The 287,733-nt window shown below is 42.3% G+C and overlaps 10 protein-coding genes and 2 long non-coding RNA genes across 23 annotated transcripts; 6 read left to right on the plus strand and 6 right to left on the minus strand.

Annotated features, from left to right (window-relative positions):
• Positions 1-1,578: 1,578 nt before the first annotated feature.
• Positions 1,579-14,014, minus strand: anln (anillin, actin binding protein). Of its 8 annotated transcripts, none has more exons than XM_011481086.4 (24): positions 13,755-14,014; positions 12,237-12,387; positions 11,752-12,150; positions 11,017-11,621; positions 8,983-9,277; positions 8,699-8,901; positions 8,525-8,617; positions 8,311-8,416; positions 6,389-6,702; positions 6,111-6,259; positions 5,894-6,035; positions 5,539-5,674; positions 5,025-5,207; positions 4,813-4,939; positions 4,685-4,733; positions 4,541-4,594; positions 4,417-4,461; positions 4,202-4,234; positions 4,101-4,119; positions 3,236-3,348; positions 3,047-3,133; positions 2,853-2,960; positions 2,409-2,581; positions 1,579-2,338 (listed from the first exon to the last, which is right to left on the minus strand). In XM_011481086.4, the coding sequence occupies exons 1-24, from the start codon at positions 13,770-13,772 to the stop codon at positions 2,224-2,226; spliced, it is 3,717 nt and encodes a 1,238-aa protein (XP_011479388.1). In that variant the 5' UTR covers positions 13,773-14,014; the 3' UTR covers positions 1,579-2,223. The 8 variants fall into 8 exon arrangements, with proteins under 8 accessions (XP_011479388.1, XP_011479387.1, XP_078811448.1 ...); XM_011481085.4 differs by having other exon boundaries at positions 6,389-6,705; XM_078955322.1 differs by having other exon boundaries at positions 4,101-4,116; positions 6,389-6,717.
• A 1,397-nt stretch (positions 14,015-15,411) lies between these two features.
• On the plus strand, positions 15,412-21,516 carry matcap2 (microtubule associated tyrosine carboxypeptidase 2). The gene is made up of 7 exons (XM_004074112.5): positions 15,412-15,602; positions 16,118-16,770; positions 17,527-17,670; positions 19,496-19,628; positions 19,811-20,116; positions 20,245-20,342; positions 20,967-21,516. The coding sequence occupies exons 1-7, from the start codon at positions 15,581-15,583 to the stop codon at positions 21,123-21,125; spliced, it is 1,515 nt and encodes a 504-aa protein (XP_004074160.1). The 5' UTR covers positions 15,412-15,580; the 3' UTR covers positions 21,126-21,516.
• A 1,155-nt stretch (positions 21,517-22,671) lies between these two features.
• Positions 22,672-35,725, minus strand: eepd1 (endonuclease/exonuclease/phosphatase family domain containing 1). Its single transcript, XM_004074111.5, has 7 exons — positions 34,591-35,725; positions 30,572-30,623; positions 24,147-24,257; positions 23,773-23,901; positions 23,464-23,593; positions 23,204-23,398; positions 22,672-23,000 (listed from the first exon to the last, which is right to left on the minus strand). The coding sequence occupies exons 1-7, from the start codon at positions 35,421-35,423 to the stop codon at positions 22,810-22,812; spliced, it is 1,641 nt and encodes a 546-aa protein (XP_004074159.1). The 5' UTR covers positions 35,424-35,725; the 3' UTR covers positions 22,672-22,809.
• On the plus strand, positions 34,449-53,196 carry LOC105355112 (uncharacterized). Of its 2 annotated transcripts, none has more exons than XR_002291194.3 (5): positions 34,449-34,574; positions 39,495-39,599; positions 39,916-40,029; positions 51,379-51,458; positions 53,005-53,196. It is a non-coding gene; the product is annotated as an uncharacterized LOC105355112 (long non-coding RNA). The 2 variants fall into 2 exon arrangements; XR_909605.3 differs by having other exon boundaries at positions 39,916-40,015.
• On the minus strand, positions 38,137-55,900 carry LOC101158211 (septin-7). Of its 2 annotated transcripts, XM_078954761.1 has the most exons (14): positions 55,736-55,900; positions 49,540-49,639; positions 48,102-48,208; positions 46,699-46,799; positions 46,482-46,616; positions 44,655-44,772; positions 44,110-44,202; positions 43,895-43,991; positions 43,015-43,066; positions 42,309-42,431; positions 40,041-40,061; positions 39,003-39,138; positions 38,771-38,916; positions 38,137-38,536 (listed from the first exon to the last, which is right to left on the minus strand). In XM_078954761.1, exons 2-14 carry the CDS (start codon positions 49,547-49,549, stop codon positions 38,506-38,508), a joined length of 1,170 nt encoding a protein of 389 aa, XP_078810887.1. In that variant the 5' UTR covers positions 49,550-49,639; positions 55,736-55,900; the 3' UTR covers positions 38,137-38,505. The 2 variants fall into 2 exon arrangements, with proteins under 2 accessions (XP_078810887.1, XP_078810888.1); XM_078954762.1 differs by lacking the exon at positions 40,041-40,061.
• A 14,739-nt stretch (positions 55,901-70,639) lies between these two features.
• On the minus strand, positions 70,640-79,770 carry lrrc3b (leucine rich repeat containing 3B). The gene is made up of 2 exons (XM_011481083.4): positions 79,635-79,770; positions 70,640-75,389 (listed from the first exon to the last, which is right to left on the minus strand). The coding sequence occupies exon 2, from the start codon at positions 75,237-75,239 to the stop codon at positions 74,457-74,459; it is 783 nt and encodes a 260-aa protein (XP_011479385.1). The 5' UTR covers positions 75,240-75,389; positions 79,635-79,770; the 3' UTR covers positions 70,640-74,456.
• A 6,372-nt stretch (positions 79,771-86,142) lies between these two features.
• On the minus strand, positions 86,143-91,145 carry oxsm (3-oxoacyl-ACP synthase, mitochondrial). Of its 2 annotated transcripts, XR_013659137.1 has the most exons (3): positions 89,951-91,145; positions 86,869-88,830; positions 86,143-86,758 (listed from the first exon to the last, which is right to left on the minus strand). XR_013659137.1 is itself a non-coding variant. In XM_004074108.4 (2 exons), exons 1-2 carry the CDS (start codon positions 90,925-90,927, stop codon positions 88,428-88,430), a joined length of 1,380 nt encoding a protein of 459 aa, XP_004074156.1. In that variant the 5' UTR covers positions 90,928-91,145; the 3' UTR covers positions 86,143-88,427. The 2 variants fall into 2 exon arrangements, 1 of the variants encoding a protein (XP_004074156.1); XM_004074108.4 differs by having other exon boundaries at positions 86,143-88,830.
• Positions 91,146-91,205: 60 nt separating this feature from the next.
• On the plus strand, positions 91,206-102,572 carry ngly1 (N-glycanase 1). The gene is made up of 12 exons (XM_011481082.4): positions 91,206-91,441; positions 92,993-93,107; positions 93,223-93,480; positions 95,599-95,761; positions 95,835-96,054; positions 97,477-97,598; positions 98,263-98,408; positions 100,649-100,759; positions 100,846-101,022; positions 101,289-101,474; positions 101,593-101,770; positions 101,844-102,572. The coding sequence occupies exons 1-12, from the start codon at positions 91,341-91,343 to the stop codon at positions 102,020-102,022; spliced, it is 1,956 nt and encodes a 651-aa protein (XP_011479384.1). The 5' UTR covers positions 91,206-91,340; the 3' UTR covers positions 102,023-102,572.
• Positions 102,573-103,462: 890 nt separating this feature from the next.
• top2b (DNA topoisomerase II beta) lies at positions 103,463-121,237 on the plus strand. Its single transcript, XM_004074106.5, has 36 exons — positions 103,463-103,968; positions 104,812-104,976; positions 105,599-105,689; positions 106,300-106,363; positions 107,278-107,423; positions 107,622-107,719; positions 108,198-108,410; positions 108,565-108,738; positions 108,806-108,907; positions 108,985-109,122; positions 109,207-109,345; positions 111,663-111,820; positions 112,029-112,154; positions 112,234-112,344; positions 113,023-113,128; positions 113,238-113,347; positions 113,501-113,593; positions 113,669-113,783; positions 113,867-113,988; positions 114,126-114,274; positions 114,343-114,574; positions 115,928-116,062; positions 116,136-116,336; positions 116,410-116,605; positions 117,132-117,223; positions 117,301-117,456; positions 117,565-117,648; positions 118,487-118,681; positions 118,782-118,896; positions 119,002-119,160; positions 119,256-119,472; positions 119,546-119,622; positions 119,718-119,813; positions 119,893-120,024; positions 120,103-120,188; positions 120,812-121,237. Exons 1-36 carry the CDS (start codon positions 103,927-103,929, stop codon positions 120,974-120,976), a joined length of 4,800 nt encoding a protein of 1,599 aa, XP_004074154.1. The 5' UTR covers positions 103,463-103,926; the 3' UTR covers positions 120,977-121,237.
• A 150-nt stretch (positions 121,238-121,387) lies between these two features.
• LOC100125515 (retinoic acid receptor beta) lies at positions 121,388-206,512 on the minus strand. 2 transcript variants are annotated; one of them, XM_020707234.3, is made up of 9 exons: positions 206,368-206,512; positions 170,955-171,327; positions 147,546-147,694; positions 140,163-140,304; positions 134,994-135,154; positions 130,530-130,706; positions 126,644-126,848; positions 124,649-124,807; positions 121,388-124,339 (listed from the first exon to the last, which is right to left on the minus strand). In XM_020707234.3, the coding sequence occupies exons 2-9, from the start codon at positions 171,145-171,147 to the stop codon at positions 124,089-124,091; spliced, it is 1,437 nt and encodes a 478-aa protein (XP_020562893.1). In that variant the 5' UTR covers positions 171,148-171,327; positions 206,368-206,512; the 3' UTR covers positions 121,388-124,088. The 2 variants fall into 2 exon arrangements, with proteins under 2 accessions (XP_020562893.1, XP_004074348.2); XM_004074300.5 differs by lacking the exons at positions 170,955-171,327; positions 206,368-206,512 and adding an exon at positions 154,667-155,184.
• A 38,284-nt stretch (positions 206,513-244,796) lies between these two features.
• On the plus strand, positions 244,797-263,779 carry LOC144995596 (uncharacterized). The gene is made up of 4 exons (XR_013659139.1): positions 244,797-244,929; positions 246,861-246,987; positions 247,074-247,191; positions 247,550-263,779. It is a non-coding gene; the product is annotated as an uncharacterized LOC144995596 (long non-coding RNA).
• A 7,414-nt stretch (positions 263,780-271,193) lies between these two features.
• Positions 271,194-280,374, plus strand: oprd1a (opioid receptor, delta 1a). Its single transcript, XM_004074299.5, has 3 exons — positions 271,194-271,882; positions 277,151-277,506; positions 278,685-280,374. The coding sequence occupies exons 1-3, from the start codon at positions 271,647-271,649 to the stop codon at positions 279,212-279,214; spliced, it is 1,122 nt and encodes a 373-aa protein (XP_004074347.1). The 5' UTR covers positions 271,194-271,646; the 3' UTR covers positions 279,215-280,374.
• Positions 280,375-287,733: the final 7,359 nt, after the last annotated feature.

Consider the following 287,733-nt stretch of genomic DNA (forward strand, 5'->3'; position numbering starts at 1 on the left):
TTTGAGCATCAAAGCAGAAATGTCGCTCAGTCCTTAGAAAACATTCAAACAATCAGGTGGATTTGTGTTTCCAGTTGTGTCCCGACTAAATAAAGGCTGATGTTATTCTTACACGTGTACGTGCAGCGCCACCCAAAGCTAATGTTGTTAGCCCGTGTTAGCATACTGCTAATCCTGGCTCCGTTCAGAAAAAGCACTGACCACACGGATTAAAATTCAAATGATGAGCGAACAGGTGTTTGATAATAACCGTAACATTATTAAAAGCACGTTTAGAAGATCATCTCGTATTTTACCGAGCTGACATGTCAATATATATAGCCGCTCGGTGCTGTTATCGTTTTGTATTGAATTGTTACATCCAATAAAGTTTGGAAAAAAAGCCGCTCGGCGGAAGTTGTATCCCCTTCCGGTTTTCAAACTGCGCATGTGCGAATACTGCGCATGTGCGAATGATTTATTCCGACCGAAATTGTGACCTTAGTGAACGTTTTTATATTCTGAAAACATTTTTCTGGGCCCATGTACACGGTTGGATTCCAATCCGACCATTGATCCCATCAAGATATTTTGTACATGTAACCGCGGCTTATGGTGTCGACGCGCAACGTGGCGGGGGCGTGGCATCACGATGGTGGTCTCTCCATCGGGATGTCAGTCACCCATCACGATGGACGATGATATCGTCCATCGGCACAACCCTAGTGGGAATAACATCAATGTAAGGGTGGGGTCATCTAAGATAGCACAAGGGTTAAGCTGGGGTCCAAGGAAGGAGGCGAACTTTAAATATTTGGACAAAAACACGCCCATGGAAAGACATTGAATCTTTTATCTAAAACCTTTAAAACAGGAGGAACTGTGCCCTTTCTTCATATGACTAAACAAGGATTGGGCAACTAAACATTAGGATTTAAACACTGTCCATATAAACTTGACTGAAAGAATCAAATTTAAAGGGAGTAACTACTAGAGTTACAAGCAAACATTTGTTACTGTCATTGTCAATTTAAAAAGTTATAATAAATAATTTAACATTAAGGAGTAGTTACATTTACCTTTCATGACATTTCGTTACATGTATAAGTTATATCTGGCCCTTTGAGGACAGACACTATGCTGATGTGGCCCTCAGTGAAAATGAGTTGGACTGATGTAGAACATGAGGTCCAAGCCCTGACCTGATAAACTTGTGCAGAATTCATGTGAATTTATTTGAAGTAAATGCTAGTCGGGCAGCTTTGTAGGGTTCTTCGTTGCAGGAGTGGGTTCTGTTTCCTCTGATGCAGCAGAACTCTACAGAAATCAGAGTCTGAATCAGACCCGTAAGACTACACCAACTGCCAACTAGCAGTGGGGTTTTTTAGTGAAAAGTCAGACACTGAACTACATGTTTGCTTGTAATTATCATCTTGGCAGCATTTTAAATTGAAAGGAATCACCAAATGAAGTATTATGATATTTCATTAAATGGATATTTTCCTACACTCATACTCTTTAGTATCAGAACCTTGTGTGACTAAATCTGGTCACAGGACCAGCACAGAGACTCATTAAATAAAACAAATTAAAGGAGACTTAATTTTTTAAGAACTGTATTGATGCTCAACATGGTGAAAAAAACTCAGTTTTTTTTATCATCATAAACCCTGCAGTCTGCTCCAGGACCTGAATTAGACTCAGCACTTGAACCATCAGAGCAGGAGTTTCTCCACAGAACTGTGGTCCGAAAGTCTGCTCATCCTCTGTGCGGTTGCAGGAAACACACAGAAACATGCACAACATGTCAGTAAAACAACTATAAAGACATGAATTAAGCTGCAGCAGGTACAGCGCAGGGTTGGAGAAGCAGAAGCCTCTGCTCGAATCAGACGTTCGTAAGCTGTAACAGCTAAAATATAAAGTAGAAAGTGTTCTTCCTGCTGCTTTAGTCCAGCAGGAGAAAAAAACTTTTAGATTAATTCAACAATAATGAGCCACGTCTCATATTCAAAGAAAACACAATATTAGCCTTGGAATAAAAATGCAGTGTGAAGCACAAGCGTTTGCAAACCAAGCTTCTGTGTAAAAGTGCCAAAGCTCTGCTCCGACAAAATGTCTCATGGCTTTTTTCCCTCCCTTCGGATGCATGGAGCGATTATTCAAAAAGTTAGTTTTTTTTTATGTATTGCACTCAGAAAATGTAGACACTCCGAAACACAGGTGGGGCGGCGGCGGCGGTGGTCACTGCGGCCCGTGACAGGCGTCCGGCTGCCACGTGCGCAGGTCCAGCAGGATGTGGTTGAGCTTCTTCATCCACAGATTCCTCTCCTCCTTGGTGTCGGCACTCAGCCAGTTCCTGCAAACAGACAGCAGGGTGAGGTTTGGAGGCGGCCGCAGGGTGAGGGCCCGCAGCAGCTGCAACTTACGTGGTGACACACAGGGCGTCCGTGCACTGACTGACGAGCGTCTCCTTGTCGCCCTCTCTCTGCGGCCGCACCGTGACCAGCTCAAAGGTGTTGGGCCTGGCGCAGAACTCCCTGTTGGCCGGTTCCACCTTCTTGCTGGTGCAGCTGGTAAGGTTGATGCGGCCAATGGGGTTCTGAAGAGACAAAAAAACGCCCTCAATCATCTCCATCCTTTTTTGATTTGACCTTTCACCTGCTCTTGCTTTTTATGTCCTTATGAGCATGCAGTCTCCTGAGATCTCCTGACCCTATAACACCCCTATCCAACTTCTGTGCTTGGATTTACTGCAGACAGTTCTTTTTTAGCCCCGCCTCCATTTAATCATCCAGTTAAACCGGTTCAGACAGACGTCTCAGAACCCCAGAAAGAGCTGAAGAACATGATGGGAGGGGTTGGCGGCTCACCTTTCTCTTTTCGTCATCCGGGTACGTCCAGTAGGAGATGCAGTACCCCGACAGCACGCACCACCTCCTGTGCCAGGCTCCGAACCCACTCACGTCTTCAAACATGGTCTTTGCAGGGACAGAGCACAAAAGCAGAGATGGTCAGACTCCACCTGAGCCGAGACTGCAGAAGGTTTCGGTGATCGCCGGCTTACCAGAAAGCCCTTTTCCTCCACCTTGGAGCCAACTTCACAGTGCAGTTTCAGGTAGACATGTCCCTCCAGGGGGCACAGGAAGGAAACCTATCAGCAAAAGTACAGTCATGAGAAGCTCCAAGGAATACAGTGTGATCTGAGAACAGCAGAATCAACAGAGTCCAGACCCCTGAAGCACAGCATCCGTACCTTCTCCAAAGGAAACTTGTTTTTACCGATGGAGGACAGGGTGAGCGTGTGTGATCCCACCATGACAAAGTTGCTGGTGCGGACCGCGTTTGGGCCTCCAGGACTCGCCATGACTGCAGACACAAAACGATCCGTTATTCTGGTTCTCAGCAGGTTCCATCTAGAAACCGCTTTTGTTAACTCAAGGAGGAAGTCCCAGCAGTTTAGTCAGACATTCGAACTCTGATCTTCTGAAGTTTCCTCTGCTGGTTTGAAACCTTCCTGCTGCTTCTGGTATGAAAACGATTACCTTCTGCAGATTCTTGTCAACATTTTTCACGTCTCCCCTTTTTTCATGCTCATAAAGACGGGCAAACTTGAAATCCGTCAGAGCTGAGATCTTCAGCGATGGTTCAAACATTGTTCAGAGTTGATAAAACAGCAGATGTTTTGCTTTTTCATTTATCTGCTTTTTTCACCTATTCCATAAATTATACAAAAATTCAAATAGTTACTTACAACCTTTCAAAGCCAATTCATAAAAGAAATACTATTCTTGAGGCTTCATGCAAATGTCAATCTATTAGCCGTTTTTGGTCATCTTTAATTTAAAAACATTGATTGAAGCATTGATCCAGTCATTTTAAGCAGTTCTAGCAGAAATTTTAAAACTTCAACTGATTTTTGGATTATACAAAAACTTGACAGCTTCTGTCATTTTTAGGTTTTTGCATTAATCCCTTTCCGTTTTCTCATACTGGTTAAACTTATTTAAATAATTTTGCTTTAAGCAGATTTAAAGTTTGACCATGTTAACATGCTTCTCTTTATCTAAAATCTTTTAGAGACGTGTGACCCAGAAGCTCAGGCTCATCCGTGCACGTACCTGGGGTGTGCGCGCTCTTCTGTAAGAGAAGGTCAGATGAACAGATTAGCAGATGGAAAGTAGAAACTTTTTAAAGCCGTGAGGAAAACGGAAAAACTCACTGTGATGGCGAGGAACCTCTTTGGAGTGATGGCCTGAGAGAGGAGGGCAGCAAAAGTTAAAGAGGGAAAATATGATTGACAGATACACACACGTGCACAACATGACTCTAGTCTTCATTGTTTTTCCAGGAGTGCACAGACAGATTCCCAGGAGTGACCCGTTTCAAACCAGCACACTGAGCCACCGGTGAGGAGCAGAAACAAACTGTTCGTACCGACAAACACAAACTGTGGGCCTCATGAACCTGCCTCCACATCATCTGGGCGGACACACATGACCAAACTTTCAAAGATGACAACAGAACCTATGCCGGGTCAGAAACAGAACTGCTTAGTCACCTTAGACTTGCTGGGTTTCTTCTTCTTCTCACTGCAGACTTCATGTTTCTGGACCTGCAGGGAGAACCAGAGAATTTTCTGCACAGTCTGACACAAAACCTTTCATCCTTGAGACAAAGATTTTGTCCACAGAGAGCCTCTCACCAAACAGTAGACCTGCAGCTGGATGTGAAAGTCGCTGCTGACGTCAGATCTGAAAGCAGAAGAGTTCATGGTCGGCGGAGGAGCGGTTTGAGCGTGTACAGGTGAAAGGTCAGCGGCCCCACACTTACATGCTGAACTTGGTGGGGAAGGTGAGTGTGTCTCCACTGAGGCCGCGGTGCGTGCTAGCCAGAGGAGTGGCCACAGAGTCTTCTGCCCCAGCACGGATCAGGATGAAGAAGGAGTGTTTTGTGGATTCTGGACCATCAAAACAAGCAAGAAGAACATCATGACGACATGAGCCTCATGAAAGCTCAGGGAACCTTCAGATCCCTTCCCATACCTGGTCTGTTAGCAGTGGAGCAAACAAAGTCGGCCTTCAGGGGGAGCCGCAGCTCCTGCAGGGTGATGGAGCCCTTGGAGGCGGACATGAGGCTCGGTTCTGGAGCTCCAGAAGCTTTCTTCTGTCCTGTTGGGTCTCCTTTGAGACGTTCCAGCTCTGCCTTCAAGGCCTCCCTCTTCTCCGCTAAGAAGCACAATCAGCAAGACAACGTTCAGCTGACAGTCCTGAGCTTTCCTGAAAAACCTCTAGAGCAGACCAACAAGAAGAAGCTGCAGGAATCTGAAGTCCAAACTTTAGTCTGACCTAAATGGTGGACCTTCATAATTTTCATAAGCTAAAAAATAATGTTCCTCCTGAATCATCAGATGAAGGGGGGGCATCAACCAGCTGCTGGATCATCAAGGAACTCAGTTTTTTTCTCTTATATGTAGTTTCTTGGTGACCAGCTCTGAAGACGGTGCAGAAGATCCGTCAGCTGGGTCCATGTAAGCACAGTTGGGTCAGAGGAACTCACTGGCTACCAGGAGCAGCCTCTCAGCTTCGGCCTCCACCTGCGATCCTTTGCCGTGCTCCTCATCGGTGCAGCAGTTTAGGGCCTGGCTGGCCTGGTGGATCACCGTCTGCTGAAGGTTCATCTCACTGGTCAGGATCTACAGAGGACAGGTGAGATAGAGGAGAAACCTCAGTGAAAACATCCACCCAGCTCAGATTTGAACAGGAAGACCTAGTTTGGTTGGAACGGCTTGACCCCGCCCACCAGCATCAGCTTGATCTGCGATTGATCTTTAGCTGCAGCTTCACAGCAGGAAACCTTCAGGTTGTTTTAATAGCAGCTCGAAAAGGTTAACCAGTCGCCTGAGGTGTCAGACCTTCATCTTCTGCCTGATGCTGAAGGCAGTGGACCCTCGAGGCTCGTCAGCTCTCTCAGTAACATCCTCCTTCCTAACGATCACCTGCTTGACATGCGGCCTCTCCGCCTCCTTCACCCTGGTGGACCTGTAGGCGTCAATGCTGATGGAGACAAAAGCGGAGCGTTGAAAAGCCTCCATCTGAAGGAGAGCGTGGACACGAAGCGGCAAATCTCACCTGTAAGGCAGTTTGAGATCTTCGTCTGAAGGGTCGGCGCAGCCAGAGGAGGCCGTCGGTTTGGCGCCTCCTCTCTGGAACTTGCTGGGTTTGGAAAGGTTCTCTGGGGGGTTGTTCTTCACCAGGAAAGAGTTGGCTGGAGTGGACGTCTGCATGCAGAGATGAAGACAATGCTGCGCAGCTGTTCTTTACACACACACACACACACACACACACACACACACACACACACACACACACACACACACACACAGACAGACAGGCAGGCAGGGTCATACCATGACTTTACCCTCCGGACTCTTCACCACAGACGTTACAGTCTCTGTCAGGGGGATGAAGAGGGACATAGAGGAGATATTTAAAGCATCTTCCTCCTCCTCCTCTTCATCTCTGTCGTCACTCTGCTCCAACACCCCATCAAAGAGTTCGTTGATGACTGCAGAGTTGATGGACTGGTCCACGTTCATCTCGGTCTCCTTAATCACCTCCTCTTCCTCCTCTGGAGTTTCATCACTCTTCTTCTCTACAGATTTGCTGACATGTTTCAGGGGGCTGGATGCTGAGGCTGGGGGGCTGACCATCAATGCAGGACCTGCTGTAGACACACCTGTTAGATCAATCATTGTGCTTTCATTGGTCCAAGTCAGTAATTCTAAAAGGCTTTCATACATTAAACACTAGGATCTATTGACAATGATCATCAGTGATGAAAGTCAGGCAAGGAAAAAATCCCTGAACTTTTCTTTGAGCGATATGGCGGGCACAGAGCGAAATTTTGGAAAAATACGTGGTCTTAGATGCATTCTGGTGCATTCTGGCAGCTAGTTATTCACTTCTTTATCAAGAAACTAAGACTAATTGGAGCATCATGATTTGTCATTCAAACCCCTAGTTTGACTCTCCATTAAGGACTTGCTGGTCCTAAAAAAGAATTTGGAAAATTGCTCAAAGTAACACAATCCTACAATCTACGCTTTTCCTTAAAGCTGCAAAACATACAATTGCTAAAATATAGTAACATCAAAGCCCCAAATGGCAAAAAGAACACCAGTAACTATGATATTCTATGAAAATACCTCAGTTATTTATACATTATTTCTGCTTTAGAAATGACTGATGTACAACATCCACTTGCACTGTTTTCTCAAACTATAATTACATCAAAATATGGGATCTGCTTTAAACTATAATTCTATAACATAATACATCAATTCTTTAACACCAATACTAAGTAATCTGGGAAATATCAAAACAAACATACAAACTAAACTAAACATTGTAAACATTATTTTTTAAGGGAGTGCGGGTCCAAACCATCAAATACTTATAATTAATGTTAACTATACTGAACTAAATCATGGTAATTAGGAAATGCAAATAAATTAGATAGAGAAATGTATTCAAAATAAAAACTGAAACTCAAAACTAAAATTGAAATTATTTCAAAATGTGGTTTTGAGATTATTTTACACAAAAAAGTATTTGACCTACACTACCTTAAAAATCTTTTTTTTTTTTCCAGCCAAGACCACTTCAATTTGTTTTTTATCGTCTTCTCACAACTGAGGTCGTGACCACGCTCAATAATGACGATGCCTGCCATTATTTTAACACAAATTTGATCGCAAACTCTTCAGATGTGTTTGTGAAAGTTTAGCGTGGGTCAGCCAGTTTTGGTCTCTAGGGAAGCAAGTCACGCTGACCACGTGGTGCAGACAGAGCCAATCAGACCCGTCGACGCATCCGAAAGCAACTAAAACGTCCCGTCATTGGTCAATTAGGCCGGGAAGACGAAAGATGGCCACGACCATAGAGGAAGCGATCTGCGGAGAAATATAGAAAATAAAGCTAAAATTAGCTGATTTCAGACCATTTTCTAATCCGGAAAGCGATTTGTCCGTAGAGATCAGGTCTTTATTTCCCGGAAAGTACGTTCGGTTTGCTCAAAAACCCGGATTTCCGGGAATTCCCGGAAGACTTTCATCACTGGATCATGGCGGCTGGCTCTCTCAGCCTCAACGACCATCAGCTGACAATCGCACATCACATCAGGATCTTTTTTCTGATCAATTAAAGTGATAATAAAAAACATAATCCCCTCCTAGAGTCTCAAGAACCCAACAGTATCTAAGGTTACTTTTGGAAATCCCGCTCAAACACCTGGATTGACCAGTAAAGCTGCCTCAGGGTGATAAAGTACCTGGAGAGATGCGCAGTGGGGATTGTTGCTCCTCATTGGTCAGGCCTCTGGGTTCATCCTGAGGCTGCACTGCAGTGGCGTCACTCTCCAAACGCTGATCTGGCTCCTGAAGAGCAGAGTTCTGTCAGCAAGCTAAACCTACATGCAAACTGGACTTTACTGCTGGCTGACGCTCAGCTGGTCCGTTCTAGCTCTGAGAAGGTCCACCACCAACCTTGATGGATGTCTCGGTTTCTTTTTCACTCTTGCAAATGCTGTTCCCCTTCTGGAAGCGACTGCGAATCTGAGCCAGCTCAGACTCTCTCTCCTGAAAGCACAGACCATCACTTTCATACATGAGCTCAGATCAGATTTTTCAACCTTTTGTCAGGCTCTGCCGCAAACCCACCAGTTTCTGCCGCATGGTGAGGTCGGCCGTAGCTGTGCTAGCGCTCTGAGCAGCCATGAGTTTCTCCTGGAGCAGTCTGGTGTTTGGTGAGGTTGATGGCGGTCCAGCAGGAGCCCGGGGCTGAAGTGGAACTCTGGCTGGAGTGGTCTGAAGCACACGCTCCTGGCATTTTTCGCCAAAGCGCTCCAGGAAAGACTTCACACCTTTGAGCATCAAAAGACAGGAATTCAGCTTATCCTTCCACAACAAGACACCTGAACGCTCACGGAGCTGCTTTCACTCACCAGGAGTTCCAGCAGGAACCTTCTTCTGCTGTGCTGTTGAGCTAGAAAAAGAGGGTTTGTCGTGAAGCTCAGGCTTTTGGGGAGTGTAGGTGTTGAGACCTCTGGAGGGGCTCTGTGGTACTGATGCTGAGGAGGAACAGCCATTTTGTGTGGTTGATGTGGAGGCTGCTCCCTGGTTAGAGCTCTTCAGAGGACTTTGTGCCGACTGAAGTGCAGGTTTTGGTGGAGGGAAGTCTGCCTTCTGAAGATTTGGAGGAACCATTTGACTGGACTTGACTGGAGACTGAACAACCCCCTGAAATGACAAATAGCTCTTTGTTGTCTTGAGAACATCCAAAAACTCCATACAGTGCATTTCTAAGGCTGCGTTCACAATGCAGCTCTAATTGAACAATCACAAGAATTTGGAGGAATCCCCCCCCCCCCCCCCCCCTCACTTAAACCTGACTTGAGGTGACATGCCTGCACTGAGCTGCACATGCTCAGAATAATGCACACAATTTTCCAAGATGGAAGCAAGAGAATTTTCAAATTGAAAAGGGTTAAGAACAACCCCAACCTATGAGCACATTTCAGGAGAATTTTAAAAAGTTCAATTTGAGCCTCACTTGCTTTCATCATCTGAAAAAGGTTAGTTCACAAAAAAAATCATCAGATTTGTGTCACAATAGCCTGCAGTGTGAATGCAGTCCAACATATGGAATGACACCAAGCAGATTTTCTCAAAGAGAAAGTGTACGGTTTGGATCTCCCTCTTGTCTTTAGAGCTGAAACTTAGAATATCAGACATGCCCTTGTAGTGCTGTAAAACATTTTCTTCCTTCCATGACCCTGCGGCTAAATAAAGATCAATAGAACGCAGAGCGGGATTGTCGGGAAAAATCTGTAATCATCAGAAAAGCTGGTGTCGTACTTGCGCAGACACCCCCAAGTGGCAAATGTGAAAAATAAACTTCCTGGTTGAATCAACGGCAACATGAAAATAAAAATAAATAAATAAACATTAAAAAAACAGCTGCTACCCTTTTTTTTTTAAAAGAAGACACAAATATAAGTGTATACAGTTGAAAGACGTGGGGCCCAAATCGATCCCACACATGGATTCCCGAAGAGCATGCACCAAAACCTACAAAGACAACAAAAATCACCATCTGAAAGATGGGAATACAACCAGAAGAGAACAGCAGCTATTAAATGCAGTGATCTGCTGTATGAAAGGCAGCATTTACATCGAAGAGAACTGTGCTTCTGTGAGTCCACGTGACTTCATGGTCCCCAACCTCTTTTAAGGGGGTCGTCTTTAAGAGGTTTGTTTATTTGAAACCTTGCTTCATTTACCAACCAGAATTTTCTATATAGTTTAATCTAAAAATGTTGATTCAACCCTGTACCAACAGGGTTCTTGGTTCCAGAGTCCTTTCCCTCAGGGTCGCACCGCTGCAGTGAAAACATCTGTCTGAATAGTCTTTTACCAACAAGCCAACAGACTTAAATTGGGACAGAACTGGAACAATTCATCATGTGGAAAAGATGCTTCACTTTATGTTCAAATCAAAGTCTTTTTTGGAGTTTAAATAACAGCATTGGCTTCACTACCGATGCCACCATGGAGGAATGGTTCAAATCTGTTTATTAAAAGGTTTGTTGTGTTTAAACGGAAATTGGGGAGTAGTACTCTTTGTGTGCTGACGTTTGAAAAGTGGCCTCTTACTTGGTATTGTACACTCATGTGGATGTTTTTCCCCAATTACCTTTCAGATAAATAACCACTAGCTGTCCTCCATTGTCCTTATGTCTTAGTGGGAAAGCTTTAGTTTTTACAGTTTTGTTTTAAGTGAAGCTGCAGCTTTAACAGTTGAGAAGAACCCCTGGATAATGAGACTCTAGGAAGTTTGGATTCACTCAGACTTCCATTCAAAACGGTTCACTTCTCTGGGTTATGGCAATAGCAAGATCCCTGCCTCATACACAGTTTATTTTCCTCAGTTCAGACAAAATGTTTCATTTTTAGCTTGGTATAAATTGAACTACTACCTGCTTGAAGATGGACTTCTCTGTGAGGTTCCCAACAGGGGTTGGTTTGCTGAGGTAAACGGCAGCGGTTGGTTTGCTGGGGCTCCCGGCAGCGGTTGGTTTGCTGGGGTTCCCGGCAGCGGTTGGTTTGCTGGGGCTCCCGGCAGCGGTTGGTTTGCTGGGGTACACGGCAGCGTCTGGTTTGCTGGGGTTCCCGGCAGCGTCTGGTTTGCTGGGGTTCCCGGCAGCGTTTGGTTTGCTGGGGTACACGGCAGCGTTTGGTTTGCTGGGGTTCCCGGCAGCGTCTGGTTTGCTGGGGTTCCCGGCAGCGTTTGGTTTGCTGGGGTTCCCGGCAGCGTTTGGTTTGCTGGGGTTCCCGGCAGCGTTTGGTTTGCTGGGGTTCCCGGCAGCGTTTGGTTTGCTGGGGTTCACTGCAGCAGGCTTTTCTCTGGGGATGTTGACGTGGCTCAGATCATCTTCCCAGGATCCGATGGTGGCCGCCAGGTTGGCCAACCTGCCCCTCCGCCCCACAGCCATTTCAGAGGAGGAGGCTGGAGCAGCAGGCGAAGACACTTCAGCATCCCTCTTCAACAGCAAGACAGGCGTGCAGTCTTCCTGTGCAATACCTATAAATGTAGTGGTCTGAGTAACAGTACTAAGACATTTAGAAAAATTGACTATCCTATCAAAACACCAAGATTGGAGAAATAAAAAGGAGGTTTGAGGGATTTCAGCAAAATCTGAGAGCATCCTCACCATCCCAACACTTCCTCTGCTCCGCCAGCTTCTGCAGTCGGGATTTCATGCCTCCACTGGGAGCTGCAGCTTCCTCCATTCTTTGTTGAACTGAAACTGTAGCCTCCATCTCAGCATCTCTGCTTAAAAGTTCAGGACCAGGAGGAGCAACCATCTTCTCTGACTCTGGCTTCCCCAGAGGCTCAGACTGGACAGCAGGGCGAGCGGCAGCCTTCTCCAGGGAATACCGAACCCCAGCAGGACCTAATGGGGGTTTCTTGTCTGTGGGAGGATCTGGGAGCTCAGGAGCTCCAGCTCGTGGAACCACAGGCTCTCGATTCTCCTCATTAGCTGAAGGTTGAGCATTTTCTTCAGAGTACCTTCGCTTTGAAGGGGAGGGCTTGGAAAAAGCCTGCACCACTAGAAGGTAAAAGATGGAAAATATGAGCAAACAGGCAACAGCCTGTTTGCTCATATTTGATGCTTCTTCCAAAAAACATTCATACCTTTTTCAGGAACGGCGTCGCTGATGATGCTGTTCGTGTCCGTCAGAGGCTCCCTAGGCCTTTTGACCATCTGTCTGCTGGCAGCAGTTGGCCTCTCTGCCAGTTTTTTCTGCAGGTTCTCCCTGCGAGCTCGAGTTCGCTCCAGCAGTTTCTGTTTGGCAGATCATCATTCATAAGCTTATAGTGAGAAAATCTGTTCCTGTCATCCTAACTGCAGTAAAGATCCACAGACCAGAACCATAAGAAGATCTGTGTAGGAGGAGCAGTGACAGGACAAGAGAGCGTTTCATGACAAATACTGGCTAAAAAAACATATAAATCTGAATTTAATCCTTAAAAAGGTTTTTAATTGCTGCCATTGATGCCTATATGGCTGCCGGTTAGAAACCACAGATCATAACAAAGCCCTGTTTTTATTAACAACACCACCAAACACAGTTGGAGGACACGCTGTAAAAATACAGGATTCTCCCTAAACGTCTGATTTCCTTATCGCGAAGGAGGGTCTGAGGGCAGGGATGCCCAGTTTAGTTTAGTCTGTTTAGTTAAAGTTTACTATTCTCCTATTGAATTCTATGCATTTATGATCCTTTTGATTGTATGTTCACTTTACAATTACCGGTACGAAGCCCATTGAGACGACTGTTGTGAATTTGGGCTAATCAACTAAAACTGAGCTGAATTAAAACTATCTGATTATAAACATCCTCATTCATAAAAAAGAAGAAAAAGCTGATGCAGAGTTTTGACCAGAAAGAAATTAATTGTTTTAAATGTTAGGAGGAAAATGAATGATTGTGTTTTTTGATTATTCAGACTTCTAAATTGCCCGTAAAGTCATCAAATCGGATTATTACAGCTATAACCAATGATGAGAACTATGAAGCCCTGTAAATAAATATGCTCAACTGAGGAAGCAGTTATGTGAACAGACTAACTGTCACTGCATACAGAGGAGATGCTGTTGGTTTTTTTTTCTCTCCTTCTCCTCCCCACCAGCCTGCCACAGTCTGATTGACTGTGCAAGCTCCAACACATTCCTCCTTCTGAGAGCCAACCCCCCCACCACCACAGCACAGTTCCTCTAACTTAAGCGGGGTGGAAAAGCTGACTTCACCCGCAGCAGCATTCTTCAGGAATGAGCCGCGCCTAACTAAGGTTTGAAATGCCAAAGTCTCTAGGCCAGTTCCACGAGAGCTGAGACAGTCCTCCTCCACGCTGTGCTGTAATTTCACACTGCTCCATCCATATATGTACTTCCATTGAATCCACATTTATCTGACAATTTTAGATAACAGGCAGTAGTTAATAAAGGAACTGACCTGGGAGACTAACCAACCACGACTATGTATGTCAGCCATTTTTCCCGAATCTGCTTTCTTATTTAGAAACGAACATTTCCCCATGTTAATTTGACATAAGCGGGGAATATTATCTTAAAAAATGGAAAGGGAGGGCAGAAAACTACTTAGCATAATGTTGAGTTACGAAGATAAGTAGGTTGCTAGCTTAACTCACCTCGGTAAACGGGTCCATTTTTGGCAGTTAAACCCACTTGATACGATGTTTTTTTTTTCTTTCAAACTAAGTATTTTTCAGTAGAAATCTTGTGCAGAAGCACTCTGCCTGCGAGGAGGACTATGACCACGTTCCCAAGCGTCTCTCTTCCCTGTTGCTCTTCTGCTCAAAACGACGTCTGTTAAAATTTGAATTTCAGCGCTGCAGTCACTGCGCAGGCGCCGACTGTTGAGGCGCGCTTCAAGACCAATCACAGCGCCGATCTAAGGAGAACCGGTTAATCAGCCAATCACTGGTGAGGTAAACATAAAAAAGAAGATAAAACGAAGAATGAAAGCTGTCACAACCAAACGCCAGAGACTTCCAGCTCATTGGAGGGGGAGTTATAGGTCCAGTTACAAAAATAAAATATGTAATTGCATTGACAAATTCCCCGCAACAAACAATCAGTCCAGTTGCTCTGGCAAAAAACAAAACAAACCTAGTACCCTACAATAACATAACCAGCATGACTGAGAATCCTCACACATACAATGTTGTATATTATTCTTTTTGTTTAAAAAAATTGTCTTGATTGAAAATTTTTGTTAAAATTATATCTTGTGGAAGTACCATCTCATCAGTCCTGTGCTAAGGTCTCTGGACTGGCTCCCTGTAGCTCAAAGAATAGACTTTAAAGCAGCTCTGCTTGTTTACAAGTCTCTTCATGGCCTTGCACCAAAGTACATCTCTGACATGTTAGTGCCATATGAACCTTCTAGGAATCTGTGGACCTCAGGAACCGGCTTCCTGCAGGTGCCCGAGTCAGGACCAAACAGGGGGAATCAGCATCTCAATCTTACGTAGCTAAAAGCTGGAACAGTCTCCCTGAGGTTGTTAGACCTCGACTGTGTTAAGGTTCAAATCTATACTCAAAACATTCCTGTTTAGCCGTGTATATAATTGAAGGGTCCATATCGACACCCCTTTTCATATTCTCTTCTCTTTCCTTTCTTTTAAATTACATTTTATAATGATTGTGTATGTTTTTAGTCTTTGCACTGTTATTTATTGTTATTTTAATGCATTTTCCTGTTCTGGGAAGCACTTTGAATTGCTTTGTGTACAAATTGTGCTATACAAATAAACTTGCCTTGCCTCTGTTGAGAAGAATAGTTTTGGAAAAGTAATCATAAAAAGTTCATTTGTTTATTTAAACATTCATATATATTTAAATGACATGCTGTAAATAAAAACCTGGCCTCAAAAAAGCACAAAAGAAATTAGAATTATAAACGATATAAAATGCTTCCAGATGGGCCACGCCCACCGAGGAGCTGGCCTATCAGGGTTTCTCAATGGATCACCATGGATTTAATTAATCTGTCTCACATTGACCTGATCCTTCAAAGGGTAATGCAACCACAAGGGGGCACAATTTAGTTTCTCAAAGTAGGGACTTTATCGTAGAGATTTTGACAGGGAAAAGTAAAGAGTTGGCCGACAATGGCTTTTTTTTATTATTTACTTTAAAAAGTATAAACATAAAAAAAGGCGATGCAAAAAGGCAAACAGTGAATAGAAATTCCATAAATGTATCGAGCTTCATAATGAACTTCATTTCCCATGAGCCTCCTCAGGATCATCGCGTTCTGCCGTTGCTTATGGAAACAGCGGCAGGTTAGAGCCAGAGCTGCAGAGGCGGCTCGGTTGAGCTCCATCGGACGTTCAGGAGCCTCCATCGTTGTTTGTTTGGGTTGGGGGAGATAACGAGCCCGTCCAAAGGCTGAGGAGAGGACACTGAAGTGAAGCAGTTATCAGAAACAGAGTAAAGTCTGATTATATGAATGTCCAACCTGCACCGACCAGGTGAGGAAAAGGCTAGATTTTGCTATGTGACGACAGGTTGCGTTGATATTTTTCACTGCATGTTTGAAAATGTTCAAAACGAGCACAAACTAAACCTACAGCTGATAGTGTTAAGGCACCACCACAGATAAGCGTTCAGTCATTTCTGCAAGACCTCTTTAGACATAACAACTGAGGCAGAACTAAACCAGCAGGCATGACTGAGCCGCCCCCGCCCGTCCTGAACATCACACTAACTTGTAGCTAGTCCAGACAAGATCTTGATACTAAATCACAACCAATTAGGAGCAGTTAGGTCAGATGAGAGCATGAGTCATCTGAAAAGTTTATTATTATTGCTGAGCTACAGTAAAAAATGTGACATCAGCCCTTTTTGCAGCATCAGAGCAGGTCTAACTTTGTCCCTATAAGAGGATTAGTCTGTCTAGTAGGCTGTAAAAATCCTGCACGTGAGCAGGAATCCAAAGGGAGAACATGTCAGATTTCCTTTCTGTTATCTGTTTTTCCTCCTCCAGAGAGACTCCACCGCCCCCAAGCAGACATGTCCAACCAGAGCATCCTCAATGCTGAGAAGGCAGTGAGTCCTAGCCAAGTGGTCCTTGAGAAAATGTCTTCCTCTGTCCTCAAATGCCTTCTCAGCACCAGCTCCAACAGCTGCAACCTCTTTCAAGCCGAGGAGCAGGAGAAGGATCAGGAGCAGCAGTCCCAGTTCCAGGAGCAGAAGACATCTGGAGCGTGCAGGAGGAACCGTCTTGCCATGACTCCGAAGAAGCCACGAGTTCCAAGTGTTGTAAGAAGCTCAGCACAGACTAACATCATGCCCTCACGCAGCAGTTCTGGTCTCCTCAAGCCAACTCAGAACATGGGAGTCGTGGGCAGAGCTGTGGGTTTGAACCCCCCTGCAGCTCCAAAGCTGAGAAGAACACTCATCTATAATTTGAATCGTGCAGAACTCCCAACTTTGCAAAAAGCAAGGCTCACTCGGGAGGCAGAAAATGGCAGAAAGTTGTGCATTTTTGCTGCCCTGAAGCCATCCAACGTTCAGAAGGAGAAGCAGAGGTTCTTCAAATCCACCTTTAGCTGCAACCCTCAGTTTGAGTACAGCAGTCCTGTTCCTGCACTCATCCTGGAGCGCCACAGCGTTGCCTCAGATCGCTTCCTGACACAGGTGAGTGAGGCCATGTCTTAAAAGTCCTACTCCAATCATCTTTTGATCTATTATAAAAGCACCCCCAGTGGTCTTTTATGCCGTCACTACTACAAGCTTTTTCATATGGCGTTTCTTTTCATCTGCTCCTGATTCCCAACGATTTGAATAAAGAAATACTCAGAAATGCCATTTTTAGCTCAATCTCTTCTTTATAAGTCCTCCATCATGAGAAATGTGCCTCAAGAACATGTTAAAGACACCAAAAATACAATTTTCATAGTAGTAAGTCTTTAATTATCATGCAGGTGAAATGCTTATGTGTGGGTCACACCTTTCTGACATGAACTGGTCATTTGTTACCTGAACCAAGACATGAAAAACATCATATAGGTGGTTTGTCTGAAAATGTATTAAACTAAATCACCAATGGGTTCACATTCCTTTCCTTCTAAGTGGAACAGAACTTGGTGCATTTTTCTGCAAAGCCACAGTCAATCCCCTTCTAATAGGCATATTATGATTTTAAACAGTGTTTTGTGAAGTCCAGTTGTGTGAAGGTCAGAGATGCTCGCCTTTTGTAACTCCACGTCAAGTCTTAAAGATTATAGTTAACACAAAGTTGAGAAATCTTTTAAATAAACTACTTTCAGCAGCCTTTTTTTTACACAAAAAAAGTGTTTCTGCATAAACTGAGCTGATGTAACTTAATCAGACATCCGCTGAACATGTGAGCATGGATTGGGTTTGAACGTTTTGGAAACGTATCTTCTGCAGGCAGTGCACATCATGGAGCTGGCCTTGAAGCGCTACGGCAGCTACGAGAGGTTTGAGCAGGTGACCGGGGGCAGCCTCCTCTCCAAGAGCCGCATCTATCACAACGTCAAGAAGTACATGGAGACGGAGGGCTGTGTGGGGGAGGTAAGAGGATGAGGTCGTGATTCCTTCCTCTAATACTGTACTTTACGATTTATCCCAGCCACTTTGTAACTCATCAAAGTCGCTTAGAGGCTCGGACGGGGGTTGTCGGATGAAGCTCGGAAAGAGAAGTCGGGTCATTCAAACTTCCGCTGCTTCAGGAGAGTCAAGTTTCAGTACATTCATGTCACCTTTTCTGTGTTAATAGAGCATGACCCATGCTGTGCACGCACCTGACCTCACAGCACAGAAAATAGTGGGGTGTGTGTGTGTAGCAGACAGTGTGTGTGCATGTGTTCTTTGTTTATGTCTTTAGAGCAGTAGAACCTTGCTATAAACCAAACTAAACCTGAAGTTTCATTTTTTTTAACTCCAAAAATTGACCTCCTGTTTGGTGCCTAAGCCTTTAATCCAGGGGTCGGGAACCTTTTTGGCCAAGAGAGCCATAAACGCCACATATTTTGAAATGTAATTTCGAAAGAGCCATACAATAATGTAGTGTCCCTTTCCCACACTGAGGCACGGAGACTTAACCTCTTTTAAGGTTCTTTATTCGGGTTACTGCAGACCGCGACAAACGCCGAACAATTAATTCAGCAACTCCTGAATCTCTCCCGCCGAGACGAGAGCGCGTCTCCCAACTTTATATTCCCCTGCTCCCGCTGCAGCCCCTCCCCTTTCCCTTATTCGGCCCATAGCTGAACCCCATTGGTCCAAACTACCTAACAACAGGCTGAGCGACAGAACTGAGAGCCAATCAGCTCTCTGCTTGATGCGGTCAATGAACTCCAGAACTTTTAACGCGGCCCAACAGCCATCCAAGTCAGTCCGCGACAATATGTTTAAAACTAAAATACAAGTGAATGTGTGCATTTGATGTAATTTCAACCTTTTTAAAGTACAATAAGTCTGTGGATTCTTTTTAATAACATTGTTATGCTGTTTCTAATAAATGATGAGTATTTCTCGTGGTAGTTTTGCTGATGGTCTAGTCTGGTTTACGTGGTGAGTTTCTGCTTCATGCAGGCGTTGAGACTTTAAACGTGATCTTAGGTTGGTATGAATGTTTTGTAGATGTGAGACAGACTGCTCACATGCGGACCTGGAGCCAAACACACACTCACACGCTGCAGTGAGTGACAGGCAGTGGGTTTTACCTATTTACAATCCCTGCGCGATTCACCTGCTGCCTGTCCCCACAACACCTCACCCCCACCCTCTGCTTTCTTCCTCACACATCCCGTCCCCGCAACTGCGCGCTCTTTCTCAGAGACGGGAGCGCGCAGTTTTAGGCACGGCAATTCACAGGTTTCCGGGTGGTACAAACTCTGTGAATTAATAGACAATTTTAAACTTATACTAGTGCTGGCGCAGATTTGTCTCTCTAAGCACCGCTACTACTGCGCGCCTCTGCCATCGCATCGCGCACGAGAAGGACTGGTCTAATGAAGAAAAAAAATTTGAATTAAAGATTTGTCTGCGAGCCACATGTGACCATCAAAAGAGCCATATATGGCTCGCGAGCCTTAGGTTCCCGACCCCTGCTTTAATCTGACCTAAAAATGATGTATTTCAAGAAAGAAGAATATCTGCCTGCACAAAAAAACCCAGAGCAGCCTATCCTTCAGAAACCCTGAAAACTGTTGATTTCAGAAAAAACAGAAGAAACTAGGCTGACTTAGACGTTAGCATCGAACTGTATTTACTGTAGAACATTTCAGACTGAAGGATTTTTACTGCAAAATGTTCACTTTCAGAGCTAGTCTTTTCACACACACACGAGCCGCAGTCCACTCTACAGTTACTCTGGTTCTCGTCCTGTTGGCAGATCGTCGTCCAGCTGTCGGATGACCTGCTGTCTCGTGCCTCGATGACCGTGGTCAACAGCAGGCACACTCTCAACATTAATGTCTCCAGTGCACGAGAGCACTGGCTGGAGGGCATACTGAGACACGAGATTGGTGTGTATGAAAGCTTTTACTATAAACCCCTCAGCCCTCTGTGTGAGCTTCCTCTGGGCCTGCAGCTAAACAGCAATCAGATGATTTGTTCCACAATTTATAAACAATGCAGCTCATCGAAATAATTGAAATGTATTAAGGAAAGTACAGCTGCAAGACTAATTCTGGTCTCCTTCTGTCAGGAACTCATTACTTACGAAGTCTTAACAACTGCCAGCAGCCATGGAGCAGCAGCTCAGGGAGGAAGAAGCTTAACCTGAGACCTCTGAACCCAACGGAGGAGGGCCTGGCTAGCATCCACAGTGTCCTCTTCAGGAGAGACCCCACCCTGTGGCGCGCCGCCATGCTCTATTACACCGTCTACCAGGCCAGCCACATGTCCTTCTGTCAGCTCTTTCAGGACCTGGGGCGCTTCGTTGAAAACCCCAGCACCCGCTGGGACTACTGTGTCCGAGCCAAGAGAGGCCAGACCGACACGGCACAGCCAGGTCACCATCCCACACACATAATAAGGACATAAGACTGAAGTCAAGAGACTGACTGAAGACATTAGGCCAAATGAAGAGTCTGTAGTAACATGAAATCAGCTGTCACTCAATGTCTTTTCACCTTGAAGGATGCTTCAGCAAAGACCAAGTGTACCTGGATGGTGTTCTAAGGATTCTGAGGTACAGAGACGACATTAACTTCCCTCTGCTGATGGCTCTTGGAAAGGTGAAGCATCTTTTACTCGTTATTTCTAAGCACATTTTTTGTTTTTAACTGCTGTTTTTAAAAACGGATGAAGCAAACAGATTTTTTGTCCAATTTATAAGCCTTGTCGGCTTCCCGATGGTGCGGTGGGTTAGCGCTCTTGCCAGGCAGCAAGAGGGCCCTGGTTCAACAAACAGGAGTGAATGTGTGAAGTTTGTATGTTCTCCCCATGGACTCCAGCTTCCTTCCACTACCCAAAAACATGCTACATAGATTCATTGGTTACTCTAAATTGTCTGAATGCGAGTGTGTATGGGTATGTCATTGTGGCCCTGCGTCAGACTGGCGACCGGTCCAGGGTGTACCCTGCCTTTGCCCACGAGTGGCCGGGATAGGCTCCGGCAGATCCAGTGCAAGAACTTCTTACATTAGCCATCATCTGTGTTATCGTCAAGGCTCAATATGCCCCCCACACACCCCTCTCTTCTGCAGTTTCTTCCATAGAACAGCTTCAGAACAACATTATTTCTGATATTCATTCAGCTTAAGATGAGGATGCAGGTTTTCATGACAAAGAATGGTTGCTTCATGCACTCCACCATGCAGTTCTTAAATGTCACCCCTCTGTCCTCCTGCGGGTTCTAGGTATCATTTGAAGATGTGGATCGTCTGAGAGTCTTGGCTCAGATGGACAACAGCCGCATCCCCCACTTCATGCAGGACCAGGTGAAATACGCAGAGCAGCTGACCAAAATTATGACTGTCAATCAGCTGACCGACGAGGAGTTGAAAGCCATCATATGAGGTCGGCCTGTCCTCCCACTCTGTCCTGAAAGAGGCTGTCCCCTGCAGCTGTGCTCTGTATGCTTCAGACTGCCTCCACCTGCATCAGGAATATGAGATCTACCTCTTCATAAAAGTGAATCCCAGTCCAGTCTTTTCCTCTTAGAATAAGTCAAAAGAAAGTCACCTTTGTGTTTAAGGACATATGAAGTTAGGTTCTGTGCCAAAACAGCAGTAGTGTGTCTGCATAAAAAACGATTATCAAAATGTTGCAAGTGGTGCCAAACTGTTTAATTGTTGTTTACATAGTTTGATTTCAGTGGAGGTTTCAGGGCCTTTTTTTAACCTGTGTGATTGTTTTTGAAGCCACTGTGTTCCTTAAATATTAAACCTGTTTGTACTTGTTCTTTTATTTGTGACTTGCCAAGTTCTTTCATGAATAATTTTTAGCACTTTCCCTTTTTCCAGGTTCATAAGTGTTTGAGCTTGTTTTTCCCAACTTTTCTTCACCACGAGTTAGATTTGGAGCCAATGCAAACATTTTCCTCTTGAATTCTTACAAATGGTCAGTAGAGGGCAGCTGTTTCTGAACGACTTATTTCCTTGAGCTGGGAAAGGAAAAGGTTTCCAGTTGGTTTCTAACCTCAGAAGTTGTACAGACAAAGTGGATCTGCTCAGGGTACCACTGGTTTAGAGAGACGCAGCAGATGGAGGAACTGCATCATCAGGTCACCAAGATGCTGTTACACTTGCCAATGTTGGTCAGAATATTCCAACATGATGGATGTTCTCCTGCTGCAGGTTCTGCTTCAACATCAGATGGTTCAGCTGCTCATAAGCCTCATGTTCGTAACCCTTGTGCTATCGGCACTTTAACATTGGGAGTTGGGTCATCTAGACCCACTACAGTTCTCTGAACCTTTTTCTTCAATGATTTGTGATCTTCACTGGTGTCCATGGATTACATGAAATCTTTCCACCTTTATCATGGTAGGGAGAACACGTCAATGTAAGGGTGGGGTCCTCTAAGATAGCACAAGGGTTAAGACAAACAAACCTGGTGTTTGTACTACCTGGCACTGTGTCTGTCTCTTTATTTTTTATATCACTCAACACTTTTGAGTAAAGATGTCCCTAAAAACTTCTCATAGAGAAGATGTTTTTTGTTGTTTTGAGCGTTTTACCAAAGCTATTGCCATTTTTAGTTCCTGGGACCAGGACTGAGAAGTTCACTTCTATGAATTTTTTCACTCCAAACGTGCAGCTCAAGCCTTTGAGTCCACCCCTTCTCATCAAAGGTGTGAAGGAAGCCCAGTACAGTAACTGATATTTAAAAAATAAAAGCCTTTTGATGTTAAATAAAAAAAAAATCTGATAGAAATTAAAGGCCCAGGCAGACCCATTTTCTGACCCAGTTTGTTTAAGGCTGTTTGTTCCTGATTTAGGAAGTTAAGAAATCTGCTTCCTGAGTTCCTAACCCCCCCCCCCCCCCCCCCTCCTCCCTCCTCACCGGTTCAGGTGCAGGAGATGAGATGCCCCGCATTATTACATTCATGAGAGTACAGCATCATTTAATTTCTCTTTATTTATATACAAATAGAAAAAGTTCTGCATCTTCTATGGCTTATCGACTTAGGAGTTTCTATGAAACAACCATCTGTGGGGTAGCTGTGCTCCACGTCAAACATGGAGGGAGGGGGATGCATCATCTCTCGTGCTTTGGGAAGTCGTCTCCTCTCTCCACCCCCGCCACACTCGTCCGGCTCAGATCCTTGAATGATGGCTCGATGAAGAGCTCAGCTACGATGGGGCAGTGGTCTGAGGCCACACCCCCCCACGACCAGTTATCTGGGATCCAGGGGTTGGTCAGGCCCTCCCGAACCACCATGCAGTGACCTGGCAAAGAAAATCGAGGAGTAAGGAGCGACAGATACAAGGTTGCACTCGATTCAGAAATGACGTTTGAGTCTTTAGGCTGCTCTCATGTTAGCTAAACGGCCCTGTGATTCTAAACGAGTTCAGATTCTTCACACTTCTCAAAGCCTGAACTTGCATCTCTCAGTTGAGACACCAGAGTTGTACAAACAGTTCACCCCTACCCGAGTAGATCTTCTTGAGGGAGCGGCTGAGCCAGATGTTGTCCAGACAGCGATTGCCTTGTGGCGAGCGCGTGCTGATGTTGGTGAACTGGGTGGATGGTACCAGGGCGCAGAACTTCTCCTTCCGCAGAAGATCCAGCTCAGAGCTCTGAGGACCACAGCCAAAGTTTCCCAACAGCAGCAGCTCCTTGCCTCCTGCACACAGATGTTCTGAGGTCATTCCACGATCCCAGGTTAGACCTGTAGACCCTAAAACCCACCTTTCAGTGTTTCCTGGATGCTGGGAGGGAGCAGCTGGCGCCTGGCTTCATCTGCGCCACGGTGGTTACTGTTTGACTCGCCTGCAGCCTGCAGGTGGACGTTTACTAAAGTCAGCTCGCTTGAACCCACCTGTGAAGAAAATTCTGGTGAGAAACTTTGAGAATAGCTTCTTAAAAACTGAAGCATTTGACAGAATCTGACAAAAGAATGCCTAAAATCTAAGCTGGTGTTGTAAATGAGCCTCACTGCAACATATAGGACACGTCTGAAAGCCTGACTTAGCTCTTTTTTTCTTCACATAAACATACCAAAAAGCGAGCCAGGTAGAGACGGGGGTACAGCTGATTCCCGCTAACAACCCCAGAGTCCAGAATGACGGCATTCTTAAGGTCAATACCTGCCGAGCTGTCCCATAGGAAACCTGAGTAGGTTACTGCCTGCAAACAAGGCATGATGGGAAGAACAGTCAGTCAGCACAGATTCCTGCGAAGAAAATTCCTTTTAATCTATTCTGCATTAAGAAAATCAATTTAGAAGCAGAACGTTTCTGTGAATGTCCTGAGAATGTTGACGCACAGATCTGGTGATGCTCCCATAAACAAACGCCCCAGCTGATAATCAGCTGAGGCACTGAGTGAACAGCCCCGCGGTCCCGTGAAACGACTGTCAGCAACATATGTACCGCATCGACGTGTGTGCTTGGGTTTTCAGAGACGATGCTCTTCCACAAGCCTCGAGGCTGCCTCCACCGCCGCACGCTGCCCAGCGTTCCCTGGTTCAACTCCACGCAGAACTGAAACGGAGAAATTGAATCATACCTGTGAACACACAGACACCTGAGCGGAGGTGTGGTCTCCAGAAAAACACCTGCCATATAAGGAAACACTCAGAGGGCACCTCTGAAGGCCAACTCCTGGTAAAGCTGTAGAAATAAATGAAGCACCGACAAAGCATTTTCTTTTTAAATAATTTTTTCACCAACATTTCAAATTATGCAAATGTATTTAAAAGTCGCAACCGTTTTTATCTGTAATGATTTTAAGTGAACCTCAGCCCAATTGTCTAACCGCTCAAACTCGTTTTTAAAATCCTGCAGCTTAATCTGATTTTTTTTTTACCTTACAAGACTAAAAAATGTGATAAAATACTAAAATAACACTAAGTCTGACAGTGGTTTATTAGAAACTTACAAATGTTTTAACTGACTGCTTAACTATCAGAAAAACGTGATCAGGAAGGCACCCAAGTTCAAAGTTGACAATCTAGATTAGCTCCTTTGTTATGAGCTCTGCTCATGTTCAGATCTTCATCCCAACACTGGGGGGTGCTAGTTCATCTTCATCCACAGCACAGAGGCCTTGCAGAAACAAAGTGGTTCATTTAAGTTCACTGAACTCCAATAACCTTGTCTGATTGAGGAAAGAGGAAGCTTCACCGGGCCGGAGACACTCAGGAAGGCCCTGCTCTGGAGCTGCTGGGGTTACTGCGGCACGACAGGAAATCGAGAGGAACCCACCCCTGTGCAAAACACGCAAACTCTGGCCCACTCCACTCAGAACTGACAACAAACCATGTTTGGTCTTTATACAGGATTAACCTTCAGAGGAACTGAAGACGAAAATCTGAAAAGCAGCTTTCAAGCAGGGAACGGAAAGAGCTGACGGTCCAAAAGGCAGAGTTTGTCATAAATATTCAGCTATTGCATCACGCAGACGTCTGATATTCTGACTGAATGTCCAAAAGCCAGAAATGGAAGGTCGCAGTAATTATACATCTGTGCTCCTAGTTCTCTGAGGTTATGATCTGCTGCTCTTATCTGACTAACACAACGCTGCTGACCTTTCAACTCTGGACTGGGATGTTCGTCACACTCACACAGACTGTAATCAGGTTTCTTGTGAAGAAGAACAGGAACTTGGAAGAGCCGTCAGTTCTGGTTGAGCTTCCCTTTTTTTAATTAATTTACCTCCACTGAAAGATTGTAGTTTCATGTGACCAACCTTTTACAAAACCCAGCTGGCGTAATTAACTCAGACGAAGCCCACAGACTGAGAGCATAGATGTAAATGCAGAGAGGATACCTTGCTGCTTGTCTCCAGACATTTTAGTCCAGCTAAAAATAAGTTTTTACATTTCACATTTTATGCCCCCAATCCACAGATTACCAAACATGTTTCATTATTTTGAAAATATTTAACACTTTTTAAAGTAATGGAAAACTTAAATTTAAAATGGGAGTTGCGTTTGAATGAATGAACCTGTCTGCTCTCTGATTCAGTGGTAACCTGTTTTTGGACAACTCCCAGATTCCTGGAGCTAATATGACTCATTGCATAAGTGGTACATGTTTAGCATGTGCTATATAAAGGGACAGTGGCCGTTTGGGTGACGAATACCACGCCCTGACCTTCAGACAGGCTCCAGGAAAACAACAACAGCCCTAACTCTTTGTTTCCATGGATTCCAGTTCAACACAACATCTTTTCTGCATGATGATGCTGGGAAATCATTTCACAGTGAATGGATGAGTGTTTATTTCTTTATGGAACATCGAAAAGTTCTGCCCACTTTCAAAATTTTTTCCTGCAGCTTCTTCAGTCATGTGACATCAGTGACGGCTATTTCATCATTAAACCGACTCAGTTATGTTAGAAGTGCAACACTGTAAAATCATTTCCTCAAAACCTCTAAGGATATCTTAAGACACTTTATGGGCACATTTGAAAAGCAAAAGTACATTTTTCAAACGTTTTTTTTAAGCTTTGCAAAAGAAGATTGTTTTAGAATCCACATTGATTCGTTTTTCCTCCTTTTTGGTCCAAATTTCTTTACAAAGAAGCAGATTTGTAAAAGACAGAAACAATTTAATTTATTAAATTTCATGTTCCCTTCCTGAAATTCTAATGTCTAAATGGCCATCTTTTTGACTAGGTAAAAAATTAGGGCTCAAGTTCCGTCCACCATGACAGCAACCATCAGTCAAGTTGAATGTTTCACTGATTTCTATCAAAATAGCTTAAGGGACTAGAAATTGAATTCCTATTTTTTTAACCACTATTTAAACCTTTGCTTCCCTTCAACAAAGGTAGACCGTAAAGTCTATCAACAACAGTAGTGATATTGATTGAAACTTATATTAATTAGAGCCCTTCAGTTTTCATATAAGTTGCGATTAATTAATTTCAGAGAACTTAGTGCATAATTTATTTTTTAATCACACTAATTTTGTTTGTAGTCTATAGCAACCATCTATTACACTGTAAACCCGAATGTTCAGAGTAATTAAATATGATGAGTAGATAATACTCAAAGACTTAAAAAAACTCTTCTAACTCAATCATATAAAGTTTGTTCAACACATCCCCTGTTTTGAGTATATGTAACTAATAATTTTTTATTTAAAATAAAATATGTTTAAATTAAGTAAATTAAACTTAAAAACATAATTCAAGTGTAATATATAGATTTAAGTATTGCACACTGTAAACCCGAACGTTCAAAGTAATTAAATATAATTAGTAGCTAATACTCAAAGTTTTCAAAAAAACTCTTCTAACTCAATCATATAAAGCTTGTTTAACACATCCCCTGTTTTGAGTATATGTAACTAATAATTTTTAATTTAAAATAAAATATGTTTAAATTAAGTAAATTAAACTTAAAACATAATTAAAGTGTAATATATAGATTTAAGTATTGCATCCTGGATTTCTTATCTCTCTTGTTTCAGGTGGTGCATGCTTTCAAATTTTTATTTTTATTTTTCTAAATATTGTAGCAACCTGCAGCCCCGCCTTCAGCCCCTAAGACTCATGGGAAGTGGGGAATCTTGGTGTGAAAACCATGAGTGAGAGGGCTGGAAGCAGAAGTGAGATGCATGCTGTTTGGCTGTTTGTGTGTGTGTGTGTGTGTGTGTTCAAATAATTGGAAGAAGCGTGCAGAAGCAAAGGTTCCTTTGCACAACAGAAGTTATTGTTTGATAATATACTTCTTGTAGGAATAAAATTCAAATATGAAATTAAAAGTTTATTCCTTATTTTAAATTAATAAATGTAGAGAAAAGTACTTTTATTAGTTTTATTTAGGCATTGCACAGAAAGGAGTGAGTCATTAATATTGTTAGCCAGGTGTTTACAACATTTTGCTGTACAATCTAAAAAGAGCATTTAGGCTGTAGTTGGAAAGATAAACTTTTTTCCATTGTTCTAACTTAATTATTTGGTTTGGTGAAAATAAATCTTTTTTTTTTTAGTTCATTCAACTTAAAAATAACATGTAGTTGTCTGATGTAGTTATTTTTACTTTCAATCAACTTAATTGAATTAAGTTGGTGTAACTTTGGTGTAAATGCACCATGATGTCATAACGTAAGGCAGCGCAAGGAATTATGGGATACCATTTTCTTTGCCAATCTGGGCAGATTGGGGTTTAGGTGTGCGTTTTTGTCCATGGTTTTTGTTGTGTAGCTGTTTTACTCTGTTTTAACTAGTAATTTAAACTATTATTTTTATTTCTTTCTGCACCATAAGTTAGAGTTTGGTAAAGGATGATGACAAACCCCGTAGAGCACAAAACAGTGTATGTCCCTTTATTACAGGCAGAGTTCACAATGGCTGAGCTCTTGTCTTGAACTATATGACATTGCTGGGTCATTCATGTCTTTGATGTGAATAAATCAAGGTCCAGTAGTTGAAACTTAAGAAAAATGAGCCAATGTATATTGTTGCATATCTTTTTTCAGTTAGACTAACTTATCAATTTGAGTTGAATAGCCATATAAACTAAGTTGCATAAACTCAATTCAATTAGGTGTTACCAACTGAAGTAATTCAATTAAGTTGGATCAACTTTTTTTCTTTTTAGAGTGTTTTAAGTTACCATTACTCTATTTTTTAGGCAATCATTTGCCTAAAGAAAATAAGTTTTGAAAAGCATGGTTTTGAGTTTACTGACTCAAACAAATTGATTATCCCTGTACAAGAAGGTAACTAATATATATCGAGTTCTGTTAAGATAAAATTGTTGTTTTTCCCTATTTTTTTAAGTTATGCAAACTTATTCTTGTGGCTTTGAAACTCAAAACTGCGAGTCATAGTGACTGATGACAATTAAGTTGTCTTAATGTGTGAATGTAAGTAATATTTAATGCCAGTATTTGACTTGCACGAATTGACACTTTTAATTTAACTGTTATAAAGAAATACAAGTAGCACACAATTAAATCATTTATGTTGTGGAAAACTCAGACTTTTTAGTTAATCAACTCAAAAAAATTGTGGCAAATGATTGCCTTAATTTTTTTAAGTTCTGGTAACTTGTTCGGGTTTACAGTGTATGTAAGGGATAACTCCCGTCGAGTTGTCCTTCATAGATTAAAGGACTAATTGGAGGTCTGATCACGTCTGACGATTCATTAATTAATTAATTATCCTCTGGTCACTTACAAAGAAAAGAAAGAAATGTTAAATCAATTACTAAAACCAAGTAGTTTTGGGGTTTTAACCGTTTTTCACAAAATGCGGACAATTTGATACGTGATGTTACGGGTCGTCATGGTAGCAGAAGAGGAAAGGCAGAGGAAAGCGGTATATATTCTAAACATCATCAAAAGTTCACCTCTTACTACTTTTTTTGTCCTGTCACAACAAAGCCTAAATTGTTCAGTTCCTCCAGTGTCATCATCTCATGTCTCATTTCCTCCTTCATCTATTCTCTTCTCTATTTCTCTTCTGCTGCATCCCAGTCTTCAAAATCACCAAACAGGTTAAAGGAAACTTTAAAATCACAATAGTTTCCACTGTAGAGTAAGGTATGTCAACGTAGAATTAATGAGAACATAAAATTTATTTTGGAATTCTCAGAAAAATGTTCCCACTGTTTTTTCACGTGTTAAATTAGAACACTCACAAGTTTGAAAAAAATACCCATTGGTGGTGTAAAAGTAAAGATTGGAAGTCTTATAATGCAAAACTTCGTTAAGCAATTTTTAAATTGTATTTTGATCTTTTGCTGTACCACAATGTCACAAATTTAAATAGAAATGAGCCTTTTCACAACAGTGATTTGGTTAGATAAAAAATAGATTGATTAATTAATTAGGGGTCATAATGAATTAATTGCTCAAACAAATTAATTACATGAAAGCACTTATAATTACCTTGAATGCAATATGTCAATACAGATTTTTTTCAGATTTTACATTCCTGGTGGCAGTAAACAACCAGGTATAGTTCTCAGTCTGCATCATTTCAGCCATTCAGCAGCCAGTAGAGCTGCAGCTGTACACCAGTGGAGTAAGTAAAGGGAACAAAGTGCTTTCTGCAGGTCTGCTGCAGTCTTCCTCGCCAGGCAAACCATGTGAAGGTAAAACATCTTTTTCTGACAAGACAAAATTCCAATGAAGCCTACGAAGTGAATTGTCTTAAACTCATTCAGGACTACAAACACCTTTAACTGGAGTTGTCAAAAGCTTGTTTTCCTCTTTTGTTTATCATCAAATTCGTATTTCTTTAATTTTTATTTCTAGACCTTTGCATCGGTTAAATCTACTGTTAGATTCTGAAAATGAGAAAATGTTTGAAGTCAGCAGGAAAGATCAAACTTTCTCATCAAAGACGCTCTGCTGCTGTTAGCTTGAAGAATGTTTACACTCATTTTTTCTCTGATCTCATCTTTCTGCTGCAGGCATAAATGAGTTTTGCAGCGACCCGTTGCCATAGTTACTTTGGCAGCTCACCCAAAATTCAGTGTTTACACTGCCGGCAATCCAAGATTTTTCTAAACGGCAAAAATAGAGCCTAAAGTGAGTCGACCATATCTTCACCACCTAAACAACCTTTCAAAATTGGCTGATTGAGCAGAACAAACCACCTGCCAATCAATAAAACACCCCTTATGAAGCTGAAATTATAGCTATGATAAAATCAAACAAATGTCATAAATAGAATATAAAGCAAAAAAAAGACAATGTAAAAAGTTTATTTCTTTGGTATAAAATCTGACTTTTTAGCATAGGGGTAAAATTGGAGATTGCTTCGTTTAGGCACCAGCCTCCAGTGGTCATTTGAGGAACTCTAACATTTGGTAGGTCACATTTGGAAAGCTCACCTTTTCCAGAGCCTCACGGTCCAGCAGGTCCTGCACAGCTAACAGCTTGATGCTGCAAACAGATTCAAGTCAGAAACAGTCAGAATGCTTTCCTAGATACGTTATTTGTCATAAACCTGCAAAAGTCAATAACAAAATGTTCAAAATACAGAATTTCAGTCTGAACGCTGCAAACCAAACCAGAGACCCTCAGAAGACTCCCCCAACTTCTCATCTTGCCTTTGTCTTCTTGAAAAATAAACAACAACAACAACAACAACAACAAGAAATGCTGAGCTGCTTTTTTAGAGATGAAAACGTTTTTGGATCCATGCAGCCATGATTAGTCTGCACAGGTTTCAGAACAGCAGCAGATCAACGTGCACACAGCAAAAGATATGAGCGTGCACGTGAATTTTCCCTGGCTTCAACGCTCCAGCACCTATTTGCCTTTACAGGCCCATAAAGTTTTATCTGTTTACTTTACACATGATTTTACAGCACAGTGCGCCTTCCCTCGACTCAGCTGTCATGGAAGGCGATGGGAGGTGGAGTCCAAACAGGCTTTCAGAGTCCTCAGAGCTAAACGTGAACCACCACCCGCCTCTATAGTAACACGGATAAGAACACGGAACATTTCCATGGAGGTGAGCCGCTCCTTTAGGTTCTGACAGAGGGTAGATTGGAGGAGCCGAAAGCACTGGTGTACCCCCACCGTGCCTTAATGCAGTAGACATTCCTGGGGTTTTGGAGGAATGTCAGAATCTGAGCAGACCTTCACACGTAAAAGGTTCTGTAGGATCAGGTCCTGACTCCAGTTTACGTTTAGGCACCTCGTAGAATCATTCAGAACTCAGCTGTGCATAACCTCCTTATCTTCAAAGAAGGTCACATTCACAAACCTTAATCCAAAACTAATAAAAACATTTGTGCCTCCTCAGATTCTGTTCTCAAACGGGCCAACTCTTCCCTGCTGGTTCAGGTTGTGACCTGCTCCTCCCCCAGCAACACTGGGAGGGAAAAGAACACAAACTGAGATGAAGCCAAGACAGGTTAATAGGACATCGAGGGCAAATCAGAGCCTGGACTGAGACTTTGGTCAGAACAAAGAACAGCTAATTCTGCAAAGCAGCTGAACCTTTTCTCTTCAGCAGCCCATCATCATCTGATCATCCCTCCATACTTCCCTTAAGTCCCCAAACTGCCCTTTACATGTGTCGAGTTAGAAATCCCACTTTTTCCGTGGTTCCTCCACTGAGCGCGTGCAGAATTGTCATTTGCGACAGCCTGCTTTAAATGCAGAACTGGAAAATGAAAACGCTTCACTTTTTCACTTGCCGACGACAAAGACACAGACCTTTAAAAGCAGATCATCTTGTGGATCTTGGGCTGCACTTCCTTTTCCTCTGCCCCCTCTAAATCTTCTGCTTTGGGCTTTAGTGAGCTGTTTGTGTTTGTTACAGATGCTAAAGGCTACAAGCGTTAGCATCAGAGAAGATATTGGTGACCTTTGCTCCACAGATGGAAGAGGTTTCATGTCCTTGCATGTTTTTGTTCAAGGTCCAACAGTTCTGGAAAAACCTCTACATCAAAACATCACTCAGCACTTTGTGAAGCACGACTGAGCACTTTCCCTTCCTTCCTGCTGATTTTTGTTGTTGTCAAACAACAGTTAACCCAAAGATGGGGGCTCTTTGTTGTGTTGAGGTTCCTGCCTGGCCACCCATGTGTGCAGTTTGATCTGGACCCACAGAAATATTTGAGCAGCCCCCAGAGCCGAAGTCATCACTGCAAACGCTGCAGTGCGACCTTCCGATCTAACTGAACAAACTGTTAGATGCCTCATCTCTGCACAGCATCCTTTACAGTCTGGAAGTGGATCTACCCGTAATAGATATTTCTGTTAGGGAAAGTGAAACCCTCGGAAAACACCAAACTTCGTGGTAAAGCTCAGCTTTAGCCCTCCTCGTTTTGTTAAACATCCTCTGAGGACTAATGTAAAGTCAAACTGGGTAGATGGAGAAATGCCTCTGATGCAAATGTGAGCAGAGCATGGCTGTTTTGTGGTTCCGCTGAAACCCAGCTATGCTTCATCTCTAAACAAACAGCACAGACCGGTAACTGCTAACCAATGGCAGGTTATTCATTAGTATGCTTATGTCATCCATTCACTGTAGGTGCTTGGAACAAAGTATGAAGGTTCCTGGTACCAGCTGTCAATAGTCCAAACCCCACATGACCAGGACAACGGCAAGTTTACATTAGGATGTGGGAAGCTGAACCTACCTCAGGATTCTACAGGGTGAGAGCTGGTTTGACCTGGCTTAGGTCACTAGTTTCGCCAGAACAAGCGTCTGCTCTGAGATCTGTGCAACACGCTTTGGACCGGCCGAATGGGTCAGAACATGCCTAAACTACTTAAGCAAAACTCTTCGCTCTTCTCTTCCACCTGCGTCCCTCCCCTCTTGTCTGTCTGAAATAAAAACCTGGTTCACCTTAAACTTTCTCAAACTCAACAGAGATTAAACCCTTTCCAAAGTTTCCAATTTTACACTCTCCACTGACTCCTCTTCAGTTTTTCCTTCCCCTCAGTCTGGGTGTCATCTTTGACAGTACATTATCCTTTCAATCTCACATCAATAGCATCACTTGATCTGCCTACATTCATTTAATTGTTTATGAATTGTCTCTGCCCCTCCCTTACTGCCCACTCCACTTCCATCTTGGTTCATAGTCCTGGGCCTGGGCACTCCTCTCTGGTCTTCCCAAAAAAAACTCTGAATAAACTTCAATTGGTCCAGAATTCAGCTGTCCGCATCATCACCAGAACTCCTTCCTTCCATCACATCACTCCCGTTCTCCAGCAGCTGCACTGGGTTCTGGTAGTTTTCAGGATTCAATTCAAACTTCTTCTCTACACTTTCAAAGCCCTCCATAACCTGGCTTCCATATTAACACTTCCTCTCGCTCTCTCCAGTCTTCTTCTTCCCTTCAGCTTTCTGTCCCTCAGGCCCGTATGGTCACCATGGGGAACCGTAACTTCAGCCGCTCGGCTCCACAACTCTGGAACTCTCTCCCTCTTGACCTTCGTATCATCGTGTCTTTTTCACCTTTTACATCCAGGCTCAAAACCTGTTCAAATTTGCTATTCCAGAACACAATTTTCCTTCATCTGTTATCAGATTTGATCAAGATGTCCATTTATTTATTGTGTTTTTAACATTTTGTCAAAGTGGTTTCATTGTGTTTTACTTTTGAATCTGTATAGTGTTCTTGAGTGATTTGAAATAAAGTGGATTATTGTTATAAAAACTAACTTGCTGATGGTTCTGTAGGTTCTGCTGCACCATGACAAAGCAGAAAAATGTGAACCTCAGGAGTCCCCCAGCCGAGCATGTGACTGAAAACCCTCTGGAGCAGCAGGTCAATGAACCCTGCAGGATCCGATAAGATAACCGCTCAAACAGGGACCCCCACTCTGAGCAAACACAGCCCTCCCCGACAGCTTTCTCTTCATTACTTATAGGAGGAGGGGGGGGGGGGTCCAAAAAATAAATTTGTCTCAACTTTGGCTCCGTCTTGAATATACTCAGCTGACAAGAGACTGAAAGAAAAGATAAACATACACTGCCTCCCCCAACACACACTCCACCTTTCCAAACAGGTTGGGCCTCTCAACCACCAACCAGGATAACCAAAGAACGGAGTTACAGGCGCCTCAGGGTCACCACAGTTCAGATCGGAAACATGAGCTAAGAGTAGAATCTTAGAGCTTGGATCCAGAACCAATTCTGATATCAAACTTCTAAACAGGTCCGGGACTCCTCACTCCTGACACACAGAAACCAGAACCACCAGAGTTCTGGTCAATTGAACCTGATCCAACATGTCAGTGGTTAAAGAATCCCATGATCACTGCACTCCTGGGGGGTGAAGAAGGGGTCTAGGTTCTTCTTTGGAGCAGGAACTCGGGAACACAGCCCTGGGGGAAGAGGAAACATCCACCTGTCCTCGCGGAGTTTAGGTAAACACACACTCACTCATTCTCCAGCAGGGTCATGCACACCACCTCCTTCACGCCAGGGTTGTTGGCCTTGTCGCACGAACACGCCTGCAGACTCCAGGTGGCCACGCGCACCACGGGCCTCCCGTCCCGCAGGCTGGGCGACGGCTCCACGTTCGGCCTCGTGGACAGGATCTGGGTCGGACCCCCCGGGGGCAGATCCAGGTCTTCACTCCTGAGGCTGAATGAGGTCGGGCTGGGGTGCATCCTGGCCTGACCCCCGTTGGTGTTTGTGGATGGCGCCCTGGAGCGCACCACGAAAACCTGGAAACGGATTCTGTCCAGCAGCGAGCTGTTGATGTGGTTCACGCGCACCAGGTCTTCGATGCTCCTGAATGGGCCGTGCTCCGTCCTGTAGGCCACGATGTTCTTCACGATCTTCTCCGTCATGCCTCGGATGCTCATGAGCTGTGCGGGGGTGGCGGTGTTGATGTTGATGCCCGTGCACGGCTCCAGGTCTTTGCGCAGCGAGGACGGGGAGTGCTGGGACGAGCTGGTCCTGCTGGACACGCAGATTTCCAGTTTGATGGCCTCGAGCTTGGTGGCTCCCACTCCGCTCACCAGAGCCAGGTCCTCCACCTTCTTAAAACCGCCGATGCAGTCCCGGTACTCCACGATGTTCTGCGCCACGGCGCGACTGACTCCCGGCAGGGTCATGAGCTCTTCCTCCGTGGCCGTGTTGATGTTCAGCCGCTCCTGGTTTACCAGGATGTTGCTGAAGTTGCACGCGGCGCTGAACTTGCGCTTGCCGCCGCTGAAGTCGGTCGGGTCCCTTGGGATGGAGCGATGACAGCCCAGACTGCCACCCATGGCTGCAGGGGGGTGGAGGACCACGGGTGGTGCAGTTAGACCGGGGAGGGCCACTATCTGGAAGCTGACGCTGCGCGCGAGGGTACCAGTCGCGCATCCAAGCCCGCGGACCGGCTTCGTGATCACAGGTGATAAGCTGCTACCTGCTGCAGCGCCGTGGAGTGTCGCCCCCTCTGCGCCCTGGGGGGGCGGGTGAAAGCAGGATATGAACCCCCTAGGCGTAAACTTTGCACTTGGACTCGTTCAGTCAGCGTTGGCGGACCGACCTCCGCTCTCTGATTCACTGTCACCTGCATGTTAGCAAAACCACGCCCACTGCTTTGAGGCCCTTCAAAATAAAGCTGCACGTTCACATTGAGCTCGTGGCACGAGGACTAGCCGTAATGCTCCAACCTTTACACGAGGTCATCATGCACTCTATATTAATAGAAGCCGTTCCTATGACTGTGTGTGCACGTAAATCCACACAAACACGAGCAGTACTTTTATTTTGAAGCCAAAAGGTTCTCAGTCCGGTTGATTATCAGGGGCGGTGCTTTATTTTGGACAACCAAACACGTGTCGTCATAGAGGCACGTGCTCAAGGTTTTTATATTTAAAGGGAAAAACAAAAAAACTTTTAATGTAAAAACTGCTGCCAAAGCGATGAATGCGCATGCGTGAATAACACACCTGAAGACAAAAATTTATTCAAATTAGATTGTTACTTTAAAATACATTTTCTCAAACAAAAGTAAAATTAATCAAGTACTTACTGGAGTAAATAAAAATACTTGAATATCAAAGAAGATATTGAACAAAATTCCAGATTTTAAGTCTATAATTTATTAAATTAAGCCGGAGAAAAAAAACATCTGGACAAATTATGGGCCTGCTAAATAAGATTCCAAGTTGTTAACTTTGACTTTAACACACCCGAAGCCCCCCCCATGTGCTGGACCAGAGGATAACTTCTCATTTTATACTCTAATTACTTCTCAATTTCGAGAATTTATTTTAAAATCCAGCAGTTTTCAACATAAACATAAGTAGATGAGATGCCCCCCCCCCCCACTGCTCCAGTGAAGGATGCTGGTCCACCCAGTGGGAGCATCAAGTTTGATGATTGTCTGCAGCTGTTCAGACCAGAATTCCCGTTCCCACACTTTCAGGAAAAATAAGAATCTTGTGGCATGCACATTGACCTTAATGGATTTACAGAAGAATCCTCCAGCAAATGCCCAATCCGGCAGGATCCCTATCGCAAACATGAACACATGGAGAACTGTTTTGGATCAGAAGATCCCACCACTCCCAGAGGATACAGCAACCTCCTGTCCTCTGGTGTTGCCGCCTGACATTCCTGGTTTCATGTTTCCGGCTCCTGTTGTGGACGGCGGCCAGAGGACAGTTTGTTATGTCACTCCACCGAAAAAGCGGCAGCGGCGCTGCACAAGCACCAACCACTGCCTGAAAATGACATACGGCACATTTTCTCAAGAGACTTCCAGCTTCTTTGTATAAATATTACATTCGAGGGGGAATCACTAAACCCACATCATGTCTTTAGGTAGGACACACTACCTCAAAGTTTCAGTGATCTGTTTGTATAATGCTGTCATTAATTGAGAGGTGTTTCTGCTCAGAACCTGGTAGGATTTCATCACAGCAGCTCTGCTGAGGCCTTCAGAGCCGCTTTCATAAAGTGGCGAGCTCCACAAAGAGGAGACGTCAAGCCACTGGGGCAAATTGACTGTCCGCTGCAGTGCTGAGCTGTCCAATTGAAACCCTGATCAGGGAAGACGTGCCACCAGCTGGCTGTGGCGTGATACAATTGCACCTGCGTGGGTTTGCTGGGTCCAAAAGGTCCCATCCTGTTCAAACATCAGAAGAGGTTAAGTCAACAAACCTCCATATCGACTGCATCTCTGAGCATCAGCTGATCCATCGTCGTCTACTGTAGAACACGCTGAAGGCCAATACATGACTAGGTGTGTGGAACCCCACCTGACCTAATGAAATCAATATCAAACTTTCATCAACCGAGAGCCCTGCGTCCACTTCAGGGTTCTGTGAGCAAACCCAATTTGAAAGAGTCAGACTTCCAGACAAGGAAGACTGAATAGAATCTGATCTTCAAGATCTCTACCACTACACCAGCCCCGCTCACTGCTGATCAGCCGAATCATTAAATATGTGATTGACTGAGCACACCTGGTCCAGAGTTGGAGATCAAGAACCAGGATTGAAGATCACCACTCTACTAAGATTCTACTGGAGGAACCTGATAAAGATCTAAGAGTGAGAAAACATCACCCTCTTCACAGTCCTCCTGCTGCTGGAGGTTCATCAAGAATTTAGAACCCTAAGACAGAAACGAGAACTGGTCTGAGATTCTGGACCCCTGCAATTGTTGGGCCATTAGACCTGTGGTCACACTGAGATCCAGTCAAAGACGAGCAGGCTCTAATCCAGCAGATAAGGCTGGTTTGGGGATTGCTGCTGCCCTCTGCTGGCTGTAAAGCTCTAAATTTGAGTATTTTTTGCTGTGGTTCATTGTCCTGATTTATGCACGACACCTTGACAATAAACTAATCACAGACCTGAGACACTCCCAGTGCAGCCTGGATTCTCACCTTCATCCTGAATCATTCCTCCTGATCCAAATTTTCTTTGACGCACCGATGTTGAACCTGCAAACCCTCCCACACACACACTCATGCAGATCTGAAGCTCCTCCTACCAAAATTTTATTGTCAATTCAATCAATAAAAACATAATCTACAGTAGCTGTTAGTTAACCATCAGCCCCCTCCCCACTTTGATGGTCAGTCCAGAGGAACTCTACCCCCCCAACAGCACAAACCCCACTTTTACATTTGAATACATTTTCAAAAAACACAAAAAGATACAAATCAACGAAAAGAAAAAAAGCTGCTCCTGCAGGAACTGGTCCATCTGGGGGAGTCCTGTTTGCCACTGTGGGGGTGGACGCTTAGATCTCAGCTGATCATTGGTTTTAGAGGATGTGCAGCAGAGCAGCACCCCCAACAGAAAAGCACAGTTATCGTTGAAAGGGGGGGCAACAACCCGTCCTCCTGAGTTAAAAGATTTTCTTCTTTTTGTTTGCACCCCTGAAACAAAAAAAGCACAGTCAGGAACCAAAGACCTGCTCCGTCCCTGAGGGAGGGGGCCAGATCTAGGGGACATCAGTTACAGTCCCTCCCCCATGCCCGTTCATTAACATCTTACATATCTCAGATTACAATCAAGAAAATGCTCTGTCATCAATGATAATGGGGGATTACATCCCTCCAACAACAGAGTTACTGCACAAGGCAATAACTCTTTTACAGATTGGTGCTCACTTGAGGGTCTCCAGCTTCTGCTGCTCCAGGATCCTCTGCTGAGTCTCCCAGGTGGCAATCTCCTCCTCCAGCTGACGCCGTTTCTCCTCCAGATCTCTGTGTTGAGCTAATATGCTCCTGTTCATCTGGTCGTGTCGTTTCTGGAGCTGAAATCCCACAAACACACAGAAGCGAGGTGAACTGAGAGTATTCAGGACGACACAAAGAGCATCAAGGTCTGTGGTGCAGTCACCTCAGCCTCAGAGTCTCTGAGTTTCTGCAGCTTTTCTTTGACTTTCATCTCAAACACATTTTCCATTTCCTGCTCCATCTTTTTTATTCTGCCCATGTTTTCCTGCCGCTCCTCCTCCATCTGCGCCAGAGGACTCCTGCAGACACAAGGCAGGAGATGCATGAACATCCACGGTGACAGAGGGTAGAACAAAGGAAAGAGGAGAAGAAAAAGGAAGGGACCAGCTTTAACGGAGAACCCATCTTACCAAAAACACCCAGAAGCTCCTCAGACTTTATAAACTAGCCAACATCTGTGTTTCTAAACACATGACTGCTGTTCCATGTTCTTAATTTGTGGGAAGTTCTGTGCAGCCCATCAACCGACCCATCGTCCTGTTCATGTTTAATCATTAGCAGTTAGCTCTGCTTTATCTCACAGATCACAGCGATGTTGACCGTTGTGATCAGAAACACAAATAACAGTGTTTTTGTACTTTCATGTTTTGAACAGTGTAAGGTGAGGACTTATCTACCAAGAAACATCACAGAAGACCAGTTCTGTTTGGAGAAACGGGAAAAGTTCTGCAGCTGCTGGAAATGAATCCAACAAGCCAAGGTATTTTTTTTTCATATCTTTTATGACAAGGGTGATTGGAAAAACACCTTAAACATCTAAAAACTGACCAGATTCTAGTGTTCTGTAGCAGGGCGACTGCTGTGAGCCACCATATTGGATTTTCCAGCCCAGCGTCCCCCGACTAAACACTGTAAATTAACCTTTTTTTTTTTTAAATGTAGAACTACAAAATAAATCTAAAATTAATTAGTCAAAAAAAACGTTTACACCCGTACCAACCAGAAACCAGAAATGTGGAGCCTGAAGGTGGGAGTTTCATTTGTTCTAAGGTGAGATGTTATCTCCACGTGTGCAGATATAAACGACTGCCAAACATCAACAAACATTTAAGGAAAAGCGGCGCAGAAGCAACAAGGAAGACGAAAATGAAGAGGAGATGAGGAGCCAAGAAGCAGGTGATGATGATGAGGTAACACTTACATGCCGTCAGATGTGTCAGTTCTAAAAACAAACAAAGACGAACCATGCATTAGCCTGTGCTGAAGGCGGGGGTGCTCAGTGGATCACAGGCGCTGACAGTTCGTGCCATCCGACTAGATAAAGGCTATCCATGGTTAGTTGTGTGGGAGGGTTAAGTAGACCAGAGGCAGAAAACCCTTCAAGGGTCATGTGTGTGACAGGTGGCCTTATTGGATCTCCTGGGGGAGACTTGTAATGACCTTTGCCCTCCTTGTGCTGACCTCTCTACCTGCTTTTACAATCCCCTAGACAGGGGTATAACATTAATGTTGATCACTTTTCAAGTGTCTCTTGGGATGTAATTTTCAACAGATGAATTTTTTTTTCTAATTCCTAAGTACAAAATACCTAAATTAAAAAAAGTTGAATATTCTGTTTTGCTTTAGTTAATTCAATGACCTAAAATTTATATTATATGCACTGATTTTCTAAAAGGTTTTACTTTTGTTAACTTAAAAACAACAACATTTTTTTTGAAGTTTTCCTCCAAATCTTTCTAACAGATTCTTACACATCAAGTTTCCATTTGAGGTACGAGTTCAGTTTTTAATAACGTGGAACCAATTATCAGTGAAATGGAGCTTTATTTGTTTCGCCTGAAACTCTTCTGCTGGGCAGCAGGTGGCGCTTCTGAGGCTTTCAGAGTCAGAGTCAAAAGTGTCAGGATGTGGTTTGTGTAGATGTTCAGCAACTGCAGCGCTGTGGCTGCACGTCGTTGCGTTACTGTATGTCATGGGGGACAGACAGGCCCCCCAACTACATTCCTTTCTCTCTGAGACAGCAAAGTGCCGTCTCCACCCTTAAAAAGTCATAGAAACTATGAGCCCATCCCTATTTAGGCTGACAGACATTTAAGAGACTTGACAAACCCTTGGGTCACGTGACCTGTTGGTTTCTTTTTGACTCATTTCTTGTTGTTTTAACACCACAGTTTTGGCTTCTATCAACACGTCTTCAAAACCTCTTTTTAAAAACGAGTAAAAAGTTGGGACAAAAGGGGCCTGACAGTAAGTGAGGTGGTCCCCACCCTTTTTCGGGTCGTGGACAAGTTTAGTGTTAAACAATTATTTCATGGACTGGTCTGCACAAAGCCGAAGTGGGCATCTAATTTTTTCCAGTTTCCATTAACTTTTGAGGGAAAAGTTAATTTTCATCTTCTGTGAAAAATCTTCTGCTGCTTTAAACTTTATTTGTACACTAGATTTTGAGTAGGAAGCGTTAAAATATGATACAGATTTTCCCTTAACGCAAGTGAAAGCTAAAAAACTGGCACAAATTTCAGCTTTATTTGACTTTGAAGGAGCGACGGAAAAAACAAAAGTGAATCCAGTGTTTAACCAACTTTATTAGCAGCTTCCTTGTAACATTAGACAGCCGGTTGCTAGATTTTATGCAGAGTGGGCTTGGTGTGTGGGGACAACTGTTGCAATAAATTCATATTTGGAGTAAAGACTCCTGTTTTTTGTCTGCTATAAGCAGCTTTCTTTTTTCTTTAAAGTCAAAGACTCTGCTTTTGGTTTCTCACCGACTTTAAAACTTCCCAACGTCGTTTTTTTTAATCTTTGCTTGCTCGGGAGTTTGAACTTAGTGGTCGGCGCAGCCGCTTTAAGAAAGTAGCAGATGTATTTTCGACAAGTGACCAATTGAAGAATGAGTTGAATTTGGTGGAGAGAGTCCAGTAGAGAAAAAAAACAACAACTATAAAATGAAAAACAAATGTAGGTTGAGTTTTTTGTATCATCGACCTGCTGCCAACTGTCTCACAGACACGTAGCGGTGTGTGGCCAGAGGTCTGGGAACCACTGAATTAGTACATTTTTTTATTGTCTGGGCTAAAATTATGCTTCTATATGGTTAAAGTCTAACATTGAGGACTGGACAGTGTCACATAACCCCCTTGTAGTTACAAGAACTGATCAGGCTCTAGCTAAAGAAGAAAAAGAGGGCGTCGGCTCTATAAACCTATCATGCCTTGCTGCGGCATTGTGGGTAATGTAGTTTACAGCTGCATTTTAATAGGCCATAGAAAAGTCATTTCTAAGATCTTTACCTTCAGTTCTTGCCAAGAAAAAAAAAATGTTAGCCAGCCTCATGTGCTCCATCCCAGCTTTAACCGCTAGAGATGACTCAGTTCTTGGGTGGGGTTAAGCTTCATGTGTTTTCTGCAGTCTTTATGCGTAAAATGATGGCGGTTCTCCACAGGTTGTGTGGGAGGGGCTTATGACTTACTTGGTTAGCTGTCCGTTGTGCTTATTCTCCACACCGTTACACGTCACCGCTGCTAACTTCCCGCTCCGGAAGTTCTCATAATGAACATTGTTCGTCACGTCTTTGAGGTCCTGCATGTGGGTTCTAAAGATGAAGAGGGGATCACGAAAGAGAACAAATTCATTCTCAACCATCACGCTTAGGTGAACATCTCAGATATTTTTTAGGATATTTTTTTTGATAAAAGGTCAATCTGCATTATTTAATCAATTTCTTACAAAAAAAAAAAAAAGATTCAATAAGTGATTTGTTCCTTGAGACGTCATTATGTCTTTAAGAAATAAATGAAAAGTACGTTCTTGACATCACACATCAGCCTAGGACGCATTCACACCATGTAATCTGAACTGTACCCAGGTACATTTGAGAACAGTTGGGTTGTTTGCTGGAATTGCTGTGAAGTGCACTGAGGCCAGAGGTTCAGAGGAGGTCCAAAGCACTGGTACCACGTGGGTCTGCTGCGATCGCTGAACACACTGATGCTCCAAAGCTATAACATCACTTATCCCCCTGGTGTTAAATAGTTATGGAAAAAAAAAAAAAATACTCTACAAGACTTCTTTATTCTACGCGCCCACAAGCCCTTCTTGATGGATGGGGTAACATCCATAGTCTGGCCCAGATCGTTATGGACCAGGCTGGACAGGGACAAGTCAGAATGACTCACCGGATCAGCATGTTGCGCAGAATCATGAAGTCACAGTGTTCAGAGTTCTCCACTGAAAGAGGAGACAGACAGACATGCATGTGATGAAACGGTGGAAGTGCATGCAGGCATCACAGATGTCAAATCAGCAGTTTTCTATTGAGCGATTCTATCAATTAAAACCATCTGACTTCAGTTTAGAAATTTCATTGATGAGCAGCAGCTTCCTCTGAATGTCAGAAACTGTCCCTCAAAAAACATGGAAGTTTATTTTTTATTACGGTGCCTAACCAACCCGGTTTCTTTTTTTAAATTTTTTTATTTATTTATTTATTTTTTTACCAACCCGGTTTCTGAGGGCAACTTGGTTGCTAGAGGAGCCACTTTACCAGGACAGTTGTGTGCTGGTGGGCCAACCACCTGTCTCTCTGGGGACAGGTGGTTGGCCCCCCAGCACATAACTGCCAGCATGTAGCGGATGACCTTCCTCCTGACCCTGACCCCACCTTCCAGATGCTTTTCAGTCAATAAACCACATTCTTGGGATGCTACACCTCCCCAGAAAGAAGAGACCCTCTTGCTTTAGGTGTGTTCCCTACACCAAATTTTGGGTGGTCCGATGCAGACCGGACTGATCACAAGCTGTAGTCAGAGCTTCTGTCAGCAGATGTTTGGAGGCTTTTTGGCATCAGCTGACTGCTCTGATTCTGTATTGATCAATGCTTTGATTGATCAGTGAGGCCTACTGCTGGCTTTGATTGTCTGCAGCAAAAAAAAGTAGAAGGCGAGTCTTGCGAGCAGACTGCTTAGAAACAATATCAACCACTGTGTGTATGTGTGGCTTAGATACGTGTGTGCAAGTGTGCTGCTGGAGTATCCAAGTTGACCTTAAAGCTCTCACCTTCAGCCACCCCCCAGGGATACTTCCTCCCACGAACTCGTTTCCCATCAACCTCGATAATTGTGTTGCTGCCCACCACAGCCAAGGGTAAACGGTCCTGCAGGAAAGCGAGGGGGAGAACACATGGCAGAGTTTACTCACAAATGCTAAAATGACCTACAATGCGTTTCTGTGCATGTAAGATGGAGTGTGTCTGTGTGTGTGCGGGGAGTGACCTTTATTTTTTTGACCATCTTCATCTCTTCCTCATCCTCCGTCTCTGGGAATTCATATATTTTGATTTCATTTTCCTGGATTTCCTTCATTATCTGTAAGCAGCAGAAAAAAGTGAGAAAACGATGACTGCAGACACAATGACTACCCTGCAGGAGAAAAGCCTGCATTCTAAAAACAAAAATATGTTCAGACAAACTCAGAATTGTTGCAGCGATCTGTAACTTCCGGATTTCTGTTTGGATTTGTTGCTGAATATAATCAATCAGTCAGGAATCTCTGAGATCAAAAGCTTGAAAACACCAGTACTGCAGCATGCACATGCCAAAAAAAGGGCTTTCAGTTATATTTTCAAGTTAAAATCTCAAATGGGAACGCATCCCCTTTATCAGTTCTGCTTAATTAAAAACAAAAAGCTCTGTTACATGAACAACATGAACAACAGGTGACTCCTTTTTAGTTGGTGATAACAAAAAGTCCATAAGCCAGATAATTTGGAGTCTGAGGAGAATAGAAACCATAGAAGGTTTTGTGGAGGATCACACACCTGTCTCTTGAACTGCTGGCACTCCTCAGGAGTCAGTGTGTCAGCTTTGGCGATGAGAGGAATGATGTTCACTTTCTCGTGTAAGTACTTCATAAACTCTGTGTCGAGCGGCTTCAGTCTGCAGGAAAACAAAGGTGCTGTGAGCTGCAAAATAGTGAGAATGCCCCCAAAGGAAAGTCGCTGTCAACTAGAATGGTCTTTGAGCCTGCTCAGACCTGGGGTGTGACCCCAGAAAGCCCCCCCCAGGTCTAAACAGGTTAGAGTTTAAGATGTTTCAGCCATCAGGAACACTTTCCTGTCTCTGTGAGTTCCTGCTGCACGAAGACACACACCTGCTACAAGAGATAACAGCAGCCTGTCTGCTACAGTCATCCATCTTATAAAGATTTCTTCAGATATTTAAGGATTTCAGATCTGATGCTGAAGCTGCTGAACCAGCACAGCCAGCCCCATTCAAACTGCAGAATGACTGATAAATCGTTTATCTGGGGGGAGAGTCAATGACATTTGGAGCACAGCTGGATATTTGTATGCCAGAGATCTGCAGTCTCTGCTTGTAGTAGTGGGGGGGGGTCAGCTCTGTTGTTCACCTGGGAATGTCTGTACTACACTGAGTCATCTCGTACAATGAATGCAGCAGATGGTGAGCTCAGTTCAAAGAAAATTGTTTCTGAACATCTGATGTCCATCACATTCGTCTCCAGTGTCAGAGGCTGACAGTGAAGCATCATCAGCATCATCTGCGGTTGCAGGATGAAGCATTCAGCTGTCTGGAAAAAAGGTTGACTCAACTTCACCATTTCAGAAACACTGAATTGATTAAAATCTGTCCGCTCTTATAAAGGTGATGTCATTAGAAAACAAGAATCCTCACTCAACTGAATATGTGAAGACTTTACGGGAGAAAGAGGCCGGAGTGAAAATTACGCCGAATGAATGGACATCGATATGGAAACACCAATGGAAATGTACCGCTTCACAAAGATGGAGAGAATTTGGATGGAAAAGTTTGATCAGATTCTTTATCACACCACTTCAAAAGACTCATTATGATGGAAACCCTCCGTTATGTTGGAGAAAATGTGGAAACCAAAGAGCACATCATGCTCACATCATGTGGGACTGCCCTCTCATCAAACCATACTGGACTGATGTTCATAAAACACTGCAAAAGATTTTTAAATGGACATTTCCTTTTGAAATTAAAACTGTTTATTTTGGATGTGTGCCACAGGAATGGTCTAAACAAGATAAATACTTGCTGGGCGCCCTGTTGGTTGCAAGCAAAAAGTGCTCAACTAAAAATTGGCTTTTCCATGCTGTACCAACTCTAATAATATGGTAGGAATTAACATTTCAAAAATATATAATGGAAGAACTAATGGCACATTTGAACAACAAAGAAAACTGGTTTATATTATGCTGGAAAAAGTGGGTCCAATATGCTAATTTACATGTGTCACATATTATTTCAAAAATACAAACAAATGGATAAACACTGGTCACTCCCAATAGTTCAATGTTCTTATATTTTGTAAAAAAACAAACAAACTTGTGTTCAATGTTTGTGTATTAAGAAATTCTATGCAGATTCAAATTATAATGTTTATTGTACTGTATTGTACTGTAAAGCTGAAAACTTATAAATAAATAATTTAAAAAAAAATCTGTCCGCTCTGTTCTCCATAGAGCTCTACGGACTCTTTACAAAACTAAAAGTGCTGATCTTAAACTCAAACTTTCTTTCATTCATCTCTTCTTCAACCTAAAAACATCTACTCCCCACATTTGCAAGATCTGGTCCTGCAGGTTAAACAAGGTACCCACCCATGTCCGGACGGAGCAATAAAGTACAGGCAGCAGTGTACTCTGCTGTCGGGCATCTGCCGCCTGTTGACCCGCGACTCTGCGTTGAGGAAGTCTTCAAACTTGCTGTCAATATAGTCCGTCACCGACTTCCAGCTGAGAAATGAAGGTCATCGCATGAAGAACAGCTGGAATCAGGGAAAACGGCAACGGGTTAAAGGAGGAGGAGCCTACTCACCAGCCACTGTTGTCCACAGCATCACCAAAGCCGGGGGTGTCCACAATAGTGAGCAGAAGCTGCACCCCTCCTTCCTTTATGAGAACCTTTGACTGTTCCACCTGCAAGCATCAACAATGATGGGTCAGAAATATAACAGACATACCAACCAACCAAGACCACAGCTGCACAGATGGGGGCATGTCTACGGGGTGGGGCAAAAGAGTACAACCAAAGTGCACAAAGATGTAGCTGAAGATCAACAGGGAAGAAAAAGAACCATCTCCATCCTTCCTGTGATGGTGTGACTGTAGGACAGCTAAGGGTGGAGTTGATGGTTTCACTCCCAATTTTGATAAAAAAAACAGAATGAAAGACTCCAGTTTCAATAGAGAAAGTTTCCAAAAGTTTTACAAGTGTTCATAAATCTAGAAAGAAAATATGATGGATATGTGTCTGCTATGAGTCATTCATGTAAAGAAAAAAGAAAAAAATACATAAAGCGTTTGCAGACACCCGATGCATTTAGGGCCAGACAAAACATTGGATTATTGGGTTATTGTGTTGTTTTCCAAAGAGATGGTTACCATTTAGCAGAACAATTAATGCACTAACACATAAAAGCGCATTTCCACTTCATGTTCCTCAATGCCTGCAGATTTGTGTGTAGTAATGGCTGACAATAACTTGTCTCTTCCTGGTTTGACTACCACATCGGGGTTGCTCTACGAGTTTTTCTGCTCTACATCTTTGTCTTCAACGCACCGCTGTGATGTCATACATGACATGACATCTGAAATGGGCATGGTTAACACAAAAAAGGTAGTGAGGAAATGGAATGGGGTAAATGTGATCACACCTGGATCTGAAAAATCTCCCTTTGGTTCATCAAAAGGGGCAGCTGCAGTGAAACTGAGCCATTTGAAGGGTAGAGCAGATAAGCAAGAACACCTGCATTTTCACCTGTAGGGGGCTCACAGATGGCGCTCAAAACCTATTCCTTTTTACATTTAAGGTTCATCTGAACAATCATGTTTGTCTGCGCTCAAACACTTCTCCTTTTAAGTGCAGTCATGCAGTCAGGTCTTGCTTGTAATCTCATCTGTGGCATCATGGGGAAAACATTCAAAGCAGTGCAGTTTGATTTTCAGCTAGAGGAAGCTGGGATTGTTGTGGAGGATCTCAGATTAATCATAGATGTCATCAACTGAAGGCGGTGAAGCAGAGAAATGCACCTGCTGCCCTGCAGTCTGTGAGTGAAAGTAGACAAACCCGTTCAGCTCAATAACAGCAACACAGCGCTGTCACCTGGTTGCTGTCAACAGCCTCCACAGGGGATCAATCTGCTACACCCCTCAGAATCAGTGAGGGGCAGACTGAAGCCCACTCTGGCCCGCCTAATGTCTGAGAACACCTGGATTTACCTGCACAGTCTGCTTGATCCGATGGGATGGACCCGGATATTCAGGGGAATACAGGTCTGTCAGAAAGAGGGAGTTGATCAACGTGGATTTGCCGAGCCCAGATTCTCCTGAAAGACAAAGGTGGGGGTGAGGAATGAACACCACCCAAACCCGTTTCATCTGCATTCCTCCTATGAAGGCGGAGCAACATGACTCCAGATGTTAGTCACCTTCATTTCTGCCGCAGCAGCTTTACATTCCTCACAGGGCTCAGGTTAAAGCACCCCCCCCCCCTTACAGGAAACAGCTCTTTTCTTCTCAGTCCAGCAATTAGACAAAGACAGACAGACAGACAGACTGACAGACTGCTTTTCCCAAATTCTTTTCCTGTCTGTACTTCATGAATCTAATCAGAAAATCAAGGAAAGGGTGGGGAGGAAAACTCCATGACTTTAGACTACAGCAGTGTGTGAGTGGAAGTGCATGTATGCCAGTGCATGGGGAGGGGGGGGGGGGTCTGTGCATTTATAAGGACCCATTTCAGGGTACCTTCATGCAAACTTGAACATTTTAGGAGACCCAAAAACTGACATCATTGGCTCTTCTTTCTGCTGACAGAGTTTTAATGCAGAACTTTCATGAGCGCAGACGGCACAAAGATCTGAAATGACCTCATTCCTACCTGAAAACCCTGTTAGGTATGAGCGATCTGTCAAACCTCTTTAATGTGGGCTATGAGTTCATCAAAGTTCTACAGCAGGAGCTTTGCTTAGCTTCCTGTCATCCCGCCTCCATGGTTTGGACTCCTCCTCCTCCTCCTCGTCCTCCTCACTGCACGCTCCCCTCACATGAACCTGCCTTCAGGCTTTAAGAAGAACAACACTGATGCGCAATGCATCTCCTTCTCCTTGATTACGTGGCCCCCCCACCTTTGTCCACAGAACCCACAGGAGTGTGTGGGCTGCAGGAGCTGACATGGGGAAGAGGGGGTCAAAAATCTTTCCCAGAAAACAAATATCTTAAGTCTGCCTGTCACCCAGCTGAAGTAGACCCCCCCCCCCGCCCCCTTAAAAATAAACTAAAATATAAATGGTGCTGTATGCTGTGGGTGCAGGGAGGGGGGATCCATGAAGACTAGATCTGCAGCGTCAAGAAATGGTGTCACACAGGATGTGACATCATAAAGTTGTTACAAGTAACTTTGTGGTGCTACGACCCCCAACACCTAGTGATTCTAACACGTGACAGAACCCCCCCCCCCCCCCCCACCCCACTCCCCACTCCACACGAGACAACAGATGATCACAAAGTGAATCTATAAAACAGATTTTCTCTTTTCCATTAAACCCACAGTAACAACACGAAGGCTGATGACATCACATGTGCACACTCACAAATGGATTTCTCACACACACACTGTTAATCCACACCAGCGATTGACAAACATGCACTCACTTACCAACAACCATCAGGGTGAACTCAAACCCCCTCTTGACCGATTTGCGGTACACCTGGTTGGGAAGGTTTGCAAATCCCACGTATGCTTCGAGGGTTTTTGGCTGCTGTGGATCAGAACCAGAGGTGCAACTTTTCTTTCAGTGCAACAAGACAATATGAGAAACCAAGTCCAGATCAGATTCTGGAATACAACACTCATTTGATCCTGACTAAACCATTTCGGAGCAAATAATTGCAGATCTGGACTCAATAGATCCAGAATATTCAGACCAACTGCATTCAGGTCTGGACTGATGAAATCCAAAACTCTGATTCAGGAAAGTCAGAACTATAAGTTGCAGAAGAATCCCAATCTGAACATAACAGATCCTGAATAATAATATCAAATACATTAAGATTTGCAGTAATCAGATCCAAAAATAATCAGGTTCAGCACAGTCAAATCTGGAATGATCAGATCCAGATTGCAGCAGAATATTCTAAATTCCATGCCAATGTTTCAGAACAACTTAATAGGCTTTTGAGCCACTAATCTTAAAATTAGGAGTTCAAAGGTCAGCTCATAAACTCTCCTGCATAAAACCTCAAGAAGTTTTTTAATGTGTTTGCCGCTGCAGGTTTTTTCTTCAGAAAATGTGTTTTCCTATTCAGAAATATGTCACCTAAACATTTACACCCATACGTGAAAAGGAAGCACGAATAGAAAGCTATTGTGTGTCAGCGTTCGATGCTGCACGTTCTACATAAACGCAGACACACTTCAGTGTTTCAACTCTGTCTGAAACTGCCGCATCTGCTTTGGTTTTTGCTTTGTCCTGCTGCACAATGAATCACTGAAGTTCAAACCACATCCTGCCGTTTTTACTGCAGTAAAACTGCACTACTACTACTACTACAACAGTACTGCAAGTGTAGGCAATGATGGATGAAACCTTGAAATCATCCGGCAAATCTTTGCCTCCACTTATTTCATCTCAGCTAAACGGGACCACAGAGGCTAACTTTGAACAGATGTGAATATCTGTGAAGCTGCTTATTGGTTGTTTTCACCTAAATGTATTTAACAAAAAACAGCCTAATGCTGTCAGCTCATGATTTTTGCTTTAGCTGAAGTCTCTTCTTCTCCTGCTTTTTTTATTTGTTTGTTTCAACTCTGATAGATATTTCAACAGATTGGACTGGACCTAATAAGGTTTAGAGTCGAACGCACATTAGTTGAACATCAACACCAGAAACCAAAGGTCCAACAGGAAATACTGCAATATGTTTATTAGTTATCAGAGTTTGACTGCAGCAAATACTTACGGCTGCATGGAAGCAGACGGAGGTCCGGGTCAGAGGAAGGTCATCAGGTTCAGTATGGAGAAAAGAAGAACACAAACACGGATATAATGAGTGACAATCATGGAAGCAACACAGCACTCAAAAGTTTGTCCATATAATGAGCTGAAACGGTGAGTGTATTGTTTGTAGTTTATGTGTTACAAATGACACTCTTTAACAAAAGTGACTTTTTTCAGATAACAGTAATAACACTTGGAAAAACTTCCCATAACCTCCTCTGACTAATCGCCTTTTGCCTCTTAGCCCCTCTGGGCGATATAGTCATACTACATTTTAGGACTGTTATGGCTTTATGGTGCTAATAATATGGTACTTGATCAGCATACAGCTTCATAATTAATATCTTAATTGGTTAATTGGCAACGTTTGCAAGTCAGCAAGAAAAAAAAAGGGCCCACAGCTAACGTCATACAAAAATGTGTCATCAGCATACATGTGTGTGCACATTAAATAGTATTCTTATTGGAGCTAATAAATCACGTGATGTGTCCTTTAGAGAGGTGTTGAACAGACGGAAGACACTGAAACGCAGCAGAGCAGGAAGCAGAGCAGCAAGCTGAACCTCCGGAAAAAGAGGTGAGTTCCTCCGGAAGCTGGGTTACAAATATACAGCAACTCAGCTGCAGCTCCTTCAAATGAACTCTTCCCACGGCCTCTGAACACCACCACCCCCCCTCTTTACGGCACACCGGAAACTCTTCTTCCCACTTGGGAATTCACTGACTTTCACCAGGAAGGGCGCTAAGTGGTCCCCGTTTCTGCCTCCAGAATGAGCCAGAGGAGCTTTGGAAAGGTTCACTCCCCTCCGACTTAATTAACTGAGAGCAGCAGGATGCACATGCATGACCGGCCATCGGCTCACTAAAACACTGTTGCTTTTATACCCCGCCCACAACCACCACCACAGAGTGAGCATAACAAATAAAAAAAACTTAAGATCACATGTGTGATGCAGTAATGTGAGATTTTTATGGTTTCGCCAGATAAGCATGACAGGAAAAAACCTTTTGTTAGAAAAATGTATAGCCCTAAGGGCCAAACATGCCTGTGGAGGAAACATTTGATATGTGGGGAAACAATCTTCATCACAGTTTTCCAGGATGAACACCCCTTCCAAAGTGTCAGGACAGTGTGCCATGATGGTTTCCAGGAATCTCTGTACGTTGCCATACACAGTTCATGAATGAAACTCTGAAGAATCTGTGACCTTTTATCCACCTGAAGGATGTGGACACAAAAGAGGCACCAGTGAACCTCACAGCTCCGCCGACATTCCTGGAGAGTAATGCTGGAAAACTGTGACGCAGGATAGTGATAGGCGGAAACATAGTCACAAATTCCCATGCAATGCACAGAATATTTGTGGCAGAACAAACAGTTTTGTCCAACACAGCGATGCGCACTCGCTGTATGAATGCAGAAACAGAATCTCGACCGGTCTTAAAGCTTCTCTCATGTCATGGCTTCCAAGAGTCCGGGCTGTCATAAAAATTGTTTGGAGCTGTATTCCTAAAGCTGCCTTTTTGTTTTTTCTAATACGTAGAAATGGATTTTGGTATTTAAACTGCGCGACACTCCCATGTGACTCATCCTAATGTAACTAAGATGGGTGGACACATTCACAAACAGAGACAAAAACACACCTACAGAAGCATCTAGTTACTCAAGTCTGGTTCTGTGGCATATCAGCTTCACAATATGAATATGAGTAGTATTAAGATCCCTCCAGAACAAGTGCTACTTCTCCTCCAGTTAGGAAAAAGCTGTTCTCTCCAGAATGCTGTCTGGCAGTGTGTTGGCAGCAAATGCAAAGTAAATCTCTGCACCATTATGTGCTGTAAACAAGACTCTCTTTATTCAGGCACACCGAAAATGTACTGTCATGGGATATCCTTATAGTAAAAACGCAAATACCATGAGCATCTAGCGGATTTTCAAAATAAAAAGCCACTGGACTGCTTTGTTGAATGGACAGCAGTGCTGTGATGCACAGTTACCAGTACGTTCCATGACGGAGTGTCTGCGTCTCTGGATCCAAGAATGTTAGCCTCACCCTCAATTCCATAGTTTTCCTTCTTGTGCATTTTTAATCTACATGAATTTTCTTCCTTGTTTTTTTCAGCACCACCAAATGAAGCCCTGAAGCAGAACTGTTATGCCTAAAACCCAGGTATCAATACTCAAGTTGCACACAGTTGATACCAGCACGTACATTTTCCTGTCAATCTTCAGTCACGTTGGGGACAGATGGATAAAAACTGAATGGATAATCTCGAACCTAAACCTAACAGTAAAAAATAAATAAATAAAAAAAGCCTGAAGTGGGTCAGACATTTTTTGGGTAACATTCAATTCTTAAAACAGCCACCTTTAAAACCATTTTCTAGTGTGTCTACTTTCCATACAAGAACTTTGGGTAGACAGTCACAAGGGTGCGTTAACATCCCATTCATGTTCACATGATCATATTTTCCAGTTGAAAATCATGAAGCTCAAACTACTTTGCTGTGTAACACTAGGCTTTATTTTAGAATGTTTTAAGGTTTTTGAATGTAGCCTCTGGCTTTGGTGCCTTTCTTATTTTTTTTCTGTTTAGACAATGTTGTTTAGATCTCTTAAAAGTTCAACATAAATTATAATAAATTGTCGACTAAAATACGAATACCTATTTTTAAAATTGTTACAATGTTTTATACTTCGATTTTCTTCTTTAAAAAGGTGATTGTTTTTGTTCCCCGTTGCTAAATGTACTAAAATGCCCATCTCTATGCATTTATACTGGTATGCAGCTTACAATAGGTGGTCCATGACAAGACCATCAGCAGCATCAGATCCTGACAGATGACCACTCTTAAATGTATTCACCTTTGTAGGAATCCAAAAGTTTATAGGTTGGCTGTGTGTCTATATAACCCTTGTGCTATCCTAGGCACTTTAACGTTGGTAGTTGGGTCATCTAGACCCACTAGACAGTGCTCTGAACATTTATTCTTCAATGATTTGTGATCTTCACTGGTGTCCATGGATTACATGAAATCTTTCCACCTTTATCCACCTTTATCATGGTAGGGAGAACACATCAATGTAAGGGTGGGGTCATCTAAGATAGCACAAGGGATAAATAAGACCAATATGTTTCAGGTCACAAAGTGTTATTAGGCAATTAATATTATATTTATTTATGAATACAAAATACTACTGGCACATATTGGTATGGAAAGATAAAAGCACAAATATTTAAATTATGGATTGTGGAAGTTATGTCATCGTTTGCCTAGTATACTATTGCTTTGACCCTACAACTACAATAACTATGAATGTTTCAGAGCGCCAGCAGACTTCAGCGTTCAACAGCCAGTTTACCTTTCCTTCTACAACAGACAGAGACATGCTCTAAACCGCCGCCTCTTTCACTTTTATACACCAGAGGAAGTTTACCCACAATACCAACGCTTGCTCAGTTTCCAGTGTTCTGCCAATTTCTGCTTGCCTGCAGAAACATATTTGTGATGTCTGCCTTCAGTGGAAGCACGAACAAAGCTAAGAGCCTGAGCTAATGGTTTGTATAGAAGAGCAGTTTAAAGTTGATGTGTGTCAGAGAACATACAGGCTTTTCACAGGAAAGGCACCAAAACCCAAACTGCATTCAGTTGTTTGATGGACTGCATTATCAGGTAAAGTACAAAATATACTCCATTCCCCAATGGATCTATGAACTGAAGTAACTTGAAGTTAACTTTGATTCTTGGGTAGATCAAACTTGATTAATTTGGAAATTAACTTTCTGTTTTGTTATGTTTGTAGCTGATTGTGTTTTTGGTAGATCATGGAATTTGGAGTTGTTGTTTTTTTGGCCTTGATTTGGGGCTAGGTTGCACAATAAATCGAAAATGTATCGTCATAGCGATATCAACCTCTGCGATAGGCGTATTGCAAAAGACAACATAAACTGCAATAAATGGTTACCTACACACATGCTTAAACAACTTCATAGCAACTTGATAATTAACAAAACCCTTTATGCTTTTGACCAATCAGATGGACCGCTTCACATCGTTGATTAATACACTGGAGCCCATTTAGGTTCAATCCCCACCTCCTTATTAGACGTGGATCATTTGGACTGTAATTAAAGTTATGTTGACTTTTATTTAAACAAAACCCTTGCAGTGAATCGAAAATAATGTATTAGTTCTTTGTTTTGTTCATGTATCACAAGTTATATCGTCATCACAGTTTTGATCATTAATATCCTACACTTTCCTCACTGTACTATATGCAAAAAACAAAGACCTAAACATTAGATATTGGCCAAATATTGCCTAAAACATTGGCATATAAATACTGGTAAAGATCCAATGTTGTGTTTCTATATTGTAAGGCAGAAAGAGCTGCACAATCACATCTACACTCAAAATCATACAACACAGCGGCGGAAAGGTGGTAACAAGTCCAAGTGAATTTAGAAAATACTACTTTTATTTAACATTAAAGACTAATAAAGATGAACAGAATTTGAAATATTCAACTGAGGTCCATCCAGGCCACCCGAGTAAAACATAATATAGACACGCCCCTGCAGGACCCGCGGGTAACCTTTTGGGGGTCCGTTTTGCCGAAGGTTACCGAAGTGGCCGCTACACCCCAAATCCACAGTCATGCCAGGCTCCCCGGTCTCACTGAGTGACAGTGTGGCTATGCGGGGACACACACACGGTTGCTTGCATTCACGCCTCAAAACTTCTTAGACTTTGGTTTGTTTAAAAAGCAGATTTTTAATAATATCTCAGCATCCGCGCGCTCAGAGTTGACCCACCATCATGGGGCAGCCTGCCGAAGCCGGACACACTCACCCATGACGCCGCGTCTCCTGTCCGCTTCACACAGCAGCGTTCCTGCGGCTGACATTCCTTTGAATCACGCACGATGTGGACGCGCACCACTTTAGTTAAATCAGGCGAACAGCGCGAGAGCCGCGGCAGAACAACCACCAAAGCTCGGAGAATTGATAGCAGATATCGCGAGGTTTGGAGAGACCAAACAAACTTTAAAAATCACAAGTTATTATGAGGGGGCGGAACATTTATATGAATGCAGTTCCACTGGGACCACATCTCTGCTGAGCGCTAAGTGGTCCAACAGCACCATCTACTGGACTGCAACTTCAATGGAAAATTCAAATTGGATTGGATTATCACCAATCAGCAAACTGTTGATTTAAACCGATTTAAATTTGGACCGGACCGTCATAAATCCGGGTCCCTGGTTCAAAACCAGGGTGGAACCTTTTGGTGTAGAGTTTGCATGTCCTCCATTTGCACGCGTGTCTTATCTTCTTAAGCTTCCTCCCAAAGTCCCAAATCAAGCTTGACAGGTTAAGTTGGTTGCACCAACTTCCTTAACACTACAGAAAGATGGATGATGGGTAAAGAATCTGTCTTTTTGTTTTGCTCCTTGAGAGTACTTCTGAAAATAACACGTTCCAAAAGAAGGAAATTGGATTTTTTCATACCATTAACTATTAAATTATATCTGTTGTTACTTTATGTTGTATTTGGCATTTTTTGGGTTTACTCCCTGGGGTTTCTTCTTCCAAGTCGTGATTTATTTTTCTGTTTGTTTTACACAAATCAAGTAATATCTGCGTGTGCTAATGGAATGGAAACCTGTTTGTTTCCTTGTGCTTCTTGGCCCTGTTCCAAAAACAGGTTATGCGACATGCCCACATAAAGCCAGGGAATAACTTCAACTTTTGGTTTCTAAAAACTGAAGTATCCTTGAAGGTAAGTGGCTAACCATAGCAACTTACACTCTCAACTAGGCCATCAACAATAAATTGCAAATTTATTGTCATCGCAATATCAAGCTGTGCAATATGCATATCGCAAAAGATGGAGCCCTTCCAGTTGACCGATCGGATGGAGCCGTTTTATGTTAGATGCTCGCCTCCAATGTCGACGATGGTCATTTGGAGGATAATTTAAGTTATTTTGACTCTTTAAAAAGTGTGCAGAAAGAAAAAATGGGGATGGTTCTTGTGCCTTCTTTGATGTTCCTGAGGAAATTTTTTGTGTTGTAAACCTGCTATAAAAAGAGATTTCAGTTGTGAATAAATGTTTTCCTGGGATAAAAACAGTTCCCCCATTATGATGCTGCCGCTGCCATGTTGAAGCATAAGGAGGGGATTAGTTTTTGGAAACCAGTTCACACAGCACTGGGTAAAGGCCAAATGTGGAACCATATTATTTGTGCTAAAGAAGTTCTTAAACTTCTTTCTCTGATCTCCATATTTGATAGACAGATATCTACCCTGAATCTGCAGGAGTAGGGATGTGGTCTGCTGTTATAACTCAACCACATGGTGTCGGTGCTGCTGTTTGAGGCAGCAGCCCGGCGTTCTTCACTCTCACTTGGGTGGTTTTGTTGAGGCACTTCTGCTCTCATTGATGAAGAGGCGCAGGAAATGGAAACCTCAATGGCGGTCCATTAAATCTTAATTTCAGTTCTGTGATTAAATGGCTGCAGAAAAACACAACCATCTGTCTTCCAAAGAGTCTCTTCAGGAATCTAATTTCACTTCCAGGAAACTGAATTATTATTCATGCACGTCTGATTCCATCATTGTGGAGGCCGTTTGCTTTGGCAGACATTCAGCGTCTCGTGGACCGTCTCACACAGACAGGGAGAACCATTTACACGGGCTCTCTTGTTTCTCTCGGGTTTGTCATTCAGCACTCTAGCTCATTCGTCTCTGTTCAAACATAGTTACTGCTCTTTTTGCGCAAGACTGAGCTCATGCAGTTGTCCAGTTGTCCAGTGTGGAGCTGCTGGGGAGGGGGCAGTCATCTCCAGAAGCAGCTCATTAGGATGCAGAGTGGGTTTTTCCTGTCGGGGAGATTTCACATGCCTCCTGACGGGAGGTCAAGCTTTCAGCCACAGAGGGAGAAAAAAACAGTTTGGGATAATTAAAATATAAGTTCCACATTAAACAGGATAGTTTGTAGCTTTAATATTCATCCATTTTAAGAAGTTGTTTTTATTATTTTAAATATAGCTGTGGAAAGAGGTTTGTTTGTGTGGTTCAGAGAGGCTTTCTGCTGCAGCTGCAGGGTTACGTAAATCTTTGCAAATATCCACTGTGGCCAGATCCCAGGCCACAGAAACTCCCACAGAGCTTCTGTTTTTACCTCTGCTGGTTTCCAGCATGCACTCGCCTGCATGTGAGGCCTTAGCTTGTGCTCTCGCTCTCTGAGGTACGTGGGCTGACCCTGGGCAGCCGTGAACACTGTTTTTAGTCACTTCACACCTGCTGCCTGCCCATGCTAGCCTGTCTGACTGTTTCAACAGGGGAGGCTGCAGATGCAGAAGCTGACGGGGAGAAAGGCCAACTGCAGAGCATGAATCAGGGTTGCACTGTAATCGTGGGGGTGGGCAGAACTCACCTGGTGACCCTTCAAGAATCTGAGTCAGAGGATAGAAACACGCACGCTCCTCTAACCCCAAACCCTAACACTTACCCTAACCCTAACCCAAAATGAGGATTTACTGCTTTGGTGGACATAAAAGCTGAAACTGAGACCTAAAATGATGGTGTGAAAGGAAACGCTAAAGGTCAAATTGTGAAATCTGGCTCTCTGAAAGCTTCTGAGGTGGATGCTTGACGATGGCTCTGCTCAAGTAGGACTGAAAATCCAAATCCAGGAAACCCAAAAAACAGGGAGCTTTGAGCTTTCGGTTAGGTTGTAAACATGCTTCTGATGCCAACCTTCCACCTTTATTCACATCACGCGTGTACAGACTGAGGGATCTGGGTTAAGACAATTTGATGGATCCACCACACAAAGCATTTATTGACAAAAATGGCAATTACACACGGGCTGCACGGTGGAACAGTGGTTAGCGCTCTTTCCTCCCAGTAAGAAGGCCCCGTATCAAGTCCTGGCTGGGGGACCTGAAATAGAATCACCTGACCCAGACCCCCATTGACTTTCCCAATCAATGTTCTTCCCGGATAGGCTCCAGCAGCCTCAGACCCGTGAAAGGGAAAATCAGTTTAAAAGATGAATAAATGTCTAATAAACAACCATCCTTGTCATTATCTTTCTTTGGGTCAGGGTGGGATAAGTGGCCACGTCTTTTAGGGGGAAGTACTGCGCCTTTCATTGGAGATCCATGTGTGAATCCTCTTGGGTGGTCTTGAAACTGAACTTTAGCATGAGGGAGGGAAATGTACATCTAAAAATTTGTCAAAGCTCCTGAAACATGAATTCAGACATCCTGAGGGACACTTTGGCAGCAGCAGTGATGACCACAGACTTAACCCGGGTGTGAACACAAGCAGAACCTGAATAAACAAGTTTAAAGGGCAAACATGGCCTGAAGAACACTAAACAAAAAAAGAGGTTGATGTGTTTCTAAGGTCACATCAAGGATTTAGGTCCAAAATCGAAAATGTTTCTGCTGATTGTATAAAGCTGTCATCTTTTATAGAAATTGACACAGGACTCTAGCATCTTGTTCGTTTTTATACATTTCTTTTGGCAAACTATTATTTGTATTGTGACCTTGAGTCGTTTGAAAAGCATAACTTTGAAAATGTTTCATACAGAGGCTGCAAGGCCCCCCTGTTGGTGGATGGAGACTTTTGGGATTGCTGGGTGATGTGCTGACAGGAGCTGCCACTCTTCATCAGCACCTGAGCCAGAGGGAGCTGGCCTCAGGCTGCCGCACATGAAACATGCAGCTCTCACATGAGAGTTCTCATACACCTGCCAAAAAGCTGCTATTCATTGTTGGTGTACGACCCAAAAGAGACCTCGTCATGGAAAAAAACCTAAATGTTTAATACATAAATGTAATCATGAACAAACTGCAAAGTGAGGAAGAAATAAAAAAAAAGTTGACAAAACAGATGACCTGACATAGATGAACTGAAAACAAGACTCTAAAATACCCTGGTGATCAATAATATATTATATTATATATAATACTTTTCTAGAAACACTTCCAAATGCTTGTCTCATTGGTCCAGATGCAGTTCTATAGTTTCAGATGTGGTTCTAATTGCAGATTTAGACTAAAAAAGGTCTAGAGAACAGCAAAGGTTTGAGTCTGGATCTATATCAAGATAAAGTTATTTTGAGTTTTATCGTTTACGACAGAATTTGTTTGTTTTTGTTTCGTTACTCCTGAATGAAAGAAGCTCTCAAAATGCAACCGGTTTGTAAAGCACCATTGGGACTAGTGTGTGATTTGGTCGTACGATTTATTTTATATGATTTTAAAAAACAACAACATATTTTGCCATAGAAAAATAAAGAGAACCCTGCTTCTGCACAGGAACGCATTCTGGGAGATCTGAAAAATTTAAAGCTGCAGTTAAATGACATCATCAATAAACAAACACAATTTCAAATACAAAGGCTACGACTTGAAAGATTTGAAAACTCTAATAAATCTGGCAAATTTCTGGCTAATCAGCTTAAAATTAACAGAGAAAAATCATCAATCACCTCTATTATGGACCAAACAGGAAATGTCACCCATGACCCGGTCAAAATTAATAACGCATTTGAAAACTTTTATAAAAACCTGTACACACCGCAGATCAATCCGTCAGAGCAAAGTATTGACTCATTTCTTAATAATGTAAACCTACCCAGGCTAAATGAGGATCAAATCACAAACTTAGATTCTCCGCTCTCGCTGTCTGAACTTCATGAAGCTCTGTTACTTATGCCCAATGGTAAAGCACCAGGGCCTGACGGCTTTCCTGCTGAGTTTTATAAAGAATTCTGGGAACAACTGGCACCAACATTTTATAAAACTGTCACATCTATTAATGAGAGCCAATCAATGCCACCTAACATGAACTCAGCCAACATAATTCTTCTTCTAAAACCAGACAAAGATCCCACTAGTCCTTCAAGCTATCGCCCTATTTCTCTAATCAATGCAAATGTAAAAATTATCTGCAAAGCACTAGCACAGAGAATAGAAAAAATCACTCCTCACATAATTCACTTCGACCAGACTGGATTCATCAAAGGCAGACACTCGGATGATAATGTCCGTAGACTAGTTAATATAATAGACTTTGCCACCATTGAAAACCAGGAAATGACGGTACTATCGCTGGATGCTGAAAAAGCCTTTGACAGAGTTAATTGGAAGTTCCTTATTGCTGCCCTCCATAAGTTTGGTTTTGGAGAGGCATTCATCAATTGGATCAAAATATTATATCACAACCCCAATGCATCAGTTAGAACTAATAAACAGACTTCAAACAGGTTTTTTCTTGGAAGAGGAACCAGACAGGGCTGCCCAAACTCTCCTTCTCTTTTTGCTATATTCATTGAGCCTTTAGCTGCAGCAATAAGACAGAATGAGAGCATTATAGGAATAAAAACCAAACACAGCCATCATAAAATTAGTCTTTATGCGGATGACATATTACTGTTTTTAAGGAATTTACAATCTGTAAATGAAACGGCAATGATCATAAATGAATTCTCCTCCATATCAGACTATTCCATTAACTGGAATAAGTCTGTTTTATTACCACTCAACAGGAATATGGAACAAAGACTAAAACAGGAAATATCAAATATCTGGGTAACACTCAACTGTGCACAGGTGTTAGCTCAACAGACTGAATGACTGAAATATTTCACACTAGTTGGTTTTAAGGCATAAGTATGCGTGTGAACACTATCTGTTTTGTGTACATGTCGACAGGTGGACATTTTTGCAACTAACAGGTGTGTTTATAACATTTGAGTGTGTGTGTGGACAGGCTCCGCCCTTTTTTTTGTTTTTTTTTTTTTTTTACATTTGAACCTTACCATAATGATTAACAACCAGTAAACTTGTTGCTTTATGCTGCTTCATGGTCTTATCCCCCTTCCCCTCCTATTATCACCCCCTACCCCCCCTCTCTCTAACGTCCCTCTTTCTTCTTCCCCTCTTTCCTTTTCCGTCCGGTCCAACACCAAAGATTTTCAGACATGTTTGAAATTAATAAAGTTTGGCCTCAATTACAAAAGGGGTTTATTCAGACATACCTTTGGTTTGTCTGAAGATTAATAACCCCTCTTGTTAAAGTAAAATATGTCCAACCCAAGAGGCCCTCAGCTCTCATCTGTCTGCCTAGCTGTTGGACAGGACAAGTTAAAAAAAAAAAAAAAAAAAAAAAAAAAAAATATCTGGGTATCTACTTTTCCCCCAAACTATCAGAACTGGTGCAGCTAAACCACACCCCATTACTGAAAAGCATACAGGACGATCTAACACGCTGGACCAACCTGCCTCTGTCCCTTATGGGCAAGGTAGCCACGGTTAAAATGAAAATCTTACCCAAAGTTAATTATCTCTTCTCAATGATTCCCACACAACCGCCATTAAAATGGTTCAAAACATTAGACTCATCCATATCAAGCTTTCTATGGAACAACAAACCTGCAAGAATTAGTCTAAAAACTTTAAAATCTGCAAAAAGCTGTGGAGGATTAGAACTACCTAATTTCCACAAATACTTTCTTGCAAATAGATTACAATATATCTTAAAATGGTTAAAAAAATAATCCAGAAACCAACTCATGGTTAGACTTGGAACAGGCGTTATGTGGAAAGATCAACCTTTCACAGCTACCATTTATTAGCCAAACAGTTAAAAAACAGGATTGTTTCAAAAGCATTAATATAAATGCCACCTTAACAGCCTGGTGGGAATTTCTCAAAATATCAAAATCATCAATTCAACCGTGCAAAATGACACCCATCTGGAACAACCCGGACATCCTTATTAACAAAAAAATGATTCACTTCCGAGCCTGGCAAGCAGGGGGCATAAAACAACTAGAGCACGTAATTATTGATAGAAGATTCATAACTCCCCAGGAACTTCAAGACAAACATGGAATAAATAACTTCTTGGAATATCAGCAACTTAAATCAAGTATTACTAAAAAGTATAAAATTAAAGACGACGATTTAAAGCTACCAGATGTAGTTACCACTCTGATTAATTTTTCAATGAATAGAACTCTCTCCAAAATATACAAACTTTTATGTAATTTAGATAACAATATTGCCCTTCCAACAAAAAAATGGGATGCAGATTTGAGCATCAGCACAGATGAAAGCTTCTGGTCAGAACTCTGTCTAAACACCTTTAAACTGACAAAAAGTCCAAATCTGCAGCTAATCCATCTCAAAACTCTTCACAGAATTTACTACACTGGACAAAGGATGTTCAAGATGGGTCTCAGTAACTCAGACATTTGCGAGCACTGTGATAATAATCTACCCGACAGCTACATGCACGCACTGTGGTTCTGCACTCCTGTCCAGGCTTTCTGGCAGCAGGTATGTGCCGATTTATCAGTCTGGCTTAAGGTTTCAATCACTGCCTCACCGTCACTTTGTGTGCTTGGTGACATGAGTGCCATCGATATAGAAGAAGGATTAGCATCTAACATTTTCATAACTCTTTGTATTGCCAAAAAAACTATTTTAATAAATTGGAAAAACAAGAAAAATATAAACATAAGTCAACACAGAAATCTGCTGTTTGATCATATCAGCTTGGAAAAAATGTCAGCCCAAAGCTCAAGTAACTTTGAAAGAATTCAGTCTCTCTGGTCTCCTGTGGTTGACTCCATGACTTAGGGGGTGGGGGGCTTGGTCGTCGCTGCTCCTTGCCCTTCTGCCGTGGTTTGGGGTGGGGGTCGGGGCTTCCGGTGCCTGGCGGGGGCGGTGGGGGGCTCCGTTGGTCGGGGGGTCGGGTCCGGTGCCTGGGTGGGGCGGGCTGGGGCGCTGCGTGGTCCTCTGGGCTTGGGTGTGGGGGTGCGTGGTGGGGGGGTGGGGTGGTGGTCTGGCTTGGCTCGGGGGGGTGGTCCCTTTGCCTGTGCTGGGGGGGGTTGGCGGGGGGCCCTGCTCGGGTGGGGGGCGCCCAGCGGCGCCGGATGGGCTGCCCATCTGCACCTGGGGCTGGGATCGGCCCTTCCCTGGCTCTGGGACGGGACGGGACAACCCTCTCGGGGCCCCCGGTCGCTCTGGGTGTCACCCGCTTCGGCTGCGGGGTCTGGGGTGGGGTGGGGGGCTTGTCGGCCCTGTCCTGTGGGGGGGCGTTCTGGGGGGGCCCATTATTAGTACGGGTCGGGGGGGCTAACGGGTCGGGGTCTCCGCTGAGGCAATCAGTGGTTGCCTCGGCCGGTTGGCCTCCTCGGTCCCGTCGAGGCCTGACCAGAGCTCTTCTAGGGCCGGCGTCTGGGGGTGGGGGCCTGGGCTTGCTCCGGGGGGGGGCGACGCTTTCTGGCTCCTCTCTCTCTGTGTGGGGCGGGTGGTGCCGGGCCTAGGGTGTCGGCGCCTCCGGGGGTGGGCCCCTGGGCTGGGTGGCCCTGGCCCCTTTGCTGGGGGTGGGCTGGGGGACGGCTGTTTGACCACCGGGGGACAGTCTACCAGCTGTCCCCAACTTACCCCCTTCCTTATATAACCTCATATTAGGGTGAGGGGGTGGGGGGTCTAGCCTGCGATGCGCCTTGGGGGGGGGCTACTTGGGAGTGGCCCCCCTCCTATGGTTGCCGTATGGAGTGGGCCCCCCCTCTTTCGGTTTTATTTGCACCTTAGACATGTAGGGTCCTTGGTAGGGGGGGTGCTTGGACATCACTGCAAGTAAGCAGCAGATGTCCTCCTGGCACCCTACCCGCCAATTTTAACCGCACCTTAGACATTTAGGGCCCCTTGGTGTGGAGGGTGAGGGGACATCACTGTGAGTAATCAGGAGATGTCCCCTTAGTGCCCTACTCGCCAATTTTAACTGCACCCCCCTTAGTACACACACCCCTCCCCCTTCAATATATACATTCAAACATAAACAGACACACATGCACACAAACACCCTCTCAAGCACCCATACACGCACACACATTTTACAAGGAAGGTGGGACCTGGGTCCATCTGTCCCCTACCCCTTCCCTGGTGGGGGGTGTGGGCCCCTTGGCGATGGCGGCTGTGTCCCTTGGGTGCCGGCTCCCTGGGCCCGGCGGTGCTCTCTCCGCGCGGTGGGGGGGTTCATATTACACCAGAGCCGGGGGTGTTCGTGTCCCTGGGGGGTGGGTCCTGGTCCTTGCCCCTGGGCGCTGGGCCCCGCCAAACTTCCAACATGGCCGAGCCTGGTCGGGCCATATTTATAACACCCCTTGTGGGCCGCCCTTTTTTCCCCGGGGTTCCCCCCTCCTGGGCGGGGGCGGCGGGCCCCTGCCTTGCTCCTACCTGGACCAACCGTGGGCCGGGTGGGTGGCTGCCTGGAGTGCGGAGCGGGTCTCCCTTGCGGGGTCTTGGCTCGTACCTGGGGTCGGGGCGGGGGGATGCCCGGAACTCCTGGGTGGTGGTGGGGTGCTCGTCTGGGGCTGTGGGCGTCCCTCTCCGGTGGGGCCCTGCGTTGGGCTCTTCCGGCGCGGCGGGGGGCTGCTTTCCTGGCTGGGCTGGGGCGGCGCTCTCTTTCCCTCTGCGCCTCCCTGCTCTCTGGCTCTGGGGGCCTCGCGGCGGTCCTGCTGGCCCTGGCCTGGGTGGCGGTCTTGGTCGCCCGGGGGGCGGTTGTTCCCTGCCTGTTCCCGTGTGGCGTTGGGGGAATTCCGGCTGCCGCTGCTGCTGCGGCGGGGGTATGGGTGTGGGGGTGGCTGGGCGCTCCTCCTCCTTCTTTTCACATTCCACCATCCATTTTAGAAGAACATAAACACTCACCTGAGCACAGGTGTTGGCTCACCTTTGCACTAATAGTTTGCATGATTGAATGAATGAAAGATTTCACACTAGTTGGTTTAAAGGCATAGGTATGCGTTCATGAACACTATCTGTTTTGTGTGCATGTTGACATGTGGACATTTTTGCGGCTAGCAGGTGTGTTGATAATATTTGAGTGTGTGTGAACAGGCCCCGCATTTTTTGTACTACATTTGAACCGTACCGTAACGATAAACAACCAGTAAGCCTGTCTGCTCTATGCTGCTTCATGGTCTTACCCCCTTTCCCCTCCGATTATCACCCTCCTACCCCCCCCTCTCTCTTACGTCCCTCTCTCTTCTTCCCTCTTTTCTTTTTCCGTCCGGTCCAACACCAAAGATTTTCAAACATGATTGAAATTAATAAAGTTTGGCCTCAATTACAAAAGGGGTTTATTCAGACATACCTTTGGTTTGTCTGAAGATGAATAACCCCTCTTGTTAAAATAAAATATGTCCAACACAAGAGGCCCTCAGCTCTCATCTGTTTGCCTAGCTGTTGGACAGGACAAGTTAAAAAAAAAAAAAAAAAAAAAAGAAAAAGGAAAAATAAAGAGAACCCAACTTTGAAGATCTATATCTTAAAAACTACTAAAGGTAATGTTTTGAAACATGGTGATTTATAACTTCACAGTTTTCTGCACACACTGTATTAAAGTTCGCTCAACAGTTTATGTGGTCATAAACTACAAAACTCCTTTGGGCTTCATAGGCATATGTCATGCTTTTCTAAAGCCTTTCAGAGTTAACTATATTCATATATATGATACTATATTAGCTTTGGGGCACTAAAAAATGAATTTTATATGAAATACAAGTTTTTTGTGTAGCTAGTTTGCAGCGTGTCTGTGTTTCGCCCACAAAATCAAACAACATGTGCATATATTGTGCGTATTAAATATTTAGCCGATCACCACTAGCTACGCGGAGAAAGTGGGTGCATGTGTTGGTGAGGGGCTGTTCCTCACTTATCTATGTCACAATGTGTTTTCATGGAATGGGAGGAGCTGGTGCCCAGAGAGCAAGTTTTTAGAGGAATACTCAGAGATGTGTAAATGGACAAAAATGAACGCTTAGGGGGTTGAATTAACATTATAATATACTGAAAAACTCAAAAAGTTGATTTTGCATGACATAGTTACTTTAACCATTTCTTAGTTTTAGTCGATGCATTTCCCTGCTGAGGCAGACATCCACTTGCGTCCGTTCTCCTGAGTGTGCAACCCCCCCTCCAGCAGAAGAAGAGCTCAGACGGAAACCCCTTCATTCATAATTAAGGCGTGGAGGACAGCAGCCGTGTCAGTGGAGTGTTTTGAAGCTGTAATTTTCTTTGGAGGGTGAAAGCTTTAACTAGAGTGTGCATTCTGGCTTTTCATTCATGGAGCTCCATTCAGAACTGACAGGGCTGTTATCTGTTCCCATCTGCAGCAGGAAGTGTTTGCCAACAATGATGGTCTTGAAAGGCAGACCAAAGCACAACAGACCCATGATCGAAATGACTATTTCCTGGGGGATTTCAGATGTTAGAGTTTGTTTTTGAAAAACATTTGTGACAAACATTTATAATCTTATTCAACTCCTCAACCACCAAGATCTTTTGACGTTCAGGTAGACACAAACTGGGAAGTCTACTCACCGTCTACCCCCATGAGATCAGGTGGTCCTCTGGTGGTATTTTAGTTTGTTCTTATACTGTGTTTATTTTGAATAGTTAAATTTTTTTGAAGACCCACTTCGTTGTGTTTCTGGTGTTTTTAACACGTTCTTATGCAATTTTTCTCACGATGGAGGACATATACTAGGACACTTAAGCTTAAAATTCCATTTCTGAGTATTCCTTTATTCAAATTGTAGCAAATTTCTAATGAACTACTACCGCTCTGCAGAAAATACGTCCTAGAAAACAACACAGGTTTTTTTGTGATTTTTAATAATAAATGGCATAATCATAGCTAAAAGACCACTTGGGAACGCTTTTACATTTAGATTAAATGATGACCGGAGTGGGACTTTAAGGGTCTGTCATTTGTTTTTGATGTCACAGAAATAAATATGGCTGGAAATGAATGTTAAAATAAGTAGAGGAGAGCCAGCAGATTGCACAGGAGGAGATGATGAGGGGACTTCCTAATTTGCGTCTACCTGAACCATCATGATTTGATCAGGCTGAGAATGAGTGAACATGTTTGATGGTCTTGCTGCTTCCAGTTGTAGTAAGTTGGCGTGAATCGCTGCAGTGGAAGCAGGAGCACAGGGAACGCTCTGGGCAAAAGAAGAAGATCGTGTTTGAAATCCTTTACGGTCATCTCTCCTCAGAGATCGGGTCATATACATGAGAAAGCCTTCTATCCAGCAAACAGTTATAAACTCTGTGATCTCAGAGAAATTCCAAAAAAAGACAGAAAAACACCTGACATTTTTGTCAAACTAATTCACCTAAAGGGATAGAAGAAAAACACATGAACGTGGAACCAAGTAGGTGTCAACAAAAGGAAAAGCTTCCAGCTGGCTAAAAACTCCACACACTGAAACAGATGGAGTGAACAGACCTGACTAAGGTTGGACAACCAAATGTGCAGAATAGGAGGAGTGAGTGAGAAAAAAGGCAGAAATGAAGCTGCTGGCTCAGTCATTAAGCAGCTGTAGCCATGACAACATCAGTGAAAATGGTCCTACCCGGGCTCAGGTTTGGAAAACAGAAGTGAGTCTAAAGACAGAAATCACCTTCTTCTCTGCTCACACATGTGATCCTCAACTGCAAAACCAAATATTTGATAATTTCATTTTCACAACTAAATAAAATGTCCAAAATATTCACGTGTGAATGATGAAACTACAGGTTGTGCTCTTTGAGAACTGAATGTCTGTTAATACAACCGTGAAAAAGAACCCCCAGTGGGGCTGAGAGCAGCACAGGGAGCATGATCCAGAAAATTTTGCAGCACCATCCCTGCTATGGTTTCATCCGTTGGGTTTTGACTGGTCCGGTGTGACATTTGCAGCTGCTTAATGAGCTCCAGCTGAGCAGCTAATGAGTGAACTGGCCTGCATAAGTGTGTTAGACTGTCTTGCTGTTTAGAAACTTGTTCACTCCCTTCTAGACATAGACCCTGACATTCTAAATATGTCTTGATGCCCCTAAATGAAAAGGATAGGAGCTGGCAAGCACAAATCTGTTGACTTGAACAACACAAAACTTAACTTGTCTTTTGTCTTGGACGATTGTTGTTTAGAGTTGTTTATTCATTTAGTCATTTCCTAAAACTGGTTAGTACTGTTTAGGGTCACCGGGATGCTAGAATCTAACCAGATACTGTTGGACAATTTGCTTAGTTCCTCGAATGACCATACAGAGGCAGAAAACCTCGCCCTGATGCCAAACTTATACTTCGCAGTGATCGGCTATCGCATCAATCATATTGCGTCCCTACCACAATTGTGCGGTCTAGTTCATACTAATGTTCACTTAACTGAGACAAACCTCTAAGTGACGTTTATACTTTTTAAACGTGATTGTCTCCAGCATTTGAGGGATTTGGACATCTTGCTGCATCCGCAGTGTCGTCAGCTTGTGTTACATTTCCCACTGGGTAATGGTCTTCCAATGGCCTTGCGACCAATGCGACCTGAGTGATTACATATGGCAATGGAGCACAAACCAGGCATTAGGGACAACTACGATTCAACGATCAACCTTTAAAGCATGTTTTTGGACTGTGGGAGGAAGCCCAGTGAAAACTTACAAAAGTTTGAGAACATCCAAACTCCACACAGAAAGGATCTAGCTGGGATTTGAACTATTCTTGCTGTAAGGTGAGAGTGCAGACCACTACTCCACTGTGCAGCGGCAGAAGTATGTTCAGTAAAAAAAACAACGTTTTATTTAGCAAAGCTGCAGCCTAAAAAATTGGTTATAATTTTTCCAGCAGGAATCTTCTAACAAATGAGTTGTTTCTCCAACAATAAGGACCACCTTGTGGTGTTGCATAAGCAGATCTAAAACAAAGCTGAGCTCAGAGCTCTTCATTTTTTGACATTTATAAAGATTGTCTGGAAATTGCAGGTCTAGCAATTTGTCTGTATTGCTATAATCATTTTTCTTGCTATTAATCTGAACTGTTGGTGCTTTACAACAGCACCATTTTCACTGCAGTGCTACAACTCTAATACTTTGTGACTGCAACACAGCTGCTTTATTGTTGCAACATTAATGCGATCTTATACGATTCTTTTTTGCTGCAATATTAATGGTTTATTGCTGTGAAATAGACACAGTTTTCACACCTATGGCTTGCTCATGCAACATTGGTGCTTTGTAAAAACAATTTATGCTTTGTGGTGAAACTCAGAGGCTTTGTTGTAGCAACTCTGATGCTTCGTTCTTGCAACACACTGTAGATGTCTCTCTGCTGCAACACTGTCATTTTGTTGCAGCAACACCAATGCATTTTTGCTGGCCCTTTTTTAATACAATGTTAATGTGTTTTGGCAACAGTGCTAAAAGTTCATTGCTGCACGATTGGAGCTTTGTTACTGCAGCAAAAGATTCTTCTCTGCTACAACATTGTTGTTTAGTCACTGAAACAGCAATGCTTTATTGGTAACAATGTTGCTTTTATTCTAATCCAACAGAAAGCAACGTTGCTTACTATTAGATAGTTGCAAACCTGATGATTTAATGTTGCAATAAAGATACTTAGTTGCAATAAAGACACTGTTGCTTCAATACCAGTGCTTTCTTGCAAAAAGGTTGATTCTTTGTTGATGCAATACTAATATCTTATTGTTACAACAAAGATGCGTTGTTGGAGCAACATCAATGCTTCATATTATAACACCACAGCAATAATGGTGCTTTATTATTGCAACACTGATCCCTCTCTCAGCAGCAACACTGTTTTGTTGCAGCATCAGTAATGTTTTTTTCTGATAGTATTTTTTTAGATTGGCAGACAAAAGGAAAAAAACACAATGTGGTTTATCTCACCTTTATTTCATTCTGTGTATGTCTTTAGAACACAGCCACGAGGGTTAGTGCTAACCCGCTGCGTGAGCACAAACAATTGGCAAATTACAGTATTACTCAGTACATCTCTTTACAATAATGTGTTTTTTTTTCTACCTTCCAAGAATAAAATCTTAAAAACTAAAGAGCGAGAACAGCAATGCAAATAAAAGAGACGAAGCCAACAAACCGAAAACATGACGGCAGAGGTATTCAGGCACTTGGAAACACTGTCTGCTCCGTGGCTACTGTGCTTCTTTACGTCGTACATGCAGTTTACATCTGACAGACTGTTCTGGTCCGGCCACGAGGAACGAGCTCGCCTCCACAACACAAGGCCGGGATGATGGTACATTCAAAGACATCTAATTAAAGGGATTTCAAGTCTTTCACAAAACACCTAGGTTCCTATTTACATTAAATCTGTGTGTTTTCTATCTATAACACATGTCAACATCATTACTGTACAGATTCTGACAAACAGCTCAAACAAAAACTAAAGGAACACCCAGAACCAGACATGTGGTCACCTCAAAGCGAGCATTCAAAGAAGATTCAGCCATTGTGAAGCTTATTTTTGTGTCTTTCAGAGGCTTTCTCTTGTGCTTGAAAGGTGAGGAGAAAGCTTCCTGGCAACATTGATTTTCTGTGCTGTAAACTTTTAAAGCAAGGTGGAGTGACGTGTTTTTTTTTAAGAAGAGTAACACCCCCACATTTGCAGAGGAGAAACATGAACACAGAAAAGTAACAACTACACAGCAAACGGAAGGCTTCTACCAGACACGGAAACACATACCAGCACATCATAATGACGGTGCGACAGTCTGAAGGCAGACATTTAACCACAGCTGCCCCACAGAGTCTGCCCACACTTCACACCCATGGTCTGCAGGGGTCGCTCGGCTTGAAGGAGCTTTGCTGTCATTTTAAAGCTACGCACACACCAGGCACACCGCTAAATGTGCGTTCTTGTACAAGTTTTTAGCCCGTGTTTTCACACTGGACAAGCTGGAGCTTCTTTTTCTACTGTTTCCTAGCGCATGTCTGCCACCAACAGCTGGGAAAGGCTTGGTGCAAAATTTCGGAATCTTGCAAACAGGACACAATACGGAAACAGGTCAGTTATTTGCTAGCATCCTTTCAATGGCCGATATGGATTACCATCATGTCACATCATGTCAGGAAAGTGGCCTTGGTTTATCTTCGTTTAAAATACAAATGCAGACGTCATCAGGTTTGTCATCATGTTTAGATTCACCAGATAAACCAGCTACACGCTCAGTTTAGTGAGTTCCACCACCTGCTCCGTATTTCACTATCAAATCTGAGTCCCTGATTAGTCAAAGTTTGAGGTGGTTTAGCTAGCAACAAGCGTTCACAGTGTTTTACAACCAAAAACAGTTGTAAAAACTTGAGTAGCTACATGTGAATGCGGAGGCCTGACACACGTGTCTATATATGGATGTTTCAATGGCATTGCGGTGTGAACGTAGATTTAGATCTCTGCCTGCATGAGTGTGGCTTCCAGGTGTCCTGGTCACAGAAAAGTGGCTTAACTGTTGGAGTAACGTCAAAATCACTATTTGGAATCAGAGCTGGACTGAAGCCACATCTTTTTCCTTCCGTTTCATCAAACATCAAACGATTTCCAGATAAACATCAAGAACATCACAGACACTATTGGAAGAAAGTAACCATTCTTCTTTACCAGAAGCTGTAAAGACGTCATGGATGCACAGAGGGAGGTCAGAAGCCAGAAAACAGCACAGCTGTCGGGACATAAAGATGAGAGGTGAAAAGATTCCAGCAGGTTCATTATAGGAAGAAACAGCAACCCCTGTGGGAGGTGAATCAAACCTTTGTGCCAGCCCCCCCCATCCTCAACGAGATCTAAAATGGAAACACCAAAAATATGTTCAGAAACAAAAAAAAACCCTGATCCATTATCACACCTGACTAGGTTGTGTCAGATGTTTTGGAGATAATTAGAGGGACAGAGGTTGAAATGGTTTGGACACTTTGAGAGAAGTAACTGTTATAATGTTTTTAAAGTGATACTGAGGTTGAAACTATCAGGAAAAAGACCCAAGAGGTTCATAGGTCATAGTCAAGGAGGACATGAGGGGGGTTGGAGTGGGTGAGGAGGATGCAGAGGAAAGATGGAAGCAGATGAGCAGCTAAAAGGCAAAGAAGACTTACGGCCTGAATAGGTTTCTGCTGTTCTGGACTAAATTGATCCCTAAACTTTCTCTGCAGTTCAGCTAGACAGAATAATCACCCTGAACAGGCTCGGTGCAAATAACTGCAGTTAGCGATGAAGAGATCAAACTGACTTTCATTCTGGAGAAAATGTTACACAAAAATGCACCTGAACCTTGATCCTTAGACTTTGGCAGTGGTAGATTAGTGCTATAGGCACAGCTGATTGAAACACAGACACAGTGTGGGGTGGGGGTAGGCCTGACATGCAGCAGTGTTCATGTGCATGGAAGCTGGCTCTCATTTGTACCCGTCTCCTGTGGAAGACATTGGCAACAGCGTTCACACGATGATGAAGGCATGAAGCTGCTCTGAAGGTAGACATTCAGATTGAAAAGGAACACCTTTGTTGCGACCATGCCTGGCTACACCTTCCGCCTTCCATCTACCTAACACTCTCTACCGAACGCCCATAAAAAAACCCTGAAAAAAGCTTTTTTATCTGCTGATCTCCTTCGATCACTATCAACCCACTGAAGCATGTACTGGAACTCTTGAAGACGGAAAGCAGCTTCAGAAGTTTGACCTCTAGACTAAATTTGCCTCGGCTGATTTCCACAGACAGAAACTCCTGTTGTCGTGTTGTCATTTTAAAACCATCATCCGGAGGGACGTTGGATTCACACATGACTACAGAGACAAAACATCAAAATCCAGACATGCTGATCTCCCAACGAACTGCTACATACAGCATCAACACAAACACAACTGCCCCTCTTTGTAGGAGCTGAATCAATTGTTTCAGGAAAATTTCAAGAAGTTTAAGAAGACTTTTGATCTGCTTTTTGTGTGTGAGTGAGTGAGTGTGTGTGTCTGTGTGCGCGTTTGTGTGTGTCATATTCTACAGTAAATTAAATGTAAATCCACGTGTTTTGTAAACAGATCAAATAATTTCAAGTAAACATTGAAGCCTCACTAGGAGTCGAAGTGCTTTGAGTGCCTCAAAGGATTTTCTTAAAGTATTTAGGTGTAAATATGTGCTGACAAACACGCCTCTCTGCTCGGTCAGAGTAACTATCAAAGGCGGAATGGAAATATGCTACATATGAGTTATTAAGAAATAACGCAAAAAGAAAACCACCAGGCAAAGAAATGTGGCCTAAAACTCATTCTATCTGCTGTCTAAATGCTTTCAGGTGAATTCAGCCACTGTAACCTAAAGACAGGGAGCAAAGCTCCTTACATTCCACCTCATAAACAACACTAATACAGAAAGTCTCCATTTGCATGCATGGATCCAGAATATTCTCGGCAGTGACTTTCCCAATAAGGGCGTTGAGGAAAATTGGAGAGATTCTGACCCAAAACTTATATCCAAATTTTGACTTTAAAAAGCCTTGTGAGGACTAAAACCTGAGATACTAATTTGTAAAACTCCATCACCTCCCACCCTCCCCCCGCACTCATACATTTTTAACAATAGCCCCCTGGAGGAGGACAGTGGACATACAAACTCTCGCAAAAACTACAATGCTGGAGTGGTAAACTCTGTGAGCCCGGATTGGTTCTGACAAATCTGTGTGGTGATCACACAACCGTGCTGATGTCATCTGCCTCATCAGGTTTCTTGGGCTTGCTGGGCAGGGACTTGAGGTACTCCAGGTGGCGCCGAGCATCCTCCTGGTTTTGACGAACGTAGTACACCACATATGAGATGACCATGGCAAACCAGCCAAACATCGTCACCAGCATGGCATAATCTGTGGTCCTTTTGGCCAGGTTACACAGGTCAGTGTCAACAGCAAGGAATGGCCGCCCCTCCTGGTCCAGGAGCTCAGAGCTCCTGCACAGAACACGGGCGGCAGCCTCGTGGTTGTGTGCCATTCCACCAATTGCCTGTTGGAGGGCGCAGTCACAATGCCACGGGTTATCGTCCACAATGATGCGTGCCTTCAGCCGAGCAAAGGCATCCTTGTGAACGCTTGTGATTCGGTTGTGGGAAAGGTCCAGCACCTGCAGAGTCCCCTCAATGCCGCTGAAGGCTCCCTCCCCCAAATTCTCCACGGCATTGTAAGACAGGTTCAGCTCCCTCAAGAGCCGCAGTCCTCGGAAGGCTTGGTCCGGAATGGTGCCAATCTGGTTGTGGTCCAACTTTAGCAAGACGGTGTCCACAGGCAGACTTGGGGGAATCTCTTTGAGGCGGGACTGACTGCAGGTGACATTGAGGCCATGGAGGTGGGGATCGCGTTGGCAAATGCAGCCTTTGGGACACATGCTGGCTGAGGGGAAGCACAGGGTCATAAGAACAAGGCTCTGCAGGAGCAGGCACATGGGGATGGAGCGCGACAGCCACAAGTCCAGCAGAGTCATACTGGCCGGCTGTCAACATGCCCCCGGGGTCCACATTTCCACCTCTGAGGCCTCATACACATGGCATTCTGGCAGTCGGTTCTTACAGTCGTCCCACTGGCAATCTCAAAATCTGGACAGAAGTCATCATGCTGAGGTGGGTTAGAATGCCTGAAATGACAGAAAACATTCATGACTGTTTGTTACCCTGGCCCTGCTGCACTCCTGTATTTGCACACCAGTGTATATCAAATCAAACATTATTCATATCTGAACAACTGGGTATGTATATCAGCACACCTGATTTATGGCTGCACATCTTTGCATCTCCACATATCTGAACACCTGCATACGTCTGAACACCTGTTTTTATTTCTACACACTGGTGTTGTATGCACCCTTCTTTATATCTGAACAATGTGAATGCCTGCACACCTGTTTATATCTCAGCAATTTTGCATATGTCTGCTCAACTGTTTACAATTTAACCTTTCTGTGTACAATGATGGATCATAAAGCCACACTTACATACAAATGAGCAAGCATTCTGAAAAAAAAAGGTGTCATTCAGACAGTTTTAATGAATTTCAGACTTTAATGGAAGCCTTTCCTCCTCACACTTTGATGTGTTATTTTAGAGTCTTTGGCGCCTTTTGAGTTATCACAGATTCACCTCTGAGAAAAAACCCCAACATCACACTCAGCTCCAATTAAAGTCAGCAGCACACAGTTCTCTCACCGAGCAGGATTGAAGAACACATGTGGAAAACAAATATGGGAAGGGCAAAAAACCATATAAGCATCTTATTCTTCTGAGAAAAAGGCATGTTAAAAACCACTAAAATACTACCAAGACTGGAATTTTTAAACTCCCTCAGGCTGTTCTCTCTGTTGTCTGTTTTAGTCTTTTGCATCAGTCTACTTCTGTCCACACCAATCTGTGTCTGTCCAATTCTATCTGCATCTCTTATGCATGCATGTTCACATCTCTCCATATTACCTTTGTCTCCTTCTGTCCCTGTCTTGTTTGTATTCTCTCTTTTCTTGCCTAATCGCATCTTTTCTCGTCAATCTGTGTTTGTACTTATCGCATCTGAACTGTTCTTGTTTGTCCATTCTTGTCTCCCGGTGTCTTTCCGTGTTTTCTAGCATTCCTTCTTGTTGTCCCTCTTGTCCTTGTCAGCCCACATACACTTGTCCATTAAGGTTCTTCCATGTTAGGATCGTCCTGACCAGATCTGTTCAAGTCAGTCCACATCTGTCCAAGTCTTTTGTGTCAATCTGTGTCTGTCAATCTCTGCTTTAGTTTAAAGCCGTCAGTCTGTGTCTGATTTTCAACTTTATCTATGCATCATCCGCGTCCATCTGTGTCTGTCATCATTTTTCTGCAGTTGTTCGAGTCTGTCCACATCTGTTTGCATCTCTAAGTACCGTCCTTGTCTGTCTGCTTCTGTTCTTGTCTGCATTTGTCCATGTCTGTTTATCTCTAAAATAATCTTCTTGTTTTCATGTCCGTTGTCTTTCTATGTCTGTTTGTCTTCTTGTCTGTCCACATCAGTTCTTGTTTAGTCACTTCACATCTGTCCGCATCAACACTTGCCTATTTGAGTTACCATGTCTCTCAAATCTGTTTTTGTTGTCAACATCTGTCCACGACTTTTCTTGTCTGTGTATGTCTGCTCTTTTCCTCATCAACTGCTCTCTGTCTGCAGCTATCCAACCTTCTCCTTAAATAAAGTTCATGGCAACATCGTGCAAATGTGATGTCACACTGGCTGCAAGGACTTGCCCTTCAGCGTGACTGTTCAGGCACAAACCCAGATGATTCAAACTGTTCTGACCCAAACTGAACATCACTCTTCAGTGGTAACCAGGCTTTGAGTCTGACAGGAAGTCGTTCACATGAAGGAAAGCCTCTTCCTGCAATTGCTGATAACTGAAATCTACAGGGAAATAAAAATGATGACATTAACTGTCAGTTAAACTCATAACCGTAGCAATTTACGTGGGAGTCAAGTCCTCATAACACTGTCTCACCTCAATGTGCACGTCTCACCACAGTCTTCACATCTCCGTGTGAAGAATATTCTACCAGCCTTCCACCCTCTCTTCAATGTTCTGCCTTTTTTTTAATGAGTTTACCTTCATAACTTGTGTTTGGGCACAGAGAACATGCTGGTCTGGGACCGCAGAGGTTTTAAAATCTTCCGCATTCATCATCAGATAGTCCCTAAATTAATGACCATGCTCTTAAAGACGCACTCTAAGGAATCTTTTGATCACTTTTTAAAGCGTTCCCAGTGGTCTTATAATTATGATTATGCAGTTTTTAGCCAAAATAAAAAAAACGGTCATTTTCTATGACATGGTTTTGGCAGAGCAGCAGTATTTCATTAGAAATTTGCCTCTGAGTTGTGTGTGGGACTGTTTGCACTGAGTAAGGCTTCCCTGACTTCCCATCATCCCTTTGCTTACACACTTTTCCGCTAGCTTACAGTCCCTCACACCTCCAACTAGGCCTGCACAATATACCGCAAATTTATCGTTATCGCCACATCAAGCTGTGCAATATGCATACCGCAAAAGACGGCGAAAATCGCAATAAATGGTTACCTTAAATGTGCTAAAACAAACTCATGGCAGCTTGAAATATTGAACAAATAAAATAAATCCCTTTATGCATTTGACCAAACGGAAGGACCCATTTACATTGTTGACCAATCAGATGAGCCCTTTTATGCTTGATGTTTGCCTCCTATGTCGACGAGGGTCATTTGGAGTATAATTTTTAAACTGTTGCAGTGAAATGGAAATGATGTTTTTGGTTGTCTTGCTATTTGTTTATATACCGCAAATTATATCGTTATCGCAATAGTAATCACCAACATCGCATATCGCGGGTTTTTCTCATATCGTGCAGCCCTACCTCCAACCTAACATAACCGGTGCAACAAAAATGGCAAACAATATTGAAGTCGTGCACTTTTGAGCTAGATTCCAGCTCTGAGAAGGAAGACAATAATGTACCGTACATAGATCTATTTGTCTGCAACTGGATGCATTTGAATGAAGCGGAGCATAAAGCTCATTGCTTTTCCAACATAATTCTTTATCTGTTCCTGATTTCCAACGATTTGAATAAAGGAATATGCAGAAATGCCATTTTTTAGTTTAGTTTCCCTTATACATGTCCTCCATCATGACAAAAATGCTAAAAGAACATGTTAACAACACAAAAAACACAATTTTCATCTGAGTGGGTCTTTAAAACTGATGAGCAGTGTGCTCTGTACTCCACCTCAATGAGGTTCATCAACAACATTTTTCAGGGTCACAATGATGCAGTTACATAAAAACATCATTGTGAGAGTCCGAGAACCTATTGATTGACAGATTTACCTGTCCTGAACTTTCTATACCTCTGAATAACGCAGACACGAACTTCCAAAAAAAGGTTAAGTATTCTGAATAAGCAGGGACAAGGTGTAGATGAATGGAGTATCATCTGGGAGCACGGAGGAGTTGATCAGCGGGCTGTTAATGCAAGAGGAGCCTTGAAGTCTGACCTGCAGGTCAACTGAGCATAGTCAACTCAGTCAGGAACATGCACTAATGTGTGGAGATCAGATGCTATCGGTGGATTGCAGCAGTAAGTGAAAAAAAATGCCATTAAGGAGCTCAGTCTGGGTGATGGAGATTAATTATCTTTTTTTCTCTGCCTGACCCTCACCATCAGTATTTCACTTCTGGGAAATTATTTTTTGTGTGCAATAAATGATAAAAGTACTTTATTGAAGGACTTTTTCAGTTGCGGAATGTGAGCCATTTTGAAGATGATGGAGAAGATGAAGACTACAGATGAATATAGGGATTCGAATAAAGATCTGGGTGATAAAGAGCGTGAAGATGAGAACGAAGTCGCTTCCTAAGGCCCTGCGGCAGTGACAGCTGAGAACAGGTGTGGGGCTCTACCTGTGGGGAGCATGCGCACACTCTAGCGTCTTCATTCCAGCAGAAAAAACCATTTCAGTGACCACTTTGACAAAGAAGCCGTCCTTGTCGTCTTCTTATTATTCCTTTGAAGCCAAAGAACGAATCAACACGCAAGCGCCCAGCCGGCTGTTTTAATAACCATTCATACTTTTATGAATGGCACGCACGCGCCGCCGCGCTCAAAGATGCGGATGTCCGAAACCCGCAAAAACGGCGCGCGGGGTTGCGGTTTGGATGCTGCGCCTCAGTCCTGCCAGGCGTACATGGTTGATGCCCGCGGCGCTTCGACAAACCCGGACAAACGGTGAAAACACCACGCACCAGTCTGAGGTGGAAACACCGAACCACAGCTGAGCTTCCCAGAACCGGAACTGCATCCGCTGACAGACAGACAGGAGCAACAGGCGGCACGAGCCCACTTACCTGGATCCTCCGCAGCCGCTCTGAGCTGGAGGGGGGCGGAGGGCGCAGACTGAAGTCACATCTTTGAGCTGCTGGAATAAAACCGACTGAACACAGACAGGGAGGGGCTCCCCGTGAAGCCCCCAACCAACACAACCCCACTTCCGGTGGGTGCTTTCAGCGTCGAAGCCCAATAAAAAAAGCAAGACCTTCTTATCAAATATTTTCATATTTTGATATTAAAAACCTTTCTTTATTTAAGACTTTTATGAATCATAAAAAAGTTGATAATATATATATTGTCATATCTTCTTGCTGCATAAATAAAAGTGTATGTTCCCCTTGATGCTTTTCTTCACACTTGAACACCACAGACCTGGTCAATCCTGTAGATTACTCATCTGTGTTATATGACTAAGGAACGAAGACAAAACTCACAGCTGCAGGACTGCAGTTCAAATCTTTACCTTTTCATTTTGAAGCAAATCTGTTTCAGGGAACCAACGAGATGCTTTTATTTCGAGGGCAGAGTCTTCTAGTTTCCTGTTGCAGTTGGTAATTTACAGCAGCCTGATGCTCCTGTGCTCTTCATGGTGTTTGAAGATGTAATGAATGAATAGCCTCACATCTGCAGGCGGCAGCTTCTGGGCGAGCACATTTTAGAGAGTGTATTATCCTTCGGTTTCTATTATACTGTTTAGGGCTGGGGGGGGGGGGGGGGGTTCAATGACATAAATGGTCTTCTCATCTAGGGTCAGCAGCATACAGGTGGACCTCTGGAGTGTTAATAAGCTTAGCTGTGGGACTCAGGTGTGGTCTGGTCCTGGACAGAGAGGCACAATTGGAGGACTGTTGCTGCTCTATTCGCGAAAAAATACAAGTCTGTGTGGGTCCAAGACAGTCTGGGTGGGACTGATTTCTCTTTTTGTGGTCCATGGCTACAGGAAAGGAGAAATGAGAGTTGAATGGCAGTGGAGGGCAGTTCTTTGAGAGGTGTCAGTAACTGAATCATACGATCCAAGTAATTAGCAGCCAGTAGTATGGAGAGGTGAAAAACAAGCAGGTTTAGAGTTCGCCTTGATCCATGAGGACCCATGGAGGATTCATGCCCCACACCTTCATGAACCTCTGAACAATTGTTTTTGGACAGATCTTCATTCCATCCCAGCACCTTGACAAAAGTCTGAGGACTTTCAGTGAAACTCTTCGCACCCAGGTCCTGGAGGACAGCCGACCAATCTGTGTGAGAGGAGAAAAAAACCTCCACATCAGACTCCTCCCACTAAGCAGCTGGTAAGACGGAGCGTGGAAAGTGGAGCACAGATGGAGGGATTTCTTCTGTTGGAGCTCTTCATATTTCCACAAAAGGGAGAAATGTATTTATGGAGCATTTAATCAGATAGAACCAGTGTCATGAGCCAGTTTAAGATCCTTCAAGCCATTCACATTTGGTCAAGGATCTTCCAGATGCTTTTTTACAGTTTAACCAGACTAAGACATTTTCACTATTGGTGCTGAAGTTAAAAAAAGAGAAACAGTTAGTACAATCACTGGAACTTCTACATCACCTCCAACTCTTTACTAACTTTAGTCCCATAAACAAAGAAGATGATAAAAGCCAAATTTATCATCTTAAAATGACAGAAATTTCTAACTTCTCTCACCTGCAAACAAAGATATGCTCACCTACAGGGACATAGAAGTAAAAAATAATTAGTACTAGTTTCTCGGACGGAGTAGATACTTTCTCGTGCTTTAAAATAAAATACAAGTGTAAAAGTAAAACATGTTGACTTTTGGTCATTATGGGCCACAGATCTGCAGTTGACTGTTTTTGAGTCATTCTATCAGATTTGACAAAAAGGCAACATACATTTAGACTTCCAAACCCCACTATTGGCACGAATTAGGGGATAAGGATAGACACATTTCACATTTCTTGAAACAACCAATAAAGGAGACAAGGGGATTTTCTTTTTTTCCATTAGGTTTTAAAAAAAACAAAAAAAAAAAACAAATTCCTTCCAAATTTTCTACTTTGAGTTTTTTTTAAAACTATGAACAGATATTCCAGATGCTTTCCCGGTACAGTTGTAAGAAACACAAGACTCACTCATATTTTAATTAAGAGAATTTAGAGGATGACAGTGGAGTTTATCTCTATGAAAACTGTTTCAACAAGGCTCTCCATAGAACCATACAATCGCACAAACATGTTATCTCTACAATTTTTACTGTACGGTGTCAACTGAGCACCTGCAACAGCTCCAGTCCACAAAAAAGTGACCGGTTCAGACCTCCTTACATTCCTTTTTCAGTTTGGGTCCTGCAGCTGCCATCAGAACAGCAGAATTCAGATTTAAAAGCTTGAAACAGAAAAGCTGTGATTTGAATTCAATTCAATTCAATTTTATTTGTATAGCCCAAAATCACAACAACAGTCGTCTCGATGGGCTTCGAAGTAAAACATGAAATCAAAAGGATCACGAATACAAAGAGTTCAATAGGAAAATACTAAAATGAACTAACAAACTGACTAAGCTATACTGGCATCCCTGCCCTTAGACCCCCCTTCACGGTATGGAAAAACTCCCAAAAAAACCGGATTCCGGAAAAAACGAAGAAACCTCAGGGGTGCCCACATGAAGGAGGGATCCTCCCCCAGGACGGACAGGCGATTTACCAGAACTCTTAGAGAAGAATTAACTTATCTAAATCTACAGCTACATATATATATATATATATATAAAAGTCCAGCAGACGAGCTTCATCCAGCCGTGGTTGTGGGGACAGTCAAAGGCGCGAGTCGAGCCGGAGACAGGAACCACATCCAGGTGTAGGAGCAGGAGCAGAGACGAGGTACTCGGTCAGGTACAGAGCAGAGACGAGCCAGAGATGAGCCAGAGGCAGGATCCACAGCCAGGTGTAGGAGCAGGAGCAAAGGCGAGGTAGACGGTCAGGAACTGGAGCACAGATGAGCCAACAGGAGTCTGGAAGCACTCCCACTCCCCAGGAGGGGAGAGGAAAAGAGGGACAATACATGAATCGCACTGCACCAAACAGAGGCATGGAGAACTAAATGATGAATTATGATCAAGAATAGAGGAGAGGAAGCGTAGAAGTAGAAAAGAAAAGAGGACAGAACCCCGGAGCACCATAGTTACCCCAGCTTCAACTTCTAGCAGCCTTTTAAAGGAAAAAGTTATTAAGTTTAATTTAAACAAATTAACATTAAGTTAAATAATCTCTGAATACTAACTAGTCTGACAATAAGCCTGTCCAAAGAGGAATGTTTTCAGTCTAACTTTGAATGTAGAAACTGAACTGTAAAGTCACTTAAAAATGGAGGGCAGCCTGTTTACTATGTGAGGAGATTGTGATAAAGATCTACCATGAAAGTCAGTTCCACTCAGGGACTCTGCTGTTTTGCTGCCATGTGCTGCAGAGAGCGTCACAGACGTGCAGCCTGCAGCGAGCTGCAGATCCTGGCCGCTTTCAGTGTTTTGTGAAACATTTCCATCTGTGTCGTGTGAGAAGTGTTTGCCGAGTTCCCTACAGCTTGTAGAGAACGGCGTCATGGAGATCATCACTGACTGATTCATGGAGGACAATTTCCCAATCCTGTATTTGTCACCAGCAGGTTTGAGCGTATTGACTTTTTCCAGGAACAGATCATGAAAGATTTCCCCATTTTCTCATTAGACTTTTCCTGCAGAGTGAGAAGAAGAGGAGGAGGCATAGAATACAAGTTATCTAATGAGGGATCGGAGTGCTTGGCTCTTCACTTTGGCCCAGGCTTCTGCGATCAGCACAGCTTTTTCAGCAGTTTGGTTTTTCACTGCAAGCCTTTATTTTGGATCGTTTTTAGCGACTTATCAACACAAACACGCAGCCTGTTGCTCACTCAAACAGATGGCTGTCTTCTGTAATCATGTGACTCAGACATTAACCTCACAAATAAAATTAAACACAACAAGCCCCCATCTGCTGCGCTGCACATAATTCACTCTGCTCATAGAAGACTCCCAGCATATGGAACAGCTCACCGCCTGAGTCATGAGGAAACCTGCAGAACTACAATCCTCATCCAAATGTTTCCAACCTTTCACGTGAATCTCATGCGATTATTGACATTTTTGTCCGTTCAGACAGAGACCCATAAACTTCTCTGATCTTTGGTGGGGTGTCCCTTAAGAGGATCTGCAGACAGTGGACTACACACACATAAATGTATGAAGAAGATAAAGCTGACCTGCTGTCACAAAGGTAAGGCTCTATCAGAGATGAAGATCATGGATGAAAACAAGGAGCTTGGATCAGGACCCTGCATCCAAAGGATTCAACCATTCTGGATCTAAAACCAAACTGTATGTTACACCATTAAAGCAAATCATGGGGAAAGTGAATCCCTACTGCTCACCAATCTGTTTATGTTGAAAGTGTAAAACATCTGCACTAAATTCAAGAAGAATTTAGTATTTAGTTATTTATTTTTACATTACACCAGTCCTAAGCCACCTGAAATGTTTTTCTTTATTGTTATTTGCGTATTACCAATTGAAAACAATGTTTTTTCCTTTTTTTTTTAGTATTTTGTTATTGTTTTGTAATACACAAATCATATATTGAACTGAAACAAAACTGTGACCCAATAATTGTGAGGAAGGGAACCATCCATAATAGTTCAGTCTACGTCATTGCCACCACCAATACCATCTGCAGGACAAATAGATTCTTGGATGAAAACAAGAAGATCTTTAGATTCCGTCATTGATTCTAGTTTTTTTTTGCAGAGGTTCTTGTCTCTTGTCTTTAGGCCTGAAACCAACCAAATTAGCTCTTTTTTAGGCAAACAATCACCTTTTTTGCTGCAATTTCAAACAACATAGTTTTGACTCAGATGACAGGAAAGCTGTCTTTGTTCTGATCTGGATTCTGTTTATTTCGTTTTAATTGCACTCCTTACACACACACACACACACACGCGCACACACACACAAACAGGAATCAGCGTGTACAGCGCCATCCACAGTTTAAGTGCGATCAATGTTCAGAGTGAACAGCTGCACCTGAACGGTGGTCAGAGTGCAGGAATGACGGCCTTTCACAGGAAGACAGGGCATCTAATTTTAGAAACTGGTTATGAGATGAGCTCCCTGTGGGATGGGGGGGTGTCAAAGGGACTGCATGCTGACTGTTGCCATGGCGATCGAATTTCTGCTTGGATATCTCCTAATTAAGAGGCAGGGGTGTCAAATAAAACGGATTCAAGGGGAAAGATTTATCAAAAAGTCATTTTTCCCTTTATGTGGATCAATAGTGCCTACCCAGATCAGCAGCTAATAATGCATACCCTTAATGATAGTCGAGGGGTATATTGCAGGAGTGGGACAAAGCCTGCTGAGATGATGATTGTCATGTTCCTGTGGTCTTCAAGGGGGCCACATGTTGATTATAATGTTGGTGCTGTGATGTTTGCTGCAGCAACAAACACTCATCTTCCTGCTCAGGGAAGATTTCAATGAAAACTCGGACGCTCCGTTCTCAGCCGGCACATCTCATCAGTCTGAGTGCACTTTAATGAAGTTCAGGAAGATGAATAATTTATTTAGTCATTATGAGACTTAAAGGAAAAACCAGAAAACCTACCTAAAAGTGGCACCCCTGACTGTGATCCATCATCAGAGTTTGTCTTTGTCTCCATCCGGTGATGAAAAACAGGACAGAACATGAAGTAGCAACTTCAGTTAGGGACATTTCCAGTTCTCCACGTTGGATCTATCAGCTGATGAGAAGGTTTTTTTTGTCCTATCTCTGATGTGTTGATCACATCAACTCAAGGCTTTGGTTGCATCATTGTCTTTTTGGTCTCACTTGACACTCAAGCTGTAGATGAAACCATCAGTGTGGCAGAAAAGTCATACAGATGAATTGGGTCAATTTCCCCTAAAAGCTCTTGAAAAACTACACACCCTGAAGAGAAGGAAAACAGATTGAAAGCATTTGAAGGTGAGAGTAAAATATCAGCATGCTGTTTCTGTGTGTGATCAGAAAAACGCTGACTGTTGACCTCTGCGTGGTTGAGTGATCTCACACTGAAGTGCTGCTCAGCTTTTGTGTTCGCTCATTTCTGCTTTAGTAGAGAAAAAATACACGAAAACAAAAGCAGAAACTTCCAAAGTTAATGATCTGAAGTTACAATTTTGGATGGTAATTTTGAAGTTGTGAGCAATTCTGTGGAAATCTATAAATGAGGTAATTCAACAACAAAAAAACAAACAAAAGAAAAAAAGAATCAGGCTATTTGATCATATAATACAAGGCATCTATGATAAAATTCAAACCAGAAGGCATTATTTCATTAAACTATTCATAAAAAATCAATAAAAGAATATAACCCTTTACACAGCATAAAGATTTGCGATTCCTTAGGCTCTTAATCTAACCAATGGAAGAACATTTATGAGAGAGTAGATCAGGGATGGGCCGATATTTGCCGATAGTTAAGTGTGTCTACAGTTACACAAAGTCCTTTTTGTTTCTTTATTAGAAATGCACAACTTTTCTTTTACTGGACAATCATATTGTACTTGACCTTTTTTAACATACAGCAAAGGATGTTCATAGGTACAAATATCACTTCAAAACCTTCATATAAATATATCTGAAAGCATTCAGACCATTTATTGAATATTGGACATAACTGTGAACCATAAGCTCCCCATTGCCAGGGATCTATTAGGAACAACATGTTTCCCTATCCAAAATAACATTTACCTGAAAACAGTCAAGCACTGACAATGAATGTAAACATAAGCTTCCCAATCTATTAGAAACAAGTATACATTTAAAAAAAATGGTTCTGAAAACAATCAGAAGAATATCAGTAGCTTTTTTAATACCCATATATGCAATTATTGGCTGTTTTGGGAGCCAGTTTAGCTCGTGCTGGTTTGCGGTGCCTTCCGTCCGTGAAACCAGGGTTTGAATCCGGGCTGCTCCCTGTTCCATTCTCTGCTTCTGTGCCGGTCCCAAACCCAGTTATATTGAGAGGGTTGCGTCAGGAAGGGCATCCGGGGTAAAACATTGCCAAGTTAACCATGCGACTCGTCCTCGAAGGAGAGGTTGTTTCGCTGTGGCGACCCCTGATGGGAAAAGCCGAAAGAGTGAGAAGATATGCAATTATCGGCTGGCACCGATACATCGCCCATCCCTTGCTTCACTCTGACTATTAGGGGTTTCATCTGAAGTTCACCTTTAGTTATTTGAAGAACAAACTCATTTCCACAGGAGAGAGTGATGGTGTGGTTGGGGAGCATGGAGAAGTATCCAGAGGGTTTGCAGGATGGAGCTAAGAAGTGGGATGGAGTTGTTAAACATGGACTGATGTGAGCAAACTTTTTTTTTTAACTAATCAGCTCTCCATTTGCACAGGTTATGGCTACAGAGCACAGACTTCCACGTTAGAGCAGACAAGCTCAGCTTTTTCTCCAGCCTATCTTTAAGAGCAAACTGACACAAAGTGGCTCTCTGGATACCTACTAGTGGACCTAGCCTGTTGGCCCACCTACTCCTTTTGGGAGTTATCTACCATAGCCCACAACAGACTGACCATCCAGCTACTGATGCTACTAGTACAACTGTCTAATCATGCAAAAGAAAGTGTACAAAGGTAAACAAAAGAGTGAAAAATAAACCAGATTGAAAGCTGACTGAGTGATACAGATGTGAGCAGCAAAAGAAGCATGTCAAACAACCAGACAGAATGCATAGTGCCAAAAGCACCACAAGGGGGAGCACTACACAAAGAAATGCAGGTCAACAGGTGACATTCACAACATATCTCATGTTCAGAGAACAGAGGAAAAGGTGGATTTAGATTTTCTGTGGGAAATGAATTCAGACAAGAAAGAAGAATGGATATTAAATCTAAATGGAGACTTCAGAAATACACACAAATGCAAGTGTCAGCCATCCGAAACAGCATCTACTCCTTTTATAGGCACTAGGCTAGGGAGTAGAGTTGGCTGTAAGGGGGGTGGGGGTGGGGTGGGGTGTTGAGCTAATAAAATGTAGTCAAAGGCTGTTAAATCGCTCCCTGTACCTCAGAGTGTTTTCGGGTTTAGTGAAATGATGGCATAAACAGCCTGGAGGGAAATCCAACCATGGTCAGCCACTACTGTCCTGTAGCGCTGCAGAACACTGCTCCTCCACATCAAGAGGAGCCAGTCAAGATAACTAGACTTCTGTCAATAATTTAATAAAAATTAAGAGAATTATTCGGGTGTTAAAAATTACTTTCTGCATCAAATGTTTCAGCTGAATTGAATAATTCTCACAAACGTCATGTTTTCAGAATCTTGAATTAGAGTTTGTAGAAGTGAGCAAGCTTATGTGATCTAAACAGTAGGAACATCACCTTAAAGAGGATGGACTCAACATCACTGATGTTTTTAAAGAGTTTCTTTTTTTTATGCAGAGAAAAGTATTGTCATTTTGTCCCCACCGCTCCTCAAAAACACCTGAACAATGGCAGTTGCAGTTTTTTTTCCCTGAACATTTTAGCTCAGGTAAAAATTGAAGTGCAGTGCACTCTAAATCAGTGAAGTCACTATGAGATGGACATGGCAACTAAAGTCAAAAAGGGTGCAGATATTTATAAAATTATCATGAGAAATCATGAGAAAGAGATCAGTGAAACAAATGATCTGATCCTTTTCAATCAGTAACATCACAGCTTGAGCTCACTGAGGAAATCCTGAGAACAGTTTTAGAGACCGTTAGTCACTCCGGGATGCGGGTCACAGAGGGAGATCACATGCTGCTTAGACACAGTGAGGCGTTGGTGCCGCCAAATCCAAACGAGTTGGTAAGAGCCACCCGGCGGCCCAGAGTCCGCCACGGCTCCGCCTTGCAGGCGACATAATTGAGGCTAAACTCTGGCTCTGTGCGGTCCAGGTTTAGGGTTGGGGGCAGCACTCCGTGGTAGCAGGCTAGAGCGGTAAAGGCAGCCTCCAGGGCGCCAGCAGCTCCCAGCAGATGCCCGGTGGCTCCCTTGGTGGATGACACAGCCAGAGTCTCTGTGGTTTCACAGAAGAGCCTCTTGATGGCAGTGTTTTCGGCAGCATCCCCCAAAGGCGTGGAGGTGGCGTGAGCGTTGATGTATGTGACGTCTGCCGGGGAGATGCCTGCATCTTTGAGCGCCGCGGACATGCACCTGTAGAGAGTGTGCACAAGGTCACATGACTGACTGCCAGACACAAGGAAGTGCCTGTTAATCACAATTAAAGAAGAAAACCAGGGAAAAACATGTATTCCATGTAATAAACTGGACAAAGTCATTACCATCATTGATAATCTTATCAGAGTCACGAGTGGATCGAGGGTGTTGGAGGTGGAAATGTTCAAACAAGCAGAGCATTTTGTCTTTTAAAGACCAGAACGTAAACGTTTAGGACTGGATGCAAAAGAAAACCTCCTTAAAAATTGTTTTTCTCAAACTTTCTTATTGAATTTTGCTTCGTTGAAAGATAAAACTTGTGATTTTAACATGTTCTTGTGGTATTTTTCTCTTGATGGGGGACATATGTTTTAAAAGAATAGGTGTAACTTGCATTTCTGAGTATTTCCTTATTCAAATCGGTTTGAATCAGGAGCAAACAAGATAAATGCAGTTTGAAAAAGACTGTATTTGTCATGCTAAAGTTCAACAAGCTCCCTGCTTCGCTCCAATCTGATGCATTCACTTGTAGAGAACTAGATCCATTAACGTCTTTGTTTTCCTCATCCAAGCAGAAATATGGCTCACAACAGTACAGCTGGATTGCTCTGACAGTGCTCTCCATTTTTGTTGCAGCGATTATGTTAGACACCTCAGACCCTCACAAGGGGGCGCGGTTGCTCCATGCCAATAGTCTCGCCCACAACTCAGAGGCAAATTTCTAATGAACTACTGCCGCTCTGTAGAAACTATGTCCTAGAAAACTAAACTTTTCTTTTATTTAAATCAATCAAACAATCATAATTAAAAGAGCACTGGGAATGTTTTTACAACAGATCAAACTATGATCAAAGTGGGTCTTTAAAGAACATTCAATGAATAGAGTTTACAAAAGTGTGAGTCAAAGCAATGTCTTGCTTTAACATCGGCTCAAAAGAGTCACGTGGATGGTCCGGTTTGTGCTGTTCTTCTACAAAACTCCAGAAAAACCAGCAGCTCTGGCCCAGCACCCACAGTGGAAAACGTCTGAAAACTGCGGTGGTAGAGCTCTGGCTTCAAACTACAACTTTACGTGAACACTGAGAAAACATAGAAGCTCTTTCTCCAGCAGGGTTACCTGAAAGCTCCATCTCCATCTGCAGAAGGGGCTGTTATGTGACTGGCATCCCCTGAGAGCCCGTAGCCCAGGATCTCTGCATAGATCCTTGCTCCTCTCTTCACAGCGTGCTCCAGCTCCTCCAGCAGGAGCACCGCTGCTCCCTCCCCCATCACAAAGCCCTCTCTTTCTGGGTGGAAGGGCCTTGAGGCCAGTGTTGGTCTGTCGTTCCACTTGGTGGCAAGTGCTCGGGCTCTAGCAAAGCCTGCTATGGAGAGAGGCCCGACACAGGATTCCGTCCCCCCCGTAACCATAGCAACTGCATCTCCATGAGCAATGAATCTGGCTGCATCACCAACGGCATGAGCTCCTGTGGTGCACGCTGTGGATACAGCATGGTTGGGTCCCTTCAGTTTGTGCTTGATGCTGATGTGCCCAGCTGCCATGTTAACAAGGATGCGGGGAACAAAGAAGGGGCTCACTTTCTTGTAGCCCCTCTCCTGGAAGGCAGCAGAGGTGCTGGCAATATCGTCCAGTGACACCATACCCATGCCAACTGCAACCCCCGTGCTGAGCTGCTCCTCCAGGCTTTCAGGGAACCAGGCTGCGTCCTCCAGAGCCAGCTGTGCTGCTCCCAGGGCCATCACAGTAGCTGCAGACATGTTGCTGATTTCCCCCCGAGAGACGAACCGGTCCCCCTTAAACTGGCCCTCATCAGCGCCTCTAGGCACCAGAGCTGCCACCCTGCAGGGGAGGCCCCGGTAGTCCTCAGACTCCAGAGCCACAATCCCGCTCCGACCTTGGATCAGACACTCCCAGGGCAGATTGCAGCCGGTGCCTAGAGGGCAAACCAGCCCAAGGCCCGTAACCACAACCCTCCGCCTGTGCGACTGTCCGCTCCCGCTGCTGAGCCTAACTCCCTTTGGACAAATGTGGGCATTTCGAAGGAAAGCCCTGCCCGGCTGAACTATCGCCCGGACTGTAGTCCAGATGGACATCGTCTTCCCCTGATGGAGCTCTAACTTTCGTTACACAGTATGAACTTAAGCTCTGGACAGCCCAAGTAACTGTCCATGCAGGGTTTGTTTTGAGTAATCTTTGGATCTGCCCTAGAAAATGCCAGCTTTTTGTGCCTGAACCTTCTCTTAGATTTAGCCTAAAACAAACTAAAATAGCAACCACACAACAAATATTGTTTATTGGGAGTTAAAAATAATAATGCAACAGCTGCAGATTGTGCGCGCGCATTTTTCCCCTTTAACATTAGACTCCGGCGTAATAAAGCCACCTAAATGTAGGACCCCAAACACAGAGTTAGCTAAGTAGCTGTCAGCGTTAGCTCCCCAATCCGTTGATATATCCGCTTTTCTGGAGGGACGGGCGTTACAGCTGGCTTGGTTTTGTCGGAAACATGAGTCTATCTCCGGCGGTTACAACTCTGTGCGAGAACTCCACGGATGTTTTCCTGGACGCCGCCAAACTGCTGCTCACCTACGCCGATAACATTCTGAGGTGAAGCTGGATGGATGATCATCATGGAGATTCGTTAGATTTCTGAAATTTCTGATGATCGTGACTGTTTTATCTTTAACTTACTGTCATTTATAACCTTAATTAAACCTGCACAGATGTAAAAGAAGCCATACAGAATAGCGGCATTTAGAGTCACTCATGCGCCCTAATATATCAAATTTGCAAAAATGCTATTTATTTTCCTGGCTGCACCAGAGTCTCACTCTTCCTCTATCCTTCTGAGTGGATTCCGACACTATCTCTCCTATTTGATCGCCTTTCCTTCATTTGTGTTATTTACAGCCTTTTCAGTGGTTGCTTTCATAGTTTTAGCAATTTAGGTCACACAATTCAAAGTCCTTCAAATTTTAGCCTCAGTGATTTACCGTGTTCCCCAAGGCTCTGATCTGGGTCCATTCCTCCTCATTTCCCCTCTCTCCTTAAAAACATGTTTCCAAAATTGAGCTTCATTTGACTTTTTTTTAAAATGTATTTTCTTTGGGAGAAGACACCCAGCTCTATCTCTAACAAATCTATGTGCATTGTTTCACCTGCCTTTTTTTCCTGATGTTGTTTTACCTCACATCGCTCTAATTCAAAACCTCTTTGTTTGTGTAAAGTCTACACTTTTCAATGAAAACATCTTCTCCATCACTATTACGTCGTCTTTGGGTGCCCTTTCTTCACAGGATAAGAGTTTTGGTTTCATGCAGGATTACATCATTCCAGTTCCATATTGATAAAATTGCTCAAAATTTATCAGTACAGTTCCACCTTTGTAATAATTGTCGTTGCCCCTCTCACAAGCCACATCCTACCTCCATCCCTGTCTGCAAACTCATCACTTCCTGTCCTCTTTACTTCCTCCTCATTGGTCTACTACCTAAATTCTGTCTATAATAAAACTTCATCTCATCTAATCACTGTCATTCTGAAAGAATTGAAACGATTTCTTATGAAATCATTTCAAAATCTTCCTTTCAAAGGAATATAAAAACCCCTCCCCTCATTGTCTGTTTCCTCCTCTCTGTTGGTCCCTCTTGTTCCTTCCTCAGATCCTCCTCTTGACTTCACTTCGCTGCACCGTTTGCACCACAGGACGTAAAACCTTCGGCTGTGAAACTCATGTCCTACTGATGTCTAAACACTGAACTTCATTTAAAAAAAAAATCAAAATTCTGAACTTTTCTGTCAATAAAAAAAACAAAACTATTTGGCGACACTTTTTTGTCTGTGTGCTCCCAAACCTCTCTCTCCTCTTTTACACTTTTTTTTCATAATCTTTTTTCGTGTACTCGGTTATCATACGGTTTTGAAAGCCACTCCAAACTAATTTGTGTTGTAATTCTTATTAATTCACTTCATGAGCTTTATCAGATGTGTGCAGTGATCCAAAAATTGGTCTGATTTAAGTGAAACTACAGATATACCTACATTTTGGGGCTGTTGCAAAAAGTTCCACCCTTTGAATTCAGATCAGACTGAAATGCTTTCCCCTCAGAAAACTGACATCAGTTTGTTTTTATGGGATGTTTCTATCCACCCCCATAGGTACCCCAACGTGGAGAAGTACAGATCCATCCGGATAGGTAATCCCACTTTCTCCACTAAGCTGCTGCCCATCAAAGGAGCTGTGGAATGTCTCTTTGAGATGGGCTTTGAGGAGGTAATGCTGTTAAATTTAGGTTAGGATGATAAGATAGCTGGGTTTCACTGGTGTCAAGACTCTGGTTGCTTGATAGGACTCGACTGCAAGTAAATGTCTTTTTTTTTTTTTTAAGGCTGAGACACACCTGGTCTTTCCCAAGGCAGCATCGGTGGAGCAGCTGAGGCTCGTGAGAGAGTCCATAGCAGCGGAGCGTGATCAGAGGCTAAAGGGGGAGTGTCCTGTTCCGCCTGCTGCACAGCGTGTTGCCTCAGCACAGCAGAGTCCAACTGCAGCCGCTGCTCCTGCGGCTGCTCCCACTGCGGCTCCTACTCCCCCTGCAGGTGCCCCTAGCCAGCTGGCAGAGTTCTCTGCTCAGCAGCCGTCGTCTCTGGTAAACAGAGCCTTTGTTTTAACTTTAAAATTATACATGAGTCATTTAAAGATATGTATCTGCTTTGCCTAATGGAGGTGACTGCTCATGTTCCAACCTTTTAGAATCAGAATCAGCTTTATTGGCCAAGTACAGTGCACGTACAAGGAATTTGGCTTTGGTGTCTTGTGCTCTCGTGCAAACTACAAAAATATTTAAAACGAGTTTAATGAAGTAAGACAGGAAAGGATAAATCATAAAAAGAAAGTACTATGAGGTAGATATAGGAAGATTTAAACATAACTAAATAAAAAATGCAACTGTGTTCTGGTGTGACACTTTCTGTGGTTTTGTTCAGTGTTCTAGAGTGGTCTGGAGTGGTTTTGGTGCCCTGAGTCCTAAAGCGCCGCCCTGACGGGAAAAGGCCGTCAAAGCTGCATGAGAGGCGTTGTCCCTTAACAGCAGAGGACTAGTTTACATCAGTACCAGGGAAAAGTTTCCTGAAACTTTTGTTAACTACTTAAATGTGCCAAAATCAGCAGAAAAAAACAGTTTTAGGAGCCTATCACGGGCTTCAAGGTGCTAGACAGGCCTAAACTGTCCCCTTTTGGATCCATAAGGTCTGACAGAGCAGTAGGCAGAACGCAGATGCTTTGTGCTTATTTGCTCTTGTCTTTCTTTGACCTGATGGGGGCAGGCTTGAGCTCGCCTGACTCAGTCAGTGTGAATGTTGCATCGCTAGCTCGCATGTCTGTAACTCCTCGCAGTCAGTCGGAAGCCAGGCAAGCTTCTGTCAGTGGGGGCTCATCTTTTGGAGAGCGGGTGTCCAGCTGTGAGTGAATTCTTACTCACTCAGTATGTGTACACTTTGTGTGCTGTTGACTGTGTGATGGGACTTCCTGTTGTGTGAGTGTCTAAGTTTGTCGTTCCTTTTGATGGGAAAGATAGTTCAGCCGTGTAGGTGTGGGATACTGTTTGAAGACTCATCGTGTAGGTGAGGATGCCAACTGTGGACTTGATCTTTTGATTGTTCTGGAAAAATAAACATACTTTAACCATTTTGAGGAGCTTTAACATTCAGGACAGCTGCTCTTAGGGAATGTTTTTGCTTTCATTCAAATTTAAGATAGAAAATCACTCTGAAATGGGTATGTGGAAACTTGATTGACATGTAATCGTCCAATTGAGGCTCTGAAACGGCCTTAGTGGGTGTGTTCCAACAACTGACATACCTGTCTGTTGAAAGGAAGTGTTCATTGTAGAGTAGTGCTGGGAGAACAGGTTTTAAGGTGAAATCAACAAGTGACGTGACGACAAGCTGCATCCATCAGATATGTCCTTCAGTCTTGATGCAGACAGAATAGCTATGGAGGGATATTTTTCTGTTCTCCCTGTTCCAAAAGGAAACCCAGAAGTTCCAACTGTTGCAGTTCCTCTAACCACCACTGGTAGCTGGTTTCAAAAGAGATACATTCTTAAACAAACTAGATAATCCAACTTTGCGCTTGGAAAACGTAGCGCTTGTTTGAAAAATAATTTAATGTTTATAAAATTGTATGTTTCTTTACAACAGCTCTATATTTTTAACTTGTTGGTCTGATCAGAATCAGTGTATTAGATTACACAGACTTTGGCCTACAGGTACAGCAGTCAGTCTCTGACTTAAGACTCGTCGGTTCGCTCTGGTCGCCTTCCTCTGTTAATGTGTCCCTAGAAAAGACTCTGAGCCCCACATATCTCCCGGTGGCTCGGTGACTCTAAAGTGCTTAGGACCTTCTAAGAAGGGAGGGAGGGGGGGTAAAACACTATTATATAAGTATATTTCTGTATGTCTATGGCTCTAGACCAAGAGTAAAACCTTTCACTCCAAACACTTAGTGAAGCATTACAGTTTCTGAACAGGATCATTTCTAGTTGAAACAGATTCAGAACTACCGGTAATTCACTTTGCATAAACTTTCAATTTTTCCCCTTCTCTGCCATGAATTGACAGTGGTGTTCAGACTGGTAATTTCTGGGGGCATCATATTTGCATTGACTGAGTGGATCACTCTCTGCATCACTGAGCAGCAGCACATTTTGTTCAATTTATGATGATGGTCCTCTAAGCTGTGCTCTCTGATCTGCTTTGCTTCCCAGGAGAGCAGCATGAGCTTCTTCCTGATCCTTCAGTCCAACTTTCAGCACGTGCTGCAGTATGAGAGCCCAGAGCTGCAGCAGAAAGCTCTCAGTGTGATTCCTCAGCAGAAGCTGTCGGACGCTGCCGGGCTCGGGCTGAACCAGGCCAGAGAGGCCGACCCAGGTGAGACATTGGCCGTTCACAGGAGCCGCTCATACACATAGGTAGCTGGTGAACGCAGCTTGTGTGTCTTCAGGATGCAAGCTGGGAACAGAAGACTTCTTGGTACTGGAGCTGCTTCGCTGGTTCAAACAGAGCTTCTTCTCCTGGGTGAACTGTCTGCCTTGCAGCCACTGTGGAGGCCCCACCCAGAACGCTGGCTCCCTCAGCCCCACCACCGACGACCTCCACTGGGGAGCTCAGCGAGTGGAAAATCATTTCTGCCAGAGCTGTCGGCTCTCCACCAGATTCCCCAGGTGGGTCCATATTCCTTGACTTGGAAGACAAAGTTGGGTGATATCTTAGTCTTTCGTGGCTTTGTTCTACTGGGAGAAAAAAAAAGAGCTCCCAGGTATTATCAAATGATGTATAAAGCATCTGTAGGAAGCAGTATCGGCTTGTGTTGCTGGAGAATTTAAATGTTCGCCTCAGCTGCTGTTTCCTGGAAACCTGTGACATGCTGCTCAGGCCACACCCACAACATTGCAACAACAGAACCAAGTCCAAAGCGGATTAGAGCTGACGGAAGATGTTACAAACTGAGACCAGGGGCTGCATTTATAAACGTTGCGTACGCACAAAAGAAGGCGTACGCCACTCTCTACGCAATAGTTGAGATTTATAAAAAGCAAACTTGACGGGAAAATTTGCGGTCCTTCACGCAAGCTCTGACCCAGGCGTACGCACAAAAACGGGTGAAATGAGAAACGGCGACACCGTCGGCAGATGGAAGAAACACGTGAAAGTGAAAATGACAATACTGCCTCTCAGAAATAACATGAAGACTTCACAAAACAAGTCTTACAATTAACAGCCTACACGAAGACCCGTTTGATCGATCAGCAGTGAAACAAAAAAAAAAAAACGAAAATTACAACAGAAATTCAAATGAACACATATTTGCAGAAAGAAAAGTGAAATATGTTCCACAATATTGGCATGTTGTGCAATTCATCCTCATAAATAATATAGTTAACAGAACGAAATAATGTACAAAACTGATATTCCCGTCAATGTGTCCGTCTGGCGGAGCAGATATAGGTGCGGGCGTGCGGACGGACGGACGGACAGACGCACTAATTGTCCACTGGGGAAAGTTGTTTTCATATTAAAACATTTCTTCATAAACTATGGAATTATGGTATTCATGAATATGCCTTTAGTTTGTTTTATTTTTGATAAAACAATGTATGGCGTATGTCTCGACCATTCAGAAAGCAACAAGAAATTACATTTGCGCTGAACAATTTCCCATTTCCACGTCGATTATTACCGACATTTGTAGCTTGTCAGATGCAATTAAATGGAGGGAAATAAAATGCCCCATCACAATGCGTAATGACGCACAATGGCTGATCTTGCGCTCTTAGAAGATGTGGCAAATGGAAGAATTCGGAGTGAACGCATCTTTAGACAGCAAGAAGACGTGCTGGCAAACGAGGACGAGTGGTTTAGGAGCCGGTTCCGACTTCCTCGAGCCGTCCTGTTGGTGCTTTTGGGGGTGTGTCACCCGGTGCATCTGGCGCGTCGTGTCCCCCTGCGCGTCAGTCACCACTCCACTTAAGGGATTCCCCAATTATTGCCGCCAGTCTGTCATCAAGAGGGGTCAGCTCCGGTGTTTTATAAATGAGGCCCCAGGTGTTTTCTTCATCCTGCTGATTGTTTCTTCTCAACTTCAGATACAACAACCCTGAGAAGCTGCTGCAGACCAGGAGAGGGCGCTGTGGAGAGTGGGCAAACTGCTTCACGTTGTGCTGCAGAGCCATGGGTCTAGAGGCCAGGTACATCTGGGACAGCACAGGTACGCCTGAGATCGGTCTGCGTGAGTCTCTGTAAAACCTGATCTTTGTAGGAAGGCCTGGTTGCCAGGGAAACCAGTTTTCTTTGTTGCTCAGTTCTGGGATAACGCAATAACACCTTGATGTACAGTTGGACGCTTTATTCCAGCTAAGAAAGTGTGGCCTTATTCAGATAATCTGCTCAGAGCTATAGAATAACAATTTTAGTTAACTAGCTTAGTTTGATAATTTGTGATCCTTTTTATCACTGTGTGTTGATCTGTACTTTTTAAATGAACTGGTTGAAAATGGAATTTTAGGTAAATTTGAACTTTCTCTGGGGACCTGCTCACTGGAAAAACCAGTTTTTATGTTTACATATACAGGATTAACCAGATTACCACACCTCCACTGTCTTGCATGGGGAATCCCGGTTCCCTACTTCCAGCAGCATCTCTCTGTTCAAAGTATTTGCAGTTTTTGTCTTGGTCAAAAGTTTAGATTTTTGTGCGGACAGGATCTGCCTCAGGAAACCGGGTTTTCCAGAATTCCTCATTTCTCCCTCCTGAAAATGTGGTTTTTGGAGAACACTTGATTGTAACCCATTCAGTGTGATCGTCCTGCTGCGTTCGTGTCTGTTGTCCTGGCTGCTGCTAAGAAGGTCTGAGTGAAGGTGTGTCGTTGCAGACCACGTGTGGACAGAGGTGTACTCTGCAGCTCAGCGCCGTTGGCTGCACTGTGACCCTTGCGAGAACGTCTGCGACAAGCCACTGCTGTATGAAGTGGGCTGGGGGAAGAAGCTGGCCTACATCTTGGCTTTCTCCAAGGACCAGGTCAGAACCAAAATCGGCATGGCTATAAAAGGTCCAGGATGTGAAATGGTTTTCTTTGGGTGCATAATCTGCCGAAAAATATTATAAAGGAACAGCAGAAACAATAACGGTTGTTGTGTTTCCCCTGCTTCCAAGTCTAGAAAGAAGTGTGGTGAATAAGTACAATGGAGTTTTAGGGCCAGTTTACAAAAAAATAAATAAAATTATGACCTTTAAGTCGTAAATTTACGAGAAATTATCTCATAAATTTACGAGTTTTTTCTCGTGAATTAACGACTTAAAATCTCATAAATTTACGAGAAAAAAGTCATAGATTAACGAGGAAATCAACTCAAAGTTGTCTGTTACCGGAGCCTAGCTTGAAGATGAAATATGTGGAGCCTTTTGTAAGGCTTTATTTCCGGATAGGTTTAAAAAACAAAGAGATTCTGAACCTTTTGGCGAGTCAAAATCATTGTCAGTGGAACCGGGTTTCCGGGGTTTTATGTTGGTAAAGCGGAATTTCATATGATAAGGAGCTCAGAGACACGGACCGCTGCAGCCTTTATTTTCCTTTTCATTCACAAAAGCTGAAGTTCGTTTGTCACCTTACGTCATGAACCTGTCATCCGAACGCCAATGCGGAAGTAAACTGTGTTACATACGCCCCCTCCTCCAGATGAAACGTCCCGTTTCAACATAAAACAATAAAGAGGAATGAAGATAGTCTGTTATATTAGCATTAGAACGTTGAAAATGCCAAAAATGCTCCTCCCTGGACGGAAGCATTACACAAACGTAGAGATCTGAGACCGGAGCGCCAGATGCACCGGGTGACACGCGTGGTTCCTCCGAGTGCTCTTCTGTAACGCCGGGCCCAAAAGCCCGCAGAAGTCCAAGAGGACGGTTTGAGGAAGTCGGAACCGGCTCCTAAACCACTCGTCCTCGTTTGCCAGCACGTCTTCTTGCGGTCTAAAGATGCGTTCTCTCCGAATTCTTCCATTTGCCACATCTTCTAAGAGCGCAAGATCAGCCATTGTGCGTCATTACGCATTGTGATGGGGCATTTTATTTCCCTCCATTTATTACATCTCACAAACTACAGATGTCGGTAATAATCGACGTGGAAATGGGAAATTGTTCAGCGCAAATGTAATTTCTTGTTGCTTTCTGAATGGTTGAGACATACGCCATACATTGTTTTATCAAACATAAAACAAACTAAAGGCATATTCATGAATACCATAATTCCATAGCCTATGAAGAAATGTTTTAATATTAAAACGACTTTCCCCAGTGGACAATTAGTGCGTCTGTCCGTCCGTCCGCACGCCCGCACCTATATCTGCTCCGCCAGACGGACACATTGACGAGAATATCAGTTTTGTACATTATTTCGTTCTGTTAACTATATTATTTATGAGGATGAATTGCACAACATGCCAACATTGCAGAACATATTTCACTTTTCTTTTTGCAAATATGTGTTCATTTGAATTTCTGTTGTAATTTTCGTTTGTTGTTTTTGTTTGTTTGTTTCACTGCTGATCGATCAAACGGGTCTTCGTGTAGGCTGTTAATATTAAGACTTGCTTTGTGAAGTCTTCATGTTATTTATGAGAGGCAGTATTGTCATTTTTACTTTCACGTGTTTCTTCCATCTGCCGACGGTGTCGCCGTTTCTCATTTCACCCGTTTTTGTGCATACGCCTGGGTCAGAGCTTGCGTGAAGGACCGCACATTTTCCCGTCAAGTTTGCTTTTTATAAATCTCAACTATTGCGTAGAGAGTGGCGTACGCCTTCTTTTGTGCGTACGCAACGTTTATAAATGCAGCCCCTGGTCTTTGGTGGAGGAAGAAAGGATTGAAGTGGACAGCTAACTGCAGGGATACTAATGGCTTCATCGGGCTGCAGAGCCACCAATCAATACATAAAACATTAATAAATCGTAAATCAAACAAATGAGCTTCCAACATTTGGAACGTTATCAATAAACATTCATCTCACCTGTTCCATTGTGTTTGGCGTTCACTTGCTGCTGTTCTGTATGCTCACTTCCACTTTAATCTAATAAATTTACGAGATTTTTCTTGTAAATTTATGACTTAAAATCACGTGACATTACTTTTTATTTTTTTGTGCTGGCCCTAAAACCCCGTCGTAAATAAGAGCATGTGATTTCAAATAAAAATAAGACTCCTTCTCCCAACTGGGGGTGGAAAGGTTCTGACCCCATCAGACGGCTGTTGGTGTGCTGCAGGTGGTGGATGTGACATGGAGGTATTCCTGCAAACACGCAGAGGTTCTGCGCAGAAGAACCAGAGTTCAGGAGGGCTGGCTGCTGCACGCCATTGATGGTCTCAACGCCTCGGTGAGTCCGCGTCCTAAACCGGGATTGACGCCGAAGGGGGGGAGGGGGGCACTCATCTGACACCCTCTCTGTGTTTGTGTCAACAGAGGCAGCAGCCTCTAAGTTCAGACAGGAAGAAAGAGCTGACCCAAAGGCTTCTGGTAGAGCTGGTGGAGTTTATTTCTCCTAAGAAACCAAAACCAGGAGAGCTGGGGGGGCGCAACTCTGGATCTCTGGCCTGGAGGGTTGCCCGGGGAGAGACAGGAGCGCAGGCTTCAACGCAGGTAAGCTGCACCACTCCAAAACTAACAGAAAATAACTTTGTAAAGAAGTCTAATAAGATCCAGCGTAGCTCTGCCTTCAGTCGCTTGGTGTGCCGATTATTCTTAGTTGCATGTTTGCACTGAATTACAGAATCGCAGAACCAAACAGTTATATATGCTCTTGGCGTGTCTCATGTCATGTGTCCTAAAAATGATCACACCTCCTACAATAGAAATGACAGACAACGTCCCTGAAGGTTGCTCACTCTGGTGTATTTTGTTGTCAGGCTGCAGGTTTCGTCTTCTCTCCTACTGAGACAGAAAAGGGGAACAAGCTGCTTCACGTGCGCTACAGCGCCATCAAGGACCAATACTGCAGAGTTTCCAATGACAATGAAACAATCCCCGGGTGGGATGGGTGCTTGTGGACTAAAGAGTCAGTCTTCAGGAAGGAGGAGTGTGACTGGCAAATGGTGAGTATCTGTAGTGCTCCTTGTTGTCCTATGGGTTAAAATGATCTGACTCAGTCAGTGAAAAGCTGAAGAAAAGAGTTCTGGATCTGTGCAGACCACATGACCTGTCTGTCTTCAGGTGTACATTGCTCGGACAGAAGACTCGTCTGTTGGCAGGATCAGTTGGAAGTTTGACTTCGCTCCAGCAGGAATGACAATCCAGTCCGTTTCCATCAAGGTCAGCAGCACGACCTTCCACTCTGGAAAAGTGAGGTGGCATGTCCAGGCGGGCGACAAAAGCAAAGAAGTTCCTGGAGGTAGGACTTTAGTTGATTTGGAACAGTCCACATGTCTTTGGGTCTTGTGAACCGGTGTTCTCCAACCCCCTAGATGGGACGTTGCAGGTCCTGCCTGGTCTGTGCGGCTCTCCGGATCTTCTAGTGGAAGCAGAACTGAGTGGAGGAGATGGGGACACCTCATGGCAGCACGCTCAGCTCTTCAGACAAAGTTTGAAAGATGAGGAGGGGTCTTCCTTTGAAGTAATTGTGTCACTGCAGGAAGACTCCTGAGGACAGCTCGATGGGAGCTGAAAGGCTCGTGGAAGCACTATGTGTCCTCCAGGATCAGAAGTTGTGAGAACAAATGAAAGATTCCTCTGCCTTTGTCTCTGTGAAACAGTTATACCTCTGATCTAAACGGATTAAGATGTTCTTCTGGATTGTTAATTCAGTTAATTTAGTCACTTTAAGATATTCTGCTCTTAAAAAATTATGAAACATACTGAAATGGTATGTGGTGGAGGAGGAGTGTTCCTCCCTGAAAGAGAACATTAACCCGCAGGAGCAGCAGCCCCTTCACATGAAGCTTCATGGCTGTGACAGCTAACAGGCTCACAGATCAAGCCCCGCCCCGGTGCTGCTCATCACAGCCACACCCACCGTTCACGGTGCAACAGAGAAAGCCATCCTGCTGTCTGCACAGTGATTTCAGCTGGGAATGAAGATGTTTTTGTCTAAACCTCTTTGAGCTGCCAGGGGGCAGAGCGAAACTACAAAAGTGTGGGTCGTAAACATACTGTCAAACTTCACTTAGTCAAATAAAAACATTTATTAGTTTTTATACCAGTCTTGTTCTATTCTTTTTTTCCCACATTTTTTATATTTTATACTATTTTGTGACAGAGGTGAACGTAGAAATTTTTTGTTCAATTTTGACTGGTTTTATTTGAGATCTGTCCATTTACAAAAGTTGATGCCGTAAAGTCATGCCCATTGTAAATTTTTCTTTCAACTAAATGTGGAAAAATGAAGAGCTTTTCATCACATTTGTTTTCTTCTAAAATACAATTCATCCAGAAGCTCCAAAGATAGAACAGATGTGCAGATTTTTATTTTTTTTAAAATAAAAGCAGAGCAGACATATAAAGATATAATTATGGAGTAATTGAAGGTCATTTCCCCGATATTTGCAAAAAAATATTTCTGTAACTCATTAAGAGGCTTCATTTTTATTAAACATGTCTTAAAACTGTTTTGTAATTGAATCCCATCTTCACTGAACACTGTATGCATAAGAAGTAGAATATTGATCTTTTTTTTCTTTCGTTTCACATTTGCTGTTAAAGCATCCAACATTTAACAATTGAATATTAAATTCAATAACATTAAAACAATCGTGATTGTTGTGCAGTAAATAGACCCTACTCAATTTTAAAACGCTTGGAGCTGTAGATTTGGGTGGGCCGCCACTTCGATTATGAACTTGAACTGTATTATTACATTTAATTGACTGTAAAAACCGCAAACGCGGACGGGTCTGCGATTCCATAAAAACATCAGTCCATTCTTCACGTCTATCCCGGGATGATAATCGCCGCGGCGCACATCTCCCCGTTGTTTAATGGTACGCTCCGAATGCTGCTAAACTACAGGAAATGTGGCTAAAAGAGTAAGGCTCCTATTGGTCGACGCTCCAGTGCCTTTGAAAGCAGCTTTCTGATTGGTTGTTTCATCTGCAAGCCGATTCGTCATGTCTATTGTAGATGGCGGAGCCGGACATCGGGCGCTGCTGTTAGCCGTCTTTCCTTTCATCTCCGGGAAGAGATAAATGAATTATCCGCAGCTCTGAGCTTCTAAATTCAAGGAAACATTTAGCGCGAGTATGTCCTGCATGACCTCCTGAAGCCACTGTATGCGCGCGCGCTGCTCCAAGTTTGTTTTGGCGGCTGGCCGGTTAGCATCTTTGTTGGCGGCTCGGGCCTGCGCCGCCGCTCGTCCATTTTAACAAAAGCCGCAGCCCTCTGCTGGGGTCTCTCTGGATTATTTTTGGAGCGGGGAAAGGAAAAACATGGGTCGGAAACAGGTTACGCTTCTGTTTAGCAAGTGAGTCGTTTCCGAAGCGGACGGGGTTTTCTGTGACGGGCACCAAACGTTTCCGCGGGCCGCATCACAACACTTTAGGGACCACAAAGGAGATGTCTAACGGCGCTGCGGGGAGCGGGGCTCTGTCCTGGATGGTAAGTCCGGTTACTAACCTTAACTCTAATGTATGGTGTCCCTGCTCTTTTGAGGCGTAAGTGGAGCGTTTAAACCAGACTTTATTCTCCTGGAGCGGCAAACTCCGCTAGAGTCCCCTGGCTCCCTTTAACAGCCCCCTCCCCCCGACCAAACAACAGACACAGATCAGGACCTCTGGCAGGTCTTGGTTTCAACTCTCAAGTCAATGGTGTCGTACCAGCCGCCGTAAAGTGACTTGTTTCACGCCTGAAAAGCACATATTTGGGCTAGAATCACAGCAGTACGAAGAACCGAAAGTTTTTAGGAATGCAGACAGTGGCTGAACACACGAATGATAAGTCACCTCTTCACTTGACATCTCTGCGGGTCACAGCTGACTGCAGTGAGCAGGAGGCCCAGCAGGGGGCGAACCCATATGTTAGTTACACTGTAGTAATCAAAGCTGACAGTGGGTTCTACAGAGGTTAGTGTGGAAGACAGAATCATACACCACAATAAACTCATGTATTGTTTAATAGTTTACTAGGGTGATCAGCTTTTTTCTTTTTTAAACATCCTCTTTTTTAAACTCTAAAGAGTTACAATTTAAAAAATTAATTCACTTTCACACACATACTCTTTGGATCTGACATCCTAGGGCTCGCACATTTCCTTTTCCTCTGAAGGAAAGGCCCTGTCCTCTAAAAGTCAGCATCAGAACCTTCTTTTTTCTATGTGATCTTTGTATGTGATGTCAAAGGCAGCGGAAGAGCTTGATCTCTGATAAAGAAGAAGCAGCTCAGCAGCTTTATGTCTTCTGTTGATGTTTTCTGAATCCACTAACGGTGGTGAACTCTGGACAGGAGGCTGCCAATGGCAGAGGAGATGTGGGAAAGATGGAAGGGACCAAAAAAGACAAGGCAGCATCTAAGCTGTCAGTGGAGCGAGTGTACCAGAAGAAGACGCCGCTCGAGCACATCCTGCTTCGTCCTGACACCTACGTGGGCTCAGTGGAACCTGTCTCTCAGGTGAGTCACAAAAGGCTGGAATTGCTTAGCTGTTTCAGTGAAAACCCAAACAAAAGATGCTTTTTGAAACCAGGATTATATCTGTTCTCATTCCAGTGTGAAAATAAGAGAATGATGTGAAACTTTTTTTATATACCGTAGTTGGTATTTCTGGAATTTGGTTGAAAAAAACTAGCTTGAGGGGAAATATGTTCTGGGTGGACATAAATTTGGGAATTAGCTGCACACCTTTAAAGGTTAGTGCTTGGGCTTATGCACACTGGTTCAGAGTTCTCACTTGTGTCCTCAGTGGCTCAGATCCTCACCGGCTGCAGAATGTACTGCACAAACATACAAACCTGGAAGTGTCTTCATGCAATAACAACACTCAGAGCTGGCATCCATGAGTCAAGAAGTAGTCTGCTGAACGTTCTGGAAATATTCTGGGATGCAGGGTTTGTGTCATTTTGACGAAGAGCTTTAGGTGAATAAAACTTCAAGAACAGAACCACATTTCCAGGTTCTGTCGGTGCATGAAGCTCAGTCTGACCTTCAGCTTTAGATCTTTTACTGTATCTTGAACTTCTTGCTTCTTTCATTCCAGCTGACATGAGTAATCTTTGTTATTTTATTAATCTTTCAGCCGATGTGGGTTTTTGATGAAGACGTGGGGATGAATCAGAGGGAGATTACTTATGTTCCTGGACTCTACAAGATCTTTGATGAAATACTCGGTGAGTAAGGGAGCTGTGTTTAACACCCGACTGTCTCTTGGAGCAGCTGGAGGAGGGCTGATAATCTGACAGCAGAGATGCTCAGTGGGTTCTTCCTGTCTGAATGAAGAGTTATATTGGTCTTGCAGTCTCATCAAGTTTGTGTTTCTCTGCTCTGAAGGAGGCTATACTTCTGATAATTGCTGCAATTACAGAAAAAAGTATTTTAAGTAAACATCTCAACCCGGGGTGTCAAACTCCCGGCCTCCTGCTGGTTTTCCAGAAATCCTGCCTTATCTGATTACCCGGAGCAGGCGTCTTTAGTTAATAAGGAGCTTCAATGGCTGGTTTGTTGGAAAACATGTAGGACCCCATCCCTCGAGGTCTGGAGTATGACACCCCAGGTCTAAAGACACTTATAACACTAATAATGTAGTTGTAAAGTCTGATAAACCTGTAGCGTGATGGATAGATAACAGCAGTTTGAGTTCATATACGTTCAGATGGAGAGATGTACAAGAGCTGAAAGTTCATGAAAAAAATGAAATTTGATGGATTCGTGAGGAAGAATTGAATGTCTGCAGAAACCAAATGCTTGTGTTATGAAATGTGTTTTATTGTCGGTTTACAGTCAATGCAGCAGACAACAAACAAAGGGACAAGAACATGTCAGCCATCAAGATCACCATTGACCCGTGAGTGAATCTCATCCGCAGAGCTGCATTTGTGTGTGTGAGGCAGAAGGGGAGAGATTGTGAGTGATGTGGTTTGTCTGTGAAGTAGCACACAAAATGGATATTATAAAAAAAAAAGCATCAAGCTATTTCGAATAAGCCCTGCTATTTCCTCGTCTGGAATACCCACAGTGTTGAGTTAGGGAGGTCCAGAACCCGATATAGGTGTTTGGGGATGGTCTTTACCGTCCTGCTGTGTGTAGATTAGCAGCCTATCTGTTATCATCCAGGGACAGCAGTTTAGACGTCTGTTACCCAATGAGTAACACACAGAAGATCATCCGGAACCACACTTCCATTTTGTTTTTCTTTTTCATCAGCTTTGGGGAGAAGCCTGTTCTGTGGATGGACAACTAGCTGGTCTTCAAACATGACCAGAATGATGTCTGTTCTGTCCTCTACTGGAGCCAGATCAATATGCAGAGGTGCTTGTGTGTTCGGTCCTTCCTTGCCACCCTAGCTGCCTCCAGCAAGGGTGGATGCTTTTGTTTAAAACACAAGTGGATAGAGCTTCTCAGCAAAAGCATGGAGCTCCATTAGCTTCTCACTTGTTTTGGTCCTCCACCAGAGGTCTCCAAGGTGAACAGCCTCTGGCATGTTAGATCAAGCATCACAGTGGTTTGTGTGGTTCTGGTTTATTGTGACAGGGCTGTTTCAGACAAACCAGACCAGCTTTTTTCCTAATACCCACCTTTAGGTAGAACTGCTTACCCTCTGTCAGGGGTTGGGGTGTAAAATCACTGCCAGTGGGTGCTAAAGGTGCGAGCCCCTGTCTGAATTACTGCAGAAGAAAGCTGGTGGTCATAGTAAGCAGCTGGTTTTTAAGTTTATTCATAATTCTTTGCTTAACTCACTCCCACCCCCCACCCCCAAAGTGAGTCTAACACCATTACCATCTGGAACAACGGAAAAGGCATTCCTGTCGTGGAGCATAAGGACGAGAAGATGTATGTTCCAGCGCTTATCTTTGGACATCTGCTCACCTCCAGCAACTATGATGATGAGGAGAAGAAGGTCACAGGTAAGGACTCACCTGGAGTCTGCTCCACCACACTGCAATGATTCAAGCATGTCTCTGTGGTAAAAGGCTGCAAGGCCTTCCATGTAGGAAGTGGTACCTTCCTCAGACCCATGAAACCCTTGGGGTGCAGCAGGCTGGCTCTGCACAGAGCTTTTTTTGTGTTGGTGCTGCCTGAAGAGCTAACCTGTCTGTCCACAGGTGGAAGGAATGGATACGGCGCCAAACTCTGCAACATCTTCAGCACCAAGTTCACCGTTGAAACAGCCTGCAAGGAGTACAGGCACAGTTTTAAGCAGGTGGGTTCCCCCCGTCAAGCTGATTTTGCTCCTGTGGTAGAGATAAGCTGAAGCTGCTGGATGGAGCAGCTGTGACTCACCTGTCATGTGAATGTGCTTGTAGGCTGATTGCCGTCCTTCTGCAGGTAAGTTTGTCTCGTTGCTCTATCGGGGACTGAGCACTGGTCTCTCTTTGTGGGGAAAGAGTGTAAACTCATGTGGTGTGGTGGTGTCAGTATCACAGTTGTTATTCTGTAAGTTTGCAGACACCAAGCGGTGGAAGAAGTACTTTCAAGGGCTGTTAGCAGAAGTCCAACCCTAGATCAGTGTTTCACCTGCCCCCTCCACCAAAGGGCAGATCTTGGAGTAGCTTTTAGGCTTAAATCAGCACGTTCAAAGATGTTTGCCTTCTCCCCCTTCACCGGAGAGTGACACCCCAGTCAGAGCTCTTGTGGTTACTGTACGCACAAAAAACCAAGCAAATCTATGTTCTTTTCAGACGTGGCAGAACAACATGACGAAGACTTCCGAGCCGAAGATCAGGTTCTTCGATGGCGATGACTTCACCTGTGTGACTTTCCAGCCCGATCTAGCCAAGTTCAAGATGGAGAAACTGGACAGGGACACTGTGGCACTGATGACCCGCAGAGCGTATGATGTAGCTGGCTCCTGCAGGGGGGTGAAGGTCACCCTGAACGGGAAGAAATTACCCGTGAGTCCTTTTCTGTTTTTTTGTGACGCTCTCTTAGCTTTAGCTTGGTAAAAACATCTTGAAAGGGTTGTGTGGGGGAGTCAGTGAGCTATATGAAGGAAGAAATGTTCTTCTCAGCCTTACCGAACCCTCTGCTGGTTCTGATCTGGCTTAGGTCAACGGCTTTCGGAGTTATGTGGACCTGTATGTGAAAGAAAAGCTGGATGAGACAGGCGTACCTCTGAAGGTGGTGAACGAAATGGTGAACGATCGGTGGGAGGTCTGCCTCACCATGAGCGAGAAGGGCTTCCAGCAGATCAGCTTTGTCAACAGCATTGCCACTACAAAGGTGACCTGGGTTAAGGAAGGTGAGGGTGCCGAAGGAATGAGCTGCTGACTCTGATGGTGTGTTTCAGGGGGGCAGACACATCGACTATGTGGTGGACCAAATTGTGGCCAAAATCATTGAGGTAGTGAAGAAGAAGAACAAAGCAGGAGTGACGGTGAAACCCTTCCAGGTGGGATGCAGTCACTTTGATGTTGCTGGTGCAATTGCTCCAGGATTGGCTGACACCCCCTTTCCCCTCTGTTTCAGGTTAAGAACCACATTTGGGTTTTTGTCAACGCGCTGATCGAGAATCCAACTTTTGACTCCCAGACCAAGGAGAACATGACTCTACAGACCAAAAGCTTTGGCTCCAAGTGTGTCCTGTCGGAGAAGTTCATCAGAGCTGTAAGGAGCACACCCCCCTCCCATCTCTGTTTGTGCTGACTGCTGTTCATGGAGGAACCATGGTCGATGTGATCTCACCAACAGGCCACCAACTGTGGGATTGTGGAGAGCATCCTGAACTGGGTGAAGTTCAAAGCTCAGACTCAGCTGAACAAGAAGTGCTCTTCTGTGAAGCACAGCAAGATCAAAGGTATCCCCAAGCTGGATGACGCCAACGACGCAGGTGAGGAACCTTAACTGGGGATGGGCTTGTAGAGCAGTGGTCCCCAACTCCTGGGCTGTGGGTGGACTGGTACTGGGCCACAGACAGAAAAAAAAAACATACACTAACTTTGATTAATTTTGTTTTGTTTATTTTCTAAAACAGAAGGAAGTTTCATTTTGGAAAACTACCTGATTCTGTTTACCACATCTATCTGTCTTGATGCGTCACATGACTTTAAGCAGCTGCTAAGTTACAAAGCCTAAAGCTAAAAACTTGTAAAAAACAAACAAAAAAACGGATTTGGGAAGTTTCTTTGGGGAGAAAAGAGCCAGTGAGGAAACCGAATATGGGTCTTTGACAAGACAAAGACAAAATAAAGCTGCTATTTACAAGACTGCTAAGACTAAACCAGGAGTTTTCCTCGGCATAACAGTTGTTCTCAACAAGCAAAAGCCGCTGCGCTTCGCCTGCTACACAGCGACTTGATTCCTTATGTTTTACATACGCAGATAATAAAAAGGCAGACACGTTGGATTCACATTTATTATTACTGTTTGGAATTACCAGTTTACGACGGTTATGTCATTTTATTTTGCTTTATTTAACTGTCGGTCGCTGCTAAAGTTAGCATCTGGTTGTTAGCAACCACTTTGATGTCTTCAGTTTCATCACAAAGTCTAAGTTTAAACCAGCCACAAAGATTTGACAGAGAATGGAAATTCGATCAAATAAAGTTGCAGATCAGTCCAAAATATTTCTGATCTGAGAAAACTTGTAAGAGGGAGATTAAGAGTCAGTAAAGCAGACAGCTGTTAAGAAACTTTAGCACAGAAAAGGTTTTAAAAAATACACAATGAATAAGGATTTATGTAAAAACACAATATGAAAAGTCTTTTTGCTCTGAGAGATGATCTGAGTCTGGGTTGGGTTCTCAGTGTTATAATGTTCCATGAAAAAAAACTGTAGTGTCGCTTTTATTTAATTTTTTACAATTTAGAAACAACTTCTACAAATCAACAATTTTCCTCAGAAAGCCTCAGAAGCTTAGCTATAAAAGTTAAATTTGCAGTTAAAGGTGATGAAGTCCAAAAAGCAACTTGAAATGTTGCAAAAAATACACTGTGAACTGCTAGGTGTTACAAAAAGGTAATGTTACCTAAAGCTAAAAAAAAAACAATCAGTTCAGAAATACTCAAAAAGGTCCTTCATGAAGAAATGAACGATTTAAAACTGTTTATGTACAACAGAGGTCAATCAAGCCTTAAGTCATTTTTACTGATGTTCCAACATTTCTTAATGGCCTACAATATTATACTCTCTCTAAATTAAAACAGTTCGAGGGAGCAAAATGGCACAAAAGCTGCCTAAGCTTTTGTTGAAAATCAAACAAAACACCAACCATTGCCATGTTGAAGAATGTAGGATTTTCATACAGAAAAAAATACTGTACTTAGAAAGTCAAAGTGTCAGTGAGAAGAATTTCCTTTAGCATCGCAACACGCTCAAAAACTGTTGGAACTGTTACGAAGACGACAGAAAAAGACTCCAGAAGACGAGTAGAGGATGTTCTGGACCCGTGAACTAACATTTAAAATCTGCGATTCATCTCCGCATTTTTTTTCAAAAGGTGAAAGAATGACTACTGTGTGTGGCATCAACTGTAGAAGCGGAGGCTGTGTGATGATATGGCACTGGTTTGCTCTCTTTGGGGTCGTGACTTGATCAGAGTGTGAGTCACGCTGATACCACACAGACACCACAGCATTCTGTTACCTCTGGTGTGAGCCTTGGTTCCTCGTAGCACAAGATAATAACCCAAACCATAGAGTCAGTTCCTGAATGTTTGAAAACATGGAGTGTCCTGCAGTCTACAGACTTTAATTCCTGTTGAGCTGGTTTGGGATGAACTGGGAAGGTGGTGAAAGTCCAAATGCCAAACAATTAGAGTTCTGCTAAAGACTTTTAGAAAATAACATTGTAGAGTAGAAAGAAGGCCACCACTGCTGAGCTGTTTATACCTGTAAAAAGGGGGCGAATTGAACAAAATAAAACTCTAGGACACGTTTTTGTGTTTGGAAACCTTCAGTTATTTCATGAAATAAAAGTTTCAGTAAAACCTGGAAACACCTTGGAGCTTCCTAAAGTTTTTTGTGTTTGTTCAACTATCAGCATTGTTTTGCGTGCTTCAATCGACTTGGTCAACTTAGTTGAAGGACCTTTATTCATGATTAAAGTGCTGAGTCAGTCTGGATGTTTCTCCCTCTCACAAGAATGTTGACATGATTATTGTAGACTATCTTCTGAAGCACTCTTCTTCTCTGCGCTTCTGTTACAGGGGGTAAACACTCGTCGGAGTGCACACTCATCCTCACTGAGGGAGACTCGGCCAAGTCACTGGCCGTCTCCGGTCTGGGAGTCATCGGTCGGGATCGTTATGGAGTTTTCCCGCTTAGAGGGAAGATCCTGAACGTCCGGGAGGCGACACACAAGCAGGTTTGGGATCACATCATTCTTCTCTGGCAATACCTTTATGTGCCAACCTGAAGGTCCCAGTCCAAATGTGAATATGAAGAAAGTTCTCAGAAATGGGAAGAAGTCTCACATGCCTTTAGATATGCAGGTGTTTGTTGGTCACAGCTAATGCTCTGGAGTTTTGGTTCTTCAAAAGATCTGCAGCAACTCTTCTTTTTATGTTCTCCAGATTATGGAGAATGCAGAGATCAACAACATTATCAAGATCGTGGGCCTGCAGTACAAGAAAAGCTACGATGACCCCGAGTCTCTGAGGAGCCTGCGATACGGAAAGATCATGATCATGACAGATCAGGTGAGTCTTTGCTTCGAGGTGATGAAGAAGAGCAAGTCTGACTGCAGCTTTAACTCTGATTCACTACACCCCTCCCCAGGATCAGGATGGCTCCCATATAAAGGGTCTCCTCATCAATTTCTTCCATCACAACTGGCCCTCACTGCTGAAACACACCTTCCTGGAGCAGTTCATCACTCCCATCGTTAAAGTGAGTCGGCCTGCAGAGCCTCAGTGGTCAAACAGTTTTGTGCAGCAAATGGACGCAGTCCAGTATTAGAAATTAAATTCAGCAGTGCTCCTAAAGTGCAAGATACAGAAATAAGTACATTAGAACATCTGTTAGGCAAAAGACAGATATGGATGAAGAAAGAAGCTGAAAACAAGGAATCAAAAAGTTGGAAAGAAAAGTATGACTCGGCTGGTGTCTACCTCTTGAACGGAAACATCAAACTTTGTCCCATAAGAGAGAGGAGCCTGAAAGCTGAAGGCTCTGCCTCCATTCTAGTTTAGGAACAAACGGGAATCTTTTAAAACAAGAGACAGGAGTAGTTTTTGGAAAATATGCAGCCATGAGCTCCTTAAAATGACACGATGCTGGAACTTTTAGTTACCAGTAAATACTAGTAAAAATACATGTAATACTCTCTTTTTTTAATGAAGGCTCTCTGGCTGCAGCTTTTTTGGATCATATGGGGAATTTTTAGTGAAGTTCAGGAACATGATCCAGAATCACAGCAGAACAAACTGGAAGTAAACAAATGGATGACTGTAAGACTGAGGATGTGCTGGTTACAGAAAAGCGAGTTACTAGTCCAGTCTTTATCAAAGATGGCCCCATTCAGTATAATTATGTTGTTACTTGTAATTGTAAATGGTTTCTCTGCAGGCCACTAAGAACAAACAGGAGCTCTCCTTCTACAGCCTTCCAGAGTTTGAGGAGTGGAAGAAGCAGACGGACAACTATAAAAGCTGGCATGTCAAATACTACAAAGGTTTGCAGCCTTAATTAATGCTCTTCCTTCATTTTCTGTCTGTTCGAGCCGATTAGATTCATCATATTCAGCCATGTGACCCCACACCTCCACCCTGCCTATTCTTTAGGTTTGGGAACCAGCACCAGTAAAGAAGCCAAGGAGTACTTTGCTGACATGGAGAGGCACCGGATCACATTCCGATACCAGGGGGCAGAGGATGACGCCGCCATCACGCTGGTGAGTTTTCTTTCAGCGCGGCTAGGGGCACTCAGCCCCTCATGAGTGTGGCAGTGAAGACAAAAGCCAGTTTAGCTCACACGAGAAAAACACATTTTTATGAAAACAGGAGCTTAACAGGATTAAAAAATGAAACGGCATGTTCCGCTGTAGGCCTTTAGCAAAAAGAAGACTGACGACAGAAAGGAGTGGCTGACCAACTTCATGGAGGACAGACGGCAGAGGAGGATGCACGGCCTGCCGGAGGTTTGTACTTTCTTTCTTCCCATCGATGATCCCGATAACGGCTAAAACTCACTAAAGCCCACTTTCACTTTTCAGAAATACCTTTATGGAACGCAGACCAAGCACCTTTCGTATAACGACTTCATCAATAAGGAGCTCATCCTCTTCTCCAACTCAGACAATGAGAGGTCCATTCCTTCTCTGGTGGACGGTCAGTGTGCCCCCCCTCCCCCTCTCTGAGCTGCTTTATATGGACTCTGGAGGAACCATGATGGGTGTTTGTGTTCCTTTCAGGGTTAAAGCCAGGACAAAGAAAGGTGTTGTTCACCTGCTTAAAGAGGAATGATAAGAGGGAGGTGAAGGTGGCCCAGCTGGCTGGTTCTGTGGCGGAGATGTCTGCTTACCATCATGGAGAGGTCAGTTGGTAGCTGGAGTGAGCTGGTGGGACACGAGCCCTCCCTGTGTACACACTTTTGTCTGTGATTTGTAGACTGTCATAGATTAAAGTCTGTTTTCTGTGTCACTGATCTCCATCTTTTCCCATGTGCTGCAGCAAGCTCTCATGATGACCATTGTGAACTTGGCGCAGAACTTTGTGGGCAGCAACAACATCAACATCCTGCAGCCTCTGGGTCAGTTTGGTACTCGCATCAACGGCGGGAAAGATGCTGCCAGTCCTCGTTACATCTTTACCATGCTCAGGTAAGTGGTGGGAGCCTGTTAGAGGGTCTATAACACCTGCAGAAGGATGACCACGCTCTCCTTCACAGCCCCCTCACCAAGCTATTGTTCCCGGCTGTGGACTCCAACTTGCTCAAGTTCCTGTATGACGACAACCAGAAAGTGGAGCCTGAGTGGTACATTCCCATCATCCCCATGGTGCTGGTGAACGGCGCGGAGGGCATCGGGACGGGGTGGGCCTGCAAAATCCCAAACTATGACCCCAGAGAGATTGTTAACAACATCAACAGGATGCTCAACCACCAGGACCCCCTCCCCATGGTATGAAAACTGCAGCAGAAGGAAAAAGAGATTTTCATGAAAGTCATCTGATCTTGATGCACTAAACCCTGATGGGTTTCTGATTTTGTTTTAACCCCATCCTCTTCCATGCTTGGATTAGTCTGCCTGTTTTGAAAAAAAGAACCCAAAAAGAACAAATTCCAAAGATTTGTTTGGCAGAGGCTTCATTTAAAGCTTCCTAAAAACATAAAAACCTTGAATTGCATCGTCAGCACAAACGTAGATGAGGCGTATGAGCTCTGTTTGTTTACGACAGACATCATAATATCTTTTTCTATGGTAGTATAGTAATTTGTCTAGACCAATTACTATCTGATACGTCATCAGACCAGCGGACAGCCAAACACATGATGTGACGGCAGAACACTAGTCGATGGACCCCGAACGGTTGTTGCAGGCCGAATGGTTGTGGTACCTACAACGGCCCCTCATAGCTGAATCAAGTTTAGACCTCTGAGCAGAACTATAAGACGCATCCATAACTTGTCCTCACTGTTTGTTGTCCACGCCACCTGAATAACACACTGGAAGGCTTTTTAAAGAATTTTAAAGAGTTTATTTGTATTACGGTGAGAAAAAAAAGAAGAATTTGGTTTTCCTCAATACTTAATAATGTAACCCTGGTTTCAATGACAAAGGTCAAATATTTCCTGTAGTTATTCAGCAGGTTTCAACCCACTGCAGCTGCTATCTTGATCCATTTTTTTCATACAGATCTTCTGCATATCTGTGATGTTTTGGGGCTGTTGCTGGGCAACGCGATGGTGCAGGCTGGGATATTTGGAGAGGTGTATTTAAGGAAGCTCAGGCGCACAAGTGTAGGGAATTTAGGGAATCGCCAAATAGTTTTTCAACCATTATATAGGTTTGTGTGTGGCTTTGTCTGTGATGGATGTAAACTTTAGAATTATTGTTCTGAGCTCATTTAACCTGGTTACTTTTTAGTTTGTAAAGATGATAAACTAATAATGTAATGAAACCAAACTGACAAATGGATTTTTCACCCATGATGAGCTGGAAAGGACTAAAACTTCCCTTAGTGGGGTCATCAAGGGATAATTCACAACTTCACAGACTTTCAGCTCCCTCCACAAATTAGATTGATGTCCAGAGGCTCTATGCCATTTCAGAACCTTGAAGTGCTTTTTCCATTACTACTACTCCATTGCTCAGTGTGTGAACATTACAGACCTCTGTCATCTCTTTAAATGACACATCTTACAGAATCTGTGACAGACAAATACCTTTCTGTCCCAATGTATGACTTGCCCCTGTTGATAAAGACATTCAGAGACCAGGACAGTTCATTAGTGTGGTTGTGTCTCCCAACAGCTGCCCAGTTACAAGAACTTCAAAGGAGTGATCCATGAACTTGGTCAGAACCAGTACCTGGTCAGTGGGGAAGTGTCGGTTCTGGACAAAAACACCATAGAGATCACAGAACTTCCTGTGCGGACGTGGACGCAGGTAACCTTCAGCTCCGGCTCCTGATGTGGTTGAGTCGCTTTCTGCGGGGTGACTGAGAAGTTTGTGTCTGCAGGCCTACAAGGAGTCTGTACTGGAACCTATGCTGCAAGGAACTGACAAGACCCCCGCCCTGATCAATGACTACAAAGAGTACCATACAGACTCCACTGTCAAGTTCGTGGTGCGCATGTCGGAGGAGAAGCTGGCTCAGGCAGAGGCTGTCGGCCTCCACAAAGTCTTCAAGCTGCAGTCCAGCCTAACCTGCAACTCCATGGTGAAACGACGATTCATCTTCCCCCTGTGACCTCTGAGCCGTGCACGTTAAACATTGTTGTTCCCTGGTGCAGGTGCTGTTCGACCACATGGGCTGTTTAAAGAGGTATGACTCGGTCCAGGACATCCTGAAGGAGTTCTTTGAGCTGCGCCTGCACTACTGCAAGCTCAGGAAGGACTGGTTACTGGGCAGCCTGGGGGCCGAGGCGGCCAAACTATCCAACCAGGCTCGCTTTGTGCTCGAGAAGATCGAAGGAAAGATTTCAATCGGTAAGAGCGACAAGAACTGTTTTTTTTTAAGTGCCTGGTGATGATCCTCCCTGAAGCAAAGAGGTTTCATTGGAGACTTCAACAGTTTGCCGGTAGTTGAAAAACATCTTTATCTTTGTGAAACTAGTGCAGAAGCACCTTCAATGGCACAACATCCAGGGATCCTGCAAACAGTTTAGCACCTCCTGCTGCAAGGTGGCTGCATCTGCAGGACAGTTTAAGATCTTGGAAGTCTCAAAAGATTATAAAATTATACAATTGTTGCTTTAAACAATCATTTACCTGATGAGGGTTCTTGTAATATGACAGGCTTCTATGAGCTGTTTTCTGAGCCCTATAATAGAATTTTTATCTGTTTATGTCCTAACATATTAATAAAATATTTTAAATCATATGTAGTTAATTCAGTTAACGTCCAGGTGATGACATTTGGTTTGTTGAACATTTTTGTACTGAGTGTTCTTACGTTCATGTGCACATGTTTTTGGACAAACTCCTGACAATAACCTTTTATTTCAATACTCAGAGAACAAATCCAAGCGAGAACTTATCCGCATGTTGGTGCAGAAAGGCTATGAGTCGGATCCCGTTGCTGCCTGGTCAAAGGCTCAGGAAAAGGTACAGATCATCCAAACCAATGAGGACGGTCGGTATTACTGCTCTCCATTCTTAGGTGTCTCACGCTTCCTGTTTAGGCTCAGGAGGAAGGTGAGACTGATGGGAACCAGAGCGACAGCTCAGTGGACTCGGGCTCTTCATCAGGGCCCAACTTTAACTACATCCTCAACATGCCTTTGTGGTGCCTGACCAAGGAGAAGGTGGAGGAGTTGCTTAAGCAAAGGGATATAAAGGTGATGCTCAGCACCCACTAGGACTTTCAAAGCTCATCCGCTCAAGATGGAGACAGCACTCTCTGGTGGTCCCTCTTGTAACATTTTCTTAATGGAATGTTTGTCCAGAGAGGTGAGCTTGCTGATCTGCAGAAGAAGTCTTCAGAGGATCTGTGGAAGGAAGATTTGGCGGTCTTCATTGAGGAGCTAGATGTAAGTTTTTCTTTTGGCCGTTTCTGATTTAGAGCAGAGAAACTCCGTTGCATCAGTTCTGCTGCCTTGCACCTCCTTGAGGTGACACTCCAGAACCATCCTGGAGGCTCCACCTAACTGCGTCTCAGCTTAAACTTGAAAGGTTGTGCATGTTTGACTGCACACATGTTGTTCTCTGATTCTGCTGAGAGCTGCAACCACACCAGGGCCCAGTATTTTGAACAAAACATTGAAAAGAAGTGGAAGCAAACTTAAACTGCAGATCCAGAGCAGCAGGTCTCACATCTCCACTCATATCTCCACATCCTCTAGACCTGCAATGATAAAACAATCAAATGAGTCAGTCAGTTTACTGCATGGTAACCTTTTTTTTACCTTACAGAAACTTAAAGAAACGGAGTAGCATTAAAGTGATATTAAGTTAGTATGTTGAAAAAAGAAAACTGTCAATGTTTGATTCAGTGGGTTTGTCGTGGATTCATCTGTGTTGTTTCTTTTTGTCCTGGTTTTACTTTTGCTGGGCCCTAATGCCGGGACATCATTGAAAATGAGAATTTGTTCCCAACTGATCATCCACGTAAAACAAAAGGTCCAAAAAATCTGAAGAACTGATGATGGAAGAGGCTGATCTAAAGATGCAAATAAAAGTTTCATGAAGAAGACAGTGAGGTTGATTCAAGACATGTTGGAAGATAGACTCAAAGTAAAGATGATGTTCAAACTCCATAAGGCATTGTTGTGGACATGCTGGCTTGGCTTTGCCAAATCTCTCCGTAACTCCAGTGTGGATCCAGCTTGTTCTGTGTTTTCAGAATGATGTTTCATCTTTCTTCACCAGAACGTGGAAGCCCAGGAGAGAGAGGAGCAGAGCGCGGGCCGGGCCATCAAGCTGGTAAAGGGCAAAGTGGGCAAACCTAAAGCCAAGAAGATGAACCTGGAGGAGACCATGCCTTCACCGTTTGGACGTCGGGTGGACCCTCCCACTCAGACCGTCAAATCTGAATCAGCCAAGAAACTGACTAAAAAGAAGAAGGTCAGTGCTTTATGTGGCTTAACACACCGATGCATCCTCTTTGATCGGGGGCTGAAGGATCAGGAAGGCAGCTTTTTCACGGCTCGTACTTTGTTCTCAGGCTGACTCAGACTCAGTAGTGAAGCTGGAGTTGGATGATGATGGAGGAGGAACCGTAGAGAACTCTGTGAGCAAACCCAAAGCTCCTCGAGTCAAGAAGGAAAAGAAGGAACCGGGTTGGTACAATTCCCATACCCCTTCTCTGTGGGGAGGGGGGCTGAGCAGTGCATTCTCGTGTTATCTGGTCTGCAGCTGCTCATCTTATCACTAATATTTCTCAGGAGCGCCCAGAGTGAGGAAGCCGCCGGCACCCAAAGGTACTCCTGCAAAGAAGGTAAAGAAGAGAAACCCCTGGTCTGATGATGAGTCCAAGTCTGAGAGTGACGTGGAGGAGAACCAGCCCGTCATTCCCAGAGAGACCAAGTCTCAGAGAGCTTCAGGTACCCAGAGCCTCACCTGTCCTCACTGGAGGAATTTTTGTTTACTCTTTTGAAATATAGCTCAATGTCATATAACAAATTCTGTTTTTCTTTAGCTTCCAAACCAAAATACACATTTGACTTCTCTGAAGAAGAGGATGAGGAAGAGGAGGCAGCAGATGAAGAGGAAAATGGAGGAGATGACACAGCTTCGTCTCCAGTGAGGTCATTCAAAGACGACTTTGGATTCCCTGAGAACAAGAGCCACTTCAACAACGACGATGAGGAAGAGGAGCTGGAAGTCTCCTTCAGTCCACCCAAGCCGAAGAAAACGTAAGGTTGAGATGGTGCGTTCAGGTAACCGGTGCTGCTCGGGGGCTTAGAGTTTCCTTTTGCTTCTCTGAAGGTTGCCAGCTAAAAAGAAGGAGACAACCAGCAGCTTCTCATCCAAGACGGCCTTCTCCGAGAAGAGCAACGACAGCGGTCAGTTCCTGCTCTAGCACTGTTTGAGATGGAAATGTTGGGCTCTCCTCCTGCTCTTAATGCTGCAGCTGACCGCAAGTGTATTTGTGTTGCAGACGGCTCCAAGTCTGACAGTGACGACGATAACGCTCCCGTCTTCAACACATACTCCAGCAGCTCTGCTTTTGACAAGCTGTCACAGTCAAAGAAAGGTATCTTCCTAGGAAGTGCACCAGGGGGCGCTGTGGTTCAGAGCTGTCAAGTGTTTTTTCTTTGCTTTCTCCTTTGCAGTGACTCAGAAACCCTCCGGTGCAGCTCCCAAACCCAAGAAAATCCCAGCAGCAAAAGCAAAGAAACCGGATAAATCCATCTGGGACTCTGATTCCGACACCGGCTCCAAGAAGTCAGCAGCAACCCCCAAAGGTACGACGCCCCCACAGAACAAGATGGAGACTGAGTCTGTTGGTGAGGGGAGTTTATCGCGTCTCCTTGTTATTGCAGGTAAAGGACGGGGAAGGAAGAGGAAGGGCTCTGGATCTGAAGATGAGTACACTCCAATGAAGAAGGCTGTAAAACCTCCAGGCAGAGTGAGTCTCCTACATCTTTGTGTGCAAATATCCCCGTCTTCCTGTAGCCTTTTGGGCGCAGTGCTCGCCATCAGAGATCCAGATGATCATCAAAGTTTAGCGTGATTGTGTTTAGCTGTTAGGAACTGCAGTTGTGTGCCGAAACAGCAAACTCCTCTGTGACCTGTGAAACAGACGTCAGCGATCCGCTGTCGTGTCACATTTAGGAGAACATGATTTCTGCTAGTATTTAAAAATGAGGTGGAGGAGTTTAGGTTCCTTAATCTCTGGAGTGGAAGATGATGTCTTCTTGCAGAGAACTGCATCAAACACTTGCTAGAATGGATTTTCAGACAGACTTCAGCAGTTGACGCACTTTTAGCCCTTGGTGTTCACACTGGACTGTCGCTACCCAATACCAGCGCATGCACTCACAGTTGGAAGAGGCTTGGTGGGAAACGTCAAAGCGGTACAAATCTCGTGAATCTTGCTCCAGGCTTTTCATTTCACAGCTCTATTCTGATACATGGAAGGCTTGTCATATTATTCTGGCTAAGCACAAACCACAAGTACTCATTTCTCCTCCATGAATTAAAAAGGATGCCAGTGTGAACGAAGCATAATTCATGTTTTTTTCCATGCAGAAACCTCAGAAACCTCCGTCTGACGACGATGACGACGACAGCAACGGCCTGAGTGCTGCCAGCGCTTTTTCCCGGGGGCGCCAAGGCAGCGCCAGGAAGGAGGTGAAGTACTTCATCGGAACGGACAATGACGACGATGACGAGGACGACCTCATGTTCGATTAAGAGCCGCCCCCTTGGTTCCTCACAGACTTTTGTACATTTCCCGTTCCATGTCTTTTCATTAACGGTGGCGTTCAATGATTTTTATGTGTAGATGTTTTACACTTTTTATTAAACATAAACTGGTTTGTTTTTTACGCTCATTGAGATGTTCTGTATTTGTCTGAAGCAGCTTTTAGCCGTTTAGAGCGCCGTTCTGTAGCACATTTTAACTCTTCAGATTCTATGTAACTTTTTGAACATGAAAGTAAACAATGAAATGTCTTCAGGTCGTCTGCTTTGTTTCGTTTTTAACCTAAATCAGTTCAGTCGTGCTGCTTCACAGTTTGCCTGCTAGCTTGATTATGGGGTGTGGTGGTGGGCGTGGCCAGTAAGCGGATCCTTCAGAGTGGGCGTGGTCAGTAACTAGCTCAGTTAAAATAAATATACTTTATTACTTTAAGAGGACAGCTCATGTTAAAGAGTACATGACCATAAAAAGCAAATGTTAGGATACAAACAGACATTTTTGAAACACAAACGGAGTCCATGGAGGAGCTGATGTGATAAATGCTCAGCAGCCCTCCTCCAGATGTCTCATTTACACAACTGTACAACACTGCATTTGACTGCTGAGGTGGTGGAGGCGGAGTCTAAAGACACTAATGTTCTCTGGGAACACCTGACCGTGGTGGCGCTGCCCCCTGCTGTTCCTGCAGGCTCAGAGCAACTCTTACATTCATGGTCACGTGGTTTCAACGCGTTCTCCCTTCTAGAATTTGTAACAACAGTTTTCTTTTGTATCATCCAACGTGGGGCCCCCCCCACTGGTTAAATTAAACAAAAGGGCACTAGCTTGAGGTGGTGTTTGTTAGCAGCATCTGCCTCTGATGAAAAAATGTCCAGAAACTGAGATCAGGCACCATTTAAAGTCGCATCTCATGATCAGAAGTTCGGTAAATACAGTTCACTAACAACCGTAACACTATTTTTCAGAAATGTTGCAAAAGGGAAATCTAAAATAGATTTAGCACAGAATTCAGGAACAACAGAGAAGCAACGACTTTCGATATCTCTGACAAAGCAGATGCAAGTTCTGAAGACTGCACTTTAACGTTGGTAGTTGGGTCATCTAGACCCACTAGACAGTGCTCTGAACCTTTATTCTTCAATGATTTGTGATCTTCACTGGTGTCCATGGATTACATGAAATCTTTCCACCTTTATCCACCTTTGTCATGGTAGGGAGAACATGTCAATGTAAGGGTGGTCGTCATCTAAGATAGCACAAGGGTTAAAGTTTGCAAATATTAGCATAACGGTGGCTCGCTCCGCCGGAAACAGACACTTTTCCAATCATTCTAAATGGGTCATGCTCCCAGTGACCTGCGTTCTATAAGTGAATGCACATGGAGATGAGCTCTAGGAGCCATAATCTGGAGCGAAGCACGTGTTCTGTTGATAATTCTGCTCCACATGCTCCCTGTGTCAGTTTCTCCCCCAAACTCTAGATGGCAGTATGGGGTTTCTTGTTTTAGCTGCAGCAGACGCCACACGCTGATGCTGGACCCCTGTTCTCTGCAGGAACTTCTTCCGGAGGCTTTGTTCCTTCAGTCGGTTCCTGACTCAGCTCACAGGAGGCGGTTCTTTAAATCGACACACATTCGAGTTTATTGCAGCACAGCATGCGTACATAAGTGCTGCAGCCAGCTGATTGCTCCTGTGCACCTCTGAGTCCCCGCCCCCTTGACAGGGGATGGAGGGAAAGCAGGGAATCATGAAAAGATGTGCAATGAGAAGCATCGAAACCCTGCCTGACCTCAGGGTGGGGGTCATGCCAGGCTGCTGTGTCCTCCTAACGCTACCCCCCCTACTGGAATCTGCGTTGGTGTGGTTGGTTGGTGATGGGGGAGGTCATAAGGCTGAAACAGAGTCAGACTGAAGATTGTAAAGACCCTGGTGGACGTAGGGATGAAGGTCTTACTCCTTAGTTTGTGAAATTTTCCAATTTTCTGATCCAAAGCAAAAATTTAATTATATATATTTTAAATATTTTTTGATATAAAAAAAAAAAATCTTCAAATGTTTTTAAATTATTTTTTGAATGTAGAATGTCTCCTTTCATCTCCCCCCCCAAAAAAAATCAACTGTCAGTAGTTTTACTAGTGTCTATTGGGAGGGTGCAGTTGGATGAGTGCAACAAAGACCATTCCTGCCCCCCACCCCCTTTTGAAGAAACCGACTGGAGGCATGAAGGAATGTAAACGAGTCTATGTTCAAAGACACAAAGGAGCTTTAAAAATAAGAAAATAAAAAATGTTACCTTCATGGTGTCTGTGAGTAACAACATTCAAAAGAGCACCTGCGGGACTGTTTTCAGCCCTTTTTTAGACCATCAGACACTTAACAGCCTGTTTTTTGAACTGTTCTTCACCTTCTGCTTCTGTCTGTTACCAGCCTCATTGACACTGTGAGCTAGTCATAAGCTTGTAATCAGTCTTTTTTCAGACTTTATGGGGAATTAAACTATGATCAACCAGCTTTAAGTCTGCAAACAGTTTTGTTTCCTGCCCGTCTGTCTAAAATTAACCACACTTTTAGCCAATTTTCAGGCTGTCAGCCTGTTTTCTGACTGTTTTAAACATGTTTTCCAGGCTGCTAGATTGCTGTAAACATGTTTTCAGCCTGTCTTTATACTAACACCAGCCTGGTTTAGACTGTCAGGCTGCCATCAGCCTGTTATTTGGACTGTTATGAACCAGTTTTCAGCTTGTCGGCCAGGAAGTTAACCTGTCTTCAGACTGATCAGCCTGTTTGCAGCCTGTTTTTAGTCTTGATGCCTGCCTGACCTTGAGGACTGTAAAACAGCACTATGAATGCATCAAAGGAGCAGAAGAAGCTCCTTATGGTATGTACAGTGGATGACCTCATGCAGGTTACAATTTACATAGAAACCGGATGAGCTTAATCTCTGATGTGTTTTTTAAGGGCCTCACCCCCTTGTCCTGTAAATTCAGTCCAGAAAGATCCACTCAGGGCTTATCCTCCCGAACAATCCACAGATTATAAAAGAAAATCCCATAATTTCTAGTCCGCCTTCGAGGAGTTGGGAGGGTACAGTGTTTTTTTTTTGTTGTTAGTTCCCCCTTAGGGGTTCGTCGGTGGATGATGTTGCTGCACCCCCCTCATTACCCAAGGACTCTGGTGACTCTGGTGCAGCAGGGGCCTTAGGGGGGCTGTCTTTACTGCTGGGGGTTGCCCCGGCCTTGGTGGAAGTGTTGCTGCTGCTCTGGCCATCCTGACCATCCGAGTTCTCCAGCATCTCCTGGATGAGGGGGGGCATAGAGCCTGGAATCTCCATCTTCAGAGAGATGACACGTTCTGCTCCTGCAAGACCACAAAACCAGCATTGCTGACTCATCAGCATAACCCGGGGCTCAAGGACATCATGCTGGGGAAACAGTGGGTTTTTAAGGGTGTGTGGAGCTTTTTCACCTGTGTGTCAATATGAACTCTTTGGTCCCTTTTGATGACTCCTGCTTTACTAGCTTCTCAGGATTTCTTCACTGCTGAAGATGTGTGACTCAGCCATCTTCTGTTTATCTAATCCTGACCTCCAAAAACTAATTTCCTATTCATCACAGCTTTCCTCCAATCCCTCAAGAGGATTTATACTTTCCTTCACACACTTCTCACCTTTTGCACTGATGCTGCGTAGGTCAGTGATCTTCATCAGAGTTTTGGGGAACATGTGTGGTTTGCTTGGTCGCCGCTTCCTGACGTAGATCTTCAGCGCTTCTAGCAACGGCTCCTGAAGCTGGTCCACCTTGGAGGGTTCCTCCAGGTCTTGACGGTCTGGAACACAAACACGCAAAGCCTGACCTAAGGTCACGTCACAAACAAACATAGAATTTTCATTTATTTCACAAGTGAAGCAAAGTGTTGAAGTGACAATCAGGCTCAGACTCAGAGGGCCTTACTCACACGCATTATTTCTTCAACTTTAAAAGTAAAATAATTTAGATAAAAGTAAACAACACTATTTATGAATAACCAATTAAAAAATCTTTCTGGAAAAAAAATCAAGAAAACAATTCAGATTTAAGGCCAAAATAAATAGTTTGGTCTTTAGTGCAAAATTGTAAATTGCACAACAGAGAACCTGATTTATGGAAAAAAAAATCCCATGCACTGCAAAATTAAGAGATTACATGTATTTAATAAGAGGTTAAAAAAGATGAATATTACAAATAAAAACAGATGCAAATAGCTCTGTTTATGGATTGTTGTTAAAATAGCTGCAAGGGAGACTGTCTGCAGAGTTTGAAGATGGTTTGACATAATTTACTCTGGACATGCACTCTGTTTTTTGCAGCTAACACTTAACAGCTGGTTAGCATGTATCTGCACTGGTGATGGACAATAAAGTCATTGCAAGTGGACAGGAAATCTCTCATCAGCTGTTTTCAGAGGGCAAAGATGTAGAAGAGTGTAGGGCAGATGCAGAAGAGGGGAAAATTGTGTAAAAAGCAAACAAAAGAAAAAGATTGTGCAAAATACTCAATCGGTTAGTAATTTGCATGAAACTGGTTTGGTGCATATTATATTTTGTGCATCTCCTAACATGTTATATAGCTTGCTTGTTGTGGGGCCTTTGCTGTTCAGGGGCCCTGGGCATGTGCCTATGTTGTCCTTTATGGTGGATCAAGGCCAGGTAACATTTCAGGGTATTTTCTAGAAGTTGGACTCAGAGATAAACTGACTTTAGAGGCAAAAGTGTGTGAAAGCCCTAACTGCCCGTTGAAATCACTGATATGCCAGCAGGGGGCAGTACAGGATCAAAGACGCGTCTCCTCTGCGGAAGGGGCCTGTGCATTTGAGAAAATTGGGGAAACTTTGTGTTTTCCTGCATCAGCTTTCATGCCCACAGGAGGCTGACCCCACATTCATCCCAGAGCTAGCTACAGCTCCACTTTAAAAACAATATTTGCTCACTGCAACGAATGAGGATGAGTCAGAGACCTCTGAAGGTGGGGGTTTGCCTGACACCACACACCTGAATGTCTGCCTTTAAACCTGGAATAATACTACATATATGATGAAATCAGGCTGCAAACATCTTTCGTCAGGCGGATTCTTCCCGGCAGCACCAAAATGAAAATGCACTTAGACATGTGGGATGAGGTTTATTTGTCAGTTCTGCAGGTTCATGGGTTCAAGCTGCTCTAGGGATAAAAACATTCATTTATTAAATTGTAGCTGCTTTGTTTAATGCTATTTTATATATGGGTCACTGAGTAGCCAAAAAAACACTTCCTAAACTTATGTGTTCTGTAAGGTCCGTTACTGATCGCACGGCCATCAACTATATGGTTTCAGGTAGTTGCCACAGCTGTTTCGTGTTTCCTGAATTTTTAATAGTCTCAGATTTTCTGGCTGTCACTCCTGTGTGTCCCCTTTCTCCTGCATCTTTTTCTTTTTGTTTTTTTAGTTCTTCAGTTCAGTTCTTCTAATGCATTTAGGATTTGTGCATTTGGGTTTATCTCCAGCCATCAGCTCTGATAAAAAAAGTCTTCAAAGGTGGAGATTTTTGAAACTCGGATGACCAACATCTGCACGGCTGTATGTAAAGAACCGTTCACACCTTCTAAGTTCTCCCTTTTTCTTTCTGTACCCCACCAAATTTTCTACCTCCCGAGATGAGACAGATGGCGCTGAGGAGGCCTGTCTCTGTGTCGTCCATCTCCATGGGTAGCAGCTGGTTGGCGAAAGTGAAAACCAGGTCGGTCAGTGGGCCGAAGCCGGCGTTGTGCATCTGTGTGCGGTTAAGGGTGAGTCCGTCGGAAAAGGTCATGGTGTCCTGGTCGGGGGTGTACCTCGTACAGATGCGGAGGATCTGCCAGAGACATGGAACGTTGGTTGGGTCGGATTTACAGGAAGTTGACAGTAAATTGCGTTACAGCGTACTCTGTGTTTATGGAGCAAAATCCTGGAAAATTAAGAAATATAAAGCAGATCTAGAGGCCATCAAAGCAAAAGTGAGCGTTTTATGATCCAGCCACTCTGTTCAGCCTCAATTAAACCCGTCTGTGGAATCCTCTCACAGTTCTCATCACACAGCTTCTTTCAGATCTGAAGTCCCATGTGGAGAGGACAGCAGTTCAAACGTCATTGAAACAAATGTCAGACTGCAGAAACAGCGCTGATCCCATGAAAAAAAGGGAAAATTGCCTGTGTATTTTCAATAGCTCTGTTTGGGTCAGAACCATCCAATTTACAGCAGTGACACAAAATCCAGGATTTATACTGTTTTCTCCCGGAAATTAGTGAGTCTAGCACACCTGGAAGAAAGACCAATCCAAATCGTACAGTTCTGACCTGTTCAAATGTGAGCGGAGTCTTTCAGTGGGCACTGACAGGTGGAAAGGTGAGTATGGCAGGTGCATGAGCGCAGCTCTGATCTGATGCAGTGAAGCTGCTATTCAAGCCATGAAAATACTGCAGAAACAAAATATAAAATATGGCGACCTTCCACAACAGAACCAGCTCGGGGGTCTGTCAGGTGTGTGCATGTGGGTGTGTGTGTGTCAGGTAGGCATGTGTGTTCTATGTGTTTGTTCATGTGTGTGGATATTTGTAAAATGTGTATGTCCAAAAGCATGCATGTGTTTTGTGCAGCTAATGAAGCGTCTGATTGTGTGACAGCCTTTGAAGCAGTCTGAGCGTGCTGCTCTGACAGTGAGTGGCAGGCGTGTCTGCAACATGAAACAGAATAAAACATGCTCTCTGGCAGCCACTCCTCCCGGCTGGCCAGGCCTGCGCTCACACACACGCACAAACACACTGTTTGATCTGCCTTTGACGCGCTCTCTCCAAGCTCCAGCCTCCATATCTGTGCCCTTCACCGCAAAAGTGCACAATGAGCAGATGATGATGATGATGATGATGATAGCTAACCGGAGCGCTATCACAGCCGGCCTTCAGCCTCTGAGTTCAGGGCTCTGCTGTGTCACGGCTGATGAGAACATCACTCAGAGCGAACTCTGACAAAGGAGTCTTCCTCCCTGGTTCACAACCACATGGATGAAACTGGTTGGACATTTAGCCACTAACCTTAACCCCACCTGGTTTTAGTTCATTTAAGCCACAAACATACAAAGACTTGAAATTGACACTACAACAAATGGCTTACTGCCAGGCTAGCTAGTAATCACATACTATTTAAGTTAGTATTAACATGTTTTGAATTAAACTTAACAATAACAATTATTTGCCATTAGGCAGCTCCAGATCCTGCCTGCATCTCAACCCATCTACAACCTGACCTGACATGACCCTTTCACCACACACACACTTCAAGGGATGATCTGATCCCATTGCAACCACACAAATATTATCAAAGGACCTCCAGATCCCGCCTACACCAAAACCTATCCACAGCCGTACCCACAGACCACTGACGACACTCTCCTCTAAACCACCCCCCCCCCCCCCCAAAAAAAAAAAAAAAAAGCCTAGCCCTGACCTGAACCGTAAGCTTAACCCTAACCAGAAGCTGGGGAAAGTATGGTGCACTGGGATTCTGTCCTCTATCCTCACCTACTTCTCTTCTCTTCTTGATAATTTATTTATCATTCAATTCTCCCTGCCTCTGCTTGGTGCAGTGCGATTCATGCATTGTCCTTCTATCCCAGTCCTGGGAGTGATTCCAGTTGGCTCGTCTGTTCTCCTGTACTTGGCTGTTGACCTTGTCTCAGGCTCGTCTCTCCTCCTGCTCCTACACTTGTTTGTGGACCCTATCTCTGGCTCGTCTCGTGCCCCCAGCCATCCAGCCACACATCTGGATCAAGCCCATCTGCTGGACTATTCAAACATGTAGTTGTAGAGTTTTTTCCAGGAATCCATTTTTTAAGGAGTTTTTCCTTACAGGGAAGGAGGGTCTAAGGGCAGGGATGTCCAGTTTACAGTTTAGTTTAGTCTGTTTATTTTAGCTTAGCCACTACCTATTGAGTTGTATGTCTCCATGTTCTTTATGATTTCATGTTTATTATACAATTACCGTTTTTTACAATTACCGGTGTGAAGCCCACTGAGACAACTATTGTTGTATTGGGCTATATAAATAAGATTGACTTAAATTGAATTGAAAAAATCAACAATGTGACACTCAAAAATGTGTCTATTTATTTTAAAGATTATTTACTTTTAGCAACATGGTCCCATATCGGCTACATTTTAAGTCTGAGAAAATTTTAGTTTTTTACCTTTTTTTATTTCTGGGTAACAACATTAATAAAATTATGGACCCTCCTGTCCTGCACGTATGTATTAATTGGAGAAAGACACAGCCAAATATCCACTGGACGGATAATTCCTGAAGTCACACTTTAGTTTCCGAAGGATGAAATAAAGTCTGAAGTGGAATGGGTTTGCTTTGCTCACCTTAACAAAGTTCCAAAAATTGCAATTAGGCAGAACCAAATACAGTTTGAAGCTCTTTTGGGTCCATTAACGAGGCAACCGAAATAAATAAATAAAATAATTAATTAAACTCTTTAAAAATGTACAAATTTGAGTTTTAAAAACTCAAAATTATTGATTTAAAACGTTTCATCCAATCAGAGATGTCATTAAAAAAATTGCATCAAAAAGATTCTTTAACCCAGAGTGAATATGTTTATTTCTTGGTGTGATTTGGGGATTCTTGTGCTATCTTAGGTGACCCCACCCTTACATTACCATGTAATCCCTAAGATGACAAAGGTGGTTAAAGGTGGAAAAATTTCATGTAATCCATGGACACCAGTGAGGATCACAAATCATTTAAGAAAAAAGGTTCAGAGCACTGTCTAGTGGGTGCCTAGGATAGCACAAGGGTTACACATGAGTCAACAGGATACTGCTCCTTCCTGGAATCTTCCTCTAGTGGTTTTTGGTGGAACTGCACCATTTGTTTGTTTCCTACTATGCTCAAATTCAGGAACCCAAGATGGAGGTTTGAAGACAGAAAAATGTGACTCAAATCTTATTAACATTGATACATTACCAGATTCACCTAACATTTGAAAAACTAAAATTCTGTTTGTACGGAGTGTTTGGTTCTTTGTGTTTGGGATGATGTGTTAGAGTTTTTTGTGTGTTTTAGAGGGAGGGTGAAAAGATGGGTTGCAGAGCAAGCGTGGGAGGGGGGAGGGGGTGTTAATAAACCTTAACGTTTCAATGTTAAAGAAAGAAAAAAAAGAAAAACGTGCAAATCTGGATTTTTTTTCAATTTGCTGAATGTTCTAAATAAATTCTTGAAAATTTTTGTTTTTAGATCTGTAATACTGATCAAATGTCACAAAATAAGATTAGTTAATCATATCATATAAAAAGTTTTTAGACACTGACAGACATTTCAATATGATTTAAAGTTAAAATGAGCTTTTTTATGCATCCACAGACCTCTGAATGCACTGATTGGCTCAACTTCTCCTTATTTTGAGAGTACTTCAGTCAGACTGCCACAAATGGGAAACTGACGTAAAATCAGTGTTCAGCCCTTTTCCTGTGTGGCTGATGAACTAATTAGACGCACCAGAATGTCGAGGCAGGCGGCCTTCAGAAGCGTGATCTGATCAGCGATGGTCAGCGCCGTGAAGCCAGGCACACGTTTGGCAAACTCCACGATCTTGATAATGCACTTGGTGGCCAGCTCGCTGAACTTGTCCCACAGGCCCAGGTCCAGTCTGACCCGGTGATCTGCGCTTGAGTTCTGCAAACATAAACGCACAGACAGGGCATAATAAGATGGGGAGGGAGGGGGGCTCCAGTGCGCAGACGGCTGCTAATGATCTGCTCGGTCGCAAACACCTCCCACAGACACATGAGCTTTAGAACAGCTGCCAGCTCCACGGTGATGTGTGGAGCGAGTCAGGAGGCTTGGCCCTCAGTAATGAGGACGTCAGACGGGGGGGGCTGTACTGAAAATGATGCTCCAAGTGTGGGGTTGAGCTTTCTGCCAGTGTTGGTTACTGGTTTGAATCCCATGCTTCACAAAAGCGTGAAAGTGAAAACAGGCTCAAATGAGTCCAACAAGACTGTGTGTACATGTGTGTAGATCTGTAGGCTTATGTGTACCTCTGTGTATTTTTGCTGTGGAGATCTTTCTGTTTGAGTGTCTGCATGTGTATATTTATGTGTGTAGATGTGTATGCCTATGTGTGTACATCTATATGTTTATGTGTGTACATGTGTTTATGTGTATTGGTGTGTATGTATGGAAGCTTTTTTGCATCATAATTTGAAGTAATGTGCAATTCTCAATTGACAATTCAATTTGCAATTTGAAAATGCATTTTTCAATTGACAATTCAATATACAGTTCAGGCTTGGAATTTAAAAAAAAATCATTTTGCAATTTAGAATAAAATATAAAAATGTATAATTCAACTTGCCAATTTAAAAAATGAGAAATTGTAGTGAATCAGGAGCAGATTAAAAAATGCAGTTTGAAAAAGCTCTTCGTTATGAAGCAGCAACTTAAAGAGGCGGACTTTGCTTCATATTGATGCATCCACTTTCAGACAAATAGATCCATATAAGTCTCGTTGTCTGAGCTGGAATGTGGATCAATCTGGCGAGACTGAATGAAATATTTCGCATGTGTTGGTCCAAAAACACAAGTATGCGTGTGTGAACATTAGTTGTGTTGTGTACATGTTGACATGTTTGTATGTGAACATTTTTGGAGCCAACAGGTATGTTTATAACATTTGAGTGTGTGTGTGGACAGGCCCCGCCCCCTCTAGATTTGTATTACTTCTAAACCTCACGTAATGGTTATAAACATCCAGCCACTTGTCGCTTTATGCTGCTTCATGGTTTTGCCCCCCCCCCATAATCACCCTCCTATCCTCCCCCCTCCCCTAAAATCCCTCTCCCTTCTTCCCTCCTTTTCTTTTCCGTCTGGTCCAACACAAAAATGTTAGAAGTATAAGTAAGATGAATAAAGTTTAGTCTAAATTACAAAAGGGGTTAATTGAAATCTACACCTACTGTGTCAAAAGATTTATAATCCCTATTGTAAAAGTAGAAAAAGTGTAACACAAATCATCTGTTTGCTCAGCTGCTGGAAAGGACAAGTTAAAAAAACAAAAAACAAAGGAATGATGGGATATCAGTGGAGGCTTATTTCCCCGCCAGCAGTCCCGTCCACAACTCAGACGTGAATTTCTGATGAACTCCTGTTGCTCTGCATGAAAGATCTCCCAGAAAACCACAGTTTTTAAAATGTTGGCTAAAAATGGCATAATTGTAATTAAAAGACCACTGAAACGCTTTAAAATAGACTAAATGATGGCTGCTCATCTTGTTTCACCTGTTTGGGCGCTGATGAGCAAGAGAGATGTACGGAGTACAGAAGATGAAATAAGGCATAATTCAGAGTTGCATATTTTTGGCCTCCGTTTTTTCTTACACTCACACATGCACACACATACGCAACCCCAGTCGATTACAGCAGTCTCATAATTCAATGGAAGGAAACAAGGAAGTTGGCGGGGAATTCTAATTTCATTTGAGGACATTTATCCAAACAAATTAGACCAGAGGCTGCGTAGTGAAAACCAAGGGTGCACCAGGGGGCTCGAGTGCATGTGTATGTGTCAGGGGGGGCTATAAAGGCAGCCCAGGCCCTGCTGATGGATAGTGATGACGGACAAACTCTAATGCAGCAACTATGGCGGCGGGTCTGTGTGCTGCGCCGCCGCCTGAAGCAGACTGCTAATGCTCTCTTATTTTGTCTCTGACAGCAGCAGCTCGTTTGTCACCATCGCTGTCACTTAACTCACGGAGGAGCTGAGCCCCCGTCCTCACTAACACTGCTTTCTAAACTGGCAATGAACTCCCAAATCACTGATGACTAGGATTTGAATATTTCACCACATAATTGGAGCCTCAACTTAATCTGGGGGTGGAGGAGGGGCGCTGCTCTGGAGTTTCTAAGGAGGGAAAAACTCAAAAGCCACATTAGGATCCAATCTCCTGGAATAATGAGGAAATTGTCACAGTCTGAGACCACATTAATTACTGCTAATCCAGATTAGGGCTTTATCTGCCACTCCAGCAGACAGTAAACACGGCTGCTGTGATAAATGTGCTTCATTTTCATGGCCCCTCTACCTGCAGCTGTGATTCGGCATCAGTGCAGCCTCTTTATTTGGAAAAATCAAGAGGGATCTCAAAGGAGCTGAGAATGTGGTGAGGGCGGAGCGGAGCAGCTCTGCAGATGGGCTCATGAAGATGGAGATGTACGGCACAGCTTCGACAGCTGGGCGCAGTAAAGAGCTCAACGCCGCGCTGCATGCCAATTTGCTTCACTTTTGCATCTCTTAGCATCTCTGCTCTGAAATTTGGTGTCAGCGGCTGAATGAAGGCGTCGCTGCGACAGGAGAGACATTAGCGCGCATTACAGCTGCTACTGGAGCTCTTCATTTTTGTGTAAACACTCATTTACATGACTGATGGAGGCCATGAGGTTTCTAAAACCAGCACCACCGGATCATTAAAAAACAAAAACACCTCCGCCTCCTGCCGCTTCCTGCACAAAGGAATTGTGCGCCTCTGCCGTCAATCACAGCTCTCTCCCGCCGACTGTAATCTATATTTGTGTCATGTGAAAAACAATCAGCTCCATGCCGTCATGCCAGTCAAAGCTGCATTCTCCGTCTCATCTGCAGCCCCACCAAAGCAGATTCTTAGATCCTAACTTCACACTTTAAGGTCCTTCGGTTTGGTTAATGTTTCTGTGGAGAACGTGAGCTTCAGGCTTCAGGATGAGCATTGCTGATCTGAGTCTGTCCTTGTCAGCTCTGACTGAACCACAACCGCTCTTTCATACGCCCGGCTAACCCTGACCCGTGTTCTCTAAGTGGTTAAGTCTTGCATAGTGCATAAGTCCTTTGAGGGGTGGAGGTCCCTCTGACAGAGCTCAGATTTTAGCACGTGCAGATGTCTGCCTGAAACTCAGAGGAACGATCTCGCTGTCAGCAAAACAAACAAGATCAAACGTCAGGATTGTGAAAGGATGGTTCTTCTGGATCTGATGATTGCATTGGATTGCTGAAGCTAAGTCTATGTAAACACAAAGGCATTTCTTCTGCATCCAAAACTCTCGCATCCACCCGTAGCTTTACAAGCTTTTGCTACCGTTTTCTGGCTCTACGTACATAACGCATAGTCATTGAACACGTGTTGAAAGTTAAACCAGGTCAAACTTCGACTAAGCAGGGACTTGAATTTGGAAGTGACGAATGGACATCCATCGGTTTGTGTCAGACTGGAATTCTATGACACCATGTCTTTCACATCGGAACGGAGCTGTGAAAGGAAAAGCCTGAGGCAGAATTGCAAGATTTGCACTGCTTCGAGATATCACTCTACACCTGGTCCAACTGTAGGTAGTGGACATGTGCTAGTAAATAGAAAAAGAAAAAGAAGCCCCTCCCCACTTGTCCAGAGTGAACACCGTGGGCTATACCTGAAGAATGCACGTTTAGCACATTCTTGCGTCGCATGCCCGGAATGTCAATAGCTTTGGATGTACTCTGTGGTCACAATGCAACACAATGAACCTTGTTTCAACTATAAATTGGCCATTTTTGTGTAAACTTACAGAAACAATACAAACAATCACCTGAGCTATGATCTGAAGCGAGACTTCCTCAAGAACCCCACAGAGGAAAAACTCAGCCATGAGGGTGTGCTGAGGTCTCTGGAAGACTGCTGCTAATCAATGGTAAGAACACTCCTCAAAGATGAATGACAAAAGAGCAGATTAACTGAAGTGCTGGTTGGATTGGCTTAAAGAAGGTCTCCAATGTTGCTGGAAGTCTGGAGGACTCTGGACTCTGCCATCATTGATGTCCAGTCAATGAGTAATGATAAAAGAATCAGAGCAGGATTAGTCAACAGCACGCGCCTAAGGATCGGCGTTCACGAGGGGGATGAGAGAACAGAACAAAGGCTGGCTGCCGTCATGGGGAACAAGAGGCTTCCTCACCGTGGTGTATTTGCCCAGCTGGCAGAGGGATGGGAAAGTTTCTTGATGGGCCTTACGGATCTTTTCGATGATGGTCTCTTGCTCGGCCGACAGCTCGTAGCTCTCAGCAAGCTCCAGCTTCGGACTCTCCTTCTTCTTCTTATTGCGGTCATTTCGAACAGCTGCAGGGGAACAGAAAAGAGGAACCCTCTCAGTTTAAAAACTCAAAACATTAATGCGCCGTCCAGGTGATTCCCAATCACCTGGAGGTGTCTTCCACCAGCATCTGCCCTGGGAGAGTGTACTGACAGTGCAAGTGTAGGTGAGGCTTTCATTAAAACGGGGAACAAACTGCTGCAGGAACCTGAGAGGAGCAGCAGTCCTCTTTAGTGGGTCTCAGCGGGAGATTATTACAACGTAATCATCCCACCCCCCCACACATACACACAAAAATGATAACAGGAAGAGGGGTGGGGGGGTGGGGGGTGGAGTGTGTGTGTGTGTGTGGGGGGGGGGGGCGTCCTGCTGAGAGAACTGAGAGTCTGCTCATGAGTGACAGCCCAACAGTCCCATTTTCTGCCCCACTTTGGCAAAAACAATCATCTTCTCTGTTTACATGTTATTTGCGTGAATATGTTGCAGCCAAACACAGAAACCATGCTGAGGGGCACAAACACTGGAGGAGTCAAAGGCACTTTTCATTACCATGATGTTTTTAATAAACCAGTCAATGGTCTTTTCATCTGTTTCTCCTTTTAAACAATTTTTTTAAATGTTGCACAATCCTCTCTATTGGACCACTGGAAGATATCACTGACAACCTCAACAAACATCCAAAAGATACTTGGCGGTTTTACACCCCCATCATAATCCGATGTTCCTGACCAGAGCCGCAACACTGATCTGGTCAGATTTGCTGTGATGCATGAGCACAGTAGATGGATGCCACAGGACAAAATAACCAGTAGGGTGAGACGAGAAGCATCCGAGAACTGAACATAACAAAGGCTGTCATCAATTCCAACTTAAGTCCAACGTAAGAACTTGAAATTAGGTCGATCTTTGACCAATCAGAGACTCGGATTTGGTAGTGACGTATGGGTGGTGTCCCTTTTCATCCTTGGGAGTACCGGCCGTTTAAAAATTGATCATGAAGGACAAACTAATAATAGCAGTTTGTGCTCGGCCAGAATTATGAGTCCAAGTCTTTCACATATCGGGAGCAGAGCTGTGACAGAAAAAGCCTGGACCAAGATTCGCGAGATTTGCACCTCTTGGACATTTTGTATCAAGCCTTTTCCAACTTTAGGTGGTGGTCATGCGCTAGTAAAAAGTAGCAAAAAAAAGGAGGCCCTTTCCACTTGTCCATTATGAACACCATAGGCTATACTTGAAGAATGCACGTTTAGCACATACCCCTCCACACACACACATCTTAAGTCCAAGTGTCAACACCATAGGCTAACAACAAGAACATGTGTGAATGTAGCACAAGAGTCAGGAAAACAAACTGCAGATCAGGAACTCAGGGGCTGTTGTGGGCAACAAGGTGGGCCTGAGAAGGTGGGCAGAGCTGAGGTGTTACAAACACCAGCGTGCTGTGTGTCTAAAGCAGTGTTTCTGAACCCTGGTCCTCAGGGGATGTTCACACATCTGCCTTTGATGACTGCCATTATCAAGCTTCAGCAGATCTTAATGATGAGCTGAATGGGTACACAAAAGCAAAACGTGAGGCAAAAGCTAAACCAATTCAAAGTTTAAATGTGAAAAACATTTAAAAACGACATGTAAACAAAGTGAGGACAGAATCTGATGAGAAACTAACCCTGAAAACACACGTTCTATATCAGTGCTGTGTGCTTTTGAGCTGCTGCTGTGATCAGGAATTCCAAATCTGCAGGTTTTCAGCAAAAGCTGTGAAAAACTTTCACCACTCCAGAAGATAAGGAGTTATACTGTCAAAAACAATCTTCCTGGCAACAGTGAGTCCCCGGCTCTCAGATCTGGGATAGCCACATCCTCTCTGTATTCTCAGCCCAATGACCATCTCTGTCCTTTGCAAACCTCTTTATTGTATGAATTTGTGGGCTTGCCAATTATAGTTTTTCTCCCCCCCCCCCTTTATTTTGTTCCATCTGGTGCAGAGACAGTGGTGGCTTTGACAGGCTGCTAGCCAACCATCTGCATGCTGCCAAGCTCTGCAGAGTTTCTGGAAGCAAACAGATGCAGGACTAAATAAACACCATCTATTTGGGGCTCACATGGTTCTGCACCGGGATGGTTGCCACAGCACTTAACATGGCAGCTTACCAACACTAACCAGGTGGGTGTCGAGGACCGGCGATTAGTCTTTACTGCCAGAAGTGTAATGAAGCTGGAGAAGGAAGAAAGCACCGCAATTGGAAAAGCACAAAGACTCTTCTTCTTCACTTCCATGAAAATGAGTGGACAGAAAAACTCCCATCAGGAATATTTGGTTCTACTCTTTCTTTTGTTCACCTTTGGAGCACAAATGTTTCATGCCATTCTCAGAAAAGTCTTAAAGACCCGCTCCAATCGTCTTTTGGTCTATTTTAAGAGATTTCCCAGTGGTATTTTAATCTATCAATCTGTTATTTTCTAGGACACAGTTTCTGCAGAGCAGCAGTACTTCATTAGAAATTCGCACTCCTCAGTTCTCATCTGTTTGCTCAGTTATTGGACAGGACAAGTTAAAAAAAAAAAAAAGAATGAAATTTTACTCTGAGTTGTGGGCGGGACCATTAGTTAACACCCCCCCCCCCCCCCCCGCTACTGAGAGCTCTCTGCTTACATGCTAGCTCACAGTACCTCACAGAGCAATATTGGAGCTATCCAGTCACACAGTTTTGAGCCAGATTCCAGCTCAGACGAGGAGAAGAAAGACGCACATGGATCTATATGTCTGCAAGTGGATGCATCAGAATGAAGTGAAGCGGGCAGTGTGTAGCCCACCTTTAATACAGAACTTCGTTCTTCTACTCATATGCAGCTTTGACAAGAAAAGCTCCATCTTGTTTTTGTACAGCGATCTCCTGCTATTTTGCAGTTCACCTTGTGCAGTTTTGATGACATTTTTTAAATGTGATTTTGCATGTTTTTTTGTAATAACGCACTGTGTTCTGCATTTTGATCTCCTCTGCGCCGTGTCTGCTGTGCAGAACGTGTTCAGCTGCCAAATCTTCATAAATTCTAGATTACAATCAGATCTTGATCTTTTTTTTTCATTCTATAATACTGGACTCATTTTTCCATGAGAGTTTGAACTTTGAGAGTTTAAACAAGAGAAATGTTTGGAAATGTTCATTTCTGTCTGAGAAATGTGTATAAAGTATGTAGTGAGGGGTTTTACAGTATTAAAAGATCTTAAAAAGATAAAAAAAAGTTGACTACTTTACAGATTTCACTGCTTGTGGGTTATTTTCAGAACACAACTTCTGCAATAAATGAGGGACCACTTTATTCTCAGTGTGCAGGACTAGTCGATCTTTGAGGTTCCTTTAACCCTTGTGCTATCCTAGTCATTTTAACTTTGGGAGTGGGGTCATCTAGACCCACTAGACAGTGCGCTAAACCTTTTTTTTTCAATGATTGGTGATCTTCACTGGTGTCCATGGATTACATGAAATCTTTCCACCTTTATCCACCTTTGTCATGGTAGGGAGAACACGTCAATGTAAGGGTGGGGTCATCTAAGATAGTACAAGGGTTAAAAGAATGGGGGACACACATTCTTAGATGTCCCAGTGATTTTATATTTGTCTGGTTTTTGTTCTATCTGCAACTACTAACTGCTGCAACTACTAACTTATCTTTTCTGCTCAAACTCTAAATCCCTGGAATTTGTATTCCTTGCTGTGACCTTGATGTAGCTAGACATTAACATGAACCTTTTAAGAACCTTGTTGTGCACCACCCCCTCAGTTGCCAGTGACACAAGCTATAGTGAGCCTGCAGTGCTTAACGGCCATGGATTTTCCTCAGCATATGACACAGTCATCATTGGGCATGTAGGGGGTAAACCTGAGGACATCAAAACATCATTTCAGTCAGACCACTCATGCAGTAGCCAATGATTTATTTTTCAGATTTTTTTTAGTTTGGCATTAGGCTCCGTTCAGATACAATAAAACAAGATCTTCCATAAAAAACTACCCCTAACAGAGCTCACAGGTGGAAGCCGGGGAGGAGGGTGGGGCCACAGACGCAGCGCTCGTGGAAATGGATGACAGAGGATGTGCAGCACACACCTAGTCCATTAAATAGGTTGCAGAACAGGTGAGGTAATTGGGCTGAACCATCTACGGGAAGATGTAAACAGGTAAACGCACTACTACCAGCCTGAAATTCTCCAAAGGTCGTTCATCTTTTTCACGACTCCTCTGTTGAGGTGTAAAACAGCAAACGTGGTTGGGGGAACACCTCCTGCGAGTCCAATGGGCTATGAAGGGGACTTGAGCCATAAATGCTGAGGCAATCAAAAGATGTCAGTAACCTGTGAAACTGTTGTCACAGCTCCATTTTCTCTGAGGACCTCCTTAGCTGCAGTGATGAAGATTTACCAACAACCAGGAACAAAACATGGAGTCATTTTTTAAAATTTGTCTACATTTGTAATTATGCATCAAAAGGATCCTAACATTTTTTTTTAAGCAGGACAGTTGTACATGTTCTCTTTGATACAGCCTGAAGTTTAGGGCCCGTTTCATGACATTTTTGGTTTGAAAAAAAAGCTTAACTCAATCAATTCTGACTGGGATATTATTTCTAACCAATCAGGAGAAAGAGTAAGAGAGAATTGACAGTTTTTCTCCACTACTTTGATTGAATCAACCTGAATGAATCAAAATCTTTACAGATGAGTCTTCTTACAAGAAGACTCATCTGTGGCTGTGACAGCTGTGGCTGTGACAGCTGTAAAGCATGGAGGAGGAAGGATAATGATGTGGACCTAGATTTTATTCAGAAGCTAGAGCTCAGATAATATTTGGACGTATTATGAATTTCATGTTTGGCACCAGCTGAGCAGCGGTGTTCGCGGCCTTTCTGCAGAAACTGGCCTCACTTTGGACCAGCTGGAGGACGAGCAGGTGTTTCTATCTCAACGCATTGCGCTAGAATGAAAAGAAACCAGGACACCTTTGTCCACAGACTTTCCACAGTGAAACTTACACTCTTTGGACATTCCCACTGCAAAGCACTTCTGCAGGCGGCAGTACTGACAGCGGTTCCTTGTCACCTTGTTGATGATGCAGTTCTTGTCCCGGTGACACGTGTACACCATGTTCTTCTGGATGCTTCGGCGGAAGAAGCCCTGAAGAGACAGACAGAAGAAGGAGGAGGGAAATGAACATTTTAAATCGGATTCTTTTGCAGCTGAAATCCCCGGGACACACAGCAGGCTCTCTCTTCTACATCTGTGTTACTTTAAAAAACAAACAAACAGTTAATCAAATATTGTGTTGTCTTTTACAGCTCTCAACCGTATCTTTTGCAGTTATTTTTTCACGTTTTTTATGTAAGAATCTAGAATTTTACCATCAAAAGTGCAATCTATGTTCCCTGTAACCCTTGTGCTATCTTAGATGACCCCACCCTTGCATTGATGTGTTATTCCTACCATGACAAAGGTGGATAAAGGTGGAAAGATTTCATGTAATCCATGGACACCAGTGAAGATCACAAATCATTGAAGAAAAAAAGGTTCAGCGCACTGTCTAGTGGGTCTAGATCACCCAACTCCCAATGTTAAAGTGCCTAGGATAGCACAAGGGTTAAATGAGAGAACAGTTTTTCCTAAAGCAACTTATACATATTTTAAAATAGAAAAGTATCCTTTTTTTTTACATCAAGTGTATATTTTTATCGTCAGTGCTGCTCTGCCTGATTCAACCACAGAACTGAAAACGCACTATCATTTATCCATTTGAAACCTGAAAACTAAAATCGAGAGTCACAAAAATATATGCAGAAAAGTTTCCATATTTAATAAATGCTTTAAGCTTCCTGCAAAAAGACACCCAGAACCCTGAGTCAGTTTGAATTCTTGATTCTACAATTTTGGCTTCTGGTCGTTAAAATCCTTTAACCCACTTTTGCCAAACTCTGGCCCGCGGGTTAAATTTGGCCCGCAGTGTAATTATAATTGGCCCGCAAGATCATATCAAATGTGCATTAGAGCTGGCCCGCAGTATATTTTGTACCGCTAATACTACAAATCCCACAATGATTTCCTAGTATGTTGGCACTGTCGAAATCGGCAAGCGCTCCCTTTTTCTGTTGACGGTCATTGACAGCCATGCTCCAGTCACATTGGGCAAATGAATTTCACCCTCCACAAAAATGGCCAAACAATGATGGACGACAGGAGCTTTCAAGACAGGTGGGAGGCAGATTATCTGTTCATGAATATAAAGGACAGGCCTGTTTGGGTTGTGTGCGGAGCTAACATGGCTGTAACGAAAGAATATAACATAAGAAGCCACTATATGAAAACGTTAAACATAACTTTTCGCAGTTAATTTTTCAATAACTGTTGAGTTTGGCCCGTGACTTTACTTCACTGTTTCATTTTGGCCCACTGTGAATTTAAGTTTGACACCCCTGCTCTGACCTGTATGTCATGGTTCTAGGTTCATTTTCGGTCCTTGCACATCAACCATTTTATTTCCTTAAACTGGCAGCCCCCCACCCCCCCACCCCAAACTCAGAGAGACAGAAAAGCAGAAACAGGAAGTGTGTGTATGGGGGGGTGGAGGGGGTGGAGTTGTAGGTTCTTTGAATGGATCTGTCATTGATGTGAAGCCTCCCAAACTGATGGGGTGTCATCCAGCCCTTTGTTTGCAGGCGTTTTTGTCTGAGGTTAAGTCTCCATTTAGCACAGTCATCTCTGACAGATGGGACCTTGCCTGTCATTAGTGGTTGTGGGGGGTACGGGTGGGGGGTGCGCGATGGGTGACAGATTAGATCACAAAACTGAAACGGCAGACTCTGTGGCCTGCCTCATCACCACCTGAAGCATCTATCACCCACTGTGCCCCCCCTCCCTCAGTGTCAGAGATGCTGTCTAAATGGAATTGAGTCTGAACGGTAATGCCTCATGAACGATCCGAGGTGCCCCCCCCCCCCCCCCCCCCCCCCCCCAGTTTGTATCACTCATTTTCCTGATAGAGGCCTTTATCCTGACTGACGGAAGCGAGACGGGTCTGCAGAAATCACATGTGAGCTGTGATGGATGACAACTTGGGGGGGTAAAACATCCAAGGCTGCTCAGGTACTTCAGTTCAATCCCTGGTGCTGTATAAAGTCAGGGGGGGTGGTCTCAGACCAACAGCTGAAGTGACCTCTGTGAGCTTCAGCTGGGAGACAAAGATTTATGGACAGCTCAAGGATGGGACTGACGGAGTGACTGACATATCAGACTGAAGGTTGGCAGTGTTTGAACTTAAGAAAGTCCAAGTGAAGTTAAAAGTTTTAATACTGGGAACACGTTCCAGAGAACAAATGGTTTTAGTGTGAAAGTCTGCATCAATAACACAGAGAAACAAACATAAAACCACATTTAAAGGCCCTATATCATGGAAATCAACTTCTGAGTATGTTATAATGTTAATTCCTCACAAAAAACAACCCCAAAGCAGTATTTTGAACCAATCACGCATTTCTGAGCATCCCTTTAAAAAAACCTGCACTCTGAGCACCAGCCCCTCCCAGTCCACAAACATGAGAAAGTTCTCACACAGTGATGTCACAAGGTGAGGAACAGCCCCTTTGAGGAACAGTCTGCACTGCCAGCACTGCCCCCAGGCTGGAACTTGCAGTGATCGGCAAATCCGCTCTCATTTCATATGCACAGCCTTTTTTTTGCAAAAAGACAAATGTTGTTGCTTTCCGTGGGTGAAACACAGACACGTTCCCGAAGTTGACGTCATGAAAAAGGCGGGACTCACAAGGAGAGAAAGGCGGTGCCTCAGAGATCGAGTCTTCTTACTTCCGGGTAGGAAAATTAACTCCCAAAAATAATTAATTTCCTATAAAATGTGTTCTTTATTGTGGAAAAGGTAATATATTATCATATGTATGGATATAGTTTACTCTGAAAGGCATAAGAAAAGCACAATATATGCCTTGTAAAGAGATTATTTTCTTTGTGTCTTGGACTGTAGATTGAAGATTGAAACATTTGTTTTGGTTTAGTCAGTTTAAAGAGAATTTTTTTGTATTTTTACTTATCATAGTTTCATAGTTTCTTCAGGTAAACCTGTAATTAACTTGGTTAGGTTCATAGACTGATTGACAGATTGATCCTGACCAAATATTATTTTTGCTTGCCTTAAGATGTCATCATAAAATCTTGAACATAAAACAACATGTAAATGTCATAAAACTGATGAAAACAATATGAAACGACTAAAAAACAACAACAATAATTAAAAAATAACAACACTGAAAAGACATTTAAAATGACAAAAAATGAGCTAGAAAACATAGAAAAAGAAAAAAACACAAGACAAAGATGACACAAAGAAACTCAGAAAAGACACAGATTTGGAAGAAACATGGAATGAAGACGTGTCTGTATTTTATCTCCAGCAGTAGCAGCTGAAAACCCCTAATGCTGAGTTTGTGTGTGGAGCTGACCCAGAGGGGACAACCTGCTGGGACAGAGCCTTGTTATAGTAATGAAAGGGGGGATCGGGTGTTGGAGCGGCGGTGGCTCGGACCTTCTCACTTACAGATTAAAAACGAAAGTGCTGCTCATTCACTATTCATCTTCAGTCCAACCCCCCCTCCACCCCTCCCGTCCTTGTCGGCCAGACCTGAGTGAGAGGGAGGGGGCAGAGCAGGGGATCAGCTTTCACTCTTAATTGTGCCGACATCTTATCACCGCTGAAGAAAAACAAGAGGATGCTGAAGAACTAGCTTGTGTGAGTTTGTGTGTGTGTTTTTGTGTGTGGGTGGGGTCTGTGTGCCAAAGAAGCAACCTTTCTCCAGTCTGTAAAATCCACCCGAACAAACCTGGCTAGACTCAAAGAGTAAGGTAGAGGTTCCTGTTTGTAACCCAACAGAACCACAAAGACAGGTTCTGGTTCTCCTTTAGGTTCTGAGGCCCAAGAGGGTGAAAGAAGAACACACTCTCTCTCCCTCAGGTGAACCTGAGCCCTCTTCTCATTATGCTGACATAGACTGCTGCAGGTTCAGCTCCCGATTGACATGTGTCCTTAGGCAAGACAAAACAGCGAAAGAGTTAGTCGCCCGACACAGAAGATGCTGCTTCAAGGGAAAAGTTTGCTGCAGGCTTGAAGTTCCTTATTTTTCTGCTGAACTTCACTTGAACTTGGAAAGAAATGCCAACTCTGCAGTCCAAAAATATCCTTGCCAGCTCTTAAAAAATGTTTTTTTCTGACAGAATGAGGATTTTCTAGGAAACCCACTTTACTGTCTTCTGTGGTTACATAGATTTTTTGATATTTTGTTGAGGTGTTTTGTAACTTCTGAACTTTATTAAGGGTAATAATGACCCTCCATCCTCAGAAACTGTTTTTGTTTGAAACTTTAAGAGTCTCTTGGGCTTGTGGGTTCCCCTCTTTGCTTACGAGGACCCTCCTTCAGGAATAGGGAGGTTGAGGTTTGGACATTGATGGGGTCAATGTTGCTTTTTGCTTCTTCTCCAAGTCATTCTGCTGCTATGTTAGCTCCATAGTTCTTCAGACAGTCCAAGCATAGATTTAACTGTCACAGATTACATAGGAACTCATGTTGAGTCCACCTCTAGCAGGACAGTCCCACACAATAACTCCTCCACCGCCGTGCTTCACAGTAGATAGGAGGAGAACAACCAGATATTTTTAATCAATGCTTTAAAACAAATTTTCCTGTATTTTATGTTAAATATCTTATCAAGTGAGATAATTCCTGGACAGCGTCTGCATCTGTTGCGATGGGTGGACTAAGTAGTATAAAAATCTCCGACTGAGCAGAGGTTGCAGAATTTCGACCTGATTTGGGGAATGTGGATGAAGTTGCTGCAACATTTCAGGCCAGTAGGCAGCTTGGAGGAGCAAACAAAGAGCTCAGTGACAGGGGAGCGAGCATTCAGAGGTTGCGGTCCCTCGCTTGTCAAAGCAGTTCCATCACGCTAATCCCATGGTGTCAGCACCTCAGGGCCAACAAGTGGAAGACAGAAAGAGGAGGAGCTCCACGTTCAGACTTTTGTCTATATCCTCTAAGACCTGTCAGCCCTGCCGACATGCGTGCACTTTCAAGCAACCCCCCTCCTCCCTGCACACACACACAAAGTTCTATCTGGGCATTTTTGAGATTATGCAAACTAATCTGACACATTGTTTTCAAGATGCACTGCAGCGGAGCAGTTCCCCCCCAACTCTGGGTTGAGACATGTCCCAGAGTCTGGATCACTTCAAACTGCTGATCCAGAACCCAGCAGCTGAGCTCCTTACAGCCCGAAATCTTCACAGCTGCCTGGATCTACTGGTCAATTGCTTTTGCTGCTGGAAATCACCCTGAACGAGACACTCCACCTCTATGACTTTGGAGCACTTCCTGACTTTTGATCGCTGTCATCTTCTACATATGCATGATCTTCTGCGGGTCCATCTGTCTTTTTTACTAATTCAAATGAATTTGTCGTAAGCTGGGTGGAGGGGCCTGAACCCTAAGAGTCTGTGCTGGAAGAGAACATCAGAAGTTTCAATGAGCTGCAGGACTCGAGGATTGAGCTCAGGCCTCTGATCAGACTGCCAAATATTGCCACCCATGGCAATGCACACTCAAGCAGCCACTTCCAATGAAATGTCACGTAAACGTCACTTTCGGCCATTAACGATTAAAACTCTCGCATTCATACATAGCTATGCAAGTTCGTACAATCGTAAGTACAAAACACGCGTTGCCAGCTAAACCAGGTCAAACTTTGACCAATCAGGGAGAAATGGAAGTACAGGCACTGCTGGAAGCGGCCGTCATCCACTTTGACATTTCACACCAAGCCTCTTCCAAATGTGGGTGGTGGACATGCACTGGTAAACTGCAGAAAAGGAAAAAGAAGAAGAAGCCCCTCCCTGCTTGTCCAGTGTGGTCATCATGGGCTTTACTAGTAACATGCCGGTGCTTTGCTTATTAAATTCAACACATAACACTAAAAAGTTTGCTTTAGTAATGGTTAGATCAGACTAAATCCAGAAATGTTCACATTTTGTTAAAACATTTATATCAGTCTGCAGTTTCCAGCAGCTCATTACGTGGACACTTCTGCCCGGTAAATGTTCCTCTGTATGAACTTCCTTGAGTGGGCAGCAGAACTATGCATCACCTGAGCTTTGCTGCTTTCACCTGATTCTCCTGCAATGTGAAGGTACGGTTGCTTAGCAACAGCAGCTAGAAGTGCTGGGGAGGCAGATTTCTAAAAGTGTAAGGTTGGAGAACATTGCTCAGGAGGTTCTGAATTCCAAATTCCAAACCCAATCGGGATGCCTCGCATTCCCGAAGCCCTGCGGCCGACGGAGCAGTGAGGAGTGGCGCCAACAAATACAAACGCCAGCGAACCAGAAAAACCAAGATGAGCTCTGCCAGCAGAAAAAGTAAAAAAGCCTAAATGATGTGTTTCATGCTTGAGGATCATGGTGTTTCTCAGCTCTGCTGCCCCCTGATCCCACCTGCACTGATGACAGCTATGAAACAAAAATACTGAGCAAAACAAGGGGATCTCAGTTGAAGGGGACTATTAGGATTCTCATTTATTCAGGTTGTGTTTCACAGGATTCTGTTCTTCATACCAACTGGAGCTGCTCATCTCAGTTGCTTTCTCAGTTCTTTATTGCCCTGTAGAACAGAATCCCATGCCAGTCTTTCCATTTTTCCAGGTTTCTGATGTTTCGTTTGTCTCCAGACTGACCTTTGACCTCCATCTAGCAGCTTGAGCATCTGCCTCAACTCCCAGGTTTGTCTGCATCAAATGTGATGAAACAACTTGAGGTTGAAATATCTGAAGGACAGATTCTTGTTGTGCAGACCTTAGATTCAAGCAAATTTAACTGGTCGCACTTTCTTCAAGTTTTTTTTGCCCAGACACCGAATTTAAGAGAAAGTTTAAGGAAAGTTTCCTTCTGCTGCCAAAAATGCAGAAAAATGAGTACATGGGCCAAGGAAAGCCACATTTAAAGAATTTGTCCTTAGATTTAGCCGTCTTTTCGTTTGTTGCTCGTTTTTGTTCTTTATTTGTTTTTTTGACCAAATGGAGCAGCTGGATAAATAAGAGAAGGACCTGAAGATGACTTGAAGCTGCAGTTTGACCTTCAGGGCATCTCATCTCTATGACATCTTCTGTTGCAATGCTGCAGTTCATTTGATGCAAACTAAAAAGCAGGTGGAGCTTCAAGAAAGCACAAAAAGGTACGACTGTAGTCTGGAGCCCTGACCTGGGGATTGAACCTGCAGTGTTCAGGATAGGAGCCTGTAAAAAATTTCACTTTCACAAGTCTATGGTTTCAGACTCAGGAAGCAGTTTTTATTTTATATATGAAGAGCAGGTCCTACCTTGCAGCCCTCACATGCACTGACACCATAGTGGTATCCAGAGGACTTGTCCTGGCAGACGAAGCAGGGCTTGTAGACTCGGGGAGGCGGCGGTGGGGACGGTGGGCTGGGGACCAACTCCTCAGAACTGGTGCTGTGGGTTTCGATGGCTGTTGGGGACGCAAAACAGATCATGAGAGAACAAACTACCTTGCGATATTTTGATATTTTCATTTGCAAACAAGACATGCATTTCTTGAAATGCCTTTTGCAGTAAATCTGAACTTTTTCTTATTGAAAAGTTACTTTTGATTATTTTTTTTAAGTCAGAGTGAAATGAAAAGGAGAGAGTCGACCAGATGTGGAGAAAGGAGTTAAAAAAACATTTGTAGGAGAGATGAAGGCTAACAGAGGGGAAGGGGTAGAAGCTGGAGAGCACAGAAGACAGTAAAAGTTGCTTGAGGCTTAACATCATGAGAGTAAAGAATACCTGCTTAAGAAGGGCTTCAATTTCTACACAAACAATCCCACATTTAAAGGCATCACCTGCACAAACACATATTCATACAGATCTGCACGAACAACTGTACATCAAGCTAACACACATGCACACATCTGTGTATAAACACAAATATTTCTGTTCTTCATACATCATCTTTTTTTGCATGCATACACACATTTGTTTTTGTGCATAGGTGAGCAGGCAGGTGTGTTCAGGTGAATGTGAGAAAAACGATGATGTTACTGAATGGAGAATGGAAGCTGGAAGTTTGCTGGCGTTCACCAAAGCCACCATTTAAAAGGACCAGGAAGACAGCCACAAGAGTCCCCACCACCAGACAGGAAAAGGGTGAGGGAATAATTTTAGGCTGTTTTTTTTAGCCTGGGTTTTCAGTCCAAAATCCCACATGTGCACAAAGACTCAATCTGCCCAGATGAGAGGCCTGTCACCACTTAGTTCTGGAAATTCCCCAAACCAGCCCCATAGGGTGGAGGCCTGGAACAAAACAACCATCCCTGCACCAGCTTCTGGCCCCTTCAACATGGAATGGTTAGAGGACAGAGGATCTCTAGTGACTTTCCTCCCTGTGCGATGTGTGCATTGTGCGATCGAACTGAGGGTTTTTACTAAAATATGGCATTGAAATTTTGCTGGTGACAGTTTTTGTGGAATCAAAAATAGTTAAGGAAGGGATGGATGCTGATACATGCAAAAGCGTTTGGGGAAGATGCCTCTGCCAAGTAGTGAACCCTCAAGGTGTGTCCCGGGGTGGCCCAGATGAAATGTCATAAGAAATAAAACTGGTTGTGTTTAAAACCTAAATTCAGGAGAGGTTTAACACCCTCCAAAGCAATCAGACCATCAGATAACCAGCTCTGGAATGGACCAGGCCCAAACATGCCAATAAAGGGGTGTCGCTGTAATCCTTCTATTACTGTCAGTGTAAGGGAGGTTGCTGTGCTGGTTTGGGCTTCGGGGTTCTTCTGTTCAAGTTTGTTTTATGAAATCAACTATAACAATAAAAGGAAAGGATTCACATTAAAGATGGCGAATCATGGCATTGACATTGAAGGAGGGGCACCCCATCATTTCACCCTCATCATAGTCACCACCTCCACTCTGTTCAAAATATACTGCTGCTTCATAAACAGCACAACCTCCTGCAAACAGATGGACCTAGAACTGTAGATACTTGACAGCTTCTAAACATAGTTTGCATGCTCAGTCTGTGCTCTACCATGTGAGCATGCTCGGTGCATGCTCATCAGAGCAGTTTTTCCACGTCCTGCTTGATCAAACTTACACTCTGCATGCTCACATTCACAGAAAGCTCCATTACAGACATGAGGCCGCTGACAGAGATGCGTGCACGGCTGTGTCAGTGTGCACGGCCGGGCGAGGAGCTGCCACAGAAAAATGTGAACCCTTAGCCTCTGGCTGAACCTGCTGGGGGGGTGGAACAGGAAAGCACACACTCCCTGCTGGAGGTTGCGGCTGAATGAGGGGAAACAGGAGAGAGCAGCTCTGGTCTCTGCCTCCCCCTCCGTGACAGAAGCCGCTGGCATAAGGCACACAGCAGCCTTCTTCTCAGCCGAGTAGACCAGGCACTGGTCTGATCTTCGTCACCACAGATCTAGAATTTTGATTTGAAAACTGCAGAAACCAAGCTAGGCTGGGGGTTTCATCCTCCTAACTCAGCAACTGAATGGCATAGATCCTTTGAGTGTCGATGTGGATGAGTGGCATCATCTACTACACCATGTGTATCAACTATTTCCAACTTTCTCTTCACTTCCCTACAGCGACAAAAACTTGTATACCTCAGATTGTCTTTAATGCTTTAAGATCATTTCGGTGCTGCAGTGAAACCACAATTGCGTCATAAGCGGCAGCTCTTTGGTTTGTTCAAAAACATGTTTATATCAGCTCTGAAAGTTATGAACATTCAGGAGATAATTTTTTTTTTAGGAATTTTACTTGACAATGACCTTCCAAGAAGCAAAATCGCAGGATTAACATAATCCATTCATAAATCCTTGTATCTTTTATCCTGTTATTAGCATTTCACCACAAGATGCAACTTCAAATGAATGTGGAGATATTGATGCTGATAAACATGGCGACATTAGTTTTCTGCTCCATGTGCCAGACTTTTCCTTTACTATGACTTCATCTCAAGTACCTTGTCAGTAGAAGGCGCTGTGATGTAACTTTGCTGAACCAAACACAATATTCCACACTTTGTTTAAGGATCTTCAAGGAGACATGAAAGGTTGTTTTGACATTGAACTAAAAAAAAACTACATTTGGGAAGTGCAAACTTGAATGCATCGTTTACACACTTTGATACACTACTGCATACATTTAAATGAAGTGTACACTTTACTGCACGTATTTGAACGCACCTCAGTGCATTTTTTACTTTACTGCAGACAGCTGAACGCATCGTTTACAATACTGAGCACACTGCAATGCAGCTTTGGACACTTGAATGCATCTTTTACATTACTGCACACGCTTTAATGCATTATATATTTCACTGCACACACTTCAGCACATCGTTTACATTACTGCACATACTTCACTGCATTTTGCCCCAATACTTTAGAGCTTTGCCCCAATGTCCCTAACAAAAACCAATGTAAAGACACAGACCCATTCACCCAGTCACAGACCCATTCACACACTGGTGGCAGGGTGGGGTTCAGTGTCTTGCTCAAGGACACATTGACTCATGAGTGTGCAAGGCAGGAATCAAACCTGCAATATTATGATCATGGGTGGACCGCCCTACCGCTGCACCACGGCCGCCTAATGTGCCACAAGGTTCTTCAATAAATAGTAGGAAGAATCTAATCAGATGTTTTGTGGTTTAAATCTTAGCCTAAAATACTTTGCTGTGGCACCTTAAAGGGGATTTTTAAAACTAGATTGCACATTCTTTTTTGCGACTGCAACCGTTTTTATTTTGGTCAAGCTGTCATTTGCTAAAAGATAGACTCCCTGGACCTGATTTAGTAAGATCCCAATTACAAAGCACAAAAATTGCCTGGGCATGTAGAGGAGACAGCACAGTTAGAATCTTCAGTCAATTCTGACTAATTGCAAAAAAATGAGGATTTTCTCTCTAAGCCAAAGTATTGGAGCTGAAAAATTAGGTTCTGCTTGATCATATGAAAACAGACTGCAGTCCTTTAAGAAGACCAGACAGCTGTTACGCAGAAGGTGTGAGCTGTTTTTGCAGCACGAACTTTAAAGTAGGATGTTCAAAGATGCAATTAATGTCAGGTTTAATTATCATGATGGATTCCATATCTGCTTTTAATTCACTCACATTCACAAACAAGTTTTTATGCATGCAAACCTTTAGGGTTCACTTTAGGAAAAATAAATCTGTCACACATTCATCAAAAGTCAAAGTAGTCTCTAACTTTGGCTGAAATTTTGCTTTGGAGCCAATGGAGAAGAATTCTGTCTCGGAATATATATATATATTTTTTTTAAGTAGTCAGTAAAATTTTGCTGAAAATTCACACACACACCGGATTCCTGGTGTACTTTGAAAGGGAATAAAGTGTCCCTTTTTAAACAGCAACCTTGTTCCTGTTGTGCATGATTAAAAGTGCTTCCAGGGTTGCAACAGAAGCTGTTTTAAAATGTATTTTCATTATGATTTGTTGATCTTCCCTTTTGGCAACTTCCTTTGAAACCCTGCAGGGACCCCTCTTTGCCCCTTGAGTAAAAACCTTCAAACTCTGGCCACGTGGCCCAGAACAACCAACACACGAGAAAGAACATGAACTCGAAGCAGCCATCAGGAAGTCTAGCAGAAAGGATGAGGGAGGGGGCTTTTCTTGCAGAGACCCAACAAAGAGAAATGGGTTCAGTCTGGAGTACGGCAGGAATATTTCTCCCAGAAGCAGATGAAGTCTCGAGACATGCACGTAATGCTGAGGAGAGAATGATTTAATGGAACGAGGGTCTGCTTCTGAGCATCAAAGCTTCCAAGTCTTGATGTTTTCATGCCTGTCACTGACTTTACAGACAGTAATGCGCCCATGAGACCTCTGAAGCAATGTTTTATCCTGGCCTATTAGCATGAGGAAAACACTCTGAGCTGACCAGCACAACCTATGTATAGGATGAAGCTGTTGAGACATAGATTTGCTCATATCAACATCCACTTGCTCAAACTAGGCCCTAGTCTGATCCAGAGATGTTCCCTCCACTGGTCCACCTGTTTGGACCCATAAAGAGAATCCTGGTCCTATAAAAACAAAGAGGGTTTCTGTATTTGCAAATAATGAGATTCACTTTGGTGTGAATGCAGAGGGACTTTCCACAAACCAAAATGAGGAAAAGAAGAAGAAGAAAAAAAGACCTAAATGTCGTAAGTTCCATGTATTATAAGGAAAAATGAAACCGTAACAGAATGAATCTGAAGCAGTGGTCACCAATCCTGTTCCTGGAGGGCTACCTCCCTGCTTGTTTTGCAGCTAACCCTGCTTCAGTAGATGCTGATTAGCAAAATTGAATCAGCCCAGTTTCTGATTGACTGAACACACCTGATCCAAATGAGCAGCAATTACTGAAGCAGGGTTAGCTGGAAAACAAGCAGGGCAGTAGCCCACGAGGAACAGGGTTGGTGACCCCTGAAAGAATCATGAAAAGGTTTGAAAATGTCTGCTGGGTAAGTGTAGTGTAGCGAGGAGCTGCAGCCGCATCCTCATAAATGAGCGTCAGAGGACTGGAGGGACTAGTCAGTTTTCCTCTTTCTGATTTCTGGTGCTGAGGAGTACAAGGACTAGTAGCTGTTCTTCTTCCTCCCAACTTTTTCCTTCCTGTTCAGAGCTCGTTTTGGACAATAGTACTCTCCAATAAACCATCGGTTTAGTCCGCTTCAGTGTTTGGTTCTCTCCTGTCTCCCGAGAGCACCGTGTGAAAGAAACCAAACCAGAGTGCTTGGGGGGGGTTATGTGTTCCTGACATGCAGCTCTGGTCCAGAGGTGAAGAACCAAACAAGCGTTCGTGTCTGCAGCTGCTCATGATTTCTGCGGACCTGCAGCTTCAACCTGAACCTGATCCCATTTGAGAGGGGATCAGGCTGATAGCCTTGAACATAAGAAAGAGTCTATTATCCCAGCGTGAGGGAGAGCCTGTCTCTGTTTCAGGTCATGCCCACGATGTGGAGCTTTGCAACCCCCCCCCCCCCCCAAGATCCGTATAGCTTCATTCTCAAAACAAACTAGTAACTAGGAGCTTGCTGTGAGGAAATGATTTCATTGTTTCAATCTGACAAAAATATATTGATCAATATTTGAAGGGAAAAAGAGCAAAACGCTGCAGAGAAACGTAGCAGCTTTTAAATGTTTTTTATGTATCCCATTAGTAAAAATATATCATTATTTAAAAATGATGTTTTAACAGAATCAAAATATTTCTTAAGAATAATATTTGTAGAAACAGATTTGAATTAAAATAAATTGTTCAATTGTTTATGATATTAGAAATATTAGAGTAGGTTTCACTGAAAATCAGCCTTCAGATGAGTGAAAAGATAAAATTTTGAATACTTTAGTTTCTTCAATGTCATTTAATTGATCCGCTTTAGCAGCTCAGATTTCTAACAACCGCCGATAAAGATTTGAGCTGAAATGAAAAACAAACGGTTGGAGTTTTTTGGGTCTTTTCTTGACCCAACTCTGGAGTTTGAGGTGAACGTTTTGGATAACATGATCAAAACAACCCAGAAAAATACTGGAGAGGCTAAGCGGATGAAGGGACGCGCTTTTGATTAGATTCCTGGAATTCTCAGCAACAATCAGGGTTTTTAGTTATTTCCGCAACAGGCAGAAAAAAGAAGTACCTTGAACATTTTTTATGTTAGAAGCTGTAACAGAAGAGCCATAAAAATAATACTAATAATAACATTTAATAATAATAACAATAAAAACCCTGTAACAGACTGTCGACCTGATCAGGGGTACCCCGCTTTTGCCCAATAGCTGGGTTGGCTCCATGCAGCAACCCTGAGACCCCGGCAGGGATTCAGCGGGTTCTTAAGATAATAGTAATAATAATAATAATAATAAAAATAATAATAATAATATTTTTTGAATACTCAAAACATGTTGTGGTTTATTGTTAGATAATAAACATTTGTTTTAAATTATAAATACTGTTTTTGTTTAAAAATTCTAATGACATTTTTGTAAAAATTAGAAAAATAATACTGAAGAACTGAAAATTACCTGTAAAACAAAAAATGAACATGCGAAATGTTCTGATGATGTGACTCAGGAGAGTCTAAAACAGCAGGAATGCCTTTGAGTAAACATTTGCAGGACTCCCACATTCCGGTGCTGCGTGGCAGACCCCGAAAAAAGAGAAAAGCCGAGCCAAAACCACCCACCGGTGGGAGAGCGCGCTGGTCTCCGTTGCCCCCACGTGCGCGCGCAGGTCATCTAATCATGACCTGAGACCAACTGTACTCGCGGCACTCTGCCTGAACTTTGTCACTCCAGATTTTTAAGACTTCTTACAAAAAAGAGAGATTTTTTTGGTTGCTTATTGATGAAAAGTTAGAGTGTTATTGCCCCGCACCCCCCGCATGCCACTCATTCACACAAGTTGGACGTACAGTGCGCGCTCCGGCGGTGCTGCCACTCTCTGAAGCAGGCTTTCAGGGCTTTCTCCTGCAGCATGCAGCTGGGGCTGCCGGCGTACAGCTCCAGCATCTGTCCGGGACTCACGGCCAGCACGTCCATGCAGTCAAACATCATGCTCCGCGCCGCAACTCCTTTCTCTTAGTCGCTCTGGAGAAACGGTGCACGCAACTCCATCAAACTCCTATCCTCCCTCTCTTTCTCGTCTGACCACCGCAGGTTGCGCTCCTCTTCTTGCGGGTTCTCCCGCACTGGACTCATGGAAACGTTGCCCTGCTTCGTCTATCTATGCGCTCCTCCTGTCCCGCCGGCTCCGGTGTGCGCGCGGGTGCTGGAACGGGATTCTTCCATGACAGCTCTCTGACGGGCCGCCGGTTCTGACGGGGCCAGAGCCGGGGCTCTGTTTGGATCAGGGACGCTGGTGGGGAACTGCGCTGGTCCTCCGCGGGGATTGGTGGCCCCTCCGTCCCCCTGCGCAGCTCATTTCAAACTAGTTTTCCGCGCAGAATGAAAGATTGAATTGTCTAATGTATGCGGGTGAACTTTGCGTGAACCTTCCAAGGCTGCTGACCTTCAAACGACCCGGCGGGCTGACATCACCGCAGCGCAGCAGCGCTGCAAGGCGGAGGCAGGAGCGCAACAGCGCACGCTATTCTCCGCGTTTTCTTTCTTTTTCATCAAAGAAAAAACACATTCGACGCTTTCCAAAACAACCAGATTCCAGCAGCCAGGAGTTCAGAAAACCAAACTGTTCATAAAGGCACGTGAGCCATTTGGGAGCAGAATGTCATAGATGTGAAGCACAAATGTGCAGAACATGTCCCATTAAAACTGAGTAACGGTTGGAATAAAGCCCAAAAACAGAAAATAAGGGAAGCTCCAGTCATCAGATGTTTTTTTCGACTAAACACAATATGTAAATCACAAAAAAGCAGCAAATTTTGCAAGAAGAAAACCAAAACACTTTAAGGATTAAACATAAATAATCTGAAATGTTGTCATGTTAAAAACAAATACCTGCAGGGGTGTGTCAGAAAGAACAACATTTTTACTTTTAAAAATGCTTTTCTTTCACAGTAAAACAAGGGAAAACTCTAAGAAAAAAATCTTTGTTACTTGAAACAAAATCTTTGTTACTGCTGGTTTGTGTCTAGAAGTTCTGTTACACTGAGCAGCTCACAGTTTTAAAGATCCTCTGCTTTCAAACTGATGCCTTTCAGCAAAGATTTTCTTTCAAATTATATTTTTGGTCATTAACTATATAAAGTTAAGAGTTTACACACATACTTGAAATGTTCCCCCTTTTTTAAACTTGATTGTACTTATTTAAACGCATTAAATTTGTTCTTAGACAATCATAATAATAAAACAGTCCGAAATGTTCTGGGTGGGGGTCCTTTTTGCACAACTTTCATCATGAAGTTCAGGCTTTTTCTCCCCCTTTTGATGGTCTCCACATGTCCTCTGGGAGACTTTTGGTCTGATTAGTGATGCCAAGGTCCCTACCAGTGCCCGAAACTGGCACTTTTGTCTGATCTGGGAAGAGCAAAGTCCTGGAAACTGAGCTGGAAACTGAAACCAGTATGAAACTGATCATGAGGAAGGAGGAAGCACAAAGAGCTGAACTTTGGAATTGATAAAACAACAACAGAAGACCCAAACGATCAGGTGCAGGACTGTTTTATATGTAAAGCACATTTACAACTATCAAAAAACAACAAAAAATACAAGTTCAGTATAATTATTAAGGTATTTGTAAATGCAAAACAGATTAAATACAACCATAAAATATAATATAGTTACAGAAGAAATTTAAATTTTTTTAAAAGATCTTCCATGTGGTTAGCAGGACCAACAGCTGTGGCAAAAGCTGTATTCTCATTTTTCAAGATGTTTTTTGGAACATCAGAAATTAGCTGGATGTTTGACCTTCACATTCTGTAAGGGACATAATGACCAACAGTAAAAAAAATGTAAATCTAGAATTGAACATAAGTGAATTCAGTACATGGCAGGAAAACAGCACAGGTGGTTAAGAATGGTGAAGCATTTTTCTGGAAAAAATGTGAGATGATAAGAAGATTTAGACCAATGAGCATCTCAGACAGAATATCAATTGATGTCTCTCTTGCTAAGAGGGATGCTAATTTGCATATTTATACATGTTTATTTTACGTTGGTGACATACTTAAAAAAAGCTTTGACTGAATTCATGTTTTTTTTCAGCTAAAAAACGTTTCCATGGTCACGCCGATATTCCCGATATTTCAGGGTCTCCGGGAGCGTTTTCATTAATTGGAGATGAAAGTTTTGTCATGAAAAAAATAATCAAACCAAAAATAAATCTGTCTGTGTGATCCATCATTTTGACCTTATCGGACAACCGTCCCATGAATCCCACAGGCTGCAGCTCTAACTAACCCCTCATAATTTCACTTGAACAAACAGTCCCTCCTGGGACCTAAAGAGAGCAGCTTCTGTGCAGATTTTCCAAATATGAGAAAAAAAAAGAAAAAGAAAAACCTTCGGACCAGTTTTTCCAACCTTAAACTGAAAAATATTTTAATTCATACATACATTAGTTGTTCTTCAGAATTATTTTATGAAATCCATCTGCTTTTTCTGGATGCTTTAATCTGCAGGGAACAAAACAGCATGTTTTCATGAGGTGTTTGAAATTGTTAAACGTCAGACTAACCCACTAAATAAAATAAAATACATTCAGAGTTGCTGCTAAATACTGAGAAAATTCAAGATGAATTTAAGGAAAAAAAACACGGAAATGTTCCTCACAACAACTGTCAGTTATTAATAAAAATGTTATTTTTATCTGTTATGACGGCGATAAAGGTAGTTGCATGGCAACAGTGTCCCATTGACGTTCATCGTCCCTTCAAACACTTTTTTTTGCGTCTCTACATAAAAAAAGAACCACCGACCCACTTTAGGTACATAAAAACAAGCTAAAAAAACAGGTCCCTTTTCAGTGTCATTAAATTGACATTTATTGATATTGCAATAATGATGCAAATCTGCAAATAATCCTTCATTAGTTCCGTGCTTGGTTTCATGTCATCATCAGCCTCATGTTTTCATTTCCCTGACTTTTAAACTGACTCATGTTGGCATTAACCTTACTTCTTCATCATCTTCAAGCCTTAATCAACCTACTGTTTTCATCAAAATCACGTTTTAATCTGGTTTATGTCATCATCAACCTCATGTTGTAATTGGCCTCATGTCTTCATCATCATCTTGTCTTCATCAAACTACTGTTCATACTGAGACTCATGTCTTCATCAGTCTTCATCAGCCTGTTCAGCTGTCTGCCAGATTCACTGATCTTTCCAAATTCATTCACAGCTTGATGTTAATAAGCTGAACCTCATCTGAAACCATCAGAACAGAACTGAGCAACAGGCAGTCCTGACAGTCATTGCTTTAGACAACTTCAAAAAATAAATCTGGATCTTGGAGAACTGATGGCTCTGACTGTTCAATTGCCATTTGGAAATAAAGATTTGATTTAAGTACAAACGTTGGATTTACAGAGAGTAAAGTGGTAAAATTTACCCACTAAAATCATCTTGGACCACATGGTAGTGTTGGACTGGACAGGTTCTGTTGAGACTTTGAAAATTGCAAATTGATTCCAGTCCCACCAAGAAGCACAGAGTACCAACAAAGGAAAAGTTTCAGTTTCACTGTACAGTAACAAATGAAGAAAGCTTCTGGTGTTTTGCAGGAGCTGGACTCATCACTCATCAGATGCTTCAATGACCTAGTCAAAGTCCACACCTCAATCTGATGTGAGGGATCTTTAGAGAGCTGAACATTTCGACAAACTGAGACAAAACTGAACTAAAGAGGAGCCTTTCTCCAGAACCATGATACATAAAAAAGACACTCAACAAAGAGTTATTCGTAAAGATTTAGTTGGGTCTATAGATGTTGAGGGACCCATGAATGAGGATCTACAGCTCCTGAATAAGGATCTTTAGCTGTGGAAAGAGGATCTACAAATTAGAATGTATGGGTCCTGTGGATCTATAGCATTTGAAGTAGGATCTACAAATGAAGATCTACAGCTCCTGAAGGATAGCCATTGAGGGATCTGCAGCTCCTGAAGGAGGATCTACGAATGAGAATCTAGAGCTCCTGAAGAAGGATTTATAGTTGTGGAAAGAGGATTTATAAATTAGAATCTATAGTCTTTGAAGGAGGGTCTACAAATGAAGATCTACAGCTCCAGAAGGAAGATCTATACCTGTTGAGGAATCTACGAAGGAGGATCTACACCTGTTGAAGGAGAATAAACAGCTGCATAGGGAGTCTGCACTTGCAGACTTGTGCACTCATTCATTTGGATTCCAGGACCAGGCTCAGCGTTGATCCCCACACAGATCATTAATTTTGCACAACCAGCAGTGTAGCTGAAACAAGAGCCTATGGATGCCCCCCACATACACACACACACCTCCAGCACACAGCAGCTGACCCCCTGCAGTTCAGGCTGTGTAACTAGAACCCCGGACGCTCACATACGCAAACACTGATCAACACAAGTAATGAGTACACCTGAAAATGCAGCTGTAATTAGAAGGTGATAATAAAACTGTCCATCAGGATCAGCCTCCTCTTGGCTTGGGTTCTCTGGAACCAGAACATGCAGGGCCAAGACAACACCCAGGCGATTGTTTCATACAGCCTCCTAAAGCTCAAAGGAGGACGCAGGCGCACCAGCTGCTGCGTTTGCCTCGATATTTTGCACCCTCAGCGAGTTAAGGCGTCTTCCGTATCTTTTGCCAAACTTGGAGTTCCCCCCTTTTCTTCTCCACAAGAACTCCCGATTTCATGGAATATTTATGAGCCCAGCAGAAGCCGACGCTCTCAGTTCATCGGCGGGTCAAACCCCGTTCAGTGCTATATTTAGTTACACTTGCACTTAACCTATTGATAATGTAATTGTAGCAGCGTGACAGAAGCTGCCATATTTTCCACTCAGGTTTGTATCAAAGCATGCGGCGGGTTTTTGTGCACAAACAGAAGCGACCCATTTACACACAAGTTTGACCCGTTTCTTCCTGGATTACTCCAACATGTTTGTTTTCTGTGCAGAACGGCTAAAGACCACAGAGAGTCTGAGAAAAGATGATCATAGAAATCATCTTTCCACAAAATCCACTCAGACAATAACATGATTGTTTTTTTGTTTTTATTTTTTATTGTGTTATTCAGATTGCGGGAAATGTGTGTTTTGCATGTCCAGGAAGCTGAATGTTTGTGGAGGACTAAAGCGCACAGATACAATCAGCTGCATCAAACATGAAGACTGCCGCTTCATTTCGTTACAGAGATGAAGATCAGACCAAGAGGAGCCTGCAGGCCTCCTCATTCCTGGCTGCTGTCTGCTCCGTTCAGTCCTTTGTCTTCTCTGTTCTTTTTGTCTAATGTGGAGTACTCTGCTTCTAGTTGTTGACAGCTGAATATTTACTACCATTTTAATTTATTCAGAGGATTTGATTCTTTCTGTCAGAAAGTCTTATGCTGTACAGACCTGCAGGCTTTGCTGCTGCAGCTGTACGCATTTTAATCTGCAGTCCTACTGTCCTATGAGTATATTTTCCAACCAAAAGCCAGCTGTATTTTAGCTTTTCTACGTGCTACATTCTTTACTCTTATCAGAGTAAAGAAGTTCTACCAAGGATAGATGAGAGAATACTTCAGTCTGGTACTAAATGGCAGAAGGCAGACACCTAATTGAATCAGAAAAGCCCGTGGGCGGCCCGGCACCTCTAACTACATCTCAGTTAACCATCTTGATTTTGTCAGAATTATAGAAAATGACATGTGAACTCGGCATGAACCGCAGAGTCGGGAGGGGGGGGAATCCTTGTATTGGCATTTCTAAACCTGAGCGGGGTGGTGCCAGAAAATCAATACTTGAGTCCAGCTGCTGTCTTTCTGTCTGCTACACGGAGGAGCAAAAGTTTCTAAACGCTCTGCTGCATTTTAAAAACATCAGCTTTCCTGCTGATGAGGAGTTTGGCTTCATGCTCTTCTTCAAGGCAAAATGACACCTGATCATGATTGCATATAATTTCTTTTGTTTGCACAGACACTTGTGCATGCAGAAACTGAGTCATAGCTGAGCTGTTCTTCTGGTTCTAGTGTGAACAGCAGTTATTCAAACTGCAGGTTTTTTTCTCAGGTAAGTTTATCAAGCGTTCAACAAAATATTCGTTCACAGATTCTGAAATAATGGACACACTCACACTTCCTGTATCCTGCTTTGGTATTGTGTGAAGTAACCAGGGTCAACCGAAATTCCAGTTTTAGTTGGTTTCTTCGGCGTCATGTTGATACTCAAAATGAAGTCTGACCAGTCTAGCCCAGGTTGATCAGATCAAAATGATTTTGTTGATATGTGCTTGGTTTGGTTGGTTTCTCATCACTAACAACAAGTCTCATGTTGCAGTTTACAGCTTTTCCAGGGGTCAGACCAGCTCTTATCCCATTAAGAGATCAGGTAATAGGTTAAAACCGATTTAAAGCCATCCATCCATCCATCAATCATCCATCATCCATCCATCCATCCATCCATCCATCCATCCATCCATCCATCCACCCACCCACCCACCCACCCACCCACCCACCCACCCATCCATCCATCCACCCACCCACCCACCCACCCACCCACCCACCCACCCATCCATCCATCCACCCACCCACCCACCCACCCACCCACCCACCCACCCACCCATCCATCCATCCATCCATCCATCCATCCATCCATCCATCCATCCATCCACCCACCCACCCATCCATCCATCCATCCATCCATCCATCCATCCATCCATCCATCCATCCATCCATCCACCCACCCACCCATCCATCCATCCATCCATCCACCCACCCACCCATCCATCCATCCATCCATCCATCCATCCATCCATCCACCCATCCATCCATCCATCCATCCATCCATCCATCCATCCATCCATCCATCCACCCATCCATCAATCTTCTGAACTTGCTAAATCCCTTTTGGACTCACAGGGCTGCTGGAGCCAACCCAGCTACTGTTGGGTGAAGGCAGGATATACCCTGAACAGGTCGCCAGTTTGTTTGCAGGGCTATACAACCACACACACACGCATGCACACCACACCAATAACCTATGAAGCATGTCTTTGGACTTTGGGAGGAAGCTGGAGTGCCCAGAGAAAACCAACAAATGCACATAGAAGGCACAGCTGGAATTCCAACCAGTGCTTTATCGCTGTGAGGAGGGAGCAAAACACTGCGACATCATGCAGCCCTAGATAAAAAAAAAAAAACGATTTGAATAATATGAATTATTTTTGCCACCTGGAACTATGCATTTGAATTTTTATTCAGTAATTTAGTTCAATACTTTATAATATTATGTCTTTAATGTTTCTTAACTCTGGAATGTCTTAAAATAGGGCAGAGACACTAGTTCTTGCAATTGTTACTTCAACTTTACTATTCTAAAGATTCTTTGAAAAACCTCCTGCTGGTCCAAAATGGTGCTGCCAGTGTTATGATGAAACCGTTTTTGCAGTTTTTCCGTTCAAATTCCATCTTTTTTAACTGACCTCATAGAGTCTGTCCTCTTTTTGACAACAAGAATAATCTTTACCAAAGTGAAATAACTTGGTAACTGCTTTTTCGAAAAGGAAGTTTAAATCCAGCAAATTAGAAATGACTGGAGGTTCTCTGCTTCCTTCATTATCTCCTCTAACAGCAAAAATACCAGGCCGTCTTTGCAGCCAAAGCAATTCAGTCGCGGTCATTCCAACACGGCCAAACAGTTTGAACTGAAATGACCAACTGATTACATCAACAGGTTTCAGTCTTTTCTCAATTTGAGCAAATTGAGAAAGGTGACTGTGGAGAAAATAACTCAATTTAAATTGCGGATTAGAAAGAAGGCTCCAGCAGAACCAAACTCAGTTAGGATGACCATCTCCTGTGACTGGTTAGAGTCTGAGAGGAGAGAAATGAAACAAACATAAAAATACTGGAACATCTGTTATCAGACAAAAGAGGTGAGGTCTGAGACAAAACACAAATATTTCTAAGGAAGACAAGCACTACGACAGTAAATGCAACAGGGAGGGAACAGCATAATGACAGACAAGTTCCTTGTCATAGGAAAGACAAAGTAAGTTAGTCACTGCAGTAATTCCAGAACATGGAGCAAACCAACGCACAATCAAGAAAACAACTGTCATAAAACAAGAACTTTAACTGCAACTGTCAACAAACGATAAAAAGAAAGGAGACAGATGATGCAGAGATGGTCCATCTATGTGAATTGATAGTTAGAGTACAAAATGATTGAGTCAAAATCAGCTAAATTTCTTTGAGAAAATGGACAGTAATAAAGTTCATGTTTTCCAAACCAACCTCTTCTCTTCCCTTTTTATGAATATGGTGAGTTGATGGAACAACTAGAGGGAAAAGTAAAACCTGCGTGCCAGGGGGGCAGTGTGTGTGTGTTATTAAATCTGTTGGTCACGCCATCCTCTCATTGTTCCTTTTTCTTTTATGAAGTGACATTTCCTGTCTGATGTTAGCATTCAGCAACACGGAAAACATAACTTAAGAGGACATCAAACACACTGGAGGAAGTGACCAAATATGAAATTGGATTCTTGTTTTTACTTCCCCAAAGTTGACAAAAACTGAATCTGTAGATGACACAAATAACATACTGATGTCAATAGTTTAAATTTATCACAGGTCCTCCAAGGAAGAAGGTTTTTCCAACGTATGAGAACACGACCGACGATGCTGTTGGAGTTTTCTTTCCTGAAGCTTCTCCAGGAAGCATTCACATATCTGGGGTTTAAAATCAAGATATAACGGAATAGAGCTGGATTCATAAAACTCCCCAGATGTTTCCTTAAAACATTCATTCCAACATTGCCCAGGCAGCTGTGAGCGAGATCGCTGGTTCGTCTAAGAATCTGTACTGCATTTCCTTTGTGTGTTTTCTGCTTGGACGTAAATCCAGAGCTTGTTAATTCGTTACTGGAGCTCCAGTGTGCTGTGGCTCCTCTCTTGCGTCCCCTGAGAATGTGGCTTAGCGTCTCTTTCAGAGTCTGTGTGCAAGCTTTTGTTTAAGCTCTCCTATCCTCAAAACAGACTCTACGCTCTGCGGGCCGTTTTCCCCAGGATAAAACCATTAAAGGGATCCATGTGTCCTGAGGAGGACCAGAACCAGCAGGGAGGCCTGAGCAAAACAGCTTCAAGGAGGAGGCTCATGAAACTTTAAATCAATTTTTTGTGTTGGGTATATAAAATATTACTTAATGTATTCCCCTTTTGTGTTTTGTTTCCACACATTTAGTGATAGAACATGCCCTGTTCACTTTAAGACCAGATTTCACCCTTCTAATGTGGTGATTTAACCATCTGCATGGAGACAAGTCCGGTAGTCATCGATGTCACGAGTAGGCTGAAACGCAGTCATGAACACATTAATGGCTGAATAGGAAGCTTAAAATTGGAAAAGGAACAGATCAAATGTTACCAAGGTGAGATTGGGAAAGGCAGTTTCTTGTCCTGATAAGCACAACAAAAAGTTCTACTGCATCAGCAAGGTCTCCCCCAGGAAAAGATTTCAATTCTGACTGGAGTTAAATAAAATAGTGTTTTAAACATTGAGATTAAAATTGCCTTTCTGAGTATTTCTTTATTCAAATTGTTGTGAATCAAAAGTAGACAAAAAAAAATGAAGTTTGAAAAAAGATTGTAGTTGGAATTATATGACACCAAGTCTTCATATATTGGAAAAGAGCTGTGAAAGCCTGGAGAAAGAATTGTGAGATTTGTACAGCCTTGAATTGACACCAAGCCTCTTCCAACTGCAGGAGGTTGACATGTGCTAGTAAACAATATAAAAAGAAAAAGAAGAAGAAGAAGCCCCTCCCTGCTTGTCCAGTGTGAACACGTGTGTTAAATGTGCTCTTAAAAACGCACAGTTTGCATGTTCTTGAACACGTGTCTAATGCCCAGTATGAACGCAGCTTAACGCAGAGAAAAGCAGCTAATGCAAAGTGTTTTGTAACGGAGAAAATCTGCTTTTCTCCGCAACAGAATCAGCTGATTTTTGATTGGTTGTGTAATTCGTAAAGCGTTGCATTTCAGTGCAACATTAATCGCATAAACGTTTGAAGAGTTACGGCAGTTGAGAGAAAATTGACAGTTGAGCTATAGCTGAGTGTTTAAGGGTAAATGTTGGCTAGACTGTTTTTATTAACAAAACTCTTCCCTTTATGGAAACAGATCTTAGAGTACTTTTAAGTGTAAATAATTTTTTCCCCAACATTTTCTTCTGTAGCAAAGTTAAAAGTGTTTTCCTCTTTTTGATACAGTTTCCTTGTTTTAATTTGTGTGATTTCTAAGGCAATGGTCAAGGGGAATTTGTTTTTAAATGTGGCACATGTGGATTATCACATTGCATTGGATGGGTCATAAAATATATAAAGCAAACCAGTCTGGAAAGATGATTTATTGGCTCTCTTCTGTCCAAGGCCAAATAGATTTACTGAACCCCGCCTCCCCCTAAGAGCGGCAGCGTGGGGCTAATATCTGAAAACGACGATGAATATGCCCCTCGCTCTGAGCACTTGTGTGCCTGCAGCCTTTTTTCCTGACAGCTCCTCCATCCCGGTGCTTTTGAGAGAGGGGCTGCATGTTGTGGAGGCTCTGCGCTGCAGAGCTTGTTGGCTCTCAGTGAATGAAAGCGAACATCCGTCCAGCTTATCTGAGAGAGCAGGCTTGGGCTTTTTGCCTCATAATTGCAGGCTGATACAAGCATGAACACACAGTAAAGAGCCTCTTTGAGGGAGGCTTAAGTCTGCCTCTCATTTCCCATCCGTGTCTGCGTCTGAGAGTCCAGATCAAAAAGAAGGAGAAACGTGGCATGAAAACTGGACTTTGGTTCAACTACCAGACACTCTGTGAGCACATAAAGCTCATGAAAACCAGGGCAGGTGACTCCACACTGTCTCAGTGAGCAGCTCCTTCTCACAAACCTAAGCTCCCAGCATTTTTGCAGCTTTTTTAGCAGTAAAGTTCCTGGTGGCCTGTGTTTGACTCCTGAATCTACATCCCCACCCTCTTTGCCGCCCCCTCAAACTTCTCTGGAATGAAATGTTCTCCTCATAGCTCTTCATCCTCTCGCCCACCACCCAAAAAAAGAAATAAACTTTGAAGTGAGTGGTAACTCCGAGATGTCCTGACTGCTTTGTGGCTCAGATCTCTGAATGCTAACAGACCTGTATTATTATCAAAGAACACACTGGGCCAGGACCAAAGCCTTCAAAGGCCATTCAGAGATCAGTTGCAGCATACTGTTTATGAATCAACAGACGAGAGATTTTTTTTCTTTATTTTTAGATCAATTCGGATTGAATTTTAGTTATTTGTTCAGTCTTTCTTTACTACTAAAATGTGATACCTTGATAGCATTGACAATGAGGAAAAGATTGTTAGAATCTGATTTGTGTACTTCTGAGGAGCTCCACAAGTGCTGTAGACGTTGTACTCCACCTGTGGGACTTTACTTGTATGAAGACACATCAACGTTCTTCCTTTTCATTCTGATTCTGCTTCTTCAAATCCTTTTCTGCCAACTTTAGGATTTGTTTTTAGCTAATTGCTGTCGTTTTTTTTAAGTGCAGTGTGTGTCATCTCAGGGACACTGAATACTTACATCTTCTGCACATTTTTTCTTTGATGGAAGAACGCTACATTCACACCGAGCATGTGTTCAAGAGCGCGTCCATTGTGATGGTCACGCTGGACTGTCACTATACCAGATACTAGGGCATGACTGCCTCCTACAGTTAGAAGAGGCTTGTTGCAAAATGTCAAAGCGATGCAAATCTTTTGAATCCTGCTCCAGGCTTTTTCTTTCACAGCTTCATTCCGATATAAGACAGACTTAATGTCATAGAAATCCAGCCGGGCACAAACCAGAATTATCAATTTCTTCTTTATGATCAATTTTCCAACAAATGTTATTTCCATTAATGAAAAGGGGCGCTATCCAAATGTCCCTGATTGGTCTAAGTTCAATTGGTTTAACTATCAATGCACGTTCAATGGCCACGTGTTTTGTATGCGGAACCTGAAAACAGTCTTAAAAACTTGCATATGACGTATGAAAGCTAGAGTTTAGAATGTGGAAGCCTGAAACAGCGTATGCGCGCGTTTACATAGACCTTTTGAAGAAAGTGGCTGCTTGAATGTGCGTTTCAGAGGTCAGTCTAAACATAGGTTATGTTGCTTTCACACTGGGCATGTGTTCCTGAACGCACCAAAGTGCATTTTGCTGTCGCTACTAGATACTAACGCACTAATACAAATACCTGGACAGGCCCACCTTCTGACAGAACCAATTAAGTTAAGGTTTAAACCTCCTTTCCAGAACAGATGTGTAGGGGCAGAACGCACTGCCCACAGTTAAGTTCATTTGTTATAGTTCTTCAGATTTGTTGCCGAGTAAACCATGTATTTTATTTTACATATTACATAACAAAATGAACTTGATGACTTGTGCACACATTTATTTTCTTTTGTTTTGACTAATTCTATTCTTTTGAGTTATCTCCGATGGCCTGATGCAGAGGCAGGAGCAGGACAAGTCCCTGATGAGGTGACAAAGGGAGGAGCTGGACAACTTCCTGAACACTTCCATTAGGAAATGATCGATGGGGAAGACAAAGTTTATTCTTTAGTTTGACTATTGTTTGTATTTTTGAAATATGTTATACTTGTTTAGAAGCATACATTCAGTTTTGTTTGTTGAAGCTTTAAATTACTAGTAATTTACTTATTTAGTTAATATTTAGGTTTAGAATGTTTTGTATTTGTACTTCCCTCCCTATTGTGTCATTGGTCTGATCAGCCTTTATAAAATCTCTCTGTTTCCTGGTGGTTGGACAGTTTTGGTTCAGTCAGTTTGAGCTTTTGTTTTTGATTCTCTCAGTTACATTTTTATTAAGTTGACCCCATTTTAATCTAGGCCCATGCCTTTCTTGTGTTTGGTGAAATAAAACCTCTAATTTAAGATCTTTTTTGTCCTGTGGCTCAATCTATGCCTAGTGAGCCCTGATGAGATAGTACACTCCTTTTAAGGCATGAATGCATTTTTGTTTTCCACTCAGATTTGTTAGTTAACCACTGTTTTAGTCAACAATGGGACTATCAGCATGATTTTCAGGGACGCTCCCAGAAAAACCAAACAAATGGATTGCGAATGGATTGATTCCATCAAATGAAAGTTGATGCCATGTCCACATTAATGAGCAAAGAAAAAAAGAAAAGAAAAAAAGATTAAATGTGCGTCTGCTTGATTCCACTTTTAAACAGTTCACTTACAGTTCACAAATACTGTTGCAGTAAAACTTCACTGCCTAGCAGGCAGACAACAGCTCAAACTGTCTAAAAGTTACACATTTTATAAGAAAATGATTACAAAAGAATATCATCGTACAAAGAAGTGTTCCTGGATTGTAATTCATCTCTGTTTGGGACGAGGAGGATAAGTTCCTCTGTCAGAAGAAGGCTTTGATGAAGTTGAGGACCTAAACAGATCGGACAGTGACAGGTGGAGAGTAGCGGTGTCCCCTCCCTTCTTTTTCTTGAGACCCCCAAGAGAAGAGTGGAGCGAGAGGTGTAGTGACAGATGGGGAAGGCTCAAGAGGAGGGATGGCAGAATTCATTAAACCACGTCTGGATGTGTCAGTGTGAGGCTTTTTTGCATGTTCAAGAACCTGTTTATGATGCATGTGCGTCTGTGTGAGCAGCTGACAAATGGAGGACTCTGACTTGGTTTCCGTTTTTCCATGTGCTTTAAATTCTAACAAAACTCACGCAAAACAAGGGGGGAAGGGCAGGGTTGTGTTTGGTCTTCAAGGACATTTTGACACAGGCAGGTTTACACCAGAGCCTGTTTCCTCTTATGGCCGGTCCTATCAAGAGAACCCTGGTCTTCTTGAGAATCAGGGTTTCTGTTTACTTGCAAAGGAACTCTGGTGGGGTTCACTTCAGTGTAAATGCAAACAGACTTTCCATGAACCAAAGAGAAGAACATCAATGGGGGGAAATGACCTAAGCTTTGTGTGATAAGAGGAGAAAAAAAACTGTGTGAATCTGAATAAGCAGGAATAATGTAAAAGTTTAAAAATAAATAGGATGTAGTGAGGAGCTGGAGGCACTTATTCATATACGATAGAGAGAGGGCAAACAAGACAAGCCGCTTTTCCCTTTTCTTGTATTTTTCTGTCCTGGTCAGAGCTTATTGCGCCCTCTAAAGGGCAAATGTTAGAACTGGTTTACAACATTCACAGCGGTGAGAAAGCAAAAATGTGGGAGTTAATATTATTCACATTTTTACTTCTTCAATATAAATCAAAGCAACTTCATAATAAAATTGAGAAAACAACTATTTGTTGTCTGCCAGTGCATGCAGGTTCATTTTAAAAAAACTTTTAAAATTAACTTGATGTGAAGGTTCTCATTTATCCACGTGATGTCATCTTGAAATCGAGGCATGGCATCAAGACTTACTATGTTCTTTCTTAAAGCATTTCACCACCCATCCAAAAACCCATCTTAAAATTATTTTTGTTTTCTGAAGAAAATAGGAACTTCTGCTCAAGGTTTAACATTCGTATAGAAAGTAGCAGTATGATCTTATTTGACTTCACTCAAAGAACTTTTCTTCATCTTGAAAATCCAAATTGACCTTTAACTGTTCACTTCTGTCCCTTTTAAAATCTTTAATCTATTTTTTATTTGTTTATTTATTAGTTTAGTTTATTTAATTTATTGTTTTATTTCAAGCATTGATTGTACACAATATAACAAAATCACTCAGATATTTAAAACTTATTACAGAAATAATGAAATGCATTGATTAAAAAAGGTAAATGTTAATTGTGTCTCATAATCATGGACATTTTTGCAGTAATGTATATGATACACATTAGATGAATTAAATACAGTGATTATTAACTAAAGTCAAATAGAGTTTGATTTACGTGAACACAGTTATTCCCTTGAAATTAACTCTTATACCAGATTAGACTTGAAAGTGTAAATATGCTTTTTCACCTCAGGATAAAAATATTAAATCTGGGATTATCCATGTTCAGGAGCTATGTGTGACATGCTGATTTCATTCTATGAGGTAAAGGTCAATAACAATCAACTGAAGCAGAGAGTTTAGACCAGGGGTCTGCAACCTTTAATGCTAAAACACCCATCTGGTCCAGTTTCATACTGACCAAAACCTAAAGAGAGCCGCAAAGTTCCACTTCACTGTTTAGAAAGTTACACTTTATTTATGCTTTTGTGACCATTACACCGTTATTTATAAAACATACGCTTTAAATACATAGTTATAAAAGTGTTATATTTTTCTAAATATAACAATCAAAAAACTTTTTCAACTTTCGACAGAAGCACATCCAAATTCCTTTCAAAATAAAATGCACCCTGTGTCAATTCCTCACAGTGGAGGGATAAAAGAGGCAGATGTGGCTCTGGAGCCTCAGAATGTAGACCCCTAATTTGGACTTAAGCTGAACTCTGGATGTTTGTTCCACACATTAAGACTTCTTCGTCCATTTGCTTTCTTCATGGGGTGCCACAGTGAGCAGTCTGTTTTAATCTTTCTTTAGTTTTTTTTTCCTTTTCTACAATTTTCATCTAGATTCATGAATCTCTTGTTTTTTACTGACCTTTCTTTAGTGTTGCACAGATAAAATATTGTGATCTTCTTTTTTTCATCATCTGATGAAAATGAAATTTTCTTCAAACAACAAGGAAAACTAACTGAGAACCCATCACCCATTATTTAACCAGCACCCATGGTATTACAACTGAAGATGTAACTAAATGGAAGATGAAGTAATAGTGAACAGGAAGTCACAAGCACGCTGACTGGCATTCTACAACTGTGATTCTGGAGTGGAAACATCCAAAGAGGGAGATAAATGAGACATGGCACCTCCGAACACTAGGTGGCAGTAGACCGCATGTGTTTTGGCTCAAGTCTCTATTAGTTACTAACTTTTCTCCAACCAGTTTTTTGTGCTACTGCAGGGTAAAGGCAAGATACACACACACACACTTACACACACGCACGCAGGCACACACACACCTACACACACAGGAACATCAGCAGGTGGTAGCTGTTGGGTCAGCAGAATTTACCAGCTGGTGATGGCGTGTTGCTGCTGCTGCTGGAAGGCTGATGGACTTGTGATCTTCGGGGTGAGGGGGGGTGCAGCTGGGGCAGGGAGCTGATGACTGACGGAAACAGGTAAGGGTAGATCTCGGGTGTGTAGCGGCTCATCTGGACCAGTGAGGGACTGCTGCAGGACTGAGTGCGGCTGGCGGTCTTCATCACAACAGAGGGTGAGGGGCACACTGAGCACTGAGGCAGTGAGGTGGGGGGCCATCAGGTGTCCTTGATGTTGTAGTTAGTATATGTGGAACCGGCTTGAAGGCACTTCAGTTGTCCTGACATGCATAAAAGGTCGATTTGATGTCACCCTTGCCGACACAGAGACTTCGCCTTTCAGCTCTGAAAAGCCAAAAACAGAAAAAACGAAGATGAGCGTCATCTCTGCAGTTAAAGTTTTGTCTGACACAGGAATGGAAGTACAAAAACTTGGATGAAAAACAAGATGTCTTCGGATTTATGCAATGACCTGGTGGTGATGGTCTATCGCATTGTTTTTCAACCAGTGTGCCATGGGAGATGGTCAGGTGTGCAGTGGGAAATTGCCCTCATTAACTGATCTAAAAACATTTCCCATCTCCAGGATATCAGCTCTGTGTTCATCCAAACAGGCCCTGTTAAAACACTGAGTAGTTAGGAATATGAAAGATCGTAAAATACCTTTTTCTTTGTGTTTATTTGATTCTATTAAAGACATCTTGATAAGAATGATGGTACCGCGATTTAGCCTTAGCTTCAGACGTTTTCGGAAAAGTCCCGCCCTTTTAACTGTCTCCACCAATCATTCTTGGAGGCTTGATCACACGTCATCAGTCTGACCAATCAGAAGTGGTTAAAGTCTTCACTTCCTTGTTCTGATTCTGCTCATAAAGTCACTCAGTTCTAACACAAATACCAGCTAAAGCTTGTCTTTAGCGGTGTAGCTTTCCACGGGATCTGGTATCAGACCGTGGAACAATTGAACAAAATCATGAAGCTCAGAGAAGCGAGTCTGTCTGCGTTCGGCGGCTGTGCACTACATCTCCCATGATCTTTGGGTTAAAGTGACAGCGTCTCAGCACACAATGAATCTTCGTTGTCAAACGTCTTGAAACCAAAACAAACATGCATCAAACAGTTTTTAAATCTTTAACTTAACTTTTATTACATCTTTTAGAAAAAACAGCTACAACTTCAAGCTTTTTCTGCCACAATTGCAATCACAAAAATTCATGTTAAATTGCGAAGGGGCTGTAGATCAATACAGAATATGAGTTTCTCCTTTTTTTTATCTTTATTTTTGGATGCTGGTGTGCCGCAGGATTTTTGTCAAGGTTAAAGTGTGCCGTGGCTCAAAAAAGGTCATAAAACACTGGTCTATAAAACCAGTTTTTATTTAAGTAGAACAAGAAATGGTGAAATGGTATCCATTGTATCAAATTCAGAATAAATAATAATAATAATAATACCGGTAATAATAACAACCTTTATTTTTATAGCATCTTTCAAGATAAAAATCCCAAAGGGCTTCACAGTAAAACAAGGAAAACACAGAATATAAAAAAGAATTATGAAAGCTGCTTTTTAAAAGAAAACACAGAGTCTGCAGATCTGAGGCTGAGAGATCCTATAAAGGTTGTGTCCTTTTTAAATGATTCTTTTATTGTTTTATGCACTTTGAATTGTCTGTATACTCCACTGTATACTCTGTACAAATAAACTTGCCACTTGCCTATTGTTGCAGAACATCACTTTCAAAACATTTCCTCATATTCCTTAAATTCAAAAAGTTTGATGCCTTTGAAGCATCCTGGTGTGCTAGATGAATACTGGCTAGACATAGAACAAAATCTCTGTAATAACCTAGATATTTCTAATTTACCTTTCTTCAGTTCTAAAATTAAACAACACAATTGCTACAAAAGTTTAAACATCAGCTCATCTCTAACAGCCTGGTGGGATTTTCTCAAAAAAAACAACCTCACATTATTTCCATGTAAACTTACCCCATTTGGAACAACCCTGACATTTTGATCAACAAAAACATGATTCATTTTGCTTCATGGAAGAACAAAGGAATCCAGCAGTTCAAGCATATAATTCAGAATAGAAAATTTATGTCCCTCTCAACGTTATCCTCAACCTATGGAATTAATATAAACAAATTTCTAGAATATCAGCAGCTTAAATCAGCTATAAGCTCTAAATACTGCCTGACCCAAATAGACCTAGACCTTCCCCTTACAGTAACACATTTCATTGACCTTAAAAATCCCAAACTCACCTCCAAAATTTATAAGTTGATATCTAACATAGATGAAACAATTTACTTACCCATGACAAAATGGGAGTCTGAGCTATCATTGAATTCTAGTGATCAATTTTGGCTACAGATCTGTTTGAATGCCTTTAATATGACCAAAAGCCCTAATCTGCAACTTATTCAATACAAGATTCTCCACAGAACTCACTACACCTGACAGAGGTTATTTAAAATGGGTCTCAATCAGTCTGCTATATGCACACAGTGCATAGGTAACAACATAGACGACTATTTGCATGCATTGGGGTTCTGGGGCCTGGGGTCGTCTGCCCAGCGCCCGTGGGCGGTAGTTGGCGCGTGGCCTGGCCCCCCGGGGGTCGACGGCAAGGGTTAAGGGGTTCACTTGGGTGGGTTTATTTTATTATTATTATTATTATTATTTATTTTATTATTATTATTTAATGTATTTTGGGGTTTGTTTTTTTCTGGTTTTTTTTTGTTTTTTTTTGGGGGGGGGGGGGTGCGCTAGTCCTTAAGGAGGCCAGGGTATGAATGGTGGGGCTGGACCCCCTGCCCCTCCGCTCTGGCACCCGGACCCTTCCTTGCTTGCTGTCTCTCGGCGCTACGAGGCTCTGGCCTCCAACTGCGGCTGGCTTGCCGCTTCCTGGCTGCCTGGCCGCTCTGGGAGGGGGGGCGCCAGCACACACACAGCAAATACACACCACTCACAGAGGGACCCCGGAGTGGGGGGCTCTGCGGCTTGGCAGCGGTGGGGCCCCCCACACTGGAGACCTCCTATTTTACCTGCAGCACACACACAGCACTCCCACACCTCCATACATGGGTGGGGTCGGGGGGGAGGCGGCCGGTCTTCACCCGCCTGGTCCTCTCGGGGCGGCCGGGCTTATGGGTGGCCTGTCGGCTGCGGGAATGGACGGGCATACGGCGCTGGGGGTCGGCTGGCTGGGGGGGGGGTTACTGCGTGGCGGCGGGGGTTGGGGAGGGTAACCAGATGATTGTGAGTATGTGTGCGTGAGTGCATGGGTGGGACGGACCTGGGGGCTGGCTCGCTGGGACCCTCTGGGGCTTTCCCTCCCCATCACAGAGAGGGGAGGGCACTGAGAGGGTTGGGGAGGGGGGCTCAGATGTTATGGCGGGGGGGGGGGGTTGTAGTGTGTAGGGTTGTAGGGTTATGGGGGGTGGCTGTGGGTGCGTGGCGATCCCTGGGTTGCTCGGGTCGCGTGCCTGGGCTGGCTTGCGGAGACGGGGCGCCGGTGGGGTGGTGGGCGGCTCATGGGTTCTGGGGGCCCCGGCTTCGTCCTTGGCCCTTGTCTCGGTGTCCGGCGCCCGGTGGCCCCCATGGCTGCCGCCTGGTACGGCTATGCGCTCCTGTCCTGTGGCCCGGGGGCCGGACACTGGGTTCGCTTATGCCTCTGGGCATTCGGGGGGCCCCTGTAGGGGGGCCTTCTCTGTGCCTGGCTGTTGGGGTGGGCGATCCCCTCTTCTCCCCCTCCCGCCCCTCTTCCCCACCTCCCGGGCTGCCTGGGTCCGGATGCTGGGGGGGCTCCTGGCCTGGGAGGCTCTCCTCCCCTCTCCTGGTCTGGCTGGTCTGGCTGGGTAGGATCTGGTTCCCCTTATGAACACACGGTTCACGACAGCAGCATGCATGTATCTCCACCCCCACGTGCACGTGCACACTACCACACTGCTCCCTGTCTGCTTCATCCCTCCTCCTTACCCACAGTGTATTGATGGACAGATATTTTTCGCTCATCTTAGTGTCAGATTTTCTCCTTTGATGTAACATTCGTCTTTCCAGCAGATCTGGTATAATTGTTACAGCTTAAAATAATAACTTATTCAAATCAGTGCTTGTATCCCCCACCTTTTCACCTTTCTTCCTTTTACTCTCTTCCACCCCCCACTCACATTCTTCCCCTCTCCCTCCCCACACACACTAAATGTAACAAATAAATAAAAGAAACAAATACGACAAAAAGGGGTTTATACAAATCTACACTTTAGTTTCTCGAAGCTATATAACCTCTTTTTGTGATAGTAAAACCTGTCCAACACAAAAAGCCTTCAGCTCTAATCTGTTTGCTCAGCTGTTGGACAGAACAAGTTAAAAAAAAAAAAAAAATTTGATGCCAACTTAAAGGCCTAGTAAAGGCCGGTCCATTAAATTACTGTCTGACAATTGAATCGGTCAGCGGCACAAAGCGGTCTCAGGGGCTTCAATTCAATTTATTTGTGTAGCCCAAATTCCCAACAACAGTCGTCTCGATGGGCTTCGTATAGGTGATTGAAAAAGTAAAACATAAAATCAAAAGGATCATGAATACATAGAATTCAATAGGAAAATACTTAATTGAACTAACAAACTGACTAAACTAAAATGGACATCCCTGCCCTTAGACCCTCCTCCGTGGTTAGGAAAACTCCTAGAAAAACGGATTCCGGATTAAAAAACGAAGAAACCTCAGGGGTGTGCACATTAAGGAGGGATCCTCCCCCAGGACGGACAGACGATTTACCAGAACTCATAGAGAAGAATTAACTTATCTAACGCTACAACTAAATATATAAAGTCCAGCAGAGGAGCTTCATCCAGACGGAGTTGGGGGGACAGTCGGGGGCGAGGGGAGAGGGAAAGAGGGACAGTACATGAATCGCACTGCACCAAACAGAGACATGGAGAACTAACTAATGAATAATGATCAAGAATAGAGGAGAGAGGAAGGGTAAAAATAGATGAGAAAAGAGGACAGAACCCCAGTGCACCATAGCTACCCCAGCTTCAAACTTCTAGCAGCCTACTAAAAACAAATTGATATTGTTTTTAAGTTTAATTTAAACACATTAACATTAAGTTAAATTATCTCTGAATACTCTGAGATTAACAGTGTTCTATTTGGATGGTAAGGCACTAAGAGGTCTTTGATATAGGATGGGGCCATACCATGTAAGGCCTTGTAGGTTAACAGGAGGATCTTGAACTTGAAACCCTCAAACCCTCAACTGGGAGCCAGGAGTGATGTGATCTCTTCTGTTAGTTCCTGTTAACAATCTAGTTGCTGCGTTTTGAACAAGCTGGAGACTTCCTAAGGAACTCTTAGGACACGCTGCTAACAAAGAAATACAGTAATCCAGTTTAGACGTAACAAACGCATGGATGAGTTTTTCAGCATCACTCTTAAGGCCCGGACACACCGGGACGAATATTCGCCAGGCGTTATTCGCCAGCGTTTTTCGCCACGTTTTTTGTGTTCACACCCAGGCGATTTTCGCTGACGATGAGCCGAGCGAACATGCAATTTCATTCCCTGACATTAGATGGCACTTAATGTAAACAGAAATACTCCTGTACACAAGGTGGCGCTGCGCAACTTTACGCTTCTTTAATTCGCTTTTCACTCAGAAGAAGAGAGCAAGTATTTACGCGCTTGTCAGAATAATACAAAGAAATACATGAATATTTCAAGCACCAGTAGCTCCAACTGGTGCTTGGTTCGGGGATATTTTAGAATGTCCGTTATTATTTCTTCGCGGCAGTGTAGACGCTACTTGGCGTCCATCTTCTTCACTGGTATGTGTGCTCAGCAAGGCAGTTTTGCGTTTGAGCGCCCCCAAGTTGTGTTTTACTGTAACTTCAGAAGCTCCAGACACGTGTGCGATAGCGCCATTCTCATTGGTCGAATAGATTTCGACGAAAAAAAAAAAACGAACCCGAGGCGTTTTTTTTTTTTACGCTTTGACGCGTGGCGTTTTTTCGCGTCGGTGTGCACACTCTCATTGGTGCCCTTTGTTTAATAACGAGGCGTTAAACGTCGGCGAAAATCGCCGGCGAAATTCGTCCCGGTGTGAACGGGCCTTTAGAAAGTGTATTTCTGATCTTAGCAATATTCCGCAGGTCAAAAAAGGCAATTCTACACGCCTGAGATATGTGAGCCTTAAATGATAAATCCTGGTCAAATGAAACCCCAAGGTTTCTGACTGTGGAATTGGGGGCTATACTTACCCCATCCAGAGAGACTATCTGAGCAGACAGAGCATTTCTGAGGTTTTTAGGACCTAGTATAATGACCTCAGTTTTTCTGGGTTCAAGGGTTTGTGTCTGAGACAAACAAAAAAGAGGGGGTGCTCTAGTAGGCCACTATTATTCAAAAAACAAACAAACAAACAAACAAACCCCAGAGTTTTCTGGGTTTCAGGGCCTTTAAGGTAATGAACTACCAGGTGTTCACCTTTTGACCAATTCTCATTTTTAGTATGACCTTCCAGGCCAAACCTATGCTAAATGTTAACCCTTGTACCATGACCCCACCCTTACATTGATGTGTTATTACTACCATGACAAAGGTGGATAAAGGTGGAAAGATTTCATGTAATCCATGGACACCAGTGTGGTTCACAAATCATTGAAGAAAAAAGGTTCAGCGCACTGTCTAGTGGGTCTAGATGACCCAACTCCCAATGGTAAAGGAACTAAGATAGCACAAGGGTTAAGCAAGGAGTCTATGAGCCTTTGGAACAACCCAGCCATAGAATCAAACCCACAACCTCCCACTCACCTGGAGGCCAAAGGAGAAGAAGAACTAGGTTCATTTAGAAGTCAGAAAGAAGATCTGAAACTAATAACGACATTGGATACTCAAAGAATATTTTTTTCCGACGCACAGTTGTTTGAAGTTTATCTGAATGTTTTGATGGTATCAAGCACAATAAATTAGGAAAACATTTGCAATGCAACAATCAAGAACATTGTTTTTTGTTTATTCAAAATTGTGAGAGCCTCAGTCCATTTGTCCGTCTGACATCCTTTTCATAGGAGGTCATGCTTTAGAACTGACATAAAAAATAAATGTTATCCTAGCTAAAATTATTTTAACCTTTAACAAATGGCAAATCTAAAAGTAAGTCTTTAGTGACTGCAATCGTGGAGTTCTGAAAATACAGAAGCAATTAGGAACAGTACTAAGAAAACTTTTGTCATGCTACTTACTCGTTGTCATGGCAATGCACTGCAGTTCATTATAAGAGCCCCATAAAATTCCCCCTCAGTCTAAAAATACACCACATCTTTTTGATAATTACTCCAAATTGCTTGAGAAAATAGGATGAACCATTCAGACACAGGTCATATGCTTTTGTTTGTCTCGCTGGTTTTGTTCTGGCGGCATCAAGTGTTTACTGAAAACCAGCTTCAAAGAACTCCTCAAACCTCCGTCGACAAACTCCAGGTAAAGTGGTTAGAACTTAAATAGGATTTAAAGAAGAAGCAGCTTTGATGGTACAATATGTTTTGTTCTGAACAGCAGAATGAGCGGTGAGCAGGCCGTTCTGTGACCTCTGCAGATTTGAGCAAAGCTAACATCCTCTGGTCTGCCTTCACTCTATTTCTCCAGCTTGGCTTTATTTTATATAACAAATACAGTATGTTCTCTGGTACCTGTTTGACCTCATGTTGTAACCCATGCAGCAGCTCCCACTTCATCCGTCAATTACATGTTCATCTTTTTAGGTTATTATCTGTACATCCATCCATCCTCGGTTTGTTCTTGTGAAATCTATCCTTACCCATGAATCAACTGTCTAGCCTTCATCAGTTCATCTATAATCCTTCCATCCTGCTTCTCATTTCTTTATCCATCAGTTATCTTTGCATCCCTATGTTTGTTTTTCTAACCATCTATCATTCATCACCCATCAATGCTTTTTTTAATTAATCATTTATGCATCTATTGTATCTATGGTGCATAGGGCTTTTCTGCCTTGATTAAGGCTCAAGAGTCACAGTGCTGTTCACCCCCACGCACACATTCACACACTGATAGCAGCAGAGCTACTATGCAAGATGCTAACCAGACCACCTGAAGCACTGAGAGGTTCAGTGTCAAGTGCAAGGACACTTTGACACATGGGCAGGCAATATTATGAATCAGCTAAAATAAAAAAAAATCATTTCAATTCAGGATTGACTTGGTTTTACAAACTAATGCAAATAACTGACAATGGAGGAGTTGGGTTTGTAACATCTATGCTCTCAGGCTGATTATTTCTTTTTGTTTCAGTTACAAATAACAACAAGCATCTCTCACATTTATGTGTGCTACTTTGCTGTTGCTTGGAACGTTTGTGGTTTAAGATGAGGCATAACCTTACGTTAAGATTCAGTTCACTCTACATTCAAAACTCTTTATCGTCATTACAAATATAGGAAATAATGATGAAAAAAGAGTTCTTAAACACACATCCATAAGTTCAACAGTCAGTGTTAGGGGTACACAAGCCATTTTGAGTATCGTGGTAGGCGTTAGAGGGAGGTGTTGATCATGATCACACTATCAATACATCTTTTTATGTTGTCAAAAACAGACTCTGTGTATTCCTATAGAATCAATATTTTTCTAAATGCCCCCTTACAGAAAAAAGTACAATTTCTGAAATTTAGTAATGATTTATATGTTATTACAGCCTTTTTGTCTAGGTTGTTGAGTTCTTGAAGCACATTCTCTCTGCATTTCTGGAGGAAGGATCCTTTGAGGACATGTTCCTCATCATGGCTGTAATGACAAGTGGTGCAAACATGAATCAGAGAAAGGTCAATGGACCTGACCGGTAACATGGGAATTGACAGTCATATGACTAAGGTAGGAGGGGGCATCAATACTATCCACATCAATTCCACAATCATAACAGACGGACATGACCTTAAACAAGGGAACATCCCACTTCCATCTCCACGATGTGGGTCATTCATTGAGGAAGGAGGTCTTGGTCAGTGTGACCAACATGCAGGGAAGCAGGGATTTTCAGGTTTCTAATGTTCTGGAACCATCTAAGAGAATCAGGAGTTTAAAAGCATCCTTCTTTGATTCAAGAAGGAGTTCACCTATGACGCTCCAATGAGCACATCAAAAAACATGAGGCGACAGGGGACCTGTGAAGCTTAGTGAAATACAAAGGGAGGTTTTTGCTGCTTGAGCTCAAACTTGATTATTCGGTTTCTATTTTTTTTTTTTTTTTTTTTTTTTTTAACTTGTCCTGTCCAACAGCTAGGCAAACAGATGAGAGCTGAGGGCCTCTTGTGTTGGACATATCTTATTTTAACAAGAGGGGTTATTCATCTTCAGACAAACCAAAGGTATGTCTGAATAAACCCCTCTTGTAATTGAGGCCAAACTTTATTAATTTCAATCATGTTTGAAAATCTTTGGTGTTGGACCGGACGGAAAAGGAAAGAGGGGAAGAAGAGAGAGGGACGTTAGAGAGAGGGGGGGGGGGGGGTAGGAGGGTGATAATAGGAGGGGAAGGGGGGTAAGACCATGAAGCAGCATAGAGCAGACAGGTTTACTGGTTGTTTATCATTACGGTACGGTTCAAATGTAGTACAAAAAGGGCGGGGCCTGTTCACACACACTCAAATATTATCAACACACCTGCTAGCTGCAAAAATGTCCACATGTCAACATGTACACAAAACAGATAGTGTTCACGAACGCATACTTATGCCTTTAAACCAACTAGTGTGAAATCTTTCATTCATTCAATCATGCAAACTATTAGTGCAAAGGTGAGCTAACACCAGTGCTCAAGTGAGTGTTTATGTTCTTCTAAAATGGATGGTGGAATGTGAAAAGAAGGAGGAGGAGCGCCCAGCCCCCCCCACACCCAGACCCCCGCCGCAGCAGCAGCGGCAGCCGGAATTCCCCCAACGCCACACGGGAACAGGCAGGGAACAACCGCCCCCCGGGCGACCAAGACCGCCACCCAGGCCAGGGCCAGCAGGACCGCCGCGAGGCCCCCAGAGCAAGAGAGAAGGGAGGCGCGGAGGGAAAGAGAGCGCCGCCCCAGCCCAGCCAGGAAAGCAGCCCCCCCGCCGCGCCGGAAGAGCCCAACGCAGGGCCGCACCGGAGAGGGACACCCACAGCCCCAGACGAGCACCCCACCACCACCCAGGAGTTCCGGGCATCCCCCCGCCCCGACCCCAGGTACGAGCCAGGACCCCCCAAGGGAGACCCGCTCCGCACTCCAGGCAGCCACCCACCCGGCCCACGGTTGGTCCAGGTAGGAGCAAGGCAGGGGCCCGCCGCCCCCGCCCAGGAGGGGGGAACCCCGGGGAAAAAAGGGCGGCCCACAAGGGGTGTTATAAATATGGCCCGACCAGGCTCGGCCATGTTGGAAGTTTGGCGGGGCCCAGCGCCCAGGGGCAAGGACCAGGACCCACCCCCCAGGGACACGAACACCCCCGGCTCAGGTGTAATATGAACCCCCCCACCGTGCGGAGAGAGCACCGCCGGGCCCAGGGAGCCGGCACCCAAGGGACACGGCCGCCATCGCCAAGGGGCCCGCACCCCCCACCAGGGAAGGGGTAGGGGACAGATGGACCCAGGTCCCACCTTCCTTGTAAAATGTGTGTGCGTGTATGGGTGTTTGAGAGGGTGTTTGTGTGCATGTGTGTGTGTTTATGTTTGAATGTATATATTGAAGGGGGAGGGGTGTGTGTACTAAGGGGGGTGCAGTTAAAATTGGCGAGTAGGGCACTAAGGGGACATCTCCTGATTACTCACAGTGATGTCCCCTCACCTTCCACACCAAGGGGCCCTAAATGTCTAAGGTGCGGTTAAAATTGGCGGGTAGGGTGCCAGGAGGACATCTGCTGCTTGCTTGCAGTGATGTCCAAGCACCCCCCCTACCAAGGACCCTACATGTCTAAGGTGCAAATAAAACCGAAAGAGGGGGGGCCCACTCCATACGGCAACCATAGGAGGGGGCCCACTCCCAAGTAGCCCCCCCCCCAAGGCGCATCGCAGGCTAGACCCCCCACCCCCTCACCCTAATATGAGGTTATATGAGGAAGGGGGTAAGTTGGGGACAGCTGGTAGACTGTCCCCCGGTGGTCAAACAGCCGTCCCCCAGCCCACCCCCAGCAAAGGGGCCAGGGCCACCCAGCCCAGGGGCTCCACCCCCGGAGGCGCCGACACCCCAGGCCCGGCACCACCCAGCCCACACAGAGAGAGAGGAGCCAGAAAGCGTCGCCCCCCCCGGAGCAAGCCCAGGCCCCCACCCCCAGACGCCGGCCCTAGAGGAGCTCTGGTCAGGCCTCGACGGGACCGAGGAGGCCAACCGGCCGAGGCAACCACTGATTGCCTCAGCGGAGACCCCGACCCGCTAGCCCCCCGACCCGTACCAATAATGGGCCCCCCTCCCCCCCAGAACGCCCCCCGACAGGACAGGGCCGACAAGCCCCACACCCCACCCTACCCCAGACCCCGCAGCCGAAGCGGGTGACACCCAGAGCGACCGGGGGCCCCGAGAGGGTTGTCCCGTCCCGTCCCAGAGCCAGGGAAGGGCCGATCCCAGCCCCAGGTGCAGATGGGCAGCCCATCCGGCGCCGCAGGGCCCCCCGCCAACCCCCCCCAGCACAGGCAAAGGGACCACCCCCCCAAGCCAAGCCAGACCACCACCCCACCCCCCCACCACGCACCCCCACACCCAAGCCCAGAGGACCACGCAGCGCCCCAGCCCGCCCCACCCAGGCACCGAACCCGACCCCCCGACCAATGGAGCCCCCCACCGCCCCCGCCAGGCACCGGAAGCCCCGACCCCCACCCCAAACCACGGCAGAAGGGCAAGGGGCAGCGACGACCAAGCCCCCCACCCCCTAAGTCATGGAGTCAACCACAGGAGACCAGAGAGACTGAATTCTTTCAAAGTTACTTGAGCTTTGGGCTGACATTTTTTCCAAGCTGATATGATCAAACAGCAGATTTCGGTGTTGACTTATGTTTATATTTTTCTTGTTTTTCCAATTTATTAAAATAGTTTTTTTGGCAAGACAAAGAGTTATGAAAATGATAGATGCTAATCCTTCTTCTATATCGATGGCACTCATGTCACCAAGCACACAAAGTGACGGTGAGGCAGTGATTGAAACCTTAAGCCAGACTGATAAATCGGCACATACCTGCTGCCAGAGAGCCTGGACAGGAGTGCAGAACCACAGTGCGTGCATGTAGCTGTCAGGTAGATTATTATCACAGTGCTCGCAAATGTCTGAGATTATTCGGTTTCTGAAGGATTGAAGGTATTACACTTAGCTATGAGAGTGAGATTGTCCACCAATCACATCACACAATCACATAGAAGACGGAAACTGACAGGAAGCTATATCCTCAACCAAAGATCATCTACGACAATTCTGTCAAGAAGCCAGCTCAAAAGACAAAGCAGGAGGAGGAGGGTTGTCACCAGGAGAGCTTGAAATCAGTGAGGCTTTGTTTTGAGGGACATCAAAAAAACCTGAAACCAGGCAGGACAGTGTGAGGTAGATGAGCAGGATGAAGCACTTATAGAAAAAGAACCCACAGGATATAGTAACTATTGACACAATAGTTACTATCATGGCTCACTATTGAGCCAACAAAATAAATAAACAAAATAAAATAAAAAAGAACAAAGAACTGGATAATAAAACTATAAAAAAAACCCTGTCTTTTTTATAGTTTCTGTAGAGTGGCAATAGTTCATTTCAAATTCTCCTCTGAGTTGTGGGTGGGATTGTTGGCACAAAGCAACCACGCCCCCTCTTCCCCTCTCCACTAATGAGAACTCTGAGTTTGGAGTCTGTGGCCTGCCAAGTGTATTTTCTGTCACAAACATGCTTTTTTAAAAATAGCATTTTTTTTCGTCTGCTTCTGAATCATGATGATTTGAAGAAAGAAGCACAAAAAAATATAATTTTGAGTTTAATTCTCTTAATATATGTACTCCATTATCAGAAAAATGCCACAAGACCAAGTTAAAAACACCAAAAACACAATTTTCATCAGAGGGAATCTTTAAGTCTGTTAGGGTGTTTTGATCTTTGATGAAAACGTTCTCCGCTTTGCTGCCTTCGGCTCATAAATGCAGTTAGCATTTCTGCCGCTGACATCAAATATGCTAAGCTTTTTATTCCTTTGGGGCTAGACGACTAGCTTTTATGGCAGTGTGATATGAAATATTTGATAAAATAAAGCGCTCCAAAAAACGAGCACAAGAATGCACAATAAGCTTCAACAGCAATGTGGTTTGAGAAAGACAATCTTATAGACCCTTACTGAGGGGTTTTTCTTTGCCCATAAGCTATCATGGCTATGAATCCTTAGAATAGACAACAGAATGTGGCTCTTGTTCCTCCTGCAGCTGCTGTCATTGGAGGACAGTTGCAGGTCAGAGGACGAGGACCAAAGGCCAGAGATATGCATGAGGAGCTTCTGCAGCTGCTGTTGATACTCTGCCTCTGAACAAGTCAGATGCTGAAGACGTTTTGAAAGTGCTGCTTTAATCAACACTTTTCCCGATCCTGTCCCAAATGGGACCAACCTGAACATGCGGGCTTCAGCTCATGTTGCAGCAGTGTGTGTGTGTGTGTGTGTGTGTGTGTGTGTGTGTGTGGGGGGGGGGGGGGGGGCAGTGAGAAGAGGTAACTGCAGTGCAGAGGAGGTGAAGGGGGGTTTATTTACATATCTTACAAAAGAGAAAAAAATTAAGAAGCACAGCTTCATCCTTTCAAGCTTATTTGGCAAAACCTCAAAATTATTCAGTAACTTGAGGCTTTGGTAAATGCAGATTCACAAAAACTATAAACAGCTATATTTTTTTGACTAATTTCAGTCCAATTAATTAGACACACACTTGAAATAGAAAAGAATAGAATAGAATGTCTTTGTTTATATGGCACTTTTCTCAGAACAAATCACGAAGTGCTTTACAAAAGGAGCATAAAATCATATAAAAGCACAAAGAAGTAATAAAAACAACAATAGTAATAAAACAAAACACAGTAAAACGTAGTAAAACAAGAAATAAAATCAACTAAAAGCTCTCCTGAATAAAAACGTCTTGACCTGAGATTTAAATCACTCGATCTGAGTCAATCTGATGCAACAACAATGGGAGGGAGTTCCAAAGATGAGGAGCAATGGCTTGTATGAGAGATCTTCTCTAGTCTTAAAGTGGGTTTTTGGAATGCTTAAAAGATTTTGGTTGGAACACCACAAGGATCGGGCCGAAGAGTATGGGGTTAAAACGTCAGATTTGTCCGTCGGAGCTTGACCATGCCAGACTCTAAAAACTAGAATTTTAAAATCAATTCTAAATTTGACAGGTAACCAATGTAAAGCAGACAACAGAGGAGTCATGTGTGTGTGTTACTGGTTCCTGTTAAAAGCCCTGCTGCAGAGTTTTGGACAAGCTGAAGACGGTTTAGCCCTTGTGCTATCCCAGGCACTTTACCATTGGGAGTTGGGTCATCTAGACCCCACTAGACATTGTGTTGAACCTTTTTTCTTCAATGATTTGTGGTCTTCACTGGTGTCCATGGATTACATGAAATCTTTCCACCTTTAACCACCTTTGTCATGGTAGGGAGAACACGTCAATGTAAGGATCGGGTCATTTGGACCCCATAAGAAAGCACAAGGATTAGGGGATGTTTGTTAAAACAGGTAAAAAGAGAGTTGCAGTAATCTAAAGGAGAAGAAATAAAAGAGTGGATCATTGTTTCCTGGTGGAGGTAGTTTCATTAGGTATCAGATTTTATTTACCGTAGTTGGTTCTATCTATTTAAGCTCTGTTTCAGTTGACCATCAGCCAGTTGCAGCCTGCATGCTTCAGGCACGTTAGGAAACTCCTGACAGACACAGAAACAACTAATTTAATCAGTTTAATAATCTCATCTGAACTGGGAATTCTTTTATATTCGTTAAAAAGAGGCAACACTGGACAAACCAAAGATTTTAATGACCAAATGTTGGATGCAGTTTTGTGGTCTACTGCTGTGCAGGCATTGATTTTTTTCTACCGGAAACAATAGAACTGTATTTTTTTAACTTTAACCCAAACTGATTTAATAAAACCTTTATTGTGTCTCACAATGAATTGGATGCACATTTTAAAAGTGCATTTTTTGTTGAGCTGATGTTAATGTTTGTCTCTGAGAAGTAAATAAATGTAATTATAAAATATAATTTCATGCTCATTTAGAATTTATGATTAGATATGAATATGTGACAAACATTTTAAAGCTATCTTATTTTAGCCCAAAATCATCAAACAAAAAACACAAACAAAGCTTCAGGAAGTGAAAACTCATGCAGAACAGAGGGAGGGTCTAAGGGCAGGGATGCCCAATTTAGACTAGTGATGTTTAGTTTAACCATTACCTGTTGAATTCTATGACTTCCTGTTCTTTATGATTTCATTTTTGTTACACAATTATGCATGCCACGTTTTTGGGGGTTTTGCATAAAAAACAAAGATGCATAGTTCATTTCAGTGGCAGCATTTCCTGCATATAGGCACTAGAAGCACAGAAATTCTTTTTTTTTCTTCACGCTGCAGTTGCACAGCTCCTGTCCCACTAGAATATTATGAAACTGACCTAATTTTGAAAGCTTGCTGCAGGCAAAGATATGGGCTCTTTTGTACTTTTAGTTTCATACTGAATAATTGATTCGACCCTCCTTTCCTTACAATCCTGAGCCATTGTGGATGGAATTAGATTAATATGTGTCATGGTATGTGTCAGTCCAACTGCATGCTTGCAGTGCTTTCGGTGCAGTCCCATTTTTGTGCAAAACTTTCACATAAGGCCAAGTTTTTGTCTGTTAAATCAACAAAAGGATGAAGCTCAACAACAATCGTTGGAGAGTGACATCAAACTTTGTTATTACTGAGCACCAAGAGGTTCTGAGAGGATCATAATACATGATGTGCCACTGTGAACATACCTGGCATAATATCACTCCCCCCACATATACACATTGGCCACCCTCACACAAACGCTGACATGCATGCCTCAGGACTCTTGCACATTCTGTTTGACACCTTTATTTAAGTGCTCTCCAGCAGCCTGGGGTCTGATGAAATATTCAGAGCAGGATCCCCGTGCCTGCTGCTGCCGCTGCTCCTGTGTTAACAGCCCCCCCTTTAATTAAAGCAGAGTGAGCTCATGCTGGAGCCGCCTGCAGGCAGAGGCCGGCAGAACCTGCTGCAGATGGCCATTTGAGGAAGTCACAGAAATATTAAGAGGGAAAAGAGACAAAAGGAGGTTCAGGTGAGTATTTTGCTGTGAGCCTCTCAGCTTCACCTCCATCCCTGCTCACTGGGATGGTTCTCCATTGCTAAAGAAACTAGAAGGCCCTGAACTGTGTTTGATGAAGAACTAGAAAGTGCCATATTGAGACTTTTATTGGGGTAAATAAAACGTTTCTTTAGTTTTTATTGAGCCTGATATTTATAATGCTCATCAATGTTACACATGTTTTTGAACAAAGAACACAACAAACTTCTCCTAAACTACAAGTGATAAACATGGATCCCAAAACATTGATTGCTCCTTTAGGAGGACTTTTGTTTTACATTTATTTCATTCAATGTTTACAAGTGTAGCTTAGGAAGCTCGGTATCTAGTGAAATATACCAGCATATAGCAAATCTTTTTAGTAAATTTCCTGTCTGCTTCCACATCATAAGGTGGGCACCCTAAATTTGGTGAAATAAGTCAAAAGTTCCTAAAATAAGAAGAAAAAAATACTTTAAATTAGCAAAAAATCTTCCAATATTTGATTTGATATGGTGTATTTCAAGCAACCAAATAAGAATAGTACACAAAACATTACAATCATCAGTTCATACAATGAAACTTAGGATAATTAAACATAAAATTAAATACTGTTGAAAGAGTGGAAGGAAGCGAATTTATATAATCCCACCCCTGTTCGACTGTAACCATTTTATTACATGATTTATCATTATCCGGTTTATAACTTTATCAGACAGAATAAAAAAATTCTTAGGTATCAATAAAGCACATGACAAAGATGAATTATGAGAAGACATATGGTTTTACTAAGAACTCCTATTTAAAGAAAAAGAATTCCATTCACCAAGACATATTATTGCTTTTAAAAACTTTCTTGATAAATTATTTTTCTTGCAAAACAGAAAATAATACAGTTTTTCTTCAAACAAGTTTTTTTTAACTTTAAGATTCTGTTTTTGCAGTGTACTCTGGCTGGTATACGGGAGGAAGAACAGACATTTTTTCTTGAAAGGCAAATCTTAATAACTGAATAAATAATCATAATAGTAAATATGTGAACACTTCCCTGCTGTAACTCGTTGATGCTTATTTAGTTTCCTGAGACATAGGAAGCTATCTAGTATATTAGCGCAACATATGAACAATTATCGTGACAGTAAACCATAAAGAACATGCTAACAAGTCAACTAAATGCTCTATATCACTTCAAATCACTAAATCCATTGCATTATTCATCCTCTGTGTCGCTTTTGAGACATTCCACCAAACCCAGCATAAGACTGAGCAGTGCTTCTTCTTCTGCATTGCTGTCAGTAGCAAATACTGATACACACACCTACAGTGCCCTCTAGCGGGTTTTGCTATTTATATAAAAAAAGTCACATACAAAACGCACCGAGTATAAGTCGCACCCCAAACTACGCAAAAAAATGCGATTTATACTATGAAAAATTCAGAACTTCTTTATGTTTTGTTTCACTAGTTGCTTTGTTTGTCCAGTGGTTCATCCAGAGATCTTGAAATAAACCCTGACAGCTCATTTTTATAATGTTTCACAAAGAAAAGACAACATTTGAATGCAGGAACAGCTGATTGGACTGCAGTGCCTGTGTCTGGGTTGAATCTTTGACAAAATCCATAGAAATGCGTAAAGGATTTGCAAACATGGCACTCTGCTCCTTTGCGATGGGATGTATTTTGAACGAGTAAAAACCCCAAATCACAAATGGAGAAGACCTTTTTCATGGATTTTCTTTGAAGCTTTAATAATAATAATGGATTCGATTTAACTGTGTTTTTTCAGAAGCTCAAAGCACTTACAATGTGTCCATTATTCATTCACTCCTCATTCATATTTGGTGATGGTATACTGATGTAGCCACAGCTGCTCTGTGGCAGACTGACAGAGGCGTGGCTGCCCCCGTCAGGCCCCTCTGACCATCACTGGGACATTAATGCGCATTAACTCACCAGTGTAGCCACAGTGGAGGCAAGGAGGGGGACGTTTCTTGCCCAAGGACACAACAACAGTTGACTGGGGGAGTAGGGATCGAACCGCCGACCCTTTTATCATTGGATGACCTGCTTAACCGCCTGAGCCACTTACAACAAACTTAAGCCCCTCCACCCAAAAAGATGAGCTCGGAGGGCTTTGAAAATGTTAAACTGCCCCATGCAGATCTTCATCCCCCTTTATTTGGCTTTCCTCCAGATCATCCCATTATCTGCTCCGACTTTTGCACTCTTCTAATGTTCTTCAAAACAATGCTAAAACGCCTTTTGTTTATCATCAACAAATTAAAAATTGATCACACCGAGTAAATGTGTCTTCAGTTGACAGCTGAGATGAAAAATATAGCATTTATCAATTGCATGGCAATATCTTCTTTGAGACCTCCTGAGTATTGATTAGGTTTGACAGCTTCCGTTGCACTGATGAATCTGGGAGGGAGGCGACGTGTCCCTGCCTTCTCCAGGGTTTCATCTATCTCTCATGCTCCGGTCTCCAAGCAAACCTCACACCTAAATGCTTATTTAAATGGGACACAAATCACAGAAGACAAACGCCTGCCCGAGTGCCCTGCAGCATCACTTCCATATCGTCACCGTCAGCTTCGGTCCCACAAATGTGATGAGCAGAGAAGCCTAAGCGTCCTGATGACGTGAATTATGATGAGCCTCTGCAAACAGCAGCTTTTTAACCCTTGTGCCATCTTAGACGACCCCACCCTTACATTGACGTGGTATCCCTACCATGACAAAGGTGGAAAGATTTCATGTAATCCATGGACACCAGTGAAGATCACAAATCATTGAAGAAAAAAGATTCAGAGCACTGTCTAGTGGGTCTAGATGACCCAGCTCCCAATGTTAAATTAACTAGGATAGCACAAGGGGTAAAGAAACACACCAGCTAGAGCCTCCATGTTTCACAGCAGCATTACAATCTTTTTTTGCACATTTTAACAAAATGTGTTGCAAAGAAAAATGTTTAATTAGATGTAAATCTCAACATAAAAATGATGCACATGCAGAAGCCGGCGAGCTGAACCACATTCCAATCAGAGCTGCAGCCGCCTTGTCTCAGCAGGACCATGAAATATATGAGTGACATGAAGAGTTTGATGCTGCAGTGGTTTTTGAGAAGATCAATAACTGTGACCAATAAAGACTCTCGGCTGTCTCTCGAGTGTTAAACGGTAGGTTTGTCATCATCAACAAAGCAGCAACACCAAGAGCTCTCTGCATGATGGGATGTTGCAGCTCTGTTTCATCAGACATCGTGGAGGAATTATGATTCCAGTCCTAACTGTATGAGGGTTATAAAGGTGATTTTTACAAACATGGATCTACATTCAGTCTGGAGAGGAGGCTGAAAGATAAATATGGTAAAACCGCAGTGCAGTTTCATCTAATATTAAGGATGTACAATTAATGTGACTAGCAGCAGATAAAGATTTCTGCTAATAGATTGTCCTGCTACCGTTGTGCTTTGACAGTGATGATCATAAATGCACTACTGTGCTTAAAGCAAACTTTTACTTGTTGGCTGTGCTTTAAAAATTCCTGCTTTTCCTCCCCTGTTGAGATTTCTACGCACCAATTGGAGCTAATCTGCACCACCAAGCTTCCCTGAGAGTTCCTGACACACAACCTTTAAAGGAGACCTCAACAAACAGGAGAAGGGGAAAATGAGTTTCGAAAACAGGAGTAAAACATTCTGCTTAAGGGTTAAAAGCCTGTAAGATTGTTGATTCAAGACAGGGTCTAAAAGAAGAATATCCTTGCTGTGTATTTTGGGCTTTTTAAGAGCCGTAGTTACGAGGATAAACAAAACCTCCAAACTATCTGTGCATGTTGGCTGTATAATGATGTCGATTTTTTAGCAAAAATGTCAGTGTCTTGTCGTAGCATGGCTCATCACTTTCTTAGTCTTAAAAAAGTACAGTAAACATTTACAAAAAGGATAGCCATGTGTGTAAGCTTGACTTGTTGCAGAAGTAAAGCATAATAAGTAGGAGGAAACACATAAGCCCCCCTATCATCAGTTCATTGGCCCTTTTGGATGAGATGGCTAAAAAATGTCAGCCTACCCATGTCTTTCCTAGGACTGTTAAACTATCAAGGATGTTACATTTTTAACGTGAAATCCCTTTTAATACCACAACTTTACATTCTTCACAAAGATAAATTGTTTAAGTGGACAACTTTTGAGAACTCAAAGGAAGAATTGGAAGTATCTAAGGTCTTTATCTGTTTCAATTAGGCAGCTCCACTTGCCTTCAATGCATCACCATAAAGACAGCATACAAACCTGAAGTGTTTTCTCAGCCAATCCAGGGAGATCTGTACACGGTAAGGATGTTTGTTGTTTTACTCCACCATTGATGAGAATCAAAGGCACTGTAAAATTTAAAGATATAGGAAGGGGCTACCTTTGGTGATTATTAAATGAACAAACTAATTGAAGAAATAACAAAACGTAGCTTATTTGGCAGTCTGAAAAAAAATCCTGTGAAAATAGTTATTCAATTCATGTGAAATTTAATCCAACAGCACAAGAAAGGTGCCCTAACTCATGCACAAACTAAAGATTTGATGGACAAGCCTCCAAAGAGTCAAGAATCGCATGTTTTAGCCCTGATGAATGATAGTTAGATGCAAACAACACTTCTCTACGCAAACTCTAAACTTGAATTTTAAGTACATTCTGTAGAAGTGAGTGTAATAATGGATGATTAAGGGCTTTGTGTGTGCACTTTGTTGTAAAAAAAATAAACTAAACATAAGAGAACTGAGTAAATAGTGCCTGGAGATGAGGAGGGAGTCTTCAATGTTTACTACATACCACTCAATATTTTTGGTCTAATATTGAACATTAGTACATCATGTTATCATCATTGCCATAATCATCATCAACATCAACATTATCATAATCATTATCGCCACCATCATCAATATCCTCAGAACCATCATCACCAAATGGACATTGCTGTTACCCAAGCGGAAATCTGGCACTTCATAAAATCAAGCACAAACACACACACACACACTGACACCTGGAAAAAACCAGCATAACCTATTTAAGAATTTTTTTGGAGACATAAATGTACATTACACAACCTCCAAGATTGAGTTGTTCAAACCTTTTTCTTTTTTGAACTTGTTAAAGTCGGAAATAAAATCAAGTGCCTAAAGCCATCACTCCCTCCCCGATCCATTTCACAATTTATCAAATCAATCATGCATAAAAAAATGACCTAAGTGTTTCAGATATACTGTCAGATTGCCTTTTGTTTGTCAACTCTAATTACTGACTCGCAATCTTCCCCAGCTGTGCTGGTAAACTCTTTTCGAGCATTTAGTTAAATGATCTTGATATTCTCTACTAATAATTCAAACCCTAAAGGTCTACTTTTAAAAGGGTTTGTCTTTCTGTCCGCCACTGCAGACGACACTTAGAGGGATCCAGGATCCTTGTGGACCCAGTGTTACTTCATCGGGGTAACACATCAAACTGCCTCAACACGTGTAGGTCTGAAAATCCAAGTCCTGCCTATAGGCTCAACCGGAAGGAAGTGCTCTGCCTAAATGAGTCAATGTTACGTCCTCCTAAGGTCCCCTGTACCTGCAGGAGGAACCGGTGTTTGATGTACAGTGGACTGGTGAGATGAGACCCACATAGCAAATTAAGGTTCCAAACTTGCATCTCAGGACTGCAGGTTATCTGACCAATTGTCTTGAGAATGACCACATGTCAACAGGTCAGCCAGGTAAACGCTTAAAGCCCCATGGCAGTGTTGGCCAGCCATCAACAGTTTTAATGTAAACTGGAGAGCTCACAACAACAGTAGATGGGCAGGTCAAAACCCTCAATGATTTGACCCTTTAACACCGGCGCTTTGTTGATGATCTTTAAACTACTGTTAACAGTTCCACTGTTTAAGCAATTAACGCAATTCTGACATATTGTTGAGCTGAGAAAAGCAGTTTTATGATAATATGCAACACTTAGTAAAGTAGTAGTAACAGTACACAGTAGAAAATTACTTATACCATTAATGTAAATCAACTGATTCTGATGCAGAGAAAAGCAACTTTACACTCTGCTACTGGAGAAAAGCACTTTACTACCGTGCATATCAGCGCTAATTTTTTTTCTGCTTCAAAATCAGTTAGAACTATGTTAGATGTGTCATGGTGGTTTGTAGAGCAAGTGTTGTTTTGTGTTGCCAACAACAGCTCTGGTATTAGAGGATTAACTTGATATGCTCCCATTTCAAAGTTTAAGAGGAAACTTCAGCAAAAATGTGTTTCTTGATCAGTTCTGCTTGAAAACTTTCCACTAGGCAAAGAGAGTGGGAATTAGAGTCTAACTTCAACTTTTCAAACCAGGCTGCCTCACTGGTCCTGATGTGACCAGGCAGATAACCTGTGTCAGGCTGTGTGAGGACACCAGCTAGGGAGCTGAAAACATTCATTCATTCATTCATTCATTCATTCATTCATTCATTCATTCATTCATTCATTCATTCATTCATTCATTCATTCATTCATTCATTCATTCATTCATTCATTCATTCGTTCATTCATTCATTTTCTACCGTTTTGTCCCTTTCGGGGTCACGGGGCTGCCAGAGCCTATCCCAGCCACTTGTGGGTGAGGGCAGGGGACACCCTGGACTGTTCGCCAGTCTGTCGCAGGACCATATAAATCACACACACATTCACTCTCACACATAGGGACAATTTAGAGTTTCCAATTTACCTATGAGGCATGTTTTTGGATGGTGGGAGGAAGCCGGAGACCCCGGAGAAAACCCACGCAGGCACAGGGAGAACATGCAACCTCCACACAGAAAGGCCCCCCATTGATGTTCTGTTACAGGTCCCCCAGCCGGGACTTGAACCGGTTGAAGCTGAGCTGAAAACAAATACAGCTTTCTTCTGTTATAAAAGGACAACTTGTCCTTGTTCGCTGAACAGCTGAGAATGACAAGTCACAGATTTTATGTTAAAAAAAGAGTAATTTTTCTCTTCAGGTACTCTGATGGAAGTTTCGAAGCGTAGGTGGGAAGAATATTTTGTATTTTCCCAGTGTCAGGAGACTTTGAGGTTGTAAGATCCTGAAAGCTGTTTGTGTGTTGTGTAACCCTAAATATCACACAAATGTATTATATCTGTGTTAAATCATATCGCTCCTTTATGACAACATGGTAATAAAATAACAGAAAAATTTGTTGAGGAGTTTTTAAAGTCCGATTTGTGGAAACTTAAACCATGTTTGGCTGGGTCTTTTAGAACAACAAGATTTTTTTAATTTTTATTTGAGAGCGGCTGTACTTCTTCCAGTCTTGTTTATGGTAATTGAGGGTTGGATTTTGAAGTTTGATGTTCCCTCTAGACTAGTGTTTTTTTTTTTTTTTTGTTTGGCAGAAAAAGTTGCCACTTTAGACCTCAGGGGAAAATTAACTCTGATATGATTGACAGACTCTTCTTTTTAGTCTCGTCAGTAGAAAGTTTGTGTTTACCTGCAGTGTTGAATGGTTCTGATCGGACCGGACATCCAATGTTTTTAGACAAACGTTCAATCTGAACTCCCTTTTCATAAAAATAACTTTTAAACAAACAGTGACTCTTGTTTTTTTTTTAATTTTGGTCTGCAGTTGTTAGTGTTTTTCTGGGTTAAATTCAATTCCTATTAAGAAACACAAAACAAAACACAGAATGACACCAGCAGAAGAAAAACAGATACAGCAAACCTTCGCTGCAGACAAAGTGAAAGAAGTCATTTTCCTCCAGCTGGATGCTCGTTAGGCGATCCACCGCATCCTTTTCCGTCCACTTTGAGAATGTCTGTGGACCCTGGTTCAGTAAAAAGGTGAAAAATCAAACCAAAACTTAAATTCCCCAATCATCCACAGGATTGTGTTTTTTTCTGCATTGTGAAAGTCCAGAAGCTTTAGTATGGATTTTTCCTGTGAGAAACTCCTGCGATCCAGGACAGATCAAAGCAGTTGAGTCCAGATGATCTGTGCGGTGTTTAAAGAGAGCTTTGAAGGGTCTGCAGACGTGACTGGAATGATTTGAGTGGGTCAGAGGCTCGGAGATGATGATGTCCTGGGGTTAGCTGGATGAGGCGCGAGGAGGTGCAGCTGGCTGCTCGGCTGAACAAGGTAAAAGGTTCTCTGTCCGGAAGCATGCATCAAATCGTCCGCGTGAGTTTGGATGACACGCACAAAAGAAAAGCAACACTAAACAAGGAAATTAAAAGTAGGAAACTGCAATAAAATTACCTAATGGGTAAAGTGAATGAGAAGTCCAAATAAAGAAAAAAAAAGTATCAAAGACAATCAGAAGCCTGTTTAACTTGTCACATTAACTACAGATTTTAGGTTAATTTGAACGTCTTAAGATCTTTTAAGTCATTTAGTACCTAATGCATTAAGAAAACATAGATCCTATTAGGGTTTAGCCAGCAGATATAGGTATATGTGCACACTGACTAGTTTGGGAATAGGCTAAATGAAGTATGAAAGTGAGCAAACATTTAAATCTGTAATTGTTTTTGCAATTATTTTCTTGTTATTTATAAAATCCAGGTGTCCAAGGCAGAAAAAAATATGTATATTTGTATATGCTCATTATTGTTTCAAATAACAAATGTATCACACTTCTGTATGTACTGTACTGTATGTACTATATGGAGTTAAATTCATAATAACCACATTCATTAGATATTATTGTTTCTGCTAAATCTATTTTCCACAGACTTCCAGTGCTGGTAGATTATTTAAAACAAGAAATTATTTAAAAGAAATGTACGGTATTATTATTTTTATTTTAAACTGATCATGTGGTTGGTGTTTTTTCTCCACTGAGCGGAAGGAACTGTGTGGGCAGCCCGACGGACGGACAGAAGCATCTGTTTTCTGCTTTTTTGTCAGTTACATGTAATTCTGCTCAAGTTTATCAACATCTCAGCTCTTGCTTTTCATCCGTCTAACCTTCTATCCTTTAAGAGTTACATGGAAATACACATAAAAAACCACAAGACTGTCAGTTTGTATTCAGCAAAAGATGTACAACAAAAAAGTTTGAGACGTCCAAGAATTCTCCATTTGAGTTTGTTCTTTTTCTTTTTTTTAAAGAGCGTTATTTACAACCCCAGTAATTTTCATGTAGATAATGAAGAAAACATTCTGCATCATCTACAGCAGCTGTCAGGAACAGGAGGATTTGAAAACTAAAATGCATTATGTAGTGAGAGACTTCATTCAGAAGGGGAAAAACTCAGGAAAAGATAATGAATCCCTCTGAGGAACATGACAGTTGGGCAGATGATAAGAAACTGCAAAATGTTTTCATAACTAGTCTGAGCAGGATGCTGAAGACTGATGGATGCTGTTGCAGCCACAGGGAAAGCAGAGGCTGCAGGACTGAATGGCTCAGAAACCTTCAGACTGCTCCTTTTCTTTGTGATGCCACTGAGAGAACAAACCAACAGCAGAACAGAATAAGGAGGAGGAGGGAAGTGAAAATCACAGACCGGAAGGCCACGGTGCTGGAGGGGAGCATCCAGCTGTGGGGTTACGATCAGGTCAGCTCTGTGCTCGGCTATGTCTGCTTGTTTTGGGCGATTTTTCAGTCTCACGTAGAGCTTTTTCAGTCTGCTCTATGATGTCAAGAGTCTTCATGGTGAAGATGCTGTTATTATTTATCAATTTACTTATCAAGTATCAGAGTGAGTCTGTCTGGCCGCCGAGGCTCGCACGCTCTCAAATACAAGTTCTTACAAAACAGCAACTTTAGCTTTTAAAAGTTCTGTGGGAAACTTCAGAGTTCTTGTTTGGGTTCTACCTACAGAAAATCCCTCAGGTAAACATGCTGATTTAAAACCAAAACATTCAAATGAAGAACAGTTTGGACAGGTTGAGCCCAATGTCCAGATGATGCAGAAATATATAGGCTTTTAGAATGGTCTCCCTATTCTATGAAGGGCTCACTTTATTATTATTTTTTTTTTAGATTTTTTCCTGTGCAGTGAGAGCAGAGGTTTAAAACCCCCTGACATTTCTCAGGGTTCAGCGAACATCAACAATTATCACATGAGCAAGCCAGCTTTCAATGTTTTTTCCATTCCAGCTTCATCTTTTGGAATAACTTTTACATTTTTCAGGATCAAATAGCAGTCTGGTACTGAAGTAGCAACAGGGAGGAACAAACCGGATATTCAGTATGATTCCAGAAGCTAATTTTCTCATGTGAACAACTCGTCTGTAAACATGTGTCAAGCCTGCAGCATACGGGCTATCCTACTGCCATGGTCCACAATTATCCATAAAGGCTTGTTTAGGTAGAAAGATGATCGATGTTTTTCTCCATATGGAGGCCCCATACTGACAGTCGTAAGGCTTTAACAACCCGGCAGGCGGACAATGTTTGGTGATGGCAGAGTTGGTCAGTGTGACGTGCCAAGTATGAATTCGTGCGATCCTTTACACAGTCTCAGGCGGCACAGACCATTTGCCTCAGATCATTTTTTCCCCAAATGCGTGCTCTCTGTGGTGAGTCCTGCTGTCAAAACAGCAGGTGTCTGGCTGTTATTGCCAACAGATTTTCTCAAACCGGACTCAATTGTCTGCAATGAGAGTGTTGCTGAGATTTGGCAGAGAAAATGTGACATTTTCAGAGCTGCTGAAAACAAGCAGGATAATGGAGTAACTCTATTTTTTTAATAAAAAAATAAAAATAAAAAAATAAAATAGAAATAAAGTAAAGTATAGAATCTTTCAACAGTGGTTTATAGATTACATTTCTTCAACCAAGACGGTTAATGAGAACCAGTTCTCAATTCTGGTAAACTACAGACTGCAGAATTAGAAATATGTAATGCAAGTGCAATAATTGCAGGTTAAAGCACCAAGCTGCCGTTCTGATAAACTAATCTGTAGTGTGGCTTCAACAGGCAAAATTTCCTGTGAAGTGCAAGAACTCCATTAAAAACCATATCAACGCATCCAATAAAAAGGCTTATATCATGCACAATCATCTTTTTGAGCTTTTAATTGTATTATGATGTTGATTCCTCATGAAAAACAACCCCCAAAGCGGTAATTTGATCCATTCACCCATCTGTGAGTATTCCTTCTATAACCCTTCTCTCAGAGCACCAGCCCCTCCCAATCCACAAAAACGAGTGGGTCCTCACATTGTGATGTTACAAAGTGGAGAACAGCCCCTTCCAGGAAGAGTCTGCGCTGTCAGCACCGCCCCCAGGCTAACAAACACACACACTTTCTCCACTGAGCTACCGTTGATTGGCTAAATGCTTTCACTTTATATCAAATCAACTCAAATCAACTTTATTTATAAAGCGCTTTAACAATAAAACACCAAGAACACTAATGGGTAAAATATAAGCATATAACAAGCAAAACAATAAAATAAATAAAATAATTAAAATTAGGTTACAAGGCAGTAAAAAATAGCCGAGTCTTGTGGAAGGTTCAAAGCTTGGCTGTAAAAATAGGTTTTAAGTGTAGTTTTAAAGAAGCTGATCAGCTGACCTGAGGCACCAAGGAGGAGTGTAGAGGGAAAGAAACTCAGAGAAGTAAGGCAGGGTGAGACCTTTAGAAAGATTACAAAATTATCTTGAACTGAACCCTAAAATAAACAGGCCGCCAATGGAGGGAAGCCCGGATTGGTGTAAAGTGGTCTCTCTTTCGTGGTCCAACCAGAACACGAGCAGCAGCATTTTGAACCAGCTGCAACGTGAAAGAGAGGACTGGCTAACCCCAAATAAAAGGGTATGACAAGAATCCAATCCAATAGCGTGGATCACTGTCTCAAAGTCCTGCAGAGTTAAAAATGGTTTTACCGCAGATAACTGCCACAGATAAAAAAAAAATCAGTTTCACCACAGAAGTGACGTGACAGTCAAGCTTAAAATGACTATCCAGTATAAAACCCAAATTCATGACAGTGTTTAAAATGTGGAGCCAGGGGACCCAGGTCCAGAATAGAAGAGTCATAGCGGTTGCTCTGGCCAATCACCATTACTTCAGTTTTGCTCTCAAAACTCAAGTGGCTGCACTCCAGCCATCTTCTGATTTCAAGTAGACATGACAAACTATTCAAGGGATGAGCCGTTCTTGTTATTTTGCACAATATGCACATCCATCTTTGCAAAAGTTTGCATGTTGCCTATTTTGTGGGAGAACCACAGACACGCTGCCGAGGCCGGCTCTAGGGTGACCTCATGAAATGGGCGGCACCCACAAGGAGCGAAAGGCGGTGCCTCAGAGATCGAGTGGTCTTACTTCCAGGAAGGACATGAGCTGTGAGTAAGTAAGTCACAAAATAGGAGATAAAACTGATGTCAAATAAACAGATATCCTAGGTAAAGCTGTCTTATATCACAAATTGTGGAGATTCCAGGGTTGCTGTAACGGAGATGTGTCCAATTTTCTAACAAAAAAAGCCAAAAAGCTCATCCACGACACAGTTTTGAAGGAGCTGAAGCAAAACACTCAAAAGCGCAGACTTTTAAAGCAGAATTCACTGATGTTAGAAAGCCTGAGAAGAGTTTTGAAGACGTATTTCATATAAAACTGTCAGAATTGACAGTGACATCCAAATCTAATGACAAGCACAAGGCATTCGTCACTTCAGGCATATCGTTTCATCTGGATGTCAAAGCAGGAGCAAAAAAGAACAAAATTTTACCCAGAAAAGCAGGTTGTGTGTCCTTTTCCTTTAAACATTAGGTTAGAACCACTGTTTTTGGAACCCACTATATTACTGCAGTGAGATACACAAACGAGAGAAAACTCATCCATCACTAAAGAAAGAATGGTTGACCTCCATGGCAGTGAACCCACAAGTTCAGCCAGGGGAAACACCAGTAGTTAACGTTCTGTCCATGTAGAAGAACCTTCAGGATACAGTAAACCCTTGGTTTTCGCGGGGGTTTCGTTCCAAAAAGAACCCATGATAGGCAAAATCCGTGAAGTAGATACCTGTATTTTTTTTAGAATTATCATACAATTAAATGCTCTATTTAATTTGCTCTATTATGCATTGAAAATAATTAACAAACCATTTTACAGGCTCAAGCATTTGTTTCACAAATCAAAGTACTTTAGAAACGTTTTTTTTTCAACAAATACCTTCTGTAGTTTACTGTCAAATAATAATTTTAATCATCGATTTTAACAGAAGGCTTCAAATTGCGGAGATTAGCCGATTAATCGACCCGATTAATTGGATTAAACGGGAGAAAATTTAAAATGATTAAAAATACAAAGTACAGTGGGACAAATAGTGATTCAGGTGTATTTCACTGCTCTTCAGACTGAGCCGCTGCATCCTGACTCCGCTCTGCAGTGTTTTCTTCTTTTGAAGCCCGCGGTGCAGGTGTGTTTGATCGGGAGAAGAACATAGTGATAGGCAGTTGCCGCTCTTTTTCTATAGGTTTTAGAGAAACTTGAAATTGCAAGATGATTTGCACGTACGTGTTGTAAATTTGGCAAGCTGTTTTACGTTCGTGGACTTCTTAAACTGCAACGTTATTGACGCACAGGTATAGAAAAAGCGGAGTGAATTTTTAGCCAATCAGAATGCAGAACACAATGCATGATGCAAATCCGTGAAGTAGCGAAACCGTGAAAAGTAAACCGTGTTATAGCGAGGGATCACTGTCCTGAAAAAGAAGACGTCAGGCTTAATGACAGTCCTCACAGAGGAGCAGCGCAGACATAGTAGTTATGTAGCTGCAGCTGCAGTGAACGCGACTTTTACTCCGAAAACCGTCCAGAAGAGAATAACAGAAGTGTGACATGATAAAGGAAACAAAACTTCATCTGATCATCATCCGAGGAATTTATAGACTGCTCATGAGTGGAGGAAGAACAGCAGCAGTAGACTAAGCACTGAATATTATAACTTTCAATTGTCATGGTAATTACTTGAAAGTACTTTGCTTTTTATCTGAGATCAGATCTTGTCCAAAGCCCAAATTTTGTGTGAAGCTTGGGTTCATTTTTAGAAACAGGATCTCCTTTTGTTGCAGTCTCAGAATAACAGCAAAGGTTGTCCCGTCTTGGTTTGAAGCTTGTGTTTATATGAGTGCATCTCCTAAATGTCTAAAGTCCTCGGACGACCCCTGGTTGCAGTTCCTTCACACACCTCACTGTAAAGCTACATACAAACCAAACTTGGCCTTCATGAGTTCACACAGTTCATACAAAAGGCTGTTTGAGGCTTTGAGACCCGATTATGTGTGCTTTATAACAAAAACTACACAGTTGCCATACTCAGCATTTTTCCACAACTCCAGCTTTATATATGTCCAAGGACTGATCTTGGAAAAAAAAGCTTTCCGCTTACATTTTTTTTTGAAAAATGCTTAATTAAAGAAAAAAAAAGGCTTAAATAATCGAATATGGGCGTTGACTCAGGTGTTTTAACTAAACATCTGAGCAGACAGGATTACACTGAAGATTTGACGTAGACCAGAGTTAGAGGAAGCTGTGGGTGGAAGGAGGACGCTGGTAAAAACAGCACCATTTCATCAAACCCAAAGGGACATTTGCAGCCCTCTTACAACTACTCTTCTGCTGTGGCAGAAACATCTTCATGAAACCAACAGAAACTTCACTGGAGTTTCTGTTGGTTTCATGAAACCAACAGAAACTTCACTGGAGTTTACCCAAACGGCAAACTCCAGTGAAGTTTCTGTTGTGGCAGAAACATCTTCATGAAACCAACAGAAACTTCACTGGAGTTTGCCGTTTGGGTAAACTTTAAATGTGCGGCGCCAAGCATTCCCTTCTTGAGCTCAACAATAAGAGAAATTTGCACCATCGGGGGTGTTGCTTTGTTCACGCCTGTTCAGAGGAGAGGCTGAGCAAATTTCACTGTCAGGGAATATGGGACGGGAAGCACTTCAGGTTCGGCTTGTCCCACCATACCTGGAATAAAAACACGATTTCAGATGCAGAAAACATTCTCCTTGGAAGGGGGGGCTGACGAGCTATCGGGACATATATGCACCTTCAGCATTTCTTAAGAGTTTTGCAGCTGAGGCTGATGCTTTGCAAAGGCTCCTTTTCTTCTTTCTTCCATTGCCTGGCTCTCTGAACGTATGCAAATATCTGAGTGGTGGAGAAGAGTTCCAGAGTTTCGATGCAGCTGTGCTATGTCCGGTGATTTATCTTATATTTATGCATTCAGGTGATCCCGCTTTAAGAGTGTGCCAAATCATCATTTTTAGTCAAAAATCATGGCCACCAACTTGGAGGCACCAAGTTGGTGGCCATGATTTTAATCTTATCCGTGGTTTCTTGACTTTACTACAGATCTGTCTTACACTCTTTTTTATACAGTCCAGAACTGTTAAATAATAATAAAAATAGAACAATAAATAAAATAATCAAAGACATAAAGTTTAGATTGAATTCAAAAAAGGGTCTGTACAAACATACTCCTGGTTTGCCCATGGATTGTATTTAAAAAACCCCAGTAATGACAATGCAAACTACTAACCATGAGAAACTCTCAGTATCTATCTGTTCACGCAGCAGCGCGGGCAGGGAACATGGAAAAAAATCCTCCTTAGTGAATTGGGAAATAGTGGTTGGTGAGTTTAGAGAGGAGCTGTGGATCCAACAATTCCACATGACACACTTAACTTTTGCTGAGCTGTGGGACCCCCTGTGGCACTCGCTGTGCAGTGCCCAAGGTAGCCAGTTCCTACCAAAAAGTGCATTTCCATCCCGTTCTGTCTCATTCTATTAAAAAAAAGGGTTTTCATTGCAGTTTTGCAAAATATGACAATTTTGAAACACCTTAAAAAACCACCTCCTCCAAGTGCAAAAACCTTTTTCGATAAATGCTATTTTTTGTTGTTTCATGTATTGTTTCCATTAGGCGAATTTGTTATCGCAAATCACTTTGTGCAATTTCATGGTCAATGAAAACGCAGCAATTGCTGCTTATTCTTTCCATTTTTACATGTTTATCGCATGTAAATTGTAAAGTCTGGTGTAGTCATTTCCTCAATCGTTTTCATTGAAAACAAGACTAAATGTAGTTCTACATTGATACAACTGAAGGTAGGACCCCCTCATGGCTTGGAGGACACGTGCATTTGTACAGTCTGCATTAATCAAAGAACAAGTTTGTTTTCAGGCAACTAAATCCGAAATTTTGTTCAATTTGCACCTATGGTTTACCACACAAAAGGCAACATAGACCTTCCAAAGAAAACAGAAACCAGTTGCAAGTGAAAAAATCTACTAATATATTTCACCAAGCAACACAAGTTCATGATTTGTAAAAAGAGAAAGAACTGTTTAAAAGAAAAGGGATTTAGTGGGATGACGGTGCACACGTCTGACCTTTCTTCTTTCCTGCACTCCATTCTTTGTCCTCCACTGAACAGAGACAGCGAAACAAAGTACAGCAAACGCCCTGATGCAATGTTTACATAAGGTTCACGGTAATAAATTAGTATGCCAGTTAAGTTCAATCTTCCACTGAACCAGATATCTTTCATTCATTATTGATGTTGAGTGAGGAGCTTTCCACTGAAGACTCTCTGGGATTCCCAAAGCCAAACACAGCATCAAAGGCTCCCAGTTTTTTCTCAACTCTCCACATTACACGCTCCATCTTCCTCGTTTGCTGCTTTCTTTCCCTCGCCGTATGTCTTTAATTATGTTTTCACTTGTAGATGATATGAAAGCGGGATGAACAGTGCACTGTCTGCTTTTGTGATGTCTTTATTAAGGGCCACATTTTACTGAGTGGGGATATTAAATCAGTTTGGGTCCTCTAATGTAGAACTCACACTGTATCCCATAAAGTGAAAATGAACCTAATGGAGGATTTTTTTTTTTTGCGTCCATGAAACAGAAATTACTGGATGGAGAGGAACAGATTTTTTTTTAATGATTAGAACGCTTCACAAATACTTTGTAAGTTAACAGAATTAACTGGCATGCAAATGAATCTGGCTTTTGGTATTTAACACTACAATAATCCAAAGGAGCCCCACAAGGCTCTAACTATGGACTAATTTATATTTTACAGGATTAAGCTTTATGATGATACTTTAATTTTTAATTTTAGGTAAGTTGCAGTTTTCTCCTTCTCTGGCACAGGCCTGAAAACTTTAGAGCCTTATTTTTCTGTCGTTCAGTCTTGTTTATAGTCATTAAAGAAAGTCACTCAAATAGTCACTCAAATGAAAAACATTTTTTTGTGTTTTTAACAGGCATTTCTCTGAAGATAAAGGGCATTTGTGTTACTTCTGTTTGATATTTTATTCATTTTGCAATAGAAGAAAAATCGTCGTCTGAAAAAGAGCTCATTTATGACTACCTGCTCTGAGCTCTTAGCAACAGGAAGTGGAAAGGAGGATGGGGTTGTTCTGCGATAACAGTCCCGCCCATACCTCAGAGACAAATTTCCAATTAAACTACTGCCTCTCTGCAGAAACTATGTCCTAAAAAACAACACAGATTTTTTTATTTTGCCTAAAAATGGCATAATCACAAATAAAAGACCACTGAGAACGCTTTGAGAATAGACCAAAACATGAACGGCGTGGGACTTCTAAAGTGATGTGTTGACGGCTGATAAAACGGAGTTCATTGTATTTTCTCATAAGCAGGAGTTACCATGCAACATCTCACCCAAAACAACTGCCCAATGTAAATTGATAGAGCGAAATATTTTTTTGTGAGCATGAATTTTTAATTTTTTACCCATGTCAGGTCACAGGCTCCGTACATAGCTTATCCCCAAGCCGTGAAAGCCATGACTCCCCCTGACCTTCAGAGTATTGGTTAATTCCAACATTTCAATTCCCCAACTCTGAAACTCTGATGTTCCTGTCCATATTTCAAGAATTTGACATCCATTAAACATGTTTATAATTGCATTTAAAAGTTGAATATTTTTAACACGACTAAGCCACGAGGTGGATGTTTTCTAGAAGGTCGTTGGTTTATGCAGGAAAATAATATATAAAGAAGATTTGAAGGAAAAAAAACCTTTTAGAAAAAAGCAAAACAAGGAGTGTTGAAAAATGAAAGTTTTAGTTTTGATTGTGAAAAACAAAAGTGCTATAAAAACAACTGATGGAACTAATCACGATAAAATTGGACATTTGTTTCCTTTAGATTGTTGCTTTGCTGAACTTTGTCCAAGTCATCAATATTACATGGTGCTGCTGAAGAGTCAGGCTTCGCTCACTAAAGATATAAACTGAAGCTGTGAGTGACTTGCGTCTGAAATCTGTCCTTATTCAAACCAAAACTTGCTGCAAACCACGAATCTTCAACCTGATGGAGTAACAAAGAACAGGCAGCAAACAGGGGTCTGAATTCATTTAGAGAACGGTGAACTGCAGAGAGGCTTCAGCTCCCAGGCTTTGGAGTGACGAAACATCAAAGCCTGTGAACTGCAGCCATGGGAAGCATGAGAAATGAGCTTTCAAAAGGAGAGGAGCTGGAGGAGGGGGTGCTCTCAGGTACAGGGAGCTTCCAATGACATCGTCGAAGATGGAGGAGGACTGTGTCATCAGTTCAGTCCTCCACTTATTTAGGAGAGCATTTCACATCACAGAAGAGTAGTCCTGGAAGTCATCATCTTCATCTTTGTTCAGCACATTTTCTCAATAAAAATCAAATTCTGAAATGAAGTTAAATCTCAAATCAAGAAGTTTCCAACTGAGATCAGTCGGGATTGATAATCTGGTTCATTTCCAATCATTTTAAATCAAGACAGATCATTTTTACCTCAAGATGGCCTTCAGAAGAGACCAACAGATTATATCAGCTGATTTAACGATGAAACTCCCTCTTCCTCATCACCTTCAGCAGTTCAGGACCATCAGGTCACGTCTTCATCCTCCCTGACCCCCAGCGCGCTCATAGTAAAAAGTGAATCATCATGTCAAAACGCGCAGCCAGCCAGAGCGCACGTGCAGGTGAGAGTTCTCAGAACTTTTTCCCCAGCATTTAAAAGACAAGCTCACCTCATTCTGTGGCCGCTCCACGCACGTGTTTTCCGTCCAGCGGTGGGTCTCCCGGAACCCCCTCCCGCAGAGATGGGCTGCAGTCGGATCCCGACCCGACAGTGATGCTGTGCAGCCGCAGATCTCTCTCCCCCTGGATTCCTTTAGGCGCGCTCGCGCTCGGCACAGGCGGGGAGGAATCTCGCACACCTGCCCTACACGAGCGCGCTCCCAGCTGACTCCACGAGGCATGAGCTGCGCCCCCCCCCCCCCCCCCCGCCACCCACTCCACGCTGAAAGACGCACGGCTTCATCTAAACTTCTGAACACATTTTTTCCTGTTTTTCTTTTCATTCCATGCGGATCAACTGCACCTTAAACGTGTTTGTTTGCAGGCAGAGACTGACAAGAAGGGGAGGGCTCCATCCCCACGGTGTAGCAAACTTTCATTGGCTTAATGCTCCTCTAACAAAAAGCATTCCCTCCATTTCCAATCAATCATATCTTTGTTTTACTTATTTATTAGTTTATTAGACAGGAACATATTTGCACATTAAAAAAGCATGTAATGTACCAGAGTTAGCCAAAAGTTTTTTTCATCTGTAATATCTAGCATTTCACATATGTAATGGTGCATCCAAGCTCGTTTTCCTATAATTTATGCTGATCAAAATATTCAGCAGGCACAAATTCACAAACCGTATACTTAATTCTAATTTAATCAGTCAGATTAATTATACTGCTTTTAAGTTGTTCTTAGGTACTTAAATAAGTACTTAAATAAAAAAATAATCATTTTAGACAGGATTGGTTTGAAATACTCCATTTCTGGTTTTCATAACTTGTTGTTTTCATTGAGGTTTTTATGAGGTTTCAATTTTTTCTTTGTTGCTTTTTTACCAGTTTTTATGTCTTTGAAACCATCTTGAGTAGTGACAGGCAGCAACTCTGGGCCAGGGACCGAAACACCAGCTAAATAATCACATCCATCGGATGAAAACATGGAGGATCTGTGGACAGATACAGAAATACAGACAAATCCCAAGGCAGCAGCTCTGTTTCCTGGGCTACTCTCAGGTGCAGCAAATTATTAAACACCCAACAACATCAGAAGAGGTGCCCCTCTATTAGAAAAGTCGGTAAAACACATAATATAAAACACCAAGAGACTTTGGAGCTGATAAAAATGTGAAATGACTGATTTGATGTCAAATATGTGGGTTTGTTCATATGGAGTAACAGACCAGGCGTGGTCTTTAGCTTTTCTAATTAAAAGCAAAAGTCTCACAGAGCCTGTTGGTATCCAGGCAATCTCATACAGACTCAACCCAGCTTGACATGAGATCAGATGAGTGTGCTTATAGGTGTGATGATGTATAAGCAGAAGATAATGCTAACTATAGCCTTTGCATATGTCAAAAAAATATTTTTTGTCTATATTTCCATCATGAAATGAACAGAAGAAAGGCCCAAACTCAATCATCTTTTCTATGATTAATGCAAAAATAAATCACAAAGATTTAAGTTAAAAACCCAAATTAATTAAAAAAATCATTTACTACCATTTGGGGCTGCACAGTGGGACAGTGGTTAGCGGTCTTGCCTCACAGCAAGAAGGCCTCCAGTTCAAGTCCCAGCTGGGGGACGTGAAAAAACTACATCAACAGGGGACCTTTCTGTGTAAGGTTTGCATGTTCTCCCCATGCATGTGTGGGTTCTCTCCAGGGTCTCCAGCTTCCTCCCACCGTCCAAAAACATGCTTCATTGGTTAATTGGTTACTCTAAATTGTCCCTAGGTGTGAGAGTGAGAGTGAATGGGTGTGTGTTTGTGGACATTCTACCCCGCAACAGACTGGCAACCTGTCCAGGTTGTCCCCTGCCCTCACCCACAAGTGGCCCATGACCCCAAAAGGGAAAAACAGTTAAGAAAATGAATGAATGAATGAATTTACTACCATTTGTTTCTAATAATTATGCAACTGTCAGCACGTGGACAAAGTAATTTGTCATACTACCATTCATTCACAATGAGTTGCACAAAAGCTTAAACTTAACCTCCACATTAAAACCCCGGTAATCTTGACACCTTGATGAATTCAAAAGTTTTATGGCAATCTGTTTTTGTCAAAAATATGTCTTTGCACCTGTTCTCAATAAAAAACAAAACAAAAGCACAAATGTCAAAAAAGTGACTGTTCTTGTCAGCGACGGAAACTAGCACAGGTAGGCAGCTGGTGCCCCCCTGTGGTCGCTCAGTGTTAGCACACAGAGGAAACGTCTCAACTGGGCCAAGAAGGACTGGACTGTTGTCTAGTGGTCCAACTGATTAAAGTAAAGTGTGCCTTTCATTTGGGAATGCTGACATCTCCACAGTCAGTCATGATTTGAGGTGCAATGTTCACAGCTGGTGTTGGTAAACTCTGCTTTCTTCAACCCAAAATCACTGCAACAGTCTAGTTGAATGTTCTAGAGAGTACTTCATGATTCCTTCTGCTGGGGATCTGGATGGAGATGAAGATTTAATCTTCCAACAGGATCTGGCCCCTGCCCAGACTAATGAAGTCTTGAAGATGGACATCATTTTGTAAATTCTTTATTTTGATTGATTTAATGTTATCATCATCTGTCTTTATCTTTTTTTTGCAAAAACTCAGAAGTAAATGATGATTTCTGCACCACATTCTAATTTTCTGAAATCCTGTTTTTGTAGGTTTTATGAGCTGGAAACCCAATTTATGAATAAACAAAATAAATACTTGAAATCATGTGGGCCCTGAATCTATATTACATGAAAATGTATTTTTTTAAATTGAATTATGGAAATAAAAATACACTTTACCATGATATTCCATTTCTTTTGGTCTGTATTTTATAGTTTCTCAGCTGAGATCTTAAAGTTGTTTTTTTTCCATCATTCATCTTTTTCTTCCATTTATCCCTTTTGGGGTCACTGGGCTGCCGGAGCCGATCCCAGCCACGTATGGGCGAAGGCTGGGGACACCCTGAACAGGTGGCCAGTCTGTCGCAGGGTCACAACCACACACCCATTCACACTCACACCTATGGACAATTTAGAGTTGCCAATTAACCTATGAAGTATGTTTTTGGATGGTGGGAGGAAGCCGGAGATCCCAGAGAGAACCCACGCATACACGGGGAGAACATGCAAACTCCACACAGAAAGGTCCCCCATTGATGTTCCGTTGCAGGTCCCCCAGCCGGGACTTGAACTTGCTGTGAGGCAAGAGCGCTAATCCCTTCGCCACCATGCAGCCCTGATATCTTAAAGTTTCTCAAAATACAACAAAGAAGCATCTTTAAGTTCTAAAACTGTTCTATCTACTCTATTTGTTAGAAATGTTTTTAAATTGCAAAAGAGATTAGCCTTATTGAACTCTTTCATTTCCAACTATTTTCAGAGAAGATCTTTTCAAGAAAGAGAGACCTAAAAGTCCCCTTTTCTTTATATTTTTTTGTGGGAGTGGACAAGACGCGGCTGACTTCTCCTGAATTCAATTAAATATGGTTTTTGAAAAATATCTCCCACAGAGACTGGTTTTTAACCATCCTCTTTTGACATGACAACCACAGACACAGAACCCAGAAATCGATCAGCAGGTGGATGATGAAGGAATTTTATAAAAACTAAATGTCCTGAATGAAGGAAAGTGATGCACACACTAACAAACGTGTAATATTTGCTAAGGTTATATTTAAAGCAAGGAAAAACAAAGAAGACTCAAAAGTCAGTTTTGTGAGGGAAGACAGCACAGTACTTTGAACTTTATTTTCAAAATTGTACTTCTGCAAAATATGTAATTTATCTATGTTTATGCCCACATTTAATTTTGGTTTCTCAAAAGAAAATGCCCCCCCCCCCACTTTAAAAATTGGACATTAAAAAAATAGAGAAATTGAAACCACTGCGTCAGAACTGCCTATTTTTTGTGTGCAAAGAATAGACAAAACCCCACATTTTTATCTGTGAAATCTGCTTTACGAATAAAGTTACATAACATTTGAATCTTGTTTTAAGTGGTTGAAAATATGAACTCATAGAAAGTATAAATATGATTAAATTGTTGACACTCAGAGGTTTGCTCCGCATGTTTGCTACATTGGTTTTTTAGAAACCATTAGGTGGCAGCAGAGCATTTTTTCTTATCCATCTGTGTTGCAAACACTCTAATTTGATCAAGTAGATGTCTCTGATGTTCTAAATTAAATTGGAGACTGTCTGCAGGAATAAATAATGCTTCAGCCTACAGGGTGAGGGAGATTTTTCCAAGGCCTGTTTGAAGAGCTGTCGATTTATGTGAGAGGGAAAGTAAAAGATCTATTCATTTGTCACTTTTGATGGGTGCACTTTAACACAGCTTAAGCTCACTCTCCATCTGGGCTCCGGCATCTCTCTCTCTTTACATTTCTCTCATGAACGCTGGAGCAGCTTCATCAAAAAGCTATTTTCTCTAATGGGATAAGATTATTGGTGTGGGCTGTGTGATAGTTATGAATTTCAGTTACCTCTGAGACAGGCTGATAAGTCAGAGGCAGATCAGAGCCGTGTGCAGTTCCCCCAGGTTCATAGATTAAAAAAATAACCAAACAAAAAAACAAGCAGCATCACCTCAGTAAATTAGTAAATTTCAATAATAGAGCAGCAGTCTGAGTATTATTCATGTTTCTTATAAGGAGTCGTACAAATGGAAAAATTTATAGAATTGTGTCAGTTTTAGTGTTTTAGCTTAGGAAGATGCCTACAGGTAAAAAGGAAAAACGGTTAAAAATTATAAAAGGTTAAAAATACTTAATCTTGAGAGGACTTTTCAGCTGATAAACACTAAGACGACTTCTCTTTGGTTTACACGTTTTTGTCATAGTTGTTCAGTTTGTATCTGTAAACTAAGTAATAACTAAAAACGTATGATGAAAATTCTCATTTATCCAGGTGACATCTTGAAGTTGAGTCATGGAATCTGGATTTATAGTTTTCTATAAGTAACCATGAGACAATAGGTCTTAATGCCATGACTCAACTTCAGGACAAGTAGAAGCTGAGTCACACTAACTTAATCATTGTTATTAAACTTTAACCAAGCTAAATGCCTTTGCATCTACTTCTATTCTGAAAAACTAAAAAAATATTAAAAGAAAGCAATACATTATTAATTCCTATGTTAAAAAGTCGCTCATAATAAACATATTTACCGTCTTGTGTCTCAAACTCCCCCCAAAAAGGTATTTTTTAAATACTTGATGTTCTCAGAGTTCAAATTACCCATAGGGTCTGTTTCTGTAATAGGGATGTTAATGGACTTAACCAAACTATAACTTTACATTAGGAAATAATTCGCTCGAATGGATCAGAATGGTCAGGCCTGGGGGGTCATTATACACTGCCTCTGCAACAGTTGCCTGGTTGAGAGGCCTGCTGCTTCCCTTTTGAGAGGGCTGGGAGATAAAACCTTGACATTGGGATCATTTCCTATTAGTCATTTCCTCCGAGTGTAAGGGAAGACCTAGGACACACCTCAGAAGTTGTGCTTCTTGGCATCTTCAGCATGGATCTTCACCGGCTTCTCCTTTTTTTTAACTGATCATCAGACATGCAGGCTCAAGCAGGAAGTGTCACCTTACCAAATCTGACACTTTTTTACTCATTTATACTTATTTTCTATCACTCAACACACAAACTGCACAAGGAGGACAGTCACCACTGATTCCATGTCCCCTAACCCATCCAGTGTGGGAAGGGCCAGTCATTGGTGTGTGACTGCATCCCGGATTTTGTTGGCTCCTTGGGAAAGGTACACTATGTGATGCTAATCCTCAATCTTCATGAATCAGAGATCATGTTACACTTGAGTTGCTTCCACCAACTTCAATGTCAGATCGCTCCGTATTTTAATGATCTTGGTTTGCCATACTTTCCTTCTGATGGGGCTCTCTGTGCTCTTTCCAAGGGGTGGGGGTTAGTCCTTGCTTCCACATTATGCCAAACCTCTGCTGAGGTGACTAGTTAATTGCCTGGAGTGAAGTACAGGCACGTTGGAGTTGTTCTAAACTGACCGTGGGGGCAGTGGTGGGGAACTCTCAGGACTTGCAATTAATGCTGCCTCCCTGACTGTGAGTGTGGGGGCTTCTGGGTTCACACCTTCTTCATTTCATACTATCATTCTACATTTTAGACTCACTCACCTAAACACACCTGTCTGCTAACCTCAGCACAAACAGATGTATGTACAGACATGTCTGATGTTTAAAATATGCATGTTTGTGTGTTGGCAATTTCATTTAGGCCTTAAAGTTAGCTAAAATATGTGTGTGCCAGTAGATTTGTGCAGAAAGTAGACACTGTGTGCTTGTTTGAGTGGGAAGATGTGTGCGCTAGTCCACAAAAATGGAGCCCTTCTCTCAACAGTAATTTATGTAATTGACAGCATTCAGCCTTAAGCGACTTTTGTTGTATATATGGATGTTTTCTATCTTTGTGTCCAGCGTTTTTGATTTCTCATGTAATCCATTGCTAAAGATTGTAAATGTATTTTTCTGTTAACTTTCACTGCACCCAAAGTCAAGAATGAAAGTGTGGTGTGTCTTGTCAACCACTTTACAAACGTAATAAACCTGTACTTGAACAGGACAAAAGAAGAAACCTGACATGACAAGAGAAGCAATTTCCAGAGGATCTGGTCCGTAACAGCTGAAACCGTGGTTTTAAAAACGCTTGAGACTAATTCATATTAAAAAGGAAAAACTCGCTGACGGGTAGGAACAGAAAACCTAAAAAGCCCAAGTAAAAAGTCATCAATCCTCACACCCAGTGTGAACATTTCCATACCCTGTATCTTTTGTTATCAATCAATCAATCAATCAATCAATCAATCAATCGTGCAATGGACTCCACCACGCAACTGTTGAAGACGGAATGTCTGTCAAAACATGTCAGGTATGTTTTCAAATATATCATGTGTCTGATAGCAGAGGAAACTAAGAAGTTATTAGCATTATAGACACTATGAACATTATCGCATTCACTTCCATACCATTCTGCCTAGAGATCTGAAGCAAAAAATGTCCTAAAAAGTAATTGCCAGACTATTTTGTTTTGGTATGCCAAACTAAAATAATTGTAAAGTTAAATATTTTTGTGCTTAAAAACCATTTAAATACGTCATAACAATCTTTAAGAGATAGAGATATTCTTTTTTGATCCCACATTGGGGAAATTCAATTCTTACAGCAGTTCAAAAAGAATGACAGCAATGTGCAAAAGAATGAGGGGTTTTCAAAATGTGCAAAAATACAAATACAAAATGTGCAAAAATAGGAAAAGTAAAAAAGTAAGTAATAACTTATGTACCCAGTTACGACATAACGTATGTTAAGCGTAATATTAAAATAAAATTAAATAAATAAAGTAAAAAACACAGAATATACAGATGGGCTATGGATGTGTGATAACCGGTTTGTACATGCATATTTAAACTGTGGCATTGTACAGTCTCACAGCTGTTGGGATGAATGACTTGCGGAACCGTTCCTTCCTGCATGGGGGGTGTAGATGTCTGCCACTGAAAGAGCTGTTCAGCACCTCCACTGTCTGATGTAGTGGGTGAGAGGTGTTGTCCATGATGGATGTTAGCTTGGCCAACATCCTCCTTTCACCCACTTCCTCCACAGAGTCCAGTGGACAGCCCAGGACAGAACTGGCCCTCCTGACCAGCTTGTTGAGTCTCTTCCTGTCCCGGTCTGTGCTCCCCAACAGGCCACGGCGTAGTGGATAACAGAGGCTACCACAGAGTCATAAAATGTCCTTAAGAGAGGCCTGCACACTCCAAAGGACCTCAGTCTCCTCAGAAGGTGGAGGGGACTTTGGCCCTTCTTATACAGGGCATCGGTGTTGTGAGTCCAGTCCAGTTTCTTGTTGAGGTGAACACCCAGGTACTTAAAACTGTCCACTACCTCAATGTCCAAGCCCTGGATGCTCACCGGTGTGAGTTGTGGTGTTCTTCTCCGGAATTCAATCACCATCTCCTTCGTTTTACTGGTGTTCAAGCACAGGTGATTTCGCTCACACTAATCCACAAAGTCCTTGATGACCGACCTGTACTCCAGCTCGTTCCCCCCCGACACACAGCCAACAATGGCCGAGTCGTCAGAGAACTTTTGGAGGTGACAACTGCCAGTGTTGTAGGTGAAGTCCGAAGTATAAAGTGTGAAGAGGAACGGTGAGAGCACCGTCCCCTGAGGAGCACCAGTGCTGGAAACCACCACCTCTGACACACAGTTGTGTAGCCTCACATACTGTGGCCTGTTGGTGAGGTAGTTGGTCGTCCATGCATTAAGTACCTTCTGACTTTGAGTCTTAATGTTTTAGTGGCTCTAAACTTCCTTTCTATTGAACAGTGCTGATATTAGACCCAAAGATGACTCCTTTAGTCATTTAAAGTCCAGATTCTTTGATTAAACCCAGCTATCTAATTGGCGTTCAGACATGTTGGCTGCATCTGCAAGATGAAACAGGAGAAACTAAAGCTTGAGTGGTTTGACATACAATTAGCCTATAAGAAAGTTTGTGAAGAGGGAAACATGATGAGGAATTTTAAATTTCCAATTTTAAAAACAATAATAAACTTCAAATTTGGTTCCAGTATGTGGACATCAAATATGCTTTTTTTCTGAAATATGGGGGAAAAAAGAAGTATTCATCAATGTTGCTCTGAAACCATGAATCACCATGGCAACTGGAGAAATCAAAGAGAAGAAAATGCTCATTTTTCTTCTAAAACCTTCATCAGAGACCAGCTAAAAGATTATTATAAGTATACATTCAAAAAAGAAAACTTTGCAACTAAGTCTGATTATAGATATATTTTTGCAGATGCACAACATCCTTGCGTCACTATTGGTTCCAATATCTGATCATATCTTACAGTTGGAGGTTTCACAAGACTTCTGCACAATAGTGACCTCCATGATGCTGACTTTATGAGTGGAGAGCTAAATGAAATATGTTTCAGACAGCTGCTTCATGCTCAGCAGGAAGGAGAAATCAGTGAGTGGATTCTGGCTGCTAGCTGCATCACCATGGTAACACATCAACTTTTTCTAGGACAGAATGACAAAGAGCATCTAGTCAACTTAAGGTTTGATTAAGATCCCAAAGAAATATGAGACTAGACTGGACAGTTAGGTAAAACACAGATCATAAGGTAAAATGTATCTTATTTACAAAATGTTCACAAGAAATGGACCAATGCTCACTGATTTTGAAAGGCTTCTTATCATTTGCTTGAGTTTCCTCATAGAAAAAGTTCAAACTGAGAAACGAATGCCAACTTTAGACGTTATTGGTAAAATTCTTAGACGATTCCATTCCATTCCAAAATTTGATATACAGGCTTTTGAATGGAAAATAAGGTCCATCTCTTAATGAAAGGAGTAATCCAACATCCAAAAAAACAGCTTTTATGTAGTCTGTCTTTGAATGACTGACATCATAGCTGCAGTCAGTTCTGCACAATTCTAGGCTCTTGATGTTAAAACCCTCAGACTGTCAAAGGTACAAGATTTGTTTTGCAGAGTACATACAAAAAACCTGTTCAGATAAATGTCATATGGGAGCATCTAGACATGCACAATCAATTTATCTTTACCAGGTTTATCCTAAGTAGGACAAGGGAGTCCCTCCTACTGAAGGCTAAATTAAGAGTGAAAACGTGGTTCACCTTTGACTCTTATTTCCAATCGTTTCACTCTAGTTGCTGATTTTGTCTTTTATAAACCAGCTTGACAGGGTACGCATTGGATATACCTCCCTCACTTTGAATTTTTACACAAGGATGGATTGGACTATTGTTTGTGTTTAGGATTCATAAAATGACAGAATATTCTGGTGCTCCTGAGTCTTTGTTCACTTGCAAATACTCTCTGGTGCGGTTCAGTTCAGTGTGAATGCAAACAGACCAGAAATGAAAAAAGAGTTACGAGGAAAAACAAATGTCACAGTGTGAATCCAAAGAAGCAGGAATCATGATAAAGTTTGTAAATGTCTCTGGGGAAACATGGTGTAGTGAGGAGCTGCAGACGCTTTTTCATATTTAGGAGCCTGATTGACTGGACTAGATTGACCTTTTTCTTCCTGCTTGATAGGGTCTAATTTATGATGTCCACATATGAAAAAGCTTTAGTAATTGGGCAGGAATGTGCAGCTGTGCCCTGCAACAGACTGGGGCAACTTTGCCCAACAGTAGCAGGGATAGGCTCCAGCAACCCAGTGACCAGAAAGGATTAGGCGGCTTTAGAAATGGATGGATGGATGTGCATGTATAAATTTAATGCAGCAGTTATCTACAAAGATAAACAGTTTGGGAAAAGTTGCCTGCACCACTGCTTTTAGTGTTTTTCTGCAAACCCACATTGTCATCAAAGACGCCCCTGGTCAGAGCTCATCATGGGCAATAGTGAGTGCAAATGAGCAGCTGTTTGTGGTGATTTGGTCTGCTTCAGTCTTTTGTTCTCTGCTGAGAGTGCAGTGTAAATCTTTTTGGATTGCCTCTGAGTGAGAAAGATGTTGTCCGGAGCTGGAAATCTTCAGAGACCTCTCTTCAGACTGTAAAAGGTGGAGACATTTTCCAAATAGCAGAGAGAAGGTCAAACGTAGCATTTCGAGTGTGCTCAAGCTGTTTCTTCTTCCATCCTTCACCATATAACTTCTGCTCTTCTGTGCCCGATAGACTCCTTGAAAGTGAACACTTTTAAACCCATTTGCCTTATTTCACCCAGCAGACACCAGGCTTTCCCACAGACAGAAAGTGGAGACAGATTGGAGGAGTCATAATCATTTAAAGTCACCGTTGGGAAAAGCTGTAAAGAAGCCATTCTCCACACAGTACTTACAGCATTTCCTGTTGTTTTAACTTTGACTCTTAGCTCTCACCTGCACATCAGTTGCTTTGAAACCTGCAAAGGTAAATAACTGATTCCATCTTATGAGTTCTTTTGAGAACATTTAATTATTTTAACAGTTTGTTTGCTTGTCTGTCAAACAGCAGAGGGTCCAAATATTTAATAATAATAATAATTGATACTTTATTTAGTAGTAGTAGTAACCTTTTTATGTTGGACAAGTGAAAACAAGTGTAAAATAACAAAATAAGACAAAAACAAGACAAAAATTATATAAAACAAGAAAATTATATAAAACAAGACAAGACAAAATTATATAAACACAAGTCCAAAAGGGAGTGAGAAGAAGAAAAATCTTATAAACTCTCACCCCCTTTACCTTAAGTCCTTACTTTCCCCACTAAACCCAGTACTCCCTCCATCAAAGTCCAGTGCCCTAGTGTATATTCGGTCACAGCTGTACATGTAATTCTCATTTCCAAAAAACATGCAAATGAATAACAAAACGTATTCTCAAAGTATGCAGATTTACAAATGCTGATGTTCTGTATTTTTTTGTAATTTCACATATTTGTCCATGATCATATTTCTGTATTTATACTTAAATTATTTTATGTTTGGACATTGTTTCAAGCATTTACTGGTTCTGTTCCACAACTTCACAAAGTGAAACACAGACTCTCTTTTTATTTGTACCTGCTTTATGTATGAGAAATTTATTTTTTTCCCTAAAATTGTATTTTTCCCTTTCTTTTATTTATTTAAAATTTAATTATTTATCCCACAATGGGGAAATTGTCCTTCACATTTTGACCCATCCCCTGGGGGAGCGGTGAGCTGCAGACTAGCCGTGCTGAGGAGAGCGGGGATCAATCCGCCAACCCTTCAGTTATTGGACAACCTGCTCTACTGCCTGAGCTAATCTGCCACCCAAATGGAGTACTAAATACTACTTAAAGACTGACCATTACAAAGAGGAGAATAGGAGGATCTGCAATAATCAGGATCTGAAGTCCAGCTTTTGCTTAGAGTTGCTTCAAATTTCACAAAACTTTTCAAGATGGTACCAAAACACCATGCAGCTGCTTTCTACTGCTCAGATCGATTAGTCACCTTGTCAAAATCAAAGAATAAACGCTTTATTATTTTGATCTGAAACATTTTTTAAAAAGACAACGAGGAGTGTTTAAATCAATCCACCCATTAAAGCTTTGTTATGTAGAACTTTGCAAGAGCCCAGGCCCACCTGACCATGTTGGTTTAGTCATCTAAAACTACATTCACCTACAATCTACCCGACAATTACATGCATGCACTGTGGTTCTGCACGCCTGTCCAGGCTCTCTGGCAGCAGGTATGTGCCGATTTATCAGTCTGGCTTAAGGTTTCAATCACAACTTCACCGTCACTTTGTGTGCTTGGTGACATGAGTGCCATCGATGTAGAAGGAGGATTAGGCTCTATCATTTTCATAACTCTTTGCATTGCTAAAAAAACTATTTTAATAAATTGGAAAAGCAAGAAAAATATAAATATAAGTCAACACAGATTTCTGCTGCTTGATCAGATCAGCTTGGAAAAAATGTCAGCCCAAGGTTCAAGTAACTTTGAAAGAACTCGGTCTCTCTGGTCTCCCGTAGCTGACTCCATGACTTAGGGGATGGGGGGGCCTGGTCGTCGCTGCTCCTTGCCCTTCTGCCGTGGGCCGGGGTGGGGGCCGGGGCCTCCGGTGCCTGGCGGGGGGTGGTGGGGGCTCCGTTGGTCGGGGGGTCGGGTCCGGCGCCGGGGTGGGGCGGGCTGGGGCGCTGCGTGGTCCTCTGGGCTTGGGTGTGGGGGTGCGTGGTGGGGGGGTGGGGTGGTGTTCTGGCTTGGCTTCGGGGGGTGGTCCCTTTGCCTGTGCTGGGGGGGGTTGGCGGGGGGCGCTGCTCGGGGGGGGGGCCCCAGCGGCGCTGGATGGGCTTCCCATCTACGCCTGGGGCTGGGATCAGCCCTTCCCTGGCTCTGGGGCGGGACGGGACAACCCTCTTGGGGCCCCCGGGCGCTCTGGGTGTCATCCGCTTCGGCTGCGGGGTCTGGGGTGGGGTGGGGTGGGGGGTCTTGTCGGCCCTGTCCTGTGGGGGGGGGGGGGCACTATTGGTACGGGGCAGGGGGGGTTGACGGGTCGGGGTCTCCGCTGAGGCCATCGGCGGTTTCCCCGGCCGGTTGGCTGCCTCGGTCCCGTCGAGGCCCGACCAGAGCTCTTCTAGGGCCGGCGTTTGGGGATGGGGGCCTGGGCTTGCTCCGGGGGGGGGCCGGCGCTTTCTGGCTCCTCTCCCTCTGTGTGGGGTGGGTGGTGCTGGGCCTGGGGTGTCGGCTCCTCTGGGGGTGGGGCCCCTGGGCTGGGTGGGCCTGGCCCCCTTGCTGGGGGGGGGGGGGCAGCTGTTTGTCCACCGGGGGACAGTCTACCAGCTTTCCCCAACTTACCCCCTTCCCCATATAACCTCATAATAGGGTGAGGGGGTGGGGGGCTTAGCCTGCGATGAGCCTTGGGGGGGGGGTTTACTAGGCAGTGGCCCCCCCTCCTATGGTTGCCGTATGGATTGGGCCCCCCCTCTTTCGGTTTTATTTGCACCTTAGACATGTAGGGCCCTTGGTAGGGGGGGTGCTTGGACATCACTGCCAGCAAGCAGCAGATGTCCTCCTAGCACCCTACCCGCCAATTTTAACCGCACCCCCCTTAGTACACACACCCCTCCCCCCTCAATATATACATCCCAACATAAACACACACACATGCACACACACACCCTCTTAAACACACATACACGCACACACATTTTGCAAGGAAGGTGGGACCTAGGACCATCTGTCCCCTGCCTCTTCCCTGGTGGGGGGTACGGGCCCCTTTGCAACGGCGGCCGTGTCCCCGGGGTGCCGGCTTCCTGGGCCCGGCGGTGCTCTCTCCGCGCGGTGGGGGGGTTCACATTACATCTGAGCCGGGGGTGTTGGTGTCCCTGGGGGGTGGGTTCTGGTCCTTGCTCCTGAGCGCTGGGCCCCGCCAAATTTCCAACTGTGGCCGAGCCTGGTCGGGCCATATTTACAACACCCCTTGTGGGCCCTCTTTTTTCCCCGGGGTTCCCCCCTCCTGGGCGGGGGCGGCGGGCCCCTGCCTTGCTCCTCCCTGGACCAACCGTGGGCCGGGCGGATGGCTGCCTGGAGTGCGGAGCGGGTCTCCCTTGGGGGGTCCTGGCTCGTACCTGGGGTTGGGGCGGGGGGATGCCCAGAACTCCTGGGTGGTGGTGGGGTGCTCGTCTGGGGCTGTGGGCGTCCCTCTCCGGTGGGGCCCTGCGTTGGGTTCTCCCGGCGCGGCGGGGGGGCTGTTCTCCTGGTTGGGCTGGGGCGGCCCTCTCTTTCCCTCCGTGCCTCCCTGCTCTCTGGCTCTGGGGGCCTTGCGGCGGTCCTGCTGGCCCTGGCCTGGGTGGCGGGCTTGGTCGCCCGGGCGGCGGTTGTTTCCTGCCGGTTACCGTGTGGCGTGGGGGGGATTCCGGCTGCCGCTGCTGCTGCGGTGGGGGTCTTGGGGTGGGGATGGCTGGGCGCTCTCCCTCCTTCTATACACATTCCACCATCCATTTTAGAAGAACATGAGCACTCACCTGAGCACGGGTGTTGGCTCACCTTTGCACTGGCGGTTTGCGTGACTGAATGACTGAAATGTTTCACACTAGTTGGTTTTAAGGCATAAGTATGCGTGTGAGCACTATCTGTTTTGTGTACATGTCGACAGATGGACATTTTCGCAGCTAGCAGGTTTGTTTGACACTTGGGTGTGTGTGTGGACAGGCTCCGCCCTTTTTGTACTGCATTTGAGCCTTACCATGGTGATTAACAACCAGTAAACTTGTTGCTTTATGCTGCTTCATGGTCTTATCCCCCTTCCCCTCCTACTATCACCCTCCTTCCCCCCCTCTCTCTAACGTCCCTCTCTCTTCTTCCCCTCTTTCCTTTTCCGTCCGGTCCAACACCAAAGATCTTAAAACATGTTTGAAATTAATAAAGTTTGGCCTCAATTACAAAAGGGGTTTATTCAGACATACCTTTGGTTTGTCTGAAGATTAATAACCCCTCTTGTTAAAGTAAAATATGTCCAACACAAGAGGCCCTCAGCTCTCATCTGTTTGCCCAGCTGTTGGACAGGACAAGGTTTAAAAAAAAAAAAAAAAAAAACTACATTCACACTGGGCTTGGTGACGCGCTTTCAAGCGGCCATTTTCAATAAAAGCAAAATCTATGTAAATGCATGTAAAAATGCCTTTTGTGTTCACGCATAGCTACACACATTTTTAAAGACTATTTTCTGGCTCTATGTACAAAAACGTGTAACCTTTGAAAATGCGTTGAAAGTTAAACCAGATCAAACTTTGACCAATCAGATTTGGTAGTGACGTATGGATGACATGCCTATCAATTCACAGAAGGACCAACCATTTGTAAAGTGATTATGGAGGTGAAATTAATAATTATTGTTTGTGCCTGACCGGAGTTATATGACACCAAGTCTTTCATATATCGTATGGAGCTATGAAAAAAAAGCCTGGAGCAAGATTTACAAGATTTGTCACCACTTCGACATTTCTCACAGATCGTCTTCCAACTGTAGTTTGCAGACATGCGCTAGTAAATAGCAGAAAAAGACCTGAAAAAACAAAGTTTCTGCATTATATTTTATTTTGAAAATCAAACATTTGTTGATGATCTATGCTTTCAAACCTCTGAAGTTAGCACATCCAATTAGTTTGATTTTTCTGCCCATAAAAACGCTACATTTGAGAGTGTTGTTCAAGCTCTCACTTGTTACCCAGCAACCAAGCAGTTTTTTCTAATCTATCAGTGTGGGAGAAGCGTGTTCCTGTCCGCTGCAACAGAACATCATTTAATTTATTAGATGCCTCCCCTCTGATGATCACTGTCACAAATGCATTTCACTTTGTTCTGTGAGTCAACGAGGAGATTGCTATTCGTTTTTAGACCTTCACAATCAGTCATAAATGTAAAAAGCTGCAAATGTACAGCACAAAATGACAAAACTAAAACAAAATGTCCTAATGTAAGAATGTTATTTTAATGTATTTATCATTTATTATTATTATTATTATTTATTTTATTTCAAATGTTAGTACATTACAGGTGTAATTATACTACTCCATATTTGACGAGTGACTCCTTTTTGAAAAATCCCTTTGAAACATCCATCCCACTGGCAGGATTCACCACAGAGCTGACATTATTTTTGTTCTCCTTTTTGTCAACAAGTTTTATGAAAAAGGCCACAAACACTCTCTGACTTACTGTCTGCTTTGAGCCCCCAAAAGACACAAACCAGTCCCCCAATTTCTGTCACAAAAAGGAAAACATGCTGGTGTGCACCCAACAAGGCTGTCAAGAATGAATGTGTGTTGTTTAGATCCCAATCGGGAAAATGTACAGTTCATTCTATAGATTAGATCTCAGTTTGGAAGAAAAAAAATAGAATGTAAGCAGCTATTTAATTTTTAATACAAGAAAAATTTCTTGAAAGAAAAAATTGAGACAGGAACATAGGTGTAAGGGTTGTAATCATTTAAGTATTTTTCAGCTTTAGGTCAAATTAATGGGAAAGGCAGCATTGGGAAAAAAAGAAAGGATTATTGGATGATTCTTTGCCAATTCTGGCTGATATCTTTTGCTTCTTGGGAAAAAAAAGGGAAAACTGTGCTACCCCTTGACAACTGGCGTTCTAGCCACCACTTCCAATGGGAAGTCTTTGTTTACTAGCTTTTGGAACTACCATGTTCAGAACTCTAACGTTCACGTGTCACTACTCATGTTTCTACAACAGTTTGCAAACTCTACGTAGGAAAAGTGGGCCCATTTCCCACATTTAAAGATAAACCACGTTAATTTTTGACCAATTAGGGACTCAGATTTGGTCGTGATGAATGGACGACATCCCATTCATTCACAGAAGTGCCATCTATTTTAAAATTGATCATGGAGGAGAGATTAATAACTACCATTTGAGTCGGGCTGTGATTATATGACACCAAGTCTTTCATATATTAGAACAGAGCTGTGAAAAAAGAGCAAGACTTGTGAGATTTGCTCCGCTCCAACATTTTACACCGAGCCTCTTCCAACTGTGAGTGGCGGAAATGCGCTAGTAAATAGTAGCCAAAAAGTGAAAAAGACGCGCGTTCTAATAATGTTGTGCATCACATGGCAGTTGTGTCTGCAGCTTTATGGACAATTCATGCAGAGTCTCCAACCTTCAACTTATTCCCCTCTAGAAACCACAAAGTCAGGCCGTTCCCTTCCCTGAAGACGCTCTGATGTTTATTCTATTTTTCATGGATTTGGATGAATGACACTCACTAGCAAGCTTTTAATTTATCCGTAATCACTGGCTGAGTGGAAACCATGAAACATATGGTGCCTCTGGCTGCTCCTGACACATTGAGCTTTTGTTTTAAATCATTTCAGTTTGGTAATTGAAGCATTAAGGTGGTCTGTGAGCCGTGACTGCTACCTGTGGTTTCCCTTTTAATTACCCAGTGGTTCAGTTTCGTTCGTCGGCATTATCTTACAACAAACCTCTGATTCAAGTCCAAGGCTGGGCAAAAAAGGAAAGCAGCAGGGTGAATAAACCCGACAGCCAACAGATTCGACGCCGTTAACTGACATCTCCAACCGCTCTGATACACCAAAGCTCATACGTGATGGTGAAACTCCCCAAGCTGTCACCTGCTGGGAACATTAATATTTAATGCATGTGATGGCCAGGATCATCGCATTCGCTCTCCGCCTTTTTTCTCACGACCACAAAACCTTAAGAAATAATGTGAGTTTGTGGCTCTTTTTCTTGCATAAGGTGTACTGTGGGCTCAATCCATGATTGTAGGGATGTGTTGAAGTGAATTTTCTTAAGATGAAGCAGAAGAAGAGGATGGATAGATTTCATGGATGTTGCTTTAACAAACCTGTTTCTAGGACAAGACTTTATTCATTCCACGTGGGGAAATTATGTGCCAGCAGCTACATTTACAAAAGACAAAAATGCAAAAAGAATATTACCCAATTTTGTGTAATGTGTGCAAATACTCAAAAGTATTGAAGCCCTTTTAAACTAAATGCATAAACTAATAAATGGGTCTCTGAGCAAGACTAAGCTGTGGGCCCTGACCCTAGATCGCAGTTAGGTTTAAAAGCTGGATGAATTTCATGTCTAGCAGAAAATGTTTTGTTTTTCAGAATGACAGTGGCAACTGTGGAAAGATTTTGCCACACTTATGTACCCTTTTCTTATCTAAAATAATTCAACTGAATTTGTTTTTTTGTTATTCACTTTTGCCACAGTTGTTATTTCTAGAAAATCTAACTAGATTCGAAAGGCTTTGCAGTATTTCTATTCAAATTGTGTTGAATCAGTAACAGTTGCAAAATTGATGTTGAGAAAAGATCGTATGTGTGACATAGAAGCTATTAACTACGGCAAGCCACAGCTGGTCCATTCTGATGCATCCACTTGTTGATGACTATATTCATGTACGTCCTCATTTTCAAACAAACAAAGGGATGGCAGGAAACAGGGGCGGGCTCACTCTGCAGTAACAGTCCCACTCAACTCAGAGGTGACCTTCTAATGAACTACTGCTGCACTGTAGAAAGCAAATTACTGTTTTTTTTATTTTGTCTAAAAACTTAATTTTAATCAAAAGAACACTGGGAACACGTTTACAACATATAAAAACGGATCTGCTAATACTGATGATTGAACAGTGTAAAGGGTATCATTATGAAATCTCTGCACGAGGTCCTCTTCAAACAGATTTGTTGTTCAAATTTGGCATTTTAAGTTTATTTTTCCATGCTAAGTTATCAGTTATTCTTTCTTTTGTAATTGGGTTCACTTTCCCGACTTTTGTTTCATTTTCTTATATTTAATATGAACTGTCTGCGAATGTCCAGTACTGAATAGTTTCCAATCAACCACAAAGTTACAACATGTATCTTAGACCCTGAATGAGCCAGAATCAGCACTTATTTGCATTGTTTTCTCATATTTGGTTTAGAAAAACAAATTACTGTCACTTATTTAAAAGAAGATCCACAATTTGTGATAACTGATTCAAATTTTCCTGGATTTTTGTTGCAAAAGCTCATTTTTTGAGGTGGTGTTTAAATTTGTGTTTAGTTTAATTTTATTTCAACCCCCTCCCATTTTTGCCCAACATTTGTGTGTAACAGGCTTAAAGCTTATATTTTTAAAGTTACCAAAATGAATTATTTCTTGCTACAAAACCTGGCAGGCTTTCGTTGTCGCACTGCAACTTTGCACCGCAGCCACATCACCTGTGTTCATCTGAACTTGCACATCTGAATCCTTGATGCAGTTTGCGCACTGGGCTCAGTGTGTGTTTTTCTGCCCTCTGCTCAGATAATCTCTCAGAAGGTGGTCACATTTTTTTTTCCATCAACTAACCAGGAGGTGAGAATCCTGCAGGCAAGTAGAGCTTCCCAATTATTTACCCACACAGCCATTTTGGAAGAGAAAAACAACCCTCACAATGCCAGTGAGGAAAATCAAGAGCCCATCAGTACAGCCAGGAGGAGTTTAAAAAAAACAAGAAATGGGACATATAAATATTGCAGTCAAAATGATTCAATTTTGCAAATATTCACATTTAAAATGGATACAAATACTATTTATTGGTGATGAAAAAGCACTACTAATCTTTTGCCAATGTAACGTTTGCTGTTGAAGTTAGAAATGGTTTTGCCTCATTGGAGTTTGTGGAATAAGTGTTGAGGAATCGCCACAAGAAGAGCTCAATTCTCCCTCTGGTAACATGTTTAAGAGGCAAAGGTTTGCTGGGTTGATGCTCAGTTGTTTTCTCACCAATCGCCAAGGGCTTCAACATAATAAGGAAGTCCAGTGAAGACAGATCATCCACCCCTGTTTTTATTGGATCTTACGACATCTATTCACAGGCACAGATAGGACAGGAAACGAGTCTATATTTGGCCAATAAAACGTTTTATCAAAAGTAACAAGAGGTAGACATGGAAGCTATGTGGAAGAACTTGAAGTTAAGTGTGCAGGATTATGGAAGCATTTCTGTTGCATAATTACAAATAAAAGTCAATATCAGAAATCCTTTTACTTTTCAAAATGAAAAAATGAAGCTGCGTTCGTTGACTCAAAAATAAAAGGAAAAATCAATCCACCAAATGGCTTTTTTCTTCTTCTTTTTCAACACTGCTCATTCTGCCACTTAATCAAAATGATAAAGAGAATGGAATTTGCCATTCCATTTTCAAAAGTTCCCTATTACCGTGTGGCAAAATTCTATTAGAAATATCTCATGTGAAAATTAAGGTGGCGGGTCACGGGGGAGAGGTATTGACTTTTATTTTTAATTATGCAACAGAAAAGCGTCCAGATAGGGTTGACATACAAAACAGGTTATGTTTGAAAAAAAATAATAGGACAAAGGAAAGGTCTCTGTCAGGTCTTACTCCCACCAGCAGATCTACGCAAACCTGACAGATCTCAGTTGTTCTCACAGTCCAGCTTCCTCTATTCCTGCAATCACATTGTCAACTAACAATCCAAGCTTGAAGATGTTGCAGGCATCTAGCAGGGGTCACGTATGCACTCTTGTCAATGATTTACTATCCACCATTAAAGTCCCACTCTGATCATCTCTTGATCTATTTCCAAAGTGCTCAGCGTGCTCTTATAATTATGATTATGCTGTTTATAGCCTAAATAAAAAATACCTGTCATTGTCTAGGACAAAGTTTCTGCAGAGCAGCATCAGTTTTTAGCGGGCATGGGTATTGTGTTTTCTCTTTTTCTACACCTCTCTTCATGAATATCGGTAATGTGCGTATTGTGTGTAACTGTCTATGTGCAGAAATCCTAGGTGATAAATCTTTAATCATTGATGCAGGATTATACTTCTGACCTGTAATTAGTTGTGCGCAGACTATTTTTTTTTGTTGCTGTGTGAACGAAGTTATGTAATTCAATTTACTTACGACACTTTTATGTTCTAACTTTGTGATATCGACAACCCCCACTGGAACCCCTTATCCCCCATCTCTAACATCCCACTCTGTTCCTTTCTCTCCTCTTTTGTTTCTTTTTTCTGTCCGGTCCATCAAGGAATGCATACAAATACAATTTTCATAAATGAAGCTCAGCCTCACATGCAAAAGGGATTTATACAAATATACGCTCTGTCTGAAGATCCATAAACCCCAATTGTGACAATAAAATCTGTCCAATAAAAGAGGCACTCAGCTCTGATCTGCTTGCTCAGCTGTTGGATAGGACAAGTTAGAACAAAGTAAAAATATAGATGGAGTCTAATATACTGTGGCTGAACCACATCAATCACAGCCCTCTAAACAAAATCCACTGGGTTTTTTAAGTAAACACCACGTGCAAAGTTTGTGTAAATTCCATCATGTCTCCTAAAATGACAGTACTCTAAGCTTTTGCAGTTCATTAACATGTCAAGTACAAATAGCACACCAGTACTGACACATCTAAGCTTTTAGATTTTTACACATTCCAAGAATCCTGCAGCTACTTCAAGGCATTGTGCTCAAGGCTGTGTCACAACACCAAATGGGTTTTGTAAAATAGGCGACTTCTTTTGTTTTTCATCTCAGTTTAAACATACATCAGAGGAAGGGGTGGATGATGCACACCATGGAAGGGATTTCTTTGCATCACATCTAAGACAAAAAGATCTTCGCTGAAAACAATGACAAAAAACACTTTTTCCAGCTTTTCTTTGCCTACTGCCTGCAGCAGGAACTCCTTTTTTCTTTCACAGCAGGTAGAGCAGCTGTGGTCTCTTGTTGATTTGTTCCAAGCCTGCAGGGCCTAATTGGAAGTCCCACTGAAATGATCAAAGTTGTGAGGCAGTTTGTTTGTGTCATTCATGTAATTCCATATTCCCTACGTAAAATACGTTAGATCTGATGGTAAAAGAATGGCAACATTGAAGCTTTAGGTTACAGCCTAGCATAACTGTACACATACACATCAATCTAGATTTGATTTGATAATCTCATAGAAGAGAAATTCACTTTTTTCTATGTACCAGAAAATGACACAGGATTTTTGATTTGGCCTAGTGATGAATTAGACAGTAAACCTTTGGACAGTAAAAAAGAATAAACACACTGGAACATCTGCATGGACTTTATCCTGTACATATAGACCCTCATACATACATATGCATAGATGTGGAAACGCAAAAATATGTTCTGATTAGATTTACAGTGTAAGCATTGCACATAGTAATTTTTGCCACCTGACCAGTAGTGATTTCTGCTTCTAAGTTAAACAGCCTGGCATCAAAAGGCAACCAGATCCTCCAATAACCCCAGACAGTATGGATCAATCCTTACTGAAGGAGACTCAAGTGGGTTAGGGTTTGGGTCTTAATTTGTGTGTTTGCGATTTCTATTTTGTTCTTTGGTTTTTTCTGGCTGTTGCTGTCCTGGATTTCACCCTCTGTGGTTTTCTATTGGAGCAGCCACAGTTGCCTGCTCTAATTGGTTCAAAGATGTCTTCAGGTCCTCAGAGTCCGCTCGTTTTGCCTGCCTTCTTTTCTGCGTCTTACCAGCGAGGATCTACTTCTCTTTTTTGATATCCGGATCTCCCTGAACCTGAGTCTGCACTGTCACTCGTAGTGACAGGGGTGGGGGTGTTATCCATCAGCCATCAGGTTTTCTTAGCATCAAGTCACCCGCCCCGTCTGGATAGGACAACCCAGAACAAAACAGACGACCTTTAACTCTCTGTTAAGCCTTTTGTCTGCTTCTGCGGATCACACAGTGCCTATTAGTGGGAAAAGGTCTCCATGAGAGCTTTCTGCACTCGAGAGAACTTCAAGTCCCACTCCAATCATCTTTTGAACTATTTCAAAAGATTTCCCAGTGGCCTTTTAATTATGATGCAATTGTGGAATTTTTTGGAGAGATTTTGACTATGGTCCACTATTAATAGAAAACTTCAATCGGTCAATCAAACTCTATTTATAAAAAACGCTTCTCATAATTTGTGCAGCTCAAAGCTGAGAAGGAGTATGAAAAGCAGATGAGCCTGGACAGCACCTTGTGGAGCTCCTACGCTGCAAATGACCACAATCCATACACAAGTCCACAAAAACTCCAAACTTTGGGACACAAAGTTATTTTTTTTTTTTTTTTTTTTATATTTGTTGTTTGTTGTTCAAATGGCTACTAGTTTAACTACAGTCATAAATGAATATAACTCAAATTTAATATTTTAACCTGCACGAACTATAGGTGGGCCCCTGCCTTGCTCCTCCCTGGACCAACCGTGGGCCGGGTGGGTGGCTGCCTGGAGTGCGGAGCGGGTCTCCCTTAGGGGGTCCTGGCTCGTACCTGGGGTTGGGGCAGGGGGATGCCCGGAACTCCTGGGTGGTGATGGGGTGCTCGTCTGGGGCTGTGGGCGTCCTTCTCCGGTGGGGCCCTGCGTTGGGCTCTCCCGGCGCGGCGGGGGGGCTGCTCTCCTGGTTGGGCTGGGGCGACGCTCTCTCTCCCTCCGTGCCTCCCTGCTCTCTGGCTCTGGGGGCCTCGCGGCGGTCCTGCTGGCCCTGGCCTGGGTGGCGGTCTTGGTCGCCCGGGGGTCGGTTGTTCCCTGCTTGTTCCCGTGTGGCGTTGGGGGGATTCCGGCTGCCGCTGCTGCTGCGGCGGGGGTCTTGGGGTGGGGATGGCTGGGCACTCTCCCTCCTTCTTTTCACGTTCCACCATCCATTTTAGAAGAACATAAACACTCACCTGAGCACAGGTGTTAGCTCATCTTTGCACTAACAGTTTGCATGGTTTAATGACTGAAATATTTCACACTAGTTGGTTTTAAGGCATGGGTGTGCGTGTGAACACTATCTGTTTGTGTACATGTCGACATGTGGACATTTATGCGGCTAGCAGGTGTGTTGGTAACGTTTGGGTGTGTGTGTGGACAGGCCCCGCCCTTTTTGTACTACATTTGAACCCTACCGTAACGATAAACAACCGGTTAACTTGTTGCTTTATGCTGCTTCATGGTCTTATCCCCCCTCCCCTCCTATTATCACCGTCCTACCCCCCTCTCTCTCTAACATCCCTCCCTTTTCTTCCCTTCTTTCCTTTTCCGTGCGGTCCAACACCCAAGATTTTCAAACATGGTTGAAATTAATAAAGTTTGGCCTCAATTACAAAAGGGGTTTATTCAGACATACCTCTGGTTTGTATGAAGATTAATAACCCCTATTGTTAAAGTAAAATATGTCCAACACAAGAGGCCCTCAGCTCTCATCTGTCTGCCCAGCTGTTGGACAGGACAAGTTAAAAAAAAAAAAAAAAAAAAGGAAAAGGCAAAGACATAAACTGCACGGATGGCAGCAGAGACAGAACTGAAAATACAAAAATAAACACTAATAGGGAAGGAGACATATGTAGATAGACAGAGTAAAGTGACTACATTGCATAAAAAACTGGAAAGGAGTTAAATCAATAAAATAACTTATGCCCCCCCCCCGCCAGGGATCCAAACCGACATGTTTACAAAAGACCTTTTCTGATTGCTTTTGGTGGCACAGCTTAGTTCTTTACGAATGTCCAATAAAAAGAACAAACAAGAAAAAGCAAATAACTAATGCATACATTTGCAGATTAAGTACTTAAAATGCAAGAAAAATTATTCACATTATTCACAAACCACAATTAAAAGCGTTAAAGAATAAAAACGTTTTTCTAACTGTCAACAGCTAACTTACATGCATGGAATTTTCAGGATAACTCTGTTAATTTAACCTCTGGGCACAGTTGACCTTTATCACCTACAGTTGGAGAGTAACATAAGACAATAACAGGTACGGCCTTTTTACTATCGCTCAAAAGAAATTAGCAGTAAATTAATGCTAGCATAAGTTTTAGTGCTTTAAATCTAAAAATCATTGCACACTTTTATTACATTACGCTACAATTAGGCATGATATCAGTATTGAAATGATGCTGAGATTGTGTTGCTGCTGTGAAACATGCTTTGTCAATTTAGTGCAAAACCTTTCGGGGAACATTTATGTGGAAAGTCGGGCTGTCGCCGCTAAATCCCACTTCTGTTGTGTAGGAGTTGCTTTTTCTGCCTTTCCAAATGGGCTTTGCACGAGTCAGAGCTTCATCCGTCATTACAGGTCTACATAAACTGCAGCTGTGAGTCTGATTGCTTTTTCTCTCAGTAATTTTTTATTTTTTTTGGAAGTGTGTGGAGCGGAGATTCAGAACTTTATAAACAAAGCTGTGATCACAGCTCAGTGCCCATCATTTACTCTCACATCCCTGCAACAAACAAATATTGAGACAAACAAATGTTCACTGCACTGGTACAGACTGCACTGTTACTTTTTCCAACATGAAATACTGACTGTAAGATTAGGTTTTAGGGAGCAACACACTGCGTGGGTTTCCCTTATAGAATTGTCATAAGAGCTTTTAAATCAGACTCCTACTTTTAAAATCCTTTTTAAGTGGAAGAAAATTGAAAAAAGAAGATGCTGTCCTTGACACAAAATGCTGACATTTAGGTCGTTCAGTTAACCTTGTTTAACCCAGCATACTGCTATACAAGGAGTTTACTCGAACTGTTAAAAGTAAAACAAAAATGTTGCTTAAAATTGTGTTTTTAATAAATTAACTAGATGTATTTTAATGTAAGTTTTATATCATTTTAAGTCTGACAAAAGTTTTTTCATTGTCAGCTGCTGTTTCCTATAACAAGCAAAATTGTTTTCTTTAGCTTGTAGCTGAAATATCATGGAAACATTTACCGGAGTGATGTAAGATTCAGGTAAATTATTCTTTCCTTTGCCATTATATGTATGAAATGATTGCAGCTAATGAAAAATGACTTGTTTTTCCTAAAACCTCCATCACTTTATCTCCATCTGGATCACAGAAAACCTCACACAGGACTTAACCTCAGAGGCTTAGACTGCTTTTTTCTGATCTCCTCCTCCTGATTATCTGTGTAGATACTGTAAGTATTTCCAGTTCAGCCATAAAGTATCATCTTAATGTGTCATAATTGTGTATAATCTTATAGAATTGTTGTCTAGTAACTCAAGCCTTCTCAGAAAACTTGAAAGTATAAAGAAATGCCTAGAAAGGATCAAATCTTAGTTTGTATGCATACATTGTTTATCACCACTAATAAAGAAGGACATGAAAATGGAATAAAAAATACCAGAAATTTTAATATGGAGTTGGAGAAATATAGTATAAAGTTTCCATAGTGAAGAAAAATTACTTGTTTAATGTTTTAACTATCAGCCGCTGCAGCTGCTACTCCTCCCACAAACAGCTACAGTAGATTTCTGCCCTCAATGGTGCAGACAACACCAAAAAAATAAAAAAAATAAAACATAGAAGCTACATTTGAATAAAATTGCCTAAATTTGCTGCAAAGGTATTTGCCTGAGATTGTGGCCAGCAGTTTAACTGCTAAACTCTAACCAGCACTTAGCCAACAGCAGGACACAGTCTATCCCATGAAAACACACTCAAATAAAGCTGGTGCCTCATTTTCTTTGGAGTTCCTTCTCAAAAGGCTGCTTTAGATTTGCTGGAACAGCTATTTTCATGAGCATTCCTATAAATAAATTATATTTGCTGATCTGCAGCTGTATGAATTAAATGAAAATGTGCTCCAAGTCTCAGCCTGTAGGGTTGCAGAACTCCCATTCCATCACAAAACCCAGCAAGTTGCATGAGCATCAGATAAAGTTTTGAGAGAAGCTCCTGTGTTTCCTGAGGGAGGAGCAGATAACCTCCTAACAAACCATGCCGGGATGACTCAAACCCCTGCTCTTCGGTTGATGTGCTGCTGTTGTGGCTTTATCTTATTCTGCAGATAATGGCGCATAAATAAACATACTTTAAAGGTTTCAAAGTGTTTGAAACAAAAATGCAATGTCCTTTGTAGGAGGAAAAGGCTTTTACAGCCGGTAAAAGGGCAATTACATTTTCATTTCTAGATATTTCTTCAGCCCTTTTCAACTCATTGTTGCTTTTTGAGCTCCACCATCTGCTGTCCACTTTCCCTTTTGTGTTTGCACCTCATTTATGCATCTGTGAGCTGATGTCACATTTAGCTTTTCGCTTTGTGTTTGTGAAATAAAGTGCATGAAAATGAAGGTGGAAAGGTTCTTACAGTTCTTTTTTAAAAGCCGCTTAATTTGGAAAAAGCACAAAAATATTCTGCACATGCAAGTTTCTTTTTGGAGAAATTTTGTGAATATCATTTAACAACAACACATTTTTTAAAAGACATAACACTCAATAGGGAGGGGTGTTTTGTATTTATGGTTAATTTATGTTAAATCCACCACACTGGAACCAAGTCTGCTCCAGTAAGGGATTTTGAAGTGTCCATACATGGGTGTGAAGGAAGTGAAGGATTGTGGGAATCTTTCTAAACAACATTCTGATAAAGTTTTTTCTATTTTTGAACAGGATTTATATCCTCTGCGTTGCTCCCTGCAGTTGCAGAATAGAAGACGCTTCTGGCCCCCATACTGATGCTTCTTGGACTTCTCAGGTTAAGAGCCCCCAAAAAACCCAGTCATAGGAGTTCTGCTAAAATATATGAATACATAAATAAACAGATAAATTCTAAATCTGCCTGCATTTTTTGGGAGAAAGGAAAAAGATCGATGACAGCAGAACAGGGTTGGCAGGTGCATTAGGGGAAGAGATCTATTCTCATTCATAAATCATCATCAGATGGAATATATGCACAGATTGATTCAGAACTCAAAAACAATGCATCTTCATTGATCTAATTTCAAGGCTTCTATAGCATCTATGAACTGTTTTTCTGTGCTTTATGTGATCAGGCTTTCAACTACTTTCCACCTTTTTGCTTTCTGTATTTTATCCCACACAACTGCACCGAGCATGCACGGCTTTCATTCTGAAGACCTCTTGGTGGGCGTTTAATCAATTCCTGCAGTCCCTTCTCTGCACAGCCTCGCATCCACGTCTTCCCAGTGACAGTGGATTGACCTTTCATCAGCTAACCTTGGAGCACACAGCTCCCAGCTTTGTTCTGCCAGCACTTATAAATCCAGAGTTTTTGTCTTGTCAGCTAACCAGCTGAGAGTTAAAAAAAACACACTAAAAGGAACATCAGTTTTATTTCACAAAATAAAATAAACTTTTTTCTCTCCCTCAGATTACAGCATGATTTAATCAACTTGCGGACTCCTTGCTCCAATTTGATGCTATGTTCACACCGGGCCATTAAGCGGCTTTTCAATGAAAGGTCTATGTAAACACTACCATGTATGTTTTAGGCTTCCAGATTCAAAACTCTGGCGTTAACCCGTGATGCAAGTTTTAAGTCTGTTTTTTTGGGCTTTATGTACAAAATATGCAGCCATTAAATAAACGTTGAAAATGAAACTACTTGAAATGCGACCAATTAGGGACTCTGCGGTAGTGATTTATGGATGGCATTCTTTCAATTTACAAGAGCCAACCATCTGAAAATTGTTCATGGAGAAGAAATTAATAATTAGAGTTTGTGCCCGACTAGAATTCTATGACAAAAAGTCAAGAATTGCACTGCTTTGACATTTCGCACCAAGATTCTGGTAGTGACAGTCCTGTGAACACCATATGCTAAAAGCAGTTCAAGAATGCTTGTTTAGCATGTTCCTGCACACACGTCGTTTGCTCGGTGTATACTTAGCTTTTTACATCCTCCCATGTTCCTCAATTTTCTGAAAAGAATTGTTCACTACATTCATTTCCATTTTTTATCCCCAAAGTCCATCACCATCTATTGTTTTCATGCCTGTCCTCGACATCAGACACTGCATTTACCCGGATATGTGACAGGCACATGAAAGTACTGGAATCTTGTTACCTTCTAAAAAAGGCGGAGCGTTGTCGCAGACCAGCTGTGTGGGGTCTTTACAGTTATTAAAATCTGGGTTTTTTGAACCAACACAACAATGCATGTGTGTTTGTAAATCTTTCAATATTTTTTTTAAATATTTCATTCAGATGTACAGCAAGGAACCTACAGCCTCCATTACACTGAGACACAGTTGGATTTTTCCACCAGTACCAGCACTGAAATGTGTGACCTTTAGCTACATTTCTAGCAGCACTTCTCAAACTCCAGATGCTATAGAGCTCTTTTGCTTTTCCGTCAAAGGGCTACTCGAACAGCAAACCACAAATTCCAGTTTAAAAATGTGTCAGTGCGACAGCACTGCTAAATCAGCGGCCGACAACGTTGTTAAACAAGGAAAAGCACTTCAGCTTCAGCTAAAATCTGCTAAAGGGCCTTTTCTTTATTTATGTTACATGTTTCCTTTCAAAATCAAAGCCCTCCGATTTCTAGGAACCTGCAAAAACAACTCCTTTCTCCATTAAAGTAACAGCTACAGCTGCAGGAGAAAATATGTGAACCCTTTGAAATTACTTGGTTGTATGCGTAAACTGGACACACAATTGTTTTTGTTCAATAAAAACATGAAACCATATTTTGGTGTGATGGAATGTTTTTCTCCATTGTTGTGATTTATATTGAAATTAAAACACATTGTATGTCCATTACCTCCCAAAATAAAGGTACTCCCAAAGGGTTCACATACTTTCTCTAGTGTGATCAAACTTTATATTTTTCGTGTACATCATAAGGTGATAGAATAAAGTACAGAAAAAATCAAGACACGGAACTTGGAGTTGGTGCAGTGCGAAGGTCAAGAGCTGACAGAAAAATTCTATTGATGTAAAGTGAGAAAAGCAATGTTGGCGCCGGTGTTCAGCAGCATCAGTGTGTTAATGGGAGTGTGACTGTAAAGCACTTTGGGCCTTTGAGGAAAGTATACATGTATACAAGTATATACTTGCTGTTTTTGTTCTTCCATTTGCCATTTTATAATTTCTTTCATACCTAATGAGACCTCTTAAAAATCTTGCACACGTTAGTGTATCAGAAAATGCTGCTGCTTGTTTAATTTTGTAAATAATCCTATTATTTTCCTGTTTTCCTGAGAATGAGGGAATCTGTTTACAGTGGTCCCTCACTATATTACAGTTCTTTCAGTCTTGCTGTTTCGCAGATTTATTTCAAAGCATTTTGCATGCTTGCTCTCTTGTCCATCGTGTTTTGAGTCCGGATTGGCATGCAGACCTTGTCAGGTCTGTTGTACAGAATGCGTACAGTTTTCCAAATTCACATGAATCTTCAATCCTGAGCAGATCTTTATTTTCATTCCATAATACTGGACTGAATTTTATACAAGGTTTAAAGTTTGAGAAGTTAAGCAAGAGAGAAAAGTGTGGAAATGTTCACGTCTGTCTGAGAAAAGTGTAAAGTGTGTATTGAGGAGTTATCTTTAAAACATCTATAATAACAGTAAAAAATAAGGATGACTACTTTGCAGATTTTACTTATTGCAGGTTATTTTTAGAACATAACTCCCGCAACAAACGGGGAACCCCTGTACTTGCAAATAAACTGTGGTGCGGTTCACTTCAATGTGAATGCAAGTGGACCTTCCACAGAACCAAAGAGAGTAGGAAAACCAAAAGGAGGAAATGAGCTCTGTGAGTAAGAGTGGAGACACATCTTCTACACCGTGAATCTAAAGAAACAAGAATCATGAATAAGTCGTAACACTTCTGGGACTTGCTGTTTTTGTTCTTCCTGTTTTTTTTAAGTCCTGTTTTTGTTTTTGATTTTTGTTTTCTCTAACTTGACCTGTCCAACAGCTGAGCAGACAGATGAGAGCAGAAAGCCTATTGTGTTGGATTTATTTTACTGTTACAATACGGGTTATAAATCTTCTGACACACTAGGTGTATATTGGAATAAAGCCCTTTTATAATTTAGGCTAAAATGTATTCAACTTACTCATGTCTGTATTTTTAGCCCTGGTTAGAGCACATTTGTTTTTTGTTTTTTTAACTTGTCCTGTCCAACAGCTGGGCAAACTGAGAGCTGAAGGCCTCTTGTGTTGGACATCTTTTACTTTGACAACAGGGGTTTTGTATCTTCTGACAAACCAGAGGTATGTCTGAATAAACCCCTTTTGTAATCGAGGCCAAACTTTATTTATTTTAAATCATATTTGAAAATCTTTTGTGTTGGATCGGACGGGAAAGGAAAGGAGGGAAGAAGAGAGAGGGATATTAGAGAGGGGGGGGATAGGAGGGTGATTATAAGGGGGGGGTAAAACTATGAAGCAGCATAAAGCAACAAGTTGCTGGATGTTTATCATTACGGTGAGGTTCAGATGTAATACAAATCTAGATGGGGCGGGGCCTGTCCGCACACACACTCAAATTTTATAAACACACCTGTTGGCTCCAAAAATGTCCACGTGTCAACATGTACACAATACAAATATCGGTCGGTTACACACGCATACTTATGTTTTCAAAACAACTAGTGTGAAATATTTCATTCAATCACGCAAAATATTAGTGCAAAGGTGAGATAACACCTGTGTTCAAGTGAGTGTTCATGTTCTTCTAAGGTGGATGATGGAATGCAAAAAGAAGGAGGGAGAGTGCCCAGTCATCCCCACACCAAGACCCCCGCCATAGCAGCAGGTACGGCAGCCAGAAGCCCCCAACGCCCGCATGGCAGCAGATAGAGAAAGACCGCCCCCCAGGTGTTTACATCCGCCACCCAGGCCAGGCCAGCAGGACCGACACTGGGCCCCCAGAGCCAGAGAGCAGGGAGGCATGGGGGGACAGAGAGTGCAGCTCCAGCTCAACCAGGAAAGCAGCCCCCCCGCCGCGCAGGGAGGGCCCAACGCAGGGCCCCGCCCCAGAAGAGTGCCCACAGCCCATCACCACCCAGGAGTTCTGGGCATCCCCCAGAGCACATTTTGGTTAATAGTACCCCCAAATGAGCAGCTGTTGGACCTGCGTAACTTTTGCAGGCAGTTTGGTCCATCTTGGTTTTTTCTGAGACTACTGTGTGAAAGAAAACCTAATCAGTTATAAAATATTATTTTTTCTTGTGTGGGGAGAGTGTTTTGTTCTTTTCAGTAGTTTTCAGAATATTTTTTTCTCCCTTATTATTTCAATTTGGATTCAACCTTGAAATTTGATGTAGATGTTCATCCCTGCTGGATATTTCTCTCCAAGCTAAGATTTTTTTATTTTTACTGAAAAATGGAAATGTTGAAGTGCAACAGATTCATTCGTGACGCAGAGCAGCACATGAAGTGGGGCGGTGGGTCAATGACTCCTTTTCTTTTTGGAAGAGAGCCTGTTTTTCAGTTTTCAGATGACACTTCCTTTGTTGATCTTAATCTTTCAGCACACATGAACTTTTTCCTACTTGGTGGAAAAAATACGAAAAGGGCCACAGAAACATGGGTCACTGAGTTCAGTGTACACAAAACTGACTTTACTGTAAAGAAAGTCAGCAAAAGTTTGTGTATTTCTAAAGCTGGTACTACTTTTGTGAGGCATGACTGTTTTTGTAAGTGCTTCTTTTTCTTGACTGTTGTCATCCAATGATTTAGCAAGAAAACAGTCAAATTTATATCAGAAAATGAAATGAAACAAAGAAATGGGCCAAATCAGCGTGAAACATTTATAGGAGCAATTATCAATCATATTCTTCCGCTGGTTTTCAATCAAGTGCTGCAGTAATCAGAAGTTTTGATTCTGCTTTGAAAGAGACAACAACTCTGTCCACATAAGCAGAGTAGAGATTTAAAACCTCAATGATTCACTTCTAAATGTAAAATCCAGTGAGTTAATAAAAATGTTTCTTGCATTTTCTACATATGGAATCAATCTTTTATTTTTTGAATTTGGATTTTAAAAAATGGCTGCAGGTGCAAGGTCATATGTAAAGATCTAATATCGTCTATGGAAACTGTTCTAAAAATCAGCTTAAAGGAAAAACCAGAAGGTTTAACAAAATCGACTGAAATGTGCTGGACTTTTTGAAGAGAAAACTGCTCCTCGATTTTTCTGTATTGTGTTCATGAATCATTACGCCAAATTCATCCATCCTTTCTATAACCTCATAAAGAGCAGAGTGGCCTGTCAATAAACAGGGAAGATATTCAAAGCTTTATTTGAAAGTCAATTTCGATGAAGTTGAACATTTTCCTTTTGCAAAGAACTTCTTTAGAGATGTGCCTTTGGAAAGGCATAATTGATGATTAAAAATTGCACTTCTCTCAGTTTGAAAACCAAAAATGTCAGGATTGTTATGAACATGGACAAAAGGGCAGATTTGTCCTGGAAGATCAGAGCTGTGACTCTCACAAAAAATGACACCGAACACCAGGAAACCTTCGCCAACCTTTGTATGACCTTTGTTTTGTGTGGATGGGACTACCTGCCGACAGCTACACGGTTCAACTTCTAATGAAGTGTTCTTACTTGTGCTGTGAAGAAAAAAAGCTGCTAAAGTTAGCATCCTTCTTTTATCCACTTTTTCAGAGTCGGTGTGTCTGTAAAGGCCCTGCATGCAAAATCACCTTTTTAGTGTATTATGTTAATTCCTCAAAACAACAACAAAAACAACTTAAAAGCGATATTTTGATCCAGTTATGCATTTCTACGGGGGGCCGAGAGGTGCAAGACACGCTTCCATTTAAGATACAACAACAACAAATCCCCGTACAAATGAATAAATGCTGCAACATAACAGCAAATCACGGAACAAATTACCGAATCACGGGACAAATGACAGAGTCCTGAAAAACAACAGCAAGGTCACAGCAAGGTAACGTTTTTTTTCTGTTAAGCAGAAATGCAGCAAGTGCAAAACACGGCAGCAGATAATGGAGAAAAAAATGAAGTAACACAAGCAGCTGCTAATGGAAAGGGAATCTCCTTAATCCTGGAAGTGACGCAAAAACTTTACCTTTCAAGACAATGTTGTAATTTTTACTGTATTTCATTAAAATGACAACAAAACAGTAAAAAAAATGCTTTTTGGACTGTTTCATGTATTTATAATGTCCAAATAAAGAAAACAGTAATAAATAACAAATAAAATCATACATGATTGGTTTTATATTACCAACCAAAACCATCCACCCTTACTTTTCATTTTTTGAAATTCTTCAAAGTCCATTTTTGACAAATAAAAGACAAAAGTTTAGATCTAAAACTTGAAGAATTGAAAGTTATTTTCCTTGTCAAAAACAAAAGCCAAGCTTTGGGACATACTGCCATTTCATTCTACACCTATAAAGCTTCAAATAAAAAGGAAAAGGCGTCAATATGTAATTTTCCACAACCCAAGAAAATACAAGAAAAGTGTTTTTTGTTTGAGGCTGCAAAAACACAGAAGAGAACGGACAATTTTCGGCCTGGAACTGTCCAATGTCATTTGTCATTTATGCTTCTATAGAAGACCATCTGCTGAAAACAATAAATCTAAACATAATGTACCTCATAAAAAACATTTAGTAGGAAACATTTGAAATATGGACCCAAACACCTGAATAATTTATCTACAGAGACACTGAGTCAGAAAAAAGGAAAGAGCTTTGGATCTGTCAAATGCTGATAAAAAAAAGAAAAAAAGAAAATGAGAGTTTAGACTCAAACTCTCTGTGGTAACAAATGAAAGGATCCAGACACATCAATATGTGAAGCTGCACAGAAACCATCACAGCACAGCAGTCTCAAATAAAGATGGCCAGTTCAATGTGCACTATTTTTAAATGTCATCTCGTGCGTTTTGACCAAACTTTCAAAAGGAGATTAAATGTCTTAACATTCACACAATTTTCCAGCTTTGCTTTTTTGATTTGAAAGGTGATTTACGTACTCACAGAGATACAGCTTTTAGGATCATGCTGCAAAGTTACAACCTTATTATTTAGCATTCTAGTTTTCAGACAGCAGTCCTAACAGACGACAGAAAGAATGTGAGCTTTACTGTTATACACTGACAAATTTAATAGAAATTCAGCAATAAAAGAAGAGATATCATTGTTTTGATAGTAGCAACCAGAGCTGTCACTTTGGATTTTTTTTTGTTGTCTAAATTAATGAATGGATGGATGGATGGAGTGTATAAATAAAGGCGGGAACCACAAATAACAAAAAAAAGAATAAACAGTTAAAATAAATGTGTCATGCATTTGATAGTGCTATTTACAGGGCACAGCTGCACTGTTTAGTCTTTGAAAATTTGCCAAAAAATCCAAATATGTTTGCATAAATGACGTTAAAAGCAACACACGTGTTTATAATTGTTTTTTATATTTTCTGAGGGAATCATCAAAGTTGGAAATTATCCCAAGGGTCAACACCCGATATGAAGACAGGCCTCAGATGACATTTACATTCTCATCGTGTCCTTCGTCCTTGGTGGGAGGCTGGGGGCTGAACACAGAGATGAGCACTGTCCATGCTTTCTGTGAGATAGAACGTCCTGATCTGGGATTTTGTGTTCCTTATAAAGTCTGTTTGCTTCAGAAATACCTTAAAATGTGTGTTATTCAGCTCTGACCACCAGCCCCTCCCAAGACACGAAAACAAGGGGATTCTCTCGAGCTGAAGAAGATAAGTGACAAACTGCCCCTTCCAGGAAGAGTCTGTGTTGCCTGCACTGCTGCCATGCTAACTCACACACACACACAAGGAAAGGAAAGGAAATTGTGACAAAGCTTTATTCAAAGTCCCAGAAGCTGGGATTTCAGACACTGAAATAATTCTGACTCTCCTGTGTCTACAATGAGCTGTTGTGCTTGTCAACAACATGAAGAGCTCTCCGGTGTTCCCCAGTGACTAATAAATTATGACTCTTTTGGCAGCATTTGTGATTCTGTGACTTGCCTTTTAGTAGAAAAAAAACTGGTTGAAATTCAGGAAAACTAGAAGCAAAACTTCACATCATATAACAGAAATGGAGAAATACTGTCACAGAAAAGAAACGCTTTTATCAGTTTAACAGTTTTCTCATTCGTTGGCATCAAAAGCTTCCAGAGATTTTAATGATTCAGTTACTAAAATAGCCGGCATTGAGTTGGAATCGAATTTAATGAACAATATTTCAGGATTGTTTGTGTCACTATAATGACTCAGGGTCATCAATCATTTTTGTTTTTTGCCCTTATAAAAGTTGAATGCCACAGCCAACATTGTATGGCTAAAATGTCGTTTTCTATTTCAAACTGAATAATATTTCCCCTCAACTTATCAAACTCAAACTCCCCAAAGTTTTGAGAAAAGTTCCATCTGAAAAATAGAAAAGTTTTTAACTTCTTGAGACAGAAAGGGAGACACCTTCTGAACTGTATTAATGTTTAAACAGAAGCAGAAAAAGTCAAAACAGATCACGTTGAATGGTCATGCTCCCTTTTGGAGAATTCAGTAAGTGAAGGCAACTCTAACTGGTTTGAAGACAGGTTCTCGGTTTGGTGCTGCTCTCCACCCCGGCCCCATTTCAGTGGGCAGAGAAATCCTGACTCAACCTTTAAGCGGTAAAAGACTTAGCCCAGTATTTTTGATGGTGATTAAAACTGTTTCGTCATGGGAAGGCAGAGCTTTCACATTGTGAGAACAATATTAAATATACTTCACTATAAAAAAAATACAATAAATTCAGCTATACTGTTATTAGATGCCGAAAAGGCCTTCAATAGAATCGAATGGCCTCATCTTTTTCAAGTTTTAGTAAAATATGGATATGGAAATGATTTAAAAATGGGTTAGAATACTGTATCAAAGTTGCTTGGCTGCAGTTATCAGTAACAGACAGGGTTGTTTACTTTCACAGCTGTTGTTCACTTTAGCAATCAAACCATTTGCTATTGCAATATGTTCTGATCCTGAACTTACTGGAATCAGTGTTCGACCAACTGAGCATGAGATCAAATTATTGTCAAATTTAAGTAAATCAATACAGATTATTCTTGAAGTGATAAAGTAATTTGGTGAAGTTTCAGGCTACAAAATGCATTTAAAGAAATCCTCAATTTCGTTATTAAATGCAAGTGAGAGGGTCAGCCCGCTGCAAGTTACAAAACAATTTGATGCAACACAGTTTGAGTATCTAGAAATACAAATTTTACAAGTCGGGGGAGCTAATTACGATCTCTTGAGTCCATAACTCAATTGATAGATGGATGCCATTACTAATATCTTTGATTGGAATAATTAATACGTTAAAAATGAACATATTACCAAAGCTACTTTATCCGTTTCAAAACATACCCTTACCACCTCCAACTGGATTTTTCTCACAATTTCGGAAGCCATTTTATCTGAAATAATCAAAAGTCAAGACACTTTATTTACCCTATGAATGTGGAGGCTTAAAATACCTCTTCCCTCCTACATGTACTCAAATACAAGAAGTTATTGAAACAAATCAAACACCCAATTCTTAAAAATATGAGAAGAGTATGGAGTGGTGTATATACCGTAACTTTTTTTTAAATAACCAGGATGTATATCTCAATTTGGTCTGTACTGTATGTCCTGATATGGCAGATCCTACATTTAAGTTATGGAAACTTTTGACTCTCCAGGAACTGCAAATCAAATATAAATTGGATAGGAACCATTTCTTTAAATACCTTCAGCTCAAAAACTTTATAAGAACAAATCAAAATAACGTGTTACTATCATCAGATGGTGATCGGAAAGATGCATGTACTGGCTCATAATATATCTATAAATACTCACTTCAAATGGACTCATTTGAAGTGGTTGACAGGCATATATGTGACACCAGTAGATATCAACAAAAATATTATTACAATGTACCTGACATTTGCCCAGAATGTAGAGGAACATTGGTTCACTGTATATGGTATTATAGACATATCACGCTGTTGTGGGAAAAGATAAAGTATATCACAGAGAAAATTATTATTATTACTAAAAGAATAATACTAGACCCAAGGCCGTTTTTCTTTGGTTTATACGCAGAAAAGCACAACTACACAAATTCTGAGCAAAAATGTATAGACCTCTGAATACTTCCCACTAAACCAGTGTTTTTCAACCTTTTCTGAGCCACGGCACACTTTAACCTTAAAAAAAATCCCGCGGCACACCAGCATCCAAAAAAAAAAAAAAAAAAAGGGAAACTCAGTCTGTATTGATCTACAGCCCCTCCCTCCACAGTCTCACATGCATTTTTGAGATAATTGTTGCAGAAAAAGCTGGAAACTGCAGCTGTTTTTTTCTAAAAGATGCAATAAAAGTTAAGTTAGAAGATTTAAAAACAGTTTGAAGTGTGTTCGTTGGTTTCAAGACGTTTAACAACAGATCTTGTGCGTTGTCAATCTCACAACCCAATGCATCATGGGAGATGTAGTGCATAAAACGGCCGAAGATCGGTTTTCGGAGCTTCATTGTTTTGTTCACTTGTTCCACGGTCTGATACCGGACTCTGTGGAAAGCTACACCGCTAAAGACGAGCTTTAGCTGGTATTTCTGTTAGAACTGAGCAACTTTACGAGCTAAATCGGGACAAGGAAGTGAAGACTTTAACCACTTCTGATTGGTCAGACCGATGACATGTGATTAAGCTCCCCAAGAATGATTGGTGGAGACAGTTAAAGCAACGGGACTTTTCCAAAATACAGCCGGAGCTGCAGCTGAATCGTGGTAACGTCATTCTTATCAAAATGTCTTTAATACAATAAAATAAACGCAAAGAAAGAGTATTTTACGATCTTTTATATTCCTAACTCCTCAGTGTTTTATCAGGGCCTGTTTGGATGAACAGAGAGCTGAAATCCTGGCTGGAGATGGGAAATGTTGTTAAATCAGTTAATGAGGGCAATCTCCTACGGCACACTTGACCATCTCCCACGGCACACTAGTGTGCCGCGGCACACTGGTTGAAAAACACTGCACTAAACAGTATAATGCGTTATTTTGGAAGAAAGTTCACCTACGGAATATTACCCAGTGGACCCGACAGATGTTACGTGCTTTACCATCAGAAAGATTTACATATATATTGAACGGTAGACAACAAAAGTTTGAAAACGTTTGGAACCAATTTATTACGCATGTAAAGTACTTGAACCTACCGGAGGATACTACTAATGACTAAAAGAAGTGGACACTGTGGTTCCTAAACGTGGACATTTTTGAGTAATCACATTTGTATATTTTAAAACTGAAATCATAATATCTTTATTCACATTTGTTGTAGTTGCACTGTCTTACTAACTCAGTAAAAGGCACTCGTGTTTCCTTTTATTTTTTGTAAATGACATTGTTGAAATCATAATTAAAGATTTCTGGGGGGAAAATTAAGAAAAACTTGAAGCTTCAGTTTTTCATTTATTAATGCAAAATCAACCCTCAAAAGCAGCATTTTTCAAAAGTTGTAAATGTTTTAAACGGTTAAGAGGAAAAGCTCATCCATCAAACACGGCTGTGTTTCTTTTGTGTTTTGGGCTGCCAGTGAAACTGGCATTTATTGAGCTGTGTTGTGGAGTGGGAGAAGTAGTGATCAATCACCACACTCCTCAGATGCAAAGGAGGCAAAAACCTCGGCACACTCAGACTTACTCCACTCACAGAAATACTCATTACTTTATCAGAGTGGGCAGACAGATCCTCCAGATACTTCGACATCCATCAATGCTTCAGTACTTCCCTGAAACTTTGCTGTTTTAACTCAACACCTGCAGTTAGTGTTTACTTCTGAGTTTCAAGTCTTAACTTGAAAATGCTTTAGCCTCTGCAGAGCAATTTTGCATCACATGACTAAAACAGCCAATCGGATGTGAAAGCTGAAGCTGTAGCTTCTGTCACTTCTTCACAGCATTAATGCCTGACATGAAGCAGCGACATGAAGTGATGCAGGAAATGAGGCGCGGCAAAACCAGCAGCTGCCTCAGGATGACAAACGTGAACACCAAGGCCTGAGTCGACAAAATAAAAGTGATGTCATTTACAAAGCCTACAGGAAACTTGTCTAATTCTGATGCCGAAAAAGTTCCCAAAACCACCTATAGTTTATGTGTCTAAATTAGTTTTCACTTTGTTGTTTGAAAAATAATTAATACTGATAAAAGTATTTTAACATGCGAAAGGAAGCTGTATGTGGATGACAGCACGTTCCTATACATTTATTCCCGAAATAGTACTATATCACCAAAGCTATTAAGATTAATTAGAAACTAATCAAAGCAATGACACACAATACAGAGCAGATGCAGCTGCATGAAGACTAAAATCTGTTGTTTATCTTGAAGGAAATACTCTAATGATTGATTTTATTTCATTCTGTTTGACCTTCTCTGCTGTACAACAGCAGAACGTCTTGGCCATTTTGGCCAGAACCTCGCATTAATTTTTGCTACTACATTAAGATGTCTGATTGTGATCTTTGCGACTGTGAAGAAGAGCTGGAGCGCTGATGTTCTGTGCCAAAGATCTTCTGATTTCCTCCTAAAACAAAGAGTTGTGGCTCACAGTGATTAAATTGGGAAAGCGGCAATCATATATATGATTTTTTTGTGCTTTGAGTCTCGGAATGGAAATTAGGGTACTAACTATCTCCCCTAACACGTCCACAGAGTTTAATGAAATGCGTCTTACCTTGGAGGAGAAGACATGGCATGCACACAGACGTTTTGCTGCATCAGAAAGCCCATGCATGAAGGTTTCTGTTGGCTCATCAACAAAGTCCAGCTGCTTGTGGAGGTCTTTTGTCACAACAGCTGGGGAGTTGTGTATCGTTGGTTGAAGCTGAAAACATGAGTCACTTCTCCCTCTTTTTTTGACTTTAGAGAGGCGCTCAGGCAAACAAATTCACCGCTGAAAGAGAGACCAGAACGACCTCAGATTCCTCTTCCATTTCAGTGCCGAACATGGACCCATGTAGAAGTCAAAGCCGGGCCTTTGGAGGTATCTCACAGTCTTAGATGATTAACTCTCATGTTAAAAGAGTTCAGGGTTGGAGTAACAATAAACAAAATTGAAAAAAAAGTGTTCCAAAGACACGCCAACTATTATGCTAAATCTACTTACAGTACATTTTTTATTGTTTTTTTTTCATTATTTAATGCTAAAAAAAAGTTGTTAGTGGCAAGTTTTTCATTTGAAAACATCCCAGAATAAGTCATGTTGACTGTTACGGTTAGTTAATGCAGGCTCTGTGTTTAAATCTACATGGAGGTTCAATTTGTAGGGATAGGCACCACACCCACATTTCAAGAGGTCCGGTGGCATTGTGGCAGAATCTGTTATTTGTTTGTCTTACCAGAGCGCTTTCTGGTGTTGGGCAGTGGTAAAGGACCCAAGCAAGGTTTCAAGAAGACATTTGTAGTGCCTGAGCAGAAACACCAGAGGAATGTTTTCTGCATTTCCCGCCCCTGCAATTATCACCTATGAGTATGTTTTTCCTCCCCCCTTAGGTTGCTTAGGTGAAGCAATACATTTAATTCAATCAAATTAAAGGTAGGAGGGCTCAGTGTGTTCAGTTTGTATTAAAGACCTCAACACTGCCCAGGGCTCGGAAAGACTGTGTTGGGTGTGAGCTGCTCATTCTCTTGCATTTAGTTTCTTGTCATTTTTTTAAAAACTTAGTTTGAGTCCAAAAACTGAGTCAAAACAATTAATGGATTTTCATTTATGAATTTTGCCACAAAGACAGTTGTGCTTTCTCCTGCACCATCACATACCCTTCACCAGCAAACTGGCTCTAAAAGGTGGGCTCTAGATAAAGCTAATCAGAGACAACCTGCCTTCTCTGTGCTTGATTAAAAAACAAAGACAGACACAAACTGAAGAAGCAACAGCCGTATCGAAAGAACACAAAAATAACTTTGAATGACACAAATTTTCTCCATATTTACAGTTTCTGTGTTCTCCATTTTCTTCTTTAGACAGATGTATTAAACTGATTAAAGATTTCTTGCGTTGACTCAGCTCCAAATCTGTGAAAAAGGACGGGTTCTTCTGAAATGCCTCACTGGAACCAGCCAGGCAGCGAACTAGTTTTAGGTTATTTTTGCTGGAAAAGAGGAGCTTTCCATATTTTATCAACAGCAAACCAGTATATTTCAAATTCCTTTTTTAGAAATCTTTTAAAGCAGAAGCTGCTGATTTTGGAATTTTACTGTTTACTAGCACATGTTCACCACCTACAGTTGGAAGAGGTTTGGTGCGAAATGTCAAAGCGGTTCCACATTTTGTGAATTCAGGCTTTTTCTTTCACAGCTCTACTCTGATATATCATATACTTGGTGTCATTCTGGCTGAGCACAAGTCACAGTTCCAAATTTCTTCTCCATGATCCATTTTCAAACGGTTGACACGTCAATGAATTAAATGGGATGCCATCCATACGTCACTACCAAATCCAAGTCTCTACTTGGCTAAAAATTCTACCTGTTTTTAATTTTAATACACATTTAATGGCATTGTGTTTTGTACGTATAGAGCCTGAAAACGGTCATAGAAACCTTCGTCACAATGCGTGAATGTGAGAGATTTGAAACTCAGAAGCCGAAACGTGCACTTAAAAGACTTTTTATTGGAAGTGCCCATTTGAATGCGCAGTGCTGAGGGTGGTGTGCATGTAGCTTAAAAGTTTCTGTTAGTTTGAGTCCAGACACATCAGGAAGTATTCCTACTTGACAGTACTTGTGTCTCATTATTTTCACATTTGTCCTTTTTTTGTCCAAGCGTCCTTGGTCTTGAACTTTCCAGTGGATCAGAGTCAAACTCTTTTTCCACATCAACATCTGGGGGTGTACAAACTTTTTTTTTTAGTTCAAAACACGTGTTTTGTCTTTTCCCTAATAATGAATATGTGTTCATCCTTGAAAATTTTGTCTTACTACTTTTGTCATTTTACAATTTCTGCAAAGACACATGACCTCATCAGAACAGGCACCACAATGAAGTTTTTAATTAGTCCATCTGAGCTGTAGAAAAATCAGCAACTGTAACCAAATTCCAGTGCATAATTTGTATTTTTTTTTTCCATCTCCGGGGGGTCAGAACGGGGCCTTTAGATGTACCAGTAACAGCTGTCCTCAAGAGACACTTAAATGGAGGTTCTATGCAGAGGGAGAACTGAACCGTTTACATCTTCTCCATCTGGCATCTGCTCTAAAATCGTTTTAGTGTCTTCTTCTGCCAAATCGAAAATACCGCAGTGGATTTTGGTCTCCCTCTCCAAGTTTTTCTGTGTTTTTCCTGTAGTTTCTCTTGTAATAAATGTTCCAGTTGTGTTTGTAGACACAGACACCTGGACTGCTGCCGTCTGACGGCTCTCTACGTTTCTGCGGTCAAACCCGAACAAATCCCAGCTTTATGCTGCCTCCAGGTGTGATGCCACCTGCGCTGAGCTCTTCTCTCCTCGGCTCCTCGCAGAACTTGCCTTACCCCACAATTACTTCACTTGCAGCAGCCCCAATGTTTCAGAGGAGCTTCTGACTGGATCTTTTACTGGAGCTTTAAGCGATAAACGGAATTAAGGCAGTTTTCTCTGAGGAGCTGTGCAGATGGGATCAGAGCAAAGTTGCAATTAGTGACTTCTTAAGAATAGAAAGATCTGACACAAGAGCCTGAATGCTTTTATGGTATAGAGACTTAAAGGAAAAGAAATGCAGCTTTATAGAAAAGAGACAAATATGTCTGCACATCAGCTGCACCCCCTTGCATCATGAGAAACATTTCTGTTATCTGCTCACAGTCCGTATAGAAGAGCTGTGCACACAAGCTCTTAATGGCACACATCAGTATTTGTTCAAGAAACTCATTAAAAAAGCTAATAAAAGCTGCAGGAGGGAAACCAAAAAGACTTTAGCTATTTTTATATGCAACTTCCTAATCAAATATGAAACAAAACACCAAAGGTTTTAGGTGAAATTATGCTCTTTTTAAAAAAGTTCTATAAAACTGGGTAGTTTTCCTCCCAAAAAATTGAACCAGTTTTGACCCAACTGACTTTTCTTCGGCCATAGTAGTTTGTTTTAAACATAAAAACACAAATATTTCACACTAGTTGGTTATCAGGCATAAGTATGCGTGTGAACACTATCTGTTTTGTGTACATGTCGACAGGTGGACATTTTTGCAGCTAGCAGGTGTGTTTATAACATTTGAGTGTGTGTGTGGACAGGCCCCGCCCTTTTTGTACTGCATTTGAACCTTACCATAATGATTAACAACCAGTAAACTTGTTGCTGTATGCTGCTTCATGGTCTTATCCCCCTTCCCCTCCTATTATCACCCCCTACCCCCCCCTCTCTCTAGCTTCCCTCTCTCTTCTTCCCCTCTTTCCTTTTCCGTCCGGTCCAACACCAAAGATTTTCAGACATGATTGAAATTAATAAAGTTTGGCCTCAATTACAAAAGGGGTTTATTCAGACATACCTTTGGTTTGTCAGAAGATTAATAACCCCTCTTGTTAAAGCAAAATATGTCCAACACAAGAGGCCCTCAGCTCTCGTCTGTCTGCCCAGCTGTTGGACAGGACAAGTTAAAAAAAAAAAAAAAAAAAAAAAAAAAAACATAAAAACACTTTATTAATGAAAATAAAACATTATTGAGGTATTACGTTAAGGGGAAAGAAAAAAAAACTGTTGTCCAAAGAAAATATACACACGACTCTTCACAGCATCCAAATGAGTATTTAACAAAGCATCAGTTATTCCAAATATTCTAATTATTTCATTAAACTTACTTTTCTGGGCCATAATATTTTAGTTTAATGCCTAAGCCACAACTGCCCTCACAAACCTGTATGAGACACACCTAAAGAAATTTTAAGTTGGTAGTCTGCTTGGTGAGCCTGCGGAGAAAATATTTGTGTGCATTTTATTGCCTCTCGTCTCTACGACCCTCCACTGACTCAGGCAACCCAAAAACATAGTACACGTAAAAGTCCAACCCCCAAACGGGTGCATGTGACTAATGCCTAACTGTTAAAACCTTTTAGGTTGTGACTTCTAACAGCTACTAACATGCAAATGTCTTTGTCAGACCAAGGGGTTGGTGGGCTGCATTTTTTAAATATTTTTTGCAGCCACATCAATTGCTGCTGTTCTTTTCCCCACAAAAACTTCTTTCGTGGCCTTTCACATTGTAGCCACATTCTCATAATGTTGTAATTAAAAAAAAACTTGTTAATACAGTTGATTGGTCAGTCATGTCCGCTTTGCCTCAGACTCCATCTGCCACACGTCAATCCTGAGCAACAGTTCCCTCCCCGCTCCCTAAATATTAAAAAACTGTATAGTGCGAGACAAGCTAGTGCTCTAAGCAATCCAGACACCATGCTCACTACTTTTTTCTCCTACAACAGCAAACATGACATCACAGATTTCACAATTCAATTTATTTCAATTTTATTTGTATAGCCCAAATTCACGACAACAGTCGTCTCGATGGGCTTCGTATAGGTGATTGAAAAAGTAAAACACAAAATCAAAAAGGATCATGAATACATAGAATTAAATAGGAAAATACTAAATTGAATTAACAAACTGACTAAACTAAACTGGACATCCCTGCCCTTAGACCCCCCTTTGCGGTAAGGAAGAACTCCTAAAAAAACAGATTCCGGAAAAAATGAAGAAACCTCAGGGGTGCCCACATGAAGGAGGGATCCTCCCCCAGGACGGACAGGCGATTTACCAGAACTCTTAGAGAAGAATTAACTTATCTAACTCTACAACTACATATTTAAAGTTCAGCAGACGAGCTTCATCCAGTTGGGGGGGACAGTCGGGGGCGCGAGTCAAGCCGAAGACAGGATCCACAGCCAGGTGTAGAAGCTGCAGTAAAGGCGAGCCAGAGACGAGGTACATGGTCAGGTTCAGGAGCACGGATGAGCCAACTGGAATCTGGAAGCACTCCCACTCACCCAAAGGGGAGAGGGAAAAGAGGGACAATACATGAATCGCACTGCACCAAACAGAGGCATGGAGAACTAAATGATGAATAATGATCAAGAATAGAGGAGAGAGGAGGGTAGAAGTAGAAGTTTCGGTTTTATTTGCACCTTAGACATGTAGGGTCCTTGGTAGGGGGGGTGCTTGGACATCACTGCAAGCAAGCAGCAGATGTCCTCCTGGCACCCTACCCGCCAATTTTAACCGCACCTTAGACATTTAGGGCCCCTTGGTGTGGAGGGTGAGGGGACATCACTGTGAGTAATCAGGAGATGTCCCCTTAGTGCCCTACTCGCCAATTTTAACTGCACCCCCCTTAGTACACACACCCCTCCCCCTTCAATATATACATTCAAACATAAACACACACACATGCACACAAACACCCTCTCAAACACCCATACACGCACACACATTTTACAAGGAAGGTGGGACCTGGGTCCATCTGTCCCCTACCCCTTCCCTGGTGGGGGGTGCGGGCCCCTTGGCGATGGCGGCCGTGTCCCTTGGGTGCCGGCTCCCTGGGCCCGGCGGTGCTCTCTCCGCGCGGTGGGGGGGTTCATATTACACCTGAGCCGGGGGTGTTCGTGTCCCTGGGGGGTGGGTCCTGGTCCTTGCCCCTGGGCGCTGGGCCCCGCCAAACTTCCAACATGGCCGAGCCTGGTCGGGCCATATTTATAACACCCCTTGTGGGCCGCCCTTTTTTCCCCGGGGTTCCCCCCTCCTGGGCGGGGGCGGCGGGCCCCTGCCTTGCTCCTACCTGGACCAACCGTGGGCCGGGTGGGTGGCTGCCTGGAGTGCGGAGCGGGTCTCCCTTGGGGGGTCCTGGCTCGTACCTGGGGTCGGGGCGGGGGGATGCCCGGAACTCCTGGGTGGTGGTGGGGTGCTCGTCTGGGGCTGTGGGCGTCCCTCTCCGGTGGGGCCCTGCGTTGGGCTCTTCCGGCGCGGCGGGGGGCTGCTTTCCTGGCTGGGCTGGGGCGGCGCTCTCTTTCCCTCTGCGCCTCCCTGCTCTCTGGCTCTGGGGGCCTCGCGGCGGTCCTGCTGGCCCTGGCCTGGGTGGCGGTCTTGGTCGCCCGGGGGGCGGTTGTTCCCTGCCTGTTCCCGTGTGGCGTTGGGGGAATTCCGGCTGCCGCTGCTGCTGCGGCGGGGGTCTGGGTGTGGGGGTGGCTGGGCGCTCCTCCTCCTTCTTTTCACATTCCACCATCCATTTTAGAAGAACATAAACACTCACTTGAGCACAGGTGTTAGCTCACCTTTGCACTAATAGTTTGCATGATTGAATAAATGAAAGATTTCACACTAGTTGGTTTAAAGGCATAGGTATGCGTTCGTGAACACTATCTGTTTTGTGTGCATGTTGATATGTGGACATTTTTGTGGCTAGCAGGTGTGTTGATAATATTTGAGTGTGTGTGAACAGGCCCCGCCCTTTCTGTACTACATTTGAACCGTACCGTAACGATAAACAACCAGTAAACCTGTCTGCTCTATGCTGCTTCATGGTCTTACCCCCCTTCCCCTCCTATTATCACCCTCCTACCCCCCCTCTCTCTAACGTCCCTCTCTCTTCTTCCCCTCTTTCCTTTTCCGTCCGGTCCAACACCAAAGATTTTCAAACATGATTGAAATTAATAAAGTTTGGCCTCAATTACAAAAGGGGTTTATTCATACATACCTTTGGTTTGTCTGAAGATGAATAACCCCTCTTGTTAAAATAAAATATGTCCAACACAAGAGGCCCTCAGCTCTCATCTGTTTGCCTAGCTGTTGGACAGGACAAGTTAAAAAAAAAAAAAAAAAAAGAAGTAGAAGAGAAAAGAGGACAGAACCCCGGAGCACCATAGTTACCCCAGCTTCAACTTCTAGCAGCCTACTAAAAACTAATTGTTATTGTTATTAAGTTTAATTTAAACACATTAACATTAAGTTAAATAATCTCTGAATACTAACTAGTCTGACAATAAGCCTGTGCAAAGAGGAATGTTTTCAGTCTCACTTTGAATGTAGAAACTGAGTCGGCCTCTCTTACATGAGCTGGGAGCTTATTCCATGAAACAGGGGCTTGGTGACTAAACGCTCTACCTCCAACTGTACTTTTACTAATTCTAGGAACCACAAGCAGTCCTGCAATTTGGGAGTGAAGTGTTCTGTTTGGATGGTAAGGGGACTATGAGGTCCTTAATACAGGACGGGGCCATTCCATGTAAGGTCTTATAGGTTAACAGGAGGATTTTAAACTTGATTCTAGAATCAACTGGGAGCCAGTGAAGTAAAGCTAACACAGGAGTGATGTGATCTCTTCTGCTAGTTCCTGCTAACAATCTAGCTGCTTTTTTCTGAATAAGATGGAGACTTCTGGACACTTCACAAAGTGAAAACCCAAAAAGTACGAGCATTTTACACAGACCATGACTCCACTGTGTTCTGATGACGAAATCTTGAATGTTGTTTTTTTTTTCACAAAGAAACGAAAATACATTTTATTTACATAAAAAATGTTTAAACATGGTATATGTTTGCCAATCTGAGCATTGATGGCCACTGGTTTCTCACTGAGACTTCTGGGAAATTTCTGGGGCACTCGATTTGGTATTGTGGATTCAGACATCACTACAAAATGGCAAATACACTGTATAGTGCACATAGTAGTGAGCAGTGAAGCAGTTTGGACACAACCTTTGTTAACTTCCTGGAGAAGCAGTTTAAACTACATTCGTTGGGGCAGTTTAAAATAATTGATTGAATGATTAATGGATATGTCACTCAAATAATCTTGCCCCTCCCAGACACACACAAACACAGACACATATATAGGAATAAAGAGGACTTTGTTTACCCCTTTATTTTCATGTGGCGCACACATGTGAATTTTAAAATAACACCACAAAACAACTAAATATTTTAATGTAGTGTATAATTTGTATGTGTGTTGCTCTCATGTGGGGATTATCTGTCGATAAAAGAGGCTTCTCACATCAACTATGTATCCAGGAAACTTCAAAAGGCATGCATGAGATCACATAAAAGAGAAGAGGGCAGAATGAAACCCAGAGATACGTCAGTGTTCCTTTTTAATAGTGTGGTACTGGACATAAACAATACATTTTGTAGATTTAAATGCTTTTTGTCATTGCACTTTGTAGTGTGTGTGACACTGAACATTATATTTATTCATAAATATTGATTAGTCTTTGTATGAATGTATGAATGCTGATCGAATTGTTTTGTGCATTATTCTTGCTTTAATTGCTTGAAATAAACCATTTCAAAATCAAATCAAATCAAAATATCACATGACACACTATACCTTCCACTCAGTCTCCCTGATAACTTTACCTGTAGCTGTCCAGTCTTCTGGAAGAACATCATCATCTTCCAAAATTCAGTTTAAACTCCTCTCTAAAAGCCATTCACTTTTCCTTTTTTTAACTTTCACCTTTGTTCTGCACTTTTCCCTCACCACCAAAGTCATTCTACACACCATCATCCTATGCTGTCTGGCTAAACTCTCTTTTCACACTCTTTACAGGCCTTGATCTCTGAGAACACATTTTACACAATATGTAATAAGCTTGTGTGCTCCTCCCTCCATGCTTACATTTCACCTTCTGCTTCTCCCAACAACAAAAATGTGTTAATCACTGCCATTTCCATGCTTTTGGCAAAGCCTACCACCAGCTGTCCTTCTCTATTTCTTTTCCGAACAACAAAGTTCCCCACCATTTCCTCTTCATCTCTGTTTCCTTTACTTACAGTACATGTCTGTTAAAGTATGGGTCAATCACCACTTTACCCTCAAATCCTGGATCCCCTCATCTTTCTCCCTTTGTAATCTCTTGTTTCTTTAGCTCACATCTTACCAGTGGAGCATAACTCTTGCAACATTTAACATCACACCTTCACCTTTATCTGTGCTGTTTCTTGTTCTAATCTCCAGTCCATCAATTTGAAGATTTAATTCTGGGGTTTAGTGTTTGACAATTGCTGTGAAAGTCTGCAATGCAAAACTTGCAGATAAAGTAAATAATCCACAACAGAGGTGAAGCAGTTGACGTTTCTAGCAAATCTAATAACGAACCTGCACCACAGCTTTGTGGCATGTTTTTGCTGATTATCATCCTTCTCAGTGGAGATTGTGATCCAAAGATAAGTTAGATTTGGAAGCTGATCACTTTAGTCACCAGCAGTGCCTGCAAATACCCATTAAATACTTTCATATGAATGTACAATCTTCTAAACCTGTTTTAAAAAGAAACTTGTACCTTCCATTTACCAGAAATGTATTTTATTGTCTCTGTGGAGCTGCGACTGAGATCAGTCCACATTTAAGCAGTCTGTGGTTACATTTTCATGCCAGATAATTTCAACAGCAGATGTGTGCTTGGCAGAGCAGTCATCAGCTACCTGCTGCTGCCAAAAGACAGCATGCTAGTGTATCCCAGAGAGCTGGGCTGCAGCGCTGCTCCGCATCAGAGCTGGAAACACTTGGAAGGCAGTTAAATGGGATTGCAAAGGGGGAAGGGGGTTCTCTGTCACTAATAACACCATCACCGCTTCCCAAATGCCTCCTCAATCCTGTGATTAGTGTCCAACACAAAGCAAGACAGTAATGTGAGCGATGCCTCAGGCGGGAAGCTGTCACAGCTCAGCATCTCTGCCCTGCAGAACCCCCTCTTTTTCCTGACTGTTAGCTTGTATTTATGCACAATGAGATGTCTGAAGTCCAGGGACGCTACAGAATTGTGATATTAATTCTTTCAATTCTTTAAGGGACAATGTAGAGTAAATAAATATTCTATGAAGCATGTTTGGGGACGGTGGGAGGAAGCTAGAGTCCCCGGAGAAAACCCACACATGCACGAGAAGAGCATGCAAACTCCACACAGAGAGGTCCCCTGTTGGTGTTCGGTTTTGAGTCCCCCAGCCGGGGCTTGAGCTGGGGGGCATTCTTGCTGTGAGGCAAGAGTGCTAACCACTGCTCCACCCTGCAGCCCAGTGTTACGGCTGTGGCCGTATTTGGTTCTGTTTATTCTGTGTAATTGATTTGAATCAGAGTGGGACTTGTGTTCTTTGTGGATCTTTGTGTTTGTTTGTCTGTGTGATTATTTTCAGGTGTGCGGAAAAGGGTGTGGCCTCCTGGACCAGAGCTGGCGGAGGCAGCCTTAAAAGCACCACTTGGACCTCCAGACCATGAGAAGCAGCAACAGTCTCCATTGCAGCAACAGGCTCCATTGCAGCAACAGGCTCCATTGCAGCAACAGTCTCCATTGCAGCAACAGTCTCCATTGCAGCCTGGCCCTCTTCTCCATTTTGTTTTGTAATTCACCACCAGGGGCCTGTTTCAGAAAGGAGGTTCGACCAACTCTGAGGTTGAACTTGAACTCTGAGTTGGTCAATCGGGAGATTAACAACTCTGAGTTTTCTGTTTCAGAGAAGCTGATCCGAGTTAGGTCAATCAACTCTGAGTGGACTGATTCGGAGGTGAGCGTGAGCACCGCGACTATAAGAAGCCATTATCAATGGAGCGCAGATATCACGAGTCACCATGGCAACCGTGAAAAAAAGAGGTCTGCATATTTTTCGCCAGCTGAACTTGACGTGCTGCTGCAGAGTTACAGTGAATATGAACACATATTCCGGAAGAAAAGCAACACCGCTGCATCTGCAAAACAGAGACAGTTAGCGTAGGAAAACATAGCTGCTCAAGTTAATGCCTAAGTTTGCATTTAAATCATTGTTATAAAATATTGACTGTAATAACTTTTTAAATAGCGTAAGGAGTGAAATAAAAAATGGGGATATTTAGGTGTACTTTTGAAGTGTTATTCCTGGTGTAAATGCATGAAATGCTGCATAGTATACATAAATTGTGTTTCCATAAAATAATTGTTACATTAATCTAATTCAATGTCCCTGATTTCATTTTCACGTAGATGCAATCCTGCAGGAATTAAAATAACATGGCAGCAGTTAAAAGTGAAAAAGAAATCGAGTCTTCTCAAAATCCTCATACGAGGTAAATATAATTCTCTATGAATTAATGCAGCCTCCTCGTCTATTGGGTCCTCCAAAAAAGGACAAGCCATTCTTTCACTTAGACCGTCTCTGTGTGACGGAAATGTGGGCAATGAAGGTAAAGTGAAAAATACGTCGTTCGTCTTTAAAAAGGGGAGGGGACCGGCAGAAACTTCGAGTTTGGAGAATAAAACCTGCTCCCGACCAGGTTAGGTTCACAGCATAAGTAACCATGGATACAGACTCCGAGTAGAAGTTACCTCTCTCTCAGAAACGGGTTTGACTTACTCTGCTTTCTCTGGTTTAACAAACCTCCCATTCTGAAACGGAAAACCCAGGGTTTCCCTGATTTCAGGGTTAATGCACTCAGAGTTTACACTTAACCTCCTTTCTGAAACAGGCCCCCGTTTAGTTGTGTTGCACTATGTGCTGTGGTTTTGTCCATGCCCACTCTGTTTAGTCTTTTGTTTTGTAGTTATGTTAAGTGAAGCTGTAGGGGTGAACTGCCATTTTCTTTAGTACTTGTTTTCTCCTGTTTTTGTTAGGTTAGGGAGGTTAGTGTTTGTCTTTGTTTTCCATTTTCCTTTGTACAGGTAAGAAAACAAGATTTCAGTTAGTTGGGGTTTTGTTTGTTATTTTGAGCATGGTTCAACCTGAAGGCCTTTTTGCTTCACTTTTAGTTCTTGTTGGTGGTTGTTTATTTATTGGTAAATAAATTTGTTGTACTTAGGTATGGAGACATTTGTTTGGTGTTTTTGTTGATTTTAAACTTAGGTAGCCGAAAACTTTACTTTTTTATGTTATGCCCCACTAGGTACCCCTAGACACAGAAGGGGGCGTAACACCCAGATACTACTTGTTCTTTGTTCACCGAGCATACCGCCCTTTGTTATGTCCAAATAACTCCATTTTAGTTCCATCAGTCCACACCACCTTTTTCCAAAATGAAGCTGGCTTATCCAAATGTGCTTTGGTATACCTCAAGTGACTCTGTTTGTGGCATGTGTGCAGAAAAGGCTTCTTCCGCATTACTCTTCCATACAGCATCTCCTTGTGCAAAGTGCGCTGGATGGTTGAACGATGCACAGTGACACCATCTGCAGCCAGATCACATTGTAGGTCTTTGGAGCTCGTCTGTGGGTTGAGTTTGATTGTTCTCCCCATCCTTCGCCTCTGCCTATGTGAGATTTTTCTGGGCCGGACACTCCGGGCCTTTGCTTGAACTGTGCCTGTGGTCTTCCATTTTCTCACTATATTCCTCACAGTGGAAAATGACAGCTGAAATCTCTTAGCAAGCTTTTTCTATCCTTCAACTAAACTATGATCTTGAACAATCTTTGTTTTGAGGTCATCTGACAGCTAGATTGAGGTTCCCATGTTGATATTCTTCAGAGAAGATGCAAAGAGGAGAAAAACTTCCTCTTGGCCACCTTAAATATCTCTTCTCATGATTGGCTTCACATGTGTATGTAGGTCAAGGGTCAATGAGCTTATAAAACATATTTTGTGTTCCAATAATTATTGCCAAAGGTAGTCAAATCAATAAAACAACAGGGGTGCCCAAATTTACGCACCTGCCTATTTTTGTAGAAGTAAGTATTAAATCCAATAAACTTCATTTCACTTCTCAAATATCACCGTGTTCATCTGCTAAATGATATATTTAACTGAAATTGATGATCCGAACAATCAATGATTTATGAAGAAAAACCTTGAAAATGATCAGCGGTGCCCAAACTTTCTCATACCACTGTATCTTCAGAATTGGTTAATTTTAAGCAGTTGATTGAAAGGGAGTGGGAAAAAGCTCATTTACATTTCACCATTTTATTATTTTTATATAATAGCTGCTAAAGACAATCATTTTATTATTCACAGAATAAAATTGAATTACAGTAAATATATAACACTGATGCAGTGTCTGATTCTAGTTTTTTTTTTTTTTTTTTGCTTCTCATTTTGACAGAGATCACCTCATTAAATCTTTGGTTGAGCTTTTTATGCCAAAAATCCTTTGTGACTATCAGACTTTAGTACCTGAGGCTCAAACCTGTAACCTGCTGAATATGTGGCTGTTGTTTTTCTCCTCCTGACGCAGAGAGCTTTTTTCCTACCTTTGGTTCTGCTATTCTCTTTGGTCCATGGAAAGTCTGTCATCATTCAAACTGAAGTGAACCGCACCAGGGATTCATCTTCAAGTACACAGACAAATGCTTTCAAGAAGATCAAAATTCTCTTGTTTGGTCCAAACCAGAGTTCAGAAGGGCTTTCACACCCGCCAAAATAAGAGGACCATCAGAAGAAACCATATCTGGATCAGGCCAGGACCAAACTTCTCAGGATGAAAACTCTTACTAGCAGTCAAGGAGCAGAAAACAGAGCAAGCAGAGGTAAATATCTGGTTTCTTCCTTAATATAGGCTCATATAGACATAAGAGAAAGTTTTGTTGTCCACGTCCCTGTAACCACACAAACAACATCACTTGAGTTTCTGGTTTCTAACAGGTGCAGAGTTGTCATTAGGAGAGCATCCCTTTTGTTCAGGTCTGTTTAATTAGATTAATTTTTAATTATTCTTTTTTTTTTTTGGTTGATTTCTAGTACATTCTTAGGTATTGTTACTTTGGTAGGTTTAAACTTTTTCTGTGACCACCTGTTATTTTTCCAAAGGTAAATTTGGGCTTTTTTGCGAAAGCCTGTTTGTCCTCAAGAAGAGATGCATCTTTTTTTTTTCTGGTGGCTCATTGGTTTACATTTAGGTCATTACACACATTTGGATTCAATTCATGCCCACATGAACTAAATTTAAATGGACTATATCTTAATTTAACTTTAAGCAACACTTTTATCTAAAAAACTGATTTATCCCTTTGTGCAATTACATACAATTTACACTTTTATGTCCTAAAATGAATTACTTTTTTATTTTGTCATTTTTTTGAGAAAGTGTTTGTACTGTAAATCCAGTTATTGGCCATACAAAGGAGAGAAAATATTAGGATTAAGGAATGCATTTTTACCAAAAAATGCTGATTTTCTGACAACTGCGGCACAAAACTCATTATGCAAATCCTAGTTTTCTCCATATATGCTTCCAAGTTAAATGACAGACACTTACTTTGTCTTAAAGAGTCCAAAGTTGTTGGAAAAAACTTCATATAAAGGTAAACCGAAGATTTGCTCCTGTCCAAAATATGTTTTTAAAGTAATTCAAAAAGCAAAACAAAAGGTTTGAAAAGGTGAATGTTTTAGGTTAAGTCTAAATAATTGAAAAATAAGTTGCACATGCTTGGAAGCCAAGTAAAATGTCTGGTTTCTGCTGATTGTTTAAAGTTAGAATGACCTTTTCAGCTGAAAGTTTGCTGAAGTTCCTAAATTTCAAGGAGCACAAAGCATTTGATGGATTTAAAGCTTTTCCCGTTCATTTTCAACACCAACCACACAGCTTCATACTTTGAAAAATCCATAAGGCCAAAAGTACAAGTAAGAATCTCCTGACAGAGCAGAATGTTTTGTGTTTTATATTCTGTTTACATCCCTCCAGCTCCCACAAATACAATGATGTGAGGCTTTGGATAAAGTGGAGGGTTCAGAGCAGGAGAGGGAAGTCGAAGGGCTGTGAGATGTTCTCCACACCAAAGTACAAGTGCAGCTGCCATCACAGCAGGTTTAGGTTTTACAGAATCAGAGCACGTCCATTATAGTATAACAGCTTCTTCCAGAACACTGCCACTTCATAAGCCCCCGTCTTCTTCACACTGTTAAATATTTTTACTCTAAGAGCAAATTTGCTGAGTGCTAATGATATTTAAACAGCGACATTGCTCTTGCCTCCAAGCTGCTTTAGCTCAGGCTTGCCACGAAACAGATGAAGCAGAAGCACTGACCGTGAGCTGTGGCAGAAGCCCAACACTGTGGCAGATTCTGCTTCGCTAACCATGGAGGAAAAACAAAGATGGAGCTAATGTGTCTTGACATCTCCCTCCTCACCCGTCCATCTGCTGCGCAGCTGTGAGGAAGTTTCCAGTGTTCAGTCAGGCAACACCAGAGACCTGTTTCTGCACAGGCTCAGCTCCAAGAGCAGCAACAGGAGCAAAGGTCTGTGTGCTTCAACCAGGCACTCGTAAACAGGCACCAGAGAGGACCTGTTGGATTACATGGACATCTCCATCCTGTAGATTTGAAGATTCAAAAGGCAAATAACTGATTTTGGTCAAACATAAGCACTCATCTCAATGGTTATAATGCTGACCTAATTACAAAAAATGAACAATTTATTTTAAATATCTTTGTTTTTCAGAACTAATTGGGCTAGATCATCTCTGACATCACCCAAATAGCAGAAATGAAGCCTGAGGTGTGATGGCCTCATTGGCCAGAGTTGGCTCCACCCACCTCAGTTGCCAAAACCAGCAACAGGGCTGGACAAAGTAGAACTGAAAGCTCTGTTGGCTCCCCCCATGGGTTTAGCTACCTGCCAATTATCCCACAATCCCACAAATTTAAAATATAATTATACTAGAATTGATTTAAAAAAAGCTGTCAGTGTTGGTATTCCAACGTGTTTCCCTTTAGGTACAAAACATGCTGATGTCACTGAAGAATTAGGGGTAAAAAGCTATTCTGTTTTTTCCTTAGTGCATCACATTAATGTCAACATGAATTCATCTCCTTTTATCACTATATAATGTTATCAAAAGAGAGCAGAGTGTCCCTGTGTTTTCCAGGTGCAGGGGACATGCAAGGCAGCCAGATGTTTGGGGGCCCAGGCCTGTAGGGGCCCCCCAAATACTGAACTGTTACCATCACAGTAACAAAGCAGATGGTTTACAAGGACTGTGACAACACAGCACAAAACTCATTTTCTGTCTCTAGCAAAGATCCATTTCTATAAATTAAAAGGAACATCAATGATATTTGCAGAAAAAAGTGTGTAAAAGTGGAAATCGTAAAGGTAATCGTAAAGTTCAGATGACACAGTTCAAGTTATCATTTAAGCATGATGATGCTAAAATAGAATGTGAGCAAAAAAAGAGCAGGAATAAATGAAACCGTCCGTAATCACATGAAAGGAAGACTAACAGATCAAATTCCTTATTTAAAACTAATTCATTGCTGATAACTTAAATAAAGTTAAACTTCAAAAACAAAAAGAGTTTATGTTACAGTGCCTACTGTAGGATAGCACATGGGTTAAATATATCACCGGAGCATTAAAGAGTAAATCAAAAGTTTCTGAGCTTCTGTGTTCTCTGCTGTTGGATCAATGTCCTGTTTTCCTTCTTTCAACAGATGCACATCACAGATAAACAGATAACACACATACAATAATTTATTAAACATTCTGTTGTGTCTCTGTTAATCCATTTGTCATCCAAAGTTTTTCACCCTGTTTTCAACACATGTTAAGAATAGTTATGATCATAGCCTTACTAAAAAGCAAAAATCAAACGACATCATCCAGTCAGCGATGCCTACCTTTTCTGAGTTTCTGTGTTTCATTTTTTAAAGTGTGATTTCTGGACATTCAATTGAATTTAAATTTATTTACTATTTGTTTATTTTAATTTCCACAAAATATCAAAAACAAAAGATCTTGCACACGTTTTTTTTATTTTTATTTTAGTTTTACAAGAGAAATGAAAGGGAAAAGAAGAAAACATGTTTTACTTCCCATTTTACATGTCTTGGATTAGTCAGACTAATTTAAATAAAAAAATGGTTAAAGGTTAAAAAAATTATGAAATAAAATGGGGAAAAAAAAGTGTTTTCCGAAACGTTTCGTTTTTATTGCATTTCACTTTTTCTGTAATTGTCTGATTGCTAAAACCAATCTGTATGTATGTTATGTAAGTATGTTATTGTACAACTTTATTACATTTTATTATTATCATTATTATTGTGTTTTTGTTTCTGAAATTTGGTTTTGATTTCTAAAATGTATTATTATTTTTATTATTACATTTTTTAATTATTTGTTTTCCTTTTTTTATTTGTTGTGTTGTGATCTTTAATATGGTGTTGGTGTGATTTGCACTTCCAGGCCACCGTAGTCTCTGATGATAGTCTCTTGGAGACATAAATATCACTCATTTCGATTGTACACTTTGTAAGCTTTGCACCTTGTTGAATCATTGACTCTGCGTTTACCCATCGGTCTGCCGTTTGTTTTGACAATCATGATACGAAATTCATATTTAAAGCAAAACATGTAAAATTGGTTTTACTTTTTAGTTTACAGTTTCACTTTCTTACGTTCTAATGACGACAGAGCAAACGTTTCGGTGAAAACCTTTTAAAAATGTTGAATGAAAAGCACAACTTCCCCTAAATGTCTTTTTCTTGCCTGTTGGTCTTATTTTCAGCTTCCTTGCTTCATCACCTCTTAGGCCTGATCTAGATTTGAATTGCTTTCTAGTTGTTTTTTCCTTTGAAATTCTACTTCTTATGATCTCCAGGGAAAATATTCTGTCATCAAACTCTATATTTTTTTTCCTCTTCTTTTGTCCTGAATGAAACGCCTCCTTTCAACATAGACCTTGGAGCAAACTTGCAATCCAGCCTTGAATTGAGTGGTTCGGTTGCACTTTAGCCCCCTATCCAACACCATTTGACGAAACACCATGAAAACATTCTCCCATGTCTCCATTAGCTGCAGCTGAGCCTATTTGTGAAACATGCTGAACTTGGTCATGGAAGTCTGACGTTTCTTATCTTTGACAGTTTTTCCAAGCATTTCCTTTAGCAGAAATAATATTCCTCCGCTGTTAAAACCACAAACATGAAAGCCAAACCAACAAACATCTCCTCCTTCACTACAGTCACAAACTTCCTCTGAGGTCTTCCTATATTGACTTCTTTCCTTGTAGCTCCAACCTCAGCATCATTTTATTCCCTTAATAAAATATTTTCCTGCTGTCTCATTCTAATTTTTTTTTTTTACAATTTAATCCCAACAAAATGCTTACTTTATTTGTACAGCGAGGTTTTCTCCAATTCATCTTTTGCTTGATAAATTTGAAAGGATTTATACTTCATTCATGATCTTCACCTTGATAGGTGAATGTCACTGCCACTGATGGAAAATGCTTTTTTAGAGCAAATAGGCGACATATTAAAATAATCACGCATTGATTATTAACAGTATTACCTTTTCTGGATGGTGAGCTCTGTTCAGTTTCCAAGTAAGAGTATGCATTGATGACGGGAGCCGAGTCTGTGATGTTGCTTCTGTGTCGGCCCCTCTTAGCCTTGACTGGGCTTTAAAACAGTCTTTTGAGAAGTGGAGGAAGGTGAATGGTTGGCCCATCTCTCTCTGTAAAAGGGAGTTCACTCCTCCATGTAGAGCAGTGTTTTTCAACCAGTGTGCCGCGGCACACTAGTGTGCCGTGGGAGATGGTCAAGTGCGCCGTGGAGAAATTGCCCTCATTAACTGATCTAAAAACATTTTCCATCTCCAGGAAATCAGCTCTTTGTTCATCCAAACAGGCCCTGATAAAACACTGAGTAGTTAGGAATATAAAAGATCTTAAAATTACTTTTTCTTTGTGTTTATTTAATTCTATTAAAGACATTTTGATAAAAATCACGGTACCGCGATTTAGCTGCAGCTATAACTGTGTAAGGACAAGTCCCGCCCTTTAAACTGTCTCCGCCAATCATTCTTGAAGGCTTAATCACATGTCATCAGTCTGACCAATCAGAAGTGCTTAAAGTCTTCTCTTCCTTGTTCTTAATTCTGCTGATAAAGTCGCTCAGTTCTAACAAATATACCAGCTAAAGACGAGCTTTAGCTGGTGGTTCATCTCTTAGAAAAAAACAGCCGCAACTTCCTGCTTTTTCTGCCACAATTATCACAAAAATTCACGTGAGATTGCGGGGGGGGGGGCGCTGTCGATCAATACAGACCATGAATTTCTGCTTTTTTTTTTTTGGATGCTGGTGTGCCGCGGGATTTTTTTTCAGGGTTAAAGTGTGCCGTGGCTCAAAAAAGGTTGAAAAACACTGATGTAGAGAACGTGACATTCACTGGCTTTGATGCTTTTGCTGGTTGGAGTTCTGCATCATCAGCTTGTTTTATAATTTTTTTATCTTTTGATCTATTTTTAAAGTGTTGCTGGTGTTGATGATGGCATTTTTACCCCCCCCCCCCCCCCCCCCCCAAAAAAAAAGTGTTGTTTTATAGGATTATAGTTTCTGAAGAGCAGCAGCTCATTAGAAATTCACCTCCAAGTTGTGGGCGGGACTGTTGGCGTAAAGCAACCCCCGCCTGCGCCCGTCTCCCCATTGCAGGGAGCTTGTGGCCCACTCAGCATATTTTCTGTCACAAAAAAGCCATTTTTCAAACAGCATATTTTCATCTGCTCCTGATTCACAGAGATTTGAATAAAGGTTTATTCAAAAACCTGAAAACCTGAAAGAAGCTTTTTTATGTCCTGACAGAGAATGATTCCAAATATGACCAAATTCCAGCTCAGCCAATCAGAAGCATGGTAGTCACGCTGGTCAAGTTGTGCTACTGAAGCTCTGCAGCAGTCAGTTCAAGCATTTTGCAGTCCTTAGAAGCTCTGTCCAATCAGCATCCAGAATCCTTCCGAAAGCAGTACCTGGAGAACTTCTGGCTGTTTTTCTTCGCTGCTCTAATTTGAGCTTAGAAATTTCGTTGTTGCCATTCTCAGAGATGTGACAGTGCAGCGGTGCAGTCTGAGATATAAGGTGCGTGGGGTGCTGTGTCACAGTTTGTGACCATGCTTGTTAACCAGAAAGAGTTGTGTTCAAAGATGCATCAAACAGCAGCAAAGTCAGAGCCTCCAAGAAAAAATACCCAAGTTTTTGGTATAAAAGGCCAAAGGGAAAAAGGTTCAAGTTTTTGGTAAATTCATATCAAATCTAGAAATTCCCAGACTGACTTCTGGGCAAAATCACTGTGTGATTCATTCAGTTACACAAAATTAGGGAGAATTTAGGATAATATTTTCGACAAACAAAAATACTATGCTGTCTATCCACAAGTATTGAGATCACATTTTGAGGTCGCTGACATCCCTCATAGCGATGACAGAAGACTCTGGTTATGTCTTTTTTAGTAACAGGGATAAATGAATCAACTCGAGCATGACTTTGAGGTCATGGTGGGATCAGTGTGAAGCCACAAAAAAATATATAAAATAAAAAACCAGAGAAATGAAGAGGTGTGCTCTGACATGCCTATGTGCCGCCATCTCTGGCCAAGAAACTCTAACTTGAACCAATGGCACAAAGTAGTGTTGCCATGGTAACACATCCCTATTTACTTGTGAACATTCTGGTCGGATTATTGTTATTTTTCTTTAAAATTGTTTTAAAGCTTAAAAGATCATAAAAAGGGGCAATCATGAGTCATGAAAGAATATTTATCTCAAATTTCTTGAGGCATCCAAGCTTCCAAATATATAAAAAAAGGCTGGATAACTTACTATGAGATGGCAGAAATGAAGGGAGGTGTGCATGAGAACGTGACTCCCCCCACACTGAGTGGCATTACTGTGAGATGTTTCTAATGAGACGGAGGAGACCCACCGGATGCTGCTGCTGCTGCATTCAGGGAGAAGCTTGACAATTAAAGGTTAGTGGCATCAAGAGGACTGGTTATTTTAAAGATACCTATGATTACAATCTCATAACTGGTCCTGCATGAGTAATAGAAGCTTCCAGGGTCTTATTTCCCAGGCGGGTTGTCAGATTCTTAGGTCTTGTATTGTTGAAGTGAAAAGCATCCGGGATAAGTGATGGTTTGTCCTCTTGGATGCTGCAGGAGGTTGAAATTGTGATCCATCCTGAAAAAGAGACTGCAGACTCTGTTACTGATGGATTAGCCTAAAGCTTTTTCTATCTGTAAGTTCTGGAGAGGAGTCGACTGCAGGCATCAGGTATTTAATACATGTCAAGACCTGAACTTTAAAAAAAGTTGGTAAATTTTGTTTAGATTTGAGTTAAACAAAAACTCAGTGTTTTGATATTTGGATACCACGGTTACCATGGTTTGTGGTCATCTTTGGCGTTGAGTAAAATTTTTCTCAGGTGAGTCCAGACTCTTGAGAACAGAACTTTAGCTGAGCATACATGCAACCCAATGGGATGTAGACTTTCTTAAAAAATGAACTCTAGCAGGATCACGCCATTTCTCTACAATAGAAGCCATTTTTGTGCATTCATTTGGTGTTCGATTGGCATTTAGCAGTGATTTGGAAAGGTGTGAAGATCAGGATGGAGAAGAAAAAGAAACGAGTGAATATGGAACAGATACATTTCCCGCGGCTGGACATCCATTCTAAAATATCCAAAAATCACAAATTGGGAATAGTAATAAAGGGCTTTGAGCCCCACTGGTATAAACTGACTTCATATGGACAAAGATAAAATATCCAGTGAGGGACAGTCCTGTGGATGGAAATGCCTTGTTGATGCATGAGGTCAGAAGAATGGCCAGACTGGTTCCAGCTGACAGAAAGGCAACAGGAACCTCAATAACCGCTGGTAACAACCTAGGTCTGCAGAAGAGAATGTCTGAACGCACAACACATCCAACCTTGAGGCAGATGGACTACAGCAGCAAAAGACCACAGCGGGTGCCACTCCTGTCAGCTAAGAACAGGAAACTGAGGCTACAGTAAACAGACTCACCAATATTAGACAAAAGAAGATTGGAAAACTGTTGACTGGTCTGATAAATCTCAATTTCTGCTGCAACATTCAGATATAGAATCAGAATTTGGCGTCAACAACACAAAAGCATGGATCCATCCAGCCTGGGATCAACAGTTCAGGCTGGTGTTGATGGTGGTGTAATTGTGAGGGGGATATTTCCTTAGCACACTTTGGGCCCCTTAGTACTAACTGAACATTATTCCAATGCCACACTGAGTATTGTTGCTGACCATGCCCACCCTCTTTATGACTTTCTTTTTATGGCTACTTCAAGCAGGATAAAGCACCATGTCATGAAGCTGGAATCAACTCAGACTGGTTTCTTGAACATGACAATGAGTTCACTGGACTCAAATGGCCTCCACAGTCACCAGATCTCAACCCAATAGAGCCTCTTTTGGATGCGGTGGAACAGGAGATACACATCATGGATGTGCAGCCAAATGCACGATGCTATCATGTCAATATGGACCAAACTCTCTGAAGAATGTTTCCAATATCTTGTTGAATCTTTGCCACCAGGGATCAAGGCAGTTCTGAAGGCAAAATGGGGTCCAACCAAGGAGTGGGTGAGTGTAGATGCAGTGTTTTAAGTAGCTTTGTAGTAGTGGAGAATATCTAGGGTAGCTTACGATGTTATTGATCTTACTCGATGATGACACTTTTTGTCAAAATGTATTCACAATTGCATTTTTTTGCGAATTTTTCAAACTTAAGATTTGAAGTTTGATAGACATTTATTGTTAATGCTCAGATTAGCACAGTGCTTCTCAAATAGTGGGGCACGTCCCCCCTGGCATCGCAGAGGGGACGCGCAGTAGTCGCGGTTTTATGCACAGATAATACGGGCAATTGCCCGTGTCGCAAATTTATCGGGGAGTGGTGCTGACAGCAGCTCAGTGCTTGGAAAAAATCTTCCCCACTATTGGTTTACTATTATCTGTTATGTTACAGTGTTTGCAACAGCCTGAAACCTGTGAATTGCCATCCCTGCAGCTGCTCCTGACTCCTGTCACACGTAGCTCGCTTGTGTGAGAAGGAAAGGGGAGGGGTGGTGGGCTCAGACTGCGAGGTGGAACGGTGCATGCGGAGTTCTGCCTTGATTGCCCAACACCTGGATCATCACGTGCCTTTAGGCTACGTTCACACTGCAGGGCTTAATGCTCAATTCAAAGTTTTGTATCGTATCGGATTCAAGACCACATGCCCAATTGGCCCAGGTCACATTTGAAAAGATCGAATCTGTGTAGTTCAGACTGTCATGAAAAGATCAGATGTAGGTTGCATAGGGGAGAAAAAAAAACATCGGAATCGGGTCATTTCAGCCTGTGGTGTGAACATAGCCTTAAATGACTCAGCTCATGCTAATAATGTCATTATTTATTAACTACTGTAGACATTTTGATGACGTCTTTGTTTTCCATAAATGTATTCTTTGTCTGCCTGTGATTTCGTTGGTGTCAGACAGACAGAAAGACAGCAGGTAATGCAGGAAAACAGCTGTACTTATTGAGATCATAAATAACCAATCCATCATTTAGAAAATAAAATCAGCACAATGATTTTTTACCCATTTTTTTCAGACTAAAAACGTTAAATATATTGGTCCTGCTGTGTTAATGTTTCAGATCAATTTACATTTAATATTATTTATTGATGAAATCGGGAGCCGGTTTAGCTTGTGCTGGTTTGCGGCGCCTTCCATCTGTGAAACCAGGGTTCGACTCCGGGCTGCTCCCTGTTCCCTTCTCTACTTCTGTGCCGGTCCCAAGCCCAGTTGCTTTGAGAAGGTTGCGTCAGGAAGGGCATCCAGTGTAAAACATTGCCAAGTTTACCATGCAACTCGTTCGCTGTGGCGACCCCTGATGGGAAAAGCCGAAAGGGAAACAACAACAATTATTCATTGATTGAATTATTTTTCTCAGCATTAAATGGTTCAGTTGGTCAAAATGTTTCTAGTTTAAATAAGGAATGACAGATTTTTTTTATTTTATTTCAGGCAACCTTATGCTTCTTTTCTGTTTTAGACTAGAACAGGGTTTCTGTGTGACAAAATGAAGTTAATATTTGTTGAAAGTGGATTTTCATTGCTTTTTTCTTTTGTAAATGTTTAAAGATACACTTTTAGGTATACTTACACATTTTTTTTATAGATACTAACATAATATATTGTATTAACTGTGCTTTATCAGCGGGTTTTCCCCCAAAACTATTTGTTTAAAAAGCTTTACAGTTTAGAAGTCTGTCAATTCTTTTTCATTTAAGTGCCAAAAATCAAGTAGAGTTAGTGCTTAATTAATGATGTGTCCGCACTATTGTTCACATTAAATCATTGTCATTCCTGGTGGTCTGTGCGTAAACTGCTGTAGCAGGTTGGGGTGTGCCCGCTACACTGAGCCAGCCCCCTGACGCACTCCTGCCCTTGACTCCCAATCCATTGCTCCTTAAAACAGGATGAGATTAGACTGAAAATGTTGGAGATTCACTCTTCTCCTCGTCCTCCTGACTCCCTCCCCAATCAATGACGTCGCGGCACGCGCGGAGCGGAGACCTTAAAATCAGCGTGAGCTGCGGGAGCACGCAGAGCCGCACAGTGCAGGGGCCACGCTGGTTCCGCTTGGATCTTCCCAGCCTATTTACGCTTTAAACTTCCTCCTTTGACCAACTCCGAAGCTGCTTTTAGTTGCATGAAACTTTCTTGACGCAGGCCCGTTCCGCTCCGAGGCTCCATTGCGCGCGCGTCATTTTGGCACCATGGAGGCTTTCACGGTCCCCGGAGCTCAGCTCTCGCTGTCCGACCTGTACTCCGTCATCCCCTTCAACGTGACGCTCCCGGACGAGGGCGGCGGGTTGCAGAACCTGACCGAGCAGCGGCAGCCGGTGCGTGGCGCGGCGGGAATGATCATAGCCGTGTCCATCACTGCGCTCTACTCCCTTATCTGCGTCGTGGGACTGCTGGGAAACGTGCTGGTCATGTACGGGGTGGTCAGGTAGGAAACGGAACCGCTTGAGGACAATAAAAGTGAAGCTTGAGCCAAAAATAATGTGTGATAAAAGAGAAAAATCCCATTCAAAACTGCAAAAGAAAATACATCATTTCAATAATTTGCTCCCTAATCATCAAAGCTGGGTACAGATTGGTTTTTCTCCTTCATTTTTTTTTTCATTTATGATTACTTTTTTTCCTGTCTCCGTTTCATCTCAAACCACTCCTTTAATTTGCAAAACCTTTGGAAAGAATCTCTATCGTTTATATTTTTCTTGTGATATGAGAAGCTTTTGCAGCTTATGTGGAGTTTGCAGAGTGTCTTGTGCTTTGTGGATTATGTTCCCTCTCAGTGGTTTTATGGAGAGATGTGGAAAAAGAAAAATTAGAAGTTCTTGTTCATGTACTTGTACATCTTCATTTTATTTGTCTCTCGATTATCTGAGCGTTGACTGCTGTTGCTGGAAAATGGTAGAAAAGATTAGTGATGCTGAAACGGATGCTGCTTACTCTGACATGAAGAAAGGGAAAGCAGAGGCAGAAGGTGAAGTATACTGCTGCTTACAGCCATAAAAAAGCTATTTTAATTGTTTTTCCAGGAAAGATGGATTTTTCAGGGTTTAAAAGGAAACTGTTAGGGGGGATAAAGACAGCAGGGATGGATGCTTTGAGTTGGTTTGAGCAGCTCAAGTGAAATGATTCTTCTGCGTTACAGAGAGCAGACGGATGTCAACAGGGAAGCTGAGATGGATCCTGAAGTCAGGGTGACTTTAAACCGTCATTACGTCTCTGATGAGTCAGAAATATTAGCCTGATAAAAGCTGATCAAATTTTCTACAAGCTGCTTGTATTATCTCCTTCAAACAGGAAATGCTGATAAAAGCTTCCAGCAGGATGGATAATTAAATTAAGCACCTGCATCACTCGAACAGCAGCTCACGACATCTTCTATTAGAAGATTGTGTTCGAAGCGTTCATGATTGTTTTATTTCTTATGCCTGAAATCATGGTGAGGATGACGTGATTTTTTTTACAGTCCTCCTAAAACTCTGCATTTTTTTTTCTTTTCTAAAATTTTTGTTACCTTTACTCGCCTAAATGTTTTTGCCAAAGTAAGGTTTGGGAGAAATGACGTCAAAAAAAGTAATGCTATATCTGAAACACAGTGCATGGCAGAACCAGCAGAAAAGTGCATAAAAATCCTATTATTCTTGTGTTTTTCTGTTGGGATATATTTTTGTGTTACTTTTGAGGGAATACTACATTTTTGGGTTATAGTAGTTTCATTTTAACCCTTTAAAAAAATGTGTTAAGTTAAAATAACCAAGTGGTGTTCACCAGTTACTACAGCCATTAATACATATACCAAATGGCTCCAGTTTCTGCACGGTGAGCACGAGTTTGTTTTTTTATTTTATTTTTTTACTTCAATTTTGTTTTCTTCAATGTCCCTTTAGGGGCTCCGTACTGCAATGATGGGGAAGCTTTTTTTTACTTTATTTTTTATTTTTTACAAAATTGTTAATTGAGCTATAAAGCATTGGTGTTTACCCTTGAATAATAATAATAATAGGACCACTGTGTTTATTAAAAAGCAAAAACCCATCTTGGTTCCCATGCTTAAAATACTTACTGTAACTACTTGCACAGAACATACAAGAACTGTTTGGGGAAAGAAAAGTAGAATATTTACTAAGAAAGAAAAATGACATCAAACAACCTTTAAGGACAACACAAAAAAGTCTTCATTTCTATCTGTGTGGTGAGATTCTGGAATATTGTAGAGGAAAGAATCAAAATGAGTAAATTGTTTCGCAAGATAAAAAAAAAAATACAAAGAAATATTTTGGAAAAGCATAAATTAGAAAATGAGAAGCCAAATAGGACAATGTGTGGACAATCTTTGTGGGATTGTTTTGGTACCTTGAAGCTTTTTTACAGTTTTTCTTTAATTGTTTTGTGTTTATGTAAATAATTCTTTTAAATGTATGCATAAAATGTAGTAGGATTGGGGGTGGGAATGAATAGTATTTTTCTTGTGTGTTCTCCTTTTTAGAGCGCTTTAATCACTTTTTGTTTATTTGGCTATTTGATTTTGTGTTAGAAAAGAAAAGGGAAATCAAATTAAATCCTTTAATGCCCCAAACTGTTAAAAAAACAAAAGCTCAGAAATATGACACAACGTTCTTCCTGTTTGTGCTTCGCCGCTGTTTCCAAGATATAAATGACCGGAGAAACACAGACTGTGAATGAGTCCATAAATAAGCCATTTCACAGACTTTTATTTGTGCTAAACTAATAGTTTTAGAGGAGCTTCAATGCTTAAGCAAGTTCTGAATGAAAGAGGCACCGAAAATGTAGAAAGAATTGCAAAAATTACAGATAAAACCTCGGAAAAATGGCTACAAATGTCAAATCAAATGGCTGCAAATGAATTCAAAATCCCAGATGCATAGATTTATAGGGTTTCGACAAAAATAATTAAAATAAATAATCCATGTGTATTTTGGTTACCTCAGGCTGAAAATAAATAATGCAAAACCTCATGACTTCTTCACCTGGATCCTTGTTGGAGGTGCTTCCACTGAGGAACCTCATGGGGATGGGGCTTTCGGTTGCTGAGAGTCTTTCTGAGAGACTCGGTGTGATTGTGGATGAAGAGGCCGACTCTCACATGCTCCACTCGAGGCACTCGGGATACAACAAGTCTCTACTCTCCTTCTGCAGCTTCTGTTAGAAAACAAACAACGTCCTGTTGGTGCTTCTTACTGTCAAGTAGCTTCAAACTTTTGCCACTTCAGTCTGAAGGGGATTGAGAGGTGGATCATATTCATTTCATTTTTAGGCTGTTTGAAATGATTTGCCATAAGAAAAAGGACAAATGCAGCTGAAAAGCTTGTGAAATATTGATTCTTCATGAGAAACAGGAGTGGAAGTCCATCTAAAAATATCATATCTCGTTGCCAGAAGGAACATGCTTCCTACCGTGAGATGTCAGTTACACTGTTTTTTTTTTCTGTTCCCTGGTGGAGTCAAAAAGGCCACAGTGACGCACTGCTCGACTTTTCCCCCGATCCGGCAGCTCTAACATGTGAGCACAGATGGACCCCAGCCATGGAAACACCGCAGAGTCCAGGCTGATTTACCGTCCGCCATGACTCTTCAGAGAAAGGAAGAACCAGAACCGATCTAAATGCAAATGAAGATTCTTTGGCACTGAAAAGGGTCTGACTAAAGCACATAGGCTTTTATAGAAAAAAAAAAAGTGAAACTGACATTATTTTCTTCCAATGAGTTTGCATTTTCTAAATAGTCTAATTACATGCTGTGTTTCTGTTTTCTCTGTGCTTATGAAGGCAATGTTTTTGGGTTGCCCATTTGTGGAGTACAGTTGTATTTTTATTGTACTAAAAATATGCACATATTGTCAGATTTCAGTCAAACTAATTCTGAACTAGGTTTTGGTTCATCCTAAACTAGCACCAAATTAAGGTAACACTGAATACATTGATATCACTTCTCTGTATGAAAAAAATCAATAATAAGACAATTGATTCTCAATTATTAATAAAAAAGTTTTATAAACTTTTGACCTTCAAGAAGTAAAAAAAAATGCTGTAAATGTAGACATTTACCATTTAAAAATCAGAAATTTGGTATTTCCATAAAAATAACATTATCCAATGAATTACATTAATTTAAATTAAACAAATGTTTTATGTTCTCTTTTTGAGAGGCTGCAGAGGATTTGGTTTGAACAAAACAATGGTGCTTCAATTCAGTTTCTTTTTGTACAGCTTCAGCTGTCAGATCCTCACTGCCCACACTATAAAGGAGCAAAATGTGTATGCTTGTCTGATAGGAAGTTGTCATTGGAATTGTTTTTGTGTAGAAAGTATTAAGATTGCTGTTACTTAATATTATGCACTGGTAACGAATATTGTGTGTGTGGATTATATTGATATATATATATATATATTGAAGATGGAAATAAGTATTTCTGTTAAGTTTCCTCCTTTGAAACTTACCAAACTAAAGTTCAAGCCCTTTGTGAGGAAATAACGATTTTTTTTATAGCATTAAAGCAAACGCTAAAGGCTTTGTGATGTGATTGACAAGGAAGGGTTTGTTAGAAACTCTTAGCTTCAACAAGAAAGAGACTATAAAATTCTGGAAAAATTGTTATGAGAGAAAAGTAGAGATCAGGAAGAACACAGAGGTACCTTGATGTAGGATCATACAGTTGTACTTTTATAATATACTTTGCCACATTAAAACAGTCTGTAGCGGTGCCTGAAAAGATTCTCCATGGCTATCAAAAATTCGGGATGTTAAGGTTTTACATAATTTACAGCATCAAAGTGTGTTTGTTTTATCAGAACAAAGATTTTTTATCAAAGTAAAGATGCTCCACTCTTTCTTGACGGCGGGTTTCGTTGACTGTGGGAAGGACAGAGGACCTTGTTGTTGGCTGCTTATCAGGAGAGAATGTGTGCTGCTACAGGTCACTCACACATCTCAGCAGACTCATTCACAGCAAAGACCACAACTGAACCAGAACCGTACCAGCAAACCAGGAACCCCCCCTCCCTTCGGCTTCAGTCAGAACAGACATTTACTTCTCCAAATAAGATTTACAATTGTGGGTATTCACCAATCATAAAACATGTCTGAAATCCGTTTGTGTTATATTTATGTTCATTAATCGGCAAGTTAAAACTTTGAACACTTACAAGGGTTTGGAGTGAAGTTCAGCAATCACTTTTTTCAAAAGTCTTTTGAAAACTGACATTTTTGTCAAGCATTTTATAGTATTTTATCAAATATTAGGATCATAACAAAAAATAAAAGAAAAATCTCTCTTAAAATATATAGCAAAATTATCTGCTTTCGAGAAGTCCCATTGTTCAGTTGTTTTGATTATGTTATTGTTGTTTACTAAACTATTCTGACATGGAACTATTTTTTAGAGATGTCATTAAGCATGTGTTCCTCTTTTTAACGTACAAGTTTGTCTTATTTTGACTTCTCTTCACCTTTTCTATAGAAATCTTTCAATTCTCTGTTACAAATTGCCATTTTATTGTCTGTACATTTTTGAAGAATTTAAAAATTGACCAGATTTTCAAAGTTTATTTTAAATGTCACACATTTGTTCAATTAACTGACCAGAAAAGTTGTTTCTTGAATAAATGGATTTTAAAGAATTATTTTAAGTGACAGTCAGCTAACATCTTTACTCACCTGTTGCTTTTTTATTTATGATACTTAGGTACACCAAGATGAAGACTGCTACAAACATTTACATCTTCAACTTGGCTCTGGCTGACGCCCTGGCCACCAGCACACTGCCTTTTCAAAGTGCCAAATACCTGATGAACACCTGGCCCTTTGGAGAATTTTTGTGCAAAGTTGTTATCGGCATCGACTACTACAATATGTTCACCAGTATCTTCACCCTGACCATGATGAGCGTGGATCGCTACATCGCCGTGTGCCACCCAGTCAAGGCGCTGGGATTTCGAACACCTGCCAAGGCTAAGATGATCAACATTCTGATCTGGATCTTATCTTCTGCAATTGGTGTGCCTATTATGATCATGGCTGTGACCAAAGTGACAGATACCAGTAAGATTTGCTTATGTATTAAGACGTTAGGCAAAGTATCTGCATTCAGTTAATATCCATTGTCCAAGTTTAGAATGAATGACTGTCCAGAACTTGTCAGTAATTGAATCAAAAATGCTACAGAGCAGACATATTTCGGATTTGGATTAGTTTTGTTTTTTGGCCAATATTCAAAAGACTGTTCTGTTTTACCAGCAAACCCTGCTTTAGGGCAATTTTCCTCCTGGCCTGTTTGGTTTTCAGTATCCACTATACAAAGCATGTCTGCTGGACTATTCTCTTCTGAAAGCCCCCTTAGTGCTATGCTTTATGAATGTTTAATTGAGGACACATTCATTACACAGTGGTTGGATTTCTTTTCTTCAATGAATAGTCTGCTTTCAGTGGAAAGCGTAAAGATCACCTGAAATCTGGTGAAGCAAAAAAAAAAAAAAATTCTATTCAGTGAGTCCCTGTCGCGCAGTTTAACATTAATGAGGATGCTAACAGACTATCAATGGGACCCAAGGGATGAAAAAAAAACTTTAAAGGCATTGTATATACTGAGTGATAATTACAATTTAAATTAGCACAAGATCAGAAAAAAGTCTTTTTGGGGTTCATCTTGGTCAGAACTGAGCCTCTGTTGTGATTGTGTGATGTTTTGTGGTGGCTAGTTTGTTTTGTCTCTTTCTGCAGAGTGAAACCCATCTGTGTAAACCAAGCTGGTCAAAGGTGTGACATTTGAACACCCTCATAAAAATGAGTTTGCCAGCCTTATAAAGTGCCTTTACATTATAATCCTATGCCAACCAAAATTAAAGGTCTTATCTTTTTGCCAACCAGTCAACTTAAGGGTTCTGAGGTCTGTGGTTTCTTCCACAATGACGATGGCTAAAAAGCAGGGTTGTCAGAATCCAGGTTTCGATGTCCAACATGTTTTCCAACCAACTTTCTATTGTAGCTCCTTATTGGCTAAACACACCCGATCCAGGAAATCAGAAGCAGATAAGGCAAGATTTCTGAAAACCAGCAGGAGTGATGCTAAACAAAGTACACGTTTATCTTTTGGTACCTTTTTCAAGATTAAACATTAAGAGCAGTAAAGGAAAAGCGCAGAGTCAAACTGAATTGACCATTGTCACCTGAAAAGATGGCTTATACTTCCTTGATCTAATTGGATTCTTCTTCTCTTTCAGATAAAACTACTTGCATGCTGAGCTTTCCTGATCCAGACTGGTACTGGGACACTGTCATCAAGATCTGCGTGTTCATCTTTGCTTTCGTGGTTCCTGTAATGGTCATTACCGTCTGCTATGGCCTGATGATCCTGCGCCTAAGAAGCGTCCGCTTGCTCTCGGGCTCAAAGGAAAAAGATCGCAACATGCGTCGAATCACTCGAATGGTCCTGGTGGTGGTGGCAGCTTTCATCGTCTGCTGGACCCCCATCCACATTTTTATAATTGTAAGGACCATGGTGGAGGTTGACACCAGGAATCCCTTTGTGGTTGCCAGCTGGCACCTGTGCATCGCCTTAGGCTACACCAACAGCAGCCTGAACCCTGTCCTCTACGCCTTTTTGGATGAAAATTTTAAGAGATGTTTTAGGGATTTCTGCCTTCCGTGTCGGACCCGTGTGGAACAGAACAGCATGACCAGTGGCCGGAACACTACCAGGGAGCCGGTGTCCGTCTGTGCTCCTGCAGAGGTAGGAAGAAAGCCAGCATGACTAGGCATGGACCGGATCCCCAACAGTTCTCACCAGAGGAGGATCCATCAAGATTTGCAATCAGAGGTGACGCTGATCTCTACAACAGAGTTTTAGCGATAGAAAAATCTCAGAAGATGACTTAGAGTTTTTGGCCTGATGTGCGAGAGTTAAAAAAGCCAGAGCCTTTGGTTTTGCTGTCAAAAATGAGCTGTTTTTGTCTGCAGCAGGAGGTGTGATGTCACATACAGGTTGTGGCAGTATGGATCTAAAGGCAAGATTAGGTCAGTGCATTCATTTGTGTTATCAAAGACAAATGTTATTCCTGTAGAAATGGACAAATGTGTAGGGGATCTTCAAGAGGAGCCAGATCTCGTGGGGCCGCACACCGGGATGCCAACAACTGCTCATCTTTGGACTTCAGAAAAAAGTGGGTGCACTCATGAGCACTGAAACAGTCATTTAAAACCTGATGCCTATTGTACCTGACAGTAGTTCAGAACTTCAAATCCCAACTCAGCTGGGTTTGACAGAAAGGCAGGGACCCATTTAAGTCATGCTCAGTTTTTATGGGGATCTTTTCTTGCCCTCAGGAATGTCTGAAGAGTGGAAACCTGTGTGGAAAAGTCATAACTTTTAGGCAACTTTCATACTCGGGGTCTCTGCTGGATTTAATGGGCAAAAAAAGTCAGTCATCATGCCAGGTTTAGCTTTGTAGTCAGGAGGAGGTATGGCACATCGTCGCAAAAATCAAAGCAGATGAATGAAAAATGTTCTTTTGTAAATAATTTCAAGCTTATTGCATTTCAACAATGGTTTGTGCTTGTACCTTTTTTGTTCCACCTATGATGTTTCATGTTTTGATGTCTATTTATTAGGTAATTATTTCAAATGTATAAATGACAGAAGATGCTTAGCTAATTAGAAACAGAATTTTTTTTTCTTATTTATAGACTTTGTTTGCAGTGACTGAGGACTAAAATCTGATAATTGCATTTTTAATGTGCAGCAGTGAATGGGTATTTCTGCTGGATAAGGCGCTTGTGCATATTTTGTAAATGACTGTAGCATATATCTGCTCTGGTTTGTTATAAGAAAGTTTTGTTAGTTTGAAAATGTTGATTAGATGTCTGTGTTAGTTTTTGCAAACTAAAATAAAGTGGTTGTGGAATTCATTCCAATCATTTTGGAAGAAAGAATAAGTGGACTTTGGGAACCACAAACCTGGGAACCACAAAACCCTGTTTCTACTGTTTGCAGAGGATATGCTAGTCAACGTTGATGAGGTGTTCGTTCTCATCCTCACTTCTGATCTGAGATAAAATCAGAAACACAAGCAGAACACGTGATTTCTTAGGGATAAGGTGCAAATCTCAGACATCGGAGAGGAAGCCACTACTCAACACAGAAAGTTGCCAGTGAAGGTGGTTAAATCCCTCCTCGTCGCCTTCCTAGGGGGACATCACAAGCATGTCCAGCCTTGCTGCAATCTCAGGACATGCTGGAGAAGCTGCAGAGATTTTGTAAAATCTGCAGTTTTGGATGAATTAGGAATGAGAGGACACTGCATTGAAAAACTCTCTAAAATAAGATGGACATGTGCAAATGTAGACATTTCATGTTTAAGCAGAACAAAATGGAACAAGAATGCTTGGCTTTTCTGGCAGCATGAAACATCAAAGAAATGTTATTAGTTACTTGTTTTAATACCCGACTTTCTGTGAAGACTCAAATGTTGCAGAGTAAACTCAAAGCCAGGTTAACATGTTGATAAACCCAATCCAGACTAGATAAACAGTCAAGAACAATGAAGCTTTTAGATAAGGAGGAGTGTAACAGACAGGAAAAAAAAGGAATTAACTTTAAAAAAAACGAAAAAAAAAAACATTTAACTCAATCTGCAAACTGGAACTTCAAAAAGTCAGATAGAAGTTTTTTTAAATCGTCTGTGGCTGTGGGCACTCTTCTGGGGCAGGGCCCTGCGTTGGGCCCTCCCAGCCCGGGGGGGGGCTGCTCTCCTGGTTGGGCTGGGGCGGCGCTCTCTTTCCCGCCGTGCTCCCTGCTCTCTGGCTCTGGGGGCCTCTGGCGGTCCTGCTGGCCCTGGCCTGGGTGGCGGATGTGGTCGCCTGGGGGGGCGGTTGTTCTCTGCCTGCTGCCGTGTGGCATTGGGGGTTCCGGCTGCCGCTGCTGCTGTGGCGGGGGTCTTGGTGTGGGGGTGGCTGCGCACTCTCCCTCCTTTTCACATTCCACCATCCATTTTAGAAGAACATAAACACTCACCTGAGCACAGGTGTTAGCTCACCTTTGCACTAATAGTTTGTGTGATAGAATGAATGAAGTATTTCACACTAGTTGGTTTGAAGGCTGCACGGTGGCGCAGTGGTTAGCGCTCTTGCCTCACAGCAAGAAGGCCCCCGGTTCAAGTCCCGGCTGGGGGACATGAAAAACACAACATCAATGGGGGACCTTTCTGTGTGGAGTTTGCATGTTCTCCCTGTGCATGCGTGGGTTTTCTCCGGGATGTCCGGCTTCCACCCACCGTCCAAAAACATGCTTCATAGGTTAATTGGCAACTCTAAATTGTCCATAGGTGTGAGAGTGAATGGATGTGTGGTTGAAGATATTCTACCCTGCGACAGACTGGCGACCACACTGTTTTGTGTATATGTTGACATGTGGACATTTTTACAGCTAGCAGGTGTGTTGATAACATTTGAGTGTGTGTGTGGACAGGCCCGCCCTTTTTGTACTAAATTTGAACCTTACCGTAATGATTAACAACCAGTAAACTTGTTGCTTTATGCTGCTTCATGGTCTTATCCCCCCTCCCCTCCTATTATCACCCCCTACCCCCCCTCTCTCTAACATTCCTCTCTCTTCTTCCCTTCTTTCCTTTTCCGTCCGGTCCAACACCAAAGATTTTCAAACATGGTTGAAATTAATAAAGTTTGGCCTCAATTACAAAAGGGGTTTATTCAGACATACCTTTGGTTTGTCAGAAGATTAATAACCCCTCTTGTTAAAGTAAAATATGTCCAACACAAGAGCCCCTCAGTCCTCATCTGCCTGCCCAACTGTTGGACAGGACAAGTTTAAAAAAAAAAAAAGTTTTTTTATAAATAAAAAAAATTAGTGAAGTTACTTTTTGTTGCTATCATATTAAAAAAAAAATAGTCTCAGATCGTCTTTATTTTAATCACTTTAAACTGGACCAGGAAGCTTTCCATTCTTTACTTTAAAGCACAGAGGTTGAAACATGCCTTTTAATTATGGATCTTTTCCATCCAGCAACAGCCTCTGAAAGAGGAGCACATCATTTATGAAACAAAATGTTGATATTTTACCTAAATGTTAATGGGTTTCTGGGCTAAAGTGTGTCCCTTTCACGATTTGAACTCACATTCAGGAAATAAAATATTAACAGACGAGGGGTCAAGTGGCTCTCTGTTTTGTTTGCAACTACAATCCTCCCATCTCATACCTCCTTATGTCCACCTGCAGTGAAAACCTTTGTCATAGGCATGCGCTTAATGAGCTGCTGCCATTGTTGTGTAAAAATGTCCATGGCACTTGGTGAAAAACACAAGAACGTCTTTTCAGTTTATGCATAAATTGAGAGCAGTTGATGAGAGGATACAGGATGAACACTTGGCTCTGGTTTTCTCTTACATTCGCTGTGCTGTTTGCTGAACGCTGACTTGAGGAGCTAAATATGCAACAGTAGGGTTTTGAAAGATGACAGGCTGAGTGTTGACCGTGAGAAAAACTAATGAGAAATATTTGTGGCTCTTTTCTGAGCCTGGAGCGTGCTGCAAGTGGATCAGATTTTAACACCTGCAACAAGAGCCTTGAATTTCTTTCAATCTCAGACAGAAAAGTAAGCTTTAAATAAAACATGTAATAAAACACATTAAAGTTGTACATGACTAAACCTAAAAAAAGGAAAAAAAATGCATCTCACTATTTAAGTCATTTTTAAGAACAGGAGTTTAGACTGCAGGAGATTGTGCATGAATCATATTTATCTGAATAATTAATATTCTTTAGTTCCTGTTGTGATGGGGGCACTAAAGCTCAAGTTTTACTCAATTAATATGACATTCAACCTTTGTTTTTATTCGGCTATAGTTCAGCTCTTTTTCTTTTCTTTTTCCAGACATTTTTATTTGTCACTGCTTCCAGAAGTGCATCCTCCCTCAAAGAAATCCATCTGAATATTTTTATCTTATGCTCTTCTCCTTGACCCCACTGTAAAACATGGGTCAAAGAACAGGAAACAGAAGAAACTAAAAGAAAAAAAAAGGTGTATTGGTTGAATTTGAATCAGCCTTTTCCTTGATTTATATAACACAACAGCAGAATGACAGTCTCTCCAAATTAAGCTACAAAAGTAGAAAATTGACTACAAAAAACACTTGCAGATGCATCATGCAAATATGTAATGATATCATCTTGGCCAACACAAAATATGTGTTTTTAATAATTTTTTAAATAATAAAAAAAAAGTAAAAAATTGTACAACCTTTTAAAATCTGATTAGCTTAGTTATGTGTGTTTGTACAATCCTAGAGCTTCAAGTAATCCATAAAAAAAGTAAATAATGGATTAGATTTATATACGCTTTTCTAGCTTCTCAAAGGCTCACCCCAAAGTCATAAAAAGCCACTGGATTAACAAAACCTAATTGACACCCGAAACAGGTACTGTATGCATGTCTGCACCTTGATTCTCCTGCCCACTTTTACAAAGTATATTCTGCCGTTCTCCCTGCTAAAAAACTTACAAAAGGTTTTTTTTTTAATTCAGAAAAACATGTTCTCTTCTGGCCCCAGAACTACAACAATTTAGGGATCCACTGGAGAGTTTACCAGTCGCTCCAGAGACAGCAGAAGCCTTTGTTATTGAAATGTTTTAATGATCTAAAACCAAGAGAAAACCAAAAAACAATTATGACTAAACACCACATTTGATGCAAACACATCAGGAATATAAACGAGAGAGGTGAATGGATGATGGTTGACCATGTGACACTTATAGACCAAGTCCACTCTGCCGTTTGTCACAGCCAAAAGTCCCTCACATGAGCAGGCTTCCACTCCAAGCCACCAGTATTCATGCAATAACAAAGAAAAACCCACAAACAGATTTAAAGGTACACACACAGTCATGGAAAAAGAATAAAAGTCATTCTATAAAACCCAAATAAAATCCACTGGCAACTGAGCTACAGGCTGCTAATAAAATCTTGGGGTAGAGCTGGCACACTTAACTTGGGAGGGGTGAAGCCTGTTCACCCCTCTGCATCTCCAATGGCAGTGTACCAGGTAATCTTCATGGGGGTCTGCCGCTTCACTCTTCCTCCACATGAGTTTTTCTGGTCCACACCCCAATGAGGACCTGCGATGGCTGTGGCTGGCACTTTGCCATCTCCAAGCGTCACAGCCCACACACCTCTGGCTCCAAGCTCTCCTCCTGCCTGTGCCTTGCAGACCGCGCCCAAGCGTCACAGACCACACACCTCTGGCTGTGACAAACCTCCACCTTGCAGACCACGCCCAAGCGTCAGGGACTGAACACGCTGGCTCCAACAGTCCTCTTTGCACTGGTTTCCTATGTGAAAACAAACAACCTCCCTGCTCTGTGTGTAACCACACCCTCCCACACAGGTGTCCTTCATCCACCATCAGCAAGCTGGAAAGCAATCACAAACCACCTGCTGACTTGTCCTGCTATTTGATATTGCTTGTCTTCAAGATTAACATGAACATTTCATTTTCTTTTGATTTCTCGCCTTTATTCATGATGTTCTCTGGCATTCACTATTAACATTTTATACCAGTTGGAAACTTTTCACCTTTCAAAGCTTTTTTTCAAAGCCGTGTATAAGTGTGCTTGGCTACACTAGTGACTTTTACAAGACAGTAAAGTGGCCTATTTTCTTTAACAATCTTTTTCACCATATTAAACACCCATTGAGGCCTGGCATTTGTGGGAAGGCATAGTAAAGTCTTCATTAGTCTCATTAAACCTTACATCCTTCCCCACCAGACCCCAGAATCAGTTAGGATTATCACTCGGGGAGAATTGTTTGCTATTTGTCACCTGGCTATCATTCAGTTCCTCTCTCTCAGCTTCTCACTCATTTTTTGAGATAATTGAAACCCACTTGGAAGGCTGTATTCAATTAACGAAAAGGCTGAAGGGCTGTACCCATAAAATGAAGTAGGTCTTCATGATTTGATTGCACAGGTGGCTGGCCAGATCATATCCTGTGGAACTTCTCTCCACCTCCTCGTGGCTCTAAAAGCAGGCCTGGAGTATGGAAACACAGGGTGGCAGCTAGATGTTGAAACAGAAACATACTGTAGCATTCCAAAATGTCTTTGTTATTTGATAGAAATGTCTTATTCTTCCTCAAATGTCTTCATCTCACTCTTTCATGTTTTTCCCGGTTAGGGTTAGTCTCTAGGACTATTACTATCCAAGTGACTGCAGGTGTTTATTTTAAATATATAACTTTTTCTGATGGTAATTTACCTCCTCTCCTTTCTGGAGAGGAAATGATTTAAGCCTGTATGATTCAGAGCCAGTTGTGCAAAATTCTTTAGAAAGACCTGACACCTTTGAGCCAGGAAGAACCTGAGCAAGAGGGGAGGACTGCACTCAGGAAGCAAGAAGCAACATCTCTGGATGACTGAATGAGTAAAGAAAGGACAAACTAAAACTGAATGAAAAACCAAACAACAAAAAATGAACAAAAATTGGGTCACATGTGAGAGGAAGCACTTACGTACCTGAAAACGGCTGGTTTTACATTACTGGATGTTGGACAACCTGCATCTCATGGAAAAAGCAATAGAAAATTACACCAACAACCCTTCCTGTTAGCTACTTGTACACCTATACTGTGGCATAGACATTTATATAAATACATATAGGATAATTTTGTTTCATTTAACTGATCTGGACTGAATCAGACCATAATAGCATAGCAGCAGAAGAGATCACATCACTCCTGTGTTAGTTTCGCTCCATTGGCTCCCAGTTGATTCTAGAATTAAGTTCAAGATCCTCCTGTTAACCTATAAGGCCTTACATGGAATGGCCCCGTCCTATATTAAGGACCTCATCGTCCCTTACCAACCAATCAGAACACTTCGCTCGCAAAATGCAGGACTGCTTGTGGTTCCTAGAATTAGTAAAAGTACGGTTGGAGGTAGAGCGTTTAGCCACCAAGCCCCTGTCTTATGGAATAAACTCCCAGCTCATGTAAGAGAGGCCGACACAGTTTCTACATTCAAAGCTAGACTGAAAACGTTCCTCTTTGGACAGGCTTATTGTCAGACTAGTTAGTATTCAGAGATTATTTAACTTAATGTTAGTTTGTTTAAATTAAACTTAATAAAAACTATTTCTTTTAAAAGGCTGCTAGAAGTTGAAGCTGGGGTAACTATGGTGCACTGGGGTTCTGTCCTCTTTCCTTTTTTACTTCTACCCTTCCTCTCCTCTATTCTTGATCATAATTTATCATTTAGTTCTCCATGCCTCTGTTTGGTGCAGTGCGATTCATGTATTGTCCCTCTTTTCCTCTCCCCTCCTGGGGAGTGGGAGTGCTTCCAGACTCCAGTTGGCTCATCTGTGCTCCAGTTCCTGACCGTCTACCTCGCCTTTGCTCCTGCTCCTACACCTGGCTGTGGATCCTGCCTCTGGCTCATCTCTGGCTCGTCTCTGCTCTGTACCTGACCGAGTACCTCGTCTCTGCTCCTGCTCCTACACCTGGCTGTGGATCCTGCCTCTGGCTCATCTCTGGCTCGTCTCTGCTCTGTACCTGACCGAGTACCTCGTCTCTGCTCCTGCTCCTACACCTGGCTGTGGTTCCTGTCTCCGGCTCGACTCGCGCCTTTGACTGTCCCCACAACCACGGCTGGATGAAGCTCGTCTGCTGGACTTTTATATATGTAGTTGTAGATTTAGATAAGTTAATTCTTCTCTAAGAGTTCTGGTAAATCGCCTGTCCGTCCTGGGGGAGGATCCCTCCTTCATGTGGGCACCCCTGAGGTTTCTTCGTTTTTTCCGGAATCCGGTTTTTTTGGGAGTTTTTCCTTACCGCGAAGGGGGGTCTAAGGGCAGGGATGCCAGTATAGCTTAGTCAGTTTGTTAGTTCATTTTAGTATTTTTCTATTGAACTCTTTGTATTCGTGATCCTTTTGATTTCATGTTTTACTTCGAAGCCCATCGAGACGACTGTTGTTGTGATTTTGGGCTATACAAATAAAATTGAATTGAATTGAATTGAATAATGTTTGGAATTACTTGGATTATAAACATTTTATGAATTCTAGCTTGCTTTGAAGTTTCTTGCACTGCACTGTGACAAAGTATCTACTTGTCACCTGTCTGTTATAGCTTATCACTTTTAGACATGTCATGTAAGTACAAAACAAACACCACATGTTTAAACTTGTTTATTGATTATTGTTTCATTTCCTCACCTCCTCTTCCTGGTGCCCAAAGGACAAATGGTGGGCAAGGCCTTCACT

This window comes from Oryzias latipes, chromosome 11, assembly GCF_053564925.1.
Source record: "Oryzias latipes strain Hd-rR chromosome 11, Olatipes_Hd-rR_3.1".
Lineage (NCBI taxonomy): Eukaryota > Metazoa > Chordata > Actinopteri > Beloniformes > Adrianichthyidae > Oryzias > Oryzias latipes.

Coding starts and splice junctions, on each gene's coding strand:
- lrrc3b (XM_011481083.4), bottom strand. CDS start 75,239: ATGACTCTGCTGGACTTGTGGCTGTCGCGCTCCATCCCCATGTGCCTG.
- oprd1a (XM_004074299.5), top strand. CDS start 271,647: ATGGAGGCTTTCACGGTCCCCGGAGCTCAGCTCTCGCTGTCCGACCTG. Junction 271,883..277,150: donor GTCATGTACGGGGTGGTCAG/GTAGGAAACGGA, acceptor TATGATACTTAG/GTACACCAAGATGAAGACTG. Junction 277,507..278,684: donor GACCAAAGTGACAGATACCA/GTAAGATTTGCT, acceptor CTTCTCTTTCAG/ATAAAACTACTTGCATGCTG.
- anln (XM_078955321.1), bottom strand. Junction 4,734..4,812: donor TTCCCCACCAAGTTCAGCAT/GTAAGTGTGGGG, acceptor TTCTGCTTTCAG/ATCTGACGTCAGCAGCGACT. Junction 2,339..2,408: donor GACGCCCTGTGTGTCACCAC/GTAAGTTGCAGC, acceptor GTCTGTTTGCAG/GAACTGGCTGAGTGCCGACA.
- LOC100125515 (XM_020707234.3), bottom strand. CDS start 171,147: ATGAAGACCGCCAGCCGCACTCAGTCCTGCAGCAGTCCCTCACTGGTC. Junction 140,305..147,545: donor GTGCATGTGAGGGCTGCAAG/GTAGGACCTGCT, acceptor CTGTCTCTTCAG/GGCTTCTTCCGCCGAAGCAT. Junction 126,849..130,529: donor CCGCCTGCCTCGACATTCTG/GTGCGTCTAATT, acceptor TGTCTCTGGCAG/ATCCTCCGCATCTGTACGAG.
- top2b (XM_004074106.5), top strand. CDS start 103,927: ATGTCTAACGGCGCTGCGGGGAGCGGGGCTCTGTCCTGGATG. Junction 109,123..109,206: donor CGGAGAAGTTCATCAGAGCT/GTAAGGAGCACA, acceptor TCTCACCAACAG/GCCACCAACTGTGGGATTGT. Junction 113,989..114,125: donor CTGCTTACCATCATGGAGAG/GTCAGTTGGTAG, acceptor CATGTGCTGCAG/CAAGCTCTCATGATGACCAT.
- eepd1 (XM_004074111.5), bottom strand. CDS start 35,423: ATGGGTGGCAGTCTGGGCTGTCATCGCTCCATCCCAAGGGACCCGACC. Junction 24,258..30,571: donor ACCGTGAGGCTCTGGAAAAG/GTGAGCTTTCCA, acceptor TCTCCGTTTCAG/TTCTGCGTGGAGTTGAACCA. Junction 23,594..23,772: donor TCTACCTGGCTCGCTTTTTG/GTATGTTTATGT, acceptor TTTTCTTCACAG/GTGGGTTCAAGCGAGCTGAC.
- ngly1 (XM_011481082.4), top strand. CDS start 91,341: ATGAGTCTATCTCCGGCGGTTACAACTCTGTGCGAGAACTCCACGGAT. Junction 95,762..95,834: donor GGCCAGAGAGGCCGACCCAG/GTGAGACATTGG, acceptor GTGTGTCTTCAG/GATGCAAGCTGGGAACAGAA. Junction 101,475..101,592: donor AGGAGTGTGACTGGCAAATG/GTGAGTATCTGT, acceptor GTCTGTCTTCAG/GTGTACATTGCTCGGACAGA.
- LOC101158211 (XM_078954761.1), bottom strand. Junction 38,917..39,002: donor TCAGAGACTCTGAGGCTGAG/GTGACTGCACCA, acceptor GTGGGATTTCAG/CTCCAGAAACGACACGACCA. Junction 38,537..38,770: donor CAGAAGCTGGAGACCCTCAA/GTGAGCACCAAT, acceptor TTTTTGTTTCAG/GGGTGCAAACAAAAAGAAGA.
- oxsm (XM_004074108.4), bottom strand. CDS start 90,927: ATGTCCATCTGGACTACAGTCCGGGCGATAGTTCAGCCGGGCAGGGCT. Junction 88,831..89,950: donor GATGGAGATGGAGCTTTCAG/GTAACCCTGCTG, acceptor CACTCTCTACAG/GTGCATGTCCGCGGCGCTCA.
- matcap2 (XM_004074112.5), top strand. CDS start 15,581: ATGTCCAACCTGCACCGACCAG. Junction 17,671..19,495: donor CGGAGGGCTGTGTGGGGGAG/GTAAGAGGATGA, acceptor TCCTGTTGGCAG/ATCGTCGTCCAGCTGTCGGA. Junction 20,343..20,966: donor TGCTGATGGCTCTTGGAAAG/GTGAAGCATCTT, acceptor TGCGGGTTCTAG/GTATCATTTGAAGATGTGGA.